Source organism: Ruditapes philippinarum, unplaced genomic scaffold (assembly GCF_026571515.1).
Source record: "Ruditapes philippinarum isolate M1 unplaced genomic scaffold, ASM2657151v2 ctg1520_1_1_1_1, whole genome shotgun sequence".
Classification (NCBI taxonomy): domain Eukaryota; kingdom Metazoa; phylum Mollusca; class Bivalvia; order Venerida; family Veneridae; genus Ruditapes; species Ruditapes philippinarum.
Window position 1 is genome coordinate 1 of NW_026856547.1, and position 276,349 is coordinate 276,349.

At 31.9% G+C, this 276,349-nt stretch overlaps 12 protein-coding genes and 1 long non-coding RNA gene across 17 annotated transcripts; 8 read left to right on the forward strand and 5 right to left on the reverse strand.

The window, feature by feature from the left end:
- Positions 1–11,622: 11,622 nt before the first annotated feature.
- Positions 11,623–14,603, reverse strand: LOC132746931 (uncharacterized). Its single transcript, XR_009628056.1, has 2 exons — positions 14,440–14,603; positions 11,623–11,750 (listed from the first exon to the last, which is right to left on the reverse strand). It is a non-coding gene; the product is annotated as an uncharacterized LOC132746931 (long non-coding RNA).
- Positions 14,604–21,581: 6,978 nt separating this feature from the next.
- On the reverse strand, positions 21,582–35,368 carry LOC132746932 (DNA-directed RNA polymerase III subunit RPC6-like). Its single transcript, XM_060736211.1, has 8 exons — positions 35,250–35,368; positions 33,716–33,833; positions 32,148–32,286; positions 29,157–29,269; positions 25,254–25,397; positions 24,548–24,655; positions 23,608–23,784; positions 21,582–22,493 (listed from the first exon to the last, which is right to left on the reverse strand). Exons 1-8 carry the CDS (start codon positions 35,300–35,302, stop codon positions 22,416–22,418), a joined length of 930 nt encoding a protein of 309 aa, XP_060592194.1. The 5' UTR covers positions 35,303–35,368; the 3' UTR covers positions 21,582–22,415.
- Positions 35,369–37,620: 2,252 nt separating this feature from the next.
- On the forward strand, positions 37,621–56,707 carry LOC132746933 (histone acetyltransferase KAT5-like). 4 transcript variants are annotated; one of them, XM_060736213.1, is made up of 14 exons: positions 37,621–37,709; positions 37,794–37,851; positions 38,612–38,680; positions 40,300–40,451; positions 41,408–41,473; positions 44,459–44,503; positions 45,642–45,701; positions 46,429–46,590; positions 49,508–49,591; positions 50,059–50,148; positions 50,507–50,647; positions 53,572–53,665; positions 54,309–54,471; positions 55,183–56,707. In XM_060736213.1, the coding sequence occupies exons 1-14, from the start codon at positions 37,686–37,688 to the stop codon at positions 55,397–55,399; spliced, it is 1,425 nt and encodes a 474-aa protein (XP_060592196.1). In that variant the 5' UTR covers positions 37,621–37,685; the 3' UTR covers positions 55,400–56,707. The 4 variants fall into 4 exon arrangements, with proteins under 4 accessions (XP_060592196.1, XP_060592197.1, XP_060592199.1 ...); XM_060736214.1 differs by having other exon boundaries at positions 46,432–46,590; XM_060736216.1 differs by lacking the exon at positions 44,459–44,503 and having other exon boundaries at positions 46,432–46,590.
- A 1,794-nt stretch (positions 56,708–58,501) lies between these two features.
- Positions 58,502–97,033, forward strand: LOC132746934 (carnitine O-palmitoyltransferase 1, liver isoform-like). 2 transcript variants are annotated; one of them, XR_009628057.1, is made up of 19 exons: positions 58,502–58,962; positions 64,895–65,007; positions 74,052–74,168; positions 75,592–75,668; positions 76,345–76,435; positions 76,936–77,016; positions 77,692–77,894; positions 78,640–78,701; positions 79,256–79,354; positions 80,549–80,598; positions 81,248–81,332; positions 81,628–81,737; positions 83,402–83,468; positions 83,756–83,845; positions 85,515–85,585; positions 86,198–86,450; positions 90,767–90,920; positions 91,546–93,346; positions 93,496–97,033. XR_009628057.1 is itself a non-coding variant. In XM_060736217.1 (18 exons), the coding sequence occupies exons 1-18, from the start codon at positions 58,639–58,641 to the stop codon at positions 91,650–91,652; spliced, it is 2,154 nt and encodes a 717-aa protein (XP_060592200.1). In that variant the 5' UTR covers positions 58,502–58,638; the 3' UTR covers positions 91,653–97,033. The 2 variants fall into 2 exon arrangements, 1 of the variants encoding a protein (XP_060592200.1); XM_060736217.1 differs by having other exon boundaries at positions 91,546–97,033.
- Positions 97,034–100,048: 3,015 nt separating this feature from the next.
- LOC132746941 (plexin-B-like) lies at positions 100,049–110,406 on the reverse strand. Its single transcript, XM_060736224.1, has 10 exons — positions 110,118–110,406; positions 109,729–109,831; positions 109,308–109,477; positions 108,605–108,778; positions 107,454–107,541; positions 104,766–105,041; positions 103,794–103,952; positions 101,661–101,790; positions 100,931–101,027; positions 100,049–100,595 (listed from the first exon to the last, which is right to left on the reverse strand). Exons 1-10 carry the CDS (start codon positions 110,171–110,173, stop codon positions 100,145–100,147), a joined length of 1,704 nt encoding a protein of 567 aa, XP_060592207.1. The 5' UTR covers positions 110,174–110,406; the 3' UTR covers positions 100,049–100,144.
- Positions 110,407–110,544: 138 nt separating this feature from the next.
- On the reverse strand, positions 110,545–120,101 carry LOC132746942 (plexin-A4-like). Its single transcript, XM_060736226.1, has 12 exons — positions 118,923–120,101; positions 118,219–118,410; positions 117,244–117,366; positions 116,817–116,917; positions 116,175–116,304; positions 115,708–115,855; positions 114,957–115,062; positions 114,527–114,629; positions 113,774–113,869; positions 111,659–111,748; positions 111,028–111,133; positions 110,545–110,723 (listed from the first exon to the last, which is right to left on the reverse strand). Exons 1-12 carry the CDS (start codon positions 120,021–120,023, stop codon positions 110,545–110,547), a joined length of 2,475 nt encoding a protein of 824 aa, XP_060592209.1. The 5' UTR covers positions 120,024–120,101.
- Positions 120,102–123,388: 3,287 nt separating this feature from the next.
- Positions 123,389–132,770, forward strand: LOC132746943 (plexin-A4-like). The gene is made up of 11 exons (XM_060736227.1): positions 123,389–124,520; positions 124,908–125,099; positions 125,340–125,462; positions 126,051–126,151; positions 126,334–126,463; positions 126,787–126,931; positions 127,630–127,735; positions 128,112–128,214; positions 129,095–129,190; positions 129,948–130,037; positions 132,639–132,770. The coding sequence occupies exons 1-11, from the start codon at positions 123,432–123,434 to the stop codon at positions 132,768–132,770; spliced, it is 2,307 nt and encodes a 768-aa protein (XP_060592210.1). The 5' UTR covers positions 123,389–123,431.
- A 690-nt stretch (positions 132,771–133,460) lies between these two features.
- LOC132746935 (plexin-2-like) lies at positions 133,461–160,725 on the forward strand. The gene is made up of 11 exons (XM_060736218.1): positions 133,461–133,667; positions 134,011–134,186; positions 134,408–134,510; positions 134,827–134,999; positions 135,494–135,667; positions 136,196–136,283; positions 137,237–137,512; positions 138,089–138,247; positions 138,642–138,771; positions 138,980–139,079; positions 160,043–160,725. The coding sequence occupies exons 1-11, from the start codon at positions 133,464–133,466 to the stop codon at positions 160,344–160,346; spliced, it is 1,887 nt and encodes a 628-aa protein (XP_060592201.1). The 5' UTR covers positions 133,461–133,463; the 3' UTR covers positions 160,347–160,725.
- LOC132746930 (plexin-A4-like) lies at positions 143,561–144,728 on the forward strand. Its single transcript, XM_060736210.1, has one exon. The coding sequence runs from the start codon at positions 143,619–143,621 to the stop codon at positions 144,726–144,728; it is 1,110 nt and encodes a 369-aa protein (XP_060592193.1). The 5' UTR covers positions 143,561–143,618.
- Positions 145,023–152,768, forward strand: LOC132746939 (plexin-B-like). The gene is made up of 12 exons (XM_060736222.1): positions 145,023–145,228; positions 145,456–145,578; positions 146,205–146,305; positions 146,487–146,616; positions 146,935–147,079; positions 148,041–148,146; positions 148,444–148,546; positions 148,920–149,015; positions 149,746–149,835; positions 151,487–151,595; positions 152,034–152,188; positions 152,498–152,768. The coding sequence occupies exons 1-12, from the start codon at positions 145,076–145,078 to the stop codon at positions 152,675–152,677; spliced, it is 1,491 nt and encodes a 496-aa protein (XP_060592205.1). The 5' UTR covers positions 145,023–145,075; the 3' UTR covers positions 152,678–152,768.
- On the forward strand, positions 152,893–156,824 carry LOC132746940 (plexin-A3-like). The gene is made up of 4 exons (XM_060736223.1): positions 152,893–152,991; positions 155,349–155,521; positions 156,064–156,237; positions 156,728–156,824. Exons 2-4 carry the CDS (start codon positions 155,367–155,369, stop codon positions 156,822–156,824), a joined length of 426 nt encoding a protein of 141 aa, XP_060592206.1. The 5' UTR covers positions 152,893–152,991; positions 155,349–155,366.
- Positions 160,726–170,500: 9,775 nt separating the features above from the next.
- On the forward strand, positions 170,501–218,045 carry LOC132746936 (uncharacterized). The gene is made up of 13 exons (XM_060736219.1): positions 170,501–171,432; positions 181,803–181,925; positions 183,407–183,617; positions 186,676–186,888; positions 187,934–188,056; positions 197,000–197,206; positions 205,676–205,833; positions 211,737–211,867; positions 212,389–212,551; positions 213,125–213,329; positions 213,756–213,924; positions 216,626–216,815; positions 217,279–218,045. The coding sequence occupies exons 1-13, from the start codon at positions 171,250–171,252 to the stop codon at positions 217,591–217,593; spliced, it is 2,391 nt and encodes a 796-aa protein (XP_060592202.1). The 5' UTR covers positions 170,501–171,249; the 3' UTR covers positions 217,594–218,045.
- Positions 218,046–227,208: 9,163 nt separating this feature from the next.
- Positions 227,209–242,118, reverse strand: LOC132746937 (uncharacterized). Its single transcript, XM_060736221.1, has 13 exons — positions 241,860–242,118; positions 239,674–239,796; positions 234,541–234,751; positions 233,503–233,718; positions 231,932–232,054; positions 231,504–231,710; positions 231,154–231,311; positions 230,569–230,699; positions 230,263–230,425; positions 229,794–229,998; positions 228,994–229,162; positions 228,484–228,676; positions 227,209–227,786 (listed from the first exon to the last, which is right to left on the reverse strand). Exons 1-13 carry the CDS (start codon positions 242,043–242,045, stop codon positions 227,601–227,603), a joined length of 2,271 nt encoding a protein of 756 aa, XP_060592204.1. The 5' UTR covers positions 242,046–242,118; the 3' UTR covers positions 227,209–227,600.
- Between the last annotated feature and the right edge of the window lie 34,231 nt (positions 242,119–276,349).

Genomic DNA, 276,349 nt, shown 5'->3' on the forward strand with positions numbered 1-276,349 from the left:
ACTATTATGCAATATGAATGTTTGTCTATAATCTTGAAGTTTTATGATGAAAATATGATCAATTTCAAAAAAAAATTTGTATATTTATTGTGTTGCTCGATTCTTTGTGTTGTGATGAATTATTGATGTGATATTCATACACTTGTTATGAAAACAAATCAATTACCAAATATGTTACAAAATTATAATGAACAATAATTTGGAATCGAAGTAATGTTTCAAAACACACTTCATAGTCACTGTGTAAATATATACTTTATACATGTTTAACAACCTTATGGGCATTTATATGGAGTTTGATTTGTACATGAAGGATATATTTTTTTGGAATTCTAGGTTAATTTATGGCCTGACTTCGCCTTAAAAGCAGTCCCTGATTCCTTTAGTTTTGTTCAGATTTCTTTTACGCAATTTACAGATCTATAGTAAATAATAACAGGAGAATGACAGGATCAATTACAGTGTGCTATTTAGATTGGTTAAATAGTTAAAAGTTGGCAGAGTAGAGACAATTTCTACGAGCCTGTTCAACTTTAGCAATACAATCCATCAGAAAAGAACAGTTTTGAGATATTTTAGAATAAGTAAAAAGTTGAGCGTTGCCCCCACCCAGCGGTGGCTTTTGTTTTAAAAGGTTGTTGTTGTTTTATAGAAATGATTTTTGTATTTTTAAATTAAAAATTGATGATATTTTACAAGAGTTAAAAGGGGAGCTCACTGTATTAGCTTTCTGTTACTTCCTTCGAGAATTTTATCTCTTGTTCGATTTTAGCTATTGTTAGACCAGATGCGACTCATTTCTATTTTCTATGTTCACTTGCTTAAGTCTTTGTTTATACTTATATATGTACTTTTATTATATTGAGGACACTTCAGATCCAGAATTAAGTAATTATTAAAAACACCAATATTGTTGTTTTGTGTTTTTTTTGCAATAATTCAAATGTTGTTTTGTTTATATATAGTATTAAACAGGATAAATATATTAATGTGATATAATATTGTGATTTAATTTTCAAGTTTTTAACCCTTCACCTGCTGGAACCAAAAGTGATTAGCCTTTGCCACCAGTATAGAGCCAGGCCAGCCTGCATATCCGTGTAATCTGACCAGGCTCTATACTGTTGGTAGCTCAATTTTTGTATTTTGATATGGAAATCCCTTGAACTTTGAATGGACTGTTCCAAATTCAGAGCTGGGCAGATCTATTATAGAAATACAGCAGGTTAACGGTTAAGCTCATCTAGAAGGTGATAAGTATGTCTTATTAATTGTAGGAACCTTAACTCTATCATGGGTATTTACTGAATTATTCCCCTTTGTTAATGTGGATTATATCAGTATTGCTCTTGTTAACTATGAAGCACTTAGAATTGTTGAGCCTTGAGTTGTTAATTTTTATACCAAAGACATTTTGTAATTTATGTACTAAATAATGTTATTATTTTTAAGCCATTTGTTCTATTCATGTGCAATTGATATGTTATTTACAAATTTGCAATTGATATGTTGTTTACAAATTATTCAACAGTTAATGGTTGTAATTATCTCTTAAATTTATAGTATATACAATTTAAATTAAATGTATTTGTTTCATCACAAACTTGTCTCTTAAGAAATCCAATGTAATGAATAGTAAAGTGTTGCTTAAGTGTAGTTATTGGTCAATTTTTAAACTTTAGAATAAGATTACACAATCATTATGTCATAGTTTTTCTATGATATGAAGTTTTGTTAATCTGTATCATAATTAAAAAAATAAAATCAAATGGTTGTAAGAAACTACCTCGATCATATTCAAGCCTACTCAGTGCTGTGCCACACTTTTAGCAACTTCTGTGTTTTGCTTCAAATCTGGTGTGTTAGTGTGTTATATCTGGTGCTGTTAACAATGTGCATGTTTGTAAGAATAATTCATTTTGAAATATCTCTAGTGTATAAAAGAATAATTAAACCCCCCCCCCCCCCACAAACTAAGTTTAGGGTGGGATAGGAGTGAGCTAGTCGGTCAGTTGGTCTGTCGGTCAGTCTCCTTCATGGTTTCCGGACAAAAACTAGAGTTTGGAATGACATATTATAATCAAACTTGCTATATTGCAACCTTATTTGGAAACCCAGGTTTGTATTGCTTTTGGACCCCCTGGGGTCAAGGTCACTTACTAAAAAATAGACAATAACTAAAGTTAGGAATGAGATATTGTAATCAAACTTGGTATTTAGCAAGCTTTTATGAAAATCCCAGCTTGGTTTGCTTTTGGACCCCCTGGAATCAAGGTCAATGTTACTTAATATAGAAAAATGGTTTTCGTTGAATAACATTAGTTGTGAATTATTAGTACACTGTTGATACTTAATGAATTATAGGTCGAGTTCAAATTTTGCTTCAGACCACTTGTTTTTCAAAAAGTCAAGGTTGCTGGTGGGGTTATTAATCATCTTTAGTGATAGTTCTATTAATTATTATTATATTATTATTATTAAAGGTTTTTAGCTCACCAGAACTGAAGTTTCAGGGTGAGCTATTAGTATCAAAGGGGGATGCTCCGGCATCCATATGTGTCATTATTCATCTTCTTCTCTGAAACTGCTGTGGAAATTTACTGTTATACAGGCGTTCAGATGTGCTCCAGTTTATGGAATGTGCTTTTTTTGCGTTTCCGCGGAGGAACTTGAGAGGAAAATCTCGGAGAAACTCCGTAAACCTCCTTAAATCTCGGAGGTGTCTTGGAGACTGAATTTTGCCGATAGCAGTTGAAAGTGACACAATTATTGTCCTCCGAGATTCTCCAAGATATTTTTGTGCATTGGAACAAAATAATTATTGACTCGATAAAGTATCAAAATAAATGAGTATGCTTCTCCTTGTGATTTTTTTTTTTTTTTTGGGTAAATTTTGTTTACGTTCTACTTTCGATTTACCTGACCTCCTTTTGAGCCAAGTCATTTCCCGTTACCTCACCGGTATTCCGGCCTGTCAAATATCCGTACTTTTATCTGTATTTTATTCATGAATTTTAATGTGATTATCTTCTTATTTTTAGGTACGGGTGATTTCATGTTGGTATACTTGATTTAGTTTAGTTTTGTTGCCTTTTTACACCATGCCTTTTTTCTTCTACTTAAAGTGTTATAGTTATGCATGACTGTTAATTTTATGAGCCTGAACATATTAACATGATTAGTTTTTTTTCTTAATTTTATGTACTGATGTTTTTACCGTCATTTGACCGGTAAAGTTTTAGTTTTGTTCCCGTTTTTTAGCTCACCTGTCACAAAGTGACAGGGTGAGCTTTTGTGATCGCTTTTCGTCCGGCGTCCGTCCGTCGTCCGTCCGTCCGTCCGTCCGTCGTCCGTCGTCCGTCCGTAAACTTTTTCTTTAAATGACATCTCCTCATAAACCACTAAGCCAATTTCATCCAAACTTCACAGGAATGTTCCTTTGGTGGTCACCTTTAAAAATTGTTCAAAGAATTAAATTCCATGCAGAACTCTGGTTGCCATGGCAACCAAAAGAAAAAACTTTAAATTTCTTCTTTTAAAAAACCATAAGAGCTAGAGCTTAGATATTTGGCATGAAACATCTTCTAGTGAGTGTCTACCAAGTTTGTTCAAATAAAAGCCCTGGGGTCAAAATTGGCCCGCCCCGGGGGGGTCATTGATTTTCGCTATATGCATATAGTAAAAACTTAAAAAATCTTCTTTTAAAGAACCCAAAGAGCTAAAGCTAAGATATTTGGCATAAAACATGTTCTAATGGGTGTCTACCAAGTTTGTTCAAATAAAAGCCCTGGGGTCAAAAGTGGCCCCGCCCCAGGGGGTCATTGATTTTCCCTATATGCATATAGTAAAAACTTAAAAAATCTTCTTTTAAAGAACTCAAAGAGCTAGAGCTAAGATATTTGGCATGAAACATGTTCTAATGGGTGTCTACCAAGTTTGTTCAAATAAAAGCCCTGGGGTCAAAATTGGCCCCGCCCCAGGGGGTCATTGATTTTCCCTATATGCATATAGTAAAAACTAAAAATTATCTTCTTTTAAAGAACTCAAAGAGCTATGGCTAAGATATTGAGCATCAAACATGTTCTAATAGGTGTCTACCAAGTTTGTTCAAATAAAAGCCCTGGGGTTAAAATTGGCCCCGCCCCGGGGGGTCATTGATTTTCCCTATATGCATATAGTAAAAACTTAAAAAATCTTCTTTTAAAGAACTCAATGAGCTATGGCTAAGATATTGAGCATCAAACATGTTCTAATAGGTGTCTACCAAGTTTGTTCAAATAAAAGCCCTGGGGTCAAAATTGGCCCCGCCCCGGGGGGTCATTGATTTTCCCTATATGCATATAGTAAAAACTTAAAAAATCTTCTTTTAAAGAACCAAAAGAGTTAGAGCTAAGATATTTAGCATCAAACATGTTCTAATAGGTGTCTACCAAGTTTGTTCAAATAAAAGCCCTGGGGTCAAAATTGGCCCCGCCCCGGGGGGTCATTGATTTTCCCTATATGCATATAGTAAAAACTTAAAAAATCTTCTTTTAAAGAACCAAAAGAGTTAGAGCTAAGATATTTAGCATCAAACATGTTCTAATAGGTGTCTACCAAGTTTGTTCAAATAAAAGACCTGGGGTCAAAATTGGCCCCGCCCCGGGGGTCATTGATTTTCTTTATATGTGTATAGCAAAAACTTAAAATCTTCTTTGAAAAAACACAAATAGCTAGAGTTTAGATATTAAGCATGAAACATCTTCTAGTAAGTGTCTACAAAGTTTGTACAAATAAAAGCCCTGTGGTCAAAACTGGCTCGGCCCCAGTGGTGTCATTGTTTTTAACTATATGTGTATAGTAAAAACTTTAAAAAAATCTTCTTTTAAAAAGCCCAATGAGCTAGAGCTTAGATGTTTAGCATGAAACATCTTCTTATGGGTGTCTACCAAGTTTGTGCAAATAAAAGCCCTTGGGTTAAATTGGCCCTGCAACGTTGTGGGGGGTGGGTGTTGGGGGGGCCTATATACAGGTGAGCGACCTCAGGGCCATCATGGCCCTCTTGTTACTTAACTGATTCCTTTTCTACCCCTAAAATTGTTACTATACTCGTGTTTTTAGCCGATGTTGAACAGTCTCACATTTCAGACTTTGTATTTGATGCATTATATACATGTACATGTATGTAGATAGTTCAGATAATGGGTAGGAGGCTCAAGTGATTTGTATCACTAAAAAACGTACAACATTTTTTTTTTTCACAACTTTATTACCATTTATTAACATTATTACAGAAACTATCAATACATCAGTGCTTTTATACTTTATTGCTTAAAACATAAATATTAACATAAGACATTTTCAAACAAGTCATTGAGTATACAGTGTAACATTTATTATAAACATACATTGAAAACATTTTGTGATTGAAATATATACAATGTCAGATTAATTATCAAAAAAGTGATTGAATTATTTACAGTGTTCGATCTCTCAATTTTTCATACATTATATACTGTATATGTACATGTAGTAATCCAATGGTTTCAGAACATTTTGAACATGTTTTTGACTGTTTTTTTTCAAGTTTCTTTTAACAGTTTAAATACGTCAAGAATGATGAGAATGAGGCATTCTCATCAAGTGGACCCATCACATTTTCCTTTTCTTTGCCTTTTTCTTTCCTTCGTAGCAGTTCGTTTACTTTTGGTACTATACAGTCCTTGAAGGATGCCTCTTGCTTATGTTCAGGGAGTACCTGACCACATATTGGCGAACCAATGACTTTCTTTCTCTGCACAGTTCTTTTTTGGCCTAATTACCACCCCCATACCAATTGAACTGGTGTTTGTAATTTCCGATACCAAAGAGTTCTGGAAATAACCTCTTAACTAAATTGGACGCAAAGTGTCAGCATTGTTACTATCACTTTTTGATATTATGTACCTCACTATCACTTAAAGCATAGTCAGACATTATCACTTCCTCAACTTCTTGGGCTGAAGCATGGCATGGAGCACAATCATCCTTTGGACTTTCGTTTACCCTCACTGACATGGAGTCCACTATGTTAGACAGTTGGTGGAAATCCGCACTTAATTTGCTTAATAGCAAGGACTGTCTCTCAAACACTTTGAAGCAACATCCTGTTGTCCTTAATAAGTTGTGTGTTTTTGATTTACAAGTACATTCAAGGTAGATAGAAGTTGTTGGAGGCTGCTAATACCACTCTGACGGAAAGCGCGTGGGCGTCAATGGTGAAGACGGCTCTGATGAAACAGACCTTGTAGGCATTGAACTTCTTCATGGCGGAGATGTGGTGTCAACGGTGTAGGCTCTGATGAATTCACAAACGGGCGTTGTTGGCGTAACTTCTTCATAGGGGAAAGCACCTGTTGTTGATGACAGAGGCTCCGGTGACATTCCAACGGGCGTGGTTGGTGTAACAACTTCTTCAGACAGAGACACATTCATAGTGTTCTCTTTCTTTTGAAGGTACTCTGAGGAGATACTCTGACATCATATCACTTGACGGCATAGCCAGACGGCGTGGTTTACACATTTTTTTTTTGGACATCCCCCTGTAGAAAGTGGCCTGAAATGAATATACTTTTTAAAATACTGCTTATACATAATGGCAATTTTTAATTTTCATTTTTGTGTTTAATTCAATTTTCAACGGCATTTTAAAAAGAAACATGAAAATGGAATGTTTGAAATATTTTTGGAAAAAAAGTTGCATTTGTGTATGCATTCGACATCTTACATTATATATATGATATATATCCTTTGAATTAAAGGTATGCTATGCTCATCCTCGAGTAACATATTTTAATCACAGAAATTCATTGAAATCTGAATATGTCAAATTAATAATAAAAGAACAAATTAGTTTTGTAATGGGAAGCTGCGTTCATATTACAAGTCAAGTTGGTTGTTTCTTTGGAGGAACTGATAATTAGCCAGGTACACAACTTCCTTGAATTTTCCTTGGTTAGAAAGTTCCTATAGGTAGAGAATTTTAAGATTTTGACATATTTTAAAGACATTTGTTATTTATATGCAGCGAATATATTACATTAGATCTGAAATCTACGTTACCGAGGAAATACAATGTCATTACCAAAATAAATGCCATCCTGTTATATAATAGTTTCTCGTTGAAAATTTTTATGGCAAACCTTCAAAATATCCTAAACTTTTAAACCTAATGACATCAGATTAATGATCATGATTAATGCTTCATGGGCGTAATTCGAAATATTTATTGATCACATTATCAATTTTAAGTAGTACATAAAACAATACATTAAATTATGTTCTCATTAGCTTACCTTTTCGCCAGTGTTGAAAAACCCTGCTGTTCTCACTTGCAATTTCTTGTCACAATCATACCTTACTAGATAGTGAAAGTGACTCTTTGTCACCAGACGCAAACCCGACATGGCTGAAAGACACTTATTGGCACAAAGCACTTAATGTTAAAACACTTTTTAATCCAAGTTTATCGATTTGAAACAAAATAACAAACACTTTTCAAACACTAGTATGTCCAAGTATTTCCCTTTGGAACAAATAATAACAAACACAAATATTTACTTTAGAAATGCACAATTATAGAAATACACCGTCACAGATTTAAAGCAGAATGAAGGAAGATAAGAATGTTGTCGTATTTAAGTGAGCTGTTACAAAAATGTAAACAAATAACGTACGACATAAATTTAGTAAAAAAAGGAAAAACAGTAAAAAATAAATATGTAAGTACATTACTTATTGACTGATTAAATTATAGATTTTCTCGGAGAACCTCCGAGTTAGCGCTTTTTCACTCTCTAAAACTCCGCGATACGCGCTGCAGTTGTATCTCCGCGATTTAGGGAGTTGATTCGCGGAGAAGCAGAGATTTCTCTTATACGTCGATCACGGAGGAAGCACAAAAAATGAACAATCCGCGAGAACTGTACTGTACTTTATTATGTGACAATCAAGGTGGAATATCTATTTATATTACAATACATTATAAATAATTATGATAATTATTCAGTAATTGCAATATTAAAATTAACAAATACACAATATTGGGAATTAAACAATAACTTGCTTTACATGTGAGAAGATACTGAGATCTTGGTCAATGATAAAAATCCTAATCAACCGATACTTATAAAATGAACTTTTACAAAGTTTTGAATTGAAACTGATGATTAACTAAAAGAGCTTTGTTTGAATATTTTAAACCAATTATATTGTGATGTTTTTTTGGGGGAAAGATAGCCGTTGTTGGAACCTAAAGGGAAAACTCCGACCTGTGGGTGCTTTGATAGAACAATTTTAGATAAATTACGAAGAGCTTGTTTTAAGAACAACAATGATTAATTTAATTAAGTAATCCAAGGATATGTAGTAAGATAAAGTACAAAGTATAAATAAGTTTTAGATTATTAAATAGAAAAATTACTGTGTTATTGTAAATTAAGTTTACATTTCACAATAGAAATAAAGAGTATGTCATCAAATATTTGTGAAAGGTATATTGTCCCTGGCATATATAGTTTGTATACATGCAATTATTGCATCATATCCTTTAATTATTGATATGAAAATACGAAATGTCATTAGTTTTCATGCTCTGTCAAAGTCTGCCACTGTTTTCAAGCAGCTGTCTGTGTCATATACCCAGTAAAACTTAACAATGTTATGATAAGTGTTTCAAGCATTTATAAATTCATAATGATGTATTAACCTATGAATAATACAGTATACCTAACAGTAATAAATACATTGGAGCAACATTAAATTGATGCAAATGTCTCATATAATGACATAAGAACAACACTTAATAAGATAAACAAATATAAGTTATCTACTCCCCAACCATTCTGAAACAACCCTATTATGTTGTAAAATTTACAATGTAACAGTATTTTTAAAGTTTAACTTTAACGCCCCTCTTCCTCCAGTACTTTGATAATGTCATCTGTACAACGATCCGCTTTCTTCAAAGATTTTAACATGGACCAGGGTTGCTGAGAGTCTGGGATCTCACCTTTTTAATTGTTCCCTTTAAGTAGGATAAATTATATTTAAGAATTTATCCGGAATTTTTTCACTTTCTTTATTACAAGCTAATGGTTTATCCTGGCCATCAGGCATCAAGAAAGCATATTTGTCACACAGTCCTTTTTACATATATTCGGAAATTCAATATTATTTTTCCTTTCAAGAAATAATGCCATTTGCTCCAATGCAAAAAGCCGATTTTCCGGTGTTAGCTCCCGGCAATTCCTAGGTGGAGATTTCATCTGAACATCGTCAACGTCTATGTCAATTTCCCGTGGCCAAATCCTTCTCCCAGGGTGACAAAGAGGTATCACGACAGTCACCAGAAGTTTCGTTGCCCTGCTCCGCAAAGTTGATGGAGAATCGTTAGAATCACTAACTGATGTTGACCCTGAAATAGATGAAGAACCACTTGTTGAATACAAGTCTTCATTCTCCATGCTCCCATGTCCTACTTTTATTTCCTGTATATCTCCCCAAGCACTAGGTCCTTTATCTTGTTTATCACATTGTTCTTTACTCCCCTTACAGCCTGATTCACTTCCAGCACTTCCCAAAACGTCTCCACTTGTCCCATCACATATATTATCTTTCAATTTATTGTCAGTTCCAGTGTTAAGTACCTTTTCCAAATCCTCTGAATCAAGAATAGGAAGAAACTCCCCTGTCCTGTAATTCAAACACATTGACATGTCCACATTTCCTCCAATCGTCAAACAATTCCCATCTCTTTGCTCTGGTCCATCTTTACCTTTTGCTGTATCTTCCATTTTGCCTGATATAGAGTTAACTGTTGCTCCTGTTTCAATTCTTTCCTCAGCAACTTCACAATCAAACTCATAATCTTAAAAATCTGCTTCAACTACTGTCTTTTGTTTCTGATCTGCATCCATCCTTTCTGATGGTGTTATGCTATCATTTTCCACTTTATCCTTCCTTATGTTCGTATCAGTGTCCATTTTCTCTTGTCCCTTGTCTATATCTGATGCATGTTGTTTAATGTTTGCATCTTTTTCCAATGTTTTCTGTTCTTTATTTACTTTTTCTTTTTCTAATGTCACTCATAAATTAGCTATTAATATCAAAGTGGGATGCTCCAGGGTCCGTTGTCATGTGTCAACATTCAACTTCTCTGAAACTGCTGGGCAGATATACCGTATGTGGCCGAGTGGTTAAGGTCTTTGACTTCAAACCACTTGCCCCTAACAGCTGTGGGTTCGAATCCCGACAGGGACTTTGGATTCTTTCATGTGAGGAAGCTATCCAGCTAGCTTAGTTTTGCTCATATTACTAGTAATTAGATTGACCACTCAAAGGGGCCGCTAAAGCTAAAAATAGAAAAACCTTTATACATCTTCTAATTAACTAATTAATGGGTGATCACCAGCATTCTTGGGTAGTCTTTTATCAAGTTTGTTTATATTTGATTGGCCCCTTGTAGGGAAAAATTTTTTCTAACTTTGAATAACAGTTGTTTCTGGTGAGCGATTCTGGGCCATCATGGCCCTCTTGTTTGTTTTTTTATGCACAATGATTTATCATTCCATGCCACACCTTACATACATGTATACTGGTGTTTATTTCAAGACTGGAATTGGATTGTCTTTGCAATCTTTAGGCTCACTTGTGACAGGAAACATATTTGATTTAGAAATTATCTCTTCAAATCAATAACTTTACCCTGTTGGGGAGACTGTTCCTCCAGAATATTAATTCTCTCCTCCACTCCTCTGTCCCCCTTTTTGAGTGCCTCAGAGACCTTCCTCTTCCTTCTTGTTCCCTTGAAGAGGGATGTTTAAAATTCAGAGATTAATTTGGATTTACAATTTTTAACCAGGTTTTCCGAAGGAAAAAACTGGTTATTAGATTGAGGTATGTCGGCGGGCGGGCGTAAACAATTTCTTCTGTGCGCAACTCCTCCTACATTTTTCAACGGATTTTGACCAAACTTTCACAGAAGCTTTGTCATCAAGTGACCTGGCGCATATTGTCGGGGTTTTGTGATTGGATAATATTTGACCTAATCATGGCCTTTTGTTTTTTTTCCTTATATAGAATATATAGTGAATAATTTCTTCTGTGCCCAACTGTTCCTACATTTCTCAATGGATTTTGACCAAACTTTCACAGAGGCTTTGTCATCAAGTGCCCTGGGGCATATTGTCGGGGTTTTGTGATTGGATAATATTTGACCTAATTATGGCCCTTTGTTATTTTTCCTTATACAGATTATATAGTGAACAATTTTTACCATGCGCAACTTCTCCTACATTTCTCAACAGATTTTGACCAAACTTTCACAGAAGCTTTGTTATCAAATGCCCTGGCCCACATTATCGGGGTTTTGTGATTGGATAATATTTGACCTAATTATGGCCCTTTGTTTTTTTTCCTTATACAGATTATATAGTGAACAATTTTTACCATGCGCAACTTCTCCTACATTTCTCAACAGATTTTGACCAAACTTTCACAGAGGCTTTGTCATCAAGTGCCCTGGCGCACATTATCAGGGTTTTGTGATTGGATAATATTTGACCTAATTATGGCCCTTTGTTATTTTTCCTTATACAGAATATATAGTGAAAAAAATTTTCTGTGCTGAACTCCTACATTTCTCAACGGATTTTGTTCAAACTTTCACAGTAGCTTTGTCATCCAGTGCCCTGGCGCATATTGTCGGGGTTTTGTGATTGAATAATTTTTAGCTCTTACTGACCACAAAGTGGTTAAGGTGAGGTAAAGTGATGGGGCTATGTCCGGCGTCCGTCGTCGTGCGTCGTCAACAATTGGGTCGTTCAGTCTAGCAGTCACAGTTTTGATTGGATCATCATCAAACTTTGTCAGAATGTTTGTCTCAATGAAATACAGATCGAGTTCGAAGATGGGTTATCTCGGGTCAAAAACTAGGTCACAGGAGCTAAAAATAGAAAAACCTTGTTAACACTCTAGAGGCTGCAGTTTTCATCCAAATATTCTGGAAATTTGTCAGGAAGGTTGTTTTAATGATATCTAAGTCAAGTTCGAAGATGGGTCATCTCCGGTCAAAAACTAGGTCACAGGAGCGAAAAATAGAAAAAGCTTGTTAACACTCTAATAATTGGGTTGTTAACAGTCTAGCAGTCACAGTTTTGATAGGATCATCATCAAACTTTGTCAGAATGTTTGTCTCAATGAAATACAGATCAAGTTCGAAGATGGGTTATCTCAGGTCAAAAACTAGGTCACAGGAGCTAAAAATAGAAAAAGCTTGTTAACACTCTAGAGGCTGCAGTTTTCATCCAAATATTCTGGAAATTTGTCAGGAAGGTTGTTTTAATGATATCTAGGTCAAGTTCGAAGATGGGTCATCTCCGGTCAAAAACTAGGTCACAGAAGCTAAAAATAGAAAAAGCTTAACACTCTAGTGGCTGCAGTTTTCATTCAAATATTCTGGAAATTTGTCAGGAAGGTTGTTTTGATGATATCTAGGTCAAGTTCGAAGATGGGTCATCTCCGGTCAAAAACTAGGTCACAGGAGCTAAAAATAGAAAAAGCTTGTTAACACTCTAGTGACTGCAGTTTTCATCCAAATATTCTGGAAATTTGTCAGGAATATTGTTTTGATGATTTCTGGGTCAAGTTCGAAGATGGGTCATCTCCGGTTTAAAACTAGGTCACAGGAGCTAAAAAAAGAAAAAGCTTGTTAACACTCTATAGGCTGCAGTTTTCATCCAAATATTCTGGAAATTTGTCAGGGAGGTTGTTTTGATGATATCTAGGTCAAGTTCGAAGATGGGTCATCTCCGGTCAAAAACTAGGTCACAGGAGCTAAAAATAGAAAAAGCTTGTTAACACTCTAGGGGCTGCATTTTCATCCAAATATTCTGGAAATTTGTCAGGAAGGTTGCTTAGATAATATCTAGGTCAAGTTCGAAGATGGGTCATATCCGGTCAAAAACTAGGTCACAGGAGCTAAAAAATAGAAAAAGCTTGGTAACACTCTAGTGGCTGCAGTTTTCATCCAAATATTCTGGAAATTTGTCAGGAAGGTTGTTTTGATGATATCTAGGTTAAGTTGGAAGATGGGTCATCTCAGGTCAAAAACTAGGTCACAGGAGCTAAAAATAGAAAAAGCTTGTTAACACTCTAGTGGCTGCAGTTTTCATCTAAATATTCTGGAAATTTGTCAAGAATGTTGTTTTGATGATATTTAAATCAAGTTCGAAGATGGGTCATGTCCGGTCAAAAACTAGGTCACAGGTGCTAAAAATAGAAAAGCTTGTTAACACTCTAGTGGCTGCAGTTTTCATCCAAATATTTTTGAAATTTGTCAGGAAGGTTGTTTTGATGATTTTTAGGTCAAGTTCGAAGATGGGTTATCTCCGGTCAAAAACTAGGTCACAGGAGCTAAAAATAGAAAAAGCTTGTTAACACTCTAGTGGCTGCATTTTTGATTAAAATATTCTGGAAATTTGTCAGAAAGGTTGTTTTAATGATTTCTAGGTCAAGTTCGAAGATGGGTCATGTCTGGTCAAAAACTAGGTCACAGGAGCTAAAAATAGAAAAAGCTTGTTAACACTCTAATGGTTGCAGTTTTCATCCAAACATTCTGGAAATTTGTCAAGAAGGTTGTTTTGATGATATCTAAGTCAAGTTGGAAGATGGGTCATCTCCGGTCAAAAACTAGGTCACAGGAGCTAAAAATAGAAAAGCTTGTTAACACATTAGGGGCTGCAGTTTTCATCCAAATATTCTTGAAATTTGTCAGGAAGGTTGTTTTGATGATTTCTAGGTCAAGTTCCAAGATGGGTTATCTCCGGTCAAAAACTAGGTCACATAAGCTAAGAATAGAAAAAGCTTGTTAACACTCTAGTGGCTGCAGTATTGATTCAAATATTCTGGAAATTTGTCAGGAAGGTTGTTTTGATGATTTCTAGGTCAAGTTCGAAGATGGGTCATCTCAGGTCAAAAACTAGGTCACAGGAGCTAAAAGTAGAAAAAGCTTGTTTACACTCTAGTGGCTGCAGTTTTGATTCAAATATTCTGGAAATTTGTCAAGAATATTGTTTTGATGTTTTCTGGGTCAAGTGCTAAGATTGGTCATGTCCGGTCAAAAACTAGGTCACAGGAGCTAAAAATAGAAAAATCTTTTTAACACTCTAGTGGCTGCAGTTTTGATCCAAATTTCCTGGAAATTGGTCAGGAAGGTTGTTTTGATGATTTCTAGGTCAAGTTTGAATATGGGTCGTGTCTGGTCAAAAATTAGGTCACATTGCCCAAATATGGAAAAATCTTTATTACACACTAGAGGTCACATGTTTGACTCAGTCGCATCAAACTTGGTCATGATGCTTGTTTAAGACATTGCTTGGATGAGGTTGTGTCAGGTGAGCGATCCAGGGCCCTCTTGTTTACTTAATTATGGCCCTTTGTTTTTTTTCCTTATACAGAATATGATTATAGTGAACACTTCCTCTGTGGCAATTCCTCCTACATTATTCATGTTTTACATTGCACATAGTTACATTGTTTGTTGCTTGTATTTGTATTTCAAATACAACATATTTATCTACAATGGTGATAATTGAAAACCTGGTTTCATGGCATTGCCATGTTTCTTGTTTGTTTTGAAACAATTTGGATAGAATGTTGTTGCTTGGCATGGAATAGAAAAGGGGAGATAATCATGAACAGACTACAAGAAAGACAACTGTGTATTAATTCCCCAATTTACAAATACCTGATTATCACCCTTTTCCATTGAAACTTTGCTGAAATAAGGTATTATTGCAAATATGCAATAAGCTCAATTACTTAATAATTGCATTAAGCAGTTCAATCAAATACCATTATTTCTTTTACAAATCACAAATACTGTATTCAGATTGCATAATTATGTCTGTTCAATGTTCTAAGAGTTGTGCATCCCAATCACATTCAAAAGAATGACATCTTCATAATTGGTTATTGTTTTATCAGCATCAAAGTCTTCCTCCATTATATGCAACACTGATGGAACTTCACTAAGTGCCTTTAAATGATCTTTGAAACAAACTTGTTCCATCAGTGAAATGAAATTTTTGGGGCTATAGCAAAGGCCTCTAACAGATGACATACCATGTCATATAAGAACCCAATATCAACATCTAAGTGTACTTAAAAAGCAAGTCCAATATTTCCTCTTGCTTGGTAAAACACATTACATGTATATTTCTTATATTCCTTTCCTTTTATGTCACATGTAATTCGTTTTTTTTTTGCTTTTTGTTTTCTTTCTCCTAACTTCTTTTGCAACCTAAGGAACTTCTCCAACTCATGATCCTGAACATTCTCAATTAAATCTGAAAGTAGTTTGTGACTGTTGTCACTGTCCTCATTCAATTTTACATTTCTTTAAATCCATCTGTGTGATGTAATTTTGTAGCATGTGGTCATATTGTTTGAAACATCACTGGCTGTGAATCATTCCCAGTTGTTGTTCAAATTTTCACAAAGACTGAAGTTACTTACATTCACTTCTTGGTTTTCTGGTACCAGCCCTGTCCCTGGGTTTTTTCCTTGTCCCTTTGAGACAGGCCCTGTGTGGATAAAAAATCTTTGGCCACATTGTAGTTATTATTGTGGTATTGGTGCTTGACAGGTGGTTGACCATGTGATTATGATTGTAGTTGGGGGTGCTTGATGAGTATGTACTTCTCGGCATGTCTTTTTAGCCATGTCAGAGTTTCTTGCCCAGTTTTTTCTCAAATTTGCAATGTCATTCACTCTATTTTTGATGTCATTTATTGATTTTACCCACTCCGAGAGGTTATCATTGACGAGGTGATTGGTTTCTGAAGTTTTGGGTGCACAAAATTTTCCAAAATCCAGCTTCAGTGCTGGCTGTAAAAATTTCCCACGGTTATTTGTCACATCTCCGTGTGCAAATGTCAGTAGCACCACCGCCTCAAAGGCTTGATTAAACCATTTAGTACTTTCATCAGAATCACTTTCCAGCATCAAATCCATCATATTTAGTATTGGCGCCATTGCTTTTCCAATGAAATGTTGGCTATTCTGCACCCACCACCCCACATACAATGTGAACTGGTGTTCACTTGATAATTGCATTAAGCAGTTTAATCCAATACCAATGTTGCTATTACAAATCACAAATACTATAATAATTATTCAGATTTCATAATTATGTCTGTTCAATGTTCTAAGAGTTGTGTATCCACCATCTGATGGCGTCAGTAAAATGAAATTTTGGGGCTAAAACATAGGCCTCTAACAGATGACATACCATGTCATACAAGAATCCTATATCAACATCTAAGGGTACTTTAAAAGCAAGTCCAATATTTCCTCTTGCTTCGAATTTTAATGTCCAAAAGATATCACTTGTATATTTTGCTACCCTGTAGTTTAAAGGTTTAGTCAACCTGCTAGGTTGTCTGACACATATGTTCTAAGATTTCCCGAATCCAACATAAATCTTACATTTTCATCTCTTCCATTTGATTCTGTAATTCTGTTGTTGCCGTTTCCATTAAAACTGTTTCTTTGTTGAATGTAGACACGGTTCACAATTTGAGTTCTCACTGTTTTCGTCCTCTTTTTCGTCAACCATTTGAGCGTTTTCATAAGATTTCAATTGCTGTTTTGAAAAGTTTGTCGGACATAAACTGCTGTAATGAACATTGACTGATTTGCAGTGATAGCATTTATTTCTAGTGATGGAACTTCACTAAGTGTGCCTTTAAATGATCTTTCAAACAAACTTGAACCATCAGTTAAATGAAATTTTGGGGCTTAAACATTGGCCTCTAACAGATCACATACCATGTCATACAAGAACCCTATATCATCATCTAAGTGTACTTAAAAAGCAAGTCCAATATTTCCTCTTGCTTGGTAAAACACATAACATGTATATTTTTTAAATTCTTTCCCTTTTATGTCACATCTAATTCATTTTGTTACTCCAACTCGTGATCCTGATCATTTCTAATCCTTTTGCAACCAAAGGAACTTCTCCAAATTGTGATCCTTATCATTTCTAATTTCTTGGAAAGACTTTGTACAAACTGTATGCTTCAATAAATTATATAAAATATCCATCCAGTCATGTGTAACAGAGTTAGAGCAACTATTCCAATTGAAGCCTCTTTGGTATATAAACTTGATAATAAACACTGCCTAATTTACAACGCAAAATGTATTTTTGTAACAATAATTCTATATAATATTGTAACACAACAATTATGGTACATGCTCATTTTCATTGTCATCATGCTGCAACACAGTATTTAACAACTGCTTCTACATTTTAATATTCAATGAAAAGTATAATTAGTTCTGAATTCTACATTACTAGGACAGTCTTTTTTCTAAATTTTACCTCTTCCTTCTGCTACAATATAAAACCGCAATACTGAATTCTTTTTTCCTTTTCTTTGCTTCTCCAGATCTTTAAATTCAAGAGTTTCTGTTGGCTTCACCAAACCTTAATTCCCTGACATCCTTGCTGTAAATTTGATTTTATTATCAAACATCTTTTGTAATTCATTGAGCAATTCCTGTTGTGTTGAATTTTTTAGTAACATTGATGTAGAGTAATGAATTTACAGTGCCCAGTGGGCCTTTGGGTGATTTTCTTAGACTGGTTGCATATTTCTATCCAATACTTGAACACTAATTTTCTGAAGAAAAAAAAGTCATAATTGTCAACATACCATATCAAATTATGTAAGTCCCATTCTCGCACAAGAAAAGAGAAATTTAGCTGCAAAAATAATTAATTGTCAACATGATATAATTATATTATAGTTACATGTACCTGAGTTTTTGCACTAAATAAAAAATAAAACTTAAACAATGGAATTTTTTATCAAATCCAACTCATGATCCTAATCATTTCTAACTTATTTTGCAACCTTAGAAACTTCTCCAACTCATGATCTAGATCATTTCTAACTTCTTTTGCAACCAAAGGAACTTCTCCAACTCATGATCCTCATCATTTCAAGGTTCTTTTGCAACCTTTGGAACTTCACCAACTTGGGATCCTGATCATTCTCAATTAAATCCAAATGTAGTTTGTAACTACAGGGACTACCTTTGACTGAAAATTTAGGGAGAAGTCTCCCTTCTAGAAGAATAGGGAGAAGTTTTGAAATTTAAGGAGAAGTGGTGCTTCCGTGTATCATTCATCAAATCAAACTATAAAAAGGATTTTTTTTTTCAATTTTATTTCACGAAATAATAACAATTTGTAACAAGTATACAGGCATATAAAAATATATATGGCATATTAAATGAACAAATGTGCATTTAAACATATACATGACCTAATTAAATACTATTCATTTTCATTGAATCCTAAACAATATTTATCATAAGCATATTATAATCAAGCATAGCATACTTCTAGATTTTGCATAAAATGACAAAACAATCATTGGATGTCCACAACACATATCATATTAAATATACTTAACATTTCAAGCATGCCAATATCAACAAATCTGTTTCTTAAGTTCTCAACGATTTTACTGAAATCTAGAGCACTGGTTTGAAAAGTTTTACTTAAGCGTCCAATGAATGGTAAAATGTCCATCATCAAGTGTGTAAATCCAATAAACTTGTATTGTGTAACTTCATTCAAAAGTCCCTTAGCAACAGAGTTTGTAACTGCTTCATGTTCAAGTGCTACAACTCAAGCAGGGTAAGTTTCTGTACAACCCACTTCAACGGGCATTCGAGAAAAGCCACCCGACTGAATGTTATATTAGCAAACTTCAGGAAGGAAAGTTTGTAGTAAGTTTGTATTTTCAACTAATTTGTTTGATCTTCAAGGGCGGAATTGGATTAAGGGTAGTAGAAGATGTTTGTAAAAACCTGTTTCACTTGTAGGCCTCTAATTCAGGGATAGTAGTTACTAATGTCCTCATCAATGTCTATACAAGCATCATTCCTTTGAAACAAACTCCCAAAAAAAAAAAAAAAAAAAAAAAAAAAAAAAAAAAAAAAAAAAAAAAAAAAAAAAAAAAAAAAAAAAAAAAAAAAAAAAAAAAAAGCAAAGATGCATTAAGGTGGTCTTTTCAAACTGTTTTGCCCATTTAAACTTTAAGCCATGCATTCTCTATGGTCTTTTCTTTTCAACCTGCCCTTTTAGCATAGCTAATGACTGACTGTCTTCTGTATTTGTGTGAGTTAAATACATGTAACAGAGACAATCTGTGTTAAAACAGTTGGCAGAATTGACCTTAAGATTATGGAACCAATATAATTTTACAAAAATTATTTCAGTTAGATATAGCTGCCATAGGCTTTAAAGTTATTATACCTTTAAAAGTGGGGCGTTATGTGGCGGGTGGTTAAAGGTCGTTGACTTTCAAACCACGTTTGCCCCTCAATCGCTGTGGTTCTAATCCCAACAGGGACTTTGGATTCTTTCATGTGAGGAAGCTATCCAGCTAGCTTTCGGAACGTGGATGGTTCTACTCAGGTGCCCACTCATGCCTGAAATAATGCACGGAAGGGCACCTGAGGTCTTCCTCCACCAGTAAAGCTGGAACGTAGCCAAATGACCTATACTGTGTCGGTGTGACATAAAACCCAATCAAACAAACAAACCTTTTAAAGTTGATCACTTCTAGTAAGTAAATACAACAAAAATTAATGATTCAATAATCATTAACTCCTCAAAAGTTTTAGCACACAGTAGAAGCATCAGATTTGAAGTAAAGCACCGATAGTGCTTAAGAAATTTGTTGAGTATGCATGATGTCAAAATATTAAAGATACCTGTAAGATCAATTGTAGATGAAGATTTATAGTTTTATATAAATAGAATTTTATAGTCACTTATAAATCACAATGTTCGATAATGTACTTTATGACTTGTTTTTATGTACTAAAATGTATTTGTATTTTATGAATTATGTACATTGATGATATTTTAATAAACTTCAATAATGCAAAAAGTTTTGTACATGTATATATAGTCCAGGGATTTAGCCAGCCTATTGTCATGTCGCATGCCACATACCTTCAGGCATTGTGGTATAATTGCGTCATCCGTTAATATCCCCAACAAACTTTAATTATCAAAGAAACAATATCAGCATTGAATAAACTAACCATTTATATTTTTCCAAGCATGTCGCATAAAAGCTTTGTACATGTAAATAGTGAAATTAGTCATAAGTCAAAGGTCTTGGTAATAAAATTTCTTTTCTGCAGATGATTATTCATACATGGCAAGATAAAAGCAATGTAAAATAAATAATCATAGGTAATGCCATATGATACTGATCTAAATTATCTAATGAACTGTTGTGTTATTCCTATTACTGGTTGCTTCACCTAATCAATTTCTGAGGTGGAAAAATTGCTGTTCAGAACTTTGTCGCTAGAAAATTTCACTGTACATTGATTAGACCAACAAACATGCCAATCACAAAGTTGATTCATAAACACAAAATGTCCATGCAAATTCAGGAAAATACATGCAACTATGACAAGCAGTTATTTATAGAAGACTCACTCTAGTTGCCACATATGAATTTTACATTTTAACAGTCTAATAAATGATTAGAAAGTGCCTCTGAAAAAGGCTTGTTGCATTCTACACTACACATGTTAAAATTTGACAGTAAAACATGACTGGGCAATAGTTCTGTAAAAGTAGTTTAATGAAACTTTTTGCAAATGCATATTTTGACATGGATGATCAGATTGCCATGGTAACAACAAACGGAGTACACTGCATGATTGGAAAATTATGGTTAACACAATGGTCAAGCGATATGATTTGACAGCCCAAACTTTAATGTGATCATTTTTATTTGTTGAAATGCCAAAATTGTTCTTCTTTTTTTTCTTTCTGATATTAACTACATGGACATAGCAGATAGACCTGTACCATTCTTCAAATTCATCTTCACAGGTTCATACATGAAAGCACATAACAATAAAGCAGCAGAGCAGGTTTTGCACCAACCAGGATATATATTGTTGCTCAGATATGACTGCCATTTTTAAAATAAGTAAAGTTTCATGCCCACTTTCATATATATAAAAGTAGTTCTAAGTAAAATAGGATTATACCAATATTTTTGTCCCATTTCAAATGATGTTAGGATCATTATTGCATATGAGCCGTGTCATGACAAAACCGACATAATGTGTTTGCGACCAGCATGGATCCAGACCAGCCTGCGCATCTGCGCAGTCTGATCAGGATCCATGCTGTTCGCTTACAAACCCTGTAACATGTAGAAACTGATAGCAAACAGCATGGATCCTGATCAGACTGTGCGGATGCGCAGGCTGGTCTGAATCCATGCTGGTTGCAAACCCACTATGTTGGTTTTGTCGTGACACGGCTCATATATTGTCACAGTAAAACTTCATGGATAGCAGTTGCTGGAGATGGGCTCTAATCAGTTTGTTCTTTTTGACATTATAGTATTTTGAACCATCTAAATTCTCATGAATCTGGAGTCAAGCTGCTTTAAGAGTGCTGAGAGCCTGAGATATGGGAAAAAAAGTTGAAAACAAATGGCATATTCACTTTTTCCATACTTTTTATTCATATAGTAAATGACTGAGCTTCAATAAATAACACATATAACTTATAGAAGACAAAACTCTTATAATATTCAATGTTGCAAACATCTCATTTTGAGTATATTTTGTGTAAAAGCTTCAAATTATTCTTGCAACTAAACTTTTCTGTGTTTAACATTTCTGTGTTTTCCCATACATGAAGTTTGTTAAATCAACAAATTTGACAAACTTTGCTAGACACTAGCATCCCTTGATAAAGAGGCGTTAACAGTTGTGTATTGAATAATAACCACGTCTTAAGCCATCACCCTGCTGGAACTGGGTGACTAGCTTTTGCCACCAGTATAGAGCCAGGCCAGCCTGAACATCCCCTGTAGTCTGCCAGGTTCTTTACTGTTTGTACCTCAGGTTTGTTACTTTTGATTTTTAAATTTTTTGACGACAGATCTGAGAGTTGTCACTGGGCCCATATCAACCACCCAGTTCCCTTTACAATACTTCGTGCGAAACATTGGGTTGAAATAAACGGCAGTTATGGATTAAAATCCTAAACTTCTCTGACTGTTTTGAGTTGTCTTACATAACATTATCATGTTACATTACAATAAAATCACTTTCTTGTGCAATGACATACAATTACAAAGTCGTAAATCACACACCAATCACTTTAGAAGCAGTCAATTGATTTTACTTTTAAAATAAATGTCTCACAAGGTCACATATCTACCAACACTTCCTGTGCCTATAAGTTACTGCAGACCGACAAAGTCCAATACAAAAAGTATATTTTGAAAGACGTAGTTCATAAATCCATAACTGTTCCGAGGCAAGTGTCATAACTGCAGCCAGTCTTTCATATAAATACACGTTGTTGGGGACACTGCTCCACCCTCGTAACAATTGTGGAACACCTGAAAAGCACAGAGAAATAACAAATAGATGAACTTATTTAGTTTGTTTTAATGGTAAGTAGATTTTTATACATTTTCATCCGACTTTACAAAGTATATGGAGAGCTGTCCCTACTGATTCTGAAGTCTGTGTCCAGATATCATATTATAATATCATGTGCGTGCAGTAAAATATTTTTTAATATAACTTCAAATATATATTCCTTATCATCAATAAGGTTCGTAACTCTAGAAGCAATATTTCAAGAATTATCTTCCCTTGAACTTTGAATTGTTCTTAAAAAATGTTATTTTTACTCTAACTTTGTTAGTCTATAAGGCATCAACTTCAGACTTCAAATATATGTTCCTTATCATCAACCACATCTTATGTGACAAGGTTTGTAATTCTAGAAGCAATATTTCAAGAATTATCCCCCCATGAACATCGAATTTTCATTAAATGTTATTTTTTACTATAACTTCGTTATGTCTAAATGTAACTACTCCAAACTTCAAATATATGTTCTTTATCAACACATACATCATCTGAGACAAGATTCATAATTCTAGGCAAATGTGCGATTTTCCAGGATATTACTCCAGGACTGACAAACTTCTAGCTTTACAGTTTCAGGGTGCAGTGCCATTTACAAATGGATTAGTCAATCTGTTGAACATTATTTTCCAAAGTAATAACTGTGAAAGTTTGTTTATATTCTCGGATTAGCTGGAAAACCTAAAATGTTCTTCATTCCAGAAAAGGTTCAGTTGTCTGATTATATAAACTGTTTCATTTTCTGGTTATAAAATTTAACTTTGGTTATATCAACTGTTCAGTACTCTGGTTATATAATTAAAACTTGATTATATCAACTGTTAAGTACTTTGGTTATAAAATTAAACTTTGGTCATATAAAGTTATGTACACAGATTATATAATTAAACTTTGGTTATATCAACTGTTAAGTACTCTGGTTATATACTTAAACTTTGATTATATCAACTGTTAAGTACTTTGGTTATAAAATTAAACTTTGTTCATATAAACAGTTATGTACACTGGTTATAAAATTAAACTTTGGTTATATTAACTGTTAAGTATTCTGGTTATAAAATGAAACTGTCAACTTACAGGACAAGAACCACAAGGCATCCTCATAAGGCCTGTAGATTCTATAATAGGTTTAACAGATCTATATAACTTAGTTTGACCAGTATCCCCAGCTGCGGCCACTATAGATCGCTCGCATTTACCGTCGTATATCAACGTGTCCAGTATAGTCTCAATATCCTCTACTGACAACTGAACCTGTTATAATAGATATAAAGTATAATAATATTCATAAGTGTGTTGCCTGCATAATATTTGATTGAAACACTCAAAGCCATATTAAGTAGTGTACAATGCATAACACTTTTTCCAGAGAACTGATTTTTATCGTAGCATATTGTCTTAAAAGCGCTCAACTGAATTTGAAAATCTTATAAAGTTCCAATTGAGCACTTAAAACAGAAAAAATGAAAAAAGAAAACTGAGAAATTAACTCGGAATTAAATTGAAAATCAATAATTTTATTGTGACTCTTAGCTTGAATGACATTAAAAGTGTTTAAAATGCGTTTTCATTTTTAGGTCTTTTTGCACACAAAAAAAATTATTCTGAATGATCTGAAATTTTGCACACATGTACTTGGTATAGACCTACATCAAACCATGGAATAAAAAAAAATTCGAATATTTCGAAAAATCAAAGAAGCATTCTTGACAAAAAGTTGATTCATTGGTTCAAAATAAAAGAGTGTTTCAGGTTTCATATTTGGACCTTTTTAAAATACATTTCAACCCTTATGCCAGCTTGATAACAAGTTCCAAAATCTGAGATGAGAGCATAAGGAACCATTTTCCGCTTGTGGATACAAACGGACTTACTCCTTTGCTGACTGAGCCTAGGAAGTTATGAAAAATATTGCCATCTGGTTTGAAAGCTACAAGTGGAAATTTTCGATTTCGAAAACAAAAATTTTTTCAGGTACAATTGAAACTTTTAAAGCATACATTATTATGTAACATACCTTACTGATACCCAGCTCTGAAATAAATTTCCAAACATCCTGAGAAGAAGCATAGGAACCATTCCGCTGTGCTATTGGATCAACCTTGGACTCCTTTGCTGACTCAGCCTACAAGTTTATGAAACAAATGGCATACTGGTAATTACAAGCTGACAAGTGGAATTTTCGATTTCTGAACGCTACAACTGCTGTAAACCAAAGGTAATTAGCCTTTGACACCTGTATAGAGGCAGGCTCTAAAACTGTGATAACTCAATTTTTGTACTTTGATAATGATACCTTTTTAACTTTGAATGGATTGTTCCAAATTCTAAGTGGGCAAAATCTGTAATACAATTACAACAAGCTATGTGTAGGTCACTTTGACACTGGTGAAGGGAGACTTAAGGTGCCTCTCTTTGCATTATTTCAGGCACAAGTGGACACACATGTAGAATTGCTAGCTGGACTGAACAAATTCACAGTGCCTAGCAAAATTTAAACCCTCAGTGGTGTTTTGAAACCAGTGGCTATAGATGATCAGCCAACAAGTCCACTAACTTTTTTCTGCATCTTAAAATAGCTTCTGATATATCAAGGAAAAGAAAAAAACATAGAATTAATCTGGCTAACCAGGAAAAAAACCTTTTCAGAATAATTATTAAATCTCAATGCGACCATGTAAAATTCTGTATGTCATAATCATAAAAATCTTAATGCTACAAACCTTCTGAACAAGAAATTTATAGCACTGTTGGTTTAAAACTTCCACAAACTCAGACTCAAAGTCTTGATCACTGTACCATGCTCCTCCAGTCACTGTCCTGTCTGGTTCTAGATTATATAACATGTATACTTTCTTCTTTGAGGCCTGGAAGAATAAAACATCAACAAATTAATTTCTAGCATCAAAGTGAAAGTGCAGGAATATTTTCGTATTTGTATACTTCCTTTGGGATATGGAAGAAAATTCATTAAATTACAGTATAATTATGGAAATGTGTGGCATACATTATATTGTATATCATGATAACTACATGTATAAGAAATGGAGTTAATTAATGTGCATAATAATTCAAAAACGAGGGGTGCTCTTACTAGTTCATGCTGAAAAATTATCAAAATATACTATGACTACATACATAATATTTTGAATCTTACATTATTTGCAGAGCAGGTATTAACTTGAGTTATTATATATATACACAATATATATTTTCCAGCCTTCGAAGTACACGCTATCTTTAGCACACTAGTTGTCCTAGACCTAACTTTTGCCCCCCACTCCCCACCCTTTCCCTTTTTTTAAACATGCTTTAGAATAACAGCTATATATGCCAACATTATTAGTGTTTAAAAGAAGTTTAAGTATACTTGTGCCTCATATTTCCGTGGTACTTAAATGTTTAACAAAGACAACAAAAGCTAGAATAAAATTCAAAAATACCTTGAATATTATAGCAAAGACCTGTCAATTACATCATATTTTATTCCATTTAATGTTTGCATGTAAGCAATTATGTAAACAACATGGCAATTGACACCTATCTGCTGTCAAGTGAGTTAAGTTGTGTTCTCATATTTCCAAGGCAATTACATTTAAACAGCTTCAAAAGCTAAACCAATAGTAATCCTTATTTCTTAGTTCATCTATTCCTAGCCCTGTCTGAATGTGGAAATTTTCTCTATGGCATTTATCAAATATCTAAATGGTTGTTTAACAAAGACAATTGTCTTAAAAGGTATGAAAACTAAAAGTAAAATGGTGAAATAATTCTTTGCTCTTAATCTGAATAAAATATTAAGTTTTCTCAGTTGTTTATGTTACGTTTCAATAAAAATAGAATAAGAAAGTGAAACTTAAACTGGCAGGTGCATGAAGTCTATGAGGCACTTGAGACTGTTTATGCCTAATACCTTGGAAATATGGGTACCACGGAAATATGAGGCACCAGTATACATGTACAGCTAAACCCTATAAGGCTCTCATCATGTGCACATCTCTACATGTACATGTATATACTGTAAGCATTCAATAAAATGAGTGAATTAGACAAATGGTACCAAAGGACCAAACCTACCTTTATCTTGCCATTCTTAATATTTGTTTCAGATATTTGATCCATTTTTAATGAAATTTACTAGTGTAAGCCTCCAAACAACCCCACACTTGGAATCTTAACAAATACTGGTATTCATAATTAATGTAATACTCATTTCATCACAAATTCTGTGAACCCCAGATATATATTTAAGTGCCACTTTAATGTAGTTGCGAAAATAGTAGGCCAAACATTGTTGTAATTTTAACAGCAGAGTATTACATGTAATATTAAAAACTAGGTTCTGTGTTGGCAAAGAAAAATATCAGGATCAGGGTCTGCAATGATTCTGTTTTCAATGATTTATTACATATTAACAATATTTGATTTGCGATGAAAATATCTTATTTTATGGTTTTAAGATTTAGGAAATTTAATACTAAGTTCTGGATCAAAAGAAGCATCAATTGTAAAATCAGGATCAATATTGGATCAACATTTTCTTAAAAAGTGATAAAGATGCATTATTTTGTATTATTTCAACATAAAATGTGTAACAAATAAGCATACACTATTGAGAAATTTTGAAATAAATTTTTTGATCCTGATTCTCATCAATAACAAGAGCAAAATTGTGGTGTTAATGCTCGTCTGTTAAAGAATTTAAGTTAAAAAGGTGCATAACTCCATAAATATTGCTTTCATAATTTTGTCAACCTACAACTGCACCTTGTCTCCAAATTTCAAGTTAACAACTTTTGAAATAATTGAATAATGAGCTTCATAAAAGTTTCTGCATGTTGACAATGACTACAATGCCCCAGCAATTATAATAGCCTGACTTTTTCTTTACAGCAGATGAGCTAAAAATGAGGTCAGGCATGTATTTCATTACTTTTTAATAGGACTAGAAAATCACTTTCTTTTTTTTACTTTATAAGAATTCATGTACATCTATTAAACATGAGTAATAAGAAAAAAAAAATATTTTTTGAAAAATAAAAAGGTAACAAGGAAACCATATATTTTATAATTGGCCTAGTTTTCAGCCATGGCCACAAATGAGGGCAAAATTCCTTGCTAATGATATAAACCACTTCAATAAGGTACTTAATCTCAAGGTCTCAAAGTATTGTTTTAATATACTGTTAGTAACCGAGGGGATACCATTTTATATTCAGGCAAGGGTTAAAGGAGAAATGTCTTGCATGGCAAACACTACAAAATCTATCATGCTTGAAATGGCTCATTTGAAACACTGAATTATTCCCTAATTGACTCAACAAAATATATTTTAAAAAAATAAATTCTAAATAGCCTATATAATTATATACTGCTTGTTTGTAACGTCACTTTTCATTGGATAAAATCGTGACACTTATATAAATTTATATACACAGCTGCTGTCAATTTATGAAAAACATGCTTGCTGTATTATAAATTTGTTATAAATATTTCTGCCAGGTTATATGACCGTATATAAACGGTTGTTTGCAATGTAACCCGAGTCGTTATTTTTAAACAGCCATTTATATAAGGCCATATAACCTGTCAAAAAATCTTTATAACTACTAATAATATAAGTACCAGTAGATATAAATAGGATGGTAATGTTAAGATAATAATAATAATAATAAAGTCTTTATTTAAAGAGGCTACACAGTTGCAACAAAGGCAATCTACCCTGTGGGCCTCATAAAATGTACATATTTACAATCATACAGTTGTGAATAACATGAAATATTATGCAATAACATTAACATAATTATTTTGATATTGCAAATAGACAATAATGATAATAATTATATAAAGTGCACAATAAAATATACAGTGAACAAGGCATTTCAAAATTACAAATAAACCTTTGACAATAACAATATTTCAATTAGAGCAGTGTTTTTCTTATAATTTTATATTTGATTTGTCTTTTTCCAATTTTCTATGTATTTATGTTTAAAGTTTTGAAGTGATTGTGCAGAGCGTATGCTGATTGGTATTTCATTCCAAATTTTTGATCCTAAATAGTTTAAACTTTTTCTGAAAAATTCTACTTTTGGTTTTGGTTGGTATATGTTAAGTTTTGAATCTGTTGAACGTGGGGTGCGAGAATGAATAGTATGGTTGAAGGTAAATTTTTGTTTTAAGTACTCTGGGCAAATATTGTTAATTGACTTATATACCATAATTGCTTGTTTATATTTGACTTGGTCTGGGAATTTCATCCAGTTTAATAAAATGAATAGATTTTCAGTCGGGGCATCATATGGTTGATCTAGTATAATCCTAGCTGCTCTTTTTTGAAATCAAACTATGGATTGTATTTGCTCCAAATTACAATTTCCCCAGATAGAGCAACAATAGTCTAAGTGAGGTAGTATGTAGGAGTTAAAAAATAGTTTTCTAATGGGAATGTCTATGAAATATTTAATTCTTTGCAGTAGGTATAATTTGGAATTGCACTTTTTTAACACATAATAATGTGTGTATAATGCATCATATGAAATATCATAAACAAAACAAACTGTAAGATAATGAAAGGTTTACGTATGTTGTAATGTGATAATCTATGACAACATGTAAATACTTACAGCTACAGATTTCACAGCTTTAATGAGTTTCTTGCTCTCCAGATTCTTCAGTATCTTGTTAACTTGTGTCAATAACAGGTTAGACTTAAACCTAATGTCCCTTATCCAGATTCCTGTAAATGTTAAACACCATATTCTATAATTTGTTGCAAAATAGATAGCTTGCCAATTTGAATTATTTGTTGTGTATCAATAGAAGGTCAATGCCCCTTTTTCATGCATTAACATCTACAGAAGCACAGAGATGCATTTAAAAGCCAAGCCCAGGCAAGTGAATGAATAAGTCTGAGGGCTTCTGCAAATGTGAATGCATATGTGATTGTATATGTCTGATTTGGTTATTTTGCTTTATTTGTTTATTGTATAAATTAGAACTCCGCGAGTCGGATGTGTCGCTTTGTGAACAATATAGTTTAGGAGAAATGGCCAATACAAAAATGAAATATGAAAATTAACACAGGGCAATAACTCAAAAAATAAGAAGTGAAGAGGAGCAGTTTCTGTGCACTGCACTTCTTACCAATAAGATCTATCATTCAATGAAGTTTCATGTCCGTAGCTTTTATAATTGATGAGAAATGGCCTGGACAAAAATAAAGTATGAAAATTAATAAAGGGTAATTACTGAAAAATAAGAAATGCAGAGTACCGATTCTTATGCACTGCACTTCTTCTTAATGAGATATATCATCCTATGAAGTTTCATGTCCTTGGCTTTAACACTTTAGGAGAAATGGCCTGGACAAAAATAAAGTATGAAAATTAACAAAGGGCAATAACTCAAAAAATAAGAAATACAGAGTACCGTTTCTTGTGCATTGCACTTCTTCTTAATGAGATCTATCATCCTATGAAGTTTCAAGTCCATAGCTTTTATAGTTGAAGAGAAATGGCCTGGACAAAATTAAAGTATGAAAATTAACAAAGGGCAATAACTCAAAAATTATGAAGTGCAGAGAACCGGTCCTTGAGCACTGCACTTCTGGTTATTAAAAGAAGCATGCATACCAAGTTTGAAGTCAATCCGACTTATAGTGACTGAGTTATGGGGACGCTGACAAAGACGTGGACGCCGACAAAAGTAACCCCTATATATCGCCTTTTGAAGGCGACACAAAAAAACCAGTTTTGTCATGCTTTTATCTGCTGGTGAGACGTCATTTTACAACATATATTGATAATGTAATTATTGCAGTCAGCTGTTTTTACATGGCTACCTGAGTCACACATGTTAAAACTAGAAATGTGTCATCATGCCACGGATGCCCCCGCATGCAGCCAAAATTTCAGATGTTATAATATTTAGTTCCAAATTTGTTTGCACAAATTATTTTTTTCATTTTAAGTTCAAAGCCCTTAAAACTTTTCAGTGTTAACACAAACCATTTCCATACAATGTTCAAGGCACTGAAATAATTCAGTCTTAACCTTTTGAAAATAGCATATTTCATATTTGTAGCCAAAATAATGGCTACATACATTTCCACAAAAGTATGAGTGCTAAAACTGAAAGTTCAAAATTTTTCCAACATTCAAGAAAGACAAGTTTGTCCAAAATCATTGAACCACGACCAAATTCAAACTTAAACTGCTTATTCCTAAGATGTATCTATATTATTTTCAAAGTGAAAGGGACATAACTCTGCCAAAAAAACCATGACCAAATTCCAACTTGACCTGCCCATTCCTTTGACATATCCATATGTCAAATTTGAGTTGAATATGTAACACTGTTGGGTAGATAATGAACAAAAACTGTAAATTTCATATTAGGGGCTTTACTCTGCCAAAAATCATTGAACCATGACCAAATTAGAACTTGACCAGCGCATTCCTTTGACATATCCATATGTGAAGTTTGAGTTGAATATATTGTACTGTTGGGGAGATAATGAACGGAAACTGAAAATTTCATATTATTTTCAAAGTGAAAGGGGCATAACTCTGCCAAAAATCATCGAACCATGACCAAATTGGAACTTGACCTCTATTTTATCATGACATATCTATATGTCAAATTTGAATTGAATGTGTTGTACCATTGGGGAGATAATGAACGGAAACTGAAAATTTCATATTATTTTCAAAGAAAAAGGGGCATAACTCTGCCAAAAATCATCGAACCATGACCAAATTCGAACTTGACCTGTATTTTTTTCATGACATATCCATATGTCAAATTTGAGTTGAATGAGTGCAACCGTTACTAAGATAATGAACGGAAACTGATGATGACGGAATGACAGAATGACGGAATGACGAAAGGACGGAACAGGGTGACACTATATGCCCCGGCCATTACATGGCGGGGGCATAAAAACATGCAACAAAGTGTATTAAATGTGATTTTATTAATTAATGCATGTTTTATTTCCCTTAAAAGTATACCAGCATGCACAATTTTTATGCAAGCAATTTAGTTTAAATACCACAAGGGAATTTATCTCTTTTATATAAGTAGGCTATCAAATTGTTGGTTTTACTCAGGTTTCATGTGAGGAAGATGTGAGGATGCTATCTTGGTAGCTTACATAATGTTGGTGGCCCTAGTTACCATCCAATCTGTCCCTGAAGAATGAATTTAGTGGGGCACATGATGTCTGCTAGTAAAACAGGAAAGTCAACTATGGCCAGTGACTTAAAACTAAACCAAGAACTTTTATAAGGTTGGTTTCAAAGGTAGGTTGATTCTTTTATTCTGCCATAAACATCTACATATTCTTATTCAAAATATTAAAATATTACATGTACATCCATTGTGATAAAAGAAAGAAAATATATACAATGTACATTTTAATACTACATTTTAATTATAGTTTAATGTAAACATGTTTTTTGGTGTTTTTCTGTTTTGTTTTTTGTTGTTTTTTCCCCCATGCATATCAAGTCTTTCCAGCAATTTTACATGAAGACACAGAAAAGAAGAAAACTTGAGGACAGACAGGGTTAGAGTTGGCAAGAACAACAACAATATTTTACTTCCAGTGTTACCTTTATTGCCTGCATCTTTGATGATTTGATAGACAACTTTTTCCTGCTGATCACCCCCTTTCAGAACATCTGTTGCTCCCGGGTCCTTCAACTTGTATATCAGCTTCCCTGTACTGCTCTTCAACAAATCTATACGGCCCTACAATATACCGAGTCAATTATTTACTAAAAAATTATAAATATTTCTGAAGTCACATGTACTTATTTACAAATATTTCAATACAATGTATTTCTGAATTTACTGGTGGAGAAATACCTCAGGTGCAGTTTCATCATTATTTCAAGCAGAGGCTGAACCCTGAATAGAAGAAATTACTTCCAACTAAAAATGAGTTGTCACGCCATGGATGCCCCCGCATGCAGCCCAGAATTTCAGATGTTATAATATTTAGTTCCAAATTTGTTTGCACAAACTTTTTTTTTCATTTTAAGTTAAAAACTCTTAAAACTATTCAATGTAAACACAAACCATTTTTATACAAAGTTCAAGGCACTGAAACTATTCAGTGTTAACCATTTGTAAATTGCATATTGCAGATTTGTAGACAAAATAATGACTACATACATTTCCACAAAAGTATGAGTGTTGAAACATTCAAGAGTGATAACTTTGTCCAAAATCATTGAACCACAACCAAATTCAAACTTGAAAAGGGTAACTTATTTTACACACAATATGCTGAAATAGATTTGCTGTTTTTTATTTTCATTAAGTGTACAAAAGGGAGAAAAGTCAGGAAAATGTGATGTAACTAGACAGAATACACTCATAAACATTGTCTTTATGACCCAAGGAATATCAAATGAAAACCAAGACTTTTTTGTCCTGAATTGTGAATAAAATACTAAGTAGATCTTGCTCATGCTAAAACAATACAAATAATGCCATTTTTAAATGGCTAGTTTATTGCTATTTATTGTCTGATTTTCAGAGTTCTTACACCAGTGAAAAGCTCAAGATCTTAGTTTCATATTAATATTACCTGCTGCAACATACCTGATGACCCAAAAGGTAATTAACTTGACAGTTTAACTTACCACCAGTAGGCCATTTTACATTATGATTTATATAGAGACATATGCATATCTTTACTTGAAACACAACTGATTGGAATAGCCTGTAGTCTGTTAATTCCAAAACTGTTTATCAATGTGTTATAGCCTTTGACTTTATGTCTTAAATTTAAAGCTATTTGCACATGTAAGGAAAATCCAACTTGCCAAAACAGGTCAGCAATGTAGATGGAAGGTTCAAAGACACTCAAACTAAACAGAATGATAAATACTATCACAAATAACTGTTTTTTGTCACCTTAGTGCACTAATGGTTAACTCATTATATAATTTAATAGGAGTTTACCCATTACTGCACTAAACTGATGATTTTATCTTTAACACGCTAGACCATGTACAACAGCTGATGCATGTTTGTTTGTATTAGCATCAGAAATGTTGTTGTATACACTATTATACCTTCGTTTTATTTAGAATAAGTAAAAAAATACATGCTTTTTCAAGTTGTTGCTTCTGATGAGTTATAAAAGCTTCATCAAAACAAGAATACTCACTGTTGATAAAAGCCTGTTAATGGCAGTAACTCGCTGTTTAACATCAAACTGTGGCATGTCCTCTTGTATCAAAGCATCATTGATTCCATCTGGATTCTTATGACATAACATTATAATCCTGAAAATAAATAACTTGTATCACTCTAGCTTTACAAACCACTTACGAACTTTCGCTATATATATATGCAGTATTTCTATAGAGTGGAAGTCAGTGCGTGAGCATGCGCTTAGCCATGTCTCATTCAGTTACCGTTCACGTTTCCTACGTGGTTGCTACGAAGCGCCATGTGTTCGGCTGCCACTACACTTAGTGTACATCGCTTTCACAACTAATATATCAGTCAAACAACACCTATAAACTACACATAGTTGTTTTTCATATTAATATTTTGCATTTTCAACTGATAGTCAAACAAATATCTCAATATTCTTTCGCATTTAACATATTGTTTACATATGATGACAGCTAGTTAGAAGGCGAACGCTGTGTATAGATTACTTCCGGTCCAGAAAATTCCTTTGTTTACCATAAAAACTCATTGTTTACCACAGCAACCGCATATATAGATAGAAAATAAATTATATATGGTTATTGAAAAAAATGTCACTTTCTTATCGAATAATTGAATTTATAAATACAAAGTCTTTAGAAAAAGTCCCTTCTTTGAGTTCATTTAAAAGGGGAACAAATTGGCAGAATTCTAGACAGGGGAAACATGAGTTATCATTCGTGGCTAGGGAATATGGCCAACTAAAATCATGCAAGCGAGTTTGTAAGTGCAAACTATGTTAATAACCAAGGAATATAAATGAAAACCTAGAGTTATCTGTCCAGAATTGCGAGTAAAATCAACTTTTAAAATGCTAAAACAATACAAATAACGTCATTTTTAAACTATAAGTGTATTGCAATTTATAGTTAGATTTTCAAAATACTCACACCAATTATAAGCTCAAGATCTAGGCTTTGTATCAATATCAATTTCAACATTTCTTCTAACACAGATTATTTATTAAACTTTGAGTCTTTCCATTTTACATATATTTTAAACTGAGAGATATGCAGCCAGTTATCTTTAATCAAAACACAACTGATCAATAAAAATAGCCAATCATCTGCTAGATCAAATACTGTTTATTAGTGTATTGCTAAGAGTATGTAAATAACAAAATTAGCCAATCATGCTGCTACAATGTCCTGTTACTAGAGTGTTCCATTAACAGAAGCATAAGTTTGTAAAATAACATAGTTCCCCAATCCCTAGATAGGTGCCCTGCCTAAAATAACCTGGCCCACAATACCAAAGAAGTGGCTGGGATATTTCTATGGTTGAATTTCACCACAGATGTTCTATTGCTGGATCATATGAAACATATATATACCGTCTTTTCCTTATCCAAGATAATCTAGCAGATAACGATTTCCAATTGTGCCCCCAATTGAAAGAAATCATAAATATTTGATCGCGAAAACCTATTACTTTTAAATTTTTCCTGAAAAAGAATGATACTATGCTTATTTTAATAACACTACCGTGTTTCTAGGTCAGTATCCTCAACAGGTTCTTGTTTGACATTCGTTGCCATGGCCAAAATAAGCTGTGTTTCTCCTTTTTTCTTTAAAATTAAGATGTTTTCATCATCCGGAAGTGATACTAGTGCTAGACAGTTCGGTCGTAAGTAATTTCGGTATCAAGGCAATTCAACAAACAGACATTCTGACGATAAAAATGTAAGACATATTCTAGTGATTTAAATGATCTTTAACCAATACCTGATATAAATGATTAAAATCCACTGTTCAAAATCAAGTGATCAAAGGAAATATAAAGAAGAAACTGGGCACATATGCAATGCAATTGCATATGGATTAGTAGGCTAGTAATCAAGAAGGCCTAGTAACAACATTTTACCAAAATGTTTAAATACATACATGTGTAAATATTTAAATTGAATTGACTTAAATCTGATGAAAAAGTAAATCAGTTGCATCTAAATTACATAAAAATTATCATATGACATATTTAATAATCTTTAAAATTATCAGCAAACATTGAAATGTGAACAATTTTAAAGATCATGCAACTCAATTTTTTATGATTTTATATCATAAATATAATGCTCAAATGAAGAATTATTAATACTGTAAGTTCCTTAAAGCATTATTTGTACATATATTACTGAATTTACATTTCATGTTAATAAAGGGAGGTCATTAGAAATTCATTTTCTATAAAAAGTCAATTTTTTCAATAAGAACTGTATATGCATACATGTATATCTAAATGATTAGATATAATGTGGAAAAATATTTGCAGTACATTTTTTACATATTCTTCGATGTTTGAAAATTGTTTTAGAAACATAATTACATACATATAAAATTTCACTTAAATGTGGTAACAACCTTAATTACAACATGCAGGACTTTTCTATGTCTAAACCAAATACATACATGTACGCATGTACATTTATGTTATTGCATGTAAATTATTCATTTAAAAGAACTCGCCAAATTTTGGGTGAAATATTTTGTATTTCCTCATGCTCTATATTATAATTTTTTTTAAAAATGTCTCAGAAAATTAATGTTATTCGTCCGTCTGTTTTTATTTTAAACTATTTATAAAAGCATTTCCTCATCTAAAAATTGTCATAAATAGTCATATATTACCCTAGAAAAATCCGTCTATGGAACATATATTACCACCTAATGTACACGCAGAAGTAACATTAGAAGCATTTATTTCATTGTCAATTGTCATTGTGACTCTACTGGTCTCAATATCAAGAAATTAATTCATCAATCATATGTACAAATTTTAAGATATTTTACTTTTTTCAATATATTTAACCAGTACCAATTTGTCATAATCTTCAGTGAATTGAAGGAGTCCGGTATTCACAAGAAGAAAAGAAGATGAAACACTACTGGCTTCCAAGCAGTTTCCGTTCCCAAATGGCACCTTTTAACAAATAAAATAAAAATCTGTCTACGGAAGAGTACAAAACTTTGACAGAACAAAGTTAGGTACCTGTCCAGCATAATTTGAATATAATTCAGTACCAGTAAGAAATATGAAGATGATTTCACCAAAGAAATATGACTTCCCAGCCTTTTTCTTTGCTGTCTGCAAATATATTGTTAAAAACTATTGATTTACCTGGAATGGGTCTCAGTTATTGCTCATAGACATTCAAATAGAATTCCCCAGGTTTTTCTAATTTCAAAATGTCGCAATTTCTCTAAGGTAACTTTAAACAACAGACAAGACTTCAAAATATATAAATCGATGTACTATTCTAACTGTTGCTTTGCATAGTAAACAAATTTGGTATGAGTATCTCAAATAAAAGTACAGGTATTTGGGAGTGAAATGTCTATATGGACAAAACAGGAGTGAAATGTCTACAGTGTGAAATGTCTTGGAAGTGAAACATCTTAATTAGGTGGACTTTCTTGCTAGCTGATATTTTGTCTGCCTTAAATATGACGTGGCAAAACAAGTTTGTTTTGAACAAGCTCAATGAACATAGCCAACAACTTTTTCAATTGGCTTTTCAATTTTGTCGTTTTTTACAAGCGTTCTTAAGGGATTCCGTATTTTTCCTCTATTTTCTTTCCCAATGCTCAATATGTTTCATGTATTTTTTTCCTACTCAACTTTAAGTTAAATATATCATATAATTATTAAACTTTTTGATCGGTACCTCTATTCGAGGGTCGAAATGTATATGGGTTGAATTGGATTAAATCCAACTGTCCTTTTACCGAAATGGACCGAAATGTCCAGAAAAAAAAATTCGAAAATACTAGAGTTATTTTCTCTTTTAAAAATTAGGATTAGGGAGTATTTATTCTCTTTTATGTCAAGAAATCCGATAGAAATACTTAAAAACTTATAAATATGATATTCTAAGTAAATTTTTACTTTCTTATTCAACAAAGTATTTTTTGGCGAAACTAACCATGACTGTCATGGCGGAAGGAGAGGTATTTTTTTTGAGAAAACAAATTTATTGTTTATTCATGCTATTTAGTGAAAATCAAACTTATTTTTTGTTTGTTTTGTTTCAGTTTGAACTGACGGAGGGCTGCAGATTGCCTGTTTTGCTAACTAATGGAGAAGGATGGCGTAAGATTATTTGTTTACGTTTTTATTCGTACTCAGAATTTTCGTACACATTAAAATAAAGGCAATCTCCTGGATTTAACTCCTATCAATACATTAGAAGTACAACTTGTATATAATACACTTAAGAAAATAGAATCATCCTTATATATACTCTTGGCTAGCTGTATGAAGTCACATACGCCAGAGTTGACTTCAAACCACTTGCCCCTCATCGCTGTGGGTTCGAATCCCTACAGGGACTTTGGATTCTTTCATGTGAGGAAGCTATCCAGCTAGCTTACGGAACGTCGGTGGTTCTACTTAGGTGCCCGTTAATAATGCACGGAGGGGCACCTGAGGTCTTCCTCCACCAGTAAAGCTGGAACGTCGCGATATGACCTATACTGTGTCGATGTGACGTAAAACCAAAACAAACAAACAAACACATACGCCATGTATGGCCTTTAAACACTGTAAGGATAGTTGTCCGGCATTAAATTTTTCAATGATAAGTTTTTGGCAGTAATAAAGGCACAGTAAATCGCAAGTTTAATTAGCTTGTTGCTAAATATTAACATGTTTTGTAAATATTTTTGCGGATTATGTTTGGCAATTTCCACTTTATCACCATATTGTACCTGGTATATTTTGTGTATCAAAGTAAAAAAGTCAACCAGATAAAATGTGCTTCCATCTTTATCCCTTTTTGTATATAAATTCTGCTTTATGTATTGTATAAATTTGAGCCTCTGGGTTCAAATGATATGTTTTATTTTTCCAGATTGGGCTGAGATTCTTGGGAAGAAGGAAGTCAATGGGAAACCACTTTTCTATGTCCATTATGATGACTGTAAGTTGTAAAAACCTATAAAGTGATAATTTCATTAATTCTTGTACATGTTTGTCCAGAAATTTGTTATAGTTTGCCAATAATATTTATACTTATTTTGGATGTACAGTTAAACCTGTGTAAAGCAGTCCTCTGCAGAGCACTTACCTCTTTACATTAACAATACCAATTGCTCAAAACTGAATTGAAACTGCACACTCAATTTTACTGTTCTAGTAATTTCACTTCTCATCAGCAACCAAAATATTCATTTCTGAAATGCCAGGTCTTGGTCTGAAGAGGTTGTACTGTATATTTATTTGAGATAAAGCTAAATTAAAAATGATACATGTTTTGATTACACAAATGATATATTTTTACACAATTTGTAATAGAGTATTAAAGTTACATTAAATAAATATGTTAAAATATTTTTGCCGTCGGCCTAAAAACCAAGCATTCTACAGTTTCATTAACCTTTTTAACAGTATCATTGTAAATCTCATCAAATATTGTTCATAAATTAGGATTTTAAATGGAAAACCCCACGGTAACACTAAAGTTCGTATACGAATTTTAACATGCAAATGAAGACTAAAATCAGCTCGTGTATGCGCTACGTCACGGTGTTTTAGTTGCTAAATATAAGATTTTCTTGTGCAAACACACTTTTACCGTTTAAGCACTAGGCCTGGGGTTCAGAAAAAATAATCATCTCATAAAAAAGATTAAAAGTGTACGACAAAATCCGTTACAATGCGGAAATATACTGTTAAATTAGGACTGCTACTTATAGTCATGTTTGTTGATTTAATATTGATGTACGGATGATCTGAAGGCGGAGTTTCTCATGCAAACAGAAAATGTACTTTCGAATTCGCCACAGTGAGGTTGCACATTTGTATGCTCATTAAACTCATTTTGGTTGTCTGGACACCAAAATAAGATCTGGGGTCGATATGAAACCCATTTTATTAATGAAATGTCGCTATTTCTTTTTTTTTGTGAAATTCATTTAATGTAACTTTAAATGATAACCATTTTTGACATTTTTTTATAGCAAAATAATATTTTGTTACATAAATTTTTTATTCAATTGTGTCTAATTTGATGATTATTAAATTTTAAACACAAAATGCCAATGAGGTAAAATAATATTGCAGCCAAGGTACATGAAAATATGGTACTATGGTTATTTTTACTTTCTTGCTTTGCTACATGTACTTAGCATTTGTTTGTATTAATTTTGTTCTTAACACATAAAAAGCCCCCCCCCCCCCCCCAGAAAAAAAAAATCATCAGAAATAGACTTTTGACTTGTGACCTCATGCCCATGGCAGAGTGGTTTAAGAGGTTGTCAACTTCTACAGCTGTGGTCACATGTTTCTCATTGCTATAGGTTCAAACCAATCTGTGAGAAAAACTGTCCAGCTAGTTTTGAGAAGTGTCGGTGGTTCTTCAGTGGTGCCAATTTGTGCTGGAAATAAGTCAACTGACCTTCACAGAATTTGGAGTTACATGCTGTTAAATCCCTATAAAAAAAACCAACAACAAAAAATGAAAACATGAAATGAAAGAAACTGATTTGTTATATAATTTTGTTATGATTATGACTAATAACTACCATATTGGTTTTCCAGTCAATAAAAGATTGGATGAGTGGGTACCAGAGGCTAGGATGGACCTCAGTAAGATGGAACATCCTAGAAAGGAACAAAAGACACCCAAGAAAGAGATTGGCAAAGCTTGTACCTCATCCAGTAGACCTTGTAGCCCAGACCCATCAGTTCTGGTATGATTAATACAAATATATTCCTTTAGTATGTAAAAGTAAGAATTAGATAGTCACCTATAGGTTTTATGTCAGTCAATAAGTAGTAATTAGTAAATTTTTCTACATTCCACATTTACTATTTATTTTTTAAATAGATTATATTTTTTTGACAAAGCTCAATTTGCTTCCAGTAACAAAGATGCTTATTCATTAATTGTCTTTTTGCAACTCATGAAAAATGTTGAAATGTGCCTAAAAATTGCAGAATTCCAATGTACATGTATATATTTGATGAATGTTTCACTTGAAATGACAGTTTCATAGCAGTTTTACTTAGGCTGTTACTTATCACTTTGAACACAAAGCATTGTTGGTATTCATCGCAACTCTTGGAAAATGTTAAAACTTGCTTAAAATTTGCAGAATTCCAATGTCTATATATGATGAATGTTTCTCTTGAAATGAACTGTCATTGCATTTTTACTTAGATTCTTACTTTTTTCAATTCAAACACAAAGTCTGTAAGCTATTATTCTGAAAAAATATACTATCAGGTACAGATTCTTACGAGTGTGGGTTCTTTGAATAAAAAGGAAAACAAATAAATTTGGGTGCAAGTATATATTTTGCGAAAGTTATTTGTGATATGAATTTGGTAAAAGTGTTTTAATAGATACATGTATATGAAGACACTGAGAGGGTGCTGTTTAAAATATTATTGGATCAACATTACAATTTATCTGCAACTAGAGGGTGTGAAATTCATGGGGATCAAAAAATGGCTTTTATCAGAGATTAAGATATATCATGTTGCTACAGATTTTACTTTTGATTTAATAGAAAGATTATAATGAGTTAATTTTGAAGATTTTAAGTTTTACACAATAATTGAAATATATATATAGAAAATTTCCAGTGATAGTCATTTAATATCTATTTACATATTTAAAAACTGACATGTTTTGTTTTTATAGAATGGAACATCTGGCTCAAACAAAAAAGCTCCTATTGGAAGCAGGAAAAGAAAACTTGATGACGACGTAAGTCTTGGCACTTAATAAAATATATTTGTATAATACTAAAGTATAAAAACCAATAAAATTTTAAGATCCCTTACAGATATATGGGAAATAGTGTCAAAGTAGGTTCTCCCATATCTTTTACTACTGTTTAATTCAACGGATTTTGTAAAATATTTTTTCAATAAAGCTTATTTTTTGTTGTGGGAGAAAAAACTCCTGGTCGAATTAGGAAAGTTGATATATTATTTGTGTATAAAGCAATGACTTCAGGAAGGTAGGGGAGCTTGATAACCTATTGTGTCTAAGACGGCAAGATTTAATTTCTTAGGATTTTTTTAAAGTCATAAAAAAAATACAACTCTCGCATTGTTTTGTGCATAAAGAAACATCACTGTAATGTTGATTTAAAAAAAAAATCGATGTACATGAACTATTTTAATGGTATACATATCTGAAAAAAGGGATTTTAAACTTTTATGCAATTATGGGAATTGGTTCATATATATACATGTATATTAGGTTGTGGCATGTACTGATTTAACTATGCTTTCGTGCACATAACATATATATTGAAATAAAGCTCGAGAATAGCCGTCATATAATTGAAATATGACTCTGTTCAAGTGATGAAAGAGTTTTTAAACTCAAAGGTGTTGGAATTTTCAAGTTTGAATGCATATTCATATTCCTTTTTATACCCCCAAAAACAAAGTTTGGGGGGGTATATAGGAGTCACCAGGTGGTCAGTCGGTCCAGACATCCGTTGCATTTTCCTTGTCCGGAGCATAACTTGAAGACTAATGGTTGGAATTCAATATAACTACATACAATGGTCAAGCACATTGAGAGGAAGTGCAGTGCACAAGAACCATAACTCTATCTCGACTAATTACAGAGTTACTGCCCTTTGTTACTTTTCCTTGTCCGGGGCATAACTTGAAAACTACTGGTTGGAATTCAAAACAACTTCAAACAATTGTCAAACACAATAAGGGGAAGTGCAGTGCACAAGAACCATAACTCTATCTAAAGTAATTACAGAGTTATTGCCCTTTGTTACCTTTCCATTGCTTTCTTTTGTCCCGACCATAACTTGAAGACTAATTGTTGGAATTCATTATAATTTCATAAAATGGTCAAGCACATTGAGAGGAAGTGCAGTGTACAAGGACCATAACTCCATCTTGACTTATTACAGAGTTACTGCCCTTTGTTACTTTTCCTTGTCCAGAGCATGACTTGAAAACTACTGGTTGGAATTCAAGACAACTTCATACAATGGTCAAGCCCTTTGTTACTTTTCCATTGCTTTTTTTGTACGGAGCATAACTTGAAGACTAATGGTTGGAATTCAATATAACTTCATACAATGGTCAAGCACATTGCGAGGAAGTGCAGTGCACAAGAACCATAACTCCATCTTGACTAATTACAGAGTTATTGCCCTTTGTTACTTTTCCTTGTCCAGAGCATAACTTGAAAACTACTGTTTGGAATTCAATACAACTTCATACAGTTGTCAAGGACATTAAAAGGAAATGCAGTGCACAAGAGCAATAACTCCATTTTGACAAAATACAGAGTTACTGCCCTTTGATACTTTTCCTTGTCCGGAGCATAACTTAAAACGTACTGGTTGGAATTCGAAACAACTTCATACAATGGTCAAGCACAATAAGAGGAAGTGCAGTGCACAAGAACTATAACTCCATCTTCAGTATTTATAGAGTTATTGCCCTTTGTTCATTTTCCTTGTCTTTCTGGACTTATTACAGAGTAATTCAATAAACTTCATCAATGGCCAACCACATTGAAAGGAAATGCAACATACAAGAACCACAACTATCTTTAATTGTCCACAACCATAACTCTATATTTTAATTCTTTTACAAGATATTCTGTTACTAGGTATTCTGTTACATCCTCATTTCTGAAGCAGTCTTGTGGGGGGTATTAATCACATTTAGTGATAGTTCTAGTTTTTTTTTCAAAATAATCGGGATTGATTTAGATTACCCATATGCTATTGATATTTTTTTAATTTGAAATTGTACTCACAAGTATGAACAAATGTTTAGCACTTAAAATTATATAAACAAGGTCTGTTATAAATTGCACTTAGTCTAATGTACATTGATAGGAAAGAAGTAAAATTGTATGACTTAAAGGCACTGTATGTATTTCAGGGATTTTTTTTGGCTTATTTTATAGCCGTTATTGGGTCATATTCCCAATTGAAAATAGTATATTATTTTCCCAATTCACAGGAAAAAATTCCCAATTGAAAGTTACAAAATAAAATTATTAAATAAAAATTCTAAAATCTCTGCAAATTAAGGCTTCTTCACTGTAATAGTGCTTAAATGTTTGAAGATTCCATCATAGACAGTAATTGATTGCATACATTTAATCACTGCAAAACTTCAGTCGTGCATTTTTCCCCAATTTTTAACAAAGCACCGCTGAAATTCCCAATTCCATGGGTATAGGTCGTGTTCCCAAAATCCTGGAAAAAATCCCTGTATTTATGCACCAGTCAGCTGTCACCACCAATGGCAACACCCCTGGGGAATATCAGGGATGGTTAAAATTTTCAAACATCTCATTCAGCAAAATAGAATTTACACCAATATTAATATTAGATATATTATACACATAGAGACTTTTGTAAGTTTAACAGTTTTAGTTGTTGAACAGAGAGTTTATGCAGTATGGGTGGGGGTAGGGTCGTGTTTGAATGTTTAGACTGAATTCTACAGTATTTTGTGATTTTTTTTTTCTGCATTTTGTACCAGATTTACTATAATGATTGAAGAATAAAGGCTTGGTTTAAATAGGAATGACCATGGCACAAAATGGATCCTGAAAATCAGGATGCTTTATATATAGTTCAACTATGCTTTGCTTTATCTTCAAATGTAGATAGATAAATTTCTATGCGAATCTGCGAGACATGCCTCTTTCTGCATGACTATTTTTGTGGTATGAATGTTGTCTTTACAGATTGTGGATCCGATATCTGTGCCATCAACACCTAGTGCAAGTTTGGTAAGAGTTTTATACAGGGCCTTGTATATAGCTATACAGGTCTTGACACTTAGTTTTTGAGCAGGTGTGGTCTGTAGAAATGTTTGGTGGACATTTATTTATTTGTCATACATATTTTTTTATTCAATTTTTCATTAGTTTTAATTCCAAACAATACTACTTGAAATTGCTGATGATATTATTAACATAAGAAAAAAAACAACAACAGATGCTTTTTATTTTTTCACTCAATCTGTCAATTTTTTACATTCAAAAGTGCTGTGATTTCTGTTGTAAAGTTATGAGATCTTACTCTCTCTGAAAAAAAAAAACACACATAAAACATCAACCAGAAAAAATCAGTGGTATGAGGACCTAGCTGCTTGAAAGATCATTAAGTCCTTGCTTAATTTTTAAGGGACTTCATTAAAGTCAAAAAGCCTAAAAACATAAAATTTGAGATTCTTATTTAGATCAAGTGAAGTAATTAAACTGGATGAATCTGCAAAGGAAAATAAAAGAATATGCTGAGAATTAAATTAAAAGCGATTTCTTGTGCGTGAGTCTTAGCCCAATTTGAGTGGAAAGCATTGCAATGCTTTTCATTTTTTGGTCAATTTTGACAATAAAAACAATTGATTCTGAAAAAAAAACAGAGTTAAGGAAGTGTCTGAAAATTTGCACACAAGTTATTGGTCGAGGATCTACATCAAATGGTACAAAATATTTCAAGTAAACCCCAGTGGAGTCCCTTTAAGTGGTCTCAGACCACCGTTGATGTTGAGGACTACATAATGCCATCAAGAATAATGTAGAAATTTAAATACTTAGTGTTAATTTTTGACCTATCTTAGAATGAGTTGATGTCTGTTTAACTGGGAAAATTCATAATCTTTAAATTGATGGGTGAGGGGCAGGGAATTTAGCAATTTTATGAGGAAAAATTAAAAGTGGTGCTAGTATGGACCATATAAAACACTGGGAACTTGATCGAAATTAGATTCTTAAAAGATCATGATATTTTTTAAAAGATTTAAAAATTGTTTAGATTTTTGGACTTCATGTAAAAAATATTTCAAGAATGCAAAGTAGAAGTACTTGCACTACTTTAATTGAGTTGTAAAATATGATATATATACAATTGTATATATATTTTCAGGGTGTAGATTCTAGTGGAAGTAGATCAGCCACGCCATCTATTCCTCATATTAATTCATCTGTAAGTATAATTAAGGAATCTGCTTTAAATTTGGTGTTAACAGTATTAAGATTAGTTATCATGCAGGTTATTTCTGACACTATTATTGAAGTTTAAGATGACTCCAGAAGTAGTGCAATTATAGGCAATGAAGGCAATTATAGGCAATGAAGGATTATTTAAACTACCAACGTTTCAACAAATGGATGCTAGTGGCTGAATATATCCTTGTATCAATCCGTGCCATCTGTCATGGTCCGCACAGTTTGCTGTTCAGTCAGTACATATTTTGAGATTTTCTCTGAAAATGATGAGTGGTTTTGACCAGATTGAAAGATGGACCAGTCTATTTAAGATATTTAGTGTGGTAAGGGTTTAATTTTACAAAACTTCAGTTTGAATAGATGTAATAACTATTTGCTAATGTTCTCCCACAGATTGATAATTTATACTAGTAAATGATATATTGGCGGCATGGTCAAGTGTTTAAAGTGGCTGCATAGCCAAATAGTCAACGGATCAGACTAATAATCTTAAGGATCTCTAGCCTGTGGGTTAATACCCCATCTGGGGCAAGTCATTGTCTCTTTGAGCAAAAAAACTTTACACTCAATGCTCTGTACTGGTTTGTTCCAGGAACAGATTTGAAAGTGTGTCTATAATCTATAAGCATTAGCTTATAACTTCCTACACAATTGAACTAAAATAAATTCTGTATAAACCAAATGATATATTCTGTATGTAACAGCAGGAATTGAATGCAGATGGTAGTACAACACCGCTAGCACCTAGACAGACTGGTAGTATGGTAGCTCACCATGATGATGCCGTGACTAGAATGAAAAATATAGAACTTATAGAACTAGGACAGTTCAGAATTAAACCTTGGTACTTTTCTCCATACCCTCAAGTAAGTGAAGTTCTTTATAATATGTTTCAAGGTACTCTTTATTATGCAGAGATTTTGTGTTATAGACTTGTTTTATACAATTTTTAATCCTCCTTTCATAGTTCCAGGTATTTCATTTTCAAAATGAAACAAGATATGTTTGTAAAACATGTATGCCCCCTATCGGCAGCCAATTAGTCATGTGATCAGGTTATTATGCATGACTTCTGACCCAGTGAACAAAAAATTAATAAGGGTTATCTACTGGTCATGACTAGTCACAAGGTAATAATTATTGTGACCCCATAGGTTGTGTGCAGCAATTTAAGTTATTACAAATCTTACCAATTAATATATGCATAAATTTTATGAATCACGAAGGCCTCATTAATGACAGCCAAGTTGATATATTACATAAGACCTTCAAATGTGTATACCAAAAGCATTTTTAGTTTAATATAAAAATATCAACCATGGCAACTTGAGTTGTTGAGTTATTGGTCACAAACCATCTTTAAGTACAAGGTCAATATGTCACTGACCCCTTGACCCCAAAATCAATAGGGGTCATCTGCTGGTCATGAACAATCATCATACCAAGTTTGAAGTTCCTAGGCCTAAGCCTTCTTTAGTTATTGATCGGAAACCGTTTTTACCTACAAGGTCAATGTGACCTTGACCTTTGACCTCTTGACCCCAAAATCAATAGGGGTCATCTGCTGGTCATGACCAATCATCACACCAAGTTTGAAGTTCCTAGGCCTAAGCGTTCTTTAGTTATTGATCGGAAACAGTTTTTACCTACAATGTCAATGTGACCTTGACCTTTGACCCCTTGACCCCAAAATCAATAGGGGTAATCTGCTGGTCATGATCAATCATCATACCAAGTTTGAAGTTCCTAGGCCTAAGCATTCTTTAGTAATTGATTGGAAACCGTTTTTTTACCTTCAAGGTCAATGCGACCTTGACCTTTGACCCAAAAATCAATAGGGGTCATCTGCTGGTCATGACCAATCATCATACCAAGTTTGAAGTTCCTTGGCCTAAGCTTTCTTAAGTTATTGATCAGAAACAGTTTTTACTTACAAGGTCAATGTGACCTTGACCCATTGACCCCTTGACCCCAAAATCAATGGGGTCATCTGCTGGTCATGACCAATCATCATACCAAGTTTGAAATTCGTAGGCCTAAGTGTTCTTTAGTTATTGATCGGAAACCGTTTTTTCTTACAAGGTCAATGTGACCTTGACCTTTGACCCCTTGACCCCAAAATCAATAGGGGTCATCTGCTGGTCATGACCAATCATCACACCAAGTTTGAAGTACCTTGGCCTACTTCTTTAGTTATTGATCGGAAGCCCTTTTTACCTACAAGGTCAATGTGACCTTGACCTTTGACCCCTTGACCCCAAAATCAATAGGGGTCATCTGCTGGTCATGACCAATAATCACACAAAGTTTGAAGTTCCTAGGCCTAAGCGTTCTTTAGTTATTGATCGGAAACCGTTTTTACTTACAAGGTCAATGTGACCTTGACCTTTGACCCCTTGACCCCAAAATCAATAGGGGTCATCTACTGGTCATGACCAATCATCATACCAAGTTTGAAGTTCCTAGGCCTAAGCGTTCTTTAGTTATTGATCGGAAACCGTTTTTACTTACAAGGTCAATGTGACCTTGACCTTTGACCCCTTGACCCCAAAATCAATAGGGGTCATCTACTGGTCATGACCAATCATCATACCAAGTTTGAAGTTCCTAGGCCTAAGCGTTCTTTAGTTATTGATCGGAAACCGTTTTTACTTACAAGGTCAATGTGACCTTGACCTTTGACCCCTTGACCCCAAAATCAATAGGGGTCATCTACTGGTCATGACCAATCATCATACCAAGTTTGAAGTTCCTAGGCCTAAGCATTCTTTAGTTATTGATCGGAAACCGTTTTTACTTACAAGGTCAATGTGACCTTGACCTTTGACCCCTTGACCCCAAAATCAATAGGGGTGATCTACTGGTCATGACCAATCACCATACCAAGTTTGAAGTCCCTAGGCCTAAGGGTTCTTTAGTTATCACTCAAAAACCATTTGGTCTACGGACAGACGGACAGACAGACAAATGCAAAGCTACCCCCTCTTCTTTGAAGTGGGGGCATAAAAATTTGACAGCCCATAATAGTCAGGTATATGATGGTTTGCAGGGCTAGCACTGGTAATGGTTTTCTTTAAGGCATTTTTTTTCACAGCAGACATTGTGTTCCTGTATTTTATTTTCAAGGCAATAGTACTGTGAAAATAATCCAGATTTCATTTTTATATTTAACAGTCTGCTATTGCAAACTTTACTTACATGTATTGATTTATAGTTTGATTTCATGTACATTTGTATTGTGCATGCTGGCTATTCTCTACATGGTGACATACGTCTTTTATCATGACCATTCTCATGCAAATATGAATAATAAGACTGATTGATATAGATTAAAAGGAAATAATTTGATGCAGATATGAAGAGATTATTTCATTGATACATATATTACATGATATTGTCTCGGGGTATGATGACATTTGTTTGGTTTCTTATGATTGAACCGTATATTTCTGTTGTGAAGTAATTGAAATGTCTCTGGCTTAATCAACTATTATCCTACTTGAACAATAAATGATTACGATTAGCCTTTGCCACCAGTTGAGAGCCAGGGGCAGCCTGCACATCCATACAGTTTAACCAGGCTCCTTACTGTTGGCTTTAAACAACTTTTAAGTTTTCATCTTAAATCTCCAAAACTGATAAAAGACAGTTCCAAAGGTCCAACTAAAAGATTCAGCAAAGGTTTGATAGTGAATATAATTGAAGAAATATATGTTTTTCTTATTCATTATAATACATAGTTATTTACATCTATTTATTATATTTTGAATGTTTTTATTACAGGAATTGACAAGTACACCTAATTTGTATATCTGTGAATATTGTCTCAAATATGTGAAAAGCCACAAGTGTTTAGAAAGACATTTAGTAAGTCAGCATTGTTTGATATTTTTTGCAATTCTATTTATTGTTTCTTTCTTTTTTCTTTAAAAATGGTCTTAATAGCCAGGTGGTCTTAATTTTGGTGTGGTCTTAAGTAGGGATTCTACTGTACTTAATTATTGTAGAAATTGATTTTTGATGCTAAGTGGTTAAGGTCACTGACATGGAATCACTGATGTAGGTTTGAATTCTGACAAAGATTTTGATTTATTTTATCTAAGGAAGACATCCAGTTAAATTACAGAAGGTAGTTGGTTCTACATGGATGCCTTCTCATTTATGAAATGATGCAGAGAAAGACATCTGAAAGTTGCTTATGACCTATACAGTGTTGGCATGACTTCAAACTTGATCAAGAAATGGATTAATTTAAGCGATATATTGCATATTTATATATAATTATCTAAGAAATGAAAAAGCTATAAATTTACTGATATATTTTCTATTGACAGTCAAAATGTATGTTAAGACATCCGCCAGGGAACGAAATATATAGAAAAGCTAACATCTCTATATTTGAAATAGACGGCCGGAAAAATAAGGTTGGTATATCTTCCTAAAATAATTTCCTAAAATTTACTTTATAATTCTTGAAAAATAAAACATTTATATAAGAAAATATATTCATTTCATTCTTTACACTTAAATCTCTGTATTAAACGTTACAAAGTTCTTTGTAAATTCTGTTCATTGACTTGCAATTCTCTTCAGTTCTGGTCAAGATTTTGTTGCAAGTTTAAATTTGTAAAAGGTTTTGTGGTCTTTTTATTTTGCCTGAAACAGTACCAGATAAAAGCATCTCATGAAGTTTAATCAACATGATGTCTTTCGTAGACTTAAATGTTATGTTGTTGTGTAAAAAAGTACAGTTTTAACACACATATTTTTATTCTTTTGCAGATATATGCTCAAAACCTGTGTTTGCTTGCCAAGTTATTTTTAGACCACAAAACATTATACTATGATACTGACCCGTTCCTATTCTATGTGTGTTGTGAAAGTGATAGTAAAGGGTACCATATAGTAGGCTACTTCTCTAAGGTGAGATTACTTTGTATACAACTTAATGTTCCTTTTCCTTTACTATCTTTACAGTGGCTTTTTATGGCCTATAAGGTTCCTGAAATTTGGGTCCAGGTATTTGCGTGTAAGCTGGCTCTCCAAAACTACTAAAGGGAATAGGATGAAAATTTGTATGCTTATTTATGAGCATAATAGGTCAGTGCCAATGGCTTATAACTCTTAGCTTGGATTTTGGCAGAATCATGGCCCTTTTTGAATTTAGAAAATTCTACATTTTCCAGGCTCTTGTTGTACTATCAAGCTCTGAGAATAGTTGAGCATGCTGTCCTACTGACAGCTCTTGCTTTTATTCATGTAGATTTAATTTTTCAAAAAGGAAAATAAAGAATAATTCATTTTTGCTGCTTTAATTTAAAATATTTATCAGTATTACATTTTAACCATTTAAACTACTGAATGTGTGTAGTGGACTTTTGAAACTTCCGTTAAGTAGAAAAAAATAAAAATCAAAGATAAAAACATGTTTTGTTTTCTAGCATTTTTAGCTCACCTGTCACAAAGTGACAGAGTGAGCTTTTGTGATCGCTTTTCGTCCGTCGTCCGTCCGTCCGTCCGTCGTCCGTCGTCCGTCCGTAAACTTTTGCTTTAAATGACATCTCCTTATAAACCACTGAGCCAATTTCATCCAAACTTCACAGGAATGTTCCTTTGGTGGTCACCTTTAAAAATTGTTCAAAGAATTTAATTCCATGCAGAACTCTGGTTGCCATGGCAACCGAAAGAAAAATCTTTAAATATCTTCTTTTAAAAAACCCTAAGTGCTAGAGCTTAGATATTTGGCATGAAACATCTTCTAATGAGTGTCTACCAAGTTTGTTCAAATAAAAGCCCTGGGGTCAAAATTGGCCCCGTCCCAGGGGGTCATTGATTTTCCCTATATGCATATAGTAAAAACTAAAAAAATCTTCTTTTAAAGAACCCAAAGAGCTAGAGCTAAGATATTTGGCATGAAACATCTTCTAGTGAGTGTCTACCAAGTTTGTTCAAATAAAAGCCCTGGGGTCAAAATTGGCCCTGCCCCAGGGGGTCATAGATTTTCCCTATATGCATATAGTAAAAACTTAAAAAATCTTCTTTTAAAGAACCCAAAGAGCTAGAGCTAAGATATTTGGCATCAAACATCTTCTAGTTGGTGTCTACAAAGTTTGTTCAAATAAAAGACCTGGGGTCAAAATTGGCCCCGCCCCAGGGGGTCATTGATTTTCCCTATATGCATATAGTAAAAACTTAAAAAATCTTCTTTTAAAGAACCCAAAGAGCTAGAGCTAAGATATTTAGCATGAAACATCTTCTAATGAGTGTCTACCAAGTTTGTTCAAATAAAAGCCCTGAGGTCAAAATTGGCCCTGCCCCAGGGGTCATAGATTTTCCCTATATGCATATAGTAAAAACTTAAAAAATCTTCTTTTAAAGAACCCAAAGAGCTAGAGCTAAGATATTTGGCATGAAACATCTTCTAGTGAGTGTTTACCAAGTTTGTTCAAATAAAAGCCCTGGGGTCAAAATTGGCCCCGCCCCAGGGGGTCATTGCTTTTCCCTATATGCATATAGTAAAAACTTAAAAAATCTTCTTTTAAAGAACCGTAAGAGCTAGAGCTAAGATATTTGGCATGAAACATCTTCTAGTGAATGTCTACCAAGTTTGTTCAAATAAAAGCCCTGGGGTCAAAATTGGCCCCGCCCCGGGGGGTCATTTATTTTTCCTATATGCATATAGTAAAAACTTAAAAAATCTTCTTTTAAAGAACCGTAAGAGCTAGAGCTAAGATATTTGGCATGAAACATCTTCTAGTGAATGTCTACCAAGTTTGTTCAAATAAAAGCCCTGGGGTCAAAATTGGCCCCGCCCCAGGGGGTCATTGATTTTCCCTATATGCATATAGTAAAAACTTAAAAAAATCTTCTTTTAAAGAACCCAAAGAGCTAGAGCTAAGATATTTAGCATGAAACATGTTCTAATGGGTGTCTACCAAGTATGTTCAAATAAAAGCCCTGGGGTCAAAACTGGCCCCGCCCCGGGGGTCATTGATTTTCCTTATATGTGTATAGCTAAAACTTTAAAATCTTCTTTGTAAAAACCCAAATAGCTAGAATTTAGATATTAAGCATGAAACATCTTTAAGTAAATATCTACAAAGTTTGTACAAATAAAAGCCCGGGGGTCAAAACTGGCCCTGCCCCAGGGGTGTCATTGTTTTTAACTATATGTGTATAGTAAAAACTTAAAAAATCTTCTTTTAAAAAACCCAATGAGCTAGAACTTAGATGTTTAGCATGAAACATCTTCTTATGGGTGTCTACCAAGTCTGTTCAAATAAACAAATTAAAGCCCTTGGGTAAAATTGGCCGGGGGGGGGGGGGGCTATATACAGGTGAGCGACCTCAGGGCCATCATGGCCCTCTTGTTATGTTTGAATTTAGGGGCGTCCATGGCAGAGTGATTAAGGTCGTTCACTTCAAACCACTTGCCCCTCATCACTGTTGGTTCGAATCTAGACAGGGACTTTAGTTTCTTTCATGTGAGGAAACTATCCAGCTAGTTTACAGAACATCGGTGGTTCTGCTCAGGTGCCTGTTCGTGCCTGAAATAATGCACGGAAGGTCACTTGAGGTCTTCCTCCACCAGTAAAGCTGAAACGTTGCCATATGACCTATACTGTGTCAGTGTGACATAAAACCCAATCAAACAACCAAACAAACATGTTTGAACTTAAAATGTATAATATAGGATTTCAAAAATAAAGCAGTCAACAGACTAGTAACTAGTGAGTCTACACAGATAATCAGACTGGCTTGACTGTGGACTGTTGGCATAGGCCTTTTTGTTTCATCCCTTTTTCACATATTGTGAACATAATCTGAAAGAACAATTTCATTTACAGGAAAAGGAATCCTCAGAAGACTACAATGTTGCATGTATTCTTACTCTACCACCATACCAGAAAAAAGGTTTTGGAAAACTTTTAATAGAATTTAGTAAGTTTTTAATTTATGAAAAGGCTAGGGTCACGTCAGGGTAATTTCTCTGATGACTCACTCCTATTGTGAATTATAACTCACTCCTATTGTGAATTAAACAAAGTTATGACATAGTAATATATCTAGTTTTCTGTTGTCTTTTATTGCCCTCTTTTGACACTTCTTAGTTAAGCCTTCATAATTGTATTTCACTCAAATTGGTATCATACATGGATGCCTTTCCATAGAATAAATACTTAGAATAAAAAAAAGGTTCTTCTTTATCTTGGGGATGAATTTTAAGCTTTACATTCTATTCGTAGATTATTTTTGGCGCTTTTCTTGTTTTTGGAGATAATAAAAATATTGCATTAAAATGAATTTGTTGAATTCACATTATATATGTATATATGTTCCATGTTCTGCAAGTCAAAAATTATAGTTGTGATCTCGAAATGTCAACTGTGGCAGTAAAATGTAATTTTCTTCATAAAATTTAAATTGGAGTGCTATGCATAACTCAGGTTTCAAATTTTGAACGAGTAAAAGAGACACTGTTCTGTAAAACGAGTTTAATGAAGTGACCAGTTAGAAAATTTGTTTTCGTATTTGAAGGTTTTATGAATTTCGCTATAAATATTTGGTACTTGTGAATTTTCAGGTTACGAGTTATCAAAGGTAGAAGGGAAGACTGGGTCGCCAGAGAAGCCTCTGTCTGATCTGGGCTTGTTGTCGTACCGGAGTTACTGGTCACAGACTATCACGGAAATCCTGCTGAACCTGAAACCCGAGGAGGGCAACGAGAAACCTGTTATCACAATAAAGTTAGTGTGTCTTTCTTGCGTATCAGACGGGTGTTCCCGTTAGTTTTACCCATGCCGGAAATTTCATCTGGCATAGGGGGTGCCATATGAGTCGTGTTCTGTACAATGGGATGACGTAAATCCGACATTTTGAATGAAGTTGTAATTTTGTATGCTTTTGTATGAAAATAGTTACGGGTGTAATGACATAAATTTCCATGGAAAATTGTCTGATTAAGGTAAAGAATTTAAAATGTGATGGAATGTGATATGTTTGCTGTTCAGATCCGAATATCTGTCCCTCGGGAACACGCCCATGGGTGATAACTCAGCAAGCCTCGTCACCACCCCCTCGGGGCGGATATTTTGATCTAAACCACAACATGTGTCAGATATTATTATTCTGAGAAAGTGTCTGGATTCTGTAAGTTCATTGCTTAAAGCTGCATGTCTCCAGATGAGCCAAAATATTTAAAGAAAATAGAAAATCAAACTTGAGAAAAAAGTATGAAGATTTTAAGAAAAGTAAAATGATTTAAGATTCATGTAATAATTTGCATATTGATATGTGCGATTAATGACTGATTTTTCAGTATTTATCATAGAGTCAAAAGTCAAGGTCACTGTGTGGGAATGGCATTCATTTGAACATTGTGCTTGATTTGAATTTAGAATTATCCCTTATAATCACTGATTTTTGCTCAGTATAATTTTATCTATATATGTTTTCAGTGACATCTCAGAGTTGACGAGTATAAAGAAAGAGGATGTGATCTCAACGCTACAACATCTACATCTTATCAATTATTATAAAGGACAATATATAATCGTACTTGCTAAAGATTTACTAGCTGCGCATTATAAATCTATGAGTAAACGTAAAGTACGCATTGATCCTAAATGTTTACATTGGCAACCGAAGGACTGGAGTAAACGAGGCAAATGGTGAAATTTCGGAGGGCAATTTCACATCTTAACAACATAAACATATAACTTAGGTTGTTTATGTCTAAAAATGATTATATATGAATATATTCAAAATGTAGTGAGTAAATTCAAGATGTAGCAATGGAGTTTCGAGTGATTGATGGCTGAAGTGCATGTCTTCATTATGAAAATTTATAAACCAACAATATGGTAATGAAATGAAACTACATCAGTTCAGTCAGTAAACAGAAGTAAATGATCAGAGTATAACATTGGAAGTTTTTAAAGTGATAAAAATGTAGGAAAAAAATTATTCTTACAATGTAACAGTGAATTCATCTTAAACTTTTTTTCAATGAAGCTGAAAACAGTGTTTGAAATAAGGGGAGAAAGAAATATGAAACTTATGGGGCAAAGTAGATATTTGTGTAGTACTTATGTAGCATAACAGACAAGTAAATATTGTATATTGTATTTGCTGAATATTGCTGTGGTCTTAAATCTCAAGCTATTTTGAAGTACAAGATTAAAAAAAATCACCCTTTCTGAACCTAGATCAAAAATGTGATTACCATTTTATCCATTGGTATTTAATGTGATGTGAGATTTTTTTCCAGGATAATTTGGTTTGAGGACAAATATTTTAATACATATAGTATATTTTCAACATTTTGATTTTTTTTCTTCTTTTTTGTTTTAATTCAAAAGTTTTAAAACCAAAATTTTATTCTTTTTATAGATGTTCAGTGTTGTGTTCTTCACATATTGGAAAATGTTTAGTTGGGAAATTTAATAAAAAAAAATAGTTTTGATAAATGCACAATTGTGAATTTTGAATAATTATTGACAACATTTTAAGGAAATAGGTATTTTTAGCCATTAGAAATTGCTCTTAGACAATTTTGAAATAGGGAAAACAATTTGGTTAACTAATGATTCACATAATATACATTGTATCTCAAAGAAGAAATATATTGTTTTAGTCAAGTAAGAGAAACTTGGAAAAAAAAATCAGTTTTCTGGATACAAATGTAGACAGTGCTGAATGCTGATAGCCTATTTATTTATGATGACTCATTTATGATCCACTTTTAAGTGACTTTGCACTGAAGTAACATCAATGTGACAGAAAAATAACCTGCATGGCTGAAAATAGGGTTAATAGGAAAGAAATGCTATAAAGATAAGATTTTAGACATAAATGAAATCATGCCTGTAAAGAAATTAATATTGAATTGTACTGCTGTTTATTTATGATATCTTGAGTTTCTATCTGTAGCATAACTTAGAAGTACAATAATACTGAATAAAAGTATGTAAAGAAAAATTATTCACTTGTTGTTTTTTTTCTTCATTTGTTTAGTATAGTTTAAACACATTTATTTTAGCTTAGTTTTGTGAAGACTTGAAGCTTATATGAACTACACTCAAGTGTGTTTCTAGAACTAACCAGTTTTGGTGTCAAATGAGGATTTTTTATGATTATGACTTGAAATATAAGATTGGTAGGTTAAATTGACAACACCTTAACCACTAGGCCACCACTCTCCTTAGTTTTTTATTCTTATTCTGAGAAATACAGTTACATTCAATACCATGATATTGGCATAATAAAGCCATTCATTATTAGCTATAACATGAATAGAAATACATGCTTTGTGTTATGATGACTTCAAATTTGCAGAATTCTTTGGCAGAGTGATTATAAATGTTTTACTTAAAATCATTTTTGTATATAAAAGTCCTGGTATCAATGTTGACTTCTTTCATGTCAGAAGGATTTACACTTCAACCAGGGAGGCAACTGTTGCTTGAATAAAATCAGTAAAGCTGAAAATAACTTGTAAAGTAATCAGTTTTGATGTAATTAAATGAACCAGTGGAACCAAAAAAAAAAAGACTGAAAAATAAAATTTCAGGGTCTCACTTTGATAAATCTTGTTAAAAAAGCTCATTCTTTATATATACTGAAATATGTAAAATATCATTCCGACCATTTGGCTCTACCTCAAGTTTAGCACAGATATCTGACACTTTCATGTCATTTGTCTAATAAGATATATGCCGCTGTAACTACTACAAAGTCTTGTCTACCAAGATCTACGCCACTCTGACTATAACAATTGTCTTGTTAGGTATCTGTAACTGTGACCTAACCATTTGATTTGTTAGTCATATGTATCTGATCTGTGGCTTATTACCACTTGTATAGTGAGATGTCTCCAGCCTGGGTCTAGAGATCTGAAACTTTGACTTTTCTTGTTAGGTGTCTCATACCTTGTGACTTCACTAAACCAGTAAAACATTTCTTTGATGTTTCTTTTTTTTTCATTAGATTCTACTTGAATGTTTCTACTTTTTCTTTATATTATATGCCCAAAGAATTTCAGGCATATTATGTTATACCCCCTGGCGTCCGTCTGTCCGTCTGTTAGCAATTTGGTTTCCGGAGCATAACTTCAGTTCCATTTGGCCCACAATATTCAAACTTCATAGGATCATTGTCCATATTGGGTAGAAGACCCCTATTGATTTTGATGTCGCAAGGTCAAAGGTAAAGGTCACTATTGCCTTAAAACTGAAAATGTTTTTTGGAGCATAACTTAAGTTCCATTTGGCCCACAGTATTCAAACTTCATTGGATGATTGTTCATATTAGGTAGAAGACCCTATTGATTTTTGGGTCACAAGGTCAAAGGTCAAGGTCACTATTACCCTAAAACTGAAAATGGTTTCTGGAGCATAACTTAAGTTCCATTTGGCCCACAGTATTCATACTTCATAGGATGATTGTCCATATTGGGTAGAAGACCCCTATTGATTTTGATGTCGTGGTGGTGCTTTGAAAACAGCAACTGTATATATATAAAGGTTCTTGAGCTATAAACCTGTGTCAATGTGATACACTACAGTATCTGACAAAGTCCAATGACTTACCAGTGAAATTTATTTGTAGCCATTTGATTATTAACTTTATTGTGGGTTTAAACAAGTTTTAAAAGAATGTAATATTATTCCATAACAAACTGACGAATAGCTAATTCAATATCAGAAGATCAAATTCAAATTATATTATCAGTTACAAGTGTAAGGCTAGTGAAGTCGCCGCATATTTCATCGAAGGTGTGTCACCAATCGATTCATTCGGAACAATCGGACATAGTCGACCCGGGTAAACAGTAACTGTCCAAACAAACAGACATTGCTGTGATTTTAATCATAAATATTGTCTGAGAATAAAAGGAAACAAATAACGGCAAGATGTTTCGAGTAATGGGCTCCATGATGCCCTACCGAAATAAGGCATATGACATTTATAGGAGAAACTTTAGCGAAGCATCGGCTGTTGGTTTTCTGTCCGCGATTTTGTTCACAGTTTTTTCTGAGCCCGTAAAAAATCTCGTCGATTTTGGTGAAAAATGGATGGAATTATCAGGTATTCCGTACCAAATGAACATAGCCATGTTTGGATTTATTGTCGGATATGGTTCAACAAAAATGTTCTTGCTCATGAGGATGCAGTTATTCAAAATGTTGCTGGGCTACCAAGGGTGGATGTTCAACACCAAATCAACTACCACTAAAGTAAGTTATGAAATTATATCTAATTAGATCTATTATTATTTAGGATTGTTATTATTATTATCATTATTAATATTTTTTATTTAATAGAATTTTCTGTCTTATAAATGTGGTTAACTTAAAACTTGAATACAATTTTAGATAAATAAATGGCAAATTTCAGGAATGTATGAAAAAGACTGCAATTAGAGTCACAGTACCTGTGCTCGACCAGCCCAGTGCTCGACCAATACTTCTATTTGTGTACGATTTATGGAATCCGGGTCAGCTCGGCCCTAAAATGTACTCGGCCCCCGAGTCAGCTCGGCCCTATTCCAACTTGGCACGGGTCAACTCGGCCCACTTTTCAATAATTAATATTTAGGTTTGTGTTAACACTATTTATTGTAATTATTATAATTATTTATAATACATGGATTGACAGTTTCGAACTAGCAGCAGATATTAGCTTTTCTTATCAGTAGAATTGCAAGTAAAGATAAACGATTGCGTATCTCACTGTATTTCTACATATTTAACTTCTGTTCTGTTCTTTATTACTTTAACTAGATAATGCACAGACAAGGTCTTTCTATTTGATAGAAGAAAAAAAAAACGTATGAAACGTGCAAATGAATTTCGGCAACAATTAATGCGCTTATACGGAAGATTTAATTAGAAGCTTATGATATTAAGTAAACACGTTTTTGTTTCATTTTTTTTTAAATATTATTTTACAAACACATTTTATTCGAATCTAGATCTATATTAATTTTATCGAATCTTCAAAACAGATAAATAACATTTTTTTCTAAATATACTTTATTTCAGAAGAAGTACAATGTATAATTATATAATAATGATATCTCAGAGATATTTCTTATTATTCATTTACCTTAACAACATGCAAAGCAAAGTTAATACGTTATAAATATTTTTGTAAAGTGGGCCGAGTTGACCCGTGCCGAGTTGACCCGTGCCGAGTTGGTATAGGGCCGAGTTGACTCTTTTCCGATTTATGCATAAAAGTGGAAAAACCCTGGGAATTTGTTTGTGCTTTTTGTACCTGACCTGTAACCTCTAAACCATGTACAAGTACTCCAACTTCGGTAGAAGATTGGCCATTTTGCAGACAATATTTAACAGTACAAAAATATATTTCTATAATTAAAGTAGCAGTAAAAACTATTTAAAACACTGAAATAATGGTAATTTAGGGCAAATGTGGACAATACTTTGTTAAATTGCCTTAACTCTTATGATTCCAATTGATTTCCATAGGAAAGGTGCTTAAAAATTATCAAAACCCTGCTCTCCATAAAAGTCAGGGGCTATGAACATGTAAACAAATATGGCGGCTGTACGGAAACAAATCAGGAACACACCACTAAAAGCGTAGACCATTTGTATATTACACCAAATATCACACTTATATATGTTTGCAGAGTGATTTTAGTAAAAAAATATGAGAATAAGTAATTTAAAACGCCCCAGTATATGTAAATTCCAAAACTCTTATAAACACTTTATTTGTCAATGTATAGCATTTTCTTCGTATCATATTTACTCTGATATTTACATCTATAGACACTAAAACATAAATTTTTCAAAATATTTTTGTAATAGAATTGTTGAACATAAAAAATCATATCTGTTTTTATAAAATAAAAGTTCTGATAGAGATAAAACCACCTGGTCGAGCACTGGTTTGGTTGCCTGAAAAATATAGTGGTTTTATACCCTATATACAACTCTGTGGTAAATTGTATCCTGATCTGTGTAATTAAAAAGCTTTAGCTTATTGTGAGTTTAAAAGGGCCAGCTTTGTAACAAAAATAAGTTTCCCAGCAAACTTTTTGTTCTGAAAGAGTTTTTACGTGATTTTGTGAAAAACTGGTTGAGCACTGGTACGGTGACTCTAATTAAATATTACACAGTATTTTTGAGAAAAAAGCATGCATACGATATAGGTAAATTTATGTTATTGGTTGAAGTTGAGTATGTAGATTTATCTTCATGGTTGACATCACATTCATACTTTAAGGGTCCAGTTGATGCACAGGCTAGAAAATCAGGGGTCTATAAAACACAAACACATTGTATATCACACATATATATGACTACACCTGTCTATCGATATAATAAATTATACAAGTATGCAATAAATTTCATTAAATTAGATAAAATACAATAAAAGTCTATATTACCCCCCTTTTACGTGTGTAGGTCCAGACCCCTTTGTCCCCCAAAGTGATTTTGAAAACACTGGCATATGTCAAATATGATAATGATCAAGACAGAGAGGTGTAAATATCTTTCATGAACCAGGTGGTAAATAATTATCTTTTTGCAGATACTTAATATTATGTTCCTTTAAGAATATTTTTATTAGGTCTGGTCATTCATTATATGATATGAAAACATAGATTGCCATGTCCTTTAAATAGTTTATGGTGATGCTCAGCTGTATTACAATGATTAAAAAAAAGATTAATGAAAAAAAGTTATAACCATTTTTTTTCCAAAAAGGAGGGAAATATCTTTACAAGTTAGTAGTGAACATGATTATGGTGTACAATATATCACAATGTCAAATGAAATGATCAGTTTCCACAATTTTCCCCACCGTCACACAGTTTTCCCTCCCTCCATTAAATTTAACCATGCCACTTTTCCCACCTCTATTACCCCAAAAGTGAAAGAGAAAAACAGTGATATATAAGCTATCATTTGATTACTTAACTGCCAAATTGACAAATATGCATTCCCTGTGGCAAAGTTCATTAGCAATAAGGGTAATAAGTTATGGTTGCCACAATACCCATTGTCATTCAATCATTCATATGTAAATCTATTTAAAGGACCTTAATAAAATTATACAAAATTAAGCTAATTGTTTTTATAAAATTATATAAATTGTGAGGGAAACCGAACCTAATTTTTTTTTATGTATTAATACTTTATGTGCATATAATTATACTAATTATGCCCCAAAGAATGTTGTTAGATTTAAAATTATTGTCAATTTGATATATTGCGATATCTTATTTAACCGCTACAGCCCTGTCAGATGATATTTATAATTGATTTATTTGTAGCGATTTTAAGTATGTTGACATGTTGTTCAACACTTGAGGCTATTTGAAGTGAAAGTGCGCAATCTGTGTTATAAATAACATATTAAAACTCTTTGATGATTTTTCTGATTTATTGAAATATCATATTGCTTTATGGTTGTGATAACTTATATATATATTATATATTGCTAAGTGTTTTATTTCTACCATAAAAAATGAAAAAAGCCAGTAGGGTTGTTAATTTACTGATTGAAAGTATGTTTCAAGACGAGTATAGCACTAAATTAAAATAGTCGTTGTATATACAAGAATATATTTCAATACAGCATTTAAATATTTCTGATTTCAATTGGTACCTGTTTTTCATTTGGGTACATTTGTATATTCCATAAATGCATGCTATAAATTTAAAAGCTAAGACTTCCAGCAGTTTAACAAGAAAATACATGTAGTATTACTATATACAAAAAAAGAACAACAGACATTTTTTTATCCAGAACATTACAACAATGGTGTGTGGGATGCAGCAAACAATCAATAATTTATTTTTTGCCTCAAGTTGATGCTGCAATAGTTTTGCAATGAAATAATTTGATGCATCAAGTTAAGAACACATACAATTTTAGAGATCAGTATTTTCCATTACATTATCCTGTAGTTCAACTTAACCAGGAAGAATTTAATGGGTGTTTTTAGCTCGACTTTTCTATGAAAAGGGGAGCTATCCTACTCGCCCCGGCGTCGGCGTTGGCGTCACACCTTGGTTAAGTTTTTCGTACCACCCCACTTTATTTCAGAAGTATTACAAGTATGGCTTTGAAACTTACCATACTTGTTCACCATCATAACCTCCATCTACAGACAAGAGTACATAACTCTGTCAAGGTTTTTGACAGAATTATGGCCCTTTTTTGACTTAGAAAGTGTATTGAGCTTGGTTAAGTTTTTTGTACCACCTCACTTTATTTCAAAACCATTGGAGGTATTGCTTTGAAACTGACCATACTTGTTTACCATCACGACCTTCATCAACAGACAAGAGGACATAACTCTGTCAAGGTTTTTGACAGAATTATGCCCCTTTTTGACTTAGAAAATACATTGAATATGGGTAAAATCCACTTATTGCCTTAACCCTTTGAGATATTGCTTTGAAACTTTTAATGCTATTTCACATCATTACCCCCATCTGTACGCAAGAGAAGGTAACTCTGTCAAGGATTTGTTTTAAAAATTAAGGCCTTTTATCGACTTAGAATCTTGGTTAAGTTTTTAGTACCAGTCCACTTTTTAGCTCGACTTTTCTATGAAAAGGGGAGCTATCCTACTCGCCCCGGCATTAAATAATGAATTGAACTTCCTTCATGTAATTCAAATATCAGTTTACAACGCATTATCTACATAGTGGACCCACGAAAAGTAACCAGTCACCCACAGCCTGTGTTGAAAGAGATCCACTTGTGACCAACTGACAACATCTAAAAAAGCTTGATAAAATTTATCTATTACTTGTATTATAAGGTAACTATAATACTTTCACATACAAAGTCAAATCTATATATTATGCTGATTGTACAAAAATATACTGCTTCCTTGGCATAGATTTCTTGAAAAATTATGTTATTATGTCATTTACCAAGGTGTTCTGAGTGACGTAAAAATACCTTATTCTCTCAAAGTGGGTTTAATACTATTAAATTTATTTAAGGCTCAACTCAGTTTTTTTTTCTTTCTTACCAGCCCTCTTTTGACTTAAACATTTCAAACTTTGCTGCAGTGTTCAAGGGTATCACACAATTCAGTAAAATAATTCTTCACTAAATATCTTAATGCTCATGGCCATTGTTCACTTTAAAAATACAGAGATTCTTGTATTGCCTTTTACTGCAAAAACTTTTTTTATTGGCAAGCAATAAAAAAGTCGAGCGCGCTGTCTTACGGACAGCTCTTGTTTGTTGTTGTTGTTGTTGCTATTCTTAAGTGTTCTTTTAATCATTGTTTCTCTGTTTTAATACAGTTATGTTTAGAGGATGTTACCACTTAAGTCAGTATGAGTAATAATAGCTCTATTTTGAGACATGATAGAATCAATTGTGCAACAATTTTCAATTAAATCAACGCTTGGTGCATGATCATTTATCAATACTTGCTTGCAGGCGCAATTGGGTCCTTTACACCTGCACAGACCAAAAAAAAAAAAAATCCAATATATACTTTTATGATAAAAAGTGTATTGTTTTTATTTGAATTTGCTTGCAGAGGCAAATGACCTCACACCTACACAGACCCAAAAAATCTAGACATTTCAATATATATACACACGTATATATTTTTATGATGAAGGGTGTATTGTTATTTGAAAATCGAGCTTCCTCAGTACCCGTATTGATGAAACTGTTTTGTTACCATTTTTACCAAGATTGCAAACTGGATGCACTGCTGCGTGATTAGGTGTATTGATTATAATCATTTTAACTGTCTAATGTCAGGTGTAGCTTCAATCCTGAATCTTCTAAACATCATAAATGGACTTGTCCATAGTTCAATCTGGACAAAACCATTCATCATTTAGGTGAAAATTTCAGAAAAGCAGACAGTGCAGATCATAATTTTCTTTTTTTCATAAAAAGTAGTTATAAAGCAACAAATATTTATATTCAATTCTGTATATACTATATCCATTTGTATATAGAACTTATTGGTCACCATTACAAGCTATCTCTTTTATACGAGTAGGTTGGGAGAAAGGGAGGGGGGCTATTGTGCATCACACTTTTAAATGTTTACAATTGAATTGTTTGTGTTTGCAACATTCCTGTGTTGCAACGCAGTAAAAGCTGTATTAGTTCATTATGTACAATGCATGTATCTATTTTCAGATGTGGGCATTGATGTTGGGCTTGTTGAGAGGGAATGGAAAATACCCATGCTTCTATTTTGAACCATTGTTACCAAGACTCCCTATACCAGAACTTAATGCTACACTTGACAGGTAATAATTGATTCATTTTCTTGAGTTTAGCACTAGTCAAGATTGTAAAGCAGTATTTAAGTCACATACTATTGGGCAACTATTACTGAAAGAAAACTATCATCAAAGAAAAAGGTATTTGTCAGGGTCCGAGCTTTTAAAGCAATTGCCTATGCTTAATCTTAGATCTCGGGTAATTGATTGGTCAGATATCATCAGCAGAGAATGTACACTGACAAATGAAAATACATTGTACCAACAGGGGTGGAAAAATCAATTGCCGTATTACCCAGTTTGCCCAACAGCCTGCACAGACAAGTGTATATTTTCAAAAATTCACTATAGAAATACCATACAGACAACAAATTCTTCAGATGAAAATGGACAAGAAAGACAAAATCAGATTTGACCAAAATTCAGGGAGCTCAGAGAAAAGGTTTTTTAACCAGGTGAGTACTCAAATCAGGAAAAAATGTTAGGTCTATAAAATTAGACATAAATGTTCTTCATACATTATTACATGTAGCTGATGAAGCTGGCTATGTCATCAGTACATGTACATTGTTATTATTTAGCAAAGCAAGGTTCATAAATCTAAACTGTTCTCTATAAATGCTACATCACTAGTAATTACTGCATGAGAAATCATTACTTCATGTGTGTCAGTTTAAAGCTGTATAAGGGTTTCAGTATTCCTTTTTTTTTGCAGAGGGGGGGGGGGGAGATATAAGGGAGAGAAGTTTTTTTTTTAGTAAGATTGATTTATAGAAGATAGAAATATTTGTGGATTTAAAGTAATTATACTACAATAGTATAATCCCTATTGGTGTGTCAAGTGCATATTTGTGTGTCAAGTGGCGATGCAATTAATTAAGTAAGCAACCAGTTTTGGTGTTTGAACCTATGACCTTTAGGGTTGCCATCTGATGCTTTACCATTTCAGCATCAAGAGGGGATAATTTGTTAAATGTTTTTGGAAAAGGCTAAAAAGAGATAGGGAAAAAAAACCCAGAGACAATGTTAAAAATTGTTCAGATTTAAATTAAAATGCTACAAGATTAGTCAATGTCTTGAACAGCCTAGGTGTATTCAATGCAAAACCGTTAAATACAAAACAACAGCAGCAACAAACCAAGCAAATAGAGAATACAAATGTTGTTAACCCATAATTTCTGTGAGATTTACTTAATACAGTCAGTGATGCAATCATTTATCATATTGACCTGATGTGACCGGCTATCTTGACTGAGATATCTTTCTATATATGGCCTTGATTCACACTGGTCTGATTATTGTACTGTTTATATTTATCAGGACAACAGGTGACTATGAAAGTATGTGCACTCAAAATTGGTTTCAGTTAACCTTGCTGAAATTGTAAACAAAACTTTCATGTTAGAAGATATATTTTGAGTGCAGTTTGATTAGGAGTATATGCTTACCCAACTATAAATGTAAAAAAAGCCCAATGTTGTTTTTCCTTTTTTAATGAATTACAAACTAATGTACAGTATAATGCCTGTAGTGCAACACCCTTTGGGAGACAAAGATTTTGGTTGCTGCGAGAGATGTAGCTCACGGTGCAGAAGTTAAATTTATCGTGAATTCTTACTTCAAAATGATACTACATGTATTTCTGTAAAGAGGTGATTGCTCTTCAGATGGTTGCTCTCCAAAGGTAACACTTGATGTACAGAAACCATATAATTCATTGACATATACTTATCATTTAGTTTAATATTATGTAAATTAACTCCGCCATTTTACTTATATAACATATTCATAGACAAGCTTTTAGAATAAGTTGAAAGCGTTCTAATTTAAATGTTTCTTTCCCCATGAGGAAGTAAAATTATATTCCCATGAGAGGGTAAAATTATATCTATAATCTGTTTCAAATCTATTTCACAAATTTTGGCAGGTTTAAGGTTTTGAAATAAAGATAGTAAGCAGTGGACTTTATATAAAGTTTGGTCAGACTGCACAGGTGGTCAGACTGCACAGATGATCTGGTTTGCACGGGTCAATGCTAATATCATAGGCCTGTCAATTGTGTTAAAAAGGGTTAAAAGTGCCTATAGACATAGAGATAGAGATACATAATGTATATAGTCTGATGATTATGATGTTTTTGTGTCATCACTCATTAGTGTGTTATATGCCCAGAAGATATAAGATAAAAATCTCAGTACATGTAAGATGACATGTATACATTTACATGTATATTAATATGGTGTTTACTTAAAAATATCAGCTAGAAGTTTTGTTAAATCAGCATAGCTATACCTCCAGATTCGAAAAATTCTTAAGTTTTATTTGTTTAATGTTGAAAATATAACATACATTGTTGTACATGAATACAGAATGTAATGGATTTCATCCTGTTAAGGATATAATTAAAGGATTCAAACCATTGTGTAATGTATTTATTATGTACATGTATATACATGAAGTAGAAGAGGATAAAACATTGAAAGTAGTATCTTCTTTTCTAACTGTCCTCTTTTAAGTTAAGTTATAAGCTTTTATTCTTAACCTCCCTAAATATCATGAATGGACATGTTCATCTTTCAGTCTGGACAAAACCATTTATCTTTTTTAGGCAAAATTTGGAAATATATGATTATAATGACTGAAAAAGCAAACAGTGCAGTACTGTCCATGATCAAACGGCATAGAAGTATGGAATCGTGGTTATGTAAAATTATTTTGAGCCAAGCTATGACAAAACCAACATAGTGTGCTTGCAACCAGCATGGATCCACTGACCAGCCTGTGCATCGGCCCACTCTGATCAGGATCCATGCTTTTCCCTATCAGTTTCTTTTCTTGTAATAGGGTTTGTAAGCGAACAGCATGGATCCTGATCAGACTGCACTTATGCGCAGGCTGGTCTGGATCCATGCTGGTTGCATGGCGTGGCCCATATGTGGCTCGCAGGCTAAATGTTAAACAATTAAACCAACCTTACTTCAAGAGACAAATGCTTTTTAGAACATTGAAAAAATCTCAGCATATTTACAAACAGAAAATTACAAGACAATGCCTCATAAATCATGTAGCAAATGGAGGCATTTATTGTAATTTATGCTAGCCGAGGGACGCTTCAGAAATGAATCACACTTTGTGTCCTTTTTGCTGATTAGTTGCTATTGATCTTGATGTTTTGTCCTTGATTTTGACCCTTTTTTGACCTTTTTTTCAGTTCTGTAATTAAATATCTATTAAGAATAGTTTGAACTGTAAATGGTAAGGAGAATGTAACATTTTACCCTGTGTTGTCAAAGCATTCTGATGAACTAATTTGTTGGCAGTCACAGCTGCCTTGGTCGAATCCAATCTCTCATTAGTTAAATTCCTGTGAAGTAACGGTGAAGTAACGTGGATCAATATAAGCTGTAGTTGATACAGGCAGAAGCTAGATTTGTTTAGCTATGTGTGTTTTATTAGATTTATCAAGTCTGTTTTGTTTGTAAATATTGACCAAGATATCTGTCTGTGAGAGAAATAGCAGATCTATACCATGAATGATTGTAACAGAAGTGTGTTAAAACTGGGTATAGTGTTATAATAATGATAATATCAGTTTGTAAAATTAATCATAATGTTTCTTTTCTTTAACTAGGGGACCATTCACTGCTTTTCATGGAATGGCACAAAAGTGTCCCATTGAAGGATCCATGAGCATATATATGTTGTTGTTTGTTCTGTTAAATGGTTTTAGTGAAAGTTTATTGGGATTAATAAAAGTTTTGCATCAAATAACTAGGACAGATATAAATTACAACTGTACGAATAATGCATGCATTGTATTAAACATGAAACTTCAGACATGTATTCATTGAATATCCAATTACAAAACCTTTTTACAGAATAAAGTTCCATTACATACAGTTAAAATCATGGTCTGTGAAAGGCTTGAACATTTCAGGCAGTGGCCTGTGCAAGTTCTGTTTCCTCATTCATTGAAGGTTTAACTTAAAACATTACAATATATGGTGTTGATTTAAACTATATAGATTTTTAACTAAATTTTTCATTTGAGGTTCTAAAGAATCCTTGATTCTAGTATTTATTTTTCATATTTGAAGCATATAACTTACTTGAAATTTTACACACACTTTAGTGTCATAAGTGTAATTGTTTGGCCTAATGGATACCATATTAGCATATTATATTCTAGCATCAATTTTTACTGAATTACCTCCCTTTATAAATTTTTACTGAATTACTTCCCTTTATAAACTAATTATATTGTTTTTCTATTAATCATGAGAATAGTTGAGCATACTGCTTGATCACCGGGACAGCTCTTGTTCTAGGTAGTATCTGTTTTATCTACAAGTACATCATTTGATGGATCTTACTGTTTTGTTTTGTTTTTATTGACCAAGATTTTCTTCCTGATAATTGACAGACAAGAAAATTTGGCATGGGACTCCTATAAAGGTGACATTATGATGTATTTCAGACTGTTTTGTTTACTCCTTTGAATAATTCGTTTATCTTCGTAGAAATGCTTGAAGGTTGTTTTGCTTCCAATATGAACATCCTAATTCTTATTTTGTTACATGAAATTGTTTAACTTGAAGCATTCATATGATTATGATTAATAATAAATTCATGCATCACAAATATATTGAATACATTTTGGTATGAATCATAGAAAAAAATAGGACTCAAAAAGTTTTAACTTTTACCACTCTTAATATGATTTATGTTTAATGGACTTCTTTCAATCTAGTCTAAACCATTCATCATTTTTAGGGTATTTTCAAAATGTGTACTGACTGGATAGTGAACTGACTGGTGCAACAAAAAAACCAAACAAAATAAAAACAATACCCCACCCCCTCCCATAATGGTGCCCAATGACTTATAGAATGTCAGTGTGACATTGAACCCAATTTTAACCCAACAAAAAATTTAACTTTAGCCTGCTGGGGGGGGGGGGGGGACTGAAATTACCCATGCAAAGAGTGCAGACCAAGATCAGCTGGCACATCTGTGCTGTCTGATCATGGTCTTTACTGTTGGCTATGCAGTCAAAACATAAAATGATTTTCTATTCTATTTCTATTCATTTAAGATATTTAGTGTGGTAAGGGTTAATAACTCTTAAAAGCAGCATCTAGTTGTCTCCCCTGATATTGTGAGGAAATGGCCTTACGGAATATAATAATATTTCAAACATCCTCAAATTAGGGGACCTAATTATCGAACCTACATATTACACGACATAAAATGATATCCACTACCTTATAAGGTCTACTTTTGTTATGACAGAAGTTGTTTATGAGACGGGAGACTTGTAAAACAACAAAACAACACCGGGTTATCTGTTGAACTTTACTATCAGGTTTTTGTCCATTTAAACGTGGTTACTTGCTTTGTTGATAATAATAATTTTGTTTACAGTTGATAATATTAATACAGCAATCTGATTTTCAAAATATTTTTAGTTTTCTACCCTGTGAAATGTTGGTTTGTTTTACAGTTTATGAGGACAAAACTGGGACGGTTTTGATGCATGTAGTACAATCGAGACACTGTTCATTTGTTGTTGAATTATTTCTAGTGTCAAAATGCCAAAATAAAGCCAAATTTTAGTAAGGAAATAAAGTGAAAACTGCTTGAAAATGAAGTCTGCATAGGCTGGTCATTATGTATTTTAGCACAATTTTTATTGTCATTTAAGTCACACCAAGGAAAGTTAACCAGTTTGACTGTACTAGTGAAGGAGGTCCCCAGGTGTTCCTATATACAAGTGGACAGCATTATAGTGAAAACACTAAATTGTAGCACTTTCATATTAAAATTGACATCTTAAGGAAGACATTTTTAAAAGTCATTTGTCTGGGGATAAGCGACTAGTTACATGTCTGTTTGGCTGAGTTACATGTCTGTTTGGCTGTGCAGAGTATCTGTTTAAGTTGCTCAATTTTGAGGAAATTGAAGGGTGTATGTACAGTTGTGTAGTTTGTACTATGTGCAATAGGTTTCTATACTCAGTTCACTGCTTGCCTTAATTATTTAAATATTTTGATACTGAAATCTCTCAAACTATGTATTAAAACATAGCAAGTCTATGAATAGATTGAAAGGAAAATATACTAAAAGGTGTAGATAATTATAGAATATACGAGTAAGATGTGTACTCATGCATGCCAGATCATTGATGTCAGTGTAAACTGTGTTAAATGTTAAAAAGTAAAAGTACATGTAAATGTTATCTGATCCATTGGGAAGGTGATCATGCATGATATTCTAAATGCTTAAATAAAAATGTAGAAATGATGTCTTGTGTATTTACAATAAATAAACATGTACAATTTTAATTACTTTCACTATTTCACTATAAAACTTTTTTGTCACATGACTACAAAACATTTTCGTCACAGTTACAGTTTTAATAAAAACATTAAATATTTCTGATAAATTTTTACATAGTACCCATTGACATGTTGATATTAACCCTACAGGTCCTGACTGAAAACAAACTTATATTATATGCAGAATGATATAGCATTTAATCTTGCCAAAGCTACACTAGGTCATAGAGTCATGGCAAATTTAAGGTCATTTAATTGGTTATCTCCCCGAGCCTATAGTCATTGAACAAATACTGAAATGGGGGAGTGTACGGCCCTATATGTTCATATATTTGATAAATGATTTGTTTATCAAAATGAAAAGATTACGACTCTGGAATAGATAGTGAAAGCACTTGAAAAAATGCACGTGATCTTCCGACAACTGACAGTCGTGTGACTGTTTAACTTTTATTATAATACAATCACGTTTTAATTCCTAGAATTATATATATTCATTCTTGTCATAAAAAATTACATAAATTGATTGAAAATTTCAAATGAAATGATTAACTTTCACTAATAAAACGGTCCATATTTAGGGTGGTATTGAGACAAAGCCTTCTAATATCAAGCTGCTGGAATCATTTGCCTATATGCCACTATTAGAGCTCAGTTACATATATGCATTCTTGTCAAGCTCTGTAAATAACTGTTGGATCGGCATGAATTAACCTTTTACCCTATTAGCATATTGCAAAAACTGGCCGTTTTCATTGAAAAGCCTCCTGTAACAAGTTCAAACTGCTATGAAACTATGAAAAATGCTTTAATACTGATGAAACTTGGCACAAATGTTGACAAGACCATAGCCTCTGTAACAGCATGCTCAATCGTAAATTTCCTGTTACCATGGCAACGGGGGGACGTCTCAAAATTGCCAAAAATCACTATTTTGCATTGTTTTTTTTCCATCAAAACTGATTTCAAAGTGCTGCAACTTCTCAATTAATTGAGATAGAGTAAAAGGCTTAATTTTCAGCATCGGTTACTTGTTACCCTGAGATTGACCTGAGGCCATTTTTAGCCTGTCACATGTCCAAAATTTTCTTGGCGATGAGGGGGACTGCCGGCCCCCTTCAAACCCCCAAAACAGAAGGGGGCACATCCCCCTTCTGGCAACCCCCTGATGTAACATTTGGATTGGGGACCGCGACGAAAAAGTGGTCACTTTTTTAACAACATTTTTCAAACGAAAAACAGTGTTTGGGGTCTAAATAGGGCATTTTTTCACTGTTTGAGGCCTCAAAAAGGCGAGAGGGGGGGGGGGGGCAAAAAGCCGTCGGAACACGCTTATATAAGGGAAGAGGTTAATATAACCCATTTATTCATTTAATATTATAGCTTATCCGTTCTGATTGAAAACTAACTTCAGAAATTTGCTACAGTAATTAAACAAGTTTTCATATTGTAATGTTGTAGATCAACAATGGAGAAATGAAAATTGTTAGCAACAGAAATTAAGCACATGGTAAACTTATGGTAAACAGAAGAGAGACATACATAGTTAATTAAGTAAATTAACTACATGTACAAATTGGTCACTAACAAATAGCCAGTAGTGTCTGCATGAAACACTGTTTGTTCATTTTGCTCCTGTAGGGTATTGCTACCATAAATTATTCATTGTTGTTGTTATTTTGTTATTTTTTTATCAGGAAGCAACTCTGCATGATAAAAATTTGTCCCCATTATACTGCCAATGCTTTGTTGTTTAAAAGAGAAAAGTAGGCATTGTTGAATGGTGTAAATATTTGCTAGGCTATGATATATTATTAATCAAAGTATATATTGAATTTCTTTGTTTGAAGTGGTATTATTGGACAGTGTTAGCACATTTTTGTTACGCTATATTTGTTTTTGTCTGAGAGTTTCTGGAACTGAACATTAATCAAATCAGTAAATAGGAAACATTTTTTCACTATCTACATACCTATATAATTATGTATATAACTTCATATATTAAATGTTACAAATTGCTTTATTGATTGGGAAAAACCTTTATGTATATAGAATAAAGATACAGACAAAATTGATTGTGATGTACTGGTCAATTATAACCCCTGCCCCCCAACTTGGGGAATAGTGGGGACTTCAATGGAAGTTGTAAATATCTGGAAACATTTTTGGGCCAAAACAATGACACGGTTAAAACAGCATTGACCCTACAGTGTGGAGGCGGTAGACTGTTTGTTTGTAAAAATTGGGTTATTTTTTCAGCTATCCTCCATATTGAATGACAAGTATTAAAAAAAAAAAAATAAATAAATAAAGAAAAAGAAAGAAAAGAAAAAAATAGAAAAAAGATTTAGAATTTTAGATAAATTCAAGATTTAAAATGGCATGACTTTTAGAATAAAGTTAAAATCTGTTGTGGTCATAATATAAGCTTTAAGTGAAAGTTTTGTCCTAATACTCTGTTTTTCCAGAATATTTTTTTCTAGTTGTAAAAATGATCCAAAATTGAAAAGTGTTGCAAGGCTTTTCGATCAAATCAAGCTAAGAATAGAACAAAAATATGTTTCAATGTATTTCTTTCATCTTTTGCATATCTTTCTGTTTACATGTAATTTGCTTAATTTTATCTTTGTAAAAAAATTCATATTTCATGTTTATAGGCTTTTGGACCTCAGTGGAGTCCCTTTAATGTAGAAACCCTACACAATGCCATCATTTATTTTTATATTCTTACAGATTCCTTGCATCCATGAAACCTATTTTGTCAGATGAAGATTTTATAGAGCTGCTGACAGCAACAGAGACTTTCAGGACAAAGGAGGGACCAAAACTTCAAGAATACCTACAGCGCAGGTAAACACTTTTAATAGTTTATATGTATACAGTCAAACCTTACAACCTGACCCTGCCATTATAATACTACTACTACTACTACAAATGATGATGATGATGATAAAGGCAATGATGACAGTAATGATGATGATGGTGATGACGATGATGATAAGAAAATAGTTATAAAATGATATTAAATCAACAACAACAACAAACCCACATGGACTGCTGATATGTTCAATATGAATTTATGGATGTAATGGATTTACGTGATATCTGAAGAAGAAAACTATGCCAGTCAACTTGGCTGAAGATTGATTTTCCTTTTAAATTTCCCATATGGAATTTTCTTTTTATATTTTCTTCATTTAATCATATATCTATGTATTGTCATGATAATTTATGGCATTGAGACTCCAGTTTAACAAAAGGTATATATTATATGAATAAATTTCTTTCATGTCTGGAGAATTTCCCTTTTAAGTTAAGAATGCATTTGATTTCAATAGATCGGCAGAATATGACATAATGTCATTATTCAGTATTGATGAACTTAAATGAATATAAAAGTGCTAACTAGATTTACACTACAGGATTTTAAAGAGGTTTTATTTTCAGTGCACAATATTATATATATAATATATAACTGGTGAAATATTGATTTATTATAAAGGTATTGATTGAAATTGAATCCAGTTCAATTAAAAGTAAACATACAATTAATATTATGTCTATATCAAATACATTCATGTCTAGGAAAGGCTTTGTAAAATAAAAAATGTACATAATTTTTGTCTGACTCAATTTACTTTTGTGTTACAGACTTTTGATTTATGTGAAAATCCATATTATTTTGTTTGGTTTAGCTTATACAAATTTATTTTAGTTTGATTGTATTGGAAGCTACAAGCTTATTGAAACAGTCTTTAATTTATTTCTTGAACCAACCAGTACTGAGCTATGAATGTAAAGTTTCTTGCTCACAGAAACAATGTCTTGTTTCTGATGGGGTTTGATCCCATGGGGCCAGAAATCCTTAAATTACTAGACCGACACATTAACCACACAGCCTGTCATGCAGCCACCCAACTGTCATTTTTTTGATTTGATAAGTCGTATCAAACATTCAGTCCACTTCAAACTAAAATGTTACCATGTGGCTCTAATTTTTCCTTATGTGAAACAGCTGAGCAAATTTCATGAAGCCTGATGTAGATAAAGATACGCCAAGAAGATATATATCAAGTGTTTCTTTTTCAGTCACTGAGCCAGGTTGTTCTGAACTTAAATATGCATGTTGTTCAAACGAAAAAAACAACTTACAGATTGTTGCAAAATTTTTATAAAAATATCTAACCATGTACATAGTTTTGCATATAAGATGCGAGTACTGACAAAGACTTTGATTAAATGATATATTCATTAAATATGTCTTTAATTTCAGATCGATCAATAAGCGATGTTGGGTGGAGGATTTCTGGTTACAGTTAGCATACCTGGGCTGGAGAGAGCCAAGTGCAGGTAGGTCATGTTAAATTAACCATAAGATTGTTTGCGGCCAGAGATTTTACTCATGCAATCAGTAGTAGAGATCTTGATCACGGTCTGCACTATTCGCTATTCAGTCAGTACTTATTATTGAAATTTTTGCTATAAATGTGGAATGATTTTATACAAATTGAAAGATGGACTGGTCGATAAAGATGGACTGGTCCATCTAAGATATTTAGCATGGTTAAGGATTTATGCACATGGACTTAAAAAGAAAAAAAGAATAAAACATTGCATTGCAATATATATTAAACTGCTATTACTAGTAGGTTTCGGATTGACTTTTGCACATGCACTATCTATTTTATTGGAAGGTTACAAACATCATATTTTAAGCTTGATTTTGATCAAGAAATAAACAAGTATGAGACTACAGACAAGCCAGTGTAGCATTATACCCTTTTAGTAACAAAAGCCTTTGAATTATAATAGATTGTTCGGTATCAAATGGTTATGCACTTTAAATGAATGCATATTTTTCATTCCCTTCAAAGGAATGGTAGAAAATTATAAACTATATTCCACAGGGAAATAACATACTTTACATTATTTTAAGTATATTGTAAAAATGGAATGTCTTTGAAGACATACAATGGAATGGGTATGTGATGTTAGAATAATGCTAAATTTAACTATGTTATTTCAGTTAATGTGAATTGTTATGCTGTCGACAGGAAGACCTCCCCAACAACCAACCAGCTTGCACGAGCAGCCAATATCATTCACCATGTTGTTAAGTATGTATCACTTTTATATACATGTATACCATTACTATTCTAAAATAGTATAACTGACATACCCTGCTTTGAATTTATGAACTGGTCCTTGATATTTAAATAGGTTTAAGAATACAAAAATTGAATTTCCTACAATTTAAAATTGGCCCTGATAAGCCTTTGGAGGGATGGGAACCCGAGCGGTGTTGGGCAAGTGGTTGAATATCAGCATCCTTAGGCTTAACCACTCAGGCCTTGGAGGCTGCATTAATACCAGTTGAAAGAATATATTTATTATCATAGAATAATTACAATTATACAATTATCATAGAATAATTATTTTTATACAATAATGAAATATAATACAAATGTAAATAAATACTATGATGGAACAGTTGGCATTATACAGTTTTGTCACTACACTCGCTGAAAGCAAAGGCTTGTTAGTACAGGGTATGTGTGCCATGGTTGTACCAAGAAATTGAACAGCAACAGAATGTTATATACATTTGTATTTTCAGATATTATGAAGCAATCTGTGAGGAAACATTGGTTCCACAATATATGCAAGACTTAATACCTCTCACCATGGATGGTTACAGGTAGGTCTTCCCTTTTGTTTAGTACTAGTAGAATATACATACATGTTTTGTGGCATTTTATTGAAAGATTTGCTCAAAAAATAGAATTGCAGTAAATTTGCTCAATAGGGAAAGCATCGGATAAGAAAATTGAAATCAAGGGGTCTCTGGTTTGATCCTGGTCAGGGCGTAATTTCTTAGTGAAAATTGACCTCAGACATTTAGTCTAATGGTCATTTGTCACTCACTGATGATTCAGATATTGTGGGATTAGTAGTTGGTCACTTGCCAATAAAAAATGATAATAGGAAAGACAATTAGGTGGAGCGACTGGTGAGATATGACCAAAAATGTGTTACAGTTGGCATTTAAGGAAAACAAACAAAAAAACTGATTTCATTTCAAAGAGAGTACTTAAGCAGAGTGTTTCTTCAGGTGCTCATATGTTTATTGTAACGATATGTAGTATGGTAGATTTGAATCTCAGTTAGCTATTACTTAGAAACAAGGTTATGGATGTCATATTCTTATTTATTTTTGTTCGAGTTCTTAGTGACTCACCTTTATTCTTGATCTATACAAGAACTGATTTGTGGAATTAATACTCATGTGACCCAATTCTTTGCTATGTGGAAAACAATTTACTTCAGATCTTTTTTCCATAGCCAATTGACAATGCCTTTTTTTATAATGCAGAAAAACGCATTGCACAGCTCGCCTCCCCAAAATTGGCATGGACGGACAAATCACATACAAGGACCAGAAACATATTGTTATATATAGAAAAGGGGTGTACTTTAAACTGGACGTATATAAGACCGACAGTGATGGCAAGGAGGTTCAGTTGTCCATTCCCGAACTGTATGTGATACTTCAACAAGTTATTAACCTCGCTGATGGTATGTTAAAATACATTGTATATATTTACATAAATATACTATGATGAATTAGATGTCTAAAAGTGTGTATCGGCGGGTGAAATGGCGAGATATTAGAATTTAATTTGTCCAGTACAAACTGGAATGTAGTATTTAGTGTGGTGCTCCAATGCATTTTTCAGTCTCACTCATACTTTATGTACTGTTGTGACAAAAACTGCAAAATCCCATTAATATAATGAAAAACAAATTTAAATATATTTTCTTTTTGATAAATAGTATTAAACAAATCTCAATGAGTTAAATTAGTTTAGCTAGTACAGAATTTAAATTTAGTTCAATTGTTTAGGGAAATATAAGCTGATAGACACACTCTAAAATTTTGTTGCTGAAACTAAAATTCGGCTTGTCCAGTCTGTGTCTCATTGCGTTAAATAGACATACCAGTCTTCCACAACTTGCTGTAAAATTCATAGGCCAGTCTAAAATCTGTTCAGTCTGACTAGACAGTCATTTGGCTGCTCAATATTTACTTGAATCTACTTGTATGACAAGTGCGGACCAAGATCAATGTGCACATCCATGCTGTCTTATCATTGTCTGCACTGTTTGTTACTCAGTCAGTACACCTTGCAATTTAAAATTATGAATAGTTTTGTACAGATTAAAAGATAGTTAATTCCATATAGATATATAAGATATTAATCATGGTAAGCGTTAAAATGTAAAATGACAATGGCATTTAAGTTTATTTATTTTATTCCAGATGCAAAAGATTTCTGCCCTGTTGGAGTTTTTACAGCACAAAACAGAGATTATTGGGCCAAGGTTTGTTAAGATTTTTTTTACTTTTAAGCAGTATGCAGCATCCGTCTGAATACTGCTAAGATTGTATGCTATCTTTTACCTATTAAAATTGTCCATTCTTTACAAATTCCTTTGTGTTAGAAATTATATATATAAGACATTTATAATTGTCCTTCTTCAAATTATTTAAGGTAAACAAGGACTGAATTTTGTAAATTTTCTAATTTCTACCTATATCATTAATATTCACTTTCAAGGCTTCTTAATTACCACATTTATCAAATTTATACATGTTAGATATTGGCAATGTGACATAACATTTAGTTTTATAGCTATTTACTCATTGAATGTTGTTAGAAACGTATGCCATCTGAATAAAGCCAGGTTAGCATGCATCACAGAGCAGTCTGACCTGGCTTTATACAGTTAGCTTATCGGTTTTTAGTATTTCATATTGAAATCAATTCAATTTCTCATAGGACAAGTCCATATTAAAAATTGTACATAGTAAGAGTTAAAACATGATACAAAAAATGATGAATATGTTAATTGTTCTTTTGGTACTTTTTCTTCAGGTTAGGGAAAGACTGGTTGCAATAGATGTTAACAAAGAAAGTTTAGCAAGTATTGAGAGCAGTATAGGCCTGTTTTCTATTGAAGAAGAAAGTCCTAAGGTAGTATATTAGATGTGTTTTATATTTTGATGTTAAACATCTCTTATTTATGAACGTAACTGTCCTATGTGAGAGATGATTTGTTTTTTACAAGGACCTTAAAGGTTAACCTGCTTTTCATGGCGGGTGTCTGTTAATTACGTATTCTAACTGAGCAAAATTTGAAACTTAAGGAATATTTCTTGTTAACTTACAGAATATAACAAGTAGATTAGCTATTGGAACGGGTTTTCGAATATATAAAATGTTACACAGAAAAAACATCATAGATCGTCCTTCCATGAAAGTTATTAAATAAAATTTTCCAAACTAGGGGATATAATTGTGCTTGAGAAAGAAGAAATTTATATACTATGGTTATCTATCTTTTTTAACCCATAAAATGCAGGAACTGAAAATGAACAGCCTTGTCACCAGTAAAGACTGTTCCAAATTAATGGCTGGATTAGTCCATTTCACAATTTAGGGGATAAGAAAGAAAAAAATATTGTTATTTTAATTATACTAAGATTATCCATCATTATCAAACATACCTATTAAAAAAATCCTGCACTTCCTGAGTTACAGAATATTTACATTTCTAATTTTTCCCAATGATAATTGCCTATGCAAAAGATGCTATCTAGAAGCTGCCAAATGTGGGTACCGTAATCTAGCAGTCTGACCAGGTTTTCTACATGTACTATCTTCTTCTTAATTTTAGCTTGTTTATTGTTTTGAATTCTTTTGAAAATGGACTTTTCCAAACTAAAAGCATGACTTGTGCATTGTACAAATTCAACTGTGTTGAGGAGTAAAAACATAGAACATGCAGCACACTGGATGGATTTGATATGACATATACTTGATTATCGTAATACATGTACTATTGTTGACATAATACATGTACTATTGTTGACATATGTTTGAATGATAATACTGGTTAATTAATAGATATTATGAGCCGCGCCATGACAAAACCAACATAATGGGTTTGCGTCCAGCATGGATCCAGACCAGCCTGCGTATCCACGCAGTCTGATCAGGATCCATGCTGTTCGCTTACCAACCCTATTACAAGTAGAGAAACTGATAGCAAACAGCATGGATCCTTATCAGACTGCGCGGATGCGCAGGCTGGTCTGGATCCATGCTGGTCGCAAACGCACTATGTTGGTTTTGTCGTGACACGGATATTATATTGTTTATTTAAAGGGTTTGGATGAGGAGGCTTCATTTACCATGACAGGACAAGGACCAAACAGGTTTGTAGATTTTTTCTTTTGTTTTGTAGCATTGTTGTTGTGTATTCTACAAATTGGTTCTATAATTATGTTATTTATAGTCACCACTCGGAAGCCTGTACTGAGGATTTGGTCAAGGAGTGTGGATAAGTTTAATTTCTTGTAGTGCAGTGCCTTATCCATACTAAATTTCTTAAATGGACTTGTCGAACTTTAACTTTTGGGACCTTCCATATATGTATTGATGTAACATCTATCTGATACTGATGTTACATATTTTTGGTATTGATTTGACATATTTAGTATTGAAATAACATATCTATTTGGTATTGATCAACATATTCAGTATTGAAGTAAAATCCATTTGGTATTGATTGACATATTTAGTATTGATGTAACATATCTATTTGGTATTGGTTGACATATTTAGTATTGATGTAAAGTATATTGGAGTCAGGGTATTCATTGGCATATTTAGTATTGATGTAGCATATCAATTTGGTATTGATGTGGCATAATAAGTATTGACATAACATATCTACTTGTTACAGATGTGACATATTTAGTATTAATGTAGCATATCAATTTGGTATTGATGTGGCATATGAAATATCAATGTAACATATCTTTTGGGTAGTTATGTGACATTTTTGAGAATTATTTATTACAGATTCTTTGACAAGTCTTTGCAGTATATTATATATGCCAATGGCAAGGCAGGAATAAATGCAGAACATTCTTGTGGGGATGCTACTGTAAGTAACTTGAATTGAACGTAAACACTTCACCTGTATATGACAGTCGAATGTAGGTTAGAGTTTCAACGCAGGTTACATCAGGACTTCTTTATATAGAGTTGGATTATCTTGAAAATCTTGCCAATTTTCTGCTATTGTTATTTTGTTTTTAGTTTCGTTGCCACTGATTTGAAGATATTGAATTTGATATCTTTTCAAGAATTTTTATGAGATACATAGTACAAAGAGTTAAAAAAGTTACAAATTCTAAAAACTTTCTTTGTGTTTATTGTAAGTTTATTATGTTTTACAGTATGCAGCACGTCTATGGGAATATATCTTAGCTGTAGAAACCTACAACAATGACGGAGGTGTTGCCAAAATCTCAGACCAACACTTGAAAAACCTTCCCACTCTTCAGAAGTGAGTTTCTTTATAGCCTTTACCCTGCTAAATACTGTATGCGTAGAAATATTCGCGGGCTTCAAATTTTCGCGATCTTCGCGGTGACATTCGATCCGCGAATTCATGTTCAGCGCGAATATTTCTACACAAATAATTTCTTAATAGTCATATATTCGCGCATCTATAGAACAATGTATATCAGAGTGTTCATGGCTGCCATAAGTCTGGTATCCGTGGTACTTTCAAAGATTGATTTAAATGTTATTTACACTGTACATGTAACATTTAGCTCTGTATATAAATCAGTTTGCTAGTGTGTTATTGTTTGACTTATATGAATATCGGATTCTTGTATAAGTATATACATGTTTGAGCAATACAATTGCATTACGTTATTTATTTCATAGTCTGAGTCATAAACGTCTTACCATCTGTTCAGATTATATTTTGTTTTTCTAAACAAACAATACAAATAATACAAACATTAACGATTCTAACTGATGAAAACATGGAAAACAAAACACAATTACTCAGTCAACATTTTAAAAAAAATGGTGAAAAGATTATGTTCTCATTCAGTGCTGTTTAACTGTGAATAATTACACGCACGTTAACGGACATTCTTTTGTTTGCCATAATCTGTCCGCTAGACAAATTGAATGTCTTTGTTCTGTACAATAGCGTATTGTTTGACAACAGGTGTTGAAAATAACTGTTAAGTCCCACAATGATTAAAGTAAAAAGTATGTGAAATGAAAGAAGGCTGCTTGCGAAAACCACAACCTAATCGTGTAAGAGTAATTTCCTTATTTTTTAACCTGATGGGTGTACGCGAATTTATGATTTTCGGCAGTCACCTCCGCGAATTCAAAATAGCGCGAAAATTTGTATATACCCCCAAAATGGACCTTTCCGCGAAAATTTGCTTCCGCGAATTTAAATACACATAAGTAGCTTAAATGGACTTGTCTGCCTTTCATTCTAGATGAGACCATTTATCAGATTTAGGGATAATTTCAAAATATCTGCCGACTGAATAGCAAACAATGCAGACCATGGTCAAACAACATTAATGTGCCGGCTGATCTTTGTCTGCACTGGTTGTATGGGTAGAATCTTATGCTGCCGGCAATGAACTAATGGTTTAAATTATCGTGAAAAAATTTCACACTGCTTAAAGACTCATCCAACTGATTCAGTCTTTAAATTAAAGAGGGTGTCAGGGGCTACTTTGGATTCTTTTATGTGAGTTAGCTTTCTGGCTAGCTTATGGAAGATTGTTGGTACTGCATGTACTAAAGTGTCGGTTTGTGCAGAGAATCTAGGACATTTGCCCCCCAGACAGTTGGCCCCCAGTTTGCCCCCCTCCCCCCTTTTTTTGCAGTGAGAGACAGTTGCCACCTCATATGTATTGAAAGGGCCGACATTTGCCTCCCTAAAATTTATGGAAGGCGGACAGTTGCAACACTGTATTAAAAAAGGTTGAGGGTGGACATTTGCCCCCCCCCCCCTGTGATAATTGTCTGGATACCATACACAGAAGGTATTTTAAGTTTTTGTCCCTCATTAAAGCTGGGATTTTCAGTATTGGATTGACTTCATATTCAGCCAAAATAAATTCATGTAGATAAATGAATACAAATGGGGTCGATATGCAACCAGTCTATTTTATTTTTGTTCAGGTTAGACTGGGACCTCAGAGACTTTGAAAGGGAACTTACAGAATCTCAAGTCCATTTCCAGAAACTGGTAAAATTATATTTCTATATTTTTTTGTTCTTTCTTAGACTTGATAAAATAATAGTTTCTCAGTAAGCTTTGCTTAGAGCAGTTAATCTTAATTAATTTAAGAAAAAGTGATGGCGCTAATTTTCATTGGCGGAGTTACACAGGTGCAAACCCAGGTTATAATATGGTGAATGTATTTCTCAAAAAAGAATATGAATATTTAGTTAATCTTGGATCAAATTTATTCTGTAATTACAGAATATTTATAGTTTTACTCTAACATTACATTTACTTTGCCATTATAATAGGCTGACAGTTTTGGAGTGAGACTGGTATTTGCAGAGTATGGTAAAGGTTACATTAAAACAAAGAGAGTCAGTCCTGATGGATATATACAGGTAACCAATCATTGTGTTACGTTTGAACCCTGAATTTGCATAATTATGGATTGCCCTGTATTGAAGTTGGAACAGTCCATTCAAAGTCTGGCCTGGCTCCATACTGGTGGGAAAGGCTACTTGTTTTCGGTTCCAACAGTTAAAGGGTTAGCAACCTTGGAAGTTTATGTTGTATAGGATAAAAGAACTCTTGAAGTTGAGTGCAAATACAGTCGAGACTGCCTTAGCGACCCCCTGATTTAAACGACTCCCTGTCTTACCCGACCTTGTTTCAGTACTCCCAACGTATTTTCCTATATAAATGGTCTGAATTAAACGACTCCCTGTCATATGTGACAAGCGACCCTAATTGTCAGGTCCCAATGCAATGTTTGGTCTGATTTAAACGACTTTCATACCTTTTAATTGTCCGTTAAATCAGATAAATAATACCTATTATAACACCCAGAGGGCCAAAATAATTAAGTCCAATTATAATCCAGTAGCAAACAAAGTCTACACACCTCTATCTCAATTACACAGTTGACATGTATAAATGCAGGTATCAAGTGACGTAGCGTCTGTTTATGGGAAGCATGACGCAATCGATGTGTGTGTAATGTACATTATGGCCTGAGTAAACTGGTTAAGACTTGTGTTAGATTTTTTTTTTAATTATAGAGTGCCCACGGAAGATTTTTTAGGCAGCCTATTTTTTATTTTACCTTTCTATGACTGCATAATTAATACGGAAAAAAATATTCATACTAAACCAGAAAAACCTTTGGATATGGATATTTTGAAAGATCATGTAACACAATTTTTCATGGTTTTATTTCATAAATATGATGCTCAAATTAAGATTTGTCAATATTGTAAGTTCAAATAAGCATTATTTATAAAGATATCACCCAATTTAACATTTAATATCACCCAATTTAACATTTAATATCACCCAATTTAACATTTAATATAAATAAAGGCCATTAAAGGGAGGTAATTAGAACTTTATTTTCTATGAATTCAATGTTAAATTTTCCAATAAGTAATCAATGCATGTAATTTATTGATTAAATATAATGTGCACAAATATTTTCAGTACACATTTTACATATTCTTTGATGTTTGAAAGTTGTTTTATTTGCATAATTATATCCATATATATATTTTTTTGCAAGTGTTGTATACACTCTGTAACAATATCAATCACAAAACATAAAGGATCTTTAAGTCACGTTGGTATATAGACAGCTAGATGATACTTAAGTTTAATTTTCTTTGAGACTGTATTAAGAGACTCCCTGTCATATGTGACCTTTTTCTGAAGATCCCTTGGAAAGTCACATATGACAGTCTCGACTGTAGGTGTGAAAGGCCGCTTTACACTTTATCATTAGAACATTACCAATAAATTCAAGAGAATACAATTCTACAAAAATTTATGTGTGTCATTTAGCTTATTGGTTGTTAATGTGAACAAGAACATATAATTAAATAATTTGCTGCAAAATGTAAAGTTACTTTCACTTTTACCTGAAGGGTCATCATTTAACATAATTTGGCATAATGCAACTTTTAAAGGATTAATAGTATATGTACTGTCTGGAAAAAAGTACACAGTTTGTTAAGATATTCATCATAGTATAGAAATACTTTTGTTTAACAATTGTTTAACTTTTATTATTTGCAGATGGCAATTCAGTTGGCATATTATAAACTTCATGGTAAATTTGTCAAGACATACGAGTCAGCCTCCACCAGGTAATTCAAATTGGAACTTTGTCATGCTTTAGTTTTCCTGTCTTAAATATTTACATAACATTATGAAAAAATGCTAGAAAGAAAAAGGAAATTAAAGAAATAAATTTTTATTGAAAAAGCAAATCATTGATTGAATTTGATTCATTGGTATTTTAAATAGCTTGATATCATTTATCTGTAACTATTTCCCTGCATATACCTGCAGGTATACCAATTTCAATCACAGTAATACTTATTTGCTTGCAAGATGGGTTTGATATGAACAAGTTTATCCAAATTTTGGGGGGATTTTTTTGTGACTTCTAACTTGTTATATAAATAATTTCATATTAAACTCCTTAAAAAATCTGTTATATCAGTTTTATTTAGTCAAATAATAAGTTTCTGTATGTTTTTCAAATACAGTTCTATAATTCTTGGTAATTTCTCAGGCAAATACACAATTCTTGGCAATTTCTTGGGAAAATACACTCATCATATCATGAAACAATAAAAACTACGGTAGACAAAAAATTATGTTTTGGCATTGACTCATTTTGCCACAGAAATGATTAGTATCTGCTTGAAAGTCAATGTACAGATTGTATTTTGAATGATTTATTATATTTTAAGATTGTTCGCCAATGGTCGTACAGAGACGATACGTCCTGTGACAGAATCGTCTGTTGCCTGGTGTAAAGCTATGTCAAGCATGAAGAAGACTACGAGAGATCAAAAGATATTACTCCTGAAGCGGGCAATCAACGCCCAGACCAAGGTGAAGAACGAGGCTGTTGTTGGACTAGGCTGGGATAGACATATGTTTGGTCTGTACGCCTGCTGTAAGGAGCTTGGAATGGAGCCACCCGCATTGTTCCAAAATAAGGTAACATAATGTTATACAGTTTTCTTTTGATATTGTATCCTATTTTTAAGATACACAAGAAATATCTTTTTGCTTATTCACCAATTTTTAGCTCGACTTTTCTATGAAAAGGGGAGCTATCCTACTCGCCCCGGCGTCGGCGTCGGCGTCGGCGTTGGCGTCACACCTTGGTTAAGTTTTTCGTACCACCCCACTTTATTTCAGAAGTATTACAAGTATGGCTTTGAAACTTACCATACTTGTTCACCATCATAACCTCCATCTACAGACAAGAGTACATAACTCTGTCAAGGTTTTTGACAGAATTATGGCCCTTTTTTGACTTAGAAAGTGTATTGAGCTTGGTTAAGTTTTTTGTACCACCTCACTTTATTTCAAAACCATTGGAGGTATTGCTTTGAAACTGACCATACTTGTTTACCATCACGACCTTCATCAACAGACAAGAGGACATAACTCTGTCAAGGTTTTTGACAGAATTATGCCCCTTTTTGACTTAGAAAATACATTGAATATGGGTAAAATCCACTTATTGCCTTAACCCTTTGAGATATTGCTTTGAAACTTTTAATGCTATTTCACATCATTACCCCCATCTGTACGCAAGAGAAGGTAACTCTGTCAAGGATTTGTTTTAAAAATTAAGGCCTTTTATCGACTTAGAATCTTGGTTAAGTTTTTAGTACCAGTCCACTTTTTGACTGAACTGTTTGAGATATTAATTTGAAAGTTGGAATACTTGTTTACAATCATGATTCCCAAACATGTCCAGGAGAAGGTAATTCTGTCAAAGATTTTATTTGAATTATGGCCCTTAACTGTCAATGTTTTGTATTATAATCAGGCTTTCTACTGGTCCCTACTTTTCCTACTTTTCCTACTTTTTCCTACTTTTTTCTTTTGATCCCTACTTTGCCCTACTTTTTTCTGAAATAGCCCTATTATCCCTACTTTTTCATTTTGAAATGAAAAAAAAAAGATATTGAAAGTGGTATTTCAGTTGCATTTTCAGTTGCAATTGATGAGTAGTTCAGGTGTGTGTGTGTGTCTCCTTGTGATGTCCATCCTTGAAAGACTCATGGTCAGAGCTGCATTACTGTATGTACTGCAGCGATTTTGCAAGTACTGGTACTGATACTGAATTACTCTTACAAAATTTTGCTACTACACAGGTACTGGTACTGCATTGCTGTCTTAAAAAGGTGGTACTGCTACTGCATTACTAGGCAGTACTTTTGGTTTTGATAAAAATGTCATCAATTTTTCTCATAAAGTAAAGCTGTAAATTCCATGTATTATTTTATTTTTGTGAAAAGTAAGTTATCAAATCTATAAATAATTTGCTGCAATATTCCTTCAAATGTTAACTTAGTATTTATCATAAAAAAGCACCAAAGACTTTAAGTAAAATTAAAATTGAGATAAACAGAGTCAATAACTCTTTACTGATAAAATATCCTTATTGCAATCTTATTACTTTGTATTTACTAGTAAAAAAAGAGCAAAATAAACACTAATTAATTACTTCTATTCTAAATAATCCTATTTCAAGTGATATTGTTAGCACCATAAAAAGTTGTTATTTACTTTGGTATAAATTGAACAGAGGTGTGAAAATGTGAAAGGCAACAAAAAGACTGGTGGGTTTAAAATGTAAGATTATTGCATTGTATTACCGTTGACTGGTTACAAAACAATAACATACAAGAAAAGCATTGATTCAAAGCATCAAAGGGCGTCCAAGCAAGAAATGCAGCAAGTGAAGATGAACTAGTACACATATGATGACAAGATATTCTTATAAACTACCAGAAATGTATAACACTTATGAATGAGCGGACGAAAGACATTGTTCATTATGAACTTTGATTGGCATGCTAGAGATTAGAATATTACTTGTTATTTCTTTATGATCGTGGTTATTAATAGCAACGGATATACATGTATGCAATCATTTATAATCCATATGTGTAACGCATGATCAACACGTACCACACATTTGTCCCTTATTATGTACATGTTATCGCTATTAGCGAAGACCCCCTTAAGGTATCTGTTCACACTTTAAGTTAGTAAAAATATGACACTGGTTATATTACCATGTTGATCATGTTGAGCATAATTGTTTATTATACAATAATTGTAATATCTATTAATTTTAATTTTTAAAAAAAATACAAATTTTATGGATATTGTTTTCTTTTATTCTTTTTTGTGTTTATGTGCTATTTTAATACTGAGTTTTTACTACTCTTTTTTATTAAAATTGTAAAATAAATTTTAAGAATTCAATTGTCATATTGACCGACGATTATAAGTCAAAGCTTAACTGGAAAAAGTCAGTAAATTATGGTTTATCTTTCAATATATAATATTGTTTATTCTTAAACCATGTACATGTACATTGTATTTTTCTTTATCATTTTTTAAATTATCGATCAATTGAATAATTCATAAAATCTAATTTGTAACTTTGAATAATTCCTCGGCATCTTTACTAAACACGGATAACAAATTGAATAATTAAATAAAATGTTTCAAAGTTGATAAAGTCATTTTAATACCATAAAAAATGTACCTTTTTCTCAATTATTGTACATATCACGGATTTATATTACATATAAATCCGTGTACATATTTATTGTTTTTATCTCATATAGATAAAATGAAACATGCTATTGTTGTTTTTTTCTAATTGTAACGATATCAAACATCTACTCCAAAACCGGGAGAGACCGGACAATATAACGTGTGGTACTATTCGCCGGTCACTAGTAAATCCTGGTCAAAATAGACCGGGGAGAGACCGGCATTTACCGATAGGAGTGATAAAAAGATATATCTATAAATAGGTTTTTGGAATATTTAGGTCATCAACTGATCATTCTAGGATACATGTACAACAATAACATGCCATGACATGATAACCGACTGTGTACTACAAAATGATAAATAAAAAACCCCGAAGAGCGCGATTTATTGACGGAAAAGGTTATTTCATTTGTAAATGTTTGCATTGCGAAAATTCATTGTAACATATCGCGACATTTCATTCTTATTTAATAATCAAGCACCCTCATACCGATCGGAATTTTCGGCTTTTATTATGACCGACTAAAAGGCTCGAGAAGTTGCTGTCGCCCTTTCACAAAATCTGATCTCATTCCATAAGAGCGCCGCGCTTCGGCGCGGACGCCAATGACATGAATATATGTTGTAATTATTGTTTGTAAAAAGTATTTTCGTTCATTTATATAAGTTGTAAAAATGTAATGTCAACTTTAAAGTAAATGATTTTATTTCTTTGTTGAATAATGTTTGCAATTATTTAGAATGACACTATGTATTTATTCAAACTTTGATGAATATATAAAAGTATTAGTAGTCTACTGGTACTTAATTACTTCCCCCAAAAAGTACTGGTACTGCAGTACCAAGCTAAAATCAAGTACTGGTACTGCAAATCTTGGCAAGTACTGGTACTTAAGTACTGCACCCTTAGTACTGATGCAGCTCTGCTCATGGTGCCTTGGCAAAACATTCAGCAACATTCTGCCTATGAGGTGCATGTCTTTCAAGCATGGACTGAACTGAAGTTACACACAGCCTGATGTGGTCTTGGTGATGGTATGTTTTGCTAATTCTTAAATAAAACAGTAAGAAATTCCTACTTTATCCCTACTTTTTAACATCAGAAATCCCTACTTTGCCCTACTTTTTGGTAAAAAAATGCCCTACTTTTTCCCTAGTTTTTTTGGTAGAGGCAGTAGAAAGCCTGTATTATAGGCAAGCACTAAAAAACTTAAAAAATCTAAAAAAATTCATTCCTATCCACTGAACCTGCAGTGTTCAAGGGTATCACACAATTCAGTAAAATAATTCTTCACTAAATATCTTAATGCTCATGGCCATTGTTCACTTTAAAAATACAGAGATTCTTGTATTGCCTTTTACTGCAAAAACTTTTTTTATTGGCAAGCAATAAAAAAGTCGAGCGCGCTGTCTTACGGACAGCTCTTGTTTTTATAACACTGCATTGCAATGAATGTAACAAGTTCTTGAAATTTTAATGTGAATTTCTTTCATTCTTGATGTATTTGACAGCTTAATATCTGTGTGTAGTGAAATTCTGGAGATTTAAGTTGAAACATTCAAAGATTTTTTTGAGACAAATTTTCTTGTTATTTTGAATAACTCCTCTATGACTCTGTGGTATAAATATACAATCATAAATAAATATTGGTAAATGACTAAATCACATTCACATTGATCATAAATTGTTAATATACATTTTACATTACACCCCTATTTTGTAGAATTGCTTCATGCCAGATGTGTTGAGTACGTCCCAGACCCCTACAAAATATACCCATATTTGGAAACAAGAGTCATCATGTCTTGGTGGAGGATTTTCCCCAGTCAGTAAAGATGGCTATGGCGTCTCCTACATTATTGTTGGTGAAGATATCAGTAAGTTAATTTGTCAGTCAGTTGTGATGAACGAAAGATCTTTCCTTTCAGTTGTCATTTTTAGTGGGTCATCTGTGGCAGAGTGGTTAAGGTCGTTAACTTCAACCACTTGGAGTTCGAATCCCAACAGGGACTTTGGATTCTGTTATGTTAGGGAACTTTCCAGCTATTTTTTTGAAGGTCGGTGGTTCTACTCGGGTGCCCGTTTGTGCCTGAAATAATGCACTTAAAGGCACCTGAGGTCTTCTCCACCAGTAAAAGCTGGAAAGTTGCTATATGACCTATTCTGGGTTGGTCAAGCATAAAAAAAGTCATTTAAAGCTAATATGTAACATAAAGTCCTGAGGCTTTATTACTCATGTAACTTGCTGGTCACAACTGATTCTACCCATATAACCAGTGCAGACTTAGATCTTCAGTCGTATCAATTAAATTTTCCCTAAAAATGATGAATGGTTCTGTGCAAATTGAAATATGGACGAGTCAATTTAAAGTGTATAAAGCAATATCTTACGCAATATTTTCATGAAATTCATAAACGGTAAAATTATTTCCACCACGGTATGGTGAATTCTTGAAAGAGTTTCAACTTAGATGATATATATTTTTGTTCCTTACCTTTCAGTATTGTTCCATGTAAGCACCAACAAGAACTCGACAGAAACATCCGAACATAAGATGTCAGAGGCCATTCTGGATGCCATGAATGAAATGAAATCCCTTCTTGATTAAATCTTCACAGTGCTCGCTAACATGTAAATTAATTTGAAACAGACTATAGATATGACATTATTTGGAAACACAATTTGAAACAAACTTTACTTGATATTTTCTGTTTGCATGAAAGAAGTGAAACCTCTTCTCGATTTAAGCTGAAAAAATGCTGGAAATTATCATCTGAAGATAAAATAGAGAAATAGACTATAGATTTCACAGTGGAGTACATACAATTTTTGAAACACACTATAGTTGACTGTTCTGTTTTTTACTAAAGTCTAAGTGATATACTAGTATCTATAGTTTTATTATTGCACAATTCTTACTTTTTCTGCACCTGGTGATTTTATTTTTATTTTTTTCTTTGTTTTTTAACAAATAAAACACATTATAATTTTTTATTTGCACCAAATTTTCTTGAGAGATATTTTTGTTTATTGTTTAATGTTTATATTACTATTTTTTTTTACTTAACATATAAAATTCTTCCAAGTACTGAAGCTATTGTTTTAAAATGTAAACTCGCAGCTTATTCTATGCTCATTTTTATTTTTTTCATACTTTTTTACTCTCATTTTTTTTTTTTTTTTTTTAAAAATGAAATTGATATAAAAATTGAGATGGATGAATAATGGATGAAACAAAAGTGGTGGTAGTTACATTGTTGTGTTCTTGAATTAGGGTTACATAATGAGATTGGATCATTTGATAACAGTACATTACAACAGAAAGTTACATATATAATGATTGTCATTTATTGGATGATTCTAAATCAGCCATTTTGTTTTGTATTCATTGAGTGAAAGTTTTTTTGTTTTTTTTCTTGACATTTTTTATCAAGGGTACAGAGTTACACAAAGTGTATGTATATGTTTTTGTTTCAATATCTGCAAATGTAAAGTTGATTGTAATAATAATCAATAGGTTTATAAACTTGCAATTTTCTCAATTTGATAAAATGTAATGTAAAAGTAATCAATAGGTTTGAGAGCTTGCAATTTCTACAGTCGTTGTGGTACAGTGTAATTGAATATACTGATTTCCTTTTGGATATAGCGGTAACTCTTGTTTGTTAATTGTTTTGAGCTCCTTTCTACAGTGACTAATTACTCTTTTCAATTACTCCTAATGATTCACAACGGTAATTACCAACCCTGTTAGCTTACAAATAGTTGATAGTTCTAGGTGCATGTAAATGGAATAAAAACTGCCAGGAATAATCGTTTTAAGAGATAGATATATTTGGTCAATCTTTAACAATACAGCTTCATTGACGTCTCTTTGATGTTAACAATGTTGGTGCAACAATTGTATACATGTATTTTGAAAAGACTTTTTCCTGCTTTTTTATTGCTTTATTTATTTTTGTCTGTCAAAAGTACCTTATTTTTTGTATGTCAAAAGTATCTTATTTTTTTATATCTTTTTTTAAAAGTCAGATTTTTTTTTAGTTGTTTTATAAAATTCACCAGGCATAGTTCTTTTTTGGTTCTTATTAAAGTTTTAGATTTTAAATCATGCCAAATAGCTTACAGGAAATATTTCCTATTGCCATACATTTTAAAGTTTTTTATATTTATAACTGTTTTCCTGTTATTTGATTGATAATTTTTACATTTATAATGATGCACATGTATCATGTAGTTTCTGTCTTTTTAAAGAAGGTTTGATATTTTTCAAGGTTTGAAAATGTTTTGTCTTTTTTCAAGGTTTGAAAATGGTATGTCTTTTTTTCCCTTCAATATTTGAAGATTTTATGTCTTTTTTCAAGATTGAAAGATGTTATGTCTTTTTTCAAGATTTGAAGATGTTATGTTCTTTTTCAAGGTTTGAAAATGTTATGTCATTTTCTTTCAAGGTTTGAAGATTTTATGTCTTTTTCTTCAAGGTTTGAAAATGCTATGTCCTTTTTCAATGATTTTAAGAGGTTATGTCTTTGTTTCAAGATTTTAAAATGTCATGATGTACATCGATATGAATGGTTTTAAACTGTATTTGTGTTTAAGTGACAGATTTATGCTCAGTTTTTATACTGGTCATTTATTTTTATCTTACTACTTTAGATTTAATAACCATATGGTTTTCATTGTATCCATTCTTTAGTTATAATTAAGCAGGGATTGGATTCGAATGTAGGAGAATAGTTTTAATTTTGCAATGACATTTTTCAAGCTTTTATCACACCATTGGCTATTTTAACAGTTATGTATTGACCTTTAAGTATGTCATGTTTAATTATCTTATCAAAGTCTTAGGTAAGTCATATAAAAGTAAGGCTATCCTTTGTCACCAGTATAGAGTCAGGCTGTCCTGCAAATCGGTACAGTGTGACCAGGCTTTATAGTGTCGACTGACTATAAAATCCCCCAAAAATTTGATAATGGACAGTTCCAAAATTTGAAACTGGATGAGTCCATTTAAGTAATTCAGTGGAGTTAAGTTTTAAAATTAGACATGATTTGCAAGTTTACAGTACTAGTATAACACAATTTACGATTTGAATAAGAATGGATGATTGAATTTTTGATATTATATTTATGAAGGAAACAAGGCACAGTTGAGCATCTATGTAAGATTTATTATGGAGAATTTTTTTAAATCTATTTGAAATTTTTACATGCTTTACTACTCGCCTGTTTTTTCTGACAGTGTAAAAATCCTGTAATTTTACTAAGTGTTTTAAGCTGTTAAATAAATGGATAGGCCTTATTTATGTGTTCACTTTGCTCAGCAAAACCACAAATGTTTGTTTCTATATATATCTAAATGTCTCGGTGATTTAGGTGCTTTTTCATAGCAGTTAATAGGTAGAATTTTTAGGGTTTGTGTCTAGATTTATTACTGCTATATCTTTCAAATAACACTTTATCAAATGTATAAGGTAGGTATTTTAATATATATGATGAAACATTCTTGCTAGTGAATTTTTAACAGTTTTACTGAAATAACATTTTTCAATTTTTGCTTTAAAACCTTCCAATGTTAACACTAAAAGTTGACACTTATTTTTAGAATCTATATATCAAATAGTTGTTTTGAACACATGTGGGAAAAAAAAATTTATATGAAAATTTCACATACTGTTGCGTGTGGTTTTCTGTGAAATTGGTATTCTTTAAAAGCAAAGATTTTAAAGATGATATAAATGAACATTAATTTATTAGATTGGACAGAATTTTGTCATCGACTAAGCTGTATGAAAATATTTTATATGTTGCAATTTGTCCAAATGTGAGGTTTTGATATTATTCACTTTTATTAAATTGGATTTTTGTTATTTAAAGATATAAAAGTTGAACGTAAAATGTAAATGATATACTGAAAAATTAATTTCACAAAATTAATGGAATCATGAAAGTTCAATTTAACAACACATTCTTTTTTTTATATATATATATATTTGAAAGTGATGTCATCATAAATTTGTTGAAAATAATTGTAACTTGGGTGATTTTTTTCATTAGATGTGCTTTTAGATTATTTGTATTCATTATAATCATCTTAATTTGTTTTATGTGAATTATAATAGGCTGCTTCTCTTAGTTTAGTTGGGTTTTACTTTTGCGTTACATGTTTAATTTTAAAGATTAGTTAATAATGTAATAGTTATTTTGTTGTAGATTAATTTATTAAAGTAATATGCTAAAACCTACATCCCCACTATTTTATAAATATATGAGTATATGAGTGCACAGATAAAACCCAGTATTTTCACTGGTTAGCATATATAATAAAGCATTTTATGATGATGTTTATGAGTATAATGATACTAACTGAGTGACATTATTTCTGGAAGATATTGCCAAATACAAAATGCCTCAAAAATTTAAAAAATACAATGTACTTTAGCACAATGGCAGTTATCGTCTTTCAAAATTTTATTGAAATAATGGCATAGTTGATGTAATTTTCATGCAATATGTATCATGTTTAAATAGAGTATTAATCAATTTCCAATGTACTACATTTATTTTTTTGCAGAATTTTTTTTTCTGTTGTTTTTGAGAACTTATATCAATGTATATAGTTTTTGCCACCAGGATAGGGCAAGGCTATTCTTCACTGCAGGTGGATACAGTCTGTATTGGCTGATTAACTTTCAAATTGACAATGCGATATCCCTTAATATTGATAATGAACTATTCCGAAATGAAAGTTGGAAAAGTCAATTCAATAATTTCAGCAGGGTGCAGAGTGAAATGAAAACATGTGTCTGTGAAATGGCTATTTTTAGACACATTTGTGATATTACTGGCCAGCTTTCTTGGGCATTTGTAATGCAAAGTATATCATATTATTTTTTTTTTTGAAAATCATTTTATTTTAGTTTCATTCATTTCTCATTCAGATATTGGGATCAAGTAACAGGGTACAAGGCATAAAAATACCTGACATTAATTAAAAAAGATGGCAGTTTTAGATTTTCCCTTCACTACATGTATAACGTAAAGAATAATTGATAGATCCCTACCCTGATTTTTTATTTGAATAATAATGTATTTAAACACAAACATGAACATGTTTTTTTTTAATTAACAAAATAAATATGTTGTTGTGCAATTCTTATTGTATCCACTAATCTGATAATTTGAATTAGACAAAATAGGGTCTACATTTGAAAGACATGATATATTATTAAAGACGTTGCATATATCGATCTCATTATGTTTTCTTTGTACATTTTGTATAAATGAGGTAAAATGTATTTGATATTTTCATATTTCAAAGCTTAGCTTGTAATATATTTTTGATCCACTTTTATTTTGTAATATTAGTGTTTACTTTTTCTTTGTTCATTAAAAATTTATAAAAGAATGAAACTTTTAAGTCACATCAGTTAAATAGAAATTAACAGAAACTATTATGATACTGTCTTAATTGATAAAAAAAGCACAACAATTAAATTTTTATTTCACAACATTTTTATTTTTTCTCAAGGGATTAGCTTAATATAGAAATGATCATTTCTTTTAAATCTGTTTTACCAATTCGCAGAGCCAGGCAAATGAAAGTATATTTAAAAGGTCATATTCATGATGGCCTACATAGATTGTTTGAAATGGACTATAACCAAATAGCTGATATGAAATGTACTATTTCTCAACTTATAAGAAATGTTAGATGTTACTGTTAAGGAGGACCAGCTAGTAGACTTACACATATATATTGCTTACATTGTAAATTTTCAGCTTGTATTGCATAAATTTACGTATTGTTTGTTATAGTATCATTATGCTTATTATTCACATGGGTGTTATGTGTACTAATTTTGCTAGATTTATGTTCTTTTTGGAATGATATTATTCATTTAATAGTATGATTTCGAATGTTATTTCTTTATTTATAGCATACGATTTGTATATTTTACTCTGCAAGTAAATTGATATACCATTAAAGTACCGAGATTTTTGTTTATTGTCAAACCCGTTTGTAGCCCCATGGCCTAGTGGTTGAAGTTGCTGACTTCAAAACACTTGGTACTTCGTCTCTGTGAGTTTGGATCCCATCTGGGATATTTGATATTTTCAATAACGGAGGGTCCATGGATCTACTCGGGTATCAGAAATAAATCACAAAAGGATACCTGAGTAATTCCTTTATCAATAAAGTGGGAAAGTCCCCATAAAACCTTATAAGTGTCAGTGTAACTTAAAACAAAACAAACAAAAACAGTTTGTCTTGAAATCATGGAACCAGTAATTTGGCATTTAGAATTAGCTTATGGTCCTGTACACCCCAGAGGGTATCATATTAAATTTACACTCTGTCTTTCTGTACACATAGAGATACTTGCATGACTGTGAGAACAATAGGACAGGTACATTTCTTTGATCAAAGGAAAAGTCACATAAGTACCATTTCGTAAATACGTCTGTCTGTCCGTGCACACACACACAACATTCGTGTCCGGACTTTAACTTGGTCACGAGTTACTTAGTCGTGGCCACGAGATAGCTAAGTCGTGGCCACGAGATACTATGTCGTGGCCACGAGTTACGAAGTCGTGGCCACGAAATAGCTAACTCGTTGCCACGAGATACTATGTCGTGGGCACGAGATAGCTAAGTCGTGGCCACGTGATAAATAACCAATCAGATTACACCATTTATGTTACTTTCCCTAATTAACTAGACATGTGCTGTAGTACAAGGATACCCCTACTTCACCAGCCTGTAAAAGTGCAATTTATACAACTTATTGACTTGTCGCTAATTTTACACTCAGCGTCACTGTGACTTAGTAACTTGTGGCCACGACATAGTATCTCGTGGCCACGAGATGAATAGAAACACACACATGTCACCTTTGTGCCACCGTAGAATACAGATTCTATGTTTTTGTATATCGATGGAAACATGTGTTTTGGAAAAAAATTTTTTGGATGACTTGGATTATTTAAGCATTTTACATAGATTTCAAACTAGCAAATGCTAACGAAAACAGAACATTAATTCATGTAGGACTTCATGCATTTATAAGAAAATGTTAATGAATATGTAGCATTTATAACGAGCAAAACATATATGGTGTTAACAAAATAACGAAATGAATACATATTCAAATAATATATATATATATATATATATATATATATATATATATATATATATATATATATATATATATTATATATATGTTAATGGTTTTAAGAGTGTAAAGATTCCCCAGTACACTTAAACAATACCTTATATTACGCTGATTAAAACAATCAAATTTAGGTGTATCGTGTCAAAAAATTATTGTCTTTTATCCGGTAATTGTTTTCCCACAACGTTATACTCGCACGCGGGCCGTTGCTATGGGTTTATGACACTATACAGTAGTATTTTATTTTTTATCTTCGTCAAGCTGCTAACAGCAAAAGACCGGCCTGTCAAAGGTGAAAGGTCTTGTCGGCAAATACTTTCAAGCTCGTAAATGGCAGCTTTATCAAGCCGATAGCGGGCCACAACTTCCTGATCACTCAGGCAATCCAAATGCACCATTCGCTAAAAGTCCGGCTTTTCCTTCGGCGTTGTCGATTCACAAGAAGTAAGGCGGCCATTTTGTTTGATCTGCGACTGCTACTTAGCAATCGTAGAAAAATGCATGATCTTACGATAATCGTAACATTAATGAAATCTGCGACGTTTGATAAGACACCGCCAATAGCGTACGATCGACGTACGACAATCGTACGATAAAAACGGTCGTACGACCGTTGATAAGACGGGCCCCAGGTCCCTACCACAAAGGTCAAAGTCACACTTAAGAGTATAAAGGTACACACACTAGGTCATGCATTAAAGTATTTTAAATTAACTTGGCATAAATGTCTTCCTCATCAAGATGATGTGGCGCGTCAAAAACCCATTTCCCTACCTCCAAGGTCAAGGTCACACTTATAGTTTGAAAGTACTCATTCTTGGGAGAAGAGTTTGAAGGTACGCTGAATCTTTGTCTTGCATTGAAAGATTTTAAAATTACCACATCAAGACAACGAGTCACTTTTAAGGCCCATGTCAATACATAAAAGGTCAAGGTCACAGAGGTTGAAGGTACACCACTTACTTAACAATCATGACCTGACTGTAACTTTGTCATGCAATGATTTTAATAAAAAAAACTTGGCACAGATGTCGATAACATCATGGTGATGGTTGCTCTAAGACCCATGTTGCTACCTCAAAGGTCAAAGGACATAAGTTTTAAGGTTTCCATTATCACAAAGGTACACACATTTGTTTCCAGACTATAACTTTTTCTTGCATGGAAGGATTTTTAAATAACCTGGCATATATATCTACCACATCAAGACGATGTGTCACATCCAATACCCATGTATCTACCTTCAAGGCTAACGTCACTCTAATAGTTTGAAGGTACTCATTCTCACAAGAATAGTTTAAAGGTACGCATTCGTGTCCGGACTGTAACTTTGTCATGCGAGACCTTGACTTTTGAGGTAGGGACATGGGTCTTGGATGCAACACGTTATCTTAATGTGGTAGACATTTATGCCAAGTTATTTTAAAAGCCTTCAATGCATTACGAAGTTACTGTCGTCTTGTTGCTATTTGTGTATTTTCACTTTTAAATCTTTCAAATGGATTAATGGTAATACCATAATTCTGTTTCATAGACTAGGCCCGCTTTGTCAAAATTAAAACGCTACACTGAAAGACATGTAGAATGTTGTAATAATATAATACTGTTGATGTACATGTATGATGACAATTTATTATCAACATTTACTTGACAGTAAAACTGTTCAGAAAGAATAAGGATTTTCTTCTAGTAATCATCAATCAACTCATTCAAAATAGAATGTTGAACTGACTTTTATTGGTTTTAAATTCGTTCTTCTCATTTGTCATCTACTGAATATATTACTCATAGATTTACCATCAATTTCTTCAACTAACTTTTGAAAAGTTACTATTTCTCAAAGCAGAATTTCAGCAAACACAAAAGAGACCCACTATTTATTTGTTTTCTTTTCAAATGTTGACATATAGAAGAATATATTAGTCTGATTTTGCAAATTTGAGGCCTCCCACATCACCCTCTGACTTGCTTAATTTACTGCACGTAAAAGAAACGATATATTCGCCGTCATAAGCATGGTCAACACTTTCTGCTTTTTCTAATACTTTGGAGACTTTAACTTCCTTAACGTGCTCAGTACCATCCTTGTCCACGTCATCAATAGCATGAATATATGCTTGATCTGTACTTGGGGTATCTCTATTTATATCAACACTAGTGTCCGTTTCACTTTCTTTTTGGCTGATAGCCAAAAATGAGTCAACTTCACCAACATCCGCATAAGGATGTGGAACAAGATAGCCAGCTGATTCGTCATTATTTGCTCCACCAATAATATCATCAGGATTGTCTAGGACGTCTTCGTCATTTATTTCATCATACATTCCACTTTTTGGAAAGGTTTTGTCAATATCAACTGTTTTTCTATGACTGAAAGTAGATTTAAACGTCTTGAGATTGTTTATAATTAAAACACATGTTAGATTCGTCATATTTGTATAATTCAAACGGATTTGCAAGTTGTAGGCCCACTTTAATAATACACGAATGCACAGACATTCATATAAACATTTTAAATAGGCCTTAATTGAGCATAGAATTAAAATAAATAAAATTATCAATGGATCAAAGTTGCAAGGATGTTGTTAGAAAGAGATCCTGACTGCTGTTTTCACATTAAGAAATAAAGGGAACCAGACAACTTTTTTAATTTACTTTTTTTAACGTCAGAATCTTGTTCTTTCAGATAAAAATACATATATTACCTCTTTCTGTTTCTGCGTTTCACATTTGTTTTCTTCCCTTCAAGGTACGTCACCCTTTTCTTCAACTTTCTGTTCCGTCGACACAAGAAAACAGCCCCTGAATAATAAGTAATTTGAAATAAATAATTAGTATCAAAGACAAGGTAAAAATCTTTTTTCAAAAAGATAAACAATGTGTTTTGTCCAGAAAGTTTGGATGGCCATTTTCCAGAATAACACGCGCATGTTGTTTTAAGAAAAGCCTAGGCTTCTCAGTTTCATTCACACATACAGAACAACTGGCTTATGAGCAGCTATTTCTCGGCAATACTTAACTATTGGAATGTCTAATAATTTTAAGGGGGAAATACCAACATTGATCTAAAATAATATAAGCGTTCTTGTTTGCTTAAACACTTGTTTTCAAAATAGGAAAGTATTGTCTTTTCCACTATACTATATAAAGAGTTACCTAGGTAACTAAGCTAACTTTTAGAAAGGTGACCCCAGTAACGTACAGAGTTTCCTATATAGAATCCTTTACATTATCATTATTAGCTTATTTATTTTTTTAAATTTCTATGCGAGGCATACACTCCGTAACACTATGTCTTAATACAAAGTAAGTCAAGTTAGCAAATACTGTTTTGTCATTTAGATAAACGTAAGAAATCTAAGGCAACAAGATTAGAGTGACAAGCGACACTTACTTTGGATAAAGTTGGAAGGAAACAAAATAAAAAAGAATAACCTGATATGAAAATCCAAATAAACAATGTTGCGACCAAAATATACACTATGCGCATTGTATGAACGTCATCTTGTTCGTCAGACATATAACGTAAGTACCCTACTGTCACGTGAATGTTGCCAACCGTAACCTAAGGACAGCCAATAAGAATACACTCGTATAACCATCAAAGTAAAAAAAATGTTAAAAGCTGTTATGTGTATCACGTATCACGTTTTTTAAAATCTTTACAAATGAACGACTGCTTACAGAAGAATATTCTAAGCTGCGGTCTCACTTATTACCGGCAGAGCCCAAGACCACCCCGGTAAGTTAGTGGGATGATCCGGGACGAACCAGTGAGAAATTATTGTTGTGATCACACCCCGGCAGCACCAAGGTGAAGGTACGGTTCATGCCAGTGCTTCTCCGGTTGTTCCCAGAAGATACCGGCAGAGCCCTGTTTTGACCCACTCAGAGCCCCGGTCGATCCAGGTAGAGCCCAGGACGATCCCGGCAGAGCCCCGGTAGAAACCCGGTGGATTGAAAACGCCCGAAAATGATGACGTTGATACATTATAATATATTTTCTCCTATTTAATAAGTTATTCGTGATGATTTTCTGAATATTCCTTATGCAAGACTGGACAGAGGGGAAATTAAGTACAAACAAGTGCAATCATCGCAAATTGCCGTTCTTCTTTTGAAAAGAATGGGCTCTACTGGGATCAACCGTAGCCTCATCGTCATCCTCCGGGGCTCTGTCGGCATTCACCGTGGCTCTGCTAGCATTCACCGGGGCTCTACAGTAGCTCTTCCGGCTATATCATACCCCGGATCATCCCCGGTTTGTTCCGACAGAGCTACGGTGCTTCCCCGGTGTAACCTCGGTTGTTCACAGCAGTGATGAAGCCGGCCAAGCTATACCTTCCCGGATCACACCTTTGATATTAAATATTTTATTCCATCCGGGGTCGTATGCCGGATGTTCCCCGATCATACCAGACGTTGCCGCCAGAGTGACGGATGTACCCCGGTCTTTCCCGGATCACCCCCGGACGTCTACCGGGGCTCTACCGGGCTGTAAGTGAGACAGCAGCTTAAGCTACAGTCTCACTTACATCCCGGCAGAGCCCCGACAGAGCCCCGGTAGACGTCCGGGGTGATCCGGGAACGACCGGGGTACGACCGGGAACAACTGGAGTACATCCGTAACTCTGCCGGCAACGTCCGTGATGATCAGGGAACATCCGGCATTCGACCCCGGATGGAATAAAATGTCCGGGATGATCCGGGAAGGTATAGCTTTCCCGGCTTCATCCTTAGCTCTGCCGGGAACGACGGGGGTTATACCGGGGAAGCACCGTAGCTCTGTCGGCATAAACCGGGGATGATCCGGGGTATTGTATAGCCGGTAGAGCTACTGTAGAGCCCCGGTAGATGCCGACAGAGCCCCGGTAACTACAGGCAGAGCCCCGGAGGATAAAGATAGAGCTACGGTTGATCCCGGTTGAGCCCCGGCAAAGCCCGGTTCATTTCAAAAGAATAACGACAATTTGCGATGATTGCAATTGTCTGTATTGCCTGGACCGTCCTGGGCTCTGCCGGGGCTCTGTCTGGATCGACCGGGGCCCTACCTGGGTCAACCGGGGCTCTTCCGGCGTCATCCGGGAACGACCGGGAAAGCACCGGCATGAACCGTAGCTTCACCTGGGCTCTGTCTGGATGATCCGGAGCGCATCCTGGGTGGTTAGTTGGGAACTACCGTAGTGCTCCCGGGGTAAGTGTGACCGCAACAATAATTTCACCCCGGATCGTCCCGGTGACTTACCGGGATGGTCCTGGGCTCTGCAGGGAGTAAGTGAGAACGCAGCTTTAAATAGTTGTTACGTGTCTGATTCCACTCTTTTAAGTCAGTGACGTTTTGTTATCAAGGGGTCGCTGGTTTGATCATCGGGCGAGGCGAAATTTCTCCGTGATAATTGATCTCGGTCGGGCACTGTGGCGAATGGTTCGTTTTCCCAGAAATCAATTGGGGTAGGTAGATCTAGTCGGTTACTCGCTGAAATATTGGTAATTAAATTACAGGTTATTTATCCAGGAAAGCCGATATATACATATTTACGAAAATGCGGAGAAGATTTGTAAGCTTACACTTATTTCCGGATGTTTATTCCCGGAAGTGACACTTGGTTCTACAGTCGGAGCAACACAGCTGATCACAGTTTGTGTCATATTTATTATTACACATGTCTTATCGCCAACTTTAATGTCAATATCGAAATCTGGATGTAAATTACCAAAGCATTTTCCCTGAAACACAATAGAAAATACTAGTAATCATTGAAAACACTGAAATATTGCCGTTTACAAGAAGTATACCTTGGTCCGAGGTTATAAAAATATTATTAAGGTTCTAACATTTGTTTTATCAGTAAGTGGCATAGAGTGAATGCTGAATGGCGACAAAACAAAAATTATAACCTCCAGGTTATTGGTTACTGTAAAGGGAGGCAATTCTATTGAGAATATTACAGCAAGATAATAAATTAATTAGCGAAACCCCAGGTGCAAATCTAAAATATGCTGAGCAACCTGCCCATAAGGTTTAATGACTATGTCAAATCCTTTTTGAGAAACTTGCGACACAAGTTGAAAATTGCAAAAATTTTCTAAGTGAATGGCAATAACTCTAAAAATACTAAATAATGTAACTAAATATTAAACTCATTTTATATGTTTGGTTACACAATTTGATAAATAGGCTTTTTAAAAGCCTTTTTTTCTTGGAAAGGCTAAATCTAATGTTGCTAGAACCTGTTGCTCAACTCATTACTTTTTGTTATTGTATACTTATCATTTGTATAATATTTGACATGTGTTTGATGCAATAAAATATGTTTAAACTAAAGCCCTTTTATCATACAGAATACCGCCACGTGACTTTCAATGTATCAAATTATCATCAAAGGTGACTACCATTCTAATATAGAATCTTTTTTTCTTTTTAGTCATTTTTTATAGCTTTAAATGTTGCTTTCTAGGCTTAGGTACATAGGCCGACTTTGTTCTTCAGTAATATTTTTCTGAAGGAATTTGTTTTAGAAATCTAAACGATATACCTACCGAGATCAAAATCCAAGGTTCTTTGGAATCATAGGTCAAAACATTTCTGTCTTCTGGTAAGATGTCAAATACTGGATCATTGGTGTAAGATATTGTAAAATTACGGACCACAGCATCAAAGTTTATTTCCGTAGAAACATTAATCCGTCCATTGCATCTTTGTTTTTCTTTTGTAGCAGACGACAGCTGGCTGGCTAGTTGTTCTTTTAGAGCACGAGTCGCTTCAGGTATTTCACAAACTGCACTTCTATCAGATACAATCTCACAACTTGCGACCTAAACATGAACATAAAATAGATGGTTGAAATTTACTAGAAAAGTTTTATAAATAGAGATAGATAATCGTATTTGAATAAAAAGATAAATAGTCAATTTTAAACTACATTGTATACGAGTAATATAAAAGTGTTAAAACACTGACAAAAAAACCCATTTACAAAATCATTTACACATTTAAAATGTGCATTTGAGTAAACAGTTTGTTAATACGTGTACTTGTTTATTAGTGTACCTAAATCAACTCTGAATAAATATGTTTAAATTTATTGTTATAATAACTTTAAACATTTTTATTTAGAGTCGAAGAAAAGGAAAGAAGTCAAAATGATGTAATAAATCCATTCCAGAATTTCAAAGAAATTGACAATTTTGCATATTTTCATTTTTAAAGGCCAATTTTGCTTCAGAAATGTTGATATTTTTATTCCTCAAATTGTGTTTATTTTTGGTATATTTTTATACTTTCCAAATGTTATTTCATTGGCCAAAAGACATCTTTATCATCTGTTGCTATGGTAATTTGTATGGAAGTCAAAGTAACACTTTAATAACAAATAATTTCACATTTATCACTTTTTAGTTCTTTCTTCAGGTTTTAAGCATCTTACTTACTCTTAAACCATTATTTTAAGCGTTACATAATTCATATTTGTCCATTCTAAAAAAGTAAACAATTATTTTTTTTAGGCATAATGTGACATAAAAGCTATATGAAAGTATTCCAGAAACTATTACATTGTACAATTATTTAATAATGGAAACAAAAAGCATTATTTCTTAATCAATTGTGTAATTAATTGTTACACTACTGTTTGTTAAAAATGTAATATGAATTGAAAACGGAAAAGGATCGAGATGTAAGGAAGTACATTTTCAAAATAATAGAACAATTGTTTTGCCGTAATGAAATGATGTAAAATATACAACATGTACATAACCAAGTTTGTAGAAGAAAGTGTACAAAGAATTAAAAGCTTTTAAAGTCACATTATACGCCAGAAATCAATTCTTGAGAACTGTCAAACAATCGTTTAATAATACTTAACTAATGGGTTAACAGCATGTTAAACAACTGAACAAAATAGCACTGAACATAAAGTAATGTGCCAAAAGGTAGGATAATGTAAACAAAGTAGTACTTTGAATTCAATACAAAATACTAATTCACTTTCAATTATGCCAATTGTCAACTGGACAAAATAAGCCAAATGTGCGCGTGCGTGTTTGTGTGTGTGTGTGTGTGTGGGGGGGGGGGGGGGAATGAGTAATCTTTTGGAAACTGAAACAAGGTACCAAGAAATAAAAAAAAAATGTTTTGAGAAATACAAATGACGCATAATGGGCCTATTAGGTAGTGACTAAATGTGGTACATGACTTATCAATGACAATACAACAATGTCATACTAGTACATAAAATCACTTACGTGACTTTATGCCCTTCCTTTTAACTAACCTTATTGTTATTTATTATAAGAATACCAATTAGACAACGTGATGAAAAGCGAAACATGCTTTGATGAATTGTGTTGGTTCTATTTATCATATCTACAATGTGATGATACAACTTTGAAGGATTGTTAAAGGAAATCCAACGAGGTTCAAAGGCCAAAAAAATATGAACTTTGAAAATCATACAAGTATCAAGTGAATCACATAAAATAGAAAAATCTGTTAAGGACAAAAAAATCCTCATAATTTAAATGAAAATAGAATTTAGTGCAATTCTATGCCGAATTTAAGAGAAAAGCATTGCAATATTTTTGGGTCTTTTCGCACAATAAAATTGATTATTTTGAAAATAAACGAGGTGATGGAATGAACTTGATTTTTTTACACAAGTTATTGGTCAAGACTTACATCAATTGGTCCAAAATTTCAAAAAAGTATTTCCAGTCAAGTCATTTAAGTAAAATAACAACAAACCCCTTCCCCCTCAATGGACTCCCTTTAATTGTCATTTTAGACATAGTTTGATATTTCTTTTATCTCTTTTACAATGATTTCTTTTTCACATTCGTCTATATTGAAATTTATACAGTTTTTATTTATATTCATTAATGTATTTACCATATACCATTTGTACTTTTTCGATTTTGTAAAACGGTATTGCACGGCTTTGCATATAGTTTAACGTCACGTCATATGTCCTTTACAAATAGCCTATAGTCACTGTTAAATGTTTGTGTTACAGTATAAGCGTTTTAATTAAAATACTGTTATCTGTTCATTTTGGATGTTTGAAAATAGAATTTTATATTCGTGTACATGAATTACTATTATTATTGAACTCATTACAATGAATTCAGGAAGGAAATAACACTCATTCAAAATCCCCTATGTTATAAATAACAACATGTGTTGCGCAAAGAACATTTTATAAGTATTTCAGTTTAAAGTGTTCTACTTACTCTAGTTTCACCCTTGTAGTACAGTTTGATTGATGAGGAATGGGCATTGTTTAATTTATTTCCTTCTATTGTTAACTTTGTACCTCCACTGAAAGTAATAAAACAAAATGCACTGTCCCATAGTATGTAAAACAATAAATATTAACTGACTCAAATTAATTTAGTTTACGTACTAACCCTTTCGTACAAAATTAAAAAAATTGTAATTGAAAGACTTGTGTTGTTTTGGCTTTGAAACAGTCTGTTGTTAATGTAATGGAATGGTGGTGTTGATAGTTTTCACTCCTGGCCACAGCATTACGCCACATTGAATTTACCAGAGCACAATTCAGCCACCGCATCGTTCCCGGACGGGCTGTCAAGTAGTTTCACCAGTACTAGTTGCCTTCACTTTTGTAAGAATCTGATACATACCAGAGCATATGTACAGTGCGAATGACAGTAGAAAGGATTTCATGATAAATCACAAGGAAAGTGACTTGCAGCGAACGCGAATCGAACCCGTATTACCCAATTCACGGTCCGACAGCTAACCGGACGGTGCTTTGCACGGATGTGCGAAATGTCCTGGTTTTATTCTGGTATTAGCCAATCACATTAAAATAACTACATAAACTTGTTTAGTTTTTGATGAATTTCATAAAAAAATATATTGCACTGCAAAACTTGAATAAATAACTGGCGAAATATCAAGGTCCTTCGCTTTTTAATTTCCTTTAGCTAGTACTTGATATGCTCAACTACATGTATATATTTAACTTGAAGGCATATTAGATTTAAAGTCCACATTTCTACATATCTTATCATCATTTATGTGTGATTGATAAATTATGCATAACACATACATAGCAAGTAGATATACAATGTTAAGTTATACACACAATATACAAAATAATTGAGCCGCGCCATGACAAAACCAACATAGTGCGTTTGCGACCAGCATGGATCCAGACCAGTCTGCGCATCCGCGCAGTCTGACCGGAATCTATGCTGTTCGCTGACAGACCCTATAAGAAGTTAAGAAACTGATAGCGAACAGCATGGATCCTGATCAGACTGCGCGGATGCGCAGGCTGGTCTGGATTCATGCTGGTCGCAAACCCATTATGTTGGTTTTGTCGTGACGCGGCTCATATAGTTTTAAAGTCTACCTGACAAATGCAGTAAGAAGTGGACGTTGTTCAACAACTGGATCATCAACGAAACTAAACCACACTGCTTTGTTGGTGGCAACTCTATTTCCATCCATTGTTAAATACAGTTCCGTCACATTTGAAGAACAAGGATTAACTTTTCTGCACTTGATAATACACTCAAATGTATAACTATAAAAGAATAATCGTGCAAAAATGAAAACATTTAAAACAATCACACGTTGACAAATTTATTGTCCTCATCTAAAATGCTATATTTTTTTTATATAATTTTACGCATAAACTGGCAGGAGATTCGTTTTTTGTGGCTAAAAAGTGCCTTAGATTTAGTTGCTAGATTAACCGTATACGTATTTGAGAATATTTAACCTTTAACCTGCTGGAACCAAAAGAGATCAGACTTTGCAATTTCTGCGCTAATCTGCACAAGGGATGCACACTTGAATAGAGAATATGTCGGCGCAGGCCATGGATTGGTTGAACTCAAGAATAATCATTTTGAGTAGCGAATACGTTGTCTTTTTACAAACCTCTTTGCTCCTGGTCTAGACCTCACAGTAGAGTCAACCGAGCTGTTTCGTTTGAGCTGCGACACACATTCTAATCTAAACCATTCAGATTATCTTTAGATTCTGTTTTCTAGAAATACAATGTACACGGTAAAAAGGGGAAATTGACATTGAATCGTGTATATACTTACTTTTCAGCACCGGATATTTCTTCAGTAATGTTTACTACGTCACATTTATGATTACCAAGAAACAGGGAGATTTTCCTGTTCCCAATTCCAAGATTTTCACCATAAATTGTCACTTTTGTGCCACCAGCTTTTGGCCCGAAGTTTGGATATATAGAAGATACATTTGGAATCTGTAAGTTAATAATTGATTATTATAAGTGCCAATACGTTTACATGATTAGATAACTATTCAATATATACATATGTAACATAGATATCCACGTGTTATAAATTATATAACGTTATTGTTTACATGTAATATTATTATTGCCAAATTGCCTTTCTTAATAATTAAAGATAATTAAAATGGCATTGAAATCGTTCTAAAATATACATGTGTATTTTATCATTTAAGATAATTTTGAGAGATACATTTTATTACTTTGTAAGAGAACTCAATATTTGTATTGGAATGCTTTCCTTTGACCACAACTGTCACTGTCCCTTTTGTATCTGTTAGACTCGATCTGGTTTTGCATATCAACCTTGGTAAAATAAACAAATATCATATAACATTTTTATTTTTGTATTATAAACTAACCAACGATTAAATAGAAAAGATGGACGACGTCGGTGTAAAATAAATATGTAAAATCACCGACGGAAAAAACGTGTTTTTTAATTGTTTTTATTACGATTTTAAACTATATATTTTACCATCATAGTTTCAGTTTGGTTAATGTTACAAATTATCTTTTAAGACTTGTATTGTTACTAATGTGAAAGATCTCAGTAAGAGTTTTATGAGAAAAAAAGGAAAATAGTTCTTACCTAGATGGCACCAGAGATTCAAAATCTGGATCAGATTCTATTGTTGTATCGTTCATCAGATCACAGGTCACGTTAGCAACTGTAATGGTTTCAATGTCCGATATTTTCTGACCTAAATTACTCCCGTAGATAGTTACATAGGTACCACCATAGATGGGACCAGTTGTCGGTGTTACCTGTATTTATCAAAATAGTATTTTGCTCCTTACATTAAAGGGGAATCATGAATTTTATCTTTTTACATTTGTCATTATTTGACATTTCTATAAAAAACATAGTTATTTAACTGATTTTACTTATTAAGTACACATTCTGTAGTAATTTGTGTTGCTTTTTTGTAGTTACAATTACGATACTATTGTAAACTTACCTATTTATTACCAAGATACTTCTGATAGTGATATTGAGTGGAAGTAAGCAAAGGCATTTAAGTTAAACAAATCAAATATACCTTTGTGATGTTTGGTGACTGACAGATTGATACACGGGTCGCACCATTGTGAACACATTCATTGTTTGTATCCCAATAACAGCTGTAACGTGATTTGTTTAGAGCTTGACAATGGCTGCAATCTAAAGCCATTTGTTTACATCTGTAGACCGTTACTTGGAATTATAAAAAAAATGTTAAATTCATTATTAGGTGCCCTTCTGCTCTTTCATCAAAACGCTGTAAAATGATATCAAATATAAATAATATACTAGTAGGAAAGGTAATGTTTCATCAAAATATTAAAACTATATTATTAACCAAATGTCATGTTTATCTTAAACCGTTATTCTGCTTCCTTAAATGGACTCTTTCAGTTTTCTTTTTCTGAACTATCCCTTACTAATTAGAGAATATCAAGAGAAAAATAATGATGATATTGAAATAATAATGATGATGGTTATGATAATAACAATGTACCTGAATTTGCAAAGGGATCATCGATTTCAGCTAGACGTTCGATTCTTGGTCCATATGTTATAACTATTTTCAACCCTTTTTTGTTCTCCTTTCCGATGTTCATAACCTTAACAAAATAATTTGGTTATTACTTGAAAAACAACACTGCATTCCTATATATTATATTTTTGAGTTAACATATAGCAGCAAACGTTTCAACAGGAGAGACTTTCACTCAATCTTGAATGCAATTTATGTATTTAAATTTGTCTGTAAATATTGAAGAAGAAATAAATATTGTTTAAACAATTATTGCATAGTATTGTTATATTGGCATGTACCGAGTTCTGAAATTGAGACATGGATAGTTTATACAGCTCTCTAAATTTGACTACATTTTGCAAATATAAAAAAAAGTCCATTTTCCGCTATCTTTTCTTTCTTGTTAAGTAAACTTCCATAATTTTGCAATAAGAATATTACATAATGTAAAACAATCACGGTTTATAATTTGTAACACGTAGATATCGATATTACATCTTTAATGTAATCGAAATAATACCATGCAACTTTATTAATTTGCTTCAATATAAATTTTAATTTTCACCATATTTGACTAAAATATTACTTAAGTTTAGGTAACGTAACCTACCTGCAACGGGCAAGATAATAAATCATCATTCAAAGTTGCCATAACGCTTTCAGAAGTCGGTAGTGTACATCTATAAATCACCTCTGTGAGCTAAAAGTATTGAAGAAAGGACATTAACAGCCACGGCAATACAATAAAAAAGCAAATTAACAAACAAATAACCCCACACAAAACAATACATGTTAGAATGGCACATATACCCACCCTCTAGATGTGCATTAAAAGTAAGTTATCATTATAAAACATCACAAGAAAAGCATTGATGCAAAGCATCAAAGGGCGTCCAAGCAAGAAATGCAGGAAGTGAAGAAAACTGAAGATGAACTAGTAGACATATGATGTCAAGATATTCTTATAAACTTTTCAATGGTCAATTGGTTTTTACCAAAATGAACGGACGGAAGACATTGTTCATTATGAACTTTGATTGGCATGCTTGAGATTAGAATATTACTTGTTATTTCTTTATGATCGTGATTATTAATAGCAACGGATATACATGTATACAGTCATTTATAATCCATATGTGTAACGCATGATCAACACCACACTTGTGGAATTGTCCCTTATTATGTAATCGCTATTAGCGAAGACCCCCTCTTAAGGTATCTGTTCACGCTTAGTAAAAGTATGACACTGGTTATATTACCATGTCATGTTGAGCATTATTGTTTATTATACAATAATTGTAATATCTATTTTAATAACAAAAATACAGATTTTATGAATATTGTTTTCCTCTCTTTTTTTGTGCTTTTATGTGCTATTTTAATACTGAGTTTTTTACGTTTACTACTCTTTTTTTTATTAAAATTGTAAAATAAATTTTAAGAATCCAATTGTCATATTGACCGACGATTATAAGTCAAAACTTAACTGGAAAAAGTCAGTAAATTATGGTTAATCTTTCAATATAATTATAATATTGTTTATTCTTAAAACCATTTTCATTTGTATTTTTCATTTTTTAAATTATCAATCAATTAAAAAATTAATAAAATCTAATTTGTGACTTTGAATAATTCCTCGGCATCTTTACTAAACACGAATGACAAATTAAATAAAAAATTTCAAAGTTGATAGTGTCATATTAAAACCATAAAAATGTACCTTTTTTCACAATCATTGTACATATTTATTGTTTTTTATCTCATATAGATAAAATGAAACATGCTGTTGTTGTTGTTGGTTTTTTTCGAATTTAATGTTTATGTATAATAATAATCAATAAATTTGAGAGTTGATCTATGTTTATTGACATTCATTTTGGAAAAAAGCTTATTTATCTGTAAAATACATGTATTTGTTCTGTTCTGTAACGATATCAAACATCTACTCCAAAACCGGGAGAGACCGGACAATAAACGTGTGATACTATTCGCCTGTCACTAGTATCCCGGTCAAAATAGACCGGGAGAGACCGGAATTACCGATAGGAGTACATCCCTCTATCAATAGATTTTCGGAATATTTAGGTCATCAACTCATCATTCTATTTTAACATACCATAATAACCCACTGTGTACTACAAATGATAAATAAAAAAACCGAAGAGACGCATTTGAAAATGTTTGCATTGCGAAATCCTCCAGTTCGCTATTCATTGTACATATCGCGACATTTCATTTTTAATTAATAAAAATCAAGCACCCCCATACCGATCGGAATGATCGGCTTATATTATGACCGACTAAAAGGCTCGAGAAGTTGCTGTCGCCCTTTCACAAAATCTGATTTCATTCCATAAAGGGGCGCCGCGCTTCGGCGCGGACGCCAATAATGTCACAAAGATTATGAACGGAACATATCAGTGTAGTGGAAAGGTAATATAAAGCATCTATGTAGAATATAGACAATCATATACAAAGTTCATATCTTTTGTTTACAATAATAAAATTGTAAAATGATATTGTATTTTATGATATTCTCTGTATATTTTTCACACCATGGCTCGTTTAAAATGAACTTCAAATGACGTTTTTTTTCCACACAGCCTAGTTAACTATTTTGTTTACACAGTGAATACATTTTGTAATGATTGAGAACTTCATGCTGCTGATCTTACTGTAGATAGCAATAACATACTACTTAAACATGATACTAGTTTGTACTTACATTTAAAGCATTTGTAATCCGAAAAGATGCCATTGTTTTTGTTCCTAGTGGTAGGAAATTGTCTGTTTTATCTAGTAGTTGTGGACATTTTCTACTCTGTGGAAATAAAAGAAAATGTTATAATACGTCAATTTCGGCTTTGTATTTGGAAGTTTAATGCACATATTTGATCACAAACTTTTACTAAACATACCCTTTCAGTTTCGATCTTAAATATATTGTTATTGTAGAAATCCAAGTCTTGATCATTGATTTTTTCTAGGGGCGTGAAAGAAGTTGTATTTTCGGTTATCTCCCCATGAACAGACTTAATCAGACCAAGTTTTTGACTTTCGCCTATTTTTGTTTTTATTGCTCTCCAGGTATCACTACTTTCTAGAATACTAAATCACTATAACTTTACTTATTGCAAAAAGCAACAGCAGAAAAAGAATGTTCAAGTAATTAGCCAATGAATAACTTTTTGGAAATTATATAGGTACTTGAAAGAAAAAGTTTCTGAGAAATAAAATTAAAATTATTTCTGGGGTATAATGGGCTTTTGATAAATATCGGGATTAAAAATAATACCCGCCCAATTGGCATACCCAAAATCGAGCAAGCTATCGTTATACAGTTAGAAACAATCATACATTTCATTGACCGCATGTATTTATTTTATGAATACAACAGTATCAGTTGGATTCTTTGTTGAAACCCTTCATTCAGTTGACGTTTAATTCAATCATAAGAATAAAGAAAAAAGAAACGCACAATAGAAATTGGTCTAGGACATCCAGACTTTAGTTCTTGACAGCTTGCATCTTGACCACACCAATTGCACTGGACGAATTTAGTATCAATACATTCCATACACCTGATTGGAAAAAAACTCACTTTCAAAGAAATTAAAGATATTATTGTTAATAAAAAGTTCTTTTACTGTTAAATACATTTTTTTAATATTCTGATAAATAATAACCGAATATGTTTTATATAATGTGTTAATGTGAAAAGTTTCGGAAAACATTCATAAATAATACGCACACACTAAAGTAAGTACACACGCAAACATTAAAAGATTGTTTCATTTTAACCAAACAGTAAGTGCAGTACTATTGAGCTAAAACATGTTACTATGTCTATTTATGTCTATTTATTGATTTAATTAAGCTATTTTAAGTTAATAAGTAGTTGATAATACCTTTTATATTGTCTGCATTCGTATATTAACAATGAAGCAGACGACAATGTTGCCTCGAATCCTGTTTGTGTCTTTACCAGTAGCTTAATTTTAACATTCCCAGTGACTGAATATTAAAATGTTTTGAAAAAAAATGCAATTTTTATTGGGAATTTATTGGCATGGTTACTCACTAAATAAACATTTACCCAGTATGATAGACATTCTGTAGGAATTTAATTTTAACTATTGTTTTGTGACAAGATATTCCCCCAATCAACTATAATAACTGTTAACGTAGTGGTTTAGTAATAACACTGAACTTTTAAAATGTATGAAATATATACAGCTTCTTATTATCTTGAAAATCGACAATTTTATTGCAAAATGTTAACTAATCTTTTTACATTTATTTAATCGTATGTCTTAAATACTCTTAATGAAAAATTTTGAATTCAAGTTATTAATAACATTAATTGTAGTTATATGTTTTTAAAACAACCCTGAACATTTAACCTATTTATAATTTAATGATAAACTGTGTACATTTTCCGAAAACAAAACGGATTTGACAATGATGGATACTCTAAACACTACATTTTGAAAAACTCGATTTCATATAAAGTCATTGCTTCTTTTGCGAAGGACTTTTTATAAGGTGTTAATATTTTTCCGTTCTTAAATTCAAATGAAACAATGTTTTGATAATGTACACGTCAAAAGGTACAATGTTGTGAACGTAAGATAAACGTTTTTCTTTTCAAATCAGTACCTGAAATGTTTGGCAATAAACAGGAAAATGTGGTATTATCAAGTTGAACTGCGTTGGTGGTGTTTTTAATATAAGCTTGCAATGAAAATAGACATATGTATGGATCATCCGAAATCTTTACTGGAATGTTTGGAATCCTTATTTTCACCTGAAATCAGCGAAAATGTTTTTTCCTGTTAATAGTCTATACTTTTTAATTTGTTTTAGTTTTTATTTGCTTTCAATGTATTAATTGTATTCAAAGTAACGACTTTCGGACCTGTTTTTATTGTTATCGTTGCATTATTATTTATTAATCAGATATGTTTGTTGATTATGCCACGTGTCATTCAAATGTACTTTAATGGCTGATGATAACCCCTCGCATTTTAATTTTACTGCAAATATATTACATAGATAATCACATTTGAAATTATTCAACGCTTGCAAATTAACTCTTAACAATCAAGTAAATGTAATCATATTACGCTGGTGTTCCAAGAGTTTGATACAATCGATAAAGGTAGGGCATGTGGTTCCAAAGACATGGACAAACAATTTCCAAAAGACGGTATCCAGTGACGAGAATCGTTAAAGCAAGCATTCCGCCTTGTGGCTCTGAAAGAACATAAAATACCCAATTTTCATAAAGTTATAATTGATAAAAATAATTAACAATCAGATGTTAATTTCGAAAGTTAAGTATTAACAGGATTAGCTGCTAAATGCCCATTTTGCACCAGAAACGTTTTATTATTATTTCTCAAATTAAAGCCTTTTATTTCGTGTACTTTTACAGTATCCAAAAGGTTACTCATTGGCCAAATATGTGAACAATCTTTTAATTATATTACCTTTTGGCAATAAGTACACTTATAGTGAATTACTGTTTTGTTAGGAAGCCAAAATACTACTTTGGTTACATTTTTCTCATTTTATGACAGGCTATTTGACATTTAACGCTACTTTCTTCAGGTAACAAGCATCTGACAATTTCTAAAACCATTAAGTAAACATTATAAAAATTTAACGTTTGCACTTTCTAAGGGAGTAATAATGTATATGTATCTGAGACATAATATGTGATAATTTTAAAGCAATCATTTAGACTTATCTTATGAAAGAGATACCTTTCTTTATAAACACACCAACCACACAATGGATGTTTCACTTTCACAAGATGTTCACAAGACTTGAATTCAGAACAATTAGTTGTTGCATACTTTATTACCTTGTAGAAAGAACAATTTTCATATGAATAGTGCCTGCATTAGAAACTAAGTCATAAAAACGAATCACTGAGACACAATCTAATGAAAAAGTAAATTTGATATCATATAGACCTTTGAAGATTATTATGGCTTTCATACTTTATAATAAATGCCTTACAAGTAATAAGTGAATTTTAAGCGTGTTTCTTTTTCTTCGACCTTACGTTAATCATACGAAAAGCTGGAAATTATCGTTGCTTACTTAAAATGGTATATTAATAACAACTTATGTTTTATTCCAGTAAAGTGAAGATAAAATATAACATATTTGAAAAGATTAACGTACTCTTTCACTGCTCATAACATAAATTGTCTCCTCACCAGTGGCATATATCTTCTTGATTTCATGACCAGGGTCAACAGTCAGTTTGTAGTTCTCTATGATGGAAAAGTTTTTCCACAAAACTGTCTAGAAAATAAAAAAAGAAGACTTCAAGCAATTTTATTCTTATAGCAAAATGCTATCATTTCAAAAATGTTGTTTTCTTTAATAAAAAAAGTTTTGTATTGGAATCATTTCAACAATATGTAAGATATGTGTTACGTAATATGTATTCATGCTTTAGCAAAGAAAATTGTCAAAAATTAACAGTATGTAAATAACTTTCACAAATACATGTCAAACGACTTTCCCATCTTCCCAGATCTTATTCCAAATATTTTATGTTCACCTCTACCTTAATGACATACATAGATATATTATTCTATGTTACACCTTATAAAATAAAACCATTTTCAGCTTTTGCACCACCTGATGTTCCAATAGAAATTATTGTTGGACCCAATCAAATAACTTGGCCTCGTTTACATTTCTAGAGTCCAAACAATAATAAACATCACATACATATCACACCACATATAGTCTCGTTTTCGTTTCCACATTCAAAAAACTTTATATCAAATCCATATCACACCCTATATAGCCCCGTTTTCATTTTCAGAGTCCAAAATATCTTTCAAATAAATATCATACTTCATCTAGCCTCGTTTTCATTTTTGATAGTCCAAAAATCGATATTTAATTCTTTTGTAATTTAAGTTACAAACTTCTGTCAAAATATGTCAAAATAAAGAAGTCATTATATCATTGTTGTAAGCAATATATATATTCTATTTTTGGACTTGTACACAGCTGCAAAATATTTATTAGACTTGGTTAGCACTCGTTCAATATAGATTTGTCAGCTTTGTACTTGTCAAATAAAATTCAGTATTGTACTCAACTATGTATAATAACTTTTAATAATATATAATTGCAAACCTGTATTAAGATCCCAGTAGATGTACCAAATAGAATTATTGGTTTGTTTTCATATGTCGCACCAGCTAGTGTTGTAAGTATACCTGAAACTTCAGAGGTGAAGAAATATGCCTGAATGTTTACCGGATCATTGCCTATAGCGTTGCTGTATGTCTGTGTTGTTCCACATACTAAGTCATCATGTGTCAAGACCTTATAACAGAAATATTTTAGTAGACTAACATATTCCCTGCTTAATTTGTATAATGGATTTGCGCTGCTTTGAATAAATATTGTCGTGAAACTGCTCAATTTTTTGAATACATCAACGTGTAACATGCATATATTTATTAGATCCTTATCTCTGAAAATAATAAATATTCAATTATTTTTCTGTTATTCTATGATTCTTATACTTTTGTTAGAGTCGTAATATACTGTGCAAAGGTAGTTGAACATTATGACTTTGAGTTGCAGGCAAATACAAATCCACAGGAAAATATATAAGTTTTCACTTTTCTTTAAAATGTAGAGCTTACAACTCTGGGTTTTCTATTTCAAAATTAATTGCTTAAACTATTGTATTATTGTCATATAAAAGTTGCATGTATTTTCATCAGCATGAATTATACTATTAGTTGAAATATATTAACTGAATGATAATCACAACAACAACAGCACATTATTAAAATTTGATGTCTGAGAAACCCAGTGAGTATGCTTACCTTTTCCGAGGTTTTATTTTCATTTTGACACACTCCAGCTTTTTTGTAGGCATGAAGGTATCTTATACTTTCATTTCCGGGCCCATTACAAGAAGAGATGTACGACCATTGTGCAAAGTCCAAGGCGTCATTTAATTTTTGAATTTCTGTTACGCATACTACACTGTCTCCCGACGGTTGTTCTGGATTGTTTCCTCGTGTGAATACAGCAATAAACATCTTACCAATGTTATTGCCAAAGTATTGTTCGCTGTCTATCAAGACAACGTCTTGAATTAAATTGTACGTAACGCCAAAATGATTGCAATTTAAAACTATATCTGTATATGAATAAAACCCCTGATCATCCTGACAAATCCGTACCAGCTTTGTTACATAGTTTGATGACCCTACTTCACTTTTCTGATTTGTAACAAAATAACTCATACCATCGTGTTGGAAGCATACTTTGTAATATATCAAATATTCCTCAAGGGTAACAGATGATATTTTGACTTTAAGAAGTTTGTCACTGAAGTCTTTTGTGACAGGTAGAAAATGATTGAGTTCCCTTGAACTTATAGCATAGTTGTATGTGTTAACGATTATTCCTTTCATTAAATCTTGCCCAGAAGAGTGAACTCCTTCACCAAATGTTAATGCAACAAAAAATGTCCCATTCTCTGTAATTAATCCAACGGCTGGTCTGTTTTTATTTGTTGATACTGTAAGGTAATTGGTGTCTTCATGGCTTGCCGAACTAGACCATAAAACGCTCTCTATATTTGATAAGTTACGGGCTTCACATACCCCCGAGTTTCCCGTGCCACAACTGACCAGTATTTGAAATCGTTCACTGTGATGTGCAAGTAAAATTTTGTTAATATTTTTAGAACAAACACCCTTTGCTGTTTCACAAGTGTTTGCGATTTGTATTTGTTCCAAATCTTTATCAAGAATATAAATTTTGTTAGCTCCACCTACGTAGAGATCGCCTTTATAGAGCAAAAAACTTGTTAAGGGGGCAGACAATGGTTCTGTTTGCATAATCCGTTTGTTATATGTCATTCCAGATATTGATAAGAAAATATGTACACAGTAAAAAATTATCACTGAAATCATTGCTTTGATTGCATCAGATGTAACATTGAAAAAGTTTCTAACCTATTGATCTTATAAGTAAAGATTCATATCGGTATGTACGTAATCATTTACTTCCTTGTCCACTGTTTTCGTTATTGTTTCGGAAAAAAGTACTTTTCCATAAAGATAAAAGATTGCAAATTGTGTTAACACTTAAATGATATGAAAACATATGTTGCATTTTATAGAGTTTCTTACACAGACAATTTTTAAGTTGCATATGACGAAATGAATTCTACAGTATCCAATGGTGACTAAACGCAAAAATGTAACACTACATTGACATTGTATTATATTGATGAACATAAATCAGATTTTTTTCTTGTACCTAGCTTATTGCATTTTCCGTTACTATAAAAATATAAATATTACCGAATGAAGTAACCCCTAATTTTGCAAACGTACGATATTATTAAAAAAACGTTATACGAAAAGAAACGCGTTTACGACTGTCAACCGAATTTCTCAGACGTCATGAAGTCGATCAACAATGTCTGACCAAAACTGTTACCGGTTCCATTACAATGCCCCGGATGATAAAAGACAATCAAGTGTGTGGAAAACAGCTGCTTTTCCACCACCGGAAAAGGCAATAGTTACAAAATCCATGGGAAAGCAAATGTTTATCGTGTTTATTGATTAGAAAAAAGGGGTACTTCTCTGCCATGCAATCACACTAGGCCAGCAATACTAATCAAAGGTAGGTCTAATGTTACATTATATGTGATAATTACGGTAATAAATAATGATAAACAATCATAGAGATCAATTAAATGATTTCTCAGTCATAATCAGAATAATATCTTAAAGTATAATCACATTCTTAATATTTATTAATTTAAAATTTAATTAAGGTCATTTTTCTTTAATTTGTGTACTATCAGGTAATCAGACGTGATCTCTTAAACGCGATAAGGATGAGGCGTTCAGCGTAAATGGACAACATGGAGAACATAATATTCCCTCAAGATAGTGCACCTTGTCAAAGATCTCGGGAGACACAGCTTGAACTTGATGTGAAAGGGTTTCAGAGACTTTCTCACGCGCGAAACAGTCCAGATTTAGCGCAGGGTTTCCTTTTTAGAAATCACAATTACGAGGTCACAGGTTCAAAAACTTCAATGAACTCTACCTCTACGAGTGTTGTGAAGCTATTTTGAGAACGTTTACGATAAATGGGTCGCCCGACAATCGACAGTGAATCGAGAAATACGGAGAATACTTTGAAAAACATTAAAACATTCTTATGACATCCTAAAGTTTATGACGGCGTGCGCCGGGTATGTTGTTGCATTTTTTAAATTTGGATACCTTGGTAAACTTTGGAGATATTTTGTTGTTTTTATTTCGCAAAGACACACATTGCACGTGTATTGACTTTCCCTTAGCTGGGTTATTCTATAGTGTTTTTATTGATTGAGTAACAGATTTTTTACTACGATATTTTGGGACAACCCTAGAATATAGTACCAACAAGTATTTCGGGATTTCGTGATATGGTGCCTAACGTATTGTACGTTGATATTTTTATAACTGTACTGCTCTGCATTTCATTTTTAAATGATTTACCAGTAATATTCAATTTTTGCCGCAAGTGAGCGATTTCTAATCTGAATCAACTGTGAGTTACACTCAAAGTCCGAGAGAAATGTCGACTCAATCGGGAATCGATTACAAATCGGATGAACAACCTATTGAGTTTAGTGGACATTCCAATGTCTATTTGTATTGTTTTCATATGAAAATGCATACATTATGCAGTCGAAATAAGCATAGTATGGTGTGAATTTTGCCCTGGCACAAAATTAGCATGGTCACGCCTTATCACCAACAGCATTCAAACGGTTAAGTAAATGAGCCACTTACTGAAAATGCGGAAGAAATTAATATTAGATATTGATGAAAAAAGGCAAACAGTCTGGATAAGATAGAAAATACCATTTTCATAAGATCAAAGAGAATTATGAATATATAGGCTATAAATTGAATATGCGGAAGAAAATACCTTTCTAAATTCCGCTTGCAGGAAAATAATTATCATCCAATGAATTATTTTCAATTCTTTAATATTTCAAGTTACTTATAGACAATATAGTTTCAGTTTTGTTTAAACGAAGGGAACAAAATATTGTGATACACTTTTCACTAATGTAAAACTTATATTCAACAATGTTCTAGTTGCCCACTATATCAAATTGGATGTGTTTATTAGGCATACTTAAAAAAATGAATCTTAAAAATGGTTATTTTAGTATTTTACGCACTAAGATATAAATTAAAAATTAAAAGGCTTGCGTTCAAAATTATCTGTGCGGAACCGCACTTGCGTTAAAAGTCCATCATACGGTAACGTTATTCGTACACGGCATCGGCATGTTAATGATCATATTCAGTCTAAATGTATCTTTTATGAAACACATTAAGCATACCAAGAATGAGTTTGATAGAATGCTTTTAAATCGTCAGAATTATTCGAGACTGTATCTTGGTGAGTGGTGACAAATCTATTTATAGGAATAAAAACTGAAACTGGCTCTGTACTTGACAAAACAAATTTTTTACTCATTTTCAAACACATGATGCAATGTAGTGATAAAAAGTAGTCTGTGATTTGCAGGTTTCATAATCTCTGATACCCTTTCACAATTCCATTTTGTTTCGTTCTGATCATTTATTTCTCGTTTAAGGCACACGCTTTCTATTACTTTGGGAACATACGCCGCTTTTCATGGAATGGCATACTGTGTCATTTTGAAGGTTCCATGATAACCGCTGTATAAACACATCAGCGGATGTTTCTAAATTCAGAATTTTACCATTTCATTTCTGCTTAAGCCAGAAATAGGGGCGCGGACGGTAGTTTTCACTTTACAGTACCGTCCATGAAAAGGCTCAAACAAACCGAGTCTGCAACATTTTCAATTTTGCCGTTTTGGACTTTCTTTAGGAATTCTTAATTTCTCCTTTTTCTAACTTTTGGAGCATTTATCACAACAAAATTGCAGACTCGGTTTTATTGAGTCTGTACACGAGGGATAATGAAAAATGAAATGTCCCTCGCCACCCTTTAGCACTGGCTTGAGAGGTACTCAATTTTCAATATCTAAAAAAGCAAGGTTCATACCAGCATAATGTGTTATCTTTTTTTAAATGCTTAAAATAACAATTACAATTAAAGTATTTTACACGATTTTGAAGTCTTCATGATAAATGATTACATTGTTCGAAACAATTATACATTCAACTGATAAGGAAATAAAATATAGACATTATTATTTTACTAATGATTACGGCCTGGTTTACTAATATCTATCTATATATATATAACAGTCGACTTGATAGATCAAGAATCCTTTCAATATTTGCTTCACATATAAAATTATAAAGATGCTTTCGACATCAATCTTTTATCATTTATGCGCTTTCATCTTACCATCTGGATTAACGTCTTACACTCGGATTCAGCAAACAGAACAATTGTCAGCCCCCTTGACAAGTTTCTGGCTCTATGAGGAAAATTTTTATGTAGGCGGAGTCAACAGAATTTACGCTTTGGATAAAGATTTGAAACAAATTCAAATAGCGAACACTTGTGAATCTACATTTGGTGTTTGCTCTAGAAATGTTAACAAGATTTTGCTTGTACATCAGAGTGAGCAATTCCATGTACTTGTCAGTTGTGGCACGGGAAACTCGGGAGTATGTGAAGCCCGTAACTTATCAAATATAGAGAGCGTTTTATGGTCAAGTTCAGCAAATTATAAAGCCTACGACCATCTAACTGTATCAACAAATGAAAACAGACCTGCAGTTGGATTAATTACTAGTAATGGGACATTTTTTGTTGCTGTGACATTTGGTGATGGTATTCACTTTTTTGAAAAGACCTTACTAGATGGAAGGAAAGCTTCGACATACAGCTTTGCTATAAGCGCAAGGAAACTCTATCATTTTAAGCCTATTAGACATGGGTTCAAAGAAAAACTACTCAGAATCCAAATACCATCTACACCTAATGAAGACTTTTTGATATATTACAAAGCATGCTTCCAATACAATGGGATGAGTTATTTTGTTACAAATCAGAAAAATGAAGTAGGATCTTCAGCCTATGTAACAAAGCTAGTGAGGATTTGTCAAAACGATACACATTTCAATACATATACGGATATTGTCTTAAACTGCAATCATTTTGACGTAACGTACAATTTAATTCAAGATGCTATCTTGGTAGACAGTGAAATGTTTCAGGATAATTCCGCTGGTGTTTTATTTATTGCAGTGTTTACAAGGGGAAATAATCCAGAAAAACCATCAGGGGACAGTGTTGGTTGCATATCTAAAATTACAGATATAGATGATGCATTAGACACTGCCCAATTGTTGTATAGTACGTCTTGCACAGGGCCCGGGAATGTTAGCACACGATATCTACCATCTTACAAAAAAGTCGGAGAGTGCCAAAAAAATAAAGATGTAAGAGTTACTGCATTAAGTACACATCAAACTATTGGATTATTATTATTATAACTTTGATATTTGCTAAATGTATCGGCCATTTAGCGAATGTCAAAACATGATTCTTTAGATAAAAAATAAGCAAATGAATAAATAAATACACAATTTATAAATCTGTTTAATTTGATCAAGTGTATTTAAAGTTACGAAGTAATTGTAAGTTTCAATAATTATGATGCTTAATTAATTAAAACATCCGAAGTTTACAACTTATCATGTTTTAGAAGAGATTTATGTTTCATTTAAATGAATACTCAAGACTGAATTTCGAATGAAAAGAAACTCTGGTTCTTTGGTTGATAAAAATCTAATTATATTAATTATGTTAAATTATAACTATACTAGATCTTCGAGTATCTTAACCATGGATGCAACACACCAAAAAAGTACAGCAATGTTTTAAGCAAAGATCCGATAAACATAGAGGCAAATTTCGTCTCCCCAAATATCTCAGGTACCCTTACAACACTAGCTGGTGCGACATATGAAAACAAAACAGTCATTTGGATTGGAACAACTGCAGGGATTATACTACAGGTTTGCAACAATAATGTTTTAAGCAATTATATTAGTTATATTTTGGAAATATTTTAAACTGTCATCGGAATAATAAATGATTTTGTAGGTTCACAACTTGTCAAATCGAAAACTGCTTTATATTTGTGATAGTTCAACAGTAAGCTTCACTTGAGTAGGAGTTTTGATACATGCATTTTTGAAATGATGGCATTTTGCTATAAGAATGAAATTTGTTGTAAGTTTTTATTTATTTTCTAGACAGTTTTGTTGCAAAACTATTCGGTCTTAGAAAACTACAAAATGACAGTAGACCCCGGTAATGAAATTAGGAAAATATACGCCATTGGTGAAGAGACGGTGTATGTGATGAGCAGTAAAAAGGTACGTATGCCTTTTCTCCTTTCTTAACCATTGTTACCTCCACGATTTTTTCTCGTTGTGTTCTTGCCAGTGTGGCAGGGTTGTATCGGGGGTAGCGTTCAGCGAACATCGTCTTACCTGATTAAAGCTCTTTCTCATTTTCTCTAATCTTCACTTAATCTTAGAAATTTTGTTTTAAACTTTTAATGTAATAGATCTACAGTTCTTATAAAGATACCCAGGATCAAAGAACAGCCTTCAAGCATTTGCGATATATATTTTTTATTATATGTTTTAGAATATGGAATATTGAGATCATATTTACAGTAAAAATCCATGGGAATTATATGTGTTAAACGTTTTTACATGTCAACTTTTATTTTATTCGTATCACAAACAATCGATACAAGACCTACAGCAAATTATTATGATTTAAAAAGATTGACGAGACTGGCAATTTTAATACACAATACAGTGAAGGCATTTTTTGTTCTTTACCAACATCTTTTCAACAAATTATATATTACTAGTTATGTCCTGCGTACTACATTTTGATTTTCTTATTTCACGAATACAATATTCAAATAAATGTCTTATTCTTTCTACAAGGTAGTAAAGTATGCGACAACTAATTGTTCTGAATTCGAGTCTTGCGAAGACGTGATACAAGGTAAACATCCATTGTGCGGCTGGTGCGTTTATAAAGAAAGGTATCGTTTTCATAATTATCATTAACATGTGACAAGATACCAACAACAAAACGTGATTTCTACAATTCAATTTCACAAAAATGTTCCTTTATAATATTATCTATACATGTATATTCAAATGTTCGAGAAAGCATTTTAAATATATAACTATAACTTACAATTTGTATTTCACGTTGTTTCAGAGCTACACGGCGGCATGCATGTTCCAACTATACCGATCATTGGATATCGTCGTTTGAAAATTGTTTGTCAATGTCTGTGGCGCCACATGCAGTACCTTTATCGGTTGCATCAAACTCATCAAACACTAAGGTAATATGAAAAACAGCTGATTATTTTCTTTATTTGTTTTATTTAGAAAGAATAGCAGCTGTAGTAATATATGCGTTAGTAAACCTTTGAATGATAATTGCAATGGCTAAGAAATAAGTACTCACACATGACGTTAATAAAAACACTTTGTAACAGATATGCAAATTTTTACAAGTACAAAAACGCAACGATAATGCCACTAAAACCCTTGAAAACAACCATGTAAGCGAAGTCAAAGATAAAACGAGCAAAAAGGTTAACTTAACATATTCAACTTACTGACGATAAACTTGTATGAACAGATTTAATTTCTCGAATTTCAGGTCATTGTAAGGATAAAAAAATTTTCGTTGAGGGATTTGGATAATGTATACCTCTGTATGTTTTCTATGCATTCCAACAATTATATGACCAATGCAGACGACCTTGATAATACCACATTTTCTTGCTCGTTGCCGATGTTTGCAGGTACGAATTTCAAAATAAAAGACATGTACTGTCGGTTTGAAATATGGTAAATTTAGATGTGCAGAGTATTGTTATTTTCTTGTTATTATTGATTTAAGACAAGAAAAACACTTAATTGAGTTGCTTTTGAAAAGTTAAGCAGATATTTTTAATGAATCGAGTTACCAAAAGAGTAAATGTAATCAAATTTATGTTTTTCTTTTCTTAGAAAAAATGTTTTGAAAACAGACAACAAAAAAGTACAGTTTAAAAAACAGTATTTTAAAAAGTGTAACGCATATGTTTTACCGCGACTAAAAAAATGTAGTAATGTACGCTCGTATAATTGCTTGTAGTAATTGGATTGTTGTTCGGAAAGCATTTTTTAGGTTAACTTTTGTGAACGTTTTAAAAATATATACTAGTAAGATATAAAACGATTAAATGCAAAACACGAACTTACATTTCTCAATCAAATTGATTATTATAGCAGACATACTTTTTCAAAATGTTTCGAAAGCGGATATTCCAAAGGTTCAGTAGTATTTGAACACCAATAATGTTTTTAAATATTAAAAACAAGCTTGTCATTTAAACATAGACAGTGTGTTTAATGATGAAACTGTTATGTTCATTATTTACCAAACATCTTTCCTTAACAATTTAGAAATGGTAGTAACATGTTTTTAACATCACACTTTAAAATATTTATAATGCAGTCCATGGTGATGTGAAAATTGAGCTACTTGTAAAGACACAAACGGGATTCGAGGCATCACTGTCGTCTGCTTCAATTCTAATCTATGACTGCAGACAATATAAAAGGTATTATTTATTCATCAACATGCATAACTAATAACGTCTGTATCAAATCCTCGTATCATACTATGTAATATAATACGGTCATTCGCACTGTACCTCTGCTCTTGCATGTTTTTCCTTGAAAAAGTCAAGGCAATGTATATAATACGATCGTAGAAAACAAACATTTTTAGTTGCAGATATTCTATATATGCGTGTGTGTGTCTGTGAGTATGTGAAGAATTTATTTATTTTGCATTTCAAGCAAACAACACATAATTATTTTGCTAAATTAAATTCATATATATAAGAGTAACAATAAAATACAAAATTGTAATACATGTAGATATAATTCCTTAATTATTTTTAGATTGAGTATTCATTTTCTTTTTCTAATCAGGTGTATGGAATGTATTAATACTAAATTCGTCCAGTGTAATTGGTGTGGTCAAGATGCAAGTTGTCAAGAACCAAAGTCTGGATGTCCTAGTCCAATTTCGATTGTGCGTTTCTTTTCTTTATTCTTAAGATTGAATTAAACGTCAAACGAATGAAGGGGTTTCAACAAAGAATCTATCTGATACTATTGTATGCATAAAGCAGACTATAGTAGGCCAATCGGACGGCTATCGAATTTTAAATCCCGATATTTATCAAAGGCCTATTATGCCTCAAAAATGATTTTAATTTTATTTCTCAGAAGCTTTTTATAATTTCCAAAAAGTTAATCATTGGCTTAATATTTGAACATTCTATTTCTGCTGTTGTGTTTTGGCAATTATTAAAGTTTGATTATTAAGTATATGTTTTGAAGTCAAAATACTATTTTTGTTTACTTGTTGTTACTTTATGATAAATTATTTCATATGTAGCACTAATATCTTCAGGTAACAAGTTTCTAAAAGCTCTAAATGCGCTAAAAGAACATTATAAACATTATAAAATTCATGTTAGCCTTTTTTTAAAGAAGTAAAACGTTATTCATTTCTGAGGCATAATATGGCTTCAAAGTAATGATTAAAAAAGATACCATAAAATGTAAAAATTTGGTGTTTCTTTAATCTTATGGTCGATTCACGAAAGAGTTTTAAAATGAAGTGCCTCTTATATTTAGCACGCGTGAATATTGCACATAAACAGAATAAAATGCTTCGGAACAAAATTGTACGCTGCTATTTTAAGTAGGGGTTGACCCTTTAACAATCATTTCACGCATGCGTCATTCAATCTTAACGTACCATACAGACATATTTATTTCATACAGGTATTTTGGATGTACTAACTTTAGAAATTCAAACATTTTTTTGTAATATACAGGCAGCAGATTTATGCATGTTATTGTTCCTATTATTTCTATATATTTAAATATGTTTATTTTCACAGATAGGTGAATGTCCACAACTACTTAATAACAAAGGGAACTTCCTACCATTAGGGACAAGATCAGTTTTAACTTTTCGAATTGCAAATCCTATAAATGTAAGTATCAACCTGGTTAACATTTAATTATCATCTAGCGTAAGTACAAGCATCTCTTAACAGATTGAGATGCACTTAAACAAATTAATAAATACATCCTAGTTAAAAGTTCAGAATGGTTTTATTTAGTCGTTAGACTGAGTAAATTTTCTAAAGGAAGGGTTGAAAAACAACTCTGATGATGGAAATTCATTACGTCTAATTAGGTTATCAAGAAAACTTTCATGTGAAGAATATACAATTGAAAAACAAATTATAAACTAGTATATGTAAATAGAGCAATCGGTTATTATGATCCTTTCAAAGAAGCGTGATTATATTGTTTCATTGTTTTTACAAATATTCGTCAACTTTGTTTCCGAACAAATAGTGGACTATTCTTTAACAAAAAGGATTCAAAGTTCTCAAAATGACAAACCTTATTGATCAGTTTCTGTTTGTTTTAACTCTTCCAATCAAAGGTCATAGCCACATTATTCCCAAAGTGACAGCCATCATTTTGGTCACTGTATTACCATTTTATATAGACCCTTCAAATTTATTTCATAGGTTGATTAATACCCTAAGTCACCAAGTCCTTGATGAAGGAAACCGTTTCTTTTCAATAACTAGAGAAGTATCATCAGTAAAAATTTATTGCTTTAGACTTAGAAGGTCAAATCAATGTCACAGTATTTTTGAATTAAAATAAACCTAACCTTTATGCTCCTTTGTGTGGTCTTGAAAGTTTACCATTTTTCTATTTTCTTTCTTTTAGTCCACAGGTGTGATTTATAGATGTATGCTTCACGCTTCTGAGAGCGTCATGGCAACCTTGAATGGTGATTTTTTATCGTGCCGTATGCAGGTAATGAGTTGATTTAAACTTTATAAGTTTAAAAGGCGAAATTATACAGTTGAGGCATATTAGATAAATTATACCCAATTTAATACCAAAAAGATAGTAAACAAAATAATTTGTAAAAAACAGTCACATTTATAAATTTCATTTTTTTTTCAAATTGAATTTATCAATATGTATCAAAGATATGTACGAGGGGATCGCAGAAGTAAAAAGACAACTTAAATGATAATTAATAAATTCAACAGTAAAAACATATGCTAAAGTGTCATATTTTTCTAATATTATTCTAAAATTTTCAAAGCATATTCATAGAATATTAAAAGATCTTCATACAAAATACACACATCACTGTCTGAAAAACTATTTACTTAAGTCATAAAAGTACTTAAGTCATAAAAGACTTCGCCTACAACGCCTTTTATACGTAGTCCCCGCTAATGCGACTGTAAGGCGGGCTTCTGATTCTTTGAAACCACAATACGCCAATCTCCAACTGAGTGGAACTCTTCGGTGACTATCCTATCTAGAACGCATCGCCTTCTTCCTCGAAACGGTCCAGAAATTCTGGGTCTTTTGGTCGTCGGAGAACCCATCTAATGCTCACCTCGCTATGGTCAGAACTTTCAGTAGTCGAAAAACTGTATCCTTAGACATACCCAGTGTTGAGACTAAGCTTCTAACTGTAAACCCGTGGTCAATATATTATTTAATCTACTTTACGAGTGACAATCGCAGACTTTAAGGGCGACCGCCTCTCTGTTCGTCCTCTATAGACTGACGGCGTATCCCAAACTCTTTATGCCATCTTAACACTAATGAACGGCATCATTTATATTTGCCGGCCTCCTGAACCAAGTAATAGACGAGAATAAAGATTAACAAGGCAAAGGCAACATTTAGAGAACGCAGCCCCCGACACACCCAAGCTTCAACAGCAGGGCACCCAGAAGGCACCAAAACAAAACCGGGAGTGGACATAAGGACGTCGAAAGTGTAGAGGGACAAGTACTATGTGAAATAATAATGACTAGAAATGTGTCCATAGGACACGGATGCCCCCACACGCCACTGTTCTGTCAATCTTATGACTCTAGGTCAAATATTTTTTGGACTACATGTGCCACAAGTTGAAATCTAAAAATCAACAAAGGGCCATAATTCTGTTAAATTTGGTCGCAGCAAAAATTCCTTCCTTTGCTACCATCTACACATTAAGGTTGTTAATCCCTGGAAGTTTAAGCAAAATCTGCCATCCGGTTTAAGAGGAGTTGCGTTCACAAAATTTCTACATAGTATATAATGAAAAAATCAACAAAGGGCCATAATTCTGTTAAATTTAGTTGCAGCAAAAATTCCTTCCTTTACTGCCATCTACACATTAAGGTTGTTCATCCCTGGAAGTTTAAGCAAAATCTGCCTTCCGGTTGAAGAGGAGTTGCATTCACAAAATTTCTACATAGTATATAGTGAAAAAATCAACAAAGGGCCATAATTCTGTTAAATTTGGTCACAGCAAAAATTCCTTCCTTTACGACCATCTACACCTTAAGGTTGTCCATCCCTGTAAGTTTAAGCAAATCTGCCATCCAGTTTAAGAGGAGTTGCGTTCACAAAATTTCTACATAGTATATAGTGAAAAAATCAACAAAGGGCCATAATTCTGTTAAATTTGGTCACAGCAAAAATTCCTTCCTTTACGACCATCTACACCTTAAGGTTGTTCATCCCTGTAAGTTGAAGCAAATCTGCCATCCGGTTTAAGAGGAGTTGCGTTCACAAAATTTCTAAATAGTATCAAGTGAAAAAATCAACAAAGGGCCATAATTCTGTTAAATTTGGTCGCAGCGAAAATTCCTTCCTTTACTACCATCTACACATTAAGGTTGTTCATCCCTGTAAGTTTAAGCAAAATCTGCCATCCGGTTTAAGAGGAGTTGCGTTCACAAGATTTCGGGACGTACGGACGGACGGACTGACGGACGGACGGACAAGTGCAACGCTATATGCTCCCACATTGTGGGGGCATAAAAACTAAAACGGGCCCATGGGGGAATAAGGTGGATAAAGGCTATAAGGGTGAAAAAGCGGGACGTGGGGGAGGAGCTCAAAATAGAAGAAGAGGGGGTTGAGAAAATACTTATCGTTAACGACAAATTGACATGGTAGTCATGCTAACATTCAAAACAAGTAACCATACAGGCATGTGAAACATGTGAAGGAACACAGAGGGGTGCCGCATTGGAGCGGTTAGTGGCTGCTACTCCACTGGGGTAGTTGAAACTAGTTTTAGGCGCGCCAAAACGCTCGCAAAATAGTTTTCCCTGATATTACATATGACTGATACCAAATGTACGTTCTAATCGCTGAATATAGGAGTGACGATGAAATTGTCATTTGAGCAATGCTAGAAATTTAATCTTTAAATTTCAATGAACTTAAAACGGTAGACATGGACCACATTTTTCTTAAACACAAAATTTAAATACCTTAAAAGTTCTTCAGTGACTTAAAAATAGCTAAGCCTTAGCTAACTGTGAAAAGTACAAATACTAGTAGTTGATAAATGTATTTTTTGAAATTATTTAACATGATGTATTTGGAAAGGTTTCGCAGATTAGACATGGAAAGAAAAAAGAAAAGCTGAAGATAATTATCACATATGGAACAGGAATCGACTCCTTAGCCAAAATAGATGATCTTTATGCGAATTCAGGTAAACATCAATTATTGCAATGACTTTGTATCGTAACTCTGAATCTACTGAATTTGAGTAATGGATTTGCCCTGCTTTGAATTTGGAAAATAGTCCATTCAAAGTGTAAGAAAGTTCTTGTTTGTTTGCTTTGTTTAGTTTTATGGCGCACCAAAACAAATAAGGTGTTATAAATCTCAGGTGTTACAATTTTTAAGCAACACCAGAGGTCAAGACCACCTCACCTGCTGGAGTTAAGAGCTGCATAAACTCTTTTAACTTCTTATAACATAACTTGAGCTACCAAGGGTATAAAGACTGGTCAGGCACTGATTTGCATGCTGTGACGGCTCTTCTCGGTGGCATACACAAACCACTTTTTGTTCTAGCATCCTAAAGGTGTAGTCCGCCTAATGTCATTTAGAACAGCTGGTTTAAACATGATTTATGGATGTTTAAGCTGGTGTCAGGTAGTAAGAGAAATGTCGTGCCTTTTACTTTCTCTAACGAACTTGATCAAGAACCTATCCGTATCTGCGAGTGTGTTTGCTCATAAAGAATACACCCTTTTCAAACACATATATAACGTTCGGTGGATAAAATACTTTAAGTGATAAAAGTTATTTATAATAATGACCTTTTTTAGTTAAAGTTTTCAATTCTTTGAATGATTTTATTTTTGATTTTATGATTTTTTTCCCATTTACTTTAATATTTTTATTAAGGTTCGAAAAGACATGATGACATTACTATTTATATCAAATTTGTCACTTTCTTATTTCCAAGTTACGGTCTACAGATGTGAACAACTGGCTTTAGATTGCAGTCATTGCCAGGCGTTAAACAAATTACTTTACAGCTGTTTTTGGTATACAAACAATGAATGTGTTCACAATGTTGCGAACCGTGTATCGAATTGTCCGCCACCAAACATAACAAAGGTATGTATGCTATGTTTTGTTTACTCATGCTTATGACTCACTTATACTGAATGTCGCAGAAGTCTGTAAGTAGTAAATTAAAAAAAATCATAGTACGCATTTTTTACCACCAATGAAAAGGTATTTACACAATTTTTTCCTATTTACCACCAAACCCATCAATAGAAATTACAGTCACATGGTCAAACGAATTAAATCGATATGTATGTGAGATTAAAATAAAAATCTTTAACAAGATACAATTTAAATGGTTTTTAATTGTTGTCAGCAGATAAAATTAACTATTCATATTTAATATGAAGTCATCAGGAGCAAAATAGTATATATATTTTAACAAATACAGATAACACCGACAACTGGTCCCATCCATGGTGGCACCTATGTAACTATCTACGGGAGTAATTTAGGTAGGACAATGCTGGACACTGAAACCATAACAGTTGCTAACGTGACCTGTGATCTGATGAACGATACAACAATAAAACCTGATCCAGATTTTGAGTCTCTGGTACCATCTAGGTAAGAATGAGTGTGCTTTTTTCATACAAGTCGAAGTAAAACCTTAACAATTAGATTCTCACTAAAGAAATAAAATATTTGCAAAAACAAGCTAAAGCTATGATATATCAAGATATAAATATTTTCCTACTTGTTATTACAGCCTCATGTTGGTTCTGTCATCTTTCCTATTATATCAATATCAAAATAATAAAGTTATGTACTTGTTCGTAATTACGAAGGTTGATTTGCAAAACGGGATCAAGTTCGACAGCTGTGAAAGGGGCAGTAGTTGTTGTGGTAGAAGGAAATCTTTCAAATACAAATATTCAGTTCTCATACAAAGTAATCAACTTCGTATTATAATAATTTTCTAGAAACTATATTAGATTTGAAATAACTTTTAAATGTTTCACCTTTGCTATCATGATAAAATACAGTACTCCCAAAAACGTCATTTGAGAATAAGATGAAAACATATAAATATGGTTTAATGCATTTACAGTTATGGTATGAGATGATTTGTAACATTATTATACTAAACGTTTAACGTGTATATGAATTTTATCAAATCCTATAGAAAAGTTAAAAGTAAACACCCCATAAATTTCCTTTTTAAAAGTTGGTAAATCTAATCATAGGATTTACAAAACAATTGCAGAGTCCAAGTGTTTTTAATATATATCCAAACTTCGGGCCGAAAGCGGGTGGCACAAAAATAACAATTTATGGAGAAAATCTTGCAATTGGGAATAAAAACATTTCCTTGTTTCTTGGAAATCATCGATGCGAAGAAATAACAGAAGTTACGGAAGACAGATCCGATACGGAAAAGTACGTAGCTAAAGTTAAAATCCTCTAGAATGTACGTTTAAACCATGAACACTGGTTTTAGGAGACAGTAGATTTAAAATTTAGCGCTGAATGGTTGTTATTTATCTTTTGTAGTTGATTCAGCATTTGCTTGTTAAAATATGAACGCATTTTAAAGTCAGCCACGAAGATTGTGCCATATGTTATAAAATACAAATATATTTAGAAAAGTAAATGTTCATTTACAGTTCAAAACTAGTCATAGCTGATGATAATTGTTCATAAATTGAAAGCCTTTATTAAAACAGCTTTGAAACTTACAATTCTTGCTGTTTTCTTTAATAAATTATAAAATGATAATATTCTAAATAGTTCAACATTCTCAAATAACGCGATTCGTGCTACAAAGGACACTAATTAAGACACTTTTAGATGATGATGATTATGTGAACAACAAATGTATCAACACGTGATAGAACAGATATGTATTTCTTTGCACGATTATTCTTTTACAGTGATACATTTGTGTGCGTTTCGAAATGCAGCATGTCTGCTCCATGCTCTTCTAATATAACCGAACTGCACTTATCAATAGATGGCAATTACGTTGATACTAACAAAAAGATATTGTTTAGTTTTGTCGACGACCCAGTTGTTGTGCAAATATCACCACTTACAGCATTTGCCAGGTAGTCTTTAGAATTTTATTCTGTGGATATGTAAACAAAGTGAAGATTATTAATATATTTTTGTACAATATTCGTTTATCTTACTATAAGACATATAACATGTGCTGATTATAGAAAAGTGGTGTACTCAAGTCGCATACTACATGCATTTAGGATTTAAATCATATATTCTATTAGAAAAAGGGAATTAAAACATGGACGCCTTTTGTTAAGAAAGTAGAAAATTTCTGTTATTTCAATGATGTCTTTAAAGCAGTCACTGCCTTATATTTCAGTACATGTATTTAAAGGCAATTTAAGAAGTTTTGATATCATTGATCATTGTGGCATTTTGTCTGTGCCATTACCAGTCTGAAGTGAACGCTCTTTTGCTGATTAAACAAATAAGTATTTAAACACCCAAATACAACGGACTACTTAAATATTTCAAAACAGACATGTTTTTTATCAAGACTATTTAGAAGTATACTTGAAGGAACAATTTTCTTTTCTACATACTTGAAGTGTATTATTTTTAACAACTTTCAGTGGAGGAAGACTGTTAACAATAGAAGGAAATTTATTAAACAACGCCCATTCCTCATCAATCAAACTGAGTTACAAGGGTGAAATTAGAGTAAGTTAAACAACATGTATGATTTACTTTTGAACCTTTTAATACGAATCTTAATTTAATCGTTCAAGATAGATCTATATATATACAGAATACAGATATTGTATAAACATCATCAAAGAAAATAGTTACCCTATAGCATGACATTTTCCAATTTTAATGGAAATAACAATATTGAAAACAGGGCAGGGAATGGAATCCAATATGTTATTTTCATTTCCTTCTACCCACAATTAAGTCATGTAGCAACAGGCAACAATCAGTTACTATCTTATCTTGTTTTGTAACCGTGCACCTTATAAGCCGATACTTTACCTTTCTAACGACTGATTTGTACTAGTTTCTAGTTTCCTAGATATATTCATACATGTATGTCATCCTTTAATGAATATAAATTTCTTTGAAATGTTTTGATTTTATCTTTATTTCATTTTGGCTGTATTTATTTTGCAATCATTAATAGAAATGTTTATTTTTGTTATCTATAAAATAATCATGCTATACGTCGCTCATAAACACATTTATTGAACTTTACTATTGAATACATTAAAAGTTTAAATATTCCGTAAATGGGCGTAAGTCTCAATGATAAAACACTTAAAAGAATCACTATTATCAGTATTTAAATGTTGACTGTATATATCAATATTTATACTAACTCTTTGCCTCAACATTCAATTATTTACTGTTTACCTCAATATTCAATTACTTCCTGTTTTCCTCAATGTTCAATTACTGACTTTGACTTCAGTATTCAAATACTTACTCTTTACTTCTATAATCATTACATTTTTTCGTACTCAAAACTTTTTCGCACACATCGCTTTTCAAATACTTATGTTTATCTTAATATTAAAATACCTACTGTTTATCTTAATAATCATATTTTGTCTCGAATATTAAAATGTATTCCTTTAATTTAGTTGAATTTCTGGCACATTTATGTTCATGTTTAGGTTGCAAATTGTGAGATTGTATCTGATACAAATGCAGTTTGTGAAATACCTGAAGCGCCTCGTGCTTTAAAAGAACAACTATCAAGACAGCTATCGTCTGTTACAAAAGAAAAACAAAGATGCTATGGACGCATTAATGTTTCTACGGAAATAAACTTTGATGCTGTGGTCCAGAACTTTATAATATCTTATACCAATGATCCAATGTTTGACATCTTACCAGATGACAGAAATGTTTTGACTTTTGATGCCACAGCCCCTTGGATTGTGATATCGGTAATGTTGTGGATAAAAGATTTGATAATTTTTACATCAGAGAAATACTGTGTGAAGTACATAACAACAAGGCTTGAATATGAAAATAACAAAACCTATATTTTGAGAATGGAATTATTTAAGCTTCAAAATCATGTTATTTTATACAGATTAGAAGTTATTTTAGTCCGATTTTGTAGGAAGCTATTTAAACTGATAAACACTTTCTCGAGTCCGTTCCCGGAACCAACCAATACATAGCAATGAGTCTAAAGTGTTTTGTCTGGTCCTGATGGAGATTGAATAAATACACCTAGCAACCATTAGATGCTAATTCATTGCCTTCGTAACAACTCAATAAATATCACGCGCCCATTTATTATGAGATACCAGCGCTACTATGTTTTTACATAATTGTAAATCAATTGTATCAGTTATAGAAAATTAATGAAATCAAATGTCATTTTTCTTTTCTATAAACGTATTTACAGATGACAGTTTACCGAGTATTTTATGTAAAATATATTGTTTTTGTAATTGGGTGCTGTTTGTACTGGAAATTTTAAAACTAGCTTGTCTTGTTTCCTTTTTTTCAAGGGAAAATGCTTTAACACTATACACAAAGATTTCGATATTGACATCAAAGTGGGCGATAAGACATGTAAAATAATAAAGATGACACAAACTGTGATAAGCTGTGTTGCTCCGACTGTAACACCACGAGTAACTTCCGGGAATAAACATCCGGAAATAAGTGTAAGTTTACAATTCTTTAATTGTTTCTTTCCACATACAATCATTCTACTATGTTCATCTACTACTGTATACAAATTGTTCTTTGATCAAATGTATTTTGTTCCCCCCTATTGTTCTAAGGTTTTAATCAACAATTCAATCTCATCACACACTGCATACTTAATTCACATTCACTTACGATCACCTAAACATACCTATTTTAAACTTTTGTTTGCCGCAGTGTTGTATATTCAAATTATTTAATAAATTCTTAGTTTCGAAACGTTCATCATTTAATTTAACAAAGATTGTAAAAACATGTTATTTGAATTTATTTTCGTAAGAACTATACAACAATTATTCGATTTGCAAATATTTTGATTCAATGGTAATGCCCTTACTACTTATTACACAGGTAACAGTTGGCAACATTCAAGTTACAGTAGGATATTTACGTTATATACCAGACGAACAAGAAGAGAACCCTACCATGCTCATACTGTATATTTCGATAGCAGCATTCTTTAGTTGTATTGTCTTTTCAGGTTAAACAATATTTTTCTAATATCTCTTTTAAACTTTATTTAAAAGTAAGTGATGTCTATATATTGAAGCTACAATAAAGTTAGCTAGTTTATTTAAAAGAAGTTTTATTAATTCCTGAATCGTCAAGTCATAAACTAATTCTAATTCTGATAATTGTGTTTGAAATGATAAAAATGATAATGTCATTGCTGACTTTTGATAATACAGGCACTATTTGCTTGTGTCGTCGGTACAAGAAGTTAAAGAACAGAGTGACTTACCTTGAAGGGAAGAAACCAGGCCTGAAAGGCAGACAAAATGAGAGAAGGTAATATCAGCATTTTTGTCTGATTTGATGAGATTGTGTTTAAGGAAATTCATAAAACTAAATGCGTGAAAACATGTAATAAAATCATTTGTCACATGGTATAAATCTTTTATTAAGCTTGTCCACAAAAATATCATTAACAATTTCTTGAAGATGTTTAATACATTTTTATCATACAGTAACTCATGTGAACTCCTATATGTATTATATACAGCATCGTGACTTAAAAAAATATTATTGATAAATAATAATGTATGTTTCATGCACAACACAACGACTTATAAATCTATTTTAAGCATGGACAGTTTGTCACCAACCTACTTTATTCATACACACCACCATGACCTTAAACTCTGTTTTAGCCGTAAGCACTTTACTACCTGATCACTCCCAATCATCGACAATTCGTCGACTTGTCAATCTATTTTTTAAATCATAAATATACGACTTTTGAACTATATTTTCATCGCAGGCAAATAGTTGATCGCACTATATCATTCAGGCAGAGTGATATTTATGATGAAATACATGACGACGACGTGCTAGACAAATCTATTGATATCATTGATGGGGCGAATGGTGATGAAGTTGATGACTATCTTGTTCCACATCCTTACGATGATATTGATGAAGAAAAGACATTCGGGCATATTAGACAATCACAAAGAGAGACTTATGCTTTGGACAATATCAATAAGGGTTCCGTAAATCTAGACCAAGCTTACATTCATGCTATCAATGATGTGGCACAGGATGTAACAAGACACGATAATAAAGTGACCGAGTTAGAACCCGATGTATTAGCATCAACTGCAAATATAGAACATGCTAAACAAGGCGAATATGTCGTTTCATATTCGTGCTGTAAATTACACACAGAGCGGGGTGATCAAGTGGAAGATGTTGGAACTGAAAAAGCACACGATTATATTGTTCCTTATGCCTTCAGTCAACTGAACGATGAAAAACTACATGGAGACCATAGTAACTCTTTGGGAATTTTTGATGCTTTACCAGAGGAGGATAACCGCAAAGTAGATTCTAACTATAAACATCCAACGAACGATTGCGATTCGCACATCAAAGAAGTTTAGATATCATCATGTTTTGAATCAGTTGATAACAGAATAAATTCATTTGTTATTCCCTGAATAAACTGCAAAATAAATGCTAATAATAAAAGATTAAGCTTACTACTATTATGTTCTGTTTATCAAGGACACTGAACACTGATAAATACGTATATGGGTTGGGTTGGTGGGACTTGATGTTTACTATTGCCCAGTATTGTGTCGAATGACCAATACACCTATAACACTGGTTTACGTATACAGTCAGTGCATGGCTTACTGATCATAACTATACAAGCTAAAAATCGGAAAAGGTACGAATATTAACAAAAAAAAAATAAATATATTTATGTTTTCTTTAAGTTCCTTTAGTCAAAAACTGCTAGCTTTGTTCTAAAATAATGAAAAACTGTCATACAACATTAAGGTGAATGTGTACTTAACCTAGAACCAAATTTGCAAAACGTACGTGCAGTTTGTTGATAACCTTTTGGTCGACACATTTTAAAATACCACTCAATACTATTGGGAGATACTTATAACTTTTATCTGTTTCGTATATTAGATAGATAATCGACATCTTGCATACCGATATTATAAAGAATAATTCGCCTATGCTGCTTGCGTTTTAGCGGGATACGTTTTTTAGGCAGATTGGTTAATACAAGAGTAAATTCACTGTAAATTTTAATGGATGCGAATTTATTTGTCCTTAAGATAAAGAAATAAAATTGTTCGTCCTAATGCAACATAATCTTACAACAATGCTACGAAAATCTCGACGAACTAAGAACTGCTTTGTTGGAGAAGTTGGAAAATAGGATAAATGCACTTATTAACTCATGTACGGAAAATCATAAAATGATTTGGCAGAGTCATCAATAACTTCAATCACTCATAAATAACTAACTTTGGATTGAATTAAAATATTCTTTAGAGCATCAAGCTATAGACACAGAAAGATTCACTCTGGGTTTTTATTTCGTGAATGGCATATTCGGAGGTTACAATCAAACCCCGTTTACTTTATAAATATTAAGTCAAAACTTTATGGACTGCCATATTATTTGGCATTTCTACAACACAGTCATGCGTATTACGACGTGTCATATACAAGGGACATGTCTTCGCCTTGAAGGTCAGATTGCACTTTGAGGTCTATGGTGAAATAAAGTTTCCTCTGAGGATTAATATAATTTTCTTATTCTATGATATATTGTTAACATTTTCAAAACATGAATTCAGTTCATTCATTTGTTATTACAAAATATTTGGGGCGTCCGTGGCCGAGTGGTTAAAATTGTTCACCGCCGGGTTCGAATCCGGACAGGGACTTTGAATTCTTTCATGTGAGGAAGCTTTACAGCTGCCTTACTTCTACTCAGGAGCCCGTTCGTGCCTGAAATAATGCGCGGAAGGGCACCTGAGGTCTTCCTCCACCAGTAAAGCTGGGACGTCGCCAAATGACCTAAACTGGCACATGTCTTCACTAGAGTCAGAGACTGGTCACGTGCAACATCAGGTCAGCATTGTACATTAAAATAAACATGTGTTAATTAAAAAGCTGCTTTTTGTTTTTATAGATCACGACACCTTTGGTCTTTAAATACCTAAATTTGAAGTCATGGTTATTATTCAATGCCATTTGGGTTATGTTTCTACTTTGTTTTGTCATTTTGCGTATTTTACTTATGACAAAAAAGTATGTTGATAAGAAATAACAATAATAATTATTAAATACATGTATATAAAGTCTCTATAGACAGACTTAGCACTGCCCTCTATGAACATGTTCAATCAAATAAAATTTCAACATTTTTTCTTGTTATGAGCGTTCTTTAGTTTTTCCTTAATAACAATTTGAACAATTATTACACATTTTGTGTTTGAAGAAAAGACTATGTTTATAATCGATTTCATGGCTACTTACTCTCGTTCACATATAAGTAAAAATGTTCTACTACATGGATAATCCTGCCACAGATATTCTCCACCGTGGATAACTGCACAATTCTCTCTCACAAAACCACCAGGCTCGCCACCCGGATGCCAGTTTGTATATGTAGCAAGAGTATCGTCATCGTACCATCGCCATATCCCTTCTATGTCCATGTCTATCAGACCAAGCTGTTTCGGCTAATGAAAACAAAGTCTTAACAATTAAAATATGAGACTTGCAATGTGATCGGCCTGTCCGCTGGTTCATTGACTAAACATAAGAAAAAACTGTTTGAGGTAGATGTAGATCAAATCTAGTGTGACTAGTGCTAGATCAACACTTTTTTAACAATTTTGCCTGCGTAACATTTAGTGGAGAGGTTGGTCTTTTTATTTTTATTAGAACCTGTACAGGTATTTGCTTTTCCAAATATTCTTTGGGTCCGTGGCCGATTGGTTAAGGTCATTGACTTCAAACCACTTGCCACTCACCGCTGTTGGTTCGAATCCCACAGGGACTTTGGATTCTTTCATGTGAGGAAGCTATCAAGCTAGCTAACGGAACGTCGGTGGTTCTACTCAGGTGCCCGTTCGTGCCTGAAATAATTCACGGAAGGGCACCTGAGGTCTTTCTTAACCAGTAGAGCTGGAACGTCGCCAAATGAAATATACTGTGTCGGTGTGACTTAAAACCCAAACAAAACAAAACTATTTTTGGAAACGCCATTTAGTCAGGTATAAAGGCGATAATTACAGCTTATGTAACGATTCTTTCGAAATTTCCAAAATAAATAATCTGAGCTTTAGCTTCGGAAATTACCTAATTATCTCAGACCAAGTCTAGACATATTTAATTAGCTTTTTGTTTATTGGCATTTTTTTCTGTTAGTTTAAAAATACGTTAGTCTTGCATTTTGAAAACATATAACAAAAACTATATTGATATAATTAGATAAAATGCGCTTGCCTTGGTGAGGCATATGTAAAACAAACTAATGCCGTTACGATTGCAGTTTAAACGACGACACAACATAAGATCAGTGGTCAAGATGCTGCCTGCTTGGAGAAATGCTTAGAAAAGAAACAATAAAATCAGATATATATAAGATTTACGAGTAAGCATTCCAGACATATTGCAAGTGGTATACTAAATTATTCATATTAATAACATAAATTGTATTATCTAATTATGTGAGAGAAGGTTAGAATATAATTTTCAAGGAAGTAATGTTTCATTTAAAAAAAGATTTAAAAACACATATTTTGAAACTACAAAAGCTACGTAGTCATTTTTAATGCAATATCTTAAAATGTCTTAAAATGCGTAAACGTATACGCCTCTGTATTATCATAAATATTTTTTTGTTCGAAACAATGCCACATTAAATTGTAAGGAAGTTAAATACAGACATGTCATTTTATTAATGATTGTGGCTTTGTTTTTCTAATGTGTATGTACATATAACGTCGACTTAACAGATAAATATAAAAGAATCCTTTGAATATCTGTTTCACGTATAGAATATAAGATATGCTTTCCGCATTTATCTTTTATAATTTATGTGGTTTATTCTTACCAGCGGGAATTACGACTAACATTCGGATTCAGCAAACAGAACAATTGTCATCCACCTTGACAAGTTTCTTGCTCTATGAGGACAATTTTTATGTAGGCGGAGTCAACCGAATTTACGTTTTGGATAGAGATTTGAAACAAATTCAAATAGCAAAAACTTCTGATTCCTCCAGAAATGTTAACAAGATTTTGCTAGCACACCACAGTGAACGATTCCATGTACTTGTTACTTGTGGCACGGGAAACTCGGGAGTATGTGAAGCCCGTAACTTATCAAATATAGAGAGCGTGTTAAACTCTAGTTCAGCAAATTATACAGCAGACGACCACCTAACTGTATCAACAAATGAAAACAGACCTGCAGTTGGAATAATTACTGAAAATGGTACATTTTTTATTGCAGTGACATTTGGTGATGGTATTTACTTTAGTAAAAAGACCTTACTAGATGGAAGTAAAGGTTGGACATACAACTTTGCTATAAGCGCAAGGGAAGTCTCTGATTTCAAGCCTGTTACAGATAGGTTCAAAGAAAAACTACTCAGAATCCAAATACCATCTACACCTATTGAAGAGTTTTTAATATATTATAAAGTATGCTTCCAATACAATGGGATGAGTTATTTTGTTGCAAATCAGAAAAATGAAGTAGGATCTTCAACCTATGTAACAAAGCTAGTAAGGATTTGTCAAAAAGATACATATTTCAATACATATACGGATATTGTCTTAAACTGCAATCATTTTGACGTTACGTACAATTTAATTCAAGATGCTATCTTGGTAGACAGTGAAGAGTTTCAGGGTAATATATTGATTGCAGTGTTTACAAGGGGAAATAATCCAGAAAAAACATCAGGGGACAGTGTTGTTTGCATATCTAAAATAAAAGATATAGATGACGCATTAGACGCTGCCCAATTGACTTATAGTACGTCTTGCACAGGGCCCGGGAATGTTAGCACACGGTATCTACAATCTCACAAACAAGTCGGAGAGTGTTTGCCTAAAGATGTAAGAACTACTGCATTTATTACACATCAAATTATTAGATTACTGTTATAACTTTGAAATTTGGTATATGTTTCTGCCATTTACCGATGTCAAAACGTTATGTTTTTAGATAAAAAATAAATAGATACACAATTTACAAATATGTTTAATTTTATGAAGTGTATTTGAAGTAACGAAGTAATGTTAAGTTTCAATATGATGCTTAATCAATTAAAACATCCGAAGTTTTCAACTTATTATGTTTCAGAAGAGATGTAGGTTTCATTTAAATGAATATTCAATATTGAATACCGAATGAAGAATAAAAACCTGGTTATTTGGTTAATAATTCTAATTGCATTAAATTATAACTATATTAGGACTTCGAGTATCTCAACCATGGATGCAACACACCAAAAATGTACAGCAATGTTTTAAGCAAAGATCCGATAAACATAGAGGCAAATTTCGTCTCCCCAAATGTCTCAGGTACCATTACAACACTAGCTGGTGCGACGTATGAAAACAAAACAGTCATTATTTTTGGAACTTCTGCAGGGATCATATCACAGGTTTGCTATACTGATGTAAACAACTTCATATATTTTAGAAAATATTTCAATCAATCGGAAACTTAAAATAAATGATTTTTAAGATTAACAACTTATAAATACGGAAAGCTGTTTTATTTATGATTGTTCAAAAGTAAGCTTCATTGGGTAGAATTTCTGATGTTCATATTTTTAGTATTTGGTATAAGGAATGAGCTTTTTTTAAATATAGTTTGTTATTTTTATAGGCAGTTTTGCTGCAAAACTATTCGATCTTAGAAAACTACAAGATGACAGTAGATCTTGGTAATGAAATCAAGAAAATATATGCCATTGGTGAAGAGACCGTGTATGTAATGAGCAGTAAAAGAGTACGTATGCATTTTCTTCTTAACCATTGTGTCCTCTACGATGTTTGTTCGTTGTCTTCTTGGTGTCCTGCCAGTGTGGCTGGATTGTATCGGGGGATGCGTTTAGTGAACATCGTCTTACGTTATTGATGTTCTTTCTCAATTTTTTCTTATTTTCACTTTATCTAGAGATTTTGTTCCCAACTATTATTGTCATTGATCTGCACATCTTATGAAAATACCTAGCATCGTTAAAGGGAAACAACCTTTAAACAAATTTTAAGTGAATATTTCCATGACAATTTTTAAAATAAATGTTTTAGAATATGGAATATTAACATATTTACAACAAGTAAATGTCCATGGGAATTATAGTTGTTACACATTGCTACATGACAACTTCTATTTATTTGTATGACAAACATTAGATACACGAACTTCAGCAAAACAATAAGTTTTAAAAGATTGAGAAGACGGGCAATTTAATACACAAAACAGTGAAGGCATTTATTGACAGCAAATATCTTTTCATTTACCAGAATCTTTTTCACAAATTATTTATTACTAGTTTTGTCCTGCGTATTTCATTTAAATTTATTTATTTCATGAATACAATATTCATATAAATGTCTTTTTCTTTCTACAAGGTAGTAAAGTATGCGACAACTAATTGTTCTGAATTTGAGTCATGTGAAGACGTGATGAAAGGTAAACACCCCTTGTGCGGCTGGTGCGTTTATAAAGAAAGGTATTTCTTTATAATAAACATCAACATAAGGCAAGATACCACCATCAAAACAAAAACGTAATTTCTACAATTCAGTTTCACAAAAATGTTCCCTTTTAATATTATCTATATATTCAAATGTTCGGGAAAGCTTTTTAAATATTTAACTTCAACTTACAATTTGTATTTCACGTTTTTTCAGAGCTACACGGCGGCATGTATGTTCCAACAATACCAATCATTGGATATCGTCGTTTGAAAATTGTTTGACAATGTCTGTGGCGCCAAATGCAGTACCTTTATCGGTAGCATCAAACTCTTCAAACACCAGGGTAATATGAACAAGAGCCTTTACGATTAGAAAAAAATAGCAGCTGTAATAATACATGTGTTAGTAACCTTTTGAATGTAAAATGCATTGACAAATGAGATGGGTAATAACAAATGTCGTAATAACAAAACACGTTGTAACAGATATACTTATATATTTTGGCTAATTTTTGGGAAACAACTATATAAAGCAATTCAATGATTAAGAGAGCAAGAAAATTAACATATTCAATTTACAAACCAATTTACTAATAAACTTGAATATAAAGGTAATATACCAAATGAATAACAATAAACATAATTCATTTCTTAATTTTCAGATCATTATTAAGATGAAAGACATTCCATTGAGGGAATTGGGTGATGCATATCTCTGTCTATTTTCAATGCATTCCAACATATATATCACAAATGCAGAAGACCTAGATTATTCAACATTGTCCTGCTCTTTGCCGATTATTTCAGGTACGGATTGTATATAAAATTAATTTCGGTTTGAAATAAGGTACATTTGGATGTGAATAGTATACAATGTTCTTATTAGTATCAATTTATGACAAGACAAACACTTAATTGAGTTTCGTTTGACAAGTTAAGCGAATAATTTAATCAATCGAGTGACAAAACAAAGGAAATTTAATTTAAATTAACATGAAACTTAAGTTTCTTTTCAATAACATATAGGGAAAATAGACAAAATATACTTGTAAAAAATGAAACGCATATGGTTTACCATGGCTGGTAGGCTCATATAATTGCTTCTAGTAATTAGAGTGTTGTTCGGAAACATGAATTTAGGTTAATATTTAAGGCCCATTATGCCTTAGAAATGCTTTCATTTTTATTTCTCAAAAACTGTTTATTTTTTGTATCTTACTACAGCTTCCCAAAATATACTCTTTAGCTATAAAAATGAAATATTTTGCATATTAAGTTATGTTGACAATTGGTATAATTATAGTGAATGGAAGTCAAAATAATACTTTGTGTACATTTTGTTACCTTTACGAACTATAAATGCGCCGCATTTAACATCTGTAAAAACATCTAGCATGAATTTATCCATTATTTAAACATTTTTAAAGACATGTGTGACATTTCTAAAGAATTTAAAAAATATATATTTCCGAGGCATAATGCACATTTTGAGAACATTTTTCAAAAAATATACTTTTAGTACATAGAACAATAAAATGCAAAACATGAACTTACTCTTTGCAACCAATTTATTACTTTAACAAAAATCTGTATTTATGTCTTGCAAGTAGATGTTCCAAAGATAGATTTTGAAAAAAAATATGCTGGTAAATGCCATTTTGTCACTTAAGAATGAAATTTAGCAATAATTGATTTTCTTTTAAATATGGATATGGTTATTAAATTCGTTGTTTTAACATCATAAATTTCAAATATTGATATAATACAGTTCATGGTAATGTGAGGATAAAGCTTCTGGTAAAGACACTAACAGGACTCGAGACAACACTGTCGTCTGCTTCAATTCAAATCTATGACTGCAGAAAATATAAAAGGTATAATAATTAATTCATCAACATACAGTGCTTATTATGTTTTAATAAAAACATTGATTCTATTATGACATATAACACGATCATAGTAAAATTTGAAACATTTCTTTGACGTGTAAGAATGTCCGTACGTGTGCGTGCGTGTGTGTATTTATTTGCAGTTATAAGCAAACACGCATGTAACGTTATTGCTAAATTAATATAATAAAGAATTTTTAAAGTAACAGCCAAATACCAAATTGTAATACATGTCGATCTTAATTCTTATTAAATACTATTTGATAATTCTTTTCTTTTCAGGTGTATGGAATGTATAAATACTGAATTCGTCCAGTGCAATTGGTGTGGTCAAGATGCAAGTTGTGAAGAACCAAACTCTGGATGTCCTAGACCAATTTCTATTGTGCGTTTCTTTTCTTTATTCTTAGGCTTGAATTTAACGTCAAACGATTGAAGGGGTTTCAACAAATAATCTGATACTATTGTATGCATAAAATATACATGCGGTCAATGAAATGCATGATTATTTCTAACTTATACGTACGTATAACGATAGCTTGGTCGATTTTGAGTATGCCAATCGGACGGTTGTTGTATTTTTAATCCAAGACCAATTATGCCGCAGAAATGATTTTAATTTTATTTCTCAGGAACTTTTTATTATTGAAGTACTTTTATAATTCAAACAATTATTTTGTAATATACAGAGAGCAGATTTATGCATTTTAAGGGTTGTTTTTAGTTATTTTCTATATAAGATATATTTATTTTCACAGATTAGTGAATGTCCACACCTACTGAATAACAAAGGGAACTTCCTACCATTAGGGACAAGATCAGTTTTATCTTTTCGAATTGCAAATGCTATAAATGTAAGTACCAACCTGATCACATTTTCTTGTAATGTATTGTAAGAACAGACACATGTAATTCTTAATAGATTAAGAGAACATAACAGTTACAAACGCGTTTAATAAATACATCTTTGCTAAAACAAAATCAGACTGGTGGTATTAAGTAGTTAAATTGAGTGAATTTTCTAAAGGAAGGGTTGAAAAATATTCTGATGATGAAAATGCATTACATTTTATTAGGACATTCGTGTGATGATATTCAAATCGAAAAAGAAATAACAGGAAGCAGGAATATATTGCTTTATTGTTTTTATAAGTGTAAGTCAACTTTATTTCCGCACAATTACTGGACTATTGTTTAACACAAAGGTTTCAAAGTTCTCAAAATGACAAAGCTTAAAGATCATTGTTTGTTTTAACTATTTCAATCAAAGGTCATATCCACACTATTCCTAAAGTGAAAACCATTTTGGTTACTTACTGTGTTACCATTTCAGATAGATTCTTTAAATTTATTTCATAGTTAATTACCATTATTCGGTAACGTTTTTCTATTTTTTGTTTGGTACGTAATAGGTATAAGTCACCTAGAAAAGTATTTCAACTTTTGTAAGAAAATTGACCTTATTCAATAAAAATATATTGCTTTACGCTAAACAGGTCAAATCAATTCACTGAATTAAACGTAACCTATATGTTTATTTGTGCGTTCTTGAAGGTTTCCATTTTTCTATTTTCTTTCTTTAAGTCCACAGGTGTGATCTACAGATGTATGCTACAAGGTTCTGAGAGCGTAATGGCAACATTGAAAGGTGATTTTTTATCATGCCGTATGCAGGTAATGAGTTAATTTAAACTTCATAAACTTAAAAGGCAAATTTATAAAGTTTAAGCATATTATATAAATTTTACCCAATTTAATACCAAAAATATAGCAAACACAATTTATTTGTAAATGAAGTCACATTAATAAAGATCACTTAAAAATTAAATTTATCAATTATTAATTATGTAATTATGTATCAAAGATATATACGAGGGTTGTCGCTGAAGTAAAGAGACAGCCTGCGTAACTTCAGTAATAATTAGTAAATGCAAAAAGTAATAACGCATGCTAAAGTGTCATATTTAATAATATTATTCTAAAATTTTCATAGAATACATAAAATTTAAAAGATCTTCATACAAAATACACACATCACTGGCTGAAAAACAGTGATAACTTAAGTCATAAAGGGACCTCGCCTACAGCGCCTATTTTACGTAGTCTCCGTCGGTGTCAGCACAATTCCTTGGGGCGAGGTCAAGACTGTAAGGTTGATTGCTGATTCTTGGAAACAACAAAACGTCAATCTCTAACTGAATGGAACTCTTCGGCGATGGTGTGCCTAATATTTCCAACATTGACAAGTTTTCCTTTGTTTCTGGGTCAAGTTTCATTCTGGGTGGCTATCCTATCTATAAACGACCCAGAAATTCCGAATTTTCTTGTCGTCACTGAGAATTTGGGGTACCCATCTAGCTTGGCTCATGTTCAGATCTTTCAGTGGTCGAAAACTGTATCCTTACACTTACCCAGTATTGAGGCTAAGCTTTTAACTGTAAAACTGTGGTCAATGGCAATAAATTATGTTCTCTAATCTACTTTACGAGTGACAATCGCAGGCTGGAAGGGCGACCGCCTCTCTGTTAGTCTTCTATAGACTGATGACTGCAAACTCTTTATGCCATCTAAGCACTAATGAACAATAGTATTTATATTTGCCAGCCTCCTGAACTAAGCAATAGTTTTGTGTTGGTGTCTTCCCAACCGCATGGCAGAACTGAATTACCGCTCGTAGCTTGACATTACCGGTTGACATCATGACGATTTTTTCTTCGTAGACAGTGACGTGTTAAATAGCGCTCCTCTCAGCTACTGATAATGTAATGAAGTTCTAACAAACAGGAAATAACGTTGTAACGTCACGCTTCATTCAGGCGAAATTTTGTGCGCACAAACTTGCTTTTATAACGTCTTTGTAATATTTAAAGAGCGCACATTTTCTCTTGGTGTCTTAAATATTGCTTGCACCGCCCATCACACATGATTATTACCTTCGACTTTTTAAGTAGGAAAAAATAACTTCGATGTTGAGTGTTTTTTAAGGATGGTATACAAGTTAAACTATATTCAAGCATAAATATTGCTACGACTTGTGACAAAAATCTCTTTACTTCTGCGACAACCCTCGTTATATGACTCTCTCGAAATAAGGCTGTAATGGAACCATCATTTGTATATTTTGTTAAAATATATGACATAGATGAAATTATGAACCATTTTTTTCTTAAACACAAAATAAACCAAAACAATGGTAGACAACGTTTCATATAACTTGAATGTTCTTTAGTGACTAATGAGCAACTGAGCCTTAAGTTAACTGCGTAGAGTACAAATAATTGATATATATATATTTTAAATTATCAAACATAATGTATTTGTAAAGGTTTCGCAGATTACCCATCGGAAGAAAAAAGAGAAGCTAAAGATAGTTATCACATATGGACCAAGAATCGACTCCTTTGCCGAAATAGATGATCTTTTTGTGAATTCAGGTAAACATCAATCATTGCAATCACTTTATTCCCAGACTCTTAATCTGCTGAATTTGAGTAATGGATTTGCCCTGCTTTAAATTTGGAAAAAATCCATTCTATGTGTAAGAAAGTTCTTGTTTTTGCTTTGTTTGGTTCTACGGCGCACCAACACAATTAATGTCATATGGCGCAGACACAGGAAAATTGATTTTTGTTAATCCCGGGTGTTACAATTTTAAAGCAACACCAGGGGTCAAAACCACCCCACTTGCTGGAGCTGCATAAACTCTTTTAACTTCTTATTACACAAGTTGAGCTACTTGCTGTATAAAGACTGGTCAGACAAAGATGTGCATGCTGTGATGACTTTATTTAGTGGAATATACAAATCACTTTTACGAAAAGACATATTAACACTGCAATTTAAATTGAATTTGTCACTTTCTTATTTCCAAGTAACGGTATACAGATGTGAACAAATGGCTTTAGATTGCAGTCATTGCCAGGCGTTAAACAAATTACTTTACAGCTGTTATTGGGGTACAAACAATAAATGTGTTCACAATGGTGCGTACCGTGTATCAAATTGTTCGTCACCAAACATAACAGAGGTATGTATGCTATGTTTCATTATCCATGTTCATAACACGCCACTACTAAATGTCGCAGAAGTCTGTAAGTAGTAAATAACAAAATTATTATAGTACTTGTTTCCAAAATACAAAGTTATTTACACAGTTTTTTACCTATTTTCACTACCCATCAACAAAAATTATAGTCAGTTAAATCGATAATATGTATGTGGGATTAAAATAAAAAACTTTGAAAAATACAAATTTGAATGGTTTGTAATGATTTTATTATTCAAATTTAATGTGAAGTCATCAGGAGCAAATTAGTATCTATTTTAACAAATACAGATAACACCGACAACTGGTCCCATCTATGGTGGTACCTATGTAACTATCTACGGGAGTAATTTAGGTACAACAATGCTGGACATTGAAACCATAACAGTTGCTAACGTGACCTGTGATCTGATGAACGATACAACAATAGAATCTGATCCAGATTTTGAATCTCTTGAGCAATCTAGGTAGGAATGGTGGTTTTCATAAAAACCTAAGTAAACCAAAACAATTAGATTCTCACTTAAGAAATAAAATACACTTAAAGTTAAGTTGCAACTTTGATATATCAAGATATAAAACAGTTTGTTACATGTTTTACAGCATAATATTTGTTCTGTCACATTTCTTATTATATCATTATCAAAATAATAAAGTTATGCACCTGTTGCTTTTTACTAAGGTTGATTTGCAAAACCGGATCAAGTTATGCAGCTGTGAAAGGAGCAGTGGCTGTTGTGGTAGAAGGAAAACATTCAAATACAAATATTGAATTCTCCTACAAAGTAATGAACTGAATTGAAGTATAAATGTTTCATCTTTGCCTATGTTAAAATACAATACACCGAAAACATCTTTGATTATATTAATGTTATCGAAATTCATTTTTGAATAAGATTAAAACATGTAAATATATGGCTTAATGTATTTACATTTATGGTATTGTAATATTTATATACTAAACTTTTAACGTGTATTAGAACTTCATCAAATCTTATAGGAAAGTTAAACGTAAACACCCCATAAAGTTCCTTTTTAATAATTATATGCCCGAAAGAATTTCGGACATATTATGTTATACCCCCCTGGCGTCCGTCCGTCTGTCTGTCCGTCCGTCCGTCTGTCCGTCCGTCCGTTAGCAATTTGGTTTCCGGAGCATAACTTAAGTTCCATTTGGCCCACAATATTCAAACTTCATAGGATGATTGTCCATATTAGGTAGAAGACCCCTATTGATTTTGGGGTCATAAGGTCAAAGGTCAAGGTCACTATGACCTTAAAACTGAAAATGTTAGCAATTTGGTTTCCGGAGCATAACTCAAGTTCCATTTGGCCCACAATATTCAAACTTCATAGGATGATTGTCCATATTGGGTTGAAGACCCCTATTGATTTTGGGGTCATAAGGTCAAAGGTCAAGGTCACTATGACCTTAAAACTGAAAACGTTAGCAATTTGGTTTCCGGAGCATAACTTAAGTTCCATTTGGCCCACAAGATTCAAACTTCATAGGATGATTGTCCATATTGGGTAGAAGACCCCTATCGATTTTGGGGTCATAAGGTCAAAGGTCAAGGTCACTATGACCTTAAAACTGAAAACAGTTTCCGGAGCATAACTTAAGTTCCATTTGGCCTACAGTGTTCAAACTTCATAGGATGATTGTCCATATTGCGTAGAAGACCCCTATTGATTTTGGGGTCACAAGGTCAAAGGTCAAGGTCACTATGACATTAAAACTGAAAACAGTTTCCGGAGCATAACTTAAGTTCCATTTGTCCTACAGTGTTCAAACTTCATAGGATGATTGTCCATATTTGGTAGAAGACCCCTATAGATTTTGGGGTCACAGGTCAAAGGTCAAGGTCACTATGACCTTAAAACTGAAAACAGTTTCAGGAGCATAACTGAAGTTCCATTTGGCCCTCAGTGTTCAAACTTCATAGGATGATTGTCCATATTGGGTAGAAGACCCCTATTGATTTTGGGGTCACAAGGTCAAAGGTCAAGGTCATTATTACCTTAGAACTGAAAACAGTTTCCGGAGCATAACTTAAGTTCTATTTGGCCCACAGTGTTCAAACTTCATGGGATGATTGTTCACATTTGGTAGAAGACCCCTATTGATTTTGTGGTCACAAGGTCAAAGGTCAAGGTCACTATTACTTAGAAATTGAAAACAGTTTCTTGAGCATGACTTTAGTTCCATTTAGCCCACAATATTCAAACTTCATAGGATGTTACAGTGTTCAAACTTCATAGGATGATTGTCCATATTTGGTAGAAGACCCCTATAGATTTTGGGGTCACAGGTCAAAGGTCAAGGTCACTATGACTTTAAAACTGAAAACAGTTTCAGGAGCATAACTGAAGTTCCATTTGACCCACAGTGTTCAAACTTCATAGGATGATTGTCCATATTGGGTAGAAGACCCCTATTGATTTTGGGGTCACAAGGTCAAAGGTCAAGGTCACTATTACCTAAGAACTGAAAACAGATTCCGGAGCATAACTTAAGTTCTATTTGGCCCACAGTGTTCAAACTTCATGGGATGATTGTCCATATTTGGTAGAAGACCCCTATTGATTTTGTGGTCACAAGGTCAAAGGTCAAGGTCACTATTACTTAGAAATTGAAAACAGTTTCTTGAGCATGACTTTAGTTCCATTTAGCCCACAATATTCAAACTTCATAGGATGATTGTCCATATTGGGTAAAAGACCCCTATTGATTTTGGGGTCACAAGGTCAAGGTCACTATTACCTTAAAACTGAAAACGGTTTTCGGAATATAACTTAAGTATCATTTGGCCTACTGTGTTTAAACTTCATAGTATGATTGTCTATATTGGGTAAAAGACCCCTAATGATTTTGGGGTCACAAGATCAAAGGTCAAGGTCACTTTTACCTTAGAATTGAAAACAGTTTCTGGGGCAAAACTTAAAGTTCCATTTGGACCACAATATTGAAACTTCAAAGGAGGATTGTTATTTGAAGGAGGTAATACTTTATTTTAGTCCCATGTCTTACAAATGCTTCATCTTTACTAAAAAAAAAGAAAACACTTTCGGGCATATAATGCTCCGCCTAGCGGTGCTCTTGTTTGGTAAATGTAATCATAGGATTTACAAATATTTGCAGAGCCCAAGTGTTTGTAATATGTATCCAAACTTCGGGCCGAAAACTGGTGGAACAAAAATAACAATTTATGGAGAAAATCTTGCAATTGGGAATAAAAACATTTCTTTGCGTCTTAGTGATCATCGATGCGAAGAAATAGCAGAAATTACGGAAAAGAGATCCGATGCGGAAAAGTACGTAGCTAAGTTTAAAACCAAATGATGACTCCTCTAGAATGTACGTTTAAACTATGAACACTGGTTTTATGAGACAGTAGATATAAAAGTTCCCGCTAAATGGTTGTTATTTATCTGTTGTAGTTGAATCAGCATTTGCTTTCTAAAATATGAACGCATTTTTAAGTCAGCCACAAAGATTGTGTCATATGATATAAAATACAAATATATTTAGAAAAGTATATGTAAATGCATGGTTCTACAGATCATTTACAGTTCAAAACTAGTCATAGATGTTAATTATTGGTCAAAAATCTGTCTACATAAATTGAAAGCTTTTGTTAATAAAAGCAGCTTTGCAACTTATAATACTTGTTGTTTTTTTACAAGTGATACAATGATGATATTTCAAATAGTTCAACATTGTCAACTGACGTGATTCGTGCGTGCTATAAATGACACCAATTAAGACACTTTTAGATGATAATAATGTGAACTACAAATGTATCAACACGTGAAAGAACAGATATGTTTTTCTTAACAAGATTATTCTTTTACAGTGATACATTTGTGTGCGTTTCGAAATGCAGCATGTCTGCTCCATGCTCTTCTAATATAACCGAACTGCACTTATCAATAGATGGCAATTACGTTGATATTAACAAAAAGCTATGGTTTAGTTTTGTCGACGACCCAGTTGTTGGACGAGTATCACCACTTACAGCATTTGCCAGGTAGACTGTAGAATAATGCTATTCTGTGCAAATCTAAATATTATTAAGATTATAAAAATAAACTTTTGCAAAACTTTCGTTTATCTAAAAACATGTAAAACACGATTTGATGTAAAATATTTATTCTTCTAGATAAAGGTAATTAAATACAAACCGGGAAGCTTTAAAAAAAGTGAAAAATTCTGATGTTTCAAGGATTTCGTTGAAGCAGCCACTGCTTTATATATTTCAGTGTTTTAAGACAATGATTAAAAAATAACTCAAGTAGTTTTGATATCATAGGTGATTGTTACTTGGTATGACAACCCAGTGTGTACAGAGCGCTTGATTCCTGATTAGACAAATAAGCATTTTGAAACCAAAATTCAACGGACTACTCATACATTTCAAAAACATACATATTTTGCATCAGAAGGGTTTAGAAGTATACTCGAAGTAATAATATTCTGTTCTACATACTTGTAGTATAATATTTTTGAACAACTTTCAGTGGAGGTACACGGCTAACAATAGAAGGGCATTTATTAAACAATGCACATTCCTCGTCAATCAAACTGAGTTACAAGGGTCAAATTATAGTAAGTTAAACACCAAGTGAACGATTTACTTTTGAACCTTCTAATACGAATCTTAATTTAATCTTTAAAAATAGATATATACATATACAATACAGAAAGTGTATAAACATCATTAAAGAAAATAGTAACCCTATAGCAAAACGTTGTCCAATTTTAAAGGAAATAACAATAATGAAAACAGGGCAGGGAATGGAATCCAACATGTAATTTTCATTTTCTGCCACCCACAATTAAGTCATGCAGGCAACAGGCAACAATCAGTTACCATCTTATCTTGCTTTGTAACCGTGCAGCTATTAAGCTGATACTTTCCCTTTCTCGACTTTCTTAGATATAATCATACATGTATGTCATCTTTTAATGAATATAAATTTCTTTGAAATGTTTTGATTTTATCTTTATTTCATTTTGGCTGAATTTTGTTTTTCAATCATTGATAACAATGTTTATTTTTGTTATCTATTAGATAATCTCATAAACACATTTATGAAACTATTGAACACATTAAAAGTTTAGATATTCCGTAAATGGGCGTAAGATTGAATCATTACATACTTAAAAGAATTACTATTTATATCAGTATACAAATTTTGACAGTATATATCAATTTTTATACTAACTCTTTGGGTCAACATTCAAATATTTACTGTTTACCTCAATATTCAATTACTTCCTGTTTACCTCAATGTTCAAATACCGACTTTGACTCCAGTATTCAAATACATGTACTTACTCTTTACTTCTATAATCATAACCCTTTTCGTACTCAAACCCTTTTTCGAACACATCGCTATTCAAATACTTATTGTTTATCTTAATATTAAAATACCTACTGTTAATCTTAATACTCAAATTTTGTCTATATTCTTTTAATTTAGTTGAATTTCTGGCATATTTTATGTTCATGTTTAGGTCGCAAATTGTGAGATTGTATCTGATACAAATGCACTTTGTGAAATACCTGAAGCGCCTCGTGCTCTAAAAGAACAACTAGCCAGCCAGCTGTCGTATGTTACAAAAGAAAAACAAATATGCAATGGGCGCATTAATGTTTCTATGATAATTAACTTTGATGCTGTGGTCCAGAACTTTATAATATCTTATACCAATGATCCAATATTTGACATCTTACCAGACCAAAGAAATGTTTTGACTTTTGATGTCACAGCCCCTTTGATTGTGATATCGGTAATGTTTTGGATAAATGTTTTGATACTTATTACATCAGAGAAATACTGTGTGTATTACATAACAACAAGTCTTGCATATAAAAATGACAAAACTTATTTTTTGAGAATGGAATTATTTAAGCTTCAAAATAATGTTACTTTATACAGATTAGAAGATATTTGTCCGATTTTTTAGGAAGCTATTTAAGCTGATAAACACTTTCTCGAGTCCGTTCCGAACCAACCAATACATAGCAATGAATCTAAAGTGTTTTGTCTGGTCCTGGTGGAGATTGAATAAATACACCTAGCAATCATTAGATTACTAATTCAATGCCTTCGTAACCACTCAATAAATATCATGCGGCCATTTATTATGAGATACCAGTGCTTGACAGATAGCTACTATGTTTTTAAATAATTGTAAATCAATTGCATCAGTTGTAGAAAATTTATGAAATTTAATGACATTTTCCCTTTCTATAAACGTATTTACAGATGACATTTTACCGAGTATTTTATGTAAAATATATTGTTTTTGTAATTGGGTGCTGTTAGTACTGGAAGTTTTGAAACTAGCTTGTCTTGTTTCCTTTTTTCAAGGGAAAGTGCTTTAACACTATACACAAAGATTTCGATATTGACATCAAAGTGGGCGATAAGACATGTATAATAATGAATATGGCACAAACTGTAATCAGCTGTGTTGCTCCGACTGAAGAACCACGAGTAACTTCCGGGAATAAACATCCGGAAATAAGTGTAAGTTTACAATTCTTTAATTGTTTCTCTCCACATACAACCATTCTACTATGTTCATCTACTACCCTATACAAACTATTCTTTGATCAATTGAATTTTGTTTTCCCCCATATATTGTTCTAAGGTAACAATCAACAATTCAACCTCATCACACTCTAGTAACTGCATTCTTAATTTACGTACACTATTACGTTAACCTAAAGGTAGCTATTTTAAACTTTTGTTTGCCCGGTGTTGTATACTCAAATTATTTGATAAATTCTTAGTGAAACGTTTATCATTAACAAAGGTTGTAAAAACATGTTATTTGAATTTATTTTCGTAAGAACTAAACCACAATTATTCGATTTGCAAATATTTTGATTCAATGGTAATGCCCTTACTACTTATTTCACAGGTAACAGTTGGCAACATTCAAGTAACAGTAGGATATTTACGTTATACACCTGACGCACAAGAAGAGAATCCTACCATGCTCATACTGTCTAAACTGTCTATTTTGATAGCAGTATTCTTAAGTTGTATTATCTTTTCAGGTTAAACTATAATTTTCTTATATTTGTTTTGAACTTTACTTAAAAGTAATTATTGTTTACATATAATTGTAGCTACAATAAAGTTACCTAGTTTTTTTCAGTAGTTTAATCAATTACCTAATCGTCAAATCATACACAGATTCTGATTCTGATAAATGTGTTTGAAATGATAAAAATAATAATGTCATTGCTGACTTTTGATAATACAGGCACTATTTTCATGTGTAGTCGCTACAAGAAGTTAATGAACAGAGTGACTTATCTTGAAGGAAAGAGACCAGGACTGAAAGGCAGACAAAATGAGAGAAGGTAATATCTGCATTTTTGTCTGATTTGATGAGACTGAATTTAATAAAAAACATAAAATTAAATGCGTGAAGACATATAATAAAATCATTTGTCACATGGTATAAATCTTTTATTGAGCTTGTCCACAAAACTATCGAAGTCGTTTAATACTTTTTTTATCATACAGTAACTCATGTGAAATATTGTATGTATTATATGCAGCATCGTGACTTAAATTTTTTTTATTGGATAAATAATAATGTAAATTTCATGCACAACACAACGACTTATAAATCTAATTTAAGCATGGACAATATAACACCAGTCGTCTCCTTTATTCATACACCACCATGACCTTAAACTCTGTTTTAGCCGTAGGCACTTTACTATCTGATAACTCCCAATTTGTCGGCTTGTCAATCTATTTTTTAATCATAAATATACGACTTTTGAACTATATGTTTCATCGCAGGCAAATATATGATCGCACTATACCATTCAGACAGAGTGGAATATATGATGAAATAAATGACGAAGACGTCCAAGACACATCTATCGATATCATTGGTGGGGCGAACGGTGATGAAGTTGATGACTATCTTGTTCCAAATCCTTACGATGATATTGATGAAGGAAAGACATTCGGGCATATTACACAATCACAAAGAGAGACTTATGCTTTGGACAATATCTATAAGGGTTCCGTAAATCTAGACCAAGCTTACATTCATGCTATCAATGATGTGGCACAAGACACGATAAACCTGTCAAAGTGACCGAGTTAAACCTCGATGTGTAAGCATCAACTGTAAATATAGATATAGAACATGCTAAACAAAACAAATATGTCGTTTCTTATTCTTGCTGTAAATTACACACAGAGTGGGGTGATCAAGTGGAGGATGTAGAAACTGAAAAAGAACACAATTTTATTGTTTCTTATGCCTTTAGTCAACTGAACGATGAAAAACTACCTGGAGACCATAGTAACTCTTCGGGAAGTTTTGATGCTTTACCAGAAGAGGATAACCGTAAATAAGATTCCAACTATAAACATCGAATGAACAATTGAGATGAACTGCGATTCGCACATCAAGAAGTTTAGTTATCATATTTAAATCATTGATAACAGAATAAATTCATTTGTTGTTCTCTGAATAACAGCAAAATAAATGCTTATAATAAAAGATTAAGCTTATTATTAAGTTCTGTATATCAAGGAGAATGTAAATTAATATTAATTGCTGGATTCGGACACGGAATTAACCAATTAAGCGTCACCTATTATATACACAGTGAAATGATGAAATTTGAACTAAATTGACCACAAATTTTAAAACACATTGATTTTAGCTCATTTATTGAAACTACCAAGAAGTACTTGTTCAGAAAGAGCGAAGAATAACGATGTTATTCTTTGTTTATTACTTATAATTGCATAATTTATATTATTTCTTTCATACATGTACACTTTATACAGAAGAAACAGAGACACCATACTGTTAAAACCTAAAACTGCAAAAAATACTTTTACAGAAATTAACATTCTTCATTTTGTTTTTACGCATCATGCCATTTTGTGTAGCACCAGTCTGTCTTTTAAACCTCCTTTTGGAAAGTCACACTTAACCACATTGCTTATTTTCTTTTGACAAAATGAAAAAGAATAACCATGACACGACAGTATATCTAAACGTATTTCGTACTAATTATAAATTTCATAGGGACCATAAATCTAAAATAATCCACGCACCACAGCTTTTGCTTATGCAAATAAAGAATAACTTGCAGTTTAAGAGGAAAATTAACAAATTCAGAGATATCAGAAAATCACACTCTTTTACTTTATTTTATAAATGTACTATGTAAAATACCTGATGAAAATGTAAACGTAATCAAAAAGTATATTTTTACGTAATAATTTGCATACCATGCTATCGATATCTTGTTATGACAAGTGTTAATACAAATTGCTAACTTAACAACAAGATAAGTACATGGTGTTAAACGCGGGAAAGACGATGCACGTATTTCATTCATTGCAAAAAAGAACAACTTATAAGTTAAAACTAAAGCTGTGATTGTTATTCAAAAAAGATATGATGAAAGCGTAATTCTAGAAGTAACTGAAATGTATTCATCTTTAACAGTTTTCTCATGTAGTCCTGGCCTGTCAGACACCACTTCAACTGAATACAAGTCCAAGTTCAAGATTGACTTATAATAATTTAATATCATACTATTTGTACAAATTAGGTCTTGTAGATATATTGTTTTTCTTCTTGTTCATCTGATACTCGTAGTTGAGATTCAAATGAATATCTGTTGCGGCTCGATTCTAAATGTCAGTCCATAACTTTAAAAGAAACAAGTAAATGTTGACAATCATTATGAAAACATGGAATTCAAGCGTATATATTAAGAAATCTCTTACTGCTAATTACGATATCGTTTTTTATTATCTATTACCACAAAGGCGGCCTTTTGTCATTCTTTGTTTTACTTTAAGTGATATAGTGCCCTTTTGTTTTCGCTATTAAGTCTAGTTGAATAAGTATTTTATTTGAAAACTCTGGAAAATATTATAGAGATTGACCAGGAATTGATTATGTTTATGTTTATCACGTCCATTATTATTTTTCAGAGTGAAATATAAAATTGAGCACAATTATGGCAAAATGTCAAGCTATTTTTATTTCTATCTGTTCACTGACCATTTTCACTTGGATGGGCATAATGTCACTTTAATGCTAAACCTTATGGAACTGAAAACAAGTAGACTTTCTCGCAAGTTTAATACCAGGGGTCAGTATGCTCATCTGTGCAGTCTTATTAAGCTCTACGCTGTTGATGGCTCGAACTTTGTTTTGGATATCAAAATCCATAAGGGTGTAAAAAACACAAGGCAAACCATTTTTACATATTCAAGAGGTAAGGGATAATGAAGAGCAAATATAAGGTCTGCTTGTAACAAAGGTATATATAAATCAATAAATACATTCACAACGATACCAAAAGGCGAAATTATTTTTTTTTCCTGAAATATTTATTCCTTTCATCTTCTTTGAAGAGTATCAAGACTGGTCCCTGCCATTTTTGATTCTGATACCTGTGTGGTATACGCGATCTGATCGGACGTCCAATTTGGCTCGTTCAATCAGATCGTGTTCCACATTGTTTGTCAAATGAGTATATAGTAGGCTTTTCACTTTTCTATAACTATAATTCTGATGGTGGATTTAAAAAAAAATATATATAATTTTATCGGTGGTTTTGTATTAAAATTTTGGTACCTTAAAGTAAGCCTTAGAGTGTTGAATTTTTTTCAGGGTTGTATATGGGGTCCAGGGGCAGATAGGGGTGGTGTGTCCAAACACTGATACTGCCACCTACGGGTTGAACAATCTTTTTTAGACATCATTTAAAAAAAAGACCTAAAAGAAGCAGGTGACATACTTTTCAATAGATTGATACATGATTTTGGTGTTATTTTGGTTAATTCACCCTTGAGAAACATTCAGCATATACTCTACAAGATTTTTGTCTGTAATTATGACAGCCAAACAATGCTATTTTTCCCTTTTCTTCATTGTTTATGCAGAATTCAATATTTTAACTTGCCTGTTTCACATTGACTTCTATAGAGAGTGAACTATTTTAATATACTTTAGTATGAAACTCCTTTCATTTATGGATATCATAAATTAAAGGAAATTTTCATTTTTATTAGTATTTAGGCGTTTATCAATAATGTCTTTAAGCTCCTTTTAATTCGTTGGTGTGAACATGCTTTATGACTATCTTTGTATTTGTTGCACTAATTGATTGTAATTGTTTATGTTATCACATAAAATCTTACTTCGTAAAATGTTTAGAAAAAATACTATGTATTTGTTTATACAGTACTCTTCTGTAAATGATATAAACATGCATGTCTTTCTATTATCACTGAACTGGTTATATTTTGTATGGCTATAAACTTGTTATTTGTTTAATGCCAATAAAATTATTTGAGTTGAGTTGAGTTAATAAGAACAACTGTTGAAGTATTGACGTAGTTCATGTTCATATACCTATAAAGTATATATAATTTGCGCTGTTTTGTATGCTTACGCCAGACAATATTTTACTGTAATCGCATGGTTTGAAACTGTTTCTTTGTTCTTACTAACCCAAAATATTCATTACACTTTCAACTAATATATAACAGTTGAAGGGTTGTTTTTGCACCTTGTATATGTTAGTGTAGATTTCTTTTACAGTGGTTGGAATACATCCCCGGTATCAAAAAACATTGATAAATTTGCTGGTATTAGTTCAATTTGCTGGCATTTTCATTTGAAACGAAAAGGAAAGGGCACGGTAGAGAGAATAGCACTGAATGTAGTAATGTTTTGCTGATTTCTGTTTAAATGATTATGAAATTGCGACGAAACAGTTATAATATATGAAACGGGTAAGTTACAGGGCTGTAATACAGGCTGGGGCGACATCTCGGTTTGTTTCTGCAAAGAAATCGTCTCCGCCTAACAGCTTCAACATGGTTTTAAGAGAAACATCCCTCGATGTCGGCCTAATGAGTGTTATGTCCTCGTACATGTAACTAATTCGTTTCGTATACTATAACTTTAACTTGTCCTTCTTTTCTTTATTGATAAGGAAGAACGTGACGCTATCCAGGAAATTTAAACAGATGATTTATTTTTAAAGCCTACTACTGGCTTATTATTTTTTTTTTTGGTAATCAGCAAATTATGATGTGTGAAGGGTTTAATGCTTTATCATATGAAAGATATTATACATTTAAAAAATGCTAAAATTAAGGAGTTTTTTCTATTATCTTATGGTCAATTCTCGAAAAGATTGTTACACAAAAATGTCTCTGTTATTAGACACACATGAATATTGTAAGTGAACAGAATAAAATGTTCCTGAAGATATTATTTCCCTGCTATATCAAATAGGATTTTAACAATAAAGGAATGATTTCGCGCATGAGACATTTGGTTTTGAGGAAAAAACTAAAATACTTCCTTCAAACTGGTATTTTGAAAGTATCTTCTTTCAAAATTCAGCCGGTAATTTTATGAACTATGGGCAACAGAAATACAGCTTTATACACTATTACAAACTCGTAAAAATACCAACGGAAGTTTTGCATTTATAGAATTTGTTTATTAATTCCGAATTTGATAGCAGTGTTTACTTTCCGACGTTTTGATACAGATAACATTTTAAAGCATCATGTACTATCACGTACTACATTGTAACACATGAAATTAGATGTTTGACCTAATGAACGATTGATATTCATGTTTTGTTTTGCTTTACAGCGCATCAACACACTTTGGATAATTGATCTTTTATAAAAGTTTTTCAAAGTGAGAGCTACACGGTTGTTCAAGTTTTTGAAATCTGATACAAAACAGTTTTCATATTGAACCTATACAACGTGGTCACAAGATTTGTTGCCTTTGAATCATACGTATGAAAAATTTTCAGTACCTTTTTATAAAAAAACTTTTGAGGCTTCGTGCTTTCTCTATGATCAAAGATACGGAAGTTTGTTTTTCTTTCAAAATGTTTTAGTAATCTTTTTAATTTTAGCGATTCCATTTTTTCATTTTTTAAACACATTTTACATCAAAAACATTTTCAACTCAGAAGCATTCAGTAATCACAACGTTTCAGCGCAAAGTACGTGTAGTAAAATCCAAGGAATACTAGTACTAGAAAAAATGCAAACGAATATACAAAACTGAAATAAAAAACCTGCCTAAACGGCGAAACGATGATAATATTCGTGCCGCAAACGAATATATAAATTGAAAACTAAAAGAACTCCCAAAACAACAAAATTGAAAATATTCGTGCCACATACGAATATGCAAAATTGAAAACTTTAAAAAAAAGCCAAAAAAAAAAAAAAACCCCCAACCCACAATTTAAAAATTATTACTTGCTGGGTTTAAATTTTAAACCCTTTGTTCAAAACAATGAGATAGGAAGCTCATCCCAACCCTTCCGTCTTTTGCTCCCCGGCACCGACTTTAAAAAACAGTTTTTTAAAAATAAACAAGCCGGGGTTGGCCAAAGCCTTAAAAAAAAGGGGCCCGAAAAAGGGCTTAAGGGGTTAACATTTTAAAAACCCAAAACAAAAAAATTAAACCAATTAAAAAATTAGTTCAACCCCTTTGGTTTTCCCCCGGGAAAGATTTTTTAATTTTGAAGAAACTTTGTTTCCCCAAAAGGGGGGTTATTTAAAAAATTGGGCATTTCCCCAAATATTTAAATATTCTTTTTTCAAGCAATGCCCAAATGTAAATTTTTTTGGGCCTTTTCTTTTTTGCGCCCTTCATTTTGTTTTTACTAAAACTCATTACAAAAAATTTGCAAATTTTAAAAATTTGTTTTTCCTTTAAAAAGAAATTATTTTGAAAAATGTTTAAAAAAGGTATGGGGTTAAACTTTTTAAAATTTAATTGGTTAAAAAAACCTTTCCCACATCACTTTCCAAAAATGAATTTAGCAAAATTTTGCTGTATCTAAATGGGCATTTTTCGAAAAAAATGGAATTTGATTTAATGGCTTTTTGGTATTAATTTCCGGGTTTAGTCGAATTAAAATAAATTAAATGGTTTAAAAAAACTGCCCCCCCGTTTTAAATTTTTAAAAAAAATTTCCGAGGGGAAAAGGGGTTTTCTTGTTACCCAAAGGAAAAAATTTTTTTTAACCCCACAACACCCATTTAACTTTTACTTTCACTTCATTCCCCCTTTTATGAAGAAATTAAAAATTTAATTCCATTCTGATTGAATTTAATGATGAAAATATCGATCAGACAAATCAAATGGCATCGAGCATTTTCTATTGGTCATAAAATGATTTATATCAACTTAAGAATTGATTTGAAAGAAAAAAACAAGAGGGCCATGATGGCCCTGAAATCGCTCACCTGTATATAGGCCCCTGGGCCAATGCCAAATTTAAACCAGGGACTTTTATTTGAACAAACTTGGTAGACAGCCATTAGAAGATGTTTCATGATAAATATCTGAGCTTTACTCTTTGGGGGTTTTATAAGAAGATTTTTTTTAAAGTTTTTACATATACATATAAGAAAAAACAATGACACCCCCCGGAGGGGCACATTTTGACCCAAGGGCTTTTACTTAAACAAACTTGGTAAACACTAACTAGAAAATATTTCATGCTTAGTTTCTAAACACTAGCTCTTTTGGTTTTTTAAAAGAAGTTTTTAAGTGTTTACTCTATACAAAATAATGAAAATCAATGACCCCACTTATGCGAGGCACATTTTTACCCCAGGGTATTGATTAGAACAAACTTGGTAGACACTGACTAGTTAATGTTTCATGCCAAATATTTAAGCTCTAACTCTTGTGGTTTTCTAAAAGAAAATATATTAAGTTCTTACTCTATACAAACCAATGACCCCCAAAGGCCAATATGAACCCATGGCATTTATTTGAACAAACTTGGTAGACACTGACTAGTAGATGTTTCATGCCAAATATTTAAGCTCTAGCTCTTGCGGTTTTCAAAAAAAAAGAAGATTTTTTAAGTTTTTACTATATACAAATAAGGAAAATCAATGACCCCTCGGGGCGGGGCCAATTTTGACTTCAGGACATTTATTTGAACAAACTTGGTAGACATCTACTAGAAGATGTTTCATGCTTAATATTTAAGCTCTAGCTTTTGCGGTTTTCTTAAAGAAGTTTTTTTTAAGTTTTTTACCATATACAAATAAGGAAAATCAATGACCCACGGGGCGGGCCAATTTTGACCCCAGAGCATTTATTGGAACAAACTTGGTAGACACTGACTAGGTGATGTTCCATGCCGAATATTTTAGCTCTAGCTTTCGCAGTTTTCTAAAAGAAGATATTTTAAGTTTTTTCTTTCGGTTGCAATGGCAACCATAGTTCTGCTTGGAATTAAATTCTTTGAACAATTTTTAAAGTTGACTACTAAAAGAACATTCCTGTGAAGTTTGGATGAAATTGGCCTAGCGGTTCATGAGTCGTTTAAAGTAAAAGTTTATGGGGGGACGGACGGACGACGGACGGACGCTGGGCGGACGCCGGACGAAAAGAGATCACAAACGCTCACCATGTCACTTTGTGACAAGTGAGCTAAAAATAAAAACAAAAAACAGAACTATTAAACAAGTAAATGGCCGAGTTATCTAGTTGAATGCTTATATAGTTTGAGCAGCAAATAATGATCATTTAACCAATTACAATGTATAAGGATTATATTACCCATTAAAACGGTTGAAAGCTTATATAGCTTGAGCAGCAAGATAAGAATTATATAACGAGTAACCTTTGATAGAAGGTCACAAATACACGATGATGAAAGTAATGACTAAGGTCAAATAAAAAACATCAAAAACCATGCGTGTACATAGATAATTCAAATGTCACACTTGTCAAAACAAGAAAAAAAAACCTTCATAATTATTTAGAACTGTTACTTGTTTTTTTAATACTTCTGTTATCTTGAGTCACCAAGATCTGGATTAAACCTGACTTCCGGTATTTTTTCAGACTCAGAAATGTTTGGCATTGATTCTTTTCGTTTATCATATATTCGTTCTATTTTAAACAATAATTTGTAATCAAAGATACGAGAACTCTATCACAAAGCATGTACATTTTTGTGAAATGTCTTGTATGTTCACTCCGTTTTATCTTAAATATCTCTGAATTTCTGGCTATGACGATAACAGTCTGTTCTGTTTGTAAAATCACCTTGAAAAAATGTGAAACTGAGTGCCTGCAATCCCCGCGATAGAACTTATATTTAGCAACATTAACATATACGAGACAGTCATGTGATAAAAGTTGTTTAAAAGGTTAATTAAATTACATTAAATGAGTAACAGGGTATTGCACAGGTTATTTGTATTCAGATATGGACCCCCTTTCCGAGGTTTGCCTGTACATACACTTATGCAGTGAATTCTCTTTAGCGTATGTTTAAAAATCACTTTTGTTTAGAAAAACATAGATATAATAAAACATTCACTTTATGAAGATGACATTTAAGATTATTTTCATCTACAATATAACAATACGCAAGACTCATTTTTTCCTGATTGATAAATATTTTTTTTAATAACACTATAATTATATTATACATTAGAGACTTGGCAGAGATGTAACTTATACATAACTTCTGATAACTGTGGAAAGTTTGTCATTTGAAATATTAATTTCCTGATAAGAATCACTCGTTGAAGTTACATAGAAAAATTTACTACATGGTTTACCCTTGATAGTTACGGTTTTGATTATTTAAATTGTTACAGTATAAAAATATTTCCAGGTCGAATTGAAGATTTAATGATGTTTAGTAATATTTTCTCAATAATTTAACATTATTGGTTACAGATTATGTTTAACTAACATCAGACTGCGTTTTGTTTTATCGAAATGGTGTCTGTAATGTCTTCTTTCAAACTAATTACGTACTTATTTATCAATTTTCCATGTAGACTTTTCGCAAACGGTAAGACCAAAAATTACAGTTTTGTTACATGTTATATGAACTTAACAGGTAATTTCATGTTTACATTTTTTGATGATTGAGATCTTTGAATGGTCAAAACAGCATATGTCATAAGTCATGATGAAAGCCTAATTCTAGAAGTAACTGAAATGTATTCATCTCTAACAGTTTTCTCATGTAGTCCTGGCCTGTCAGATTCCACTTCAACTGAATACAGGTCCAAGTTCAAGATGGACTTATAATAATTTAATATCATACTATTTGTACAAATTAGGTCATATTGCGACGAATCAGGAAATATGATTTTGGCTTACCTCGGGTGTTACAAACTTAAAGCTACACAAGGAATCTAAACCACCTCACCTGCAGGAGTTAAGAGATGCATAGATTCCAGTTATTTGTATCCATTTAGCCGTCTATTATGATCAGACATGGTTAAACGGTGGATGCAATTCTAATGCCCCAACCCGTAAAGGCAACCCTTCAGTTATAAGGAGTAATTTAAGTAAAAAATATTAAATAAATAAATAGAATAAATAGATAAATAAATACATAATGAAATATTGCCTACAAAAATAACAAAATAACAAAATTAAAACATATATTCGAACAGATTAATTACTCAAAATAATCAATATATGCTATAATCAATAGGATAATGATCAAAACATGAAAAAGATTATTAAATAATTCAGTCGTAGATACATTTGAGCTCATTTCAATTAAAGCAAATAATATATTTTGTGTTCGTTCAGACTAAATGAACTCTTCGAAAAATTCAAAAATAGCAAAAAAAAGAAAAGAAAAGAAAATACTTAGCAACTTAAAGACACCACTACTTAACGCTGACTCTTTCACATGTTAGTGATCTTTTTAAATGAGAGCCCTCGACACTTCCATTGTAGAGCATCCGTCGTAAACAAAGCCCAAAACGGTAAACTCGGTTTCTAAAAAGATACAATTTAAAAGAACATGCCAATTTAGCAAGACTCGGACAATGCTTTGGCACGTACATGTAGAACATTTTTTCTCGCCATTTTGGATACAATTTTGATAAGAAATTCCCCAAAAATGACGTTAATAGAACCTTTTAAGGTCTTATTTGAATAGATCGCCAACATGTTCGAGAGCCAGCGTTTAGTAGGGGTGTAAAGAATGAAAGAAAATAAGAAAGAAAGTATTAAAGAAAGAAAGTATTAAAGATATAAAGAGAAAGAAAGAAAAGAAAGAAAGAAAGAAAGATGGAAGAAAGAAAGAAAGAAAGAAAGAAAGAAAGAAAGAAAGAAAGAAAGAAAGAAAAAGAAAGAAAGAAATAAAAAAGAAAGAAATCAACAAAAAATGAAAGGGAAAAAAAGAAAAACAGATAAGAAAAAAGGGAAATAATGAATGATAACCACTCAGAATCGAAAACATTTGCTTTTTTTAAGATTACATCCATTGGTTTGGAAAATTAGGCGTATATGAATACAAATCGATATCATACAAAAATAACACATTTAAAACTTCCGTATTGCATTTCACATCGCCAGGTTACAATGACTGACCATAAAATAATTGTAACGTTTGCTTTCTGTTTATTACTTTAAGCTCTCAATATTCCTATCGATGATTAGTGGCTCAAGTAGCAATGTTTAATGTCTGCGAGTATCAACAGAACAAAGCAAATAAAACAACGTCGCTTAGATTTGTTTCCAAGCTACATTAACGAGACATCTACTGCGTCATTGACAGGATAGATTTGCTACATTTGTGATCGTATTCTACTGTAATGGAAAAAGAATGGAATAGTGTTAATCAAACTACAGATGACACCGCTTGGTGCTAAATTTCAAATCTTTCACAGGGGGAAATATTAGCTATTACAATATATTATTTCTGTTTTATGTAATGACATTTGACTTCAGTAAGAGGTAGTAGGAGAGAGAAGCATTTCTGTTTCTTTTCATTAAGCAGCTGCGTGCTCTGGAACAAAATTATCTGAAAAGAAAGTTTTGTGAAATATATTTTTGTGTACTTTTTTAAAGATGCCTTGAACAATATTTAATTGTTTTTAAAAATAACTAGACAATGACGTTTCATTAACAGCTAATAAACGTGCGTTCATTTGTTTAATTACCATATATTCTTTTTCTGGAAAAAATGACACAATATATATTAAACACGAGCACGTGTGAAGCGCTGGGGAATCACACGGCGGTACAGGGACTAGTTTCGTCAATAGAATTGCACGAGACATTGCTGCTAGTTACAGGATTTGGATTATTTACAACTTTAATTGCATTGCTTTTCGTTTGCATTCGCCGACGAGTTTACAACGACAAGGTATGACATGTTTAATTCCAAATTAGATTTAAAGAAATTTTATACAAAAGTAAAATATTTTTGGATAATGATACATTTTTTGTTAAAATATTGTGTACTTGATTAGCCTGCTGGCGGCATCTGACTATACCCATGCGACCAGTGCAGACCAAGACCAGCTACCCTTATCGTCTGATCACAGCCTGCACTGTTCGTTATTCTGTCAGCAGATATTTTAAATTTTCCTTAAAAGTGAAAGCTGGACAAGTCCTTTTATATATTAAGCATGACAAGGGTTATAATGTGTACAAAAATGAAGGTAGCAGTCTTCAGTGACAATGGTTTGCTTTTTGTAAGGGTATACATGCATTAAGTAGTGAAGTGTAAATCGTAAACGATTTCTTCACACTTGTGTTATTCTTAAAGAAACAAAAAAAAAAAAAAAAAAAAAAAAAAAAAAAAAAAAAAAAAAAAAACTGATCTTCTAGAGCGATAAGATATTTCTTTTAATTTCCATTGTTCTTTACTGCTTGAGTGTTTCAATAAGCATAAAGCTTCCAACACAATCGAACTAAAACAAATTAATATAAACTAACTAAAGATAATTCATGAATAGTGTTATCAGTGCTCTTTTTTAAAATATTTGTTGGCAGTCCCATTACCTTTTTTTAGTGAGTTGGTAGTTGGTGAGTTGGTATTAACCTATCGTTAGTTGGTTATTTTTTATAATTTCAATACATGTATATAATATCTGTCTAATTTTCTTCATTTGCTTAGCACTTTGAATATCCCATTGGCTAATAATACCTCAGTATGGAATGCTTATTTGAATGTAACATGGTTATTCTAAAGTGTATAAAGCTATATATCTGATGCAAAAATTATTGTTTGGATTTTAAAAAAGAATACTTCCAAAATGTTTGTATGAAGTAAAAATGGCATAAATTGGCTTAAAGCGAGTGGCACATGCACAAAGTCATTGCTAAACGGATAAAACCCTACTTGAAATAGCAAAATAATATTTTGTTCCGGAACATTTTATTCTGTTTACGTTCATTATTCAAGTGTATTAAATAACAAAGACATTCTATGTAACAACTTTTTCAGGAATCATCCATAAAATAATAGAACCAATACATTTGTATAAATTTACTGTTCATAAATTTTACAAAAATATTTCCTAAGATATAGATTTGTACCCTTTAAGTCCATTTTAAACATTGATGGGACATCCACTTTGTAAAGAAAGGTCAAAACAGGAAGAATAAGTAGGGGCATTTTTCAGTAGGTTACTGAAAAACAATGTTATAATGATTGTCAAAACACGCCATTAGATCTTGTTGTACATCATTATCTTCTCAAATGGTTACATACTAGTAAATAAGTTTTAAATGATTAAAAGAAATACTATGTTTTGTCAGTCAAATCCCTAATGCAATTATTAATGGCAAGGCTTCGTGACCAACTAGTGTAAAGTGCTGATTTTAAAATCTATTTCCTGTACTTATAGTGTGTTTAAATTCACATAAGGACATATGATTCCACGGGGACCCATATCCAGTTGTATCACGGGACGTTAGTTGCGTGTCTTCTAATACGCTCGCTTGTTCGTGTCGAATAAAGTTTCAGTGATTCATTCATCTATAATACAAGTTTTGAATGTCGTCATAGCTCTGTAATTTTACATTTGTACTACAATGAAATAATACAATATATAAATACGCTTAGGCACTTTAGGATGTTCAGACATGATATTTGCATTGAAAAGTTTAAATTGATGAGTAATATAGATATCATTATTCTGACCGTAGCGAATGTTAGAACGAACTTGCTTAAAAACAGAAAAAAATGTAAATATTGAAATTTAAGCCATTCAATGTCATTCCTTTAATGACATGATAAACGTTTTCAGCAGCGTATTTATTTGTAACATGTCGAAATTTGAAGAAAAGAACGACGATAATACAGCGTAAATAATGGAAAATAGTCATTTTGAAGTCCTTGCTTTGTTGAGTATATATTTTTCTTTTATATTTGCTAAAAAAACGCAGAACATGATCATCTTGTTTTTTTTACTGTAAAATTGTTATCTTAATAGAGAAAAGTATGTGTCTCGCTTTCATTTGTTTGTTTGCTTCTGTGTAAAAATAAATCACCTCGCTTTTTTGGATAAAACAGCTATTTTTCAAAATGCTATATGATGAATGATAAGCATTGACTGTCCATCTAGGCTGCTAGCACTTTCACTCCTCATAGGATTCAAGTAGTTTTACCATCTGAAAGGCGTTCCACTACAAAGCTCGATCTCTATCTAGTAACACTACGCCAGCAATGAGAAAACGTTATTCCAGTAGTATTTAACGTCACTGGACATTTCATGCAAACTTATTTCTAATAACTACTAGACATTATTTTACGATGCCTCATGCTTTCATTAGAAATTTTATTGCCGTAGTAAGGTTAAGTACTTTCTTTTTTTTCAACATTATTTCAGGTCAGTTGGAAGTCAACTAAAATACTATTCTTGTTTTCGAGCGGGCCAATATAAATACTATTCATTACTATCCACAGTGTAGTATGCGGGAGATCCGTATAGATTATGTGACGTTAATTAAATAGAATAATCGGTAAATAGTTAACATAAGAGACAGAATTACTATTGACTTAAAAACATTTTGACAGACAAAGCAGTAGATTAATACAAGATTTATACAAGTTTGATTTTTTTAACTCTGTTACAATTTGCTATCATCTAAATTCACTTAATGTATACATGAAATGAACGAAAACATGTTAAATGCACTGAAGTGTCATCTAAAATGTTTGATCTACATTTTCTTACGATTTTCTTAAATTTATAAAAATGTAGTTGGCCCACAAGCACTAGCACTTATTATCTATCTCCTACACCAGAATTTTGAATTTACAACGCTTTAAAATTGACAATGGCAAGGGAATATTTGTGACTTCGTCGGTGTCCCACTGGACGACGTTCCGTTCTAGTTTGATTCACTGGGCATATCGTTCCTAGGACGACGCTTTCCGATGTTGATCTTATATTTCACACTCATTTTTTTATTAAGGGATATCAAAGTATAAGTAGACTTTTTTGCTTGGAACACTATTTCTTTTTTTATATCACATAATATAATAAATATATGTATGGATATATAGCACAACGATCATGATACTAATAATAAGTGCTTTTTATAGAAGCCAAGTAATTTTCCTTTATAATACTTTGTTTCTATTCTTCCACCCTTTGTGATGAAATGCCTTGGGTATGTGATGAAATGCCTGGGTATTTGGTTAAAATAAGTCCAAAGTAGATTTCATATCTAAAAAAAATCTCAATCAGTATTCCTGTGTGAATTTCCCATCAAAATAAACATGTCGTGACTAATTGTTTCGACAAATGCTTCATACAATGTTGAATGATTCTAAGCTATTAGATTGATAAAATGTTTAAAGCGCTGTACACACAATTTTTTGAAGTAGTGGTCACACTGGTTCAATATAGTAACAATTGCTTATATTGATAATTTGATGTGAAACTGTGATTATAATCCTTAAAAACACGTCGTTTAGAACTAAATTGTAATTTAATACATTAAGTACATAAATGTTGATGTAACGATCATTTTTTAGTGCGATGTCCAGGAAACTAAGTGAACAGACGGAAACGGTCTTTTTCAGCGTCGCACCGAGTTTTAAAGCATTTTTTCTTGTATTTTGCATGAAAGTATTTTTTGATGTTTAAGTTGAATTATTCATGTGATCACATCAATTATTTCCCCCAGGTAAATCACATAGCATAAAAGTTTTATTGTTTTTGTCAACAACAACAATAAAAACAAACAGCAACAACCAGAACATCTAATTATGTTACCATAAAATTATAATTAAAATATATACTTTAATATGAAACCACGCATTTCGTGATTTATCTTTTACAGCTTTAAACTTCTTCGTTATGAAAGCAATAAAGCTTCTATTATGACAAAATGTTAAAATTCTGATGCGGAAGAATTTCATAGTCTACGATATATAACACCTTAAGGTAGATATATTGTTTTTTCCTTTTTGTTCATCTGATACTCTTAGTTGAGATTCAAATGAATATCTGTTGCGGCTCGATTCTAAATGTCAGTCCATAACTTTAAAAGAATCAAGTAAATGTCGACGATCATTATGAAAACATAGATGGAATTCAAGCGTATATATTAAGAAATCTCTTACGGCTAATTACGATATCGTCTTTTTTTCATTATCTATTACGACAAAGGCGGCCTTTTGTCATTCATTGTTTTACTTTAAGTGGCATTATGCTCTTTTGTTTTCGCTATCAAGTCTAGTTAAATTTATATTATATTTGAAAAGGCTGGAAAATATTATAGAGATTGACCAATAATTGATTACGAAAAATGTTTATGAATAAAAAGATAAAGTACGTAACATAAAAAGACTGTTCCACTATTTAAAAAAGAATTGAGCGTTACGGACTTTTTCTTGAAATTTTTTTTTATAAAATAATCCGTTGGTCACTTAGATTATTAGCTCAATAATGAAAAAAAATGTCAAGATATTTTCTTTCTATCTGTTTACTGACCACACGTGGATGGTCATTATGTCATTTTAACACTAAACCGAATTGAACTGAAAGAAAGTAGGCTTTCACACCGGTGTAGTTCAGGGGTCAGGATGCTCGTTTGTGCAGTCTGATCGGGCTCTACGCTGATGATGTCTCATTGTTTGTTTTTGATATAAAAATCCTTGTCAAAAGACAAGGCAAACCCTTTTTTTAGGAGTTAAGGGATAATTAAGGACATATATGTTTGTTACAAAGGTATACAGAAATTAATAATATACATTCACAACAATACCAAAATGCGAAATTAATATTTTTTTTCTGAAATAGTTTTTCCTATTAATTTCACTTAACCTTTTTTTTATAGAATAGCAGGAATGGTCTATTCATAATATTTTGGTAGCATTCTTACTCAAATGATTGCTACTGGATTCTTATGCCGTACGTCAAAGCACAATTTTGAGACCCAAACTTTTTATTTATTTTGACAGTGATGTGATTTGGTTAACTGAACGTTTTTAAGGTGATCCTTTCACTTTCTTTTCAAAGTTTTCATTAAAGCTCGATACTTTTTAAAAAAGTATAACCGTAGATCATTAAGCAACATTAAACCTAAGAAATAAATATATTTTTCTTCTTTAGTTAAAACCAAACATGTGTTTTAATAGATTAAGAATGCTGAATGTAAAATCAATTGTCTTAAAAGTAGTAAAATGTAAACAAACTGGTAATTTGTCTTCCATACAAAATACTTATACCATATACTTATACCATATAACTGTACAAACTGCCACAAAGCAAAAGAAGCAAAAGACGGTTCAGCTCCATGACCCGTTAGTAACTCTCATGAAACGTCAACAGAACATAAATTTTTTTAAGGTTTCGAAAAATGGAAAAAATATCACTTTTAGGGCTTAAGGACACGCTTTTTTTAAAAAAGACCTAAAAGAAGCAGGCAACATTTTTTTCAATAGATTAATACATGTTTTCGGTGCTATTTTCGTTATTAATTTTGTGAAACATTCAGTATATAATCAAAACTTTTTTTGTATTTATTCTGACAAACTAACAATGCTAATTTTGTCATTTTCTTCAGTGTTACTGCACAATTCAATAGTTTTACTTGACTGTCGCACATTGACTTCGTCACGTGTTTTCCTCTCATTTATCCATTAGGGTTGTCAGTTCTACATACTGCTTTGACAGTTTTTCACATTCAGTTATATATAAAATGAACTATTTTAATATAGCATGAAACTCTTCTGCGGTATGGATAGAACAAATTAAAGGACAATTTGATTTTTATGAGAAGGCGTTTATCAATAATGTCTTTTAAGCTCCTTTTAATTCATTAGTGTGCATGTGCTTTATGATTATCTTTGTATTTCTGGCACTAATTGATTAGAACAACTTTTGAAGTATTGAAGTAGTTCATGTTAATATACCTATAAATTATATATCTTTTCCGCTGTTTTAAAAGTTACGCCAGGTAATCTACTGTTGTCCTTACATCTGTGTTGATAAACAAGAAAATATGACTTAGGTGAAGCTACCAAGGGAATATAAATTCAAACATGATTAACACTGAAGATGATTTATTTTAAAAGCCTGCTGCTGGCTTATTTTTTGGAAATCAGCAAATAATGATGTGTGAGGGGTTTTAAAGCTATATCTTATGAAATATTTTCATACAATTTTTAGAATGCTAAAATTATTTATGTTTTTTTCTCTATAATCTTACGGTCGATTCTCGACAAAATCGTTACACATAAATGTTTTGTTATTGATCACACACGAATATTGTAAGTGCACAGAATGAAATGTTCCTGAACAAAATATTTCCTGCTATATCTTAATTAGAATTTTAACGATTTACCAATGATTTCGCACATGAGCCATTTGGTCTCAATGAAGTTAACTAACGTATTTCTTTCATACAGGTATTTTTGAAAGTTTTCCTTTTCAAAATTCAACCGATACTTTTTGTGAACCACAGGCAGCAGAAATATAGCTTTATATGAGTCGCGTCACGACAAAACCAACATAATGCGTTTGCGACCAGCATGGATCCTGATCAGACTGCGCGGATGCGCAGGCTGGTCTGGATCAATGCTGTTCGCTTTCCTACCCTATTACAAATAGAGAAAGCGATAGCGAACAGCATGGAGTCTGATCAGACTGTGCGGACGCGCAGGCTGGTCTGGATCCATGCTGGTCGCAAACCCACTATGTTGGTTTTGTCATGACACGGCTCAATTATACTGTTACAAATTCGTGAACATACCAATGGAAGCTTTGCGTTTATAGAATTTGTTTATTAATTACGAATTTGATATTCGACGTTTTTATTCAACACCATGTACTATCACTTACTGACAAATGAGATGAGATGTTTAACCTAATGAACGATTGATATTTATGTTTTGTTTTGTTTTACTGCGAACCAACTGGTTTTTAGTATTTCAAAGTGAGAGCTACACGCGTCATCTTTCTGAAATTTGATACAAAGCAGTTTTCATAATATAAACCTATACAACGCGGTCACTAAACCTGTTGCCTATGAAAAATTGGCAGTACCGTTTTAAAAAAACTTGTGATATAGAAAGAATTCGTGCTGCTTATATGAATGAAAGTACGAACATTTGTTATTCAATACAATTAGTTAACTTTTAAACTTTAGTGATTCTATTTCTCTCTATTTTTCAATATGTTATCAACACATTTCACATCAAGGCATTGAAATAACTGGAATTTTGTCAGCCATTAATTCATTTTTAAATGTATCGGAAGCATCAGTAATCACAACGTTTCAGCGCAAAGTAATGTATAAAAAGCCGCGGAATACGAGTAGTAGAAAAATGCAAACGAATATACAACATTGAAGTAAAAAAACACCCAAAACGTCAAGGTTGAAAATATTCGAGCCGCAAACAAATATACACAATTGAAAACTAAAATAACTCCTAAAACGGCAAAATAGCAAATATTCGTGCCGAAAACGAATATATAAAATTAACTAAAGAACGACCAAAACAACCAAATAAAATAATTGCTTGCTGGGTTTGATTGCGCCTGTTCATCACTATTAACATAGGAGGTATATGCAATCTACTGTCCATGCTCCCCAGCACCGCTTTAAGCAAAAACATAAGCATATTGTTAACCTAGTTTCGAAAAGTTCTTACTAAAATAACATGTTTAACAAACAATTAAATTTGATTGTTATTACCATAATATTTCATATTTCATGCAATATATTGTCACATGCGTCTCATTTGTTACACTCACACATTTTTAAAGACTGAAATTTACTGTTCCTAATGAATTATTGCAATGTTATAGCGTCTGTGGTACACTAGTTAAAATCAATGGTTAGATCTTCACAACATCACTTCGATGACTTAGCAAATATTGCTGTATCTGATTGCCATTTCGCAACATGACTGATTTAATGGCATTTTTGGTAATAAAACCGTTGAGTCTGATTAATAAAGTTAATGATTAATAACTGTTCGATTAATTTTGCACATATTGCGATGAAATGATCTTGTTAAAGTAATACAACATCCCTTCACATCTTTTATTCACTTTATTCATGCTTCATGAAGAAATTAATAAATTTAATTCCATTCTAATTGAATTTAATGATGAAAATACCGATCAGACAAATCATATGGCATCGAGCATTTCCTATTGGCGATAAAATGATTCATATCAACTTAAGAATTGATTTAAAAATGAAAAAGAACTATTAGTCAAGTTAAATTGCCAAGTTAACCGCTTGAATGCATTATTGGCCTGGGCAGCAAGATAAAGATCATATAACCAATTATAAGGATAATATGACCAAGTAAAACGGTCAAAAGCTTATATATCCTGAGCAGCAAGATATGGATCATATAACCAAATATGAGAATTATATGACCAAGTAATACGGTTGAGAATTACATAACCAATAATACTTTATAAAAGGCCATATACATTTAATCTGCTATGAGTCTTTATCACAAATCCACAATAGTAAAAAAAATGAATTCTTTAGTAAACGTTTAGGTCAGTTCAAACAATAAGCATCCGTGTACAAAGATAATACAAACGTCACATTTGTCAAAAAAGAAAAGAAAAAAAAAAAGGACAGAAAAAAGAAAAATTATTTTGAATTTTTTACATATATTTCTGTTATCTAGAGTCAACAAGATCTGGATTAAACCTGACTTCCGGTATTTTTTTTTCAGATTGATTCTTTTCGATTATTATATTTTCGTTCTATTTCAAACAATAATTTATTATCAATGATAATTACGAGTATTCTATCACAAAGCATGCACATTTTTGTGAAATGTCTTGTATGTTCTCTCCGTTTTATCTTAAATATCTCTGAACTTCTGGCTATTTCGATTACAGTCGGTTATGTTTCATGCATGCACATAATAACTCACCTTGAAAAATGTCAAACTGTTTGCCTGCGATCCCCGCGAAAGAATTTACAAAAAATGTCGAACATGTACGTAATGGATCAAAACTGTTTTGTCAATAAATATCAGAAAGTTATTTTTTTTTACATTAGCATCCATTTAGATTATCGGAGCGTTCTAATTATTAAACATTAATGTAAATTAAGTTGAAAAACATGCCCACCGCAAAAGAAAGATGTCATGTATAAATTTTGACTTTTCATCATGCTTTTTCTTAAGAGACCGTTTCATTTAGCGACCGTTTTGAGTGTTTCCCTTGCGCGGTCGCTTTATACACGTTTGACGTAATATTTAGCAACATTAACATATACGAGAGACAAACATGTAATAAAAGTTGTTTAAATGATTAATTATTAAAATGAGTTACAGGCTATTGCACAGGTGATCTGTATTCAGATATGGACCCCCTTTCCGAGGTTTGACTGTACACGTGTATATACACAAATACAGAGAATTCTCTAACACGTATGTTTAAAATCATTTTTGTTTAGAAAAACATAGATATTATACAAAACGTTCAATTTATGAAGATGGCATTTAAGATTATTTTTATGAGAGTTATTAATCTACAATATAACAATACGCAAGACTCATTTTGTCCTGATTGATAAATATTTTTCAATGACACCACAATTTTTCTCTAATAAAAAAATACGTTAGAGACTTGGCAGAGACGTACAGTATAAATTACTTCTGATAACTATGGAAAGTTTGTCATTTGAAATATTAATTTCCTGATAAGAATCACTCGATGAATTTACATGAAAAAATGACTACACGTTTGAGAGGTACGGTTTTAATTATTTAAATTGTTACAATGTAAAAAAATATTTTCAGGTTGAATTGAAGACTTAATATGTTTAGTGATATTTTCTCCATAATTTAACATTATTGGTTACAGGTTATGTTTTATTAACATCAGACAGCGTTTTGTTTTAGGTCGAAATGGTGTCTGAGATGTCTTCTTTCAAACTTATAACGTACTTATTTATCAATTTTCCATGTAGACTTTTCGCAAACGGTAAGACCAAAAATTACAGTTTTGTTACATGTTATATCAACTTAACAGGTAATTTCATGTTCAGATTTTTAGATGATTGAGATTTTAGAATGGTCAAAACATCATAAGTCATGTCCACATGTATCTCTATCCTTCGTAACCCTTTCCACGCTAAATATTCCTTCTTTCATTCTAGACAAATCCATTTCATAATAATAGGGACATTTTATATGTACTGACAGAATAGAACAGCGAACAGTTCAGACCATGATCAGACGGCCGTAAATTTGGCACGGAGCTCAACTTAAATAAATGTTTTTGTTTACAGAACACATTGGACACGGCATTTGATGCTGGAGGAAAAGTGAGTGTTGGTCTTACAGCAACAACGATCGTGTCACAATGGACCTGGGCTGCCACACTTCTCTATTCCTGCACTGTAGCGAGTAAGGTAAAACTAAAATATATTTGTTTGTATCTTTCTTCAATGTCTTGGTGTTGAAATCCAGATGACCTGGTAAAAACAACAACAACAACAACAACAAACAACAACAACAACAACAAAAACAACAACAAAATAAACATTTTCCGCCTTGTAAAATGATAATGAGATAGTGCACATGCACATGCATATGTTTTGCTTTATTTTGTATTGTAAAAGGGCTGTTTTAACTACAAAATTCACCATATGTTTGCATAATCTGTTAAGCTATTTGTTCAGTTGACAAACAATCGTTTGTTATTTACAACTGCAGGAACTACTAATCTATCAAACACAAGTTTCCTTTAACCCTGTTGCTATCCATTTAAAAAAAGATGAAAGATTGTCGGTCTAACAACTCTTTGTTAAATTTGTACGATAAATTTGATAAAAACATAACTGTTATGTCAGAAAATTTTTTTTTTATGTTTCGGTTGCTTACCTTTTAAAAAGGTTATTGCAAAAAAAATAAAAACCGCTGTCGAAACGGGTTTAAAAAAATTTCAGAATAAGTAGTGTAATTTTATTTGATCTCCCTTTCAACACCCTCCTTAAAATTTAAAACTAGGAAAAAACGAATTCAAAAAAAAAAAGAATTTAAACTAAAGGGTAAAATAAAAGACATGAAATGGGGTTTGCATTTAATCTGGAACGAAATTTCATAATTTTGAATAAAAAAATTTTTGATAATTAAATAATGAAATCTAATTTTTTATTTTGAAAGGAAATAAAAAATTTCATTTTTTGAACCGACATTTCGGGACATTTGAAATATATGTCGTCTATATTAAATTGTTTTTATAATGCATACAAACACATTAATGACATTTGCAACCGATTTCCATTGTTTATTAAACACGCATTTTTTGTTGCCCAAGTATCATTAACGCTACATGCCTACAGATGAGTCAACAAACTTAAGAAAAATGTACTAAGATGTTAGGAAAAGTAAAAAGTTTCAAGTAATATTTTACATATTATGTGCCATTAATGACTGATTTTTCAGTATTTACAACTATATTTCTACTACGTTTCTAACGCAGTAAAGGCTTTTTATGCATAGTTTGACCATTTTTAGGTAAATTACGTGGTTCGTAAGTGCCATTGATAATGTGTAAATTGCTTCCTTTTGGTTACTTCACAATATTACAAATCAAATACATTTTTGAAAGTTTTCATGATAATAACCATGAATCTGGAGGCTTGTTGCTTTAATATTAATATCAATTAATATACATTAATATTTCTATGAATGTGAAAGATTGTGAATTTAACACATTGATCAACGATTGGTGGCAGGCATTAAAGGAAATGTTACCCAGATGGTATTTTTTCCAGCTCCCTTTCATTTTGATTTTATTCGTTTTTTTATTCAGTATGACAAAGGACCACAAGCATATAGCTCTGTACAAAATCATAAATTTATACATATACAAATTTCATATTTACAGTACGGGATAAGCGGTCCGTTTTGGTATGCTTCGGGAGCGACGATTCAAATCCTTTTGTTTGCCATGGTATCCGTCCAGTTAAAAGTCCGTGCACCTGGAGCCAAGACATTCCTTCAAGTGATTCGGGCAAGATATGGCGCCACTACACATAAAGTGTTTGTCTTCTATGCCCTCATGACGAATATCATTGTCACTGCAAACGCCATGTTAGGTAATGAGGCTTTACACCTCTAAATATGTTTAAAATATCATTGTTTATTTCATATTAAAACATTTTTAATTGTAATTTATCAATGTTTAATTGTGTAGCAAAGCATATAACACGGACCGTTTCGTTGCACAACAACGTTATTCCCGCCATTAGCGGTCAGGTTTTTCTGTCGTCTGCAATTGTGAGATGAGAAGACGAAGCTCAATCATCGTAAAATATCTAATAACAATACTGGTGCTAAAATTATGTCAGTATTTTCTATTTATTAAAATTACACAGTCATGTTTCTTTGTATATAATTATTAAGTAATGTTCCTACAAATATTCCAAGGCCAAAAGAATATTTGGTATCATGTTTCGTGTAGAAATGCCTCCCAAATTTTAATTCACTTTCCCAAAGGGTTATACAGTATATATTTTGTGAAAAAACTTTGCTTTTAAAAGAATTTAAAAGCCAAACTAAAAAATTGTTGTGGATTTAACAAAAAAAACCCCGAAGAAAATTTAAAAAAATAATGACTTGCTTTGATCAAAAATCGTAATAAAAGCTGTAATTTAGCATAAAAAGGCGTTTTTTTTTAGTGCAAGCAAACTCAAGAGTTCTACGTTCGATTTAGGTTGATAAAGTGAATGGTTGCCACGAGCATAAAACATTCTTGTAAACACTAGAGCAGATATATAAAACTCTTGAGATCTTTGTAAGCCATTCAATATGTTAGACATTCGATATGCTAGACATTCAATATGCTAGACATTCAATATGTTTGGTGTTGGTTAAAGGTCTCCTTTTCTAAAAATATTATCAACAGGTCTCATTTTCGTATAATAACATTAACAGGTTTTCTTTCTGTGTGCTTGTTGTGTCACCACCACCAAAGAAAGATTTTAATAGCTAAGGGAATAACAAACAAAATGTTAATGGTAAAGGTTATAATTAATGACAAGATTAAATTGTTCAGGGACTTAAATTATTAAAGAATTAATGGATTTGTAAATAACACCATTTAACAAGTCAAAATTTAACATATAATGATCTCAGATTAATTGTTTGTGAGATAACTATTTAAATTGTACGATAAAACAACAATGGAAACGTCTTTTTGATGAACTCGAGTTAAAAGCCACATTAAAAAAAGTCTTTGGAACATTATCTTCGAAGAAGTCTAGTTAAAAGCCCCACAAAATGTTCTTTGTAACACTATGCTAACTTGAATTTGTTATTCATCAGTAAAATTAATTAACCGATTAATATCTTAACATTTCGCAGAAATAGAAAAATAAGCCAGTATCTATAATACTAAAATACGACTATCGTGATCTTTAAGCAGACGACAATTAATTATATCAAGGTGTTGAATTTTGTTCTTTAAGAATTGATTGATTCATTCCAAATATAAAACGCGGAAAACGTGACAGAACCTCTGTTCTTATTTCTTTTAGAAATTAGCTGGAAATGTATACTTTGTCATTATAATTTTACCTCCAAACGATCTTAAAGTCTCATGACGACTTCAGTAATGAAGTAAGGTCTCCATGTGATCAGTTTTATCCAATTGCAATACTTGGTAAAATATATACTCTACTTATAATTCACTCAGTCAGTCAAATTGGTATATTCACATGTACATTGTACATTATTGGTATACCTATGCCATTACATTTATTTTAATTCGATTGTATTGAAAGCTATAAGCTTATTGAAACACTCTAAATCCGTTCCTGAAACCAATCATTACTTAGCAATGAGTGTAACGTTTCTTGCTCAAGGAACCTGACTGGGTTTAGAAATACCCGACAAGCAATACCTTTGTCATTATATCTAAATGGTATATTTAGGTACGCTATTTCAAATTTAACAAGTAATGATTCCCTGGCAATTAAAGACAAAACAGTATGTACTTAATGAAGCTAAGACAAACATGTTACAAGCTTCAAGAACGACAACAAACTAATTATTTCTTAATTCAAAGTAATTACATATTGTTATGGAAGTGTACTGTGGTGAAAATGGTCTGGTGATGAGACACTGTCTATGCCTTGTCCGATCAATTACTTAAATTGTACCTTATGTGACTTTGTATGGACATTGTTCATGGTCAATAGATCTAGCACATGTTGATTTAAAGTAGTAAGTCAACGATCTAGGTCACTGTGACATAGACCACTGAAAACTTGTCAGACCAATAACTAGAAAACGTCATTTTCTATAGTTCTAACTGCAGGGGTTGTTAACTAATTAATGACCCCCTAATGTCTTTTAGCTCAGTAGGCCAAAGGTCGAGGTCACCGTGACCTTGACAAACACTCAAAGCTTGACTTTTAATAAGAGATTGTTTTTTGTTGTTTTTCTTAATGATGAAGTTAGTCAAAAATAAGAAATAACTCCTACTTTTTTAAAAGTAAGCAAGTTAAAGGTCATTTTCATTGCGGGACCCACCATTAAATTAACTAGGGGCCATGACAAACAGACTAAAGGTTTTACTGTGTATGTTGCCACGACTAGTTAATGACCCACATTGATTTACAGATCATTAGATTAAATGTTAGAGTCACAGTTTACATTGGCAATGGCGAGGTTATGACTCATATTAAATTGTATTTGAGATCATTAGACTGATTGGGTCCAGCTACGCGCGCATGAATTACTCTCTTAATCAAAAACAAGAGATTCCCTTTTCAATCATAGTTATTTATATTTGCTATCGTATTATTACGTATTAATATTGCAAGTGCGCATGCTTTAAAGTAATCACCCCGTCCGTGCTTTACCTTTGTGCCCCTATTCTGTTTTTGTATTTGGTATCCTGCTGGGCTCCTTACTGGAGGTGCTGTGTTGCTGGTCGTGTGTGTGTGTGGGGGGGGATGGCGTTCATTGAACACCGTCCTTCCTTGTTGAATTTGTTTTCATGTTTTATAAAATATACCCACAAGTGTAAAAGTATGTCATGGTGTCTGCAAGTGATGAGTGGCAAAAGTGTCATATAAGTGTCTTACAAACCCATTCATTAGTCTGACCGTCTCATATGATTTGAACTGATATGCAATCTTTTATATGAAGGAGGTTCGGCAGTGCTGTCAGGATTAACTAAAGACATGGGGGTGGAGTACGCCACAATGTTGATGACAGCTGTAATTGGGACGTATACTATGATTGGAGGGCTGGGTGCCACGTTTTATGTGTCATTCTTCAACACGGCTATGATATGTGTAATGATGCTGGTATTTGTTATTCGTGTCTATGACGACCCGGATAGTGATGATAACCCACTAGGTTAGTAGTAACATGATATATTTTATATTCAAATATGTGTCAAACACATTTCGTGAAGAAACAGTGTTAAACAAAATAGTACCGTTAATACAATTTTTTTAATTTTTACGTTTTTTCCCATTTGAATGGCATGGAATTATGATCACAATGGCATGACCTTTTAATTAAGAATAGCTAAATTTCCGCCCTCATGTTAAACTTCTATTATATTATTATACTAGTGTTATTGGTACATGTGGCGACCGAAAAATGCCCCGTACATTTTATTAAAGATGTCATATTTTCGATCCTAGAAAGTTGGTCAGCACGTCATTATTTTGATGTGTGCTTTAAGGCACTTCTATTTGATACTTTTCTAGTTGAGTGATTCCAGAATTCCAATTTGATAACTGTATAAACACCCTTAGGATATACAGCGTTCTTTTTAGATTTGTCTTTTGACGCCTCATCTGTCGAGATCGAGATACATAATCTTTAAGTAAAATATTTTATCTTAGAAATGCATTGAAATCCATGAAATTCTTACTGAATATGTTTAATTTGAATGAAATAATGAATAAACTATGTATGGGAAGCTGCATTCCCTATATCGGGTCAAGTAAAATTGGTCTTTTCTTAAAAAAACTGCCAGTTTTTTTTTAATGACACTATATATTCATATGGTGACTACATATAGTGTGTAGAAGTCAAAACATATCATATCTACCTTAAATGAATTCCAAACATGTTTATTTTATACATACAAAGAGAATGTGTAGCAATTATTAATATTTTTAAAAATAAAATTTGAGCATAGTATATCTTTAACCATTTTCATGTTCAAATGTTGAAATCTGCTTCAGCCAATGACTTGGGACGTATATCGTAGCTTGCACATTTAAGTATCAGCCATGAACAGGCTCAATGAAACCGAGCCTGTAACAATATCAATTTTGCCGTTTTGGTCGTTCTTCTCTTTTCTTTGTACATTTGTATTACAATTTCTTATTTGTCTCGAGATTTATAGTGAAACATCATTTAAATGTTTCTTTCTTCTACGCTTCAGGTTCAGAGGAAAAGGTATTTAATTACATTGCCTGTAGTGAGGGACCAGAAGGAAACAAAGACAACAGTTTTCTGACCCTAATCTCGAAACCAGGGTTCATGTTTGGAATGATCACAGTTGCAAGTATGTATTTGTGTCGAGCTATATCTGATTTAAGCCAAATAAAACACTCAGTGGCTAACCTTTTTTACAGATAAATCAGTTTAAAGAAGAGAAAAGCGGAAATCACAAAGAACGCCCAATATAACCAGCTTGTAAATGTTGCAGATTCGGTTTATTTGAGCCTGTTCATTGACAATACTAAAAAGTAGAAGTTACCGTCCATGCCCCCCTAGTAACGGCTTATGGTAGATAATTGAACATTGTTAGCGTTGAATAAGTTAAACAAACAATAATGTTTCCTTTTCTCAGTAAATAAATACTTTATTTTAAAAGTCGTGACACAAAATACCTAAGGTCAATGCCTTCGTAGCCCTTGGTCAGCAATCAGATCACACCGTACAATCAAATGGGCAGACAGCTGTTCCAGCGTCCACAGCTGTACCAGTATATACATGTCGGCGCGGGGAATACAATTGACGTACGGTAAGTATTCATCTATTTTTAACATATCCCAATGTTTTCGAGTAAATCAATGTTATGGATTCATAGTCAACATCCAAAGGAGCATGCTAACAAATTCCTGGCCCTGTGCAAGCTTTACTTCACATGAATTTTGATTGAAAATAACCACACTATCCGATGAGATGCGGTATTTTTAGTTTGAAGTCACAAAAACTTATATTTTCTCATGATAATTAATCATTTTTTCATACGATTCGTAAACGTCAACATTTTGTCATTAAATATTCCAAACCATACCTCCAAAAAAGTTTTTCTGTTAAAGTTATAAGGTATTTAAGTTTGTGTGTCATCAAAATTTTAGTAACGTCATCAGCTGGTCGCCTCTTTTTAATGATAACATCGACAGCAATTCATCGGCAAGAACGAATAACGCTGAAAGCTGTTCAAAGAAACAATTACATGTATTAACAACAGCGCTTTTGTCCTACAGTAACTAGGAAAGAGTAAAACTTTTTTGTTAATTTAGAATGTTACTTTATTCACGATACTTTCTAATTATATTATTTTTATTATTACTTTCTATTATTTGTTTTATCTTAGGTTAGAGACCTTGATCTCCATTTACCGCACTGTATTTCAATATAAAAAGGTAGCAAAACCTATTAAAGGGACCCAGTAAGGTTTTTTTGACATGACGGGACTGGAAATAATTTTTTGAGATTATTTCTCCATTTGATGTAGATATATACTAATAACTTATATGCAAAATTTCCGATCATTAGCTTGCTCCGTTTTTCCAGAATATTATAATAGTGAAAAAATGACCCAAAATTGAAAAAAGTTTAAACGCTTTTCACTCAAATCGGACTGAGAATAGCACAAACATATTATTTTCAATGTATTTCTCCTATATTTCTTGGTTTTATTTTATTAATATTTATGTTTTAGTGCTCATGTTTTTTTTATGTGAAAAAATAAAATTTCATGTTTTTAGGCTTATAAACCTCAGTGGAGTTCCTGTAATAGGTTTATGAAATGTTTAAGTCAAAAGGCAAAGGCAAATTTAACGCTTAATATGAATATTCAGTCTTGTAAATGAAGGCATCCATCAAGTGTTATTATAAATAAAGGCATATAATGGACAAGTCCTATGCAGTGAATGGCTAGTAACCCGAGATATGAATGTGCATGGAAAAACATGTTGTTATTTATCCTTGAAATCTGTTTTAATGTATAGTGCAATAGAAATAATAACCATTCTTAAAAATTATTTAAATTTTTATTTTTTAAATAAATCATTTTATATGGCAGACATCTCGGGTTACACATCCATTTACTGCATGGGACATGTCTACTATATGCCATTATTTATAATAACACTTGATGGATTTAGTTATAATACAGAGTATTCGTATTAAGCGTTAAATTTGCCTTTACTTTCTTTGAATTTAACATTTCAGAAACATATTAATAGATCTTGCTACCTTTTTATATTATAATAATAATAATAAAAATAATATCTTTATTTAAAGAAGGTTATACATTAATAACATACAATAACAATCATATATATCTTATTTCCAATGTGGCCTTCTGAAATAGAAAACAACAACAACAACAGGACATGCATAGGAAGAAAAATGAATGTATAATATGTAATTTTTAGAATATTACAACTCATATACTTTCTACAGACAATTTGTTTTAACATATACGTATATTGCATCATTCGTTCGTTCGTTCATTCGTTCGTTCATTTATTAATTAATTAATTCATTCATTCATTCACTTACTCATTCATTCATATGAACAATATCAATATTGAAATACAGTGTGGTAAATGGAGATATAGGCCTCTAACCTAAGATACAACAAATGATAGAAAGTAATAATAAAAATAATATAATTAGAAAGTATCATGAATAAAGTAATATTTTAAATGAACAAAAATGTTTTACTTTTTCCTAGTTACTGTAGCACAAAAGCGCTGAAAATTGTTTCTTTGAACAGCTTTCAGCGTTATTCATCCTTGCCGATGAATTGCTGTCGATGTTATCATTAAAAAGAGGCGAACAGCTGATGACGTTACTAAAATTTTGATGACACTCAAACTTAAATACTTTATAACTTTAACAGAAAAGCTTTTTTGAAGGTATGGTTTGGAATATTTAATGACAAAATGTTGACGTTTACGAATCGTATGAAAAAATGATTAATTATCATGAGAAAATATAAGTTTTTGTGACTTCAAACTAAAAATACCGCATCTCATCGGAAAGAGTGGTTATTTTCAATCAAAATTCATGTGAAGTAAAGCTTGTACAGGGCCAGAAATTTGTTAGCATGCTCCTTTGGATGTTGACTATGAATCCACAACATTGATTTTCTCGAACACAGTTTGGACATGTTAAAAATAGATGATTACTTATCGTACGTCAATTGTATTCCCCGCGCCGACATGTATATACTGGTACAGCTGTGGACGCTGGAACAGCTGTCTGCCCATTTGATTGTACGGTGTGAGATATCATTTCATGAAATACATCTCCTTCAGAATCGATATCAATGTGTTTGTAGCTCTCAGTCAGTTTTATCAGATACGTGAAATACGATATCAGTGTCACTGTCCAGTAAGTACATTATGTGTAAACGGAAGTGCCAACATATGGGGTTCATGTGCCTTTTCTTTGATCTTAATGTGGCACTTTTCCACATCTATGTGGACGGACGTACTGACGGACGGACAGACGGACGATCAATCTGTTTTTCTCTATTTTATCAGCCTGAACCGTCATAATATTTTCCGTCTCCATTAATACCGTCTGATTTTCTATTATATCAATTCAACTCGTTAATATTTAGTACATCCTTGAATTAGATGAAGAAAAATGACCAAACGGTGTCCATGCACTAATGCCATCAGACACATTCATTTCATTGAATAGGTATCATAATGAGTGTTTGTCAGAAAGTCAATCGTAACATGATTTTTGAAAGCATAAGTTAAATAAAGAGACAGTGGAAAATGCAAAATCTTTGAGGCCCCATCCCAGCACCGGCTTACTTGTATAAAATCAATGGTCCCGAATGACCACATTGAAATGAGGTTGGGCAACCTTTTACATTGAGGTAGGGCTATTGAGGTCGGGGCAATCTGTTACACCTGTCACAAAGCACCACCACCACTACAACAACAACATTCGTTTATATTATTAATTATAAAGATTTTTGACAGGTTACATGCGGCTCGTGTTTAATTTCCAAACAACTGTTTATATATGATGAAATAATCTGTTTAAATCTTCATAACGAATTTATAATGCAGCAAAATTCGTTTTTTTAAAAAGTGAGATTTCTTCATAACTTGACATCAGCCGTGTATACAAATCGATATAAACGCCATGATTATCCAATGAAAAGCGACGTTACAAACGAGCAGTATTATTATGTACTAATGAAAGAGATTTAATCACATATGTTTTATCCAAATAATGGCATTTTCCTTCATTTAAAATGCTAATATTTCCCTAGCTTTTCATCAGGTTGTTGATCTGGGTATGGCGTGTAAACAGGTTGTTATAAAGACAACGAAAAGATTGAACGAGTTTCGGAAATGTTTCAAGATTATTATTACTAATTGCAAATTGGACGAGATCATAAAAAAGATCATTGTCCTTAGATAAGATAAATAGCTTTCAAGAATTTTTTTTACAATCATTATGCCAAATATGAGTGTTATGTTTTTTGCTAATTAATATCTTGTATTAACTGATGTTTTACAAATGATAACATCTAACAAATTATCACTATGTATGCATCAATTATCTTTTTGTTTTCGTTCATCGACACAGTTCAAAAACTAGAGGGAAATATTATTAAATATATCAGATTGTAAATGTCCGCTTATACTCACAGAATAGAGAAAACATAACCCTTAAAGAACGCATAAAACGACAACATTGAAAATGTTGCAGACACGGTTTGATTGAGCCGGTTCATGGACGGTACTGGAAAGTACAAGCACCGGCTTAAGCATAATTCAACATTTAAACATGAAAATGGTGAAGTTTTGAATTTAGAAACTTTCGCAAATGTGTTCATACGACAGGTATCATGCCCTCCTTATTTCCCTTATTCATGAACTAAATGATCAAGCTGATTCATTTTAGAACATTTAAAAAATGTTTTTATAGCTTTTTTTATTAAAAGTTTGCAATAGCATACGAGTATCGAACTCAAATGTCACGAGTAGATTAAATTTTTGCAATATGTGAACTTCGCTGACCTTGGTTCTTATTTTAAGACACAAATTATATCATGGAAGACAATTTTTACATATACAACACCTGATAACTCTTTTAATTGTCATGTCACGTGCCCTGACAATGTTTATTATTAGAAATTACCGTTTCGATTGAACGAAAGACATGACTTTTATGGACTACTTTTGATATATTACTTATATAATAGTAATCGCATAATATGCTCAAACTTGATATTAGAAAGTATTGATAATTGCTACACAATCTCTTTGTTAATACAAAATAAACAAGTTTTGACTTCACACAAAGTGCATATGTCATGTTTTAAACTCTACACATTATTGGTGGACACAAATATGAATATATAATGTCATTAAAAAAACTGGCTGTTTCGTTTTAAGAAAGAATCAACTTTACTTGACCCGTAAATGGAAGTGCAGCTTCCTATACATAGTTTGCACATTCATTTATTCAAATTAGGCAGATTTAGTTAGCTAATAATTCATTCATTTTAATCAATTTCTGGGGTAAAAATATTTAACGCAAAGATAGGCATAGTGTATCTTTAACACCCAACTACCAATACACCGGTACTACAGACTTTTGGACATAAACTTATATGGAACGCCTGGACTGTCTTATGTGTAGAATGACTGATATACATGGTTAAATGTCATTCTGTTGAGTCCGAGATACAATATGCTTGGTCAAAATCCCAATATACTGGGTGGAAATCCAAATGCGCTCAGTTATTGAAGTGTAATGTTGTGTGGTGATTACATTTTAATCAGTCAAGTCAATGTATTGTCGGGTGCCTTAGTCGGTCTGTTCAGTTCTTAAAACAAACAGGCATGTGGTAACACACAGATGATGTTCGGTGCAGAGGTCATTATGTTCAGTAGTGAACACAAAATGTTGTGTGATACCGTTATTATGTTCTGTTCAGATGATATACTGTTCGGTGCAGAATTCATTATGTTCAGTTCAGATGATGTTCTGTTCGGTGCAGAGGTCATTATGTTCAGTAGTGAGCACAAACTGTTGTGCGATACCGTCATTATGTTCAGTTCAGATGATATACTGTTCGGTGCAGAAGTCATTATGTTCAGTTCAGATGATGTTCTGTTCGGTGCAGATGTCATTATGTTCAGTAGTGAACACAAACTGTTGTGTGATACCGTCATTATGTTCAGTTCAGATGATATACTGTTCGGTGCAGAAATCATTATGTTCAGTTCAGATGATGTTCTGTTCGGTGCAGAGGTCATTATGTTCAGTAGTGAACACAAAATGTTGTGTGATACCGTTATTATGTTCAGTTCAGATGATATACTGTCGGCGCAGAAGTCCATGTGTGACTCAAATAGGGTTCCCGTACTTTTATATGTTGTTTTATATTTTAAATTTCGTTTGCTGTGTCCATTTGTGACTATTATAGGTTACCAAACAGATAAATTTTAAGTTATATTTACGGTGGTCATGTGTTACTTTCACAGGCTACCCTTACCCATATTTTAAGTTTTATATACTGTACCAATTATGACTGTCACAGTATAGTATAGTCATGAATTAACTAAATAAAATATCCATTGGGTATTTAAAAGTCCAATTTATGAAAATAACGTTCTTAAGCCCCCGATGATATTTACAGGGAAAAAAATTGTTTTGGCAATATAGTGGTCATTAGCCTCGACGTGACCTATGGAAATTAGTCGCTCCCATCTTGTTGCCCGAAAATATCCGAATGAACCCAACATAATTGTGGTATCACACAACAGTTTGTGTTCACTATTGAACATAATGACCTCTGCACAGAACAGTATACCATCTGAACTAAACATAAGGATAGTACCAAAAAACCACTGAACATAACAACATTTGCACCGAACAACACATTGACTTGACTGAAGAAGATATAATCAGCACATACCATTTAACAGTTCTATTTCACGACTGAACAAAAGGAATAAAGCACCCAACAGCATGTCATTGCAACTGAAAATAATAAAAGTATCACCCAATAATACACTGCCTCAGCCAAACAAAATGATAGTACCACTCAACTGTTTATTTTCATGGTTGAACATGATGAGAAGAGCACCAAACAGCATATTATTATAACCGCACATAATAACTGTAACACCCTACAACATATCTTTTTAACTCAACATAATTGTGTTACCACATTCCTGTTTGTTTTAAGAACTGAACATAACGACTAATGCACCCGACAATACATTGACTTGACTGAATAAAATATAGTCAGCACACAACATAGCACTTCAATAACTGAGCACATTAGGATTTCCACCCAGCATTTTGTATCTCGGACTCAACAGAAAGACATTTAACCAGGTATATCATTCATTCTTAATATAAGACAGTCCAGGCGTTCCATAATAAACCCCTCCTTTCATCAGATAAACTGATGACGAATAACGTTATTTTTAAAGAGAATATTCCGGACATAACAAATCCATTTTCTTGACGTCACGGAAATAAATAATTGTTGTGTAACGGCATTAATATACATTCTCTACATAGTCGGAAATACTTTTGTTTTTACCGTAGGCAGGATACAACAATGATAGAGAGACTTATCACGTGAATTCCGGTCTGAAACCATTAATGAGCAATTACTTTGAATCAGAAAAGATCATTACAGCAAAGCCATATATATTGATTCTATAAAGAGCACTGTTGATGGTTATCCGAAAACAAAATAATCCGAAATTTGAGCAATTTGTTTGTCACTTATGGTCATTTACACCAGTCATACCGCATAAAAAACATATTGAGTAATACTAACATTAATGAAAACCAAATCTTTAACATCATTGTATGGATTCCAGTGTCTTAATGAGTTTTTATATACAAATACAACTGTAGTCGGGATCGGATCCCACAAATATTTTTGTTAATTCATTGCAGTTATTTTTAAGTTTCTATAGTATAAAACCACTTTTAATAAACAGAAATACCAAACAGATAGATTAATAATAAATAAATAAATAATCATTAAAAAATACATTTGCAGTTTCTAAAAAGAATATTTTATTCTTTCCTTCAATGTTCTCGTCCGTTCCTATTTGGTGACTCTGTATGTAGTCCCTGAGCGATATTGGGACTGCGTTCCTTGAACGTTGTCTGTTGTCCCCCCTGGTTGACATTTGCTCTCATTTTCTTAGTTTTTATGCTTTTTTTCTATTTTAAATATCTTGAAACGTCGTTCCAAATTTAAAATATCTCGGTAGCACATTTTTATCAGTTTTCAGATATATTTGTTACGATTGTGTTGATCAACTTAGAATACCTGGTATCAACAAAGTTCGAACTACGAGTTACATTACAAGCTTCCAATACTTAATTATGTTGAAGATTTAATATTTTTCTTCAGCCGGTGCTAAGGGGCGTGAGGAATTTTGCGCTTACCATTATCTCCTAATCAAAGCGAGTCCGCAATTTTCAGTTTTTATTGCTATCGAGAGATTGAACAATACTGAATATGTCCTCTTTTTAGTCTAATCTATATGTTAAAGGCACATTATGCCTCCGAAATACATATTAATTTAATTCTTAAGAAATGTCGACATGTGTTTAAGTAAGCTAGATGGAGAAAGTAGCGCCTTAAAGGTAGAAAAATGTAAAGAAAGTAGTATTTTGGCTTTTATACAAAATTAACTTACTATAATTTTACCAATTAATAACAGAGGAAAAGAAACAAAGATTCTTTATCTATATGGGAAATGAGTATCTTTTGGAAATAGTAGAAAGTTTTTAAGAAATGAAAATGATAATATTTCATTATTTCTGGAACATAATGAGCTCAACTATTTTCAATGTTTCAAAATTGTGATATTTATTTAAGATCAAGCATTTAATTAAATAATAAAGGATATAATATAAAACTTTATCATTGTCAAATGATTCAAATTTATTATTTAGAACTATGATATAATATGAAGCTATGACAATATTTCCTGATTTCAGGTATTGATATTTCCAAATGAATGACTGCATCTTGGGTTTAAGCTATCGATTTTATGGAAAAATGGAAAATAAATGCATTAAAATGAATTAAATGCAGCGAGGCGAGATACAGGTCAAAGAACATTGCCAAGCAATTAATTTAAAACCAGACACATTTGTCTGATATTACACTATGGATAAATCATTCTATGACAACGAAGTATTGCTAATATGATTTTGATATTTGCAATGTTTTTATTGTTTATTACAGGTGGATTTGGAACTTCATATGTTGACCAGTCGTATTGGCAAAGCAGTGTAGCCGCCAAACCCAGACAGGGTGTGTTTGGTTTTCTAGCTGGTGGACTCGTCTGGTTCTCTATACCCTTTGCTCTAGCCACAACAATGGGTCTGGCGTACATCTCACTGAGCGCTCATCAAAATAAACCTTTGCTCGTCGAGGAGGATGTCGACATAGGTAAGTATGAAACCTTCTCCAGGTTCGAATTAGATCATATAGAGATCCCGGGATTTGACCTCTACCATCTTGATTTCAGAAAAACCCAGATCAAATTAAACATACAGAGTCCTCGGGTATTGGTCATAGGCGTCAAAGGGATTTTCCTATCAATTATGTTATGAATATCTTATTTATTTGTTGAAAAATGATTATAATTAAATACATGAACATAAACTTAAGCTAAATTGAGTATTTACAAAAACTAATTTTTCTGTTTTAGGCACAGCTCCTTTAAAAACATCGCGATTTCCACTTTTGAAGTTTGTTAATATAAAGCCTTAAACATACATGTATTTCTATCTTTATAGCTTAAATCAATATACCGGTCATTACATTCGGCATAATATAAAGAATTTATCGTTTTCGCCTTTATTTACGACACGTATCAACACAAACAAAGTTTCTAATTTTCTCTATACATGTACATTGTATATGTAATACGTTATCGGAGTCCAGTATTTTACCGCTCCGACCTCCCACCTTCATCTCCTTCTTGAAGAGTATTCTTTTGGGATCCGTTGTCATTCATTACAAGGATAGAGTTATCGTTCCTCAGTTAAACAAATGGATTCAGCAAGAAATATGATATTTTTAATTTAATATGACATAAAGCGTAATGAATAAATAATACATTTTGATTAATAGAAAACATCAGTCATTTTCAACGTATACATGTAATGTATGCAAATGTGATATGAATAAATAAGAAGGCAATCAACACACACGGATTGTAATATTCAGATATGAACATATTATCAAGATATATGTACTTTTGGTGGATATTCCCCTCCGTATACATCACTCATTTAAGCTGCATGCCTCTTTTATATGACCTAACCACCTACAAAGTTTAAAGTTGTTCTGCCAGGAACCGTACAGCAGTTAAGTTTTTTACGTCACAGACGGTGTATTCAAGTTTGTGATCAGATTAATTTTTTTAAGTTTATTGGCATGCGCCTTTTTTTAAAGGTAGCAGCATATCATCGGGCAAAGTATTTAAATAATGGAAAATAGAAAGTGTTAGATAATAAAGTTGAACAGTGTAAACATTCATGTTAAACAAAGGCAATTTTTTGTATGAAAAGTTAATTTTGTTGTTACAGTAACATTACAGCATAAAATATAGCACCTTCAGTGGGCCTTTAAATTACATAAATGCAGAGATGTACAAGACACTAAATAAAAATGTTGAAGTGACATGTCGCTTTCTTTTATTTAATTTGTGTTATAATAGCCTAAGTTAAGCGTCGCATTCAGTGCTGTCAGTGCTTTGATCTAAACTGCAATTTATGATAATATCATTTTCTTTTATCATCAAATTGAATTCAATGACAAGTTTCACATGGAATTTAAAACGTTTATTATGAAAATTATGCAAAATAGCCCGTTTATTTGCTTTAAAAATTGGGAGATAGGCTTGCGATACCGTTGCAGCTCTTGAAAATATCGGAATTCAGTCTCGGTTTTAGGAAAATTCTGCCAGAAGATAATAACATCATCTGATATACCTAAGAATTTCAGGTACCCTCCACTACAGTTATTATCGTTCCGATAATAGAAGAATTAAAGAAATACAGAACAACGCGTTAGACTGACACTGAATGGAATAGACGACAAGACACGAAACGGAACGATAACAGAGGAGTTCACGGAATGCAGAACAACGCGATAGACTGACACTGAATGGAATAGACGACAAGACACGAAACACGATAACAGAGGAACTAACGACATACAGAACAACGCGATAGACTGACACTCTATTGAATAGACGGCAAGACACGAAACACGATAATAGAAGAATTAAAGAAATACAGAACAACGCGTTAGACTGACACTGAATGGAATAGACGACAAGACACGAAACGGAACGATAACAGAGGAGTTCACGGAATGCAGAACAACGCGATAGACTGACACTGAATGGAATAGACGACAAGACACGAAACACGATAATAGAGGAATTAACGAAATACAGAACAACGCGTTAGACTGACACTGAATGTAATAGACGGCAAGACACGAACCAGGATAATAGAAGAATTAAAGAAATACAGAACAACGCGTTAGACTGACACTGAATGGAATAGACGACAAGACACGAAACGGAACGATAACAGAGGAACTAACGAAATACAGAACAACGCGATAGACTGACACTGAATGAAATAGACGGCAAGACACGAAACAGGATAATAGAAGAATTAAAGAAATACAGAACAACGCGTTAGACTGACACTGAATGGAATAGACGACAAGACACGAAACGGAACGATAACAGAGGAGTTTCACGGAATGCAGAACAAACGCGATAGACTGACACTGAATGGAATAGACGGCAAGACACGAAACGGAACGATAACAGAAGGAAGTCACGGAATGCAGAACAACGCGATAGACTGACACTGAATGGAATAGACGACAAGACACGAAGCACTATAATAGAAGAATTAACGAAATACAAAACAACTCGTTAGACTGACACTGAATGGAATAGACGGCAAGACACGAAACGGAACGATAACAGAGGAACTAACGGAATGCAGAACAACGCGATAGAATGATACTGAATGGAATAGACAACAAGACACGAAACGGAACGATAACAGAAGAACTAATGGAATACAGAACAACGCGATAGAATGATACTGCATGGAATAGACGGCAAGACACGAAACACGATAATAGAAGAATTAACGGAAAACAGAATAACGCATTAGACTGACATTGAATGGAACAGACGACAAGACAAGAAACGGAAACGGAACAGAAAGGAGGGACGATAACAGAGGAACACAGAACAACGGAATACAGAACAACGCAGAATACTGAACAACGAAATTCATACAAAAACAAAGATGTAAGAGAAAAGAAATAACTGAATAGCACAGTCTACACAAAAAAAGCACGACACACTATAAACAAGACATATAACGGAAAGATCTACCTAGTAACGGAACAAACAGCAAATCAGACATGGAGGGAAGGACGCTTACAATATGACAGAAGATATATAATACATAAACATGTCTCGACAAAAGGGACTAGGCACAGACAAGACATACTTCAGACAACAAGGACTGATAATAGGAGAACTAAATTATATGCAACAACGGAATATTTAAGGACAGCAATAAAAAACAACATGTTCTGAACAGCAACAAAGCAGCAAATGACAAATACAGACAGAAAATATAAACGAAAAATCATGTTATAAATTCAGAGAAAAATGCAATAAGCTGTGATCGAATTAAACGAGAGCATTCTTTCGAGATCCGCTGTTATTAAACAGCAAGCAAACATGAATGTTTAATTTGATTTAAAATAAAATCTTTATTACTGTTATTGGCATTCATTCATTTGAAGAAGGAACAATCTAATAATAAGAATGCAATCAACATACATTGATTAATAACATTCAGTTATAAACATGTCTTAAGATTATTTTGCCATACAGGCTCGGTTCATGGACCAAACTAAACATTACGAGCTACTGTCCATGCCCGCTAGCACCGGCTTAAGTCATGTAATGAGTATAAAATTGTAATTAAAAATATTATAGTGTATAGTAATGTAGCTGCCGCCTGTAGTTAACAAAATGTGTTTGAATTTTGGAAAAGAGTAATTCCCGAATGTGTATGAAAGAACTTTTGATGTTAATGTTTGAGTATTTCCTTAAGAGCGAATCGCGAATTGATCAAATGATTTAAATGTGGTTAAAACCCTTCTTAACCTAGCAGCATAAAAATTTGTTCTGGAACATTTTATTCCGTTTACGTACAATATTCACGTCTGTTAATAACAGTTATATTCTATGTCTCAATTCTTTCGAGAATCAACCATCTGATTACTTTTCCCGCTTATAAATTTTGTTAAGTATTTCATTCGATATTGTTTTATACCATTTCATTAGATGTAAAATTAAAATAATAGGCCAATACAGTGCACAGGAATGTATTAAGAGAAAGGATAGCCGACACTATAATTGGCATGGCAATATGAAACTTTATACTCCTACTGGATAGGAAAATAATGAGAACGTGAATATAATCCTTCTTTATATTAGTGCAAGTGAAATAATAATTAAGTTTCCTCCTAATTAACTGTAACAATATCTATCCAATGTACTCAGACTGTTTAATTTTGGTATATTTTCATGAAACAATTCTCATTTAAAATTTATCTCAGTAAAAATTAGCCAAATAGTCTGTTTATATATTTATTAATTTAAATCTTTTGGGGTCCAGGAATTTCTAATTATTTCAATATTCAGATATCAATGGACATTCAATATCAGTCTAAATGTCATAAAATTGACTTGTCAGTTTTTCATTCTGAGCAAATTATACATTAATTTTAGGGAAAATTTAAGGTTTGTACTCAATATCGATGAATAATGATCCCTGCAGACCATGCCGTCCGATCATTGTCTTCATTGATATCATGGAATAAATGTTTGATTATCTGTTTGATTTTACGGCGTACAAACAATGTTTATGTCATATGGCGCCAAAACAGGAAAAATTATTTTGCCTAACCTTGGTGTTAGAAATTTCAAAGCAACACCAGGGGTCAAAACCACCACCCCTGCTGGAGCTAAGAGATGCATAGATTGCACTAATTCGAACCCATTTGGTCACGCAGGGATAAACAGTGGCTGCAATCCTGATGCCTCTAACATTGAAGGCAATTCCTCAGCAACAAGGGAAATGGATATGGATTAATTCAGTAGTCGTCAGCCGCATGTTTGTTCAACCATAGGCAGTTATAAAAACATCTCTAAAAACATCACGAATCTTTTAAAAGAAGGAATTCATCGCAGTTTCCTTTCCTGACACGAATCCATCAAAACATGAAACGAAAACCCAATATATTAATGCTATCTCTCTTTTCTGAGGAAAGTCAGTGACTACTGAAAGCGAAATTATAATATAACTCATTCAAAACATGGAACTTCACTTTCAAATTACACTTTATAACGAGCCAGCGTTGTGTTTTTATCGTGTTTGGTCGCTATTATATCGCGCACATATTTTAATCATCTCTATCATCATGTGATTTAAAGCGATGTTTGCACTTCATTGCCTATATAATAGACTTGAAAAGATATACGCCAAATGAAATCATTTAATATAATACAAGTGCTGAGGAAAAAAACCCAACGAATTGATTGAAATTTAAAAATAATGATTTCTGCCGACATTTAGACCATTTTAAAAAGATTATATAGAATATTTAGAGGTACACTGTTCCAAAAGTTCATGCCATGATAAGAAAGTGCTTTAAATATAATTTGTTTTAGGTCTTGTCCATAATACAATACCATTTCTGAGTTAGATCTTAAATTGTACATTTTGTTGTCTGATAAAGTTATCAATTCTGTCATATAACTTCTTTGTCATGTTTTTTTTTAAGTTTTAAAATCAAGTACCGCCGTCTGGTATATACATCTGTCGAGGAATGGTAACATGTTAAGAGTTTCGAATAACTCCATTGACGTAGTGGTTACTGCAAAATGTGTTTTTAATTAACCGTCATTGTCTATGTAGCTTGTGTTTCCATTATCCCATATACACCGTGCATATCCAATAACGCAGGAATGTGATTACATTGTCATATTAAAATTACAATAGGTTATCCGACAAAAATGGCGGTTGGGCGAGACTATTTACGCACCCTTTGTAGAAGGTTTTTGACGCCCATTTTGTTATCATGTGATATTAAATTATTCAAAGACAGGCGGTGTACAGGTAGAATGATTTAAATCTTTTTAATTGTATATATCGCCGTCCAGGAAAGGCGATAATTAACAAAAAAAAAATGAATTTTCTGTTAAGGCATAGATCCTTGATGAAACAAAATGAAATAAAGCACCTTCACAGGCCCTTTAAATTACATAACTGCAGCTGTAAAAGAAACTAATTAAATATGAAGCAACCCATGCCGCATTCTTTTATGTGTTTAATTTGTGCTATAAAAGCTTAATTTTAGTCGACGCATTCAGTGCTTCTATATTGCAGTGTTAACGATCATATCATTTTCTTTTATCATCAAATTGTATTCAATGACAAGTTTCACATGAAACCTATAACGTTTCATTATGCAAAATAGCCTGTTTATTTGTTTAAATGTCTGAAATCGGGATGTCAGTCGCCTCTTACGATCACGTAGAGATAAACAATTGCTGCATTTCTGATGCCTCAAACATTGAAGGCAATCCCTCAGCCACAATATAGATATGGATTAATTCAATAGTCGTCAGCCGGGTGTTAGTTCAACCATGGGCAGTTATAAAATCATCTCTAAAAACATCACAAATCTTTAAAAATAGGAATACAGTACAGCTTCCTTTCCTTCCCGAACACGAATCTATCAAATCATGAAACGAAAACCCAATATATCAATGATATAACTCTTTTCTGAGGAAAGTCAGTAAAAACTTAAGGTGAAATCATAATATAACTCATTCAAAACATGGAACTTCACTTTCAAATTACACTGTATAACGAGCCAGCGGTGTGATTTTATCGTGTTTGGTCGCTATTATACAAACATCGCGCTCATAGAGCTCGTGCAGCTTTTAATCATCTCTATCATTATGTGATTTAAAGCTATGTTTCCACTTCATTGTCCATAAAGTAGGCTTGAATTGATATACGCCAGATGAAATCATTTAATATAATACAAGTGCTGAGGTAAAAACAACGAATTGATTGAAATTTCAAAATAATGATTTCTGCCATTATTTAGACCATTTTAAAATGATTAAGAGTCAATAAAATAAAATTCAATCAGCTTAAAGTCTGAATAACTGCTGTATGATATATTACTGTTTTCTCTTAAGTATTGATTCTGTTGAATGAAATATCAATGTCATTAACAGCCAATGCCTATGCAACATTTTAACACATTCGTTTTAATTAAACAGGTAACACAGTAAAATAATTACTTTACAAAGAACACGGGGGAGGAAGTGTTACACGAAGGATGGAGTTCTTATGATAACTTGTTCAGGAGTTCTTGTGATAACTGTCACGGAGTTCGTCGGAAAACATCTGTATATACTACCACAACACTCGTTAAAAATGGTTATTTTCATCTTTCCAAAATGAGTTTTAGGTGCTAAATTAAACTTTAATGATTAAGCTTGTCTTACATCTTGCATTATGTGTATTGCAGACACATAAGACCAACGTTTTGTCAGTTTGTTTAAGTTTGACAGTTATCACAAGAACTCCTGAACAAGTTATCATAAGAACTCCATCCTTCGTGTAACACTTCCTCCCCCGTGAAGAAAGCAGAACTTAACAGAATCGATAAATAAAAACTAAGCATGCTTAATGCATTAAACTGACTTGACTATCTATTTATCTTGACAAACCATTCATCATTTCAAAAGAAAAAATAAAAAAATTGATTGATTTGAATAGTAACAATTTATACCATGATCAGACGACACAGATATGCATGCTGATCGCATTAGTATATGCAGGTGGCGCCAACAAAGACTGACTTTTATTAAGTTATGTTTAAAGTAGATTTGTTTACCGGTGGAAATATCGTTGCTATAGAGTATTTTAAGAATGAATTGAGCCGTGCCATGACAAAACCAACATAATGGGTTTGCGACCAGCATGGATCCAGACCAGCCTGCGCATCCGCGCAGTCTGATCAGGATCAATGCTGATCGCTTACCAACCCTACTACAAGTAGAGAAACTAATAGCGAACAGCATGGATCCTGATCAGACTGCGCGGATCCATGCTGGTCGCAAACGCACTATGTTGGTTTTGTCATGACACGGCTCAATTATTTTAACGATAAAATGTCATAATCAATGACATAAATTAATGAAAATAATTTTTTAAGTCGAAATAATAATAAACATTTTTGGTCAATAGTTCTACATGTAAGTTGTAAATTATATTTTAGAACAGTTTTATAAGTAGAAATATGACAGAAAACAAGATTTAAACCCATACACTATTCTAATGTAACGCAAGAAACATTATTGATTATTTAAGTTAACGATTCAATTCTGGTACGGTAAAATGCCTTTATTTAAATACTTAAAATGTTCTCATAGCGCTCAAAAATGGTCTTTAAATAGTGCTTTAAAAACCCTTATAAAAAAAACCCTAACAAACAAAAAAAAAAACACACACAAAAAAACAAAAAACACACACACACACGAACAAAAAAACAAAAAACAAAAAAAAAAAACAACATCATCGTACACATTGATAGAAATTTCAAGCACTATTTAAACGCTCATAAATTAACACATGGTATTTCTCGCTAGACGTGTCTTGTAAAGCGTTTATGTGACTATGATTAACAAACAAATTTTTTGTTGTTTGTTTTTAAGTGAAAAAGTTTGCCAAATTGATACGAGGTTTTAAATAATTGCCTTATCATCATTTAAAGGTTTAGTATTACCTGTGGTCGCCCAGAGAATGTATGGTCGTACTGGAGAGATGATGATGATCGTGATGATAGTGATGGCGGTGGTGTCTACTGGATCAGCCGAGGTCGTGGCTGTGACGTCAATCATCGTGTACGATATTCACCAACTTTATCTCAAGGTAATATAATGATAATTTTATAATAATAATAATAATAATAACAATAATAATAATAATAATAATAATAATAATAATAATAATAATAATAATGAATAATAATAGTAATAATAATAATAGTAATAATAATAATAATAATAGTAATAATAATAATAGTAATAATAATAATAATAATAATAGATCTAGTAAATATTATGTACTTATAAATGAAATATTGAGAAATGTTGATGAAATAAAAAGCTTTTTTTTTCATTTTCCGTATTTTCATCGTAAAAATCTATTGTTCACCACACTTATTTTCCGTATTTTCACTGGTGTCTTGCCGGGGTACTTATATCTAAATTGAGCCAAATATCAGAGAAAGTCTTTCAAATTATATTGTCAAAAAAGATCAAAACGTATACAATAAAAAGAAAATTCAAATTTTTTTCTATGAATGCAGATTTATTTCGTCTTGTGGTTTGAAAATTTTCATATTTCACACGTGGCTACCACCACTCATGAAATGTTTATTTTCATACCACTCAATGAAAATAAATCATGTATTTAAAGAAAAACTTGAATATCCTCTCTCTATATATATTTTTGTTTTTTGGATCAAATATATAAACATTGTATGTACAGTATGGATATATAAAGTTACAACTTAACAAATATAGTATCATACAGCTATAGAATAGAACATATCCATAATAAGAAAATTAAACACTCTATATATATTAGTACAACAATAAAAGAAAAAAAAATGTGTCGAAGATTGAAGTCTGTATAGAACAGTTTGGAAGTTTAAATCATAACTCATCCGAAAATCTATTTGATAAACAATATTTGTTGAACCGATTAACATCCATAAAATACAAGTCATACGGTTTTATCTCATTTAAAGAACCGCGATTTTATACCTCAGCCATTTCTCCTTTAATCATTGTTTTCCAGGCGTATAGCAAGGCCTGTGAAAAGGAAATTAAAGTTGGTTTGACAAATGGCATTGTCATATTTCTAAACCTGTAACCAAGTACGAAAGATCAAAACTACATTTTTATGAATACATATAAAATTTAATTTCCGTCACAAACAGACTTTTTTAGGATGTGAAAAGGCACGTTGACGTGGAATCTATCTGTGTAATGAAATAATATAATATAGTTGTCTTTGAATTATAAAAATGCTTATGCAATCAGTTTCTGCCATCGTATTTGTAATGCTTCAAACAAATAAGGAGTAAAATAGTTCCCGCTATATTAAGCGCAATAAATCACGATGGAAGTGAAAATAAAAAACCGCGCGTTTTAATCATTGAAAGGCACTTATTATGCCTTAGAAATGAATAAATTATTACTTCTTTAAAAAGGGAAATCAAGAATTTTAAAACATTTTAGTAATGGTTTCAAAGCATGGTAAATGTTTCTTACTTGAAGGAAGTAGCCATAAATGTAAAATTATTTGTCATCAAGATAGCAAAATGTAAACAAAGTAGTATTTAGACATCACTTAAACTGTATTGATTGCCAGAAAGCAACAGAAGAAGAAGTTGGTTCAGGTTATTGGCCAATGAGTAACTGATGAAAAACAATATAAAAGCAAATAAAATAAAAAGCTTTTGAGAAAAAAAGATGTAAACATTTCTTGGACATAATGGGCCTTTAAATATGTGCAGCTAGTCGTTCTCTGCTTTTTTTGAAACTGTAAATGTTCATGTCCATACGGAATTCCATAAACGACAGCCTACTGCTCACTGCCTACTGCTAACTGGACAGCCTGCTGCTCACTGCCTACTGCTAACTGCTTATTGACAGTCATACTATGTATATGGATCAAATAGAAGTATTCCGAATGTACACACATGTGCACCCGCCATTTTGTTGAAAAAATCTGCTGGGAAAACAATGGTAAGTGAATTAAAAAGGATTAGTTTATAATTAAGCCTTTTAATTTGTAATTTCGAATTCATTGCAATGACTTATGTACGAATGTCCCACCATTGCATACTGCATTGATTATGTTGCACGGGTAATTGATAAATTGTCAAATATAGGACTCATTTTAGGGTAAATCAACTTAATAATAACTTATTCACAAAGAATCTGTGTTCAACAATCAACATGGATGGGCTTGAGCCCACCACTATTCCTCGATTGAGAGGCGGAAATCTGGACCATTATGTCAACACTCGCTTATTTTATTTAGAATTTCATAGTTTATTAAACTTTCAATTGACATTGTTATACATTTCTAGAAGAATATCTGTAATATACTGGTGAAATCACTGGCGAAATCTAGGCTAAACATTCTCTCATAATCAAACTTGTGTGAGTTCATTTACGAGATCATTTAGGTTCAGTTTTCATTGGCTGTTAGTTATAGATTATAAATGTGTAATTCCTTATTAGATGTTATGTAATGCATTTTTGTTAAATTGATTGCACTCTTGATAGTTAATGTTGCAAAGATATGTGTTTTGAAGGTTAATAATACAATTGTAGAATCAATTTTATTCTAGTACAGAGGATGATAAATCTGACAGAAACATTTCAATGGAGGAACAGCCTATACTTTCATTGACTTCACAGACAAGTTACAGAAACCTGCATGAAAATATTGAAATTACAATGGAAGAGGAAAAGACTACATAAATGTATTGGATCTTAAAGGCGAATTTAACTCGGCTCCCTTCTGAAAGCATAAACAAAGACAAACTTGGCTGTATTCAAATTGTTTCAAAAACGTTCAATATTTCAATGACATAAAGAGTGCAAACATGAATTGATAAATTACAGTTTGGACCAGCTTATTTTACTTTATTGAAAAGCCATCGTTATTCTCTTGTTTAAATTCAATTGTGCTATTGAAAAACTATGAGAGATTCTTAACTATTTAAATTTACTTAAACATTTCTGATAGACAAAATGATCATGTTAATGTTACAATATATTTTTGGCGTGTTTATTTAAAATCCATCTTTAATAAAAAATTTATAATTATCTTGTTAACAAACACACTTAAAAGTGATTGTTTAGGTTTGGTTAGTTTATCTATTTTTTTTGCAATTACCGCAAGTAAAACCAATGCGTATTTGCCAGAATCATCCAATGAAAGTCATTACTATTTCTATCAGGGTTCTAGAGGTTTGACAAGTTCAATTGACAAAACAATGGTAAACAGTTCTAAGACATCGTGATAGTGTAGAGTATATGATATGATATGACGCATTTTTAAGTTACCTTTCGTACAACGTGTATATCACTTTACATTGCAGAGTATATTAACATTAATATAATTTCATAACAACTACATGTATATAATTCATAACAGAACTTTTAATTATAATTCTGCTTTTATATTAATTGTTTTCCCCGAAACTTTACAAACATTTTATAAAGATTTTGACTTTTTTACAGACGCGTCATAATTTTAGATAACGGTGTATACAAGAAAATATTAGCTTACTGGTCTCATTATTGGGACTAAACATACTTTTTATGTGGTGTTATAATTTGTTTTCGTTTTAATTGTAAATAAAAAAGTTCTTTAAAAATAAAATATCATAATTTTCTTGTAATTTTGTTTATGTTTAGCTCCCAGGAAAACAAAATTATGACAAAATGAATTGAAAATGGTTATATATATGTTAACCATAGTGCAAAGTTTGTTTGTTGAATGTTGTAACATGACCAATTTGAAAAATTAATATTGAACATTGTCCACATTTAACCCATTACTTCATGAGCATTTTGTGAAAAATGGCTGTTTTCATTGAAAAGTCTCCATTTACAAGTTCAAATGGCTATTAAACAATAAAAAATGCTTCAATACTAATCAAACCTGGCACAAATGTTGCCTGGTCCATTGTATTTGTAACAACATGCCCGGGCTTAAATTTCCTGTTACCATGGCAATGAGGGGACATCTCAAAATTGCCAAAAATCACTATTTTGCGTTGGTTTTTTTCCATGAAAATTGATTTCAAAATGCTGCAACTTCTAAATGGATTGAGATAGAGTCAAATGTTTTTCAGCGTTGGTTACTCTTTACCTTATAATCGATCTGGGGTTATTTTTAGCCTCTCAAAAGTCCAAAATTTTCTTGTGCCTCCTTCTGGCAACACCCTGGTGTATCTTTTGGTTTGGGGTCGCGCCGAAAATGTGGTCACTTTTTTTTAACAGCATTTCTCAAACAAAAACAAGTGTTCGGGGCCTTAATAAGGCATTTTTGCACCATTTGAGACAACAAAAATTGTTTGCAGGGTACGTCTTTCAAAAAGAATTCCCCTGGTGTTAAGAAGTGAGCATTTACAAATAACAGCACACTTACCAATGTTTGCACGACTGTTGATAAAAATAAATTCAAACACTTGATCAACTTACTCATCTGAATAATAGACGATATTCTAAAGTAAAGTGATATTAAAACACTGACTTCGTAATGTACAAAAAAAATTAAATACTAGTATTCAATAAGAATTTATCCCATCAATGAATCCGTTTAAGATACTAAGAGGTCAGTAAAATTTAAATGCTATCTAAAAATATAACTGCCATAAAAATTATTAAAAGCAAATGACCAATTATGCCATTTAAATAAAAATCTTAATAAAAAATAGTGATTAAAACGTGATTCCTTTAATATTATCATTATAAAACTCGCTTTCTTTTTAATTAAATTTACAAATAATAATTTTCAATTTCTTAATAATAGGGCTTGGAAAAACAAAGATATTAAAATATGGTGCACACTGTAACACATCTATTTGCCACTATCAGTGACTATTGATTTCATTAGACCTTTGGAAAGTAATAAACCAATCAATTATGCAGTTTAAACATTGAAGTCGTTCAAGCATGTTGATAGATAAAGATCTCTGCCAAGCCCCCAGGCAGGAGATTAACAACTGACTGACAGCAATTAATGTTTTGATAAGGGAGTACACTTGTAACAGCCAATAAAGTTTTAAACTGACAAAAATATATTCCAGCCCAGCTGGTAAACGTATCTTTGGGTCAAGCTGGGGGGGGGGGGGCTGCAGCCCTGATACCCGGGCCTGAATCCATCACTGAAAAAAGGGGGTGAAAAGGGCGTTAAAAGGCGTGTATATCGGGTAATGGGTTAAACAGTGTCTTAGTCCATCAATTTTAAATGGATGGGATTGCGAAAAGTATGTATTAGGAATATGAAGATTACGTTATATCATTAGCTAGTTATAGGGAAGGGTCAATATCCTTTAATGAACAAATATAATAATATACATGTTATATGGTAGATGTATCTAAGCTTGAACAGGGATATACATGTATAAATAATAAGGCAAGCAGTTATATTTGGTAGCTCAAAATTACCGAACAAGATTTAATGACAGAAAAAAATGTAATATTTGGTTAGTTTAACATTTCTATAAAGTTCACAGGTCTATGATTTGGAAAAGTTCCAGATACCTGGAAAGATATCTACTTATTTTTCTGCTTAGCAAAACGAGAATTATACATGTACATGTATAAATGTAACAAGTTCCAGGCTTTCAGTCAAAGTCTTCATAAATGATACTGAGTAATTCCTAGACCAATACTGTTTCAAACTGCCTCATTGTACCATATAAACACATTGGAACAAGGACACAAAAAGTCAACATTTACTTTCAGGCAATTAATCGGGTATTAGACAGGTGTAGCAGTATGTATTTATCAATTAACAGTAAGCATTAAACAGTCGCTGTAAGCATTAAGCAGTTTAAAGTAAGCAGTTGACAGTAGGCAGTTGACAGTAAGCAGTTGACAGTAGGCAGTTGGCAGTAAGCAGTAGGCTGTCGTTTATGGAATTCCGTATGTCCAAAATCTTATCTAATATCGAAATAATATACATGCATACATGGTTTACCATATTTATATTGTATGCTTTAACTTCTACAAACACAGCCCTACCGTCTGGTTCACGATGCGAATTCATGTATATTATGTGGAAGAGGGCGGGGTCGTAAATCAAATGTTCGAGATAGATGTACATGTGAAAGTATGACTGTGTGCTCGGACTGTGCACATGATAATAGGTAGGTCAACAACCGATAGTGTGTTCATTGTTTCAGAACTATTTTAATGACCCATTTAGAGCGGAAGGTCTTGGGGAATCATCACTTTTGTCCCACATGAATTACAAGGATTCCTTCTTCGTTTTTTTTATTTGGTTTTACGGCATACCAACATAGTATAGGCTATACGGCGCCGAAACAGGAAAGACGATTTTTGGCTAACCTCGTGTGTTACAAACTTCCAAGCAACACCAGGAAGTAGTCATTGAGACATTACCAGCAAAGAACGTTCATATTGTTTATTGTAATATAAGAAGAAGCAATTCTGTTAACTTCCACAAAAGCTTGATTTAACATACTTATTCTTTCAGTTTAAAACCATAAAACGCTTTATATAAAGTGGTGAAATCAAGTATTTTTTTTTAGAATTATTTTCTACTCATAACACAGAACAATAATCATTTAGCCTTGAAAAAATGTATCGTTAAAAAATTTACGTTTGAAAATGTATACAAAAACATTTATTATTTCTTATCAAATAGACAAAGAAGCCAGTCAAAACGTGCCCTTAAGCCACCATACCAGTGTCGTACACATGGGAGTTACAGGGAATATACGGACTACCTCACACATTTAAAAAACTGGTGTCTTCTGTGGGTAACACTGGGAATCATTCCATTAACAATCATCCTCTACATTTTACGAGTGAGTTACCACATACAATGTAAATTGTAGTTTAATAAAATTTAGACAGCCACCAGCATATTTTTTTCCTGTTAAATTCACGTGTCTGTACAAACATTGATTATGAAATAACAGGGATAAGGCATGTAAAGTAACGTTTCAAATATTTTGTGTAAATGAAATGTTTTTTGTTTGTTTGTTCTTTTGTTAATGTTAAATGTTGAATTCTGCTCAAGTTGGTGCCAGGGGGCGTGGACGGTAACTTGCAAGTTCATAAACAGGCGTAAACCGAACCTGTAACATTATCAATTTTGCCTCGTCAGCTCTCTTTACGGATTCTGTTTTTCTTTCTTTTTGTGGAGGAGGGCTCTATTATGGTCATATGGCGACTTCCGATGAAGACCTCGTGAATTTTTCAAGGCTTATGACTAGAACTAGCTTAATACTTTACAAAAAAGTTATTGCTCCTATTATATAAACAGCATTAAAATAACAACGTTTATATGTTATAATAATCTGGATCATGCATGAAAGCTAGTCATGAAACTTTTTCAAAAGTTTGTTTGTCCGAAATGACAAATATATTATTTTCAGATAAACTTATCACTCGTGCATATGTTTATGGGCGTGACAATAAACTCGGCAGTGATACCGGTTGTACTAGCTATGTTCTGGGAACGTCTTACTGGACTAAGCATGATTGCCGGAAGTATAGGAGGGTCGGTACTCGGCTTGATTTCCTGGCTCAGCGCAACAGCGTCATATCCTGGAGGACTTTCACAGTTCAGACAAAACTCTAGTTAGTTTTATTTTTAGATTTTTTTTCTGTAAAGTAAGACATTATTTGTAGCGACAGGATCTGAAATCAATCTTTTATCAATTTTGATGAAATTAGAATGAGTGGTACACACCTATGAATTGTATATAAAGAACAATTTCATTATTTCGGGTTATGATAAAGGCCATATACAGCTTTTGGTGTCGCAAGATGAAAAAAAAATAAATAAAATAAAATGATTTAAAAAAAATCATGCAAATACACAAAGCCAATCGTTTGTCGTGTTTACGTACTTTTACCATTCACCTTACCACACAAACTATCCGTATTTGTCAAAAATGAAACCACTAAATATATTTTGAAACAAGAATATTTTGAACTGATTGATGCTATTTTTTTATGTTCGCTACAATGTATTACTTTCAAAGCAACAATTTCTGTAAATAGTTCGAGAGGTACCAAGCGTGACTGGTAATTGGATATCACTGCTCTCTGGTGGTATGATAGCCGTCTGCGTGAGTCTGTTGTCCGGTCGCAGCAAAGAAGGCCCGGAAGTCTGGGAGAAAACAAGAGATATAGACAGTCCTCTTAGTCCATGGACAGAACTTTATGAGAAGTAGGAAATCTTTACTTATTTACACATTATATCTTTAAGCATCTGCTTAGAGCCAACCAAAGCTTTATTACACGAGAAGTAAGCGTTTATTTACTGGGAAACTTTTCTTATTTACAAAATTTAATAATATCTTTAAGCATCCGCTCAAAGGCCACTTAAGCTATATAACTCTGTGTGAAAAATGACAATGTATTATCTACGATTGTTTCCCTTTTTTTTCTTAAAAATATGATATTAACTGTATTTCAAAATCTTTCATAGGTCATAGTTTCGTAACGACAATGTTCTTTCTAGCAATGAATACTTATTATTTTTTGTTCATTTGTCTAACCTTTGTTAGTTAAACTTAGTATGTGAACATGGGTAAAATATAAATGACACATCTAGTTTACTTATTATTTATACGGTCAAAATTCTGATTGTTGAAGTAACAGAACTTGTTAAAATAAGATCTTGTAATATTTTACTGAAGTAACATAGCAGTAAGATTGATAAAATAGATGCCAATATGGGAACGTGAGTTAGAATTATGACACATTTATAGTTGTCTTGAAAACATTTCCTTTTACTTCCAAAACGCATTTTGAAGATGGACTATGCGTTGCGAGCAACACTTGACAATTTTAGTAGAACTTAATTTTATACCTATACCCTTTTATACATTATAAGTGAGTATTCTTGAATTCTGTTCCAGAATCAACCAGTTTTTTTCCACAGGAAACTTATGAAACTATTATATTTACAACATAAAAGACAAATTTTAGACAAATGACATTAAATATATTGTTTTTAAAAATAATAAAATCGTAATGGAAAAAATTGCTGAGCCAGGGGCTCGAACTCGTGAACCTAAGGTTCGCAGACCTTATGTCTTCCTGATGAGGCTATCCGGTAAAACATTTGCTCAGTTAATCGTTAAAAAATGGCCCAAAGACAGAAAGGCCGGGTTGCATATGTATACCAAATATCATGAGTCTGTGATGTTACGAACATTTTCTGTTTCATTAATGTCTAAAAAAACTGAATCGGTAAACAAGAAGTAGATGAGCGACAGACCTGAAATCGAATCCCATCGTATGGGACTAGATGTTGATGCTGTATAACAAATATCAAGAGGCTTCGATAAGGAGCTGCTGAGAAAACTGTTACGATCCCCCCAACACACCGCCAGACATTCACCACACTATAAACCCGGATTTGCACCTATGCAACCCGGCTAAAAATTATAAATGGAGTGTTACTTGTATGACATGACAGTTATATAAATATATAATAAACAAGTTTAAATTATATACACGTATACGGCAAGCTGCAGAGTGTAATAGTGTCAAAGTATAGTGAATATTTTTAGAAACGGAACAATCTTTATTACTGGTAGTCAATATTACTTCGTCTTTTACAATTTATTAAAAAAAGCGTGCCAGAAACAATAACTTCTGTATTAAGGGAATACTATGAAGGTCAAACACGAGTACATGGATGTGACATAGGTTTACAACCATTCATTATTAATGTTTTGATTAGTTTTTGCAAAAGATAGCAATAAATTTAAACCTGAATTTGCTAAATTTTGTACAAGATATACTATATTATACTCAAATACTGATAGTTACTATTGAGATTTTAAAGAAACATCCTTTAAATACACACAGAGAAAATATGTTATGTTTTAAATTCTACACACTACAGGTAATCACAGTATGATTACATAGTGTTTTTAAAAATACCTGGCCTATATGAATTTATAACATACCAAATTAATTGACAAAGGGAATACTACTTAATAAACAGTTTATACATTCATTTATTCAAATTAGACATATTCAGGGTGAATTTACTAGATTTCAATTATTTTCTGAAATAAAAGTATTTTACCCAAAGATGAGGATAGTATAAGTATTTTACCTAAAGATGAGGATAGTATTAGTATTTTACCCAAAGATGAGGATAGTATAACTTGCTCGGTTTTTATTTTTTTATCAATTATCAGTGTATGGGTTATCAAGATAAAAAACAACAAAAATACGGATGTGCAGTCTGGCCTTCCTCCTTACTGATGGTAAAGACTAATCACTTCCTGTTCCGGTGTAAAAGTTGATATTGTAAAAATTTCTATGTAACGTCTACAAATGTATATTACCTGTATGTTGAAAGTTAGCGGCGAAGTTTTATTACTAAATAACTTATAAATAGTGTTAAGATTACTCGAAACAAGACAGTGTTTTAAACCAAACCTAGAATAAGTAAAGAAATATTCTGTATAATATCAAGGTTTTATGATGTTTATTACATGAAGACAAAAGTTATATTATCCGACTTCAGTTGTTAACCGAAAAAACTGTTTAGAAATATAAGACATTAGAATTATATTTCACTTCTTATATTTCCATCTCTTGAAAATGAAATGAATATACCAGTTTTACGTTTGTTTAAAACATAACTGGGTATGTCCCCATATAATCTTACACCATCATAACGCATTAAGTTTATAACCAATTATTTCTACTTTGTCAAAGAAGTGTTGTTTTATTTTGAATTTCGCATATTTTTAAAGTACAATACACGTTTTGTCAGATGCAGCTAATTTTTTGCAGATATTTTACCAAGCAGGCGATGATTTCTCTGTATGAATTAATATCATTTTCTCATCATTTTGCCACAAAGTTACAGAGATATTTAATTTGAATGAATTATTTTTCAGGGATTTAAATATTGCAGGCGCTTACAGACTTGACAACCGACCTTCACTAGAGGACGTACATAAAGCATTCAAGGGAGCTAAATATGTCGCGTCTGTCGGATCAATATCTTTGTCAGTTCTGCTTGTAGTTATCTGGCCTTGCATTATGATAGGTGTATCGGTGATGTCATATGAAGCATTCAACCAATGGGTAGATAATTCTTTTACAGTCAAACCTCTGTATCAGTCCATTGGTATTAATAGATAAAGTCTTCCATTTCAATTTTGAAGCCTCACCAGATACCGATTACACTTTCGAATGAGACACGTGCAATGCTTATGTTCTTATAAAACCTATTTTAGACATAATTCAACAATGGCTTTTACTTGCATTTAAAAATCACAAGATTTATTTTCGAACATTAAAAAAGAAAATGGCCGCCATTGGCCAGTCTGTTTTATTCTGTCTTGAAAATATATAAACACAAGGCATTTATAATTTTTAAAAGTCAGCTTATTTATGAAAGAAAAGCAAACTCGTATTCAAAATGATATATTTATTTTTGCATGTTCATATTTTGCTACCATGTTACATTTTTCATCCCAAAACTTATTATAAAAATGTGTTCACATAAAAAAGAGGTTTGTCAACACCATTTGTTTTTCTGTTTCAGGTGACTGTATCTAAAGTCTGGGCATTTTTAGCTGCCATCTTTATAATCATAGCACCATTAGCTAATGAAATATGGGATATTTACAAAACTTTCTTCAGGAATAACCGCATGAAAACTTTCCCGGAAGATTTACATAACGAGAACGCGAACACTTCAAGTGTTTGTGAACCAACTGATGAAGACGCGGGAAAAGGTGTCACAGGTGATAAACGTACAGACGTCGAGGGCGTTCATTTATCAGCGTTCACACCTTTTAAGAGTCGTGAAAGTGACGCTGGAATAATCGGTCAAAACATTCAAACAAAGAGTGACTAGGGTGGGGGGTATGTTAATATTCAAACCTATTCATTTTGTTTAGAAACAAGAAATGTACAAGTTGTGAATCATGTTTTAATCAATGTATGTTTACTTGCGTTTGTATAGTATTCCCAGATCTTGGTCATGAAATCAGTCTAAACTACATAAGTACAACGCCAGAAGGTACAGGCACCACTCCAGAACTAGTGACGGAACAAACATTGTGTTCTCTCTTTATGATTTGCTATAATAATATATCAGAAAACTGTATTTAAAAGTTGAGTTACTAATGAAGAAACTCTTAGGAACATGTAATAATGATACATACCAATAAAGTGACATTTTGCTGATTTTGTCATTGTCAAGTTTAGCTGAATTGACTATATGCATTTCAGAAGATTCAATGCTATATTTGTAATCGACCAAAAGTTGATACTAGTATTTGAAATGTTGTAGGATGAGATATCAATCTGCCCCCCTCCCCCCAAAAAAATACTCCCACCCCCGCGTTTTTTTTATAGACTTAACGTTACAGGTAAATTACGAAAGGCATTTAGGCCTTAGCGAGTTATTTATTGTCATGCGAAATAAAGAATAAAAATGAAAGGAATTATGGCAAAATTTATTTCCACTAACACCTGCCTACTTACTTTACACCCTTGGATCGGCGTAATGTCCCTTTAACTAATGATACTAGTCAAAATATCGTTACATTTTGCTGATTCATCAAATAGTTTTTTTATCGTAGACTCTAGAATATACTTTAAGTTACATGATTATCTTTATATCATTGTTGCAAAATGTTTTAATTTGTGCTTATATTTGAAATGCCCTGTTTTGTTTTTCGGTATTTGTATTGTCAATCAGACTTTTTGTCTGATGTCATATCATAATATCGGGACTTTTCCATTGTCTTGTTAGATGCATTCAAGTTTATTCACCCACTCTCAAGCAATTTAAATTTATTACTTTTAAACAACGTTTCGGCTCCTTTAACTTCTTAATAATCTGGGTTAATAAATTCCCTGAATTTCAGCAAGGTTTGTATTCGTTTTGCAATTAGATAAGTTTTAGACTTGAAACGAGCTTTGTTCTCGTCCCACCAACTCCTGCATAAAAAAGAATCAACAACGGCAAAAGCTACAACAACAACTAAAAGATTAAGGTTTGTACGTAAAATGGGAGCAATTTATCAACATTTGCTGCAAGATAAACACCAAGTACCATCTATTTAAGACTTTTAAAATAGAAAAATATGGAATCCCTAAAGAATGTGTAAAACGACAAAATTGAAAATGTTGCAGACTCTGTTTGATTGAATCTGTTCATGGACGTTTTATAAACACACATTACCCTAGAAACACTTAAACTTGTTGATCATAGATAATAATGATATATAAAGATTCATAATACCAATAACACTATCCCTTAAGAACTCGTAAAACAGCAAAATCGAACATTTTGCACGTTCGGTTTGATTGAGCCTGTTTAATGATGGTAGTGTTGACTGAAAGCTATTCTCACACTAATATCACTGAAAATCATTACAAAGTAGCAATTTAAAGCCATATGATTTTATAAAATTTGACTTTAGGTACAATTGTTGCTGTCGCATTGTGCTAAACTTGAACTGTCAATTGATTCAATAAAGTGTCTCCATTTTATACCTGAGAAAACCTTAGTAGGATAATCTGTCTGTCTGTCTGTCTGTCTGTCAACTCAAGATTACGTTAATTCTTAAAACGTTAGGGTTCCTTATCGGCAGTTTTTTTACTTCAAATTTGAAACTTGCTTACTTTACGGCCTGTGGAAGAATATTCGTTGTGTTGTTTTTCTTCAAGTATTAATCTTTACAACTAGGTCTGCTCCAAAATTAGAGTGTTCATAATGTTAAGGTGTAATTTTGATTAACTTGTAAGTTGAGGGATATAACTAATGCAACACTCCACTCGTATTATGTCGTGATAAGTGTTACATTGACATTTGAGCCGCATCACGACAAAACCAACATAGTGCGTTTGCGACCAGCATGGATCCAGACCAGCCTGCGCATCCGCGCAGTCTGACCAGGATCCATGCTGTTCGCGATCAGTTCCTCTACTTGTTATAGGGTTGGTAAACGATCAGCATGGATCCTGATCAGACTGCGCGGATGCGAAGGTTGGTCTGAATGCAAACCCATTATGTTGGTTTTTTCGTGACGCGGCTCATATACAATATCCATTATTTATACAGTGACATATCCCATTACAAATATCTTCATTTTAAATTAAAGAGCTTATATAATGGACATGATGTTAAATTTATTATCTTTTAAGCACCGGTTCAACCAATGGAGAACAAGGAAATATAATTCAATTATTAACTGATCATATAAGAATTCTAATTATGTATTAAGATCGTTTCGATTTTTCATTTTAATACGACCTTTACTTTCTGCTATGTCATTCACTCAGGATTCATAAAATTGGAATGTAATTCGTATTATAAGAACTAAATGAAGAATCAAATGAGTTTCCTATCTTCACAATAACCAATGAAATTGAAAAGTAGAATATCGACAGAATTCAAGGAAGAAATACTTCGCTTTATTTCCAATATAAAAAACAATTTTCTATACTAGACTTTTAGAAAAATACCGTTATGGAAGAAGAGTATAAAAACTATAACAATTCTTGCTGAGTATGTCTAATTACTAGGATGTTTTGGGAAGAAGCTGCATTTCATAGCACTGATCAATTTAATGTTGGTCCTTCCTTAAATGCATTGTGTATTCAATGATGATTTATATTTAAATTTTTAAAACAACCTGTGGCTTTCTGAAGGGGAAAACATAGCGCAAAAAAATCAGAAAAGGGGAAAATCAAATTCCAACAACTGAGAATGGAATGTATCCATGTATTTTATAAAATTTTCAGTTTCAATTTAATTTAAACCTACGTGGTACTGAGCAGAGGCTAAGGACAGCTTTTCTGTCCTCTAGCTGATATATATCAGCTGCTGTTAGGGCATGGCTCTGGTGAAGAATGCACACAGGGCATTTTAGAAGAAAAATATTAGAATATTTAGGGAAAAATATACCTTTTTGAGTTAAAGAAAACGGCCTTTATTCGGCTGTTAAATACAGGGGAAAAATCACTGGTATTCTTGATGAGTTTACCTATAGTATGTTCGATATTTTTGTGCTTGTTTTTATTCTTTGTTCGGGTTTTTATTTTCATCAAGAGCATTTAATGTTCGTAGATGATAATCTTGATTATTAAGTCCAGTCTTTCTATTACCATTTTATTCAGATCAGTATACCCAGGTTTTTGAAATGGAAATATATTGTATTAAGGAGGTCAACGACTGTCTTGTTGCTGCATTCACAATACATCATTCACAATACATTACGTTTAAGTCGTTCGTAAGCAGATTACAAAGGCTTAAATCCTAATGATTAAAACGAATTATAACTACAGTAAGATGGTGTGCTGTGAATATGCCTGATTTACATTATTCATTTCAATGATTTTTATTGCAGATTGTTGATTGCAGTAATTCTATTCGTGTTTGTTGCTGTACATGCCTTTTTAGCAGCAGTTTAATACTTTTGCCTTTAATACTTACGGAAACCAAACATTGTTTTCATCTTAAATAACTCATATTTAAATGCAAAAAGGGATAAAAATTCCATTTCTCTTCTTATAAATGAGCGTCGCGATTTCAACGGCAAAAAATCCGATCATAATTTAACATATCAACATTTGCTGGTATGCTTTCACAATTACAGAAGAAAAAAAAAAGAAAATAAAAATAAATAAAGGACATATCCCGAAATAAGTTGTTGTCGGGTGTTGGCAAGGAATGCCAAGCATTAAATGCTTTATGAAAAAAGTTACACTATCTTTCACATAACTTCTTGGGACCCTAAAATTGTACTAATTCGCTCGAGTTGAATAAAAATGAATGTCTCTAACAGGTACATTTTTTTCACATATGAAGGGCACTGGTTATTAAAATTTTTAAAAACACTATAGTCGGAACAATACACATGAAAACATTTTGTTCTATTTTTTTTGTTCACCGTTTAGTTCATAGACAAAGGGTTATTCTTTATATTTTCATGTTATTCAAAATCGCATTGAATTTTTTGACGCCGTTTGAATTTAAATCATGTAAATGTGTGTCATAATCAAGTGTTTTTTCGAGACACATATTGATAACTTTTCCATCTTGAAAATATTAACATGAAAATTTAAAAGGTTTACAAAACTTATAGGCAATTTGAAAACTGTTTATTAGAATTTGTTTAAACGTTGAATTAGCTTACAGTACGATCAAAGAAACATTTTTAGCGAAAACCTGGTAATGCAATGAAGCGAGGAGCGGAAAGTGTTTTGCTAAAGGAAACCAAGACTTGCCGCTGACGGGACTTGAACTCACACAGCCAGCAATCCTGATGTTACTAGTTCGACCCGTTTGATCTGTACTGTTGGCTGACTTAAGTTTTTAACTCTTTTTACATCCATTGTCTGGTACAGGAGCGGATTGAAACTACCAAATGTGTAATTTGCAAAAATGCCCACAGGTTAATATTTGCAAATTGAGTGTGAAATACAACTCATAAAAAACGTATTTGAAATGTTAATGTTTTGCAAAAATAAAATAATTCTATTATATACATAAAATGAAATATAGAAAAAACTGCAAACTCAAGATTTTCCTAAAATTAATATACAATCTTTCTAAAATTCCATGGCGAACTTAAAATGACGAAAACTAATTCCCTGTAGGTTTGCGTTATTATAATTGTATATATATATACATGTATATCAGTTTAAGTCATATCTCTAAAACATAGCCTCCTTTATTATAACAATAAGGATATGGCATATTTTAAAAGTCTATCCCTTAAAAAAGGAGCGGACAACTCTTTGTTCCTTTTCTCGTACGAGAAAGGGATTCTGTGATGCGTGCATGTGGTTGCACGGTCATTTTCCTTCAAACATGTCCTCGATGCGTGTATGTGGTCGCACGGTTGAAAAATCTGTAAACAAAATAACAATAGTCTAGAAAGTGCTTTTCGAACTTAACTGGAAGCTTCCTGGTTTGAAATCTTAATGTTCTAAAATAAAAATTCATTATAAGGAGTTTTAAAAGCCTAATATGGACTTTGTTAATTAAAATTAAAAATTATAAAAGCCTTATAAATACGACTCACTTTTGTTTGGTTAGGACTTATGAAAGCCGAATTAGCACTAGATAGAAATAGGAGAAATAAGTAAAACCTAAATATACCTTTCTTACTCGCAATTACAAGTAATTAGACGAAATCAGCCTTTTTTGTAACTGAAAAAGCCTTATTAGAAGAAGATGTGATATTAGAACTTTAAGGAAAAGGACTTTGTAATTAAGAGCTTAAAAACCTTAAGTTATTACATGTGGAAGAAATAGAAATCCTAATTTGAGGTTTGTTACACCAAATAACTAACTTTGAATACAAAGTGCTATTTAGGATTTTATTCCTCCTTATAGCCAAAACTCCTATTTAGGGTATACACAGTCCTTATAAGGAATGTTTGTCCTAATTAGGAGTTTAAACATTTTCTCCTAATACTGCTTATAAAGTGTAAGTCCCTTTTCTGCTCTCTTTTATTCTCCGAATTAGGATTAATAAAGTCTTAATAAGGCTAGTTTGATTCATTTCTAGCTTTATTGGAGAAAAAAGACATCAGTTGTTCCCCTAAACATTATTGTAGGCATGAGCGATGCGACTACTCAATGTATAAGAAATCATAAACATTCTTCACTTGATTTCCTTAAAGTCTTTCAACAAAAGTTTGAATTCGATTGAATATATCTCTTGGCGAAGATGTTAGTGAAATATCATTTCCTCCTAAATATAAAAAGCTTAATGTATGAGTTTGATACATGTATAAGCAACAAGAAAAAAACTCTGCATTTATCCGATCTGTTGTTCTGACAAACTTACCAAGAAAATTAACATTTTCAGTTACACATTTTTTGTATTATTTTGTAGAATCTCATTTATCTGTTTACATAGCCATGATTCCCCAATACCACAAATATAGCCATAGTATAGGCCATTGTTGTGGAAATGCCATTGATATATGAAGTGTGACAATATTATGATAATCTTCGACAATGATATCACCCTTACCAATTACTTGAGAGTGATCTTAACAGAACTATTTTCAGGTGAAAGGCCAACGAGTAACTTCATTGGGAACTTTAACTGGACATCAACAATAAGAAATTAATAAAAATATTTGTGAGAAATAATTGGCCTTCAAGCAACTTGAAGATAGTTGAAATACGTTTTAGCTGTAAAAAACACACTATCTTGGGTATATGTATATTTTGTTTCAAAGTCCATAAGAATGAAAAGCTTACTGAAAAAAAAACCATGTATAATGATTTTATATCATTCAACAGCTGAATGAATGTGTTCTGAAATAAGCCTGTAGCAGTTTGTTGCATTAGTTAATGAGGAAGTATTCATCAAAAAGCTTTTACTGTGCTAACTGTCAGTAATAATCATAATTTACATTATGTTGAAACCTTTTGATCTCCTAATTGTTGTCAATTTAATGACGAGGAAAGTAAAATCAGATTTTGCTATGTTAATCAAAGCAGATAAAAAGATAAACTTGTATAGATTTTACTGCATCTTATTGTTGCGAATGTCTGCATATTTATTCGTTTTATCAGTCATGATTTTAAGCAATGTAAAATGATTGAGGTTTTCAATTTTTACTTTATACGAGAAATGTAATTTTAAAATTTCAAACAATATAATACTTTCTTGCGGTATTTTTCAGAAAAGCTTGGATTCAGTTACATCAAATGTACAAACATAAATTTTAACAGCTTGAATGTATTTGTTTTAGGCTTTGAAGAATAAAAAAGAAATAGCCAGAACCTTAATTTAATATTGAACTTGTTTGGTAGTTGACTATTTTGATGAAGTAAATTACCTAAAGACACTATAAGATAAGAAATTTATTCATACATTGTATTATTATTATTATTTACATATAGAAAGGCAGGAAACATTTGACTTTTGATTTAAAGGTTGACTTCGTTTAAAGCTTTCTGAACATCCACAGTTTTTACCTCACCTCTGCGCTCTTTTAACATCAATTTAATGTTTTTTTCAACAATAAAGCCAATAATAAAAACACCTTTTACTTGATTGGATGGAAGCACTAAATGTTTGTTATATAATTTACAAGACAAATCTTTTGTTGAATGTATCGCCTTGAATCTGAAGTTGTTCATAGTTGTTCATCTTTTATATTTTGATATTGAAGTCCCTTGGACTTCAAATGGACTTCTTTATCAACACGATTCAATGCAGGACAAATTGTGTGCAAACATTATAATAAGCAGCATTAGGGGTAAACCTTGTAGAACACATGTTATCATAATCAAAAAGCAAAGCAAAAGAAAGAAATTACTACTTTTAATGTAACGTACGTATCGTTATTCACGCTATCAACTATTGTTTGAGTATATGTATAATTATTATATAATTAAACCTTTCGTCATTTGAAAGAACAAATGAGCTATCAAGACTACTGCAAGACAAGGAAACTGACTTCTTTCAGATGTAAATATTTTAGTAATATCTATACTTTTCTTCTACAACTTTTCAAACAAATTATGCGTCAAATATTAAATATTTTAAAATTAACTCATTTTTTATGGACATTATGAAATTTCTTAACCATACACATACTAGTATATTAACAATATTAACATTATCTTCAATACAACGAATGCATGAAATTTTGACAGGAAATTTTGGATGTAAAATTCTTATATTACAAATTTTCGATTTCTTCACAAATAGGTAAGTTAGATATAGTTTGATGACATTGTATTCTATATATTAACCTCTTTAGATCTTTTTCAAATAATTAATACCGGAGCAGGACACTGAAAGCATCGAAACAAATGACATTTACATCACGCTACATGGAGTAATTACAAATTACTACCGACGAAAATATGCATTTGAAAAAAACATTCCAATGTATATACGTATAGAAAATAATGCCGTTGGAAGAAAAGAAGTTTTCAAGATATCATGATTGACAACGATTTTATTAAATAAATATTGATCAAATAGCATTGCAAAAACTTTATACATATGGCACTGCGGCCCATTTTAAACATCATTTAGTATGTCAATTTCACCACGTTATATATTTAATAAAGAAAAACAACAAAAAACGTTAGCGTTACGTAATAAGTACATCCGCTCTACATGAGCTTAAGATCCAGTGTGGCAATGTTCTTTCTAGGCATTTTGCTTCGCATTTTAATGACTTTTTACGTTTTGCAAAGGGTTACTTATATAAAATCACGAAAAAATATTCTGCGTTAACTTTACAGTTCGCATATACACCCTTAAACAAGTACATATAATTAAACAGTTAACGTGTGTGCGAATATTTTGGTGAATAACATTTATTGACTCTGCTAATAAAAAGTTCATCTAGACTGAATCTATGAGATTATGTTATGTTAACATTCACTTTATTTAACTTATGTATTCAACTCATCATACAATAACGTAAACATCATTTATTCTCTATTCATTTAGAAATGTCTACTTTTATGGTTTTTTTTAAGATATTATTGTACTGGCCATAACTCGCACATACTAGTTTATATTCATTTTGTTGCCAGTCTATAAGTAAATTTATCAGGTCTACAAGGTTCGATTTGAGTATCTTGGGGCAGTCGTAAAGTAAATGCCCTTTGCTACTGAGGTTTGAATGCTTACGAAATAACCGTTTTACCCAACAAATCACTCACAAAATGATATTGTATACAACGGTGTTGCACATTATATTGCTCCTCACAGTCATAATGATTGCATTGTGAATGTAACAATAAATCAAACAGTAAAATGAAAAGAAAGTATTGAATATATTCATCTTTATTTACAAAAATAAAGTCATATCATAATAAGCGATACAGACGATACAGAGCAAAGTTAGCTACAAGTACATTCAATATCAAATAGCTACATTGATTACAGTTCATTTAACTTTTGTTCAACTAATCTTTGTTGTGTGTTTACAATCATGTCACATCATCCACAAAATTCATACTTATTGTAATCGGTGAAATATAATGTGTTACATGTCAAATCATTATACAAACGTCGTTCAATTTTGAAAAGAAATCGCAGAAGTCACTACAACTTAGTGCTCAATTGATTGTGAATTACGATACAAAACAATAATGTAAGTGTTCCTGTTCAGTGATATCAAGTGCATTGAATATTTGCAAGGTACATGTGCCACTAAGCACTACCATAAAAGTCAAAGATCCGATACGTGTAACAAATTTTCAGTTTTTCTTAATATATTAAAAAAGAAAAAAAAAACATTTTAAAATGTATGACTCTTTCTTTAGTTTGAATGAATCTTCTTCACTTTATACACTATCCTCTACAGAACCATTCAAGACTTCGTTCGAGAAGCATATGAAAACATGATAAATACTTTAAATGCTGAAAATATAATAATCATTTTAGATTGTGCACATTGATATGCAGTTTGAATTCTTTGTTGCAGTGAAATTATTGCTATACAACTTATGAGCAACTTTATTTATAAGATATGATATATGTACAATCGATGTAAATGAAGTTTCAGACAGCCGTCACTGGCAACAATATCACTTCCAGAGTCCATGCTTTCGTTAAAACAAATAACGATTATAAACTGTTTCCCGAATACAAATAGTCACAAATAATACCTTTCAGCAAATGAATGTATTCTAAGATTCCATAAACGCAACGAATATGTCTATTAAATATGCGAAAACAAATTCAAATATCAAACTTGATCCTTAAAACGGATTCAAACGAATGGATGAAACGCCACCAGCCAATTAAATACTAAATATTTTCAACTCGAGTGCGGCGTACAGTCTCCACAGCTTCGTTATCTATGTCTACTGTGTTCATCTCAATGGGCTCTTCAACATCGGCAGCATTTGTTTCATTTATTGACAATGTTATTCTGTGACGCAGGCGCTTTAATTTTTGTATTCCTCCGCCCAAGCCCAAAAGGAAAAACTCGTCTGTTCAATAAAAATGCTTTGTATATGTCATAAATTTCATTCACGAATGGGGCGATAATGATAAATATGGCTGCAATGAACGCCCATACTTTTGATACTGTAACCTGAAATATTTGAAAAACTGTTTTTTATTTCTATGTTTAAAAAATTAATTTTGATCTATTGACTTCAAACATATACACATATACATTAGCATTAGTTAGAAGTAATAAGTAAATAATACTCGTTAAAGATCCTGTAACACATTTTTTTCATGGTTTTATTTCATAAATATGATGCTCAAAGTAAGATTTGTCAATATTGTAAGTTCAAATAAGCATTATTTATAAAGATATTACCAAATTTAACATTTCATGTAAATAAAGGGAGGTAATTAGAAATATATTTTCTTTAAATTCTAAGTCAAAGTTTCCAATAAGAAATGAATACATGTAATTTATTGATTAAATATAATGTGCACAAATATTTGCAGGACACATTTTACATATTCTTTGATGTTTGAAAATTGTTTTATTTGCATAATTATACACATATATAATTTTTTGCAAGTGTGGTATACACACAGTTACAATATCAATCACAAAACATACAGGATCTTTAAGATTTTGTTTTTGTTGTTGTATATGTTTGTTTTATTCCAGTTGTTGCAAAGAAATTAATCGACATTGAAAAATTTGAAGAAAAGATTTTTACTTGATCATGTTTTAATGCTCCAACCCTTCTTTAAGTATAACTATTATTTTAGATTGAGACATCATTAAATCAGTAACTTTCAAGTATTATTTTGAAAATGTTACATACCCATTGATAAAATGAATTGAAATCCATAACTGAAACACCAATCACCATTATCAACGGCCAAAGTACTATTAGCATCGCTGTTGATGAAATTGATCCGATAAACCCAACCTTTTTTGCGAACTTAAAGGCAACTTGCACTTCTTCAAGTGTCGGCCGATTGTTCAAACGAGACGCGCCCGTTAAATGTAGATCCCTGAAACAAGTTAACATTTATGTTTTATAGTTCAGTCACAGATACCTTTACTTTTGTTAATGGAATAGGACTGAATGACCATTGATTGTTCTTATCTGTAACACTATACATACTAAACATCTATTAATACTTCACAAAAATTTTGATTAGTGTATAACACTGAGATTTTAGTATGACAAGTAACTAAACTAAACTGCCGACTAAGACTGTTACTGACCATATTAGTTTTTTATCTTCGTTTTCAAAAAAACATATGCATTTTTCTGTTTCTTAACGTGATTTCATATAAACACCAAGGGCTTAAAACTGCTACTTACATCTCGTAAAGTTCTGTCCATGGACTTAGGGGATTGTCTATGTCTCTTGTTTTCTCCCAAATGTCTGAACCTTCTTTATTTTTCCCCGACAACAAACTGACACAAACGGAAATAACAGCACCAGCTATTAACGACATCAAGTTTCCAAATAACATTGGAGTTTCCTTTGCTGAAAGGTGATTTTTGTCAAGGTCATTAAAGATATATTACCAGATAAATATAAACATTTCAACATTAAATAAGTAAGTGCTTGCTACACGTATAATATGATAATAAACATGCTTAAATAGGAGTGATATGATTACTAGCTGCAAAAAAAATCATAAATATCAAGCACATTTATGCCGTCAATTTGTTTGGGACATCTTTTACCTAGGGGCAATCCCTTGAGGTCTTGCAGCTGCCCGTCACCATAGCAAGCACCATCTTATATATCACTACATTATTTCATTTAAATATCGAACATTTAATGAAAATATCTTACATTTACCTGAAATGTTAATCAAGCATCGTATTTCTAATATTAAATTTAATTTTTCGATATATTACTAAATCAGATGTCATGACCAACACCGAAATTGTATGTACTTATTTACAACGAAAACTTAAAAGCCTTATTGATAGAGTGAATAATTTGTTATATTTGCTAAAACTTTTTAAAAATTGAAAGTCTGTAAATATTTGCTGTAAAGGGACAAAAACACTTTCAAGCTTAATATTCTAATTATATTTTTTTTTATCTTGAATTCTGCAACCTAAATCTGTAAATATGAAATATTTAGAATATGTATCGTTCGTACTAGCGTTGTCTTTGAAGTCCTCCAGACCTCCAGGATATGAAGCAGTCACAATAATCCATGTCATTAGCGCTAACACTGTTCCGCCTATACTTCCCGCAATCATTGCTAATCCTGTAAGACGCTCCCAAAACATTGACAACACTATTGGGACCACTGCAGAGTTGATTGTTACACCCATGAACAAGTACACGGTGGAAAGATTGATCTAAAATTATACGGTGGGTGTATATTATGTCATCTTAAGTAACTGAACCATTTGAAAAATAATTTTCATACTGTTGAAGACAGACATCACAATAAAAAATGCATATTTTTCCCGACGTTTCATTCTTCATGATTGAATAGAGTCATCAGATAAAAGGAAGTTTATCATGTTTTGCTTTAACAAAATTAACTATGTCCTAAAAATTTTAAAGAATTAAAGCCATTTGCTGAAGTATGCTGTATACCAAAATAAAGAAATTATTACTTGTAAGGTATGAAGAAGTATGGTAAGTGGTAAAATACAAAGAGTCGTCCAACACAATCCTCGGTTTTTCAGGCGTGAAAGATAATCTGTGTACTCGCGATAGGTTCCATGAACTCGACATGTGTACATAGGGGGAGGAACCCTCGAAGATTCACTTCGTGTCCTGAAAGAAACAAATATTTACGTTATATTCATGACATAACTAGTTATTATTCTTTATAAGGCAGTGTTGTTTAACATCTATAACGAGTGTAGTTCAATAAATTAAGAAACAGTAAGATAATAAATAATGATAAATAAACTTACTTGTTGTCAGTACGACAGTCGGCACATTCGGCCATACTTTCACATGTACACTTACTACGTGGACAAGCGTTTTGTCCACGCTCTTTTTCACACAATATGCATTTGTTGGAATCTAGTACCTTTCTGTAAGGCTGAAAGTCAGTAATTCCAAGTAAGTTTAATAGATGGTATAATTTAAAAGCAGGAAAAATAGCAGAAATGTTTCCAAAGCTTAATTTTACCAATACCTTTAGTGTTGAAAATTAAGAGAATCAAATGTTCCAGAACATAAAATTATTTTGCTATTTTAAGTAGGGTTCTATCCGTTTAGAAATCACTTTGTGCATGCGCCACTCGCTTAAAGACTATTTATTGCCATTTTTATTTTCATACAAGCATTTTGGAAGTATTTTTGTTTAAAATCCAAACAGTAATCATAAATATAGCTTTATACACTTAAACAATTCTAATAATGTTTTGCATCAACTACATTATACATACATGATATTTGTAAAACATGCCCTTTTTATAATAAAACACACTTGACCACTTTTTCTACTTTGCACAAATAAATACCCCTATTTTGTTTTTGTAGAAAAATAATACCTTTAGATACGTCTGAAAAATATCATAAACAACTATTGATGTAGCAGCGATAACTTCGGCAGAGCCAGTAGATACAACAGCCATTAGAACCATCACTATCACCATCATTTCACCAGCCTTACCAAACATTCTCTGTGCTACCACTGGTAGTACCAATCCTTAATGCAAAATGTCTTTTTTACTCAGAAAATATGAATGTATCTGTAGCAGAATAACGTCCATTAGATGAAAAGAAATTAATAAGATTTGTTTGTCTAGTAGTTAATTACTTTACTAAAGTAATGATTATTGCCAGGGTGAAGAATATTTGAATTGCGAATACAATTAACACCACAAAGGATTTTCTTTACCTGCATTAACATCAGTTTCATTGAGCAAAGGTTGGCCCTGCTGTGCACCCAGGGCTGTGTAGGCAAGACCCATAGTAGTTGCTAGTGCAAAAGGTATAGCGAACCAAACGAGGCCTCCGGCTAGAAACCCCAACACTCCTTGTCTAGGCTTTGCGGCTACACCACTCTGCCAGTACGCCTGATCTACGTATGTTGTCCCAAAACAACCTGTCAAAAATAAATATAGGTACGCTGAACAATACATATTAAAACTATAGAATAAACTCTTATACAGCACATTTCAATTTTCCATAGCTTTATTTTTGTATTTTGACAAAAGGTCATTGTTTTAATAAGATATATTTTCAGAAACAATTAGTACTTTAAACAAAGTATATTTTTTATATCTTTTTTCTAAATTATTTGATTACAAACATGCACTTTCATACCAGCGACATTTATAAGTCCAAACATAAATCCAGAGTTAGAAACAAGTGTCAGGTAGCTTTGTTCTTCATTCCCCTCTGGTCCGTCGCTGCAGGACAAATACTCAAATACTTTCTCTTCGGAGCCTAAATCAAATCGTACAAATGAATTGTAAGTGGACGCTGTTTCTTACTATGTGTGTGAAACGCACTTCATAGTTCAAACATTATTCTGAGTGTCATAATAAAAAAATCAATTTTAGTAAAATTGCATTTAACATTTTCAAAGGCTTTTAGGTTAATTTTCTAAAAATAAAAATAAAACAAGGCAACACTAACACATAAATGTATTGATATTTTCCGTTTCTGTTTTGTTTATTTTATGTGATGCAAAAATAACCTCTTGCATACACTATCGCGGCTGGTTTCGGTTTAATCTTTATCCACATCAGTTGTTTATAATTGATATGACCACTTATAAGCAGGTTAATGAGGTTATCCAGTAAGCAAATCATTCGTAAAAGGTGCTAGAATGACATCGTTGACACTAACATGGTTGGTTTATCTAATCTACCACCGATGATTAAACTATACAATCAAGTCTGATACGTCAGTTTAAATTGTTAAAATAATTATTGGAAGTAACGATACATACAAAACTAAAAGTGAAATTCTTTTATATAATTTCTTAACTGACATAAGGGTGTGGTATAGTACTGACAGGTAAGAAATACTCTCCGCTTGAAAAATAGTTTTAGTGATCTTCCTTATTTTGTCTTGTTATGATCGAAATGTTCTGACTATTTAGCATCGGTTTGTCGTTTTGATGCGGTAAAAATAGTCTGCGCATCAAAATTTCAAATCGGTGTAGTAAAATAGCCGATAGATACCGCTGTGACCGATATAATATCTCAAATTAAGGATGGCTTTTATTTTCATAGAACAACGATATGTTAGAATCTGCTCTTTTGACTTAATATTAAAAATAGTTTACTTTGAAGTATTTAAGTATATTGTTCATCATGAATATTGTTTTAGCAAAAAAAAAATATCAATTTGTAGCTTGACCACTAAAATTAATGGATTATAGTTCATCTTGTTATATTTTTCCCCGGACTCTATATTAAAGTGACATTATGCAAACAGTGAGAGTAAAGGTAAAAACAAAATAAGTTTACATTTTTACATATGTTTGTTTTCATTTTCATATTCCACTTTCAATGAATATTTAATAACTCATGTGGTACATGGAAATGTCAGAATATATCTATAACGCTGATTTAATAAAAAAAAATAGTGGTATAGTCATTTTATGCTTTTTTATATTTTATCCTTAACATTTGTATTCAGTTTTAGGTCTGTCACCATTAACATATCCACTCTTTTGAAAAGTATGGCTAATTCACCTAAAATAGACAACGAAAAATAAGCATTATGTCACTTTGCGACAAATCATAATACCAAATGTTTAGTCCTTGCTTGTTTCGCGTTCATTGCAGAAATATGAATTGTTTAGTGGAACTACGTTCCAAAGTGTACATCAATATTTATATGAACATATACATAAAAACATTTATAAGTTTGATAAAACCTACCTAGTGGATTACTAATATCATTTCCACTGTCATCGTACACACGTATTACAAATACCAACATCATCAGCATGATAATTGCTGTGTTGAAAAACGAGACATAAAATGTGGCACCTAGACCTCCTACATACGTGTATGTCCCTACAATAGCTGTCATTAACAAAGCCGCGTATTCTATCCCCATATCCTTTGTTAATCCAGATAAAACAGCCGACCCACCTGCAATACGAATGGTATTTGAATTGCTTTTCTTCAATTCTTTAATTATTGGAAAAAATACTACGACAAAATTGGTACTCTCATGAAATATTTGGCGAAATATTTTCATTTTTCTTTTACCTAAAATCTGAGAGCTCAAATCATCAAGTCAAAGCGTCAGTCGCAGAAAACAACCCTTGACAAAACCTAGCCATATGGATTATAAGTAAGGTATTTAGCAGAGCACCGACAAATGAAATGTTATCCACAAACAAAATATTAATTGATTGTATTTTTGAGAATGATTGGGTTTTGAGTTTTTACAACGTTCAGTTATGCTCCTTATCTAAATACCAAAATGCATCATTTACGCTTTGAGTAAGCAAGTTGTCAACATTTTCCGATATAACATTTGTTTTCATAATTTGAAAACTATTAAAATGGTATTTCTATAATTTACAAGTTACAAGTAGTTTGCTACATTTATGAAAAAAGTGCATTCTTCTATTGTCCCTATTTATTTATTTGGTTATATACATGGACGACACGAAGTGTTAGATTAGAAATGATTTGTTTAAAAAAATGGACTAACGTTTTAATTACAAAGTTGTGTCATTTATCAGTTTGTTGAAAGTCACACCAACGTTATCATTTAGAGAACTCATCACAATATGTAGATGAACCCTATACATCATTAACATCGTATGCTGTTTTTCTGACAATACTTCATACACCATGGAACCTTCTGATTCTTTTGATAGACAATCAATATTTTAACTTTACTGAATTAATCACTTATTAAAATTAATGTTTTATGAATTTAAAAAGAATGTGTATACTAACCTGTCATAGAGTTAGCTGTTACAATGATATTGGTAAGCAATGCATAAACCACAAAAACTTTGTGCGTATTTGATCCGAACCGGGCTTTAATCACTTGCAGAAATGTTTTGGCACCAGGGGCTCGAATCTTTAGTTGAACAGATACCATGGCAAACAGGAGGATTTGTATCGTTGCTCCTGCGGCATACCAAAATGGCCCACTTATCCCGTACTGAAAACAAAAAGAACGAGTATAGACATTGTTTCATCACATTGTAGCAAAGACCTTTAAAAACGTCTTAAAGAATTTTTCTTTTATATTAATTATATCTCTGTAATGTGCTAATGCTAATATATTTGTAAATTGCCATATCTTTCAAAATCATTTATTCTTGTACGTTAGTGTTGAAGATAGAACGCCGCTTAAACCAGTGCTAGAAGGCGCAACAGATCAAATGCATCACAGACGAGGGACGAAATTGTAATATTTCATTTCAAGAATGTAAAACATATATTTCGTGCAACAATTAATGATGTGGCGCAAAAGTGCATAATGATTTTCCCATAATTGCTATTTGAAAAAAGCAATTTACGTGCATAGTAGTAATTTGTGATCAGTAATGACCTTGGACGATATCCTTAATTGACGTGAACATTTTTAAACAAGTTTAAAGTGCAAGCTTTCAAAAATAAACTGTTACGTAAATCTCTATATTCGATGATTATTGCTCTTTACCATGAAAAGCTTTTCGTTTTTTTTCTACAAAGCATTGCTGAACGAATTAGATGACGAACAAAGAAACATCATTCTTGATTTACCTGCCGGTTAAACTGATATTTAGAAAGAAGTTCAAATACAAAAAAACCTAATTATTTGTCTTTTTTCATAAAGTAATTTATATCATTCACAACGCTTAAGTCATGAAAAAACTTCCTTGTCATAATGTTAGTCTAAATATTAGAGAGCTACTCCAAAACATCATATATGTAATTAAATACGATGTAAATTATCAGAGCTCTGTTGACATTGCCAATCTTAATATTTTCATACCTGACATCTTAGATCTTAGTTAACATAAACATTGTATATATCAAAAAGAGCGTTGGCGTATTAAGGGGAGGGGGTTTAGTAAAGGGGGCGATGGACTTGTGGTAAAGGTTTCCACCTCTCATGCTAAGAACCAATTGTTGTACACGACCAGGATCTCTCACATAACACACATCTCTTCACAATAAAATTTATAAATAAATTAATTTATAAATAATGTTTAAACCAAAATATCACACGTCATTTCATTCACCAAAAATCAATTTATCAGAAATGTCAAACATTCATTTAATAATATTTTGATAATGGATTAGGAAAATGTAAGATATCTAACAAGTGAAGAAGTAGCACAGAATATGAAAAAATGTGTTTGTAAAGGTAGCAAAATGGAAACAAATTAGTATTTTGACTTCAATACATTATTCTTATTCTCTGTAACAATGCCAATTGCTACCGTAGTAAACCAGCAAATTTTTAAGATAGTTTTTTGTATATGACAAGTGGGTATTTGTTTTGTAACAGTAACGAGGTACCTAAAATAAAATTAAAAAAGTTATTGAGAAATAAATGATGGCATTATGGGCAGTTAAAGACAAGACCGGTGAATGCCATTTATTTCAACTAAAAAAAGCGAACATAATATTTTTTACCTTATAACTTTGAGATAAAGAGATAAATTGCTTTAAACATAAAATCAAACATCAGTTATTTAATTATAATGATATATCGCATTTCTACTACTCGGCATTTCTGTTTCTGTAACCTTCTATAACCTTGACAATGAATTGACAATATCAGACTAAACTGATTTGAAAAAAGTCTGTTTTCCTTACATCGTATCTGATTATGAGATTTGATTGTATTCATTATTATCCTTGTAAGTAACATTTCAGCTTATCTTCTCATCCGTTTTTTTTGTAATCTAAATAATAATGATAATTTGATACTTTATTTTAACGGTTGTTTCTATGTATATGTCCAATGCTCAAGTCGACTTAATTGAATTGAGATGCCGTTAAAGAAAATCTCGTAGGAGACATTAAAACGGTTGTATCGATATGCATCAGTTAAAATATTAATATTGATATATATAATATAACTATTTCTTTCTACGTACTTGTGTAATAAAGTCGTACTTAAGTGCACAGCCATTAGCACTTACACTTGATAAAACTTATGATAATGTTCCATGTGTGTGCCATCAATAGGAATTTAAATGTCGTAATATGTCAATTATCATAATTAAAAGAGGTTTTTAAAAATTTACATGACTGCACAATGAATGCTAGAAATTTTTTACAAAAAATATACTTTCATTTTAAGAATTATTACGGATTTCATGATATAAATTGATATTCAAGTATTTATACCCTGGTTGAAGTCAAAATTTAGACTGATACAGTTCAATTGATTGCAGACGTACATTACAATCAGTGTAAGAATTAATGTGGTCGATAGCTTCCAATTTAAAGTCGTGAGAATTTTAACCGTCAGATAATAAAATTTCGCGGGCCACTTTTGGATCCGCGAGATTTTATGTATAAAGTGTCGCAGCTCAAGAAGACACTCTCGAGTTTTCCTGTCATGATACTTCTGTCGTTAAAAGTCGAATCTTACGAAGGAAACCGCGACATTTCCTGTCTACATAGTAGACTAAGCCACGCAAACATATGCCTACTTTAGGCAGCCTAATGCGACCATTATAATCCGCGATAATCTGTTCTGATACATACTCTGTAAAAAGTCAAGTTTGAGCATAAAGCCTAGACTTTTTATGCCTAGAAATGCCTCTGCGCAAAAAGTTATGGCTTATGAGTCAAACCAAGGGTGCTGCTGGGCGTTAAAGTAAAAAAAATGTTCCTTGCATATTCCAGCAATTGTTATAAAATATCGAGGTTTATACGTTCCCAGCGACATTTTGTACGATTTCGACAGAAAATCTCGCGGATTTTTAAGTTGCCCACGATATTTTATGATAAAACTATAAAATTTCTTGCGGGTTTGAAATGGCCGCAACCGGTCATCATACATAACAGAACACCTCAATTTCACCAGTGATTGGTTTTGCTTTTTAGGAATGAGAAGGAGGAAGTGGCATGTAGACGGAGAAATGTTTCCGAGAACAAACTTATCTTATCAATACTAGATATATTTTCGCTGAATATTTTGATAAGAAAATGCGGTACAGATGGAAAGTACATCAGACAGCTGCCATACAACAATTTTGTGAGTTTGAGGCCTTTTAGATAATAAATATTTTATATGATTTACAACATTGTTAAAATTACAAACTCTTTAATCTTTACTCGCATGTTTCTAGTGGAGGAAAATTAATTTGTAAATGTTAAGATACAAACTGAATTGTTTCTTTTAATCTTGCAATTGTTTTCTTTTTTAAATAAAATGATATTATTAAGCCCACAAGGTCATTAAGGCGAGACAAGTTAGTTCAAAGGCCCATTATTTTTCAAAAAAGCTTTTATCCGCATTTTTCAAATATTTTCTATTTTTTGCGTACTTTTATTATTTATTTGCCAATTATCTGAACCATCTTTTTCTTCTATTGGTTGTTGGCAATAAGTACAATTGTAATGATGTAATATTTTGCACGGAAGTTAAAATACTACTTTGTTCACATTTTGCTACTTTTATGCCAAGTACTTTCTAAATTAGCATACTTTACTTCATATGACATGCATCTAACATGCTCTAAAACCATTATATAAACGTTGTAATACTTATTTATATATTTCACAAAGTATATCTACGGAAGCGTATCAGGGCCTACAGTTGGTGAGATGTTTTGCGCTAAGTCGACTTATTTTTATTCGCATTGATAAGATGTTTTTGTATTTCTAAATAAAATTTACTGACAAAGATGAGAAGCTTTTAGGCATTGCAACTGAATTTTTCTCGAAATGTTTGAAGCTTTTGTCTCTTCGACAAAAAACCTGTCGAAACTTCTTGATTTCACGACTTTGCTGAAATATTTAGTAAGACACAAAGACGTTACTCGCATTGACAAATAGCTCACGAAATTCAACAAAGTTTTTTGCAATGATTAGAACCTTCTACGTATTACGTATTAATCATAACGTCTTCGTGGAATGTTTTATTTATTACGTATTAATCATAACGTCTTCTTGGAATGTTTTTGGTCAAATCGAGAAGAAACAAGTTGACATGACGTGAAACTTTTAGATAAGAGGAGGCCCTGATAAGCTTCCGTATATATCAACTTTATCTCACTTTATATTTGAAAGGTTAAGTTTGTGACATGATAATTTCCTTTTATAAAACTCTGATTATACTACCAATAATAAACACTTTTCCATGAAATATAATTGGTCTCCTCAAGAATACTATAGAACATTATGAGCTGAAAATATTTAAAGAGTAAAGAGGTACTCAAATGAAAACCAATGTAAAAAGTGTGTTTTATTTTTCAGAAAGAAAATAGGTATATGTTTGTTTTGTATAAAAAATAATAATTATAAAAATAAATAAATAAATACGATCGAATTCAACCCTTTATATGAATGAACGGAAATAAATACACTATTGTTTTGACTTTTTTGTTGCAAAACTATTCCAGTTTAAATTATGATGTATTTCTCATACATTCGACCGGTACCAAGGGGTGTAAGAGATGTTGCACCGTCATGGTCTCTCATGACCAGACTCAAGTAAATATATCAGAGATATTAAACGCATCTGTACGTTTTTGTTACCATTGCATAAGGGAGTTGGTGGGTCATCCTTAATGGCAATTTGAATACTGGTTTTCGAATCTTAAACATGATTGCTTTCAATATCTCGATAAATCATTTCAATATATCTATTATTCATTTAAAGCCATATTCCTTACAATTCATTTCTAATTTTCTTTTGTAATTAAATCATTGATTGATTCACTAAATCGGAATTTGATAATTAATTCAATAAATAACTCAAAGCAAATATCACATTTATTATTACATTCAAATATAAGAACTAAACGTTTTTTTATTTTCATTGACAGTAACATAATTTATAGCAAAATGTTTGCTTAACACATCATTTTGTAGTTTATATAGGATGTACTAAATTACTAAAATTAGTTTTACCTTGCTAGCAACGACACAGGAATAGAGAAGTGTTGCAGCCCAGGTCCATTGTGACACAATAGTTGTCGCAGTAAGTCCAACACTCACTTTTCCTCCTGCATCAAAAGCTGTATCTAGAGTGTTCTGAAAATGAAGCAGATACAAATGTTCATGAAATGTTATTTTTTCGCCCTTTCCTATATCAATAATTGACAGTGTTTTTGGTCTTGTTGTTATTTTCATGATTAATAAGAAAGTTTCTTTTGATAAAAATATGCATCAGTTGGCATTTTGAATCAGACAATGTTTGTATTGTTGAAAAAAATCAAATAAAAGGAAAGATGTCACATGAACGTATTCATTTATTTACCTAAAGTATCGCAAACCAACTTAATGAGGAATTAAATAAGACAACATTGTTGTATGTTTAACGGGAAATTTCGTCCTTTTAGAGAACGAATCAAAAGCATGTAAATGATGTTTAGTTCCTGTTATAAAGACATCATGATAGTTCGCTATTCTAAGTAATTTTACCTCGATAAGTTCATCTGGCATGATTGTTATCATATTTCCTTTCATGGTTGCTAAATGAAAAATTACTATCTTCATGAGATAAAATAGCCTAATTGAATACTGACGTTTTGAAGACTTTCTCAAACAAATTTAAATTTTATAAGTTCATAAGACCTTCATAAATAGAATACCGTGATATTTCCCAATCCGATAGCGTTGTTGCCTCTTTAAATTCATTCTTATTATATTATTTCTTTTCATGAAATTATCTTATTGCACGAATTTTTGTTTTATTTTTAGAAATTTGGCAATGTAAATTTATTAGTGTTTATGAAAATTTCCATCTATTTTTCAAAGATTGTAGAAATGTTAACAAAATATTTTTTGCGTAATATACAAAAAAAGGATATAAAATGTAAACATATTCTAGAAATCAGCCTAAAATAATTAGGTTTTGAAATGTTCATACCCACTCCCTCCATATATTTTTCTTTATCTATGGTACCTAATAAATTCAGTTTCCGTTGTATAAATTTCTATATCAGAAAATTAATTTAAATGTAAAAGGCCTAAAATTGGCACATTTTCCATAAGGACTATATTTAAAATATTGATGAAAACAATAGAAATGCATCATTTTGATATTTTTTATAAATGCTGCTTAAAAAAAAGATGATAAAATATGATAAACAAGATCAACAAGGAAAGGCGGCGTTCACAAAGTTCTAAGTGATTCAGGATGAATATGTATCTTGTAAATAATATTTTGTTCCAGAACACTTTTTTTCTGCTATATAAATAAAATACTGTAATATCGGATTATGTTCTTCACATTTGCCAACAGTTTTCATAATAATTCTTTTATGGTTTGTTGTTATTGCAAATACTAAATACTATCAAAGAAGATATTCATTCTCTTACAGACTTTTTCATTATAGACCAATTCATTTTAAAATGGTATCTAAATTATAATTTCAAGAATCAAAATATTCATCAAGGAAATTAATATTGATATCCATATTATATTGATTACCAAGGCAATTAATTAAATGACGAACAATAAATTTAAAACAGCGCACTTTGATGTACTGGTGTTTGAATTAAAATAAAGCTTTGCAGTTTGTTTTTAATTGTTAGAATGATTCTTTTGAATTTGTCAGTCACAAATAGCATGTGTTACTGTATGGCTTGATCTGTTTTGCATTTATAGTAGTTCAGTTGTATGACTTTAAATATATATCATACAAAAAAACCTGACATTATCTAGATACAAATATAATGCAATTAAAATATTTTTAATATTCACGGAGTTTTAAATTTCTTTTCATATTTTATGTACAATAACAAAATCGAAAAAAGCTGTTGATAAAAAATAATTTATTAGACCATGCTTTTCAGTTCTTTTTATAATTACATGTACTTCAAACGTGCAAAGATTTTACTTTAAAACCATAATCTTTAATTATCATAATTTACAGAAGACATACGTTGTGTTTGGTCAATAACACTAGAATGTTTTTTATTTATTTTCCATTGACATTTTTAAAAGTGGGACAAATTTTAATTCTAATATGGTAGTTTTGGTGAATTTTAAATTTAGAAACATCAGCGGATGTGCTCATACGGCGGTTATTATTTCGTGTAAGTCATTTCCTTTTGATTTCTTAAAAAGAACTATATATATATATTCGCACCTGGTCTTTATAAACATGCTTCCGTATGAATTTAAAAATAAAAGCAACAACAGTAGCAAATGTTCCAAATCCAACAACTAATAACAATGTTTCATGAAGCTCAATAGAGGGCACCAATCCTTGAACAACAGTATAATTCCCACGTGCAAAAAGTGCCTGGCACTCACTTGAGTTCGACCTAAGCATTGTGTTTGTTAAGATATACGAGTATATTTATTTCAAATTATTTTAGAATACAAAATACAACTAATTCACTGCCGCTTTTAATCCAAATGATATACCTCTGACGATTTTTTTATATTTTAGCAACGATAAGTTAAACTACTTAAACTAAACTAATTCAAACTAATTAAACGTCATTGTCAAATAATCTCCTTATCCGAATCATTGAATATGTATATTATATATATATATTTTTTTCTACGGAAGACCGATGGGGACATTTCAGCTTCATGAATTCCCGATATCATATTCGTGAAATCACAACTTTAACTGTGTTAGTTCTCGTTTTCAAAATACGGAATTTAAGAATTCACGATTTCAACTTCACTAATTCAATATTTCAACTTCATGAATTCAGTATTTCAACGTCACGAATAAAACCATGCTAATTCGCGTTGTGAAATTGTGAATTCACTAAGTTGAAATCGTGAAATTCAAAACCAGAATCCATGAAGTTATTGTCGAGGCAAAAAAAGTCGTCCTGAACATTGAAAAAAGTTACATCTCCAATCCTTTAAGATCGTTCAGTACGATTTTTTTTATGTAACAGTTTTGTGTCCCTTCTTGGTTTGTCGTCAACGGTAGCTATCCACTTTTTTCAAACTTGTCCCCGGCTTTTTGGTCCCTTCCCCTACTCCACCCTTATCCCTTTTTGTCTTTATAATTAATATTCATAATTTATTGTTTTCTTTAATGTCTTTGTCTAGTATCGTCAATAAACAGCCTCAATCAAACCGAGTCTGCAACAATTTCAATCTTGTCGTTTTGGACGTTCTTTATTCTATGATTTCTTATATTGAATTGTTATCAATAACGCCCCGTCCGTGCTTTACCCTTGTGCCATTTCATATTTGTGTTTAATGACATGCTGGGCTCTTTTCTGGTGGTCCTGTCACTGCAAAAATATATAGATATACGGAAGTGTATGGGTCATTAATATTAGGGTAATTTTACGAGACATGTGAGATACGGAAATGTACGGCGAGTCCGTACACAGTATGACTTACATATATGTACGGTGATCTGTATCCTCGTAATGTACGGGAACATTTCAGTACGAAAGTTGTAGAACAAGCCCGTATACTACTAAAACCGGAATGCAGTATTCTTAAAAATACAGACACTGTATATAGAGAATTAAAATTTACTTCTGAATTATCAAGTTCCTACAAGAGGAAACAAATCTATCATTTTTCAGGCATTGTCTGTATAACATGAAATATTAAAGCTTTAAATCAATGGAAAATTTCCTTGATTTATTAACATGTAAATTGTTTACTGATAACAGAACATGTAAAACATCGATAGATCTTTGACAGCGTCAAAATGACTATATTTAAATATCTCTTTGTTTGTATAAGATATACAACGGAACAGGGTATACTAGCTCAAAAACACTTCGTTTGCGTTTTTGCACATACATTTTTGCACATTCATGCTGTTTAACATCCGCAGATATGTTTTACATCATTTCAGCACATGTCATGTCTGAAGTACACAAATTTTGAGTTTTGCTGTTCAAATAACTTCAACGTTACCACAAATTTGGCTATGCAGCTGATAATGTATTATAATTGTGAGTAATGTTTTGTATTCTGTGTTTATGATGAATCTTGTTAATTTGAATTTAACATTGTTATTTTTATCATTATAACATTTAAAAATTATAATTAGGAAAAAGAGATAAATTGTATGAAGCTTTTGTTTTTTTAAACCTAAGAGTCGGATGTGCTTTTTAATTCAATGCCTATAAGCTGCCGTTTCAAACAAAACTGTTGCTTAACTTTATTAAAATAATTTTAATTTAGCTAAATTGTTGATATGAGCGTATATTATATTATGTCAATATATTTTTCGTTGTTATTTGAGTTAGACTCTGTCAAATCGTTGTAATAATAAACTAATAAGTGAAAGACTGGAAACATTGGTCACTCAGAATATATCACTAATAGTGTTATAGCTTTGGTCATTTTTTTGTGGCCTACGTAATAATTTATGATTGAATTTTCTTATAAATGTATTGAATATTGTGTATTGTTCTTTAAAGCATAGTTCTCTATTCAAATACAATTACCATACTTAAACAAGTAACATTTTGACCACAATGGTGGCGGTTTTCAGCATTTTAAAGATATCGGTATATATAGTTCTTTTTTCATAGCGTAAATGGTAAGTAAAAACCTCAATAAGGCTTAATAAAGCGCTAATAAAAATTTTCAAGGAACATTAAAGCCCTGATAAAACACTCTCCTAATCGTATTTTCTACCACAAGAAAGAGTACTTGAAGTCGACAAATGTACTCTCATCTACTCAAGTATATACACTTGATATAATGTCCTTGCAATAGGGAACACTTTCAGGGGTAACTTACTTTAAATAATCAAACACTTATCACATTTATGCTTTTCAATGTTATTTAATTTCCAGTTTCAAGATGTATTCTAAGATTTTCCATTTATCTATAATTGTAATATATTGTGGCTGATATATAAATTCTCTTATTTGAATAAACAAGAATAAATAGAAGAAGGAAGATATCACCTCAAGTGGATATCATTGTTCAATATAACGGACATTTCAAATAAAAGTATATAATTAAGAGACCATTTTTCTGTGTATTGGATAAGCGGATAAGACGCTTGAAGTTGTTGACATTCCGTCCTGCTTTATATAAAACAGGGAAATAATGATATAATAAAAATTGAGGATATTGAAGTTTCCTTTTTCTATAGATACATAATGATTAATATGCATTTTCATCGAGTGGTACATGTATGAACATAAATATTTCATGAGCTGCAGTAGCAACGAGTGAAATAGGATAATTTTATTCAACAAGATGAAAATCAATCCCCTATAATTACAGAAAAACTTAGATTTTCTGTTTATAACGCGTATATCTTTTTTTAACTTTTACATTTTTATTTCAAAGAATTCCCTTTAAATTGAGTGTATTGGATTATTGTAAAAGAAACTAGTTCGGCAAAATACCAGTGAAAATACGGAAAAAAATGTTTCACTGCAGTAACAAAATATCTTTTAATTGAAAATACGGAAATACGGGAAATGAAATGAAAAGCATGCATTGACATGTAGGTGAAAAAATATTTTAAAAAATCCGACACCATATGGTTTATTTATGTATAGGCAGAATTGCTCGTAACGGTTTATCGTAATGCCTTGATAATTAATTAATTAATGTTCTTATGGCACAATCCAAATCATCTAACAATACAAAACTTTTAAAGATACATTTCTTCAAAACGACTTTGTTCTTTGTTTCTAAAAATCAACGATAAATTGAAAAATCCATATGTTTCATGACAGTGCTATGCATCAGCAGCTCTTACAGCGATGTGTTTTGTATAAAATGGGATACAGTTTCCCTTTAGGTGGTTAATTCTGTGTTCTCAACGCCGATCAGATCAACTCGATCAAGCACGTTCAAGCGATCGGGTATCGGTCTGCATGCGTGATCGGGGGTGGTCGGAGCGGACTACCTTGGTCGGCATGGCTCGGACTTTCTACCCGAATTTTTTTTTACATGTCAAAAAATTCGAGTAGCGATCGAGTAGATAAGCGGTCGAGAAGCGATCGTATAGTAATCGAGTAGAAGATCTAGTTGATCGAGAATAAATCGTGTAACGATCTACTTTGGTCGGGTATACATCTCTTACCCGATCTGTACAGAATCATCTCGACTTCTACTCGAGCATTATCCGATCGCATCCCGATCAACTCGACCTCTGTTCGATCTATTGTCCAGAATAACTATAGACTACTACCCGACTGCTACAAGACGACACACGATCGCTTCCCGATAGTTATTCGACCATAGACGAGTTCACGTGACCTATAGATGTAGACTTTTTGTTGGTGTCTCATTAGCTGTTACAAATTTGAAGATAGAGCATGCAGTAAGAGTAGTAGGACATGTACAATGTAGTCAGAAGTACCTATTGAAACGGAAGAGCAGGTGCTAGAAAATACTCTATTACAGCCATATTATAGCCCTGACCCTCTGAAGCTCTAACCATCTGGACCACAACTGCAACTGCTCAATCTCCATCACGAACTGAATTGAACCAGGAATGTTAGAAGAAATTTTTCTTAATAATTCGATACACGACTATGCACGACTCGATTACGATCATTACGATCTGGTCGGTTTGAAATCTGGTAACGATCGAGCAGAGGTCCAGTTAGTCTAGTTGAGATCGTGAATGGCTCGTGTATAGGTCTGGGAGATCGAGAAGAAGTCGGGATATTGGTCGGGTTGTCGTCGAGAAGAAGTCATAATACATCGTGTAGGGTCGACTTGAGATCGTGTTGGAGTCGTTAATGTGCATTTAATCCAGCTTGGTCGGGCTTCATCGGGGAATTAATGTAATCGGGACGATCGAGTTGATCTGATCGGCGGTGAGAACATACCAAAATCTACTTAATACCAAACTATTAAAGCTAGAGTAACTAATCATTATCTTATCAAAATATTTGTAAGTTTGACACATGTTTATTTTCCTTCAAGCAGAATCTATGAACATTGAATGGCTTACTGAAAATATTATGTAGATTAATATTATTTCCAGTCATTCAACAGCTGAATGGATGTATCCTTAAATAACCCTGTAGCAGTTTGTTGCATTAGAAAATGAGAAAGTATTCATCAAAATGCTCATACCGTGCTGACAGCATAATTTACTTTCTGATGAAAGCTTTGATATCAATAAAACACTGAAGGAAGTAAAATCATATTCTGTTATGTTATACATGGCAAATAAAAAGCTTAACATGTATAAATGTTATTGCATTCTATTTCTGCGAATGTTTGCATCTTTATACATAATTATACATTATAATAAAATGGCAGCGAAGGAAGGAATGGTCAGCTGTGCACTGCTACCTAAAAAAATGCTAGCTAGACTAATGTCTGTGTAGATGTTGTTGAGAAAAGGGGGAACCTTATCATACGTCCGTACTAGTAGTACTTGTTTTATAATGTGACAAGTCGGGTAGGCTTCAGTCAAGTTCGTGATGTGCCAGGAATCCGACACCATGTGTTTAATTTATATATAGGCAGTATTGCTCGTAACGGTTTATCATAATGCCTTGATCATTAATTAATTAATATCCACACATCCAAATCGTCTTAAAATACAAAACTTTAAAAGATACATTTCTTCAAAACGACCTCGTTTCTTTGTTTCTTAAAGTCAACAAATTGATATATTGAAAAATCCGTATGTTTTATTACAGTGCTATGCATCAGCTCTTAAAGCGATGCGTTTTGTCCAAATTTGATACAGTTTCCCTTTAGGTGGGGACAACGTGTATACGCATGATTTAATCAAGCATTGTTCAAATATGTCAAATATGTTAACTAACTAAATCCTTTTTTGCATGCAGAGATAAGAAAATATGTCTTTCCACATTAGGGATTGTAAATAGAAAATATTTTGCAACAAAGCCAGAAATTGGTCATGAAGTGTAAGAAAATGTTTTTATGTACTGTTTTTTTTATTGACGACTCTTAAATAAATCGCTTACAAACCCTATTACAAGTAGAGAAACTGATAGCTAACAGCATTGATCCTGATCAGACTGCGCAAATGCGCGGGGTGGTCTGGATGGTCGCAAACCCACTATGTTGGTTTTGTCATGAGGTGGCGCAAATGATATAAGACTCATTTCCATGTTTTAATAAGCATTCACAAGAATAATTCTGGTCTTGTTAAGGAACCATTCTACAAAACTAGCGTTAAAAATCTTACTAAAATCATTGACAATTGAAACACCTCCAGTACTCTCATTAAAGTTATTCTTCAACTTTCTTGAAATGTAGACCTATGCTAATAATTTTTAGCAGACTTAATTTTTGTTCGCAGACTTAATTATAATCGCTGTAATAATACACTTAATAATATATAAAGATGCTCTTTTTCGAATATCAATGTTAATTGAAAAGTAGCTTAAACTCTACAAAATGGCTGCATTGAACTGAAAGATAAATTGACTTCAATTATTGCATATCATCAACGAAAAAGTCATTTGTGAAACCGATTTACGCTTGACCTGTTGATTTATTATTAAAAAGATTGGTTTGTGCGCGGCTCATTCAATTACATTATGATGCTAGTACATTTTGTATTTTTATTCTTTGATGTGCAAAATTGCACTCTCTTGTGAGACGACGTTGAAGAGGCTCGATTGATTTCTATAAGATATAAAGATTTTTCAAAAATATAAATCATTAATGGATATGGTACTTGATTTATTGGTTAAGAAGCAAAATAAGATGATACTAAGAGAACCTACTATCGAAGTATTATACACAAATTAGCATTTTGGTTTAGTATAGTAATTTAGTACATGTATCTCGTTTCACTGTGTATTTTAGATTTTCCTGTTGGTTGAACAGATAAAAACATTATACATGTCGTTTGTTTTGGTTATTTTTGATGCAATGAAAAATTATAGAGTGAACATATAAAAGTAGTATTGTTTATGTGCATGTAGCCTGGAACCCCGTTGTATCGATCTATTTACCCATAAATCACAACTGCAGTTAAAAAATTTAAATTTCCCTGAATCTTTATTTTGTATCATTTATTTTGATTCTTTGTCATAAATATTACATGGCAAACATCACTGATATAAAGTTTTAGCTTTGGAATATACGGTTATTTACAGACATGTCAAACAGGTTGAAGAATTAGGTCACGCCATTATATCGATGCATTGTGAGAATCGCTCAGTTAATCAAAGTTTTGGAAGTCAGACCCATCTTTATGCTAGATTTTTCAGTCAATTAGAATAAAAGATGTCTGTTTTAAAATGTCAGCATAAATTTAGGAACTTTCAACAGACAGTAAATGTGTTTTTAATAAGAACACACTATTTATAAGTCTATTTATCATCTACAAATTCTGACGGTACTGGAAACATGTTTTTGACCATTTTTACGGCACAAAACAAATGCGAAAGATTTTCGTGACACTGTTGTAAATATTAGCAATCAGTAGCTAGTTCATTTTCAAAAAAAAAATCTAAAGATTTTTAAATAGATCGATACAATGAATAGCACGACACAATGGGGTTCCACAATATGCTCTTTAGTGGTCGAGCATGTGTATTTTATTCAATATTTTCTATTTGATAGTTTTCTGTAACACATGAAAAAAGCCACATTATATCTGATACTTATAAAATTAAACAAAAAATAAACATAAATATAAAAAGAAGAAATATAACATATAAAAGTTAAAACGATTATTTGCTTTAATCTTTTTAAGTGATTTCCACTTCAATCATTATATAATGCATTGAATTAAATATATTAAATTCACTCCTTATATAAACGGTGACGATATGGGGAAAATCTATTTAAAAGCAATAAAAATTGACCTGAAAATTGTAAATTTCGTTTTAGCTAATACTTTATAAATTAATCTCTTCCTTCAAATAAATTCAGATTGTTTAAGAATTACTGTCTCTGTAAATCAAAATGAATGTGTAATCATAAATTTTCATTATTATTGCCTTGAAGCCATGGAAATCAGTTAAGTGCTCTTTTTTAGCAATTTCTTCATTTATTCAAAGGCTGATATTCCAGAACACGTGCTAACATTTATGAATAATTTTGATCATTATGAACATATATAAATATATGTTATTTTCCTAAAGATTTACACAAACCACATTCCAGGAAATATACATGTAGTTAGATCAAACTAGAAAAACTAAGAAAACCTACAACACTTATAGCTTACTTGTTTGCAAATGGTACGAAAGACTCAGTTTAAGGTTCATATACCATTTTCTTCTATTAGATCTAGGGTTGACTTATTCATCATTTGAGGATTGTGAAATTTAAATAACTTATGTTACAAATAAAAATATACAAGGAGTTTTCTTATTCTTAAAAGTATTTTATACCTGCAAGCAGTTTTCAAAATATATCACGTACACATGCTCATTATGATACGCAATAAAAGAAATCATCAAATTTAAACGCCAATATTTTAAGATTCTTTAGTTTTTAAAAACCTTGTGTTTAGGGAATCTTCCTTTTGTTTTGTATTTAACAAATTATCAAAAGTATGATTGTATAAATATATATATCAATTTATTTTAATAAACTATTGAAACCGTAGGCCATGATATTTTGTTCTTTTTTTCCTGCAATTCATTAAAAAATGACTCTTAAAAAGTATTTAGTTTATTCCTAAAGTTTAGGTTGACAACGCTAAATGACACTATTTATGTTATTCAAATTTTCCCTAGGGATATAATCATTTAACTTATCTTAACAAATCTACGTTGATTACAAAAAGTGGTGATAAAGCATATTTATATTGATTATAATATTAGTATCAATATGCTACCGGGTTAACATTATTGATCGTAATGTTCGTACTCATCTTGGTGGATTACAGCGTCTGAATCTTTTCTGTATTTCATTTTAAATTTTTTTAAAAACGAAACGCTTTTAACAAAAACAAAAAAAAAAATTAAATGGACGGATTTCTCCTTTAATTTTTGTTGTCGTACAACTCATCTTCAATACGTATTTGTAAACACATTTGACAAAATTTTATATAAATGGCAAGACATTCAATGTGTGGGTCAAGAGGTGGTGGTCAAGTCCGCTCTGAAACTTAAGTATGCAAAGAAGGATTTTAATTTTTCTTTCACATATGAAATAATCATAGATGTATGGTGTGTTGCGAACAAGACTCTGGCTTCTACGACTTAGGTCAAGGTCACTGTGGGGGTTCAAACTTTGTCAATTTTGATGTTAAAATACATATAGTCAGAGATGGTCGTTTCTGCTCCGAAACTAATATGCATGAAAGGATTATATTTTTGATTTCACATATAAAGTTGTCATAAATGTATGATGTGTTGCCCTTAAGACCCGTGTTCCTACACCTTAGTTCAAGGTCAATCCTGGGGTTGAAACTTTTTCAATATTTATGTTATATTCATATAAATGGTAGATGCTGTGTCCGCTCTGTAACTTTCATATAGATGAAAGTTTCAATTTTTATTTAAAAATATAAAGTGACCATGGATGGCCAATGATTTGTGAACAAAACCAAAGTTTCTTTGTCTAACTAAAAGGTCACTGCTGAGGTTCAAACTGTGTCAATTTTTGCCACCATACTTAACATGTTAAAGGTGGTTTATAACAAGAATCATTCGGGGGCATTTGTCACTTTATGTGACAGCTCTTGAATACGTCGCAAAAACACAGTGGCGACTTTCCAGTTTTACCGGTTGAGGTATAGAACTCAGGTGCACTTTGTGCTTTATCATAGACACAAAAGAGCACCTGAGTAGAATCGACGAAGTTCGTTTAGCTTATTTAATTTACACATATTTTTTTTAGTTTGATTGTGTAGGAAGCTATAAGCTTAAAGAAACACTTTCGAATTTGTTCCTTGAACCAACTAGTACTAAGCAATGATTGTAAAGATTTTTGCTCAAGGAAACAACGACTTGCCGCTGACTGGTTTTGAACCCATGCGGCTAGCGATCATGACGTGTTAACAACTCGGTCATGCCGTCACGTTTAGAGTACTTGATATCATCCTCACACGAGTACTATTTACTAATATTATATTCATTTTATGAGCATTCACAAATTAAAGGATAAAATAATTGCCTACTTCTACATGTACTTTTAAAATTGCCTTTAATTACATGAAGCGTAATGTTATAACTTTTATACAAATACACCATGAAGTAACGCCTCCGTTGACGTTCATACTAATGAAGATAATTTCTAGTGTTGGGAATAGGATCAGTCATGTCATGTTCAGTAGAAGCATGAATTATTTATATAAGTCTCTCTGTTATATCATACCATCAAAAAAAATCAAGCGCACCTCAGGATTGACCTTTTGTCTAGTTATGCTATGATCTTAATTAACGAGGAACTACCTGGAAAATATGATTTATAATGTTTCTATGACCTCATTCGTCCTTACTAGGAAAAGCTTTATGATACATGTACTGTAACAATAATCACCCGATTTTGTGTGTCTGCAATTCTAAATCTGAAATGGAACAGGACATACAAACAGATTGTTAGCAAAGATGTCATTTGATTGAATGTATCATGTTCAAAACTGACACAAAGTAATGAGTTTATTGGAAATGCAAGTGTTGATCATATTATGCTTGTTTAGTTGTTTACCTTCTTCATATTTATAATATCCTGTTTTAATGAATATTAATGAAGTTACCAATCAAAGTAAAGTTGTTAAAGTTAAAGAAACATTACCAAAGCTTTCATTTTAGCTAAATTATTTTATTTTGAAGCATTTTGCTCTTTGTCCTGTATGTAAAATATAACAAAACTCCTATCAGAATCACTTTTGTGTAATTTAAGTTGCTCCTTTCTTAATTTGACACAGACAGTGCTATCATTTTTTTAAAAAAATATATACAATAAGAGGTTCTTATTTTTCAACAATTGTCTACAACGTTTTTTCTTCCTGTAGTTTTTCATTATCAATTCTTGAATGAAAACTGTTTTGACCATATAATGACAAAACATTTAGAATGACTACACGGATGTATTTCAGTCAGAGCTTGTCAAAGACATTTCTTAATCTATATAACTATACATCTGTCCATACAAACCAATCAGGCATTTATACCTTAAGTTTATTAATTCTTTTCAATGGCAACACCATCATAACTTTCAAGGAATATGTAGACTAAGATAAGGTTTTAAAAGTAATCCGTGCAAAACATCTACAATCTCGTTTTCTTCTTACTTTGAACTCCTGTCATTATTATTGTCACGGATAATGTCTGATGATGGTTGATAACGTAAATCCGAATTGTGATGAAATAGAAACAGTCAGTAAAAGATGTAAATCAGCAGTAAGAGAAAGACCCTAAGGTTTTCTGAAAGCATGTATTGTTAATGCTATTCAGATGCCCGTTTGTGCCCGAGATGATGCACATGCAGGGGGGTGGGGGAAGGCACAATTAAATTTGGAAAGTCGCCGTATGAGCTATGCTGTGTTGATGTGACATTAGACCCAACAAAAATGACTTTGATATCTAGACTTGTATTTTAATATATTTTCAAGTCTTTTCCAAATTATTCCCGTATTAGTCAGGTAAATAGCACTATAAAATATGAATAGCATATACATCTGATATACAAGACACAGTATTCGTGAATTTCAATATCTGTTGCTTTCGTATATAAAACAACAATGCATAAATCATATAAACAATTATCATAATGTATCGTTCAGAAATTAATCTGAGGGGATTAAGCCGGTGCTTGGGGGTGTGAGGGATGTTGCACTTTTCATCATCCCTCATATACAGACTCAATCAAACTGAATCTGCAATTTTGTTTTCAAGGTTTTTTACCGATAAAATTTGGAAATTTGGCAACATGCATAAAGCAACTTTCGTTTTTAAGCTTTTAAAGTTATCTCAAAATTAAAAACACTGTTTTTTTTCAAATCTACCTAAACCTGAATTTCATTTAATAGTAATTTATTCGATTCATAAGATCATTTCTGTGTTATTTAAAATATGCAAAATTTGAGAAAAATCCGCAAATGCTTGTATGTGTGCATGTCTTTTAAAAGACGTTAAGATTGCAATTTGCTTGAAATATACTTGAGTATTTGCTTTCATCAATAAATCTGTTTTATGACACTCTAAGACTATCAATAACAATGTCAGCTAATGTGCTATCGGGATATACAATATTTCATGCCATGTTCCTTTCAAACATTTACAATCTAATATTTACTTATCCATTCAATTTGCATTTCAAGGATATATGGTTTTGATTGTTTATATGTCTTTAATTGACAAAATTAAAAATGAGATCATATTAATACTATGCTAATAGTAATTTATACATCAACTAGACTTTGTAAACAGTATGCTAATGATTACAATCCCAACCAGCTCTGATGAAAAGAAATTCAAAATACCATTCGTTGGTGTTAAACAACTATTCTGGACAATAGTTAGTATTATACCTATTACCTTTTTATCAGCGGCTATTGAACTTCGTTCAAGAAATTGTATTAAGGGCATTTCACTAAGGGTCAAAGGATTTAAACTAAAGAATTATTTTCTTAGTACATGTTATGAAAAAATATATTTTGCTAACATTTGACTATGATAGATATGATTATAGAATGTGACTTATATTTGAATGTTTATATTGTGTATGATGATGTATTTTGTACAAGTCTGAAATAAAGTTTTTCATCTATTCTGTTACAAAACGTCTTTTACTTTATGATATAATATTATTTAATATCTTTAGTACAAAAGTAGGTATTATATAATTATCATAACGACGTATTGGCAACAATAAAATGAAATTTTCGGAGAAATGCTTGCACTCTCTTGTCAACTTAGGATTTGTGTTCTTCTATAGTTTTTAGACAGGTAAACAAATCATATTTGATTTAGATTATTAATAATTTTTTAAGCATTGTTTAGAATTTTTTAATAAAATTAACAAACGCAACTTTTCATGCTTGTTTTACGGCTTTTAGAAGGAAAAATAAAGAACAAGTTTCCGTGAGCAACTGAGGTTACATATTGTCATTATATTGAATACAAAACAAAGCAAAATAAAACAGTATTTTGTTGAAAATGATATTCTCTTCCATATATACTAAAATGCAAAATGATGATTTTTTTTTGTATCAAAATAATATCTTACGGCAAAATATACCTAACAACATCTGACTTACTATTTCATTTGTATCTCTTTACGCTGTAATTGTTTCATTTGTAAGCATATAAATTAAATGTGCGTATGTTAACGTGTTATTTACTTCATTATTTCATCAATTCAAAAATGAAATATAGTCGTTGGAATAGGTACATGATAATCGATTTTCTAATAATCAGTTCTCATCTGAATTTCAATCAGATTTTATCATTATAATACCTATAATGTATTTTTTCTAGAATATGACCGTAAAATATAAAATCTATTTTGCTATCAATTATCTATATCATTCCAGAATATTTGATTTTATGTTGAGAAGAAACTGTTTCATATTGTTATAGCTCCCCTATGATTATACATGAGACTGAAAATTACCAAAAAGCAATTAAACGCCATATTGAATTTCTTTGATCATTTCTTTTAATGAAAGACCATTACTGTCATTCCTATGCATATTAATTTCTAAATACATATTAATCAATATTGTAATTGATGAAGAAAATAATTGATAATGGGATAAAAAAAAATATAATGTTGTTTGCTTAAATAAAAGACAATACTTTCAAATATAAAACATAAAGTAAAACCAGTGTTGTATAAATGATAAATAGTTGAATATTTATTATATTAAATGTCTTACGTTCAAATGATGGCAAACCGTTGACCGAATAATGAGAATATCAAGAAAGGGGCACCTTATGTATTCTCCGCAAGTGAAGCTGGAAAGTCCGGCAATATGACACTAGATGTCGGTGTGACTGAATACCAAACAAGCAAACACGAGCGAGAACAACAAAAACAACAGCAACAACAATAATAGCATAAATAAAAATGTTGCGTCATAATATTCGTAATTTGTTTCTTGAGAACTGAAATAAAACATTATCAAAATAATGGCTTGATGTCAGAAAATGATTTATACATGAAAAAGGACATATACATGTTATAAATTTACCTAAGAATTTAGAAATAAAAATGTATATAAATGTTTCGTTTGATGAAGTCATGTCCTTCATGCCCAAATTCGTATAAGACATTTCAAAAAATTGACCACATTTCACACACATAGTGTATGTAGAGCATGGGTTTCAATACCAAAGTACACTACATAAAAAACGAATAAAAAAAAACAACAAAAAAAGAAACAAAAAAAAACAAAAAAAAAACAAGAACAACAACAAAAACACACGCTTATTCAGTACCTAGCAACTGCGTTACCATAGCCATTGGGTGACAATTGAAATATACTATTTTAACTAAAACTTCTTGGTAGCTTTTTGTTGACTTGTTACACTGCCAACTTCGACATAAGTATCACTATCATTATCGTCATCATTAGTTTGTTCATGACCCAGGCTTCGTACTTATATAAGTTTTCATAAAATGAGGAACATGTTACACATGTACATACAGAAAAAAAGCCATTATTCGAAATAATAATATTGTGCAAATAGCGACATTTGAATGTTTAATTTTTTTAAAGAAAAAATTGAATCGCAAGTGTCGCGCACTCACACATTTATTTCATTCATTTCACTTGAATTGTTTCCCAATTTTACCATCTCGTACGTAGCAATGAACAAATACATTAAAATCTTTATTTCACAAAAAATCATTCGATTTCACTAGAATAATTTGTCTACAAATACACGTATGTGTATAAATAGACATTCTTGTTTTGAATTAGTTAAATGAATAACGACTGCATTCCGATGTCTCTAGATATTCATATATGTTTGAAGACGTTGGAAAAACTATTTTCAGAAGTTTAAATATAAACTTTTTATGTTAAATACATATAGTCAACACTTTTGATACTTCCAATTACGTTGCAAAGGTATTGTATTATTATATTATATCGTATTATTATTATAATATTATATCGTAAATATGTAAGAATCGGATGTGGCAGTATTAAACCTTCGTTGTGCAATTGATGACGTCATGCTTAATCATGTCGTTTCTATACAGGATTCGATCGTGGCAAAATTAAAGTCAAGTATTCTAACTCAAGTCTATCATGCAATTTATAATTGCATGATTGAAATAAAAACTATATGGTTGAGTGAGATGATAATTTGCTTTGGTTTAAATCTTTAATGCTGTCAAGGGACATTTTGTTGTGTGACTGTTTTAATTTAATAATATATAGAATGTTTAACCAAATACAACGACTGCCATTCAACAACACTATTGTGCCCGTATGAACTTCTTCCGATGTTAAAAAAATACTCTCTTTAAATAATTTAAGACAGTAAATTTTGATCATTACTTGTATTAAAGTCGTAATACATTGATAAGAGAGTACTGACAGAATATCATACTATTTAATCACAGAATGAATAACAATTTGTCCATTGCGCTCCAGTTGAACATTAAGGGTAAGGTTCATCACTATTTCTTGGATTTGCTTTATGGGTTAAGTATGTTTCACAAGCTGTTCGTCTAATCCCTTAGCGAGAAAAAATGATGATCACAAACAAGGTTATTTTTTAGGTTGACATCACAAAACTCATTCACTTTCGATAATTTTCAGAAGAATTTCAGCTGTTCATGATGTAAATATGTGCACTCCGTCTCCAGACTAAATTCCTATTACAAAAAAATACAACTAAGAACCAAGGTCGCTCCCGACCGGTCGCTTCCTGTTTGGTTCTTAATTGTGAAAATTTTACTATTTACTAAATAAACACTAAAATTAACCTTTCCTATCTACAAATAGAACAATTAAAGAAGCCAAGGGTCGCTCACTCGACTCTTTGGTCCGATTCTGTGAGGTTCTTAAGATGATGTTATAAGTTTTACAAATATAACACTAACATTACATTTCCTATTACAAATGACAATATTGCAGAATTATGGGTCGATCTGTCGATCTAGTCGCTTTACTGCGTTTTTAGTGAGATTCTTATTGTTATGATTTACTAAATGAACATAACTATTACCGTTTCTATAAAATGACAATTGAGAAACCGTGGTCCGCTGCCGACAGTCGCTTCCCGACTGGTCTTTCCTGTGATTCTTAAGTTGTTGATGAAGTTCAATAACATATTAACACTGTGAGATTCTTAATTGTTATGATTTCACTAAATAAAGCACTAACATACTCCTATTAAAGATAGACAATATAGAACAAGAGTCCGCTGCCCGAAAATATATATAGAGAATATAAATTATTGGTTAGAAAGTTTACCATAATAAAAATATATTCTGACAAATACACAATACAGCAAGTAATCGAGCAGAAATTTCTTATTGAGAGTTCTTAGATTAAGCAGCCATCCGAAATCTTGCACCAACCGGGATATGTGGACAACTTCACTACCATATTAATATTTTGCTCCTACAACACTTAAAATCTATTTCATGCCGATAGATTTAATTAGAATTATAATAATTGACCCATTTGACAGCTAATTTAATTTTTTTCATTATAAAGTGGTAATTTTTAAAAAAATTTGTCCGTGCTGGAAATTAATGGTAATTTGCGGATTATGCTGTCCGACGGATCTATTATATTTCGAATGTGGATTTTTCTCAATCTTATTATTTATTCCAGAACGGGAATTCAATTTTTCCAGCAACGCTAAACTATACAATAACATTCATACATCTTTATGACTTCTGAATAGTTTTGAAGTAACTTATTCTCTAAGAAATAAAAAGAATCTCATTTTGAAAGCTCGGAAAAATCGATCTGATGTTCTTAACAGAAAAATCTGTTAAGATAAGCTATAAAAGGATACATTAATCAGGCAAATGAATGTTTTACGATAGAAAGTTCACAGATAATTATACCAACGCTGAAGTTATGCAATAGGTGCTTTAAATAAAAAAGGAAAATCCGATTAGGATTTAGTTTCCAATTATTTTGGTTGGAACAAAATTCCATACTGGATTTTTTTCCAATAAAAGTTATTAGGAAAAAAAATCCAACTGGATTTTTCATCAATGATTGTTTTCAAATGTATTTCACAGTATCCATTTGATCTTCCTTTTAAATAAGAGATTACGAATTATTTATGATATGATGATGAATCATAATATAATAATGAAGTAATTAATAATATAATAATAATAATAATAATTGAAAACAAGGAAGAAAGAACTAAAATTCATTTTGATGCGATTATAATTATGATATAACTCATTACTTTTATTCATTATTATTATTATAATGATTATTATCAAAATTATTATTATTATTATATTGATTATTTTTTTTATTTTTAGTAATTACAATGATTATAATTATGAATTATGATGATATAATTATAATTCATTATTATTATTATTATTTAATATAATTATATCATAATAGTATATTTTCCTATTATTTATATTTTTTATTATTATTATGAATGAATATTTTCTATTATTTTATTATTGTTATTAATGATTATTTTTATTTTCTATAATCTGTTATTATATTATTACTATGTCTATGAATTCTTATGATACATTATAATCATTTCCATTACAATTTTATGAGTTATTATTATTATTTATTATTATTATTATTATATTATTATTAATATCATTATTATTATTATTATTATAATCATATTATATGATAATGCATTATTATAATTTTATTATCTAACTTTTTATTATCATTATTATTACTTATGATGGTGGTAGGTGCTGTATGTGACAGGGATGATGATGATAACGATGATTATCTCTTATAGTATTATTACTTTATTATTATTATTATTATTAATTATTTATTATTATTATTAGTATTGATTATTTTTATAATTTGTATTACAATGTATTTATTAAACCCATAATTATTATATTAAATTATTATCTCATTATTATGTAAACTATTATTATTAATTATTCTTATTAATTAATATTTTAAAAAAATATATTATGAATATTATATTTTTTATTTATATTTTTATTTCTATTATTTGTATGATAATTATAACATGATTCTTATGATTATTATTATATTTCATTATAATATTATTATTATTTATTATTTATTATTCTATTATTCATTATTATTGATTATTGATTAAGATAGTTGTTGTTGATTGTTAATAAGATTAGATTCGTTATATTCATTTATTATAATAAATTATGCAAGCTTTCTTTTATAGATATTTATATTCTATCATATCTCATATGTGGCTGCCAAAAATCAATTTATATTTCTTCAACAAATTAATAAATTATTATTATTTATTTTATTTAACAATGTGCTTTCTATTCACTATCATAGAAACCAGGACATATTATTATAATATATAGGAAATGCATTCATTTATCGTAATGTATATACGACCGTCATGTTAACACTAAAACAATAGGATTAAGATATTAATGAACGAATTCTTGAATAAAAAACATTAAAAAATAAGATTTGCGTGTGATTGTCCGAATAATCCTGATGAGTATAAAAAAGATAGAACAACGGATCAAATATCTTATAATCGCTTTTTAATCTAATAAAGAAATAGTAAAACCTAAATATTGAATCGTGATTAAAAGACTCTAACAAATAGAAATTATGAAATACAACCGATTTTTCTGAAATAGAGACTTTCTCATAAAATTTATGTTATGTTAGTTGGGGCCTGTTTTAGGCAGGCAAACACGTGGCAGGTTGTTTCGCAACAGATACATGTATACGTTTTTTAAGACTGATATCAACTGAAAACACTGTTTTCTTTATTAGCCGCGAGTGCCCCCCCCCCTCGTTATGAATGTATTAATAACTTAACAAATATATAGGAAAAATTTAGTACTGACTTAAAGTCTATCCAGACCATACTATCCTCACCATATAGAAGTATAACCTGCTTTCATCGACGATATCCTTATATAAAACAATCATGGAAACTATTGATAATAAAAAATAAAAACCAACGATTTTCTAATAGTCATTAGATCCCGATACCTACTTCTTAGAAATTAGATAACGTCAACTTGCGCTCTGTATATACTAAAGAGACTTTTATAAAATTAAAAAAAAACACTAAAAATAAATACATTCAATGATAAGGTTTAGTATCTTTATTAGATAGTCTTATTATTTTATTTATTATTATATTTATATTATTTAGATATATTTACTTACTATATACTCTATCTACACTCTTTTCTTCTGATTCTCTATTCTATTCCTTTTCTCCTTCTGATATCTTTTTTCATTTATTGTTCTCCTGCTCGCTTATATATATATAATATATCATTTTGATTTTATGTTTGTTTTTTTTTTATTTGTTTTGGCGCGTTTTTTTTTTTTTCCATTTATATGTAATTTTGTTTGACTCTTATTTATTTGTATTTATCGTTTGTTAAGTATATATTTTTATTTTTCTTTTTTTTCATTCATGTTTATCTTAAAGTACATATGTAACATTGGTAATATTTTCAATAAAGAAATCTTAACAAAATAAGAAGCCAACTCGATTATGGAAATTATGAATACAGGAATTTGTCTGAATTGGGCCGACTTTTCTAAAATTTTGTATTTTAGTGGTGGCTATTCTTAGCAGCAACGGACAGAGTTGCTTTCCCAACAGAAACATAGTAAATACGTCTTTGTAAAAATTGAATATCAAAGAAACACACTGTTTTTTATAGCGCGCGAAGTGCCCAGCCCCTTCGTTATGGCATGTTTTTGCGACAAATATTCCACGCTTAGACGGACAAATATAGTAAGTGTTGCTTAGTTGACTTTTAAGTTTCCAGAGTGTCCTAAGATATGATATGTGTATTTCCTGACGATATTTAATATATAATGGAAAACTGATATAAAATATGAAATACAACCGATTTTATATGCATTGTGAAGCTTTCCTGAAATATGTAAGTATAGTGTATTTAGCAATGACAACGGGCATGAGTTGTTTTAAGATGTTTTTCAGGTATCTATGACATATACAATTCGCTCTCTACCAATATATTTAAATAAACTTATGCCTTGTTAAAGTAACGTCATGCGTCAAGATTATAAAATATATGAAAAGTGTTTTAATTGCCAGCGCGCGATTTTTTTCCAATCTGAATTAATGTGAATTGTTGACACAGCATGGATACCGGGACAGATAGTCGTAATAAATCTAATAATACAATTCATTTATGTTTAAAGTACATTGATGTTAAACATATGGTATATGTTTCATAAAATATATTAACAATAAAAGTCAACCTCGACTTATGCAATTATGAAAAAAGAGATTTATATTGATTTTTCGACACCATGAAAAATTATATTATTAATAACAAACAAACGGAATGACAATCTATACAAAGACTTTATTGAATCTTGAAGATTTACCATTTTTTCCTGCAAAAATAGTAAATATTTCAGCAGAAAAATTAGTTTACGTTAAAAGTAATAACTGAATGAAACTTGTGAATGTAAAGGGCGTTAAAATTAATTAATGCTAATGAACTAAAACAAAGAAACAATCTTTTTAGAGCTAATTTATTCGTAAAACTGTTTACGGCTAATTGATCACATTTTATTTATGTTTTTTGTTGTATATAATCCAAAGATGGTCATTTGGTGATTTTCACACCCATGCAATTTCGATCTCAAATCTGATTAAAGGTAATAAAACCTAATTTGATGGAATGTTTTTACAAGAATTTTGGGGTGTGAACATACATATGCGGGTCAATAGATATATGTCATTGATTTATTTTTATTCCAATCAATTTATTAGCCGAATGAGAATTTCTTTATTCAATTGGTAGTTTGAAAATAAGAACTGCATAAGCCAAATCCCCGGCCCAACTTTACAGCTTAAATGATTTATGGTAATGAATGAATGAATGAATGAATGAATGAATGAATGATTGAATAAATGAATGAATGACCATGAATGAATGAATTTGCTGACCATATAGAAAAAGAAGAGTTTTACGGCTTTCATCAATTTGAATTAATATTAAATTGAATCAGCATTTTATTTTTTGCGTTGACATGACTAAAAACAATATATTAACTTTGCAGACAACATAAAATGAATAATAATTTCACGGCAAAATCGATCATTTTTCTCTATATGTCTAAATAAGTCAGCCTTTTTCTCGCTTGCATGTAAAGAGCGTTAAACTTGCCGAACATAAAGAATAAGAAGTTTTACGTGCCTTAAATAAAATTGAATTAATATCTAGCTGATTAGCAGTTTTTCACAAATTTATGTGATCGGCATGATTTTATAAAATATGTTTTCCTGAATGTAAAAAGAGCGTTAAATTAATTAATTAATAAACTAAACAAAGAAACAATCATTTAAGAGCTAATTCTTAATAAACTGTATGTAAAATTTACGGCCAAATGATCCACATTTTATTTTATTTTTTGTGTGAATATATCCAAAGAGGGTCATTTTGTGTTTCACAACATGCAATTGAATCTCAATCTGATTAAAGAGTAATAAAACTTAAATTGATCGATCTATACTTCTGTTACGTAATATGTTAAGTAATTTATGTCATGTGATAAAATGTTTTCATTTTTTTGGGGCCAATCAGATATGTCATTGATTCATTTTGCAATCAAATCAATTTATTAGCCGAATGATGATTCCTTTATTCATTGGTAATTGAAAATAAGTACTGCATAACCCAAACTCAGCCCAATTTTTTATTGCTTAATGATTATGTTACGGTCAAAGAAATTTTAGGTAATCATTCAATCAAAACCATAATTGTTCATATGTTTATTCATTAAAGTTATTCTTTGCGGATTCTATTTGTAAAATATTTTGTTGATTTAAGGTGGTCAGCATTTGCTCGCCTGAATGAAGGTTAAATTTGCTGACCATTATAGAAAAAGAAGAGTTTTACGGCTTTCATCAATTTTAAATTAATATTAAATTGATCAGCATTTTATTTTTGTCGTTGGACATGACTAAATACAATTATATTAACTTTGCAGACAACATAAAATGAATATAATAATTTCACGGCAAAATAATCATTTTTCTCTATATATCTTAATAGTCAGCCTTTTACTCCGCTTGCATGTAAAGAGACGTTAAACTTAGCCGAACATTATGAATAAGAAGTTTTTTTTTTAACGGCCCCCCCTAAATTAAATGGAAAAATTGAATTAATATATTCCTAGCCCTGGGAATTCCAGCAGTTTTCTGTTCACAATTTAATGTGGTCGGCAGGATTTTATAAAATATGTTTTCCTGAAATGTAAAGAGCGTTAAATTAATTAATTAAATGGAACATAAACAAAGAACAATCTTTTTTAGAGCTAATTCTTAATAAAACAGTAATGTAAAAATTTACAGCTAAATGATCCACATTTTTTTTATTTTTTGTGTGATATATCCAAAGATGGTCATTGTGTGTTTTTCACAGCCCATGCAATTGTCATCAAATCTGATTAAAGGGTAAACTTACAAATATGATTGAGTTTTCACAAGAATTTAGGGGTGTGAACATACATTTGGGGCCAATCAGATATATGTTATTGATTCATTTTTTATTGCAATCAATTTATTAGCCGAATGAGAATTCCTTTATTCATTGGTAATTGAAAATAAGAACTGCATAACCCAAACCCCGCCCAATTTTACAGCTAAATAATTATGGTACAGTCTAAGAAATTTAAAGTAATCATCCAATGAATGAATGAATGAATGAATGATTGAATGATTGAATGATTGAATGATTGAATGAATGAATGAATGAATGAATGAATGAATGAATGAATGAATGAATGAATAGATGAATGAATGAATGAATGAATGAATGAATGAAAAAAATGAGTGAGTGAGTGAATGAATTAATGAATGAATGAAAAAATGAATGAATGAAAAAATGAATGAATGAAAAAATGAGTGCACTCACTCACTCACCAACTCACTCACTAACTCACCATCTCACTCACTCACTCACTTCATATATTTTCCGGAATATGATATTCTTTTATATATAAGATCACCATATTATGACTAAATTTTCTAAATTTTATCCAATAAATATCACATAGAAGACATTTCATTTACATACTGAAATAAAATAATTTAACAATAGAAATTGAGAAATATATCAATTTTTATTTATATATCAATATTTATTATTTGTAATAGTGTCATCTTGAAATACGTCTTATCAAGCATCTCTTGACGTTGCCTAGAATAACACTAATAGCTAGTTGACACCTAATTGACATCTTCAATGTTTTTCCTTCTTTATTCTAACTTGTCAGCAGTTTTCGATAACGCTTCTTTATTTAAAATAGTTAGCAGTTTCTTATATAATTATCATATATATCATCATTCGTCAGCAGTTTAGTATTACATCAAATCCGCCCGTGCAAAAATCGGCTCTAACACGTTTCGGCCCATATTTTGTCTTTGTTTAGTCCGGGAAGAACATAAAACTACCTTAAATATTAATATATATTACCTTCCAATTGGATTCATTTCCATTCCTTTTAAATTGGAATTAATTCCAATAGGATTTATTTCCAATAAAAAGTATTGGAAAAAACTCCAACTGGAATAATATCCAGTTGGGTTTTATTCCAATCGGATTTTTTTCCAGTTAAATTTAATGGAAAAAAATCCGATCGGATTTTCCGAAAAATGCTTAAATAGACGTTATTTTAACAAGAAAATGCATACAATACATATTTAGCATGTGTTTATGTATTTCGACAATTTTAATAAAAAATTGAAATTTCCGTTGGAATAAATAAATATGTTGGAATAAATTCCAATTGGAATTTAAAATAATTCCGCCCGGACAGCATAATTCCGATCGGAATACATGAAATTCCGCCCGGAATTTTTTTTTAAAGTACAATTTTTTGATAAGAAAAAAAATTAAAAATAGCTTTAAATGAAGTCAATTATTAATAATTAACATTAAATCTATCGGAGGAAATGATTTTTGAGTGTTTAGGGCAAGTATAAATGGTAGTGAAGTTTGCCACTATGCCGGTGGTGCAAAGATTTTCCGGTGGCTGTTAATTGTTAAAATTGCACTAAATAAACCATGTTAACACTATTATTACTTTTCCTATTACAAATAACAATAAAGAACCACGGTTGCTCCTGACCCAACGCTTTTTGTGAGGTTCTTAATTGTGAAAATTTTACTAAACAGACACTAACATTTACTTTTCTATTACAAATAACAATTAGGAGTCACGGTCGCTCCCAACCGGTCGCTTCATGTGAGGTCCTTAATTGTGAAAATTTCACTTAATAAGCACTAACATAACCTTACCTATTACAAATAGCAATAAAGAATTACCGTCGCTCCGGACCGGTCGCTTCCTGTGAGATTCTTTATTGTTAATTTCACTCACTAACTAACAACTAACATCACCTTTCCTATTACAAATAACAATTTAGAACCACTGTTCGTCTGTTGTCAATACTCTAAAACTCATCATAATAATAATAAATAATAATAATAATAATAAAATAAAAATAATGAAAATAATAATAATATGATAATAATAATAATAATAATAATAATGATAATAACAATAATTATAATAATAATAATAATTTAATAATAATAATAATAATAATAATGATTATAATAATAATAATGATAATAATGATGCTAATAATAACAAAATAAATAATAATAATAATAATAATAATAATAATAATAATTATTATTATAACTATACAGGTCAAATGATATTAAGATTTTTTAATCTAGACTTACGTTGTTTCAATAATGTTATGGTCGATTATCGAAATAGTTGCGATATAAGATTTGTACATGCACTATGTGCTCAAAAGAAAAAATACCAGCATATCTTACATGCAGTTTGGAACTGTCCTTTTTCAAATTTAAAAACCCAGTTTGAAAACCGCAGACAGCAGATAAATAGCTTTAAACAGATTTTAAGGTTTCAGGAAAAGTTTTAAGAGATGTTCGCATTTAACAATGTTAACACTTGACAATGATGATGAACGTATAAATGCGCGTTTAATCTTTGCAATTTATGTTACCCACGCATCTAATTAGCCAAGTTACAGAGAAATTAAAAACCCGGTGGTCTTTTTGATGACAATGAATGTTTACCGCTTGACTCTAATGATCAATAGACGTTTGATTACAAACTTTGCCCACATGTTGTCTATTTTTTACAACTTTTAGTCGCTTCTGTACCAAAACACACGCATGAACACTTTTAATTTAACTTTTCTGCGTCACGAGTAGCGTTTTCTTTTGAAATGTTACGCGCATTAGTTCCGGACATAACGTTCATTATGTAACAATTTTTTGTTCGGAGTAGAATCCTAGTAATGATACTTGTTGTCATCCATAATATTGTGCTTAAATATTACAATAGATTATCTTTATTAAGCTGCTTTTAATAAGGGTTTTGATTTATTTTTAAAAAATCTTTCTTTTTATGTTTAAAAAAGAGTTTCAGATTATACATCTCACAAATGTTATTCAATGTGCAAACATTTTGCGTAATATCATGCTTGGTTTAATTTATGTTTGTAGTGTATTTTCAGTGTATTTTGATCTTTTGAAATTCTTTTACCACTATTGAATTGTCATATGCCTTACATCATCGTAGGGGTCTTAGTCTATAGGTTAGAACTGTTTCTATTCATCAATAGTTTTGAAATACGTTTTTAAAAGATGATCAAAATATAGACATAATAATGCCATCATAATGCAACTTTAAAACTTGGTGTTAATTACGTGTCAGTTTAAAGTCATACATATTTTCTTAACGAATTTCGATTTCAATTCTTTGGGCAATTTTACTACAAGATACTTCTTCTTGTTTATCATCATCCTCTGATTATGTCCATCTTTATATTGCATAGAAATGGACACATGTAAAATAATAAGGCAGTTTAGCTTAATTGCCACCACATTCATTATTTCATTTTATATATAAAAAAAAAACAAAAACGCAAATAAAAACATTTCCAGCAGTAAGTTCACATTCATAAATATATTTTCTAGATACAAAATTGTTTATGAATATTGTTAAGGCCCTTGCAACTGCTATTATACACGTGTTACACCTAAAAACTAAGGTTAAACATAGTTTTAGTGTATTTAAGATCAACATGCTGTCAATATGTCCCAGGAACTCGATAATGGGTCGGTATAATCTAAATGTTGTTTATTAGTTAATATTGACACACTTTTGTTTTGCATGCCGATGTCTCAATAACATCAATTCTAGAACACCACAAACTCGATTTATATAACGTTAGTGTTATCACATTAAACAAAAACATGGCACTTATTAAGAATAGTTGTACAACATTATCAAATTTGATAATCAACTATACACTTAAATGAAATGTTATGCCCCAAAGTTGCATATTTCATAGAATTGTATAAAATTAGCTGTTAGAATCAACGAATAAGTTTATAATTAATATATTACCCTTTGTTAATAAAACGCGAGAAAATGCGAGAAAATTGATCAATAGTACAGTAAATCGTTCGTCAAACTGTGAAACAACAAACCGTGGAAGGAATTGTTAGTAATGAAGTATAATTTTTCACGCAGATACAAAATTGCTAGTCAGTAAATATGTTCTAATGGAGGATATCGTATGCTTAGATATTTTTACTTAAATTGGGTCAAATTTTATGTTAAAGTCATAATCATTTCAACAAATGAAAATCAAATTCAGATCTTTTATTTCATGTATGCATGTACAGAACATTGAAAGTAGATAACCCTGTTCTTATAGATAAATAAGAAGGTGAAAATTGAAAATCACAGAACATAATAAATGATTAAATAAAGTGAAAATAAAACGCAGTTGACATCATAATTGTTTATGCCCGATCTTTGAAGATACATTTTGCTTTTGTGAGTTTAGTCTTTAATTACTTAATTTGTGTATTTATAACATATGTTATTTAACCATTCTCGTGGAATATCACGTGCTCTTGTACTCAATCACAGTAGATGTGCACTTAAGTTATTATTTATATTTAGCACACAAAAAACAATGGATTTGTCAAGCAAATTATATCACTTCTTCAAATTATATCACTTCATTTCACCAAGTCATTCCTTGAGTAAAAGTTTAAACAAGTATGCTTTTGTCGTTCGAATCGTTTTTGCACATTAAAGCATGATTTAGGCAATTATCTTATATTTAAAAGCGCACTTCCTGTAGACTAATAAATCAAACTGACATAAATTAGTATGACCGCTTATTTTGCACGTACAAATGTCATTTTCTTTATTTCAAACACGTACCAATACCCTCATATCCAATTAAATGAGTACTTTTTAGAAAGCAATGTACACTCTATCACCAAGAAAGAGACGGAACATTAATAACTTAAGATTTTACATGATATCCCATGACCATGACCATAAGATTATTGTACAAAATGCTATTGAAGGAAAGTTGACTTAAGTACAAAACATTTATAACAAAACTTCCGTTAATACAGGGAAAACGGTGTATTATATGTATTCTTCGTACAAATATTTGTTATTATTCTGCTTTTAACCGATCTAAACTCACTATTCTGAAAAACATTTAGGCGGGCGATCTATCTTACAAGCTCCCATGGATAACCACGTTCTAATTTATAGGGGAGGATTATTACAATGTATCTAGAGATGAGATTAACAAAGTAGAACGTCGAGATATGACAAATGTATGTGTCGAAATCATTGTCAAAAAAGCTGAATGGTTGTATCCTTAAATAGCCCTGTAGCAGTTTGTTGCATTAGATAATGAGAAAACAGTCATCAAAATGCTCATACTGTGCTATCAGCATTATTTACATTATGTTGAAAGCTTTGATATCTATAAAAACACTGAGGGAAGTAAAATCATATTCTGTTATGTTATACAAGGCAAATAAATAGCTAAACATGTATAGATATTATTGTATCCTATTTCTGCAAATGTTTGCATCTTTATACATTAATATACATTATTATAAAATGGCAGCAAAGGAAGGAATGGTAAGCTGTGCACTGCTATCAATAAAATGCTACCTGGACGGATGTCTGTGTAGATGTTGTTGAAAGAAGGAGAAGGTTTATCTTACGTCCGTACTAGTAGTGCTGGTTTTATAATGTGACAAGACGGGTAGGCTTCAGTCAAGTTCGTGATGTGCCAGGAATCCGACACCATGTGTTTTATTAATATATAGGCAGTATAACTCGTAATAGTTTATCGTAATGCCTTGATCATTAATTAATTAATGTTTACACAGCACAATCCAAATCATCTCAAAATACAAAACTTTCAAAGATACATTCCTTCAAAACGAACTTGTTTCTGTAATTCTAAAAATCAACAAATTGATATATTGAAAAATCCGTATGTTTTATTACAGTGCTATGCATCAGCTCTTAAAGCGATGCGTTTTGTCCAAATTGGATACAGTTTCCCTTTAGGTAGGGACAACGTGTATACGCATGATTTAAACAAGCATTGTTCAAATATGTCAAATCTAGGTTAACTAACTAAATCCTTTTTTTGCATGCGGAGATAAGAAGATATTGTCTTTCCACATTAGGGATTGTAAATACAAATATTTTGCAACAAAGCCAGAAATTGGTCATGAAGTGTATTAAAATGTTTTTATGTACTGTTTCTTTTTTTATTGAAGACTCTAAAATAAATCGCTTACAAACCCTATAACAAGTAGAGAAACTGATAGCATGGATCCTGATCAGACTGCGCGAATGCGCGGCTGGTCTGGATCCATGCTGGTCGCAAACCCACTATGTTGGTTTTGTCATGACGTGGCGCAAATGATATAAGACTCATTTCCATGTTTTAATAAGCATTCACAAGAATAATTCTGGTCTTCTTAAGGAACCATTCTACAAAACTAGCGTTAAAAAATCTTACTAATCTTATTGACAATTGAAACACCCCCAGTACTCTCATTAAAGTTACTCTTCAACTTTCTTGAAATGTAGACCTATGCTAATGATTTTTAGCAGACTTAATTTTTGTTCGCAGACTTAATTATAATCGCTGTAATAATACACTTAATAATATATAAAGATGCTCTTTTTCGAATATCAATGTTAATGGAAAAGTAGCTTAAACTCTACAAACTGGCTGCATTGAACTGAAAGATAAATTGACTTCAATTATTGCATATCATCAACGAAAAAGTCATTTGTGAAACCGATTTACGCTTGACCTGTTGATTTATTATTAAAAAGATTGGTTTGTGCGCGGCTCATTCAATTACATTATGATGCTAGTACATTTTGTATTTTTATTCTTTGATGTGCAAAATTGCACTCTCTTGTGAGACGACGTTGAAGAGGCTCGATTGATTTCTATAAGATATAAAAGAATTTTTCAAAAATATAAATCATCAATGGATATGGTACTTGATTTATTGATTAAGTAGCAAAATAAAATGATATTAATAGAACTACCATAGAAATATTATACACAAATTGGCATTTTGGTTCAGTATGGTATTTTGGTATCGTTTCACTGTATATTTTAGATTTTCCTGTTGGTTTAACAGATAAAAAACATTAAACATGTTGTAAGTTTTGGTTATTTGTGATGCTATAAAACATTATAGAGTGAAAATATAAAAGTAGTATTGTTTATGTGCATGTAGCCTGGAACCCCGTTGTATCGATCTATTTACCCATAAATCACAACTGCAGTTAAAAAATTTAAATTTCCCTGAATCTTTATTTTGTATCATTTATTTTGATTCTTTTTTGTCATAAATATTACATGGCAAACATCACTGATAATATAAGTTTTAGCTTTGGAATATACGGTTATATTTACAGACATGTCAACAGGTTGAAGAATTAGGTCACGCCATTATATCGATGCATTGTGAGAATCGCTCAGTTAATCAAAGTTTTGGAAGTCAGACCCATCTTTATGCTAGATTTTTCAGTCAATTAGAATCAAAGATGTCTGTTTTAAAATGTCAGCATAAATTTAGGAACTTTCAACAGACAGTAAATGTGTTTTTAATAAGAACACACTATTTATAAGTCTATTTATCATCTACAAATGTCTAACGGTACTGGAAACATGTTTTTTGATCATTTTTACTGCACAAAAACAAATGCGAAAGATTTTTCGTGACACTGTGTAAATATTAGCAATCAGTAGCTAGTTCATTTTCAAAAAAAAAAATCTAAAGATTTGTAAATAGATCGATACAATGAATAGCACGAACACAATGGGGTTCCTAAATATGCTCTTTAGTGGTCGAGCATGTGTATTTTATTCAATATTTTCTATTTGATAGTTTTCTGTAACACATGAAAAAAGCCACATTATATCTGATACTTATAAAATTAAACAAAAAATAAATATAAATAAAAAAGAAGAAATATAACATATAAAAGTTAAAACGATTATTTGCTTTAATCTTTTTTAAGTGTGATTTCCACTTCAATCATTATATAATGCATTGAATTAAATATATTAAATTCATTCCTTATATAAACGGGTGACGATATGGGGAAAATCTATTTAAAAAAGCAATAAAAATTGACCTGAAAAAATTGTAAATTTCGTTTTAGCTAATACTTTATAAATTAATCTCTTCCTTCAAATAAATTCAGATTTGTTTAAGAATTACTGTCTCTGTAAATCAAAATGAATGTGTAATCATAAAATTTTCATTATTATTGCCTTGAAGCCATGGAAATCAGTTTAAGTGCTCTTTTTTAGCAATTTCTTCATTTATTCAAAGGCTGATATTCCAGAACACGTGCTAACATTTTGAATAATTTTGATCATTATGAACATATATAAATATATGTTATTTTCCTAAAGATTTACAGCAAAACCACATTCCAGGAAATATACATGTAGTTAGATCAAACTAGAAAAACTAAGAAAACCTACAACACTTATAGCTTACTTGTTTGCAAATGGTACGAAAGACTCAGTTTAAGGTTTCAATATACCATTTTCTTCTATTAGATCTAGGGTTGGACTTATTCATCATTTGAGGATTGTGAAATTTAAATAACTTATGTTACAAATAAAAAATATACAAGGAGTTTTCTTATTCTTATAAAAGTATTTTATACCTGCAAGCAGTTTTCAAAATATTATCACGTACACATGCTCATTATGATACGCAATAAAAGAATCATCAAATTTAAACGCCAATATTTTAAGATTCTTTAGTTTTTAAAAACCTTGTGTTTAGGGAATCTTCCTTTTGTTTTGTATTTAACAAAAATTATCAAAAGTATGATTGTATAAATATATATATATCAATTTATTTTAATAAACTATTGAAACCGTAGGCCATGATATTTTGTTCTTTTTTTCCTGCAATTCATTAAAAAATGACTCTTAAAAAGTATTTAGTTTATTCCTAAAGTTTAGGTTGACAACGCTAAATGACACTGAATTTATGTTATTCAAATTTTCCTAGGGATATAATCATTTAACTTATCTTAACAAATCGACGTTGATTTTACAAAAAGTGGTGATAAAGCATATTTATATTGATTATAATATTAGTATCAATATTGCTACCGGGTTAACATTATTGATCGTAATGTTCGTACTCATCTTGGTGGATTACAGCGTCTGAATCTTTTTCTGTATTTCATTTTAAAATTTTTAAAAAACGAAACGGGCTTTTAAACAAGAAAAAAAAAAAAAAAAAAAAAAATTAAATGGACGGATTTCTCCTTTAATTTTTGTTGTCGTACAACTCATCTTCAATACGTATTTGTAAACACATTTGACAAAATTTTATATAAATGGCAAGACATTCAATCTTAGTACGTTCCTGATAAACATATGGAAACAATTGTAATCGGCAAATCAAAGTACAATTACTGAAAAAAATGGGATTTCACTTTTTTATCTTTCAGGATGCACTATTTTGCGAAAGAAAGAAACTGGTAAATTTATTTCACAAACTTGTTACAGTTTGGTTATATGGTGCACTATGAAATATGCAGAAATATCAAGACAAATTCACTGACAGAAATGTTATTAAATTCTCATCGTGATCAATCAACTTTTATATATTTTCCAATAAAACTCTGTGTTACCTGAAGCAGTTAGCCCAGAAGTATTTTGTTTACTTAGATAATTAGAAACCGTTCATTGACAATTATTATAAATGCTTTTCCTTTACAATTATTTCCCCAAATACTTGTACTTTGAAAAAATAAATAAAGTTGACATGTTAACGCCTGCCATAAAACCGTCGAAGAATTTTTTTAAGTATTTGTAAACTTTAGATTAAATATTTCTTTTGTTATAAGCATCCCATTTGTATCACTTGGAGATGTCCTATTGAATTCAATGTTAGATAACAGTGAATTGAAGTACAAAACTTTTTTATATATATAGAAGGTGGTGGTCTTGTCCGCTCAGAATTTTCAGTTTGCATGGAAGGGTTGTAATTTTTCTTTCACATATGATATAACTATAGATGTATGGTGTGTCGCAAACAAGACTTGGGTTTTTACCAATTATGTCTAGGTCACTGTGGGTGTTCAAACTTTGTCAGTTTTTATGTTATATAAATATAGTCAGAGGTGGTGGTCAAGTCCGCTCTGAAACTTAAGTATGTCAAGAAGGATTTTAATTTTTCTTTCACATATGAAATAATCATAGATGTATGGTGTGTTGCGAACAAGACTCTGGCTTCTACGACTTAGGTCAAGGTCACTGTTGGGGTTCAAACTTTGTCAATTTTGATGTTAAAATACATATAGTCAGAGATGGTCGTTTCTGCTCCGAAACTAATTGCTGAAAGGATTATATTTTTTGATTTCACATATAAAGTTGTCATAAATGTATGATGTGTTGCCCTTAAGCCCGTGTTCCTACACCTTAGTTTCAAGGTCAATCCTGGGGTTGAAAAACTTTTTCATATTTATGTTATATTTCAAAAAATATTAAATGGTAGATGCTGTGTTCCGCGTCTGTAACTTTCATATAGATGAAAGTTTCAAATTTTTTATTTAAAAATATAAAGTGACATGGATGGCCAATGATTTTTGTGAACCAAAACCAAAGTTTCTTTTGTCTAACTAAAAGGTCACTGCTGAGTTCAAACTAGTGTCAATTTTTGACATACTTAACATGTTAAAGGTGGTTTATAACAAGAATCATTCGGGGGCATTTTGTCACTTTATGTGACAGCTCTTGAATACGTCGCAAAAACACAGTGTCGACTTTCCAGTTTTAACCGGTTGAGGTATAGAACTCAGGTGCACTTTGTGCATTATCATAGACAGCAAAAGAGCACCTGAGTAGAATCGACGAAGTTCGTTTAGCTTATTTAATTTACACATATTTTTTTTAGTTTGATTGTGTAGGAAGCTATAAGCTTTAAAGAAACACTTCGAATTTGTTCCTTGAACCAACTAGTAACTGAAGCAATGATTGTAAAGTTTTTTGCTCAAGGAAACAAACGACTTGCCGCTGACTGGTTTTGAACCCATTGCGGCTAGCGATCATGACGTGTTAACAAACTCGGTCATGCCGTCACGTTTAGCGTACTTGATAGCTTTCTCACACGAGTACAATATACTAATATTATAATCATTTTATGAACATTCACAAATTAAAAGAAAAAGTAAGTTCCCAACAGTACATGTACTTTTAAAATTGCCTTTAATTCCATAAAGCGTAATGTTATTACTTTTATACAAATACAGCATGAAGTAACGCCTCCGTTGACGTTCATATACTAATGAAGATAATTTCTAGTGTTGGGAATAGGATCAGTCATGTAATGTTCAGTAGAAGCATGAATTATTTATATAAGTCTTTCTGTAATATCATACCATAAAAATCAAGCGCACAGAGATTGACCTTTTTGTCTAGTTATGCTATGATCTTTATTAACGAGAAAAATACCTGGTAAAAAAATTTATAATGTTTCTATGACCTCATTATTCTTTATTAGGTGAAGCTTTATGATACATGTACTGTAACAATAATCACCCGATTTTGTGTGTCTGTAATTTTAAAGTAATTATATGTAATTCTGAAGTGGATCATGACATACAAGCAGATTGTGAGCAAAAATGTCATTTGATTGAACGTATCATGTTCAAAACTGACACAAAGTATTGAGTATATTGGAAATGCAAGTGTTGATTAAATTATGCTTGTTTAGTTGTTTACCTTCTTCATATTTATTATATCCTGTTTTACTTAATATTAATGAAATTACCAATCAAAGTAAAGTTGTTAAAGTTTAAGAAACATTACCCAAGCTTTCATTTTAGTCTAAATTATTTTGTTTTGAAGCACTTTGCTCTTTGTCCTGTATATAAAATATACCAAAACTCCTATCAGATTTACTTTTGTGTAATTTAAATTGTCCGTATCTTAAATTGACACGGAAAGTGTTATCATTTTAAAATTTTGAAAAAAATATCTACAATAATAGGTTCTTATTGTTCAACAATTGTCTACAACGATTTTACTTCCTGTAGTTTTTCAGTATCAATTCTTGAATGAAAACTGTTTTGACCATATAATGACAAAACATTTTAAATTAGAATGACTGGACCGGTGTATTTCGGTCAGAGCTTCTCATAGACATTTCTTTATCTATATAAAC

What these genes read in the sequence shown, in the direction of transcription:
- LOC132746932 (XM_060736211.1), bottom strand. Translation starts at nt 35,302, where the DNA reads ATGGCAACGAATGTCAAACAAGAACCTGTTGAGGATACTGACCTAGAA. An exon ending in CAAAGATGCAGGCAATAAAG is followed by an intron (nt 29,270 to 32,147) that starts GTAACACTGGAA and finishes TAACATTTACAG; the next exon opens with GAATCTGGATAAGGGACATT. An exon ending in AAGCTGTGAAATCTGTAGCT is followed by an intron (nt 25,398 to 29,156) that starts GTAAGTATTTAC and finishes TTATTCTTCCAG; the next exon opens with GCCTCAAAGAAGAAAGTATA.
- LOC132746933 (XM_060736213.1), top strand. Translation starts at nt 37,686, where the DNA reads ATGACTGTCATGGCGGAAGGAGAG. An exon ending in CAACACCTAGTGCAAGTTTG is followed by an intron (nt 44,504 to 45,641) that starts GTAAGAGTTTTA and finishes ATATATTTTCAG; the next exon opens with GGTGTAGATTCTAGTGGAAG. An exon ending in AAACCTGTTATCACAATAAA is followed by an intron (nt 54,472 to 55,182) that starts GTTAGTGTGTCT and finishes ATATGTTTTCAG; the next exon opens with TGACATCTCAGAGTTGACGA.
- LOC132746934 (XM_060736217.1), top strand. Translation starts at nt 58,639, where the DNA reads ATGTTTCGAGTAATGGGCTCCATGATGCCCTACCGAAATAAGGCATAT. An exon ending in CAAGAATACCTACAGCGCAG is followed by an intron (nt 74,169 to 75,591) that starts GTAAACACTTTT and finishes CTTTAATTTCAG; the next exon opens with ATCGATCAATAAGCGATGTT. An exon ending in TATTGTTGGTGAAGATATCA is followed by an intron (nt 90,921 to 91,545) that starts GTAAGTTAATTT and finishes CTTACCTTTCAG; the next exon opens with TATTGTTCCATGTAAGCACC.
- LOC132746941 (XM_060736224.1), bottom strand. Translation starts at nt 110,173, where the DNA reads ATGAACGATACAACAATAGAATCTGATCCAGATTTTGAATCTCTGGTG. An exon ending in GAATCTCTGGTGCCATCTAG is followed by an intron (nt 109,832 to 110,117) that starts GTAAGAACTATT and finishes TATTTTACCAAG; the next exon opens with GTTGATATGCAAAACCAGAT. An exon ending in GAAATATCCGGTGCTGAAAA is followed by an intron (nt 108,779 to 109,307) that starts GTAAGTATATAC and finishes ATTCTTTTATAG; the next exon opens with TTATACATTTGAGTGTATTA.
- LOC132746942 (XM_060736226.1), bottom strand. Translation starts at nt 120,023, where the DNA reads ATGATTTCAGTGATAATTTTTTACTGTGTACATATTTTCTTATCAATA. An exon ending in CTACTGGGATCTTAATACAG is followed by an intron (nt 117,367 to 118,218) that starts GTTTGCAATTAT and finishes TTTATTTTCTAG; the next exon opens with ACAGTTTTGTGGAAAAACTT. An exon ending in TGGTGTGTTTATAAAGAAAG is followed by an intron (nt 116,305 to 116,816) that starts GTATCTCTTTCA and finishes ATGTTCTTTCAG; the next exon opens with AGCCACAAGGCGGAATGCTT.
- LOC132746943 (XM_060736227.1), top strand. Translation starts at nt 123,432, where the DNA reads ATGCTTTCGACATCAATCTTTTATCATTTATGCGCTTTCATCTTACCA. An exon ending in ATGTGATGAGCAGTAAAAAG is followed by an intron (nt 125,463 to 126,050) that starts GTACGTATGCCT and finishes TCTTTCTACAAG; the next exon opens with GTAGTAAAGTATGCGACAAC. An exon ending in GACTGCAGACAATATAAAAG is followed by an intron (nt 127,736 to 128,111) that starts GTATTATTTATT and finishes TTTTCTAATCAG; the next exon opens with GTGTATGGAATGTATTAATA.
- LOC132746935 (XM_060736218.1), top strand. Translation starts at nt 133,464, where the DNA reads ATGATGACATTACTATTTATATCAAATTTGTCACTTTCTTATTTCCAA. An exon ending in CCCCTTGGATTGTGATATCG is followed by an intron (nt 137,513 to 138,088) that starts GTAATGTTGTGG and finishes CTTTTTTTCAAG; the next exon opens with GGAAAATGCTTTAACACTAT. An exon ending in GGCAGACAAAATGAGAGAAG is followed by an intron (nt 139,080 to 160,042) that starts GTAATATCAGCA and finishes GTTTCATCGCAG; the next exon opens with GCAAATATATGATCGCACTA.
- LOC132746930 (XM_060736210.1), top strand. Translation starts at nt 143,619, where the DNA reads ATGCTTTCCGCATTTATCTTTTATAATTTATGTGGTTTATTCTTACCA.
- LOC132746939 (XM_060736222.1), top strand. Translation starts at nt 145,076, where the DNA reads ATGTACAGCAATGTTTTAAGCAAAGATCCGATAAACATAGAGGCAAAT. An exon ending in CTGCAGGGATCATATCACAG is followed by an intron (nt 145,229 to 145,455) that starts GTTTGCTATACT and finishes TTATTTTTATAG; the next exon opens with GCAGTTTTGCTGCAAAACTA. An exon ending in GAATTGCAAATGCTATAAAT is followed by an intron (nt 149,016 to 149,745) that starts GTAAGTACCAAC and finishes TCTTTCTTTAAG; the next exon opens with TCCACAGGTGTGATCTACAG.
- LOC132746940 (XM_060736223.1), top strand. Translation starts at nt 155,367, where the DNA reads ATGTATCCAAACTTCGGGCCGAAAACTGGTGGAACAAAAATAACAATT. An exon ending in AAGAGATCCGATGCGGAAAA is followed by an intron (nt 155,522 to 156,063) that starts GTACGTAGCTAA and finishes ATTCTTTTACAG; the next exon opens with TGATACATTTGTGTGCGTTT. An exon ending in CCACTTACAGCATTTGCCAG is followed by an intron (nt 156,238 to 156,727) that starts GTAGACTGTAGA and finishes AACAACTTTCAG; the next exon opens with TGGAGGTACACGGCTAACAA.
- LOC132746936 (XM_060736219.1), top strand. Translation starts at nt 171,250, where the DNA reads ATGACACAATATATATTAAACACGAGCACGTGTGAAGCGCTGGGGAAT. An exon ending in CGAGGAGGATGTCGACATAG is followed by an intron (nt 197,207 to 205,675) that starts GTAAGTATGAAA and finishes CATCATTTAAAG; the next exon opens with GTTTAGTATTACCTGTGGTC. An exon ending in TTCACCAACTTTATCTCAAG is followed by an intron (nt 205,834 to 211,736) that starts GTAATATAATGA and finishes CTACAAACACAG; the next exon opens with CCCTACCGTCTGGTTCACGA.
- LOC132746937 (XM_060736221.1), bottom strand. Translation starts at nt 242,045, where the DNA reads ATGCTTAGGTCGAACTCAAGTGAGTGCCAGGCACTTTTTGCACGTGGG. An exon ending in TGATATTAGTAATCCACTAG is followed by an intron (nt 232,055 to 233,502) that starts GTAGGTTTTATC and finishes GATTTGATTTAG; the next exon opens with GCTCCGAAGAGAAAGTATTT. An exon ending in TTTTTCAGACGTATCTAAAG is followed by an intron (nt 230,700 to 231,153) that starts GTATTATTTTTC and finishes ACTGACTTTCAG; the next exon opens with CCTTACAGAAAGGTACTAGA.